Source organism: Sciurus vulgaris (genome assembly GCF_902686455.1).
Source record: "Sciurus vulgaris genome assembly, chromosome: 10".
Classification (NCBI taxonomy): Eukaryota; Metazoa; Chordata; class Mammalia; order Rodentia; family Sciuridae; genus Sciurus; species Sciurus vulgaris.
The window spans coordinates 3,774,299-4,055,008 of NC_136470.1; the positions used below are offsets into that span (position 1 = coordinate 3,774,299).

General features: G+C 54.4%; 4 protein-coding genes, 2 long non-coding RNA genes and 2 pseudogenes across 15 annotated transcripts in view; 5 read left to right on the forward strand and 3 right to left on the reverse strand.

Annotated features, from left to right (window-relative positions):
- Positions 1-317: 317 nt before the first annotated feature.
- LOC306638085 lies at positions 318-14,412 on the reverse strand. The gene is made up of 2 exons (XR_013757352.1): positions 14,348-14,412; positions 318-461 (listed from the first exon to the last, which is right to left on the reverse strand). It is a non-coding gene; the product is annotated as an uncharacterized lncRNA (long non-coding RNA).
- Positions 14,413-30,942: 16,530 nt separating this feature from the next.
- LOC306638086 lies at positions 30,943-44,197 on the forward strand. The gene is made up of 3 exons (XR_013757353.1): positions 30,943-31,100; positions 40,873-40,942; positions 41,988-44,197. It is a non-coding gene; the product is annotated as an uncharacterized lncRNA (long non-coding RNA).
- On the reverse strand, positions 32,087-38,428 carry LOC306670368 (atrophin-1-like; annotated as a pseudogene). Its single transcript has 2 exons — positions 38,361-38,428; positions 32,087-36,177 (listed from the first exon to the last, which is right to left on the reverse strand). The product of its transcript is annotated as an atrophin-1-like (transcript).
- A 49,083-nt stretch (positions 44,198-93,280) lies between the features above and the next one.
- TMPRSS2 (transmembrane serine protease 2) lies at positions 93,281-128,348 on the forward strand. 5 transcript variants are annotated; one of them, XM_079101175.1, is made up of 15 exons: positions 93,281-93,921; positions 102,743-102,896; positions 103,040-103,110; positions 105,286-105,508; positions 112,139-112,225; positions 113,133-113,252; positions 117,363-117,489; positions 118,286-118,396; positions 121,156-121,199; positions 123,812-123,980; positions 125,048-125,223; positions 125,880-125,975; positions 126,210-126,352; positions 126,813-126,965; positions 128,091-128,348. In XM_079101175.1, the coding sequence occupies exons 3-15, from the start codon at positions 103,096-103,098 to the stop codon at positions 128,100-128,102; spliced, it is 1,476 nt and encodes a 491-aa protein (XP_078957301.1). In that variant the 5' UTR covers positions 93,281-93,921; positions 102,743-102,896; positions 103,040-103,095; the 3' UTR covers positions 128,103-128,348. The 5 variants fall into 5 exon arrangements, with proteins under 5 accessions (XP_078957301.1, XP_078957298.1, XP_078957300.1 ...); XM_079101174.1 differs by lacking the exon at positions 93,281-93,921 and adding an exon at positions 93,959-94,064; XM_079101176.1 differs by lacking the exon at positions 93,281-93,921 and adding an exon at positions 102,382-102,602 and having other exon boundaries at positions 102,743-102,908.
- Positions 128,349-133,875: 5,527 nt separating this feature from the next.
- Positions 133,876-155,610, reverse strand: MX1 (MX dynamin like GTPase 1). 2 transcript variants are annotated; one of them, XM_079101171.1, is made up of 14 exons: positions 155,338-155,610; positions 151,128-151,303; positions 148,786-148,978; positions 147,656-147,793; positions 147,156-147,310; positions 146,257-146,395; positions 145,512-145,710; positions 143,832-143,910; positions 141,740-141,862; positions 141,186-141,327; positions 138,375-138,533; positions 137,071-137,147; positions 135,883-136,122; positions 133,876-134,241 (listed from the first exon to the last, which is right to left on the reverse strand). In XM_079101171.1, the coding sequence occupies exons 2-14, from the start codon at positions 151,233-151,235 to the stop codon at positions 134,011-134,013; spliced, it is 1,983 nt and encodes a 660-aa protein (XP_078957297.1). In that variant the 5' UTR covers positions 151,236-151,303; positions 155,338-155,610; the 3' UTR covers positions 133,876-134,010. The 2 variants fall into 2 exon arrangements, with proteins under 2 accessions (XP_078957297.1, XP_078957296.1); XM_079101170.1 differs by lacking the exon at positions 155,338-155,610 and adding an exon at positions 153,437-153,569.
- Positions 155,611-171,399: 15,789 nt separating this feature from the next.
- Positions 171,400-213,784, forward strand: LOC306638083 (protein FAM3B-like; the record flags this gene model as incomplete). Of its 3 annotated transcripts, XM_079101177.1 has the most annotated exons (9): positions 171,400-171,412; positions 171,496-171,652; positions 189,318-189,461; positions 203,020-203,143; positions 207,891-207,949; positions 208,799-208,849; positions 209,365-209,452; positions 210,447-210,579; positions 213,565-213,784. In XM_079101177.1, the coding sequence occupies 9 exons, from the start codon at positions 171,410-171,412 to the stop codon at positions 213,652-213,654; spliced, it is 849 nt and encodes a 282-aa protein (XP_078957303.1). In that variant the 3' UTR covers positions 213,655-213,784. The 3 variants fall into 3 exon arrangements, with proteins under 3 accessions (XP_078957303.1, XP_078957305.1, XP_078957304.1); XM_079101179.1 differs by lacking the exons at positions 171,400-171,412; positions 171,496-171,652 and adding an exon at positions 172,456-172,516; XM_079101178.1 differs by lacking the exons at positions 171,400-171,412; positions 171,496-171,652 and adding an exon at positions 184,894-184,995.
- Positions 213,785-224,829: 11,045 nt separating this feature from the next.
- Positions 224,830-243,775, forward strand: LOC306670450 (protein FAM3B-like; annotated as a pseudogene). Its single transcript has 8 exons — positions 224,830-224,895; positions 225,408-225,606; positions 233,042-233,165; positions 237,901-237,959; positions 238,803-238,853; positions 239,366-239,452; positions 240,447-240,578; positions 243,556-243,775. The product of its transcript is annotated as a protein FAM3B-like (transcript).
- Positions 243,776-265,666: 21,891 nt separating this feature from the next.
- The window catches only part of LOC306638044 (interferon-induced GTP-binding protein Mx1-like), a 17,557-nt gene continuing 2,513 nt past the window's right edge, over positions 265,667-280,710 (forward strand). Inside the window, 12 exon segments of the mRNA XM_079101129.1 lie at positions 265,667-265,794; positions 267,945-268,137; positions 269,130-269,207; positions 269,210-269,266; positions 269,612-269,766; positions 270,527-270,665; positions 271,212-271,410; positions 273,019-273,097; positions 275,119-275,241; positions 275,654-275,795; positions 278,409-278,567; positions 279,796-279,872. Of these exon segments, the coding sequence (XP_078957255.1) occupies positions 265,687-265,794; positions 267,945-268,137; positions 269,130-269,207; positions 269,210-269,266; positions 269,612-269,766; positions 270,527-270,665; positions 271,212-271,410; positions 273,019-273,097; positions 275,119-275,241; positions 275,654-275,795; positions 278,409-278,567; positions 279,796-279,872 (1,509 nt within the window). The 5' untranslated portion in view covers positions 265,667-265,686.

Here is a 280,710-nt window from a genome sequence, read left to right on the forward strand (position 1 = left end):
AAATGCCACTGGAACGCCTCAGTACAGGATCAGGGCCACTGGCCTGCTTAAAGGGACCTGCGGTCAGTTCTTTTGCACGCAGGCCACACTGCCCCCTGCTGGCTGGAGCGGCTCATCTCCCTGTTTCTGCTCTGTGGTGGCTCTGCCTTCTACCCGCAGGAGAGGGCTGATCCCCAGAAGCGAGAGAACCTGTCCGTCAATGAAGCTAGAATTGGGAACAGGTAGTTAGTGTAGAAATAGGGGATCGGGTCAAATCGAGGAAATGGAGGCCATAAAGTCATCTGCCTCTGGAAGTTGGAAACTGCCCCTGGAAGAAGGGAATGTCAAGGATCTCCGGAGCCCATTGATCACCAAATTTACCTGCCTTTATCAATGACTGCAAACAAGGAGCTGCTAATTAATGCCCCTGGGCCCTTGCCTGCCTGAATCACCTTGGCCCTCCCCCTGCCCATGGCTTCTCACTGAATGCAAAACCAGGCCTAGTCGTAGGCAGGAAGGAGAGAGAAGGGGGGAGAGAACTGGAGAACAAAAGAGAATTTCACCTATAAAACATGTAGGGTGCGCTCACTTCTTGGGACTTTAGAACATCAGCCATGGCCCCCTTCTCCCTGCCAGGAGAAGTCTGTATACGCTTGCCTTGGCTGCTTCTCTAGTGTTCAATCTTCAACATTAGAAGGAGCAGAACTCGTCACCGGTAAACGGCGGTATCAGATTTGGAGGTCCCACCGAGACTTACGCCAAGGTAAGTAAGCTTCTCTCTCCACGCACCCCACATCTGTTTGAGGTGCATCTTTCTGTCTCTTTATTTTTGGAGGACAAAATGGGCACCCGTCGGCTACTTAAATGCAGTTAGTGCAGCCGCCATTCTTAAGACTCGGGTGAAAGGTTTCCCGGCCCAGGCAAGTTTCCAACCACCTGCTCTGTAGGCATGTTGGACTCTGCTGAAGCCGTTTCCTACTTTTCTGTCCAGGCCCGGAGCGCAATTGCCGCCAGTACACAGTGGCCCTAGTCCTGATCTGCCCAGGATGCGTGGAGGTGGAGGAAGGGTTGGAACAACTGCGGGGTTCTCGGCCCGGGCTACTCTCGGGTGGACCCCAAAGGTTCCTTCTCTGGACTCCCCCTCCTGACGCCCTGAGGGGTATCCAGGGTGATCGGTAGACGAATGGCACTGAGGGAAAGCGCCAATTACCTTTGCCTCAGTATGGGCCACACAGTGCACAACACTCCCGCACATCCACTCCCTCCTGGATGCTCCCCTTCCCTTGCCGGTCAGACCTTAGGAATTCAAACTGTAGGATTAAGGCCTGGATGATTAGTATGAAAATGCCCAGGTTCCCTTTGTCCGCATAGTTAGCCTTCACTAGTGTAGACACTAGAGTCTTCCATTACTGTTCCTGTGCTTAAATGTGCTCACCGTGTTCTCTTTAAGCTGCAAGAGGGAGGCATTTAAAAACCCCTCTCCTGAGACCCTCCAAGCAAAGGGCGTTATACACCTAACAACCAATAGATGTCCCCTCACCCTCCGGAGATTCCTTTAGTCTACAGGGCAAAAAGATAGGCAAAAGGCACGCTTTTTTACTTTTGTCATCGTTTTTCACAATTAGGAGTTTATAGTGGCAGGAGGAAAGCAGTAGTGCCCTTAAGTCTGAATCCTCCCAGGGTCCCTAGCACAGGGCAAACTAGGACCCTAGCACTTTGCCAAAGGAGGCCAGAAATAACTTTGGCAAAGCCAGGTAGTGAGAGACGGGTTTTTTCCGGACCATAAGGAAGCCAAAATTAGGGAGACGTCCCTAATATTTCTAACTCAGAAGGGAGCTTCTCTCTCAACAGTATTGCCAGGTTCACCACTAGCCTGCATACTGCTAAATTGCAAATGATCAAGAAAAATGCCTTTCATATGTTACCATGCTTGACATCAATGATCTCTACCATGAGAGGAGAATGCCTTGAGGAATCGCCTACTAGGGAGGAAGACCAAGGGGACCCTCCCAACTTAAGACAGACAAAAATGAATTTAGGGAGGCTCTTGGAGGATCCTAATAAATATTGAGATGTTTTAAAACTTATGCGAGGTATGACTTCACCTGGAAAATTATGCTATTAACCATCTAGAGCACAGGCAGTTCCCAGAAACCATCCTAACTGGGATTTGAATAATGAGTAAGATGCCTAAAAAAACTATTATGCAGCCTTCAGGAAAGTCCTGCTATTTTCATAGAGAGACTTAGGAAAGCAATAAGAAAACACACCACTCTGAATCCTGAATTCATAAAGGGCCACCTACTTTTAAAGTATAAATTTGTCATTTAGTCAGCCCCAAATATTTAGAGGAAATTACAAAAATTGGCACATGGCCCTGATCAATCCTCAGATGATCTTCTCCAGCTTGCATCTTCCGTATTTTTTAATAGACATCAAAAGGAAAAAAAAGGGAACATATAGGCAAGGAAAAGGACTTATTAAAGATCATTCAAACTGATAGAAACTTTTAATGCCTTGCAATAGTCCATGCAATTCACCCATTTTAGGAGTTAAAAAGCAAACTGCCTAGTTCAGAACCTTAGAATAATGAAGCAGTAATTCCCCCCACCCTGTAGTTCTTAATCCATACACTTTCATCTTGGATTCCAACTGCTGCTTGGTTTACTAAGTTAGATTTAAAAGATGACTTTTCCTGTCTGTGCTAGACTCTGAGTGGCAATTTCTGTTTGCCTTTGAGGAACCAGATACTGTATCTCAACTAACCTAGACAGTATTGCCTCAGGATTTAGATGGCCCTCACCTGTTCCGGACAAACCTTAGCTAAGGACTTAACAAAATTCAGAGATACAACATCTGTAATTGTTCTCCAGTAAGTAAATGACTTTATGTGCCTCCACCCAGGAGGAATATCAAAAGGCCATTACAGAAGTCCTAATCTTCTTAGCTAATAGGAATTATAAGATCTCAAAAAATAAAGCTTAATTATGTCATCAATAGGTTCAATACTACAGAAAATAGCCACCATAGGACAATATTCTGCCCCAGGTATATCAAGAAGGGGCCTTACTTCAAGCTCCTGTCCTCCGCTTACCTATGAAGCAAGATTTAACCTGTTAGTCACAAAAGGGAAAATAAATCCTGGATAAGCAGCCATAGGCAGCTCAATAACCAATGGCATATCTCAGTGAAGAACTTGGCAAAGTAGCTTCATTCTCAAAAGTAATGGAAAATAAGTTCTCATAATTTTCTTTGACATCCAACCTGTCCTGATGAGATGGCTAAAATGCCCTAGGCACAAGGTTTTTGTTAATAAAGGAAGCCTAAAGGCTCAGTAGGAGACCGGTCTCAAACCCAAGGGAAAAAAAAAAAGATAAAAAGAGCCTTATCTAGACTCCAGAAAAAGTAAATTTTATGTTACTTCACTAAAGTAATTAACGGCCGTATCATTTTTCCAGGACTCTTGTTTTTTTAATTATTTGTTTTTTTGAGCTCATGATTTTTTTGATCAGTTCTATTTTTTATTCAACTAGAGTTTTTGAACATCTGTTACATTGCAATGGAGATTCACCTATAAAGTTACAAGGCCTTGATTTTGTGTTATTTGTATGTCGTGCCATCTGATGTCATGTTTTGTCTGTATCAAAAATGAGCGCTCCTAAAATTAAAATTTAAAAAAAATGGATCCAGATACTCTCAATTCACGTGATTTAAAAAGGTTCAAATTGGGTAAACTAATAAAAGTAAATGTCTTTGAAAATAACTCGCAAGTCTCTAGGTGGTCAAGCTAATAAAATATTGATGTTAATAAAGTGTCTAATATCAATTGTTTCTAGGACTTTTCTTCAACAGGGAAGAGACAGCAAATACTGTTCAGGACACTTGTCTGATATCTTGGTTTTTACAGAATAAGTGAATTAGAGTTAACATGTATGGGATTACTCAAATGTGTTTGTAGAGACATCGGATTAATTTACAAAGTTAAAATGCTAATTGTTAAGTAACATCGAGTACTTTTAACTCCTTAAATTCCATGGGGTATCATACTTAAACATTATCGGTGTTTTCATAGGTTGGTAAATAAAAGGGTTTAAACTTGCTTTGTGTCATCACTAAACTAAAAACAAGGTTACTAAGTTATGTCCTAACAAGTGCAATTCTATATACAAAGGGTCCCAAAGTTTCAACTGTGTTTCAATTAGAGTACTATAAACAACAGAATATTTAATCTTATTAAAATAGAGTAATTTATCTAAATTCAGGAATTTCATAAGAGTTGTTTCAGAATGTGAACAAAAAGGGGTCAACAAATAGGAAAGAGAAAATAAAAGGTTCTGGGTATGGAAATATATTTAGTAAAAGGAAAAATAAAATGTTTCTGGGTAAGAAAGTGCTTGTGTGATGAAATATATGAGGGTCTAAGTAAGTGCTAAGAAAGTCTATGTGTAAGTAAAGGGCAAGTCTAAACAAGTTTGCGTGTAACTAAGTTGGTTGGATGTATGTGAGACAGCTAAAGCTATTTAAGGTTTTTCCTAAGGTGAAATACTAATGTTCTGATATAAACCAAAGTTTAATCTATATGGTAAAATGACATGGTAAAATGACAAGGATTTGAAACACTAATTTACTCTTTGTGTCTATTAAGTTTTATTCTTTAGAACAATTAGTCTTAAAAATTGGAGCGTATACAATTATGGTTAAACAACTGTTATAGAGTATTGTACTATGTTACAGAGTCTACATTTTTCTTTAAAAACTAAATTTGGTAAGATAAAAATGTCAAGGTAATTGTGAAATGGTTACTAGTTGTATATTAAATGTGTTCATATTTTTCAGGTACACAAGTTTTTAAAGCAGGGAATTTATAAAGCTGCTATTCTCCAGATTAAACTTGTCTGTAATGGTAATCTTAAACTTATAAGGAGTAAATTTTATCGGGGATTTATTTCTATCATTTAATGTTTTATTATAGGACCTGTTATCAATAGGGTATATGTAAAATTTGTTACTTTTTACACTGAGATAAAAAATTTCAAATATAAATGTGTTTATAAATGTTAGAGCCTGACTCGTTTAAAGGTTAATATTGTGAAACATGAAAACATTTTGCCCCTTCCTTTATCACACAAAAGGAAAGTTAAAAGCTCTCTCAGCCTTTCTTTAATTCATGTTTTAGATATAATGTTAAATTGTTTTAACTAGTGTTCATATAGACTCAGGAAACAATATATGTAAACTTCTTAAAATGACATTTAAGAAAGAAGGAAAGAACAACATCAGAATTAGAACACTTAAGATCTATAAGAGTCAAGAGCCTTACCTGAGATAAGGCTCTGCCTCCCACCTCACTGTGTAGAATAGCTCCAAAATAAGCCAGACTTCAGCTTATTTAAAGTTATAGTCAAAAGATTGGTTTTTGTTGTAAAAGTACTGTGATCTCAAATAGGGGATAGAATGTGGTCCTCAGTCAAAACTCAAGATAGCTATTACACAAACAAGATATATTTTTACTCTTGCTAATTTCATTTAGTAGAACTGTTACCTGTTGATGTTTTGCAGAAGTAGCTGCTTCAGGAACACACAACCTAGGTAACTTGTGATAATAAGCCATCACCTATAGAATAGATAGTGGTAACTTCCAGTACTAATGCAGACTCCAGTTAGATAAAAGGGTAAATAACTGTAAAGTTATAGACATTGAAGTTAAAGCCCAGTACTCTTACTTTATGACTGGTGAGACTGGCTTGCTGGATAATTAAGATCAAACTTAGAGATTGGAGTTAAATACAGAGGTCAAGAAAAGTCCATATTTGGGTCTTGCCCTCAACGTCAGCCTGAACCCAGGGAATAAGAGAACTTCTCTAAGGAGCGTTGCAACTCTGGGTCACACAACCTCCTGGTCAAGGAGATTGTTGAGACTAGAGGATGAAAAATCACCCAGTGCATCTGCTGCAGAGGAGGGTCATGGAAAAAGGGAAACATCCCTTGATGCTTCTAAAGGAAGCCACCTCGTCAAGAGACTCTGCCTAACCAAAGTCACTGGTGGAACCAGGAAGCCGCTCTTAAGTTCTGTACGAGTGACCCCTGTGGGAACTCAGCTGACTCTTTAACAAGACAGGAACCAGGTCAATTTGACCAGCTTGATCTTAGATACCCAGCAAAACAGTTAAAACCAAAATATATCTATTCTTGGGCATTTAAAGGAAATAATAGTTAAATGTAACTTAAGATGTACACTTGTACTAGTCCACTAGAATAAAACTGGAAGCTACAAATGAAAGAAAGATTCTTCAGCAAATGTGCCTGATAACTATCAAGAGAAACCGCCAGAGTCAGAAGTTTTAGTCAGTTTAAGACCTTTCTAAGCTACACAGGTATGATTATCTAGCCCTAAGTAACAGAAGTATAGAGATCTCTACTAAACACAGGTTATACCAATAAAGGTATATTTTACAAAATCAGGTGACATTAAGTAGCTTAACTATATTTTCTGGGGACATCAATGACATTAAGAGTTAAATGTTGTGTTTACATTCCTGATAACCTGGACAATGTTAAAGTCCCCAAATAAAGGCCTTGTCCTCTCCAGCCTTTGCTAGGCCTAGTTATGGGAACAATTTCTCAGTTCTTCCACCTCCTGGTGAGAGATTGACTTCTGTCATTTTCATGATACTCAGTGGCATGTTTCAGATGCTGCAACATTTACTTTGTACTAAACTCATTTCAGTACTCATGTCTTTTTGTTCTATCATAGAAGCACCCACCCCCAGATGACTTTACAACCTGCTCTACCCCAACCAGGCTTCTTCCTGGGACCCCTCGATTGACCCGATTTTTAGAAAAGGAACTCTGAAGCTGCTTGCCCCACACCACCCACTTCCAGCTCGAAGAAGTCAGAGCGGTCATCGACCTCCTTCCCCAGCAGCATGGAGTTCCTAAGATTAGAGGAGGGAATGAAGCTAGAATTGGGAACAGGTAGTTAGTGTAGAAATAGGGGATCGAGGAAATGGAGGCCATAAAATCATCTGCCTCTGGAAGTTGGAGACTGCCCCTGGAAGAAGGGAATGTCAAGGATCTCCGGAGCCCATTGATCACCAAATTTACCTGCCTTTATCAAGGACTGCAAGCAAGGAGCTGCTAATTAATGCCCCCTGGGCCCTTGCCTGCCTGAATCACCTTGGCCCTCCCCCTGCCCATGGCTTTTCACTTAATGCAAAACCAAGCCTGGTCATGTAGGCAGGAAGGAGAGAGAAGGGGGAGAGAGAACTGGAGAACAAAAGAGAATTTACCCTATAAAAGATGGAGGGTGCGCTCACTTCTTGGGGACTTTAGAACATCAGCCATGGCCCCCTTCTCCCTGCCGGGAGAAGTCTGTATTATTAGCTTTAAATAAAACCTGCTTAATATGCTTGCCTTGGCTGCTTCTCTAGTGTTCAATCTTCAACATTAGAAGGAGCAGAACTGTCACCGGTAAATGGCGGTATCATCACCACCAAAGATGTCTGCGTGGTAACCAGGGCTGTCAGCGCCTCCTCGCTGGGGAGGCTGCAGGGAGCCCAGGAAGCCATACCCAGCCCTGGCCCATCCGGGGCTCGCGGATGCCCTCATGGCCTCTGTCCACCAAGGCACTTGCATCTACCACCTGCAGGAGGCTGGACTGGTTCTGATACCGCCGTTTACCGGTGACAGTTCTGCTCCTTCTAATGTTGAAGATTGAACACTAGAGAAGCAGCCAAGGCAAGCAGATTAAGCAGGTTTTATTTAAAGGTGATAATATAGACTTCTCCTGGCAGGAAGAAGGGGGCCATGGCTGATGTTCTAAAGTCCCAAGAAGTGAGCGCACCCTCCATCTTTTATAGGTTAAATTCTCTTTTGTTCTCCAGTTCTTTCCCCCCTTCTCTCTCCTTCCTGCCTACGTGACTAGGCCTGGTTTTGCATTAAGTGAGAAGCCATGGGCAGGGGGAGGGCCAAGGTGATTCAGGCAGGCAAGGGCCCAGGGGGCATTAATTAGCAGCTCCTTGCTTGCAGTCCTTGATAAAGGCAGGTACATTTGGTGATCAATGGGCTCCGGAGATCCTTGACATTCCCTTCTTCCAGGGGCAGTCTCCAACTTCCAGAGGCAGATGTCTTTATGGCCTCCATTTCCTCGATTTGACCCAATCCCCTATTTCTACACTAACTACCTGTTCCCAATTCTGGCTTCAGTTCCTCCAACCTGGTGAACTCCAAGATTTGCTGGGCAACTGATGTCACCGCTTACAGCTCTCGTCATGTTAGGTCCTCCGGGTTTATGTGTTGCACCTGGGATGTACCACGTCTGTTACCAGCTGCCTTTGCAAGGAGAGCGAAGAAAGTTGGGGACTTTGTCCCTTCTCCACTGGCCATCGTAACCTGTGACATGTGAATGAGATGCCTCTCCTTGGGTAACCCCCTTCAAGACCAGGTGCCCAAACACGAGCGCCTGAGAGAAGTCTCTGGTGTGTAGCCCTGCAGCCGCCCAGGCCTGGAGAGGGAGCAGGTGTGGCCTCCTTCCTCCTGGACACATGCTGGGAACCAGTGCTGGGAAGGCGACAGTGGGGGGCGGGGGGGAGGGGGGAGACAGGTGTAACGCAGCACTCTCTAGTAGGTGCCTTAAAAAAGAAAGAAACCCGTGAGACTAATTTTAACCATGTAATTTATTTAGCTGGACATATTCAAAATATCATTTCACTGAAACTTTTTTTTGCAAGCCTCTTAGCGCAACGTCTTCTGGCTTTGGATCTCGGGCCCTTCGGCTGGTTCAGGATGACACCCTCCGGAGATCCGTAAGCAAGTCTTTCTGCACAGACCTTATTCCCGAGTGAGGTCACGTTCTGAGGTCCTGGGTGGACAGGAATGGGGGACACTGTCCAATCCATACCACCGGTGAACCCTTGTTTGGAAGGGGCGAGACAGGAGAGAGGCTGCCCACGTGTCTACACCGTGGTTGGCACCCAGGGTCTCTCACAGACTCTCACGGTGGCGGTGCTCGGGAAGGCCACGGGCCCTGCCTCAGCCGCTCTGCAGTCTCGCCTGTCCCCTGGTCCCTCTGCGGCCCCCCCATGGCTGGTTGGAAAAGCCCTGTGGACACTCGTGGTGGCCAGGTCTGCTCCGCGTCTGGTGACCAGGCCCGTGTGGGGTCTGCCCCAGGCCCTTCCCTTCTGCTGGCCTCACCCGGGTCCTCAGAATGGCAGCACCGAGCACCGAGGAGGTAGAGCCTCAGGCATTGTGGGCACAAAGGGTCAAGGTGCTCTTCTTGGCTCTGCGTCTTATCCTCAGCGGCTCCTAAAGGTCAGACTCGTTGGGACCCCCTCTGCGTGATGCAAATATTCGCTCAACCTGGCTCTAAAATGAGGATTGCTCTGTCCTTCTTCTTAGAAATCTGGAAATGGGTTGGTTGGATCCACGTATTTTACTGGGCTGTTGAGGACCAGGGTACCTTCTGTCTCTCTCGGCTCTGCCCAAGAAAGCCTTTCCTCCAGGGACAAGAAGGCTGCAGGGACTCCATGTACGTATCGCACCATCCAGGAGAAAATAAGGCCGGCTTCCAGAGCGCCTCTCAGAAAAACAGCAAGCCTTTCCTCCCGCAGGTGACCCTCTGCTTTGACTCCCTGGCAGGAAGTAGGTGGTACACCTGTCTCTAAACACATCTCTGTGGTCAGGGGAATTCTGCACACAGACAGCTTTAGGGCAGAGTGACTCTGGATGATCCCTGGGGTAGGAGGAGGGACTCACCTGGCTGGCTTACAATGATCGTGACCATCTCTGCAGCATGTGTAGGTCCACCCCGCCTAAACTGTGGTCTTTACAAGATGGGGAGGGACAGGATGTGGGGAGCAGGTCTGGCCGGACAGCGAGGTCAAATCTGGCTTTACCCCCAGAAACATCCCAAGGAAATGCTCAGAAATGCCAGAAATGATTTCTGCACAAGCATATTCATTTTGGATTTCTTTATAATTGGAAACCATCTAAATTGGAGTGTAAGCATCTATTTGATGGTGTTACCATCTGGCAGTCTGGGTTCATTGTCTCCACTTAGCAAAGAATTGAGGAACAGGACACAGAGATAGCAAACAAGCAGCAAGTTCATTGCAAAAGCGACAGAGACAGACTTCTCCAGAGACAAAGGCCCAGAGCTGGGAGTCCGGTGGGGGACTGGCCTGAGCTTCCCATGATCCCTGGAGTTCCCTCCTCTCCTTCTCCCCTCCCCTGTCCTCGCGCTCCTCACCTTATTGATCGGTGCACCCTCTGTCCACGTGTCCAGTTTTTCTGTTGGGTCCCTACTTAGAAGCGCGTAGAGAAGTATCTGTCTGACTGGGTCCCCCCTGTGTCCACCAGCACTTGTTCAGGCAGGAAGGCGACCTCAGCAGAAGACCCTCCCAGCTCCCCTGTGCCTGCCCCGCCTGGCCGCCCAGGCCCTCTGCATCTCCCTCGATGGCGTATCACAGAACCATTTAAAGAGCATTGTATTACGTGGGAAAACCCGAATCACATTTTCAAGGACCGGTGTGCAGTGCCAGCTTGGTTTGGAATCTGGGCACATGGGCAAAAGAATGAAAGAAATACACCAAAAAGTCTATCATCTCTGAGAAGCAGGCTTTCCGTTTTCTTTTTGTGTTTTTCATATTTTCCATGCTAATTCGATAGGCAGGAATTACTTATGTGTGTCACTATCCTAGGACTCCTGTCACAAAAAGCCACACCCTGAGCAGCTGGGGCAACAGAAATCACTTGACGGCTCTGGAGGCTGGAAGCTGGATCAGGTGTGGCAGGGCCCCTTCCTGCTGAGGGTTTGAAGGGAGACTTGGAGCTGCTGGCAGGGCTTTTGGGGACTGGTGTTGTGACTCGTCTCCAGTTGTGTGGGGACCCGTGACATGTCCAGGCTTGTGTGTGCACTCCCTGCCGCTGAGCTGGAAGTGAGCTGGCGACAGGCTCCATGCTGCTGCCCCCTGAGCGTATCTGGTGGTGGGGCAGGAGGGCATAGAATCAGGCGAGGAGGCAGCGTGTCCTTGGAGGTGAAGGGGCAGCTGTGTTGTCCCCTGGGGAACCCGCAGGGCTGCTTTCTCCCCAGATGATGAGGCACCAGAAGATGTGCTCCAAAAAGGGTCCACTCTGAGGGCAGAGATGTCTGGGACACGGGGACTGTCTTCCCTAGAGCGGTGTCTTCGTGGGAGGTGACAGGGTGAGGCAGGGCCTTGTGTGCTGGCCTCTGCCATGTTTGAGGAAGCATAGCCCGTGTGTGGTTCCATGGGGGCTGAGACGAGGAGGACTCTCCTGTGCCCAGTGGGTTGCGTTACTCTGGGGCCCTTTGCCTGCTGGTCTGAGTGAGCACATGTTCCAAGGCCAGCTTCTCCCTGCCCCAGAGTCTCTCCTGTGAGGGGCGGGGAGGGGTGGATGGTGGGTGAGTGGTGGGTGGGTGGTGGGTGGATGGTGGGTGGATGGTGGGTGGGTGGAAGGTTGGGTGAATGGGTGGATAGATGGAGGAGGGGTGGTTGGGTGGGTGGTGGGTGGATGGGTGGATGTGATACCGCCGTTTACCGGTGACAGTTCTGCTCCTTCTAATGTTGAAGATTGAACACTAGAGAAGCAGCCAAGGCAAGCAGATGAAGCAGGTTTTATTTAAAGCTAATAATACAGACTTCTCCCGGCAGGGAGAAGGGGGCCATGGCTGATGTTCTAAAGTCCCAAGAAGTGAGCGCACCCTCCATCTTTTATAGGTTAAATTCTCTTTTGTTCTCCAGTTCTCTCCCCCCTTCTCTCTCCTTCCTGCCTAGTGACTAGGCCTGGTTTTGCATTAAGTGAGAAACCATGGGCAGGGGGAGGGCCAAGGTGATTCAGGCAGGCAAGGGCCCAGGGGGCATTAAGTAGCAGCTCCTTGCTTGCAGTCCTTGATAAAGGCAGGTAAATTTGGTGATCAATGGGCTCCGGAGATCCTTGACATTCCATTCTTCCAGGGGCAGTCTCCAACTTCCAGAGGCAGATGGCTTCATGGCTTCATTTCCTCGATTTGACCCGATCCCCTATTTCTACACCAACTACCTGTCCTTAATTCTGGCTTCAGATGGATGGATGGATGAGTGGGAGGTTAGGTAGTTGGGCGGATGGGTGGATGGATGGACGGGTGGATGGATGGACCGATGGATCTTTCATTCTCAGTAGATTTTTCATCCTCTTGTTTGCTCTTCACACCTCTGCCCAAGTTCAAGGTCCTCTGTCGGGTTGCCACACTCACTGTTATGCTGTCCCCATTCGGGATTTCACGACACTTATGCTTCTCTAAGGACACGATTTTCTGTGTCACCTGCAGACTGCAGAAGCCAAGGTCTAGGGGCAGGGGCTCCCCCTACGGGCAGTCGCCCCGTGGTCCTGTCGCTAGGGCTCAAGGTAGCATTAGGGTGGAAGTAGCCCCTGCAAAGAGAGCTGCAGAGGCAGTACTGGGACAGGGATAGGTGCCCAGGCTGGGCACAGTGGCTGCAGCTACCATGGCTTCTCTCACAGCTGGGGAGCCTGGAAGTCCACGGTCACGGGGCTTTAGGACTGTGCTCTCCAGGGGTCTGGGGCCAGACCCTCCCTCCTCCTCTTCCAGCAACTCCTTGGTGCCCTCAGCCCCTGGCCACTGTCCCTCCCGACTCCTGCGTTTCCAGGGAATTCCTCCGTGTATCTCTTCTCCCTCAGCTGCTGGACTCAGGGACACCCCACTGCAGTCCGACTGGTCTTCCTTGACTCTGCCTGGGAAGACCCGGCCTTCCAATCAGCTCCCCTCTGTGGGCCGTGGATGGGCCTGCACACCTCTTTTCCGGGCACAGGCTTCTAGAAGAGAAGCTCCAGCTTCACTCCCTCCCCCACCCCACATCTGGAGCCAAACCCAGGAAAGTTTCCCCAGGGAAAGTCTGGTGGTGGGAAGCCAGGCTGCTGCCCCAGGCAGCAGTTGTGAAACCTCAGGAATGTGCAGCCTCAAACTTCCTTAACCTGAGACAGTGAGAAATCCCAGCATCTGAGAACAGCGCCTGCAGCTGTGCCTGCCTCCCCGTGTGGATCTCTGCGGCCTTCAGGTGAAGGTCTTTCAAGCCCTGCCAGCGCACCTGCCCCGAGGCCCCACTCCTAGGCTCCTCCCAGAAGTCAGCAGGCTCAGTCGTGGGGCTCTGGCAAGAGCAGCCTCCCAAATCCTGTGGGGTGTTGCTGTCAGGGTCTCTGCTTGGGGCTGGTCCTCACCCACCACTCGGTGGCTTTGGCTCAGAGCCCCCACTGCCCCGGTCCCATCTCTGTCCCAGCCTACTGCCCACCAGGGGCCTATAAGCCCTTGGCTTCATGCTAGAGAGGGCAGCGACCAGGTCTGGAGAGGCAACCATGCTGGGAAGGGGCTGGAGGACCTGGCTGTCCCTGGGGAGGTGGTCAACCAGTGGGGGGGCAGCCGGGGAGTCAGCCTTAGGCAGAGTCTCCCTGGGGTCCTTGTGTAGGATGGGCTCCTAGGCAGGCCCCGCCCGGGTTGTGGGGCTAGGTGACACAGGCAGGCTCTCAGGAGGGGCTGTGACTTCCTCTTCTTGGCCTCCTCTCCCGGTTCCCAAGGTGAGTAGGATCACCTCTGGGATCCCTTCCAGGTCCTGCCGCTACTTGCCTCTGCCCCAGGGGATGGGGCCGAGTCTGCTCAGAACCAACAAGCACAGCTTGTCCTCTGCCTCGGGGGTGCCGAGTTCCTAGGCCCCCACCCTCCTCTGCTCAGGAGGACCGCAGGGCAGGCCCCGGGGCCAGGACTCAGTGCCACGCTCCCGCCCCACATCCCTGCAGGACTGTCACCGTCCGGAAGTTAATACTCCAAATCCAGGACAGCGTTTCCTTCCCAAGGGGCCCACCAAATCGTGTGGCCAGTCCTGCCCTGGTCTACGGGGAGATGGAGGTTCCCCCTTCAAAGTCAGAACCCAGGCCGGGAGGGGAGGACGGGGAGGAGGAAGGACGCCCGAGCCACGGGGCAGGGGGTTCCAGCGTGAAGGGCAAGTGTGCTGGGAGGGTCACTCGGGCACATCACACCCTGGGCCGCGCTTCCAGGTTTGGATGGGGGCATGGAGGGCATGTGGGGAGGCAAGAGAGGCACTGGGGGGGACCGGGATCCTGGCACCACGCCTCTCTTCAACGAGTCTGCAGCCACAGTTGGGGACAGGCAGTTAGTGGAGAAGTAGGGGATCACGTCCGATGCAGAAAGTGGAGGCCAGGAACGCCAGCTGCCTTTGGAAGTTGGAGATGCCCTGGGAGAATGGAACGTCAAGGACTGCAGGCTGGGAGCTGCTAATTAATGCCCCCTGCGTCCTTACCTGCCTGAATCACCTTGGCCCTCTCCCTGCCCATCGCGTCTCACCTTATGCAAAACCGGGCCTAATCCCGTAGGCAGGGAGGAAAGACCTATAAAAAGGACAAGCTTTGCTCATCCTATGGATTCCCCTTCGGGTCCCCTCCCTCCACCGGGAGAAGTCTGTTCTACTTTCTTAAATAAAGCTTACTTCCTACTCCACACCTGCCTCGCTGGGCCTGCTCCTCTGGCGTTACACTTCAGCACCTGAGAAAGCAGGACTCGTCACCAGTAAACGGCAGGATCAAGTCCCTAAAGCGAAGTGCAGAGGGCTGTGGTGGTCGTCAAGGGGCAGGGCCTGGGGAGCCCATGTCCGAGGCTCTGACTTCGCCCATTGGACAGAGGACACACTGGGGGCCCACCCGCTGTGGCTTTGGTCTTCTCTTCCTGATGGTGTCCTCACCTGACTCGGGCGTCACTGTCACCACCCCGCAGGCTGGCCAATCCCTCTACGCCTGGCCCCCAGGTCCCTGCAATAAAATCCACCACACGTGCCCTAGGCTGGGAAAGTCCCTCACGACAGCTTTTGCCTGCCTTTTTTTTTTTTTTTTTTTTTTTTTTTTGGTGCCAGGGGTGGGACCCGGGGTCCTTTACCCGAGCCACCTCCCCAGCCCTTTTGTGTTTTTATTTTGACACAGGTTCTCACTAAGTTGCTGTGATGCTCGGGACCCACCCTCCCGAGTCACGGGCTCACAGGTGTGTGCGGCCACGCCTGGCTCTGGGTGTCTCCTGCAGGTGGTACGCACCACTGTGAAGCCCCAGGCTGGGGTCCTCGCGTCGGCGGACTGCACTGCCATCCCATAGTCTTGGGGCAGTGTTTGCAGGCTGTGTCCGTTGGGGGCCCAGGGTGGGGTCCAGCGGGGCTGGCTGGGGGAGACTGGCGCTGAGGTCCCCACCGCACCGCACGCACCCAGCGTTCAGCCTGAGGCCAGGGGCAGAGCTGTACGGTTTCGAGTCGGGCTCTCAGCACCGAAGTGCTGTCTTAGGCACCCCCACCCCGCATCCTGCAGCCGGAGCGTAGGAAGCAGTTAGCAGCCCCACAGGAAGCTCAGGTTGGTGGAGGGTTTGCGCCCGGCCCCTCTGCAGCTCCTGGAGGCCCTGCCTCTTGTCCCTTTGTGCACTCCTGGCCCAGCCACCTGACTTGAGGTCTTTCCCTGTCAATCACCAACCCTGGAGTCAAGCCGGGATCAGAAATAGAACAAAAAAGAGGGAGAGAGAACACAGGGAGAAGTAAGTCGGAAAGGTAAGATGGAAGCAGTGGAGAGAGGTGTGAACCTGAGCCGAGGTGAGGGAGCCGAAGGACGAGTAGGCGTGGGAGAGGTCACGGAGGGGTGAGAAACGGGCACACACCAGCACCTGCACCTGCCCGGTACAGTGCCCTGAACGGACGTCAGTGTTCTTTCCTTTTCCTGTGGGAGGAAGGGAGGCACAGAGAGGTTGAGTGGACTTCCTGAGATCACACAGCCAGTGGTGACAGAGCTGGGACTATCCTATCAGCTAGGCGATGTGGGGTGGGGCCTTTGGGGAAAGCTCCACCTTCCCCTCCCGCTCCCGGGAAAGCCTAGGGCAGAGTCTGGGGCTTGTTTTCAGGCAGGACCTCTTAAAGCATCCATTTGCTGGCTGAGGTGTCCTTTCTCTTTTGAAGCAGACCTGGAGAGTTCAGGTAACAGGCTGACAACATTCCAGGCCTTTGGGGATGAAGTCGCGGAAGATTTTTAGATTTTTGAGGTGACGAGGGCCAAGATCCCCAGGATGCGATCTGGACGCTCCCTGCTTCAGGTAGGGCTTGCTCCTGTGGAAGGGTGTGTGACTGGCCCGGGTTAGCTGTCCTGCCTACACGGCTGCAAGGCCTCTGTCCCAGGAGCTGCAGGGACTTTGCCAAGATGCCCGAGTGAGTAGCTAAGGGCAGAACTGGGAGAGATGCCAGGAGGTTTGTTTTAAAGTATTCAGCTGCTCCACAGGGTCCCTCGAGGGTTTGGCTGGCCTGAGACCAGCTGGCCCAGACACCAGTCTCAACCCACCTGGCCCTCGGCCCCACCCTCTGTCCCTGGAGCTGGTTTGAGCGTGTCCCTGGCAGCCGGCTTCTGCTGGGAGGAGCAGAGAAGCAGGTGAGGCCCGGGCACAGCCAGACGGTCTCACACTGGGTGGGGTGGTGGCAGTGACCTCGCTGTGGCTGTGCATCCCACCTAAGCAGGGTGAGGGTCAGAGTGCCTGGCCATGCAGAGGGACCCGGCCACAAGCCGGAGTGGGGCCCCGGGGCTTGGAGCTGCTTTGAGATGGCCGGACCTGATGTGTTTCAGGGGCATGTGTCCAGCTGAGCTCCGGCCCCGTCTGCGTCTGCCAGGTCCCAGCTGGGGTGCGGGAGCCCAAAGGGATGCGCTCCAGGAGAGAGGCGAGCTCTGGCTTCCTGCCCATGGCTGTGGCGGGAAGGCTGTGGGCTGGCATGTCCCTTGCTGGCGCTGAGCGTGCAGCCCGAGCCGTGGAGCGTGACAAACCAACCTGCACAGAGGGCTCCACAGGCTGCGGGCCCCAAGCTCCTGTGGGTCAGGGGTGCCACCTGCTCGACTGCATCTTCTTCCTCGGGGCTCTCAGGCTCCTGGCCATGGCGGCCTCCCTGGCACAGCTGCGGCTTCAGCCTTCACCACGGTGTGCAGACTGAGAGGCCCGCGAAGGGTCTGCGAGGGCGAGTCAGACCCCTGCAGAGACCTCCCTTGGCTCTGTCGCTTCGCTGTCCTTGGAAACAAGTCAGGGGTCCTGCGCCCCTGCAGAGGGACCACACAGGATGGGACTGCCAGGCGGTGGCCTGCGGGAGGCCCTCTGCACCCAGGGTGGGCACGGCCGGGCAGCAGCAGCAGCAGCCTTGACTGCCCAAGTGCTGGTTACGCGGCAGCCGGGCGGCTCTGCAGGAGGGTCGCTCCAGCCTCAGCGCGCCTGTCTGTCCTCTTGGTGCCACTGAATGTCTGATAACGCAGACATGGAGACGGTGAGGGCTGAGGGACCCTCCTGCGTGGTCAATGCAAGGGAAATGGGGCTGCCCGCCTTTCGCCCTCTGGGCCTTCATGAAGGTGGAGGGCTGCTCTCACGGGGAGGTGGCCTGGGCGCAGTCAGGATGGAAGGGAGGGACCGCCACCTAGTGACCGGGATGAGCATGTGTTCCTTGGAGAAGGGCAGGGGCCACGGTGAGGGTCCCCGGATGTGCAGGCAGAGGCGCGTCTCACCTGACCCTCACGCCTACGTCTCGGGGACACGGCTGTGCTGGGCAGCCACCCTGTTGCCACACAGCCAGGGTTCACTCTTGGTAAAATGACCCGGCCTCAGTTGACAAGTGACGGAATATCAGTGACGAAGCTGCTGCTGTGACTACACTCAGCGGCCCGGCCAGTCTTCTCCAGGAGCTTCTGCCCCTCCTCGGGCACCTCTGCACACAGGCGGGACGAACCACAGGAGCAGGACGGACCAACACGCTGCATGGTGACAAGAGAAGATGCCCTGGCGACACATGGCAGAGGACCCCAGGGCGGGCCAGGGCCCTCGGTGCGGCACTGAGGCCAGCACTGCTGTGGGTGAAAACGCAGCCAGTCCTTCCCGACAGGCCTCCTGCTGTCACAGTGCCGGGCTGGGCCAGGCCAGCGCGGGCCCCAGGGCGGCCAGCTCTCTGCTTCTCATGCCTGGTTGAAAGGGCAAAGAGGCAGAGCTTGGGCTCAGACAGCCTTGCTCCCGGCACGCTGCTCCTGCCTGGGCGCTCGCCCTGGGGTGCTGGGGTGGCGGCACATGCTGGCTCAGAGCTGCGAGGCTGCGCGGGTCCCTGTGGCTGCTGTGACGGGGACCACGGACGGTGGCCTGTGCTCTTCAGCCTTCTCTCACCTCACAGGTGGCTGAGAGAATCAGCGCGTGGACAGGAAAGCTTCGTCTTGGCCCACAGTGCTGGAGGGTCAGCCCGGGGCGGGGGCCCATTGCTCTGGGCCTGTGGTGGGGCAGCCCATCGTGGCGGGCAGGTGGGGCCCAGCCATGCCGCTCCTCTCGAGCTGGGATGTGAAATGCACGTCCGTTGTCTTCAGCCACCTGGTCTGTACTGTTCTCTTACAGCCCCCCCTTCTAGCTTTGTTTCCTTGTGGTCGTTGGCTTCCTGGGCCATTGCTGCTCCCGTCTGCTTACCTCCGTCTCCCCAGGCCTTCTTCCTGTGCGTGGCTGTGGATTTTCTTCTTTAAGGGCATCAGTCATGTTGGACCAGGACCAGCCGGATTCCAGGCTGACTTGTCTTTCTCTAATTACATCTGCCAAGACCCCTTTTCAAGATAAGGCCACATTCGCAGGCACCTCGGGTTGGAGCTGCAACGTGCTTTACAGGGGACACAATTACATCCATATCACCCCAATGGATGAGGCCAGGTCGGAACTCCAGTAGCCCTGGACGGCGGTGTTTGTGAGGGAGTCTGCAGCTCAGCCTCTGCTCCTTGGGGAATAGACCACTGTGGCCACAGCATAATGAAATGCCGGGATTCCACCCGGAAGGGAACCCAGATCCCAGGTGAGAGAACCAGGAAGGTAGAAAAGCTTCAGGGTCCCAGTCTGTAATGAGACAAGGAGATTATAGGAATGGTTGCAGTCGTGTGTTATGCAGTGGTCGTGAGCTGTGTTTGGTATTTGCCTGGACTTGTAAAGCTAAAATAAAGGCCCCAGTGACAAACGTGCTGTGTGGCAGGCTGACACTCTGAACAGTGCCCATGTGATCTTTACCTGTGATTCGAGCGGGGGCTCCTACCCTAGTGGTGTTCTGGTCTTGATCAGCGAAGACCAGAGCATGGCCGGCTGAGAATCACCAGTTAAACCCCTGGACTTCCGGAGCAAACTGTCCGCAGCACCGTGACCAGAGGACTCCACGTCGCTCTGTCTCTTGACTGCCCTGGCTGCTGTCCACTCCATCGCTGATTGCTGATCCACCATTGTCACCGAGGCCAGACGACTGACCACCTCTCCCGCGGCGATGACTGCCTCCCAGCCTCCGGCTTATGGGACACCCGAGGACATCCGAAGACACCCGAGGAGCCGAGAGTGGCTACGGCTGAGAAGAGTCCCCTCGGTCTTGCTGACTGACTTCTTGGCTAAGAGACGTTGCACTGAGTAAGTCCGGGGGACTGGACTCTAGTGAACACGGGGTGAATCTTCAATGTATGTGTGACTTGCTGTCATTAGGAAGGTTATGTTGAGTGTGCACTGCGTGAGTAAAATCCACATGTTGGAACCAAACTCGATTCCTCTCTTACTCACCGCTCACGACACAGTCAGTATTTAGTGTTTGGGTCATTGGACCCGGAAGGTCAAAGTTCACACCTTCCAAAGGTTTCAGACCATTAGGGAAAGGATCAGAACCACCTTCGGGGAAACAGATGTGGGCCGGGGTGTGATGTCAGGGCAAAAGCGTCTATGACGGAGGCTTCGTGGTGTCGTGGCCGGAATCTAAGTTCCAAGCCTAAATTCCTTCTTCAGAGTTGCTTGCCACTGCGATGCAGGAGATCATCTTAATGGCAAAACATCTTCAAATGATGTCAAGGACCTGTAACAGGAGAATCGTGCTGGGGATCAGAACAGGATGCAGCACGTGGCTACTATTTAAACTGAAGTCAACTGAGAAAGCTGCAGGAGCAGAACACGTCCCCTGGCCTACTTGTGCCCTGCTGGGTGGCCCAGCTGCACCTCCACGGCCCTGGCTTGCTTGCTTTGGGGATGCCACCTGAAGGCCAGGAGTCCTCTTCAGGGCAGCTGGCTGAAACTGACGGGATCTGAGCCCCTCCCGAGGGATCACCAGACCACCTGCCTTCAGGATAGGAGAAGACATGATAGTACCTCCCTTCATTAGCCCAGCCCGCCCCTCATTTCCTGTGCCCCCTGTCTATAACCTCTCGACCCCAAGGGGTGGAAAGCTGATTTGCAAGGTTCTCACCCATTTTAACCTTGGCCAAGAATGGAAGCCTACTTTGCTGCTCAATCCATGTTGGGTCTTGCTATTGGTTCCTAATTGCAAGAGGGAAAGGGGACCAGCTTTTGGGGGCCAAAAATTAGTAACGGAAGGTCACTGTCTGAACTTCTCCTTCCCTTCTCCCAAAGTCCTGCGGGTGGCAGATTCCTGCTCTGCCCGGGAAGGAATGCAGAAACAGGGGAGTCTGAACTCCCAGGCCTTGCCAACTCCCCACTTACCCCACTAGGTCACACCCACTCCTGTCCAATCCTGCCTCTGCACTGCTGTCCACTTGTCATCAAACCTAACACAAACCAGGAGCAGAGGCACACCCCTGGGATCCCAGCGACTCTGGAGGCTGAGGTAGGAGGATTGCAAATTTGAGGCCAGCCTCAGCAACTTAGTGAGATCCTGTCTCAAAATACAAAATAAAAAGGTCTGGGATGTACATCAGTGGTAGAGCTGAAGTCAGAATTGGGGAAGGCAGTCAGTGTAGAAATAGGGGATCAGTTCGAATCAAGGAAATGGAGGCCATTAAAACCATCTGCCTCTGGAAGTTGGAGACAGCCCTGGGAGAATGGAATGTCAAGAACCCGCAGAGCCTATTGATTACCAAATTTACCTGCTCTTGTCAGGGACTGCAGGCAAGGAGATGCTCATAATGCCCCCTGGGCCCTTACCTTCCTGAATCACCTTGGCCTTCCCCCTGCCCCTGCTTCTCACTTTATGCAAAACCGGGCCTAATCCTGTAGATGGGAAGGAAAGAGATAAGGGGGAAAGAATAGGAGAATAAAACCTATAAAAAGGACAAGCTTTGCTCATCCTATGGATTCCCCTTTGGGTCCCCTTCCTCCCCCCGGGAGAAGTCTGTTCTACTTTTCTTTAATAAAGCTTCTTACTTTCTAGGCTTGCCTCAGCCTGCTTCTCTGGCGTTACACTTCAACACCTGAGGAAGCAGGACTCGTCACCCGGTAAACGGTGGTATCAGAGCAACCTTGGGGTCGATCCCCAGCACCAAGGAAATGAACGAGAGCCACAAAAACCCTAAGCATAAAATGTGGCTTCCCCTGGGGTCTCAGGGCCTTCACCTCGGAAGGCTTCCGGTCATGTGAGCCTCTGCTTAAGTGAATATACCACGCTTTTCTCCTGTCAACTGCCATTATGCAGGAACAGCGTGGCCCTAGTGATGGGTGAGGAAAGGCCCTGCTTTCTCCCCGTCGCTGCCACCGATGCCATTCATTTTGCTGACGGGCTTATATCACAAACAAGGCTCTTACAGAACAGAAGCAGACTTTGAAGTCATACCCACAACGTGGCCCGGAGAAAGGCAGGCTAGCGGCGCACCCCACAACCACAACACAGGGAGAGGATTCTCAGAAAATGCATCAGAGCCTCACAGCACTCCCTGGGGGTGGGGCTGAAGCCAGAACTGGGGATGGGCAGGCAGTGTAGAAATGGGGGATCGGGTCAGATCCAGGAAATGGGGGCTATGAAAGCCATCTGCCTCTGGAAGTTGGAGACCGCCAGGGGAGAATGGAATGTCAAGGATCTCGGGAGCCCATTGATTACCAAATTTCCCTGCACTTCTCAGGAACTACAGGCAGGGAGCTGCTACTTAATGCCCCCTGGGCCCTTGCCTGGCTGAATCACTTTGGCCCTCCCCCTGCCCCATCCGCTTCTCACTTTCTGCATCTCACCTGCAAAACCAGGCCTAGTCACATGGGCAGAAAGGAGAGATAAGAGGGGAGAGAGTTGGAGGAGAAAAGAGACCTTAACCTATAAAAGATGTAGGGTGTGCTCACTTCTGGGGACTTTAGAACTTCAGTCTGGCCCCTTCTCCTCCCAGGAGAAGTCTGTATTATCACCTTTAAATAAAACCTGCTTCATACGCTTGCCTTGGTGTGCTTCTCTGACATACTTGAACACCGAGGAAGCAGAACACTGGTAAACGGCAGTGTCAGGGAACTGGGTGACTTCTCTCCCCTGTTTACAGGGGCTCTGAGCTGTAGGGCTGGTGGGCCCTTGTCCCTTGTCCCGTGGGGCTGAGGAAGACAGCGCTCGCTCTTCCAGACCAGGAGGTTTTCGGCAGCACCCCAAATCTTTTGTGTGAGCAGGTGTTTTGCTTTTATTTGCCCAGTTGGCCCCAGGAGGAGAGGAGCATGCCTTCACAGCGCCCAGACACCTCTCAGGGTGAGCAGAAGCCTCTCCAGGACTAACCACCTGGGGGCAGAAATGGCCCTTTGAAGTCTTTCTGCTGCTGGGTCAACGGTAGCTCTCAGGTACTGCAGGAATCATTAACACATCCTGAAGAGAAGGACACAGAGGCCATTGGCCCTGCATCATAGTGACCCTATTTGGCAGTTGCTTAAAGCTCTTGGAAAGTCTGAAGCCTCCATAGTCAGGGAGGCAGCTGAATGCTGTCCCGCCCTGCAGTTTCCCAGACTGGACAGTAAGTGGCAGGGCTCGAATTTCAAAGCGGTCTCTTAACACCTATTGTCTGCTGGACCAAGGAGCCCTGGGGGTTTAGGAAGACGTTTCCTTCTGAGGACACAGAAATCTGGTGTGAGCCAGACCACTTCCCCAGAGTCACCCCAGAAGCCCCTCTGTCCATGTGGCTCTGTTTCCCTTTAAGGTGGTTGCCACCTCCCTGTCTTTGTCTAATAATCAACCAGCATTAAGTGTCACCTGGTGGGAACAGAATATTCCAAAGACGTCATTACCCAGCTCCAGTTGCTAAGCAACAGCTCCTTCACCTGAGATGGACAGAACAGGTTAGGGGAGATACCAAAAGGCAGCCTTCTGTTTCAGGCTGTCCCATCACCCCTGGGAAGGAGACAGGACAGGGGAGCCTCTCTTGGGGCCACCCACTCAAGTGGCAGCATTGTCCTCTCTTCTCCAGAGTCCTCAAATCCAGTGGGCCTGACAGTGATGTCCTGGGCGTGGCCCGGTGTGTGTTACCAGGTAAGTCCCCAGAGAGGAACTCTGCTGTGTTCTCTGGCCTGTCATTCAGCCGTCTCCTCATTACTATAGGGAAAGCTCATACGCCACGGGAGGGTGGCCCATGGGCTCCATCAACGGCGGGACCTCAGCTTGAGAACTGCCTCCCTGGCCTAGGAAGGGCCCTTGATGCCAGGATTTGGTGCCTGGTGACCGCAGTTGTCAACTGTTCACAGTGGGGGTTAGCGATGGGGGTGCTGCCCTGCTCTCCTGAGCACCCCTAAGAGCCCAGGGCGGGAGGCAGGGCGGGAGCAGGGCACAGGAGCAGGATGGAAAGTCGGCTCTGCTGTTCCCAGGCAGGCCGTGCAGCCCTGGGCCAGTCGGTCTTTCGGTGCCCCTTCCCTCTCTCCCCTAGGAACCGCCCAACAGAAGAGTTTGCTCTGAGGTACCCGACAAGGTGTTCATGATCACCATGTTTGTAACAGCAGCGAGAGGAAACCTAGGAGCACCATGCAGAGAGGAGTGGCATTACTTTGGCACGTCTGTGAAAGGAAGTACTACGCAGGCCTCTAAGAGAACGAGGGGAGCTGGTGTGTGGTGGTGGAAGGGAAGCCACGGCGTTTTTGAAGTGGGCCCATTGCTGAGGTGTAAGCACACTGTGCGGCTGTGAGGACAGGCGCCTGGCAGTGGGAGTGAGCATGTATGCCGAGCCCCCGCACACGACAGAGCGTGGACCTGGACTGAGCTCCCCAGCACCTACTCAACTCACTGCTTATGGAAAGACGGAGGTTAAATGACCGATTTATTTAAATCAGGGTCCAAGTGAAGTTCACAAAGCATGTGGCTGATGTGCCTCTTAAGTCCCTTTCAACATGTGGCAAATCTCTCCTTGGATACTGTCGATTTCTTGAAGAAATTTACTTGAAGTTACTTGAAGTTACTTGTCCTGGGGAATTTCCTGCATTTGGGATTTGTCTCTCATGTTGTGTAAAATATTTCTGCACCATCTCTGTTTTCTGTAAAATGAGAGAAGATCTACAAATCTACTGAAACACAGGTTCAACTCGCCGGGCAAGGACCCCTCCAGGAGACACTGGGCCCTGCAATTCCCTGTGCGTCCTGCATGAGGCCAGGCGAGTCCAAGTGCCCGGCTCCTGGGGTGTCAGGCTGCCCCCCATGGCCCTCCGGTCAGCGCTCTGCAGTCGATGGTCTCCTGGCATAGCTCCCTGGTGCCCTGGGCAGGGAGCAGGGTGGTTTCCCAGGTCCATTGCCTGTGTCGGTGAGCTGGAAGGACTTTGATTCAGGGCCTATTTGCTTTGCCTCAAAAAGCTGCTTTTACAGGAAAGGCCAGATATATGACTACTTCATTCTTTGTATCAATATCTGGAGTAATTTTTTATGCCCAAGAAACCTCCAAAGATTTCCAATTATAACCTCACACATGCACATAAAATCACACGTATGCTGTTATATATCACCATATTGTATGCATATGTGTCTGATTGTACGTGTATGGTATCTGTGTGCTCTCATGGGTGTGTATTTTTGCTGTCTTACTCTGCACCAGTGATCACTCTTGTGCAGGGTGACAGCCCCTCCCTCGGTAGGCCTCCAACATACCTGCCGCTTCTGACCAGCACTGCACCGTGTCACCGACAGAGAGGCCCGTCTGCCGTCTGTTCTGCAGAGTACATCGCGGCCCCTTCCAGGGACCGATGTAGACCACTGTCCCATGTGACTGGTCTCCTCATGCCCATCCAGGGCTCGGTGTTTGTTTTTACCAGCTTTGACATCGCTGTGACCAGAATGGTTTTAGAGGAGGAAAAGTTCATTTGGGGCTTTTGGTTTCAGAGGTCTCAGTCCATAGACGGCTGACTCCATTGCTCTGGGCCTGAGATGAGGCAGAATATCTTGGCAGAGGCTGTTGAGGAGGAAAGCAGCTGAGGACATGGCACCAGGAAGCAGAGAGAGACCCTCCCCATCAAGAGCAAAATATACACCCCAAAGCCTACCCCAGGGACCCACCTCCTCGGCCAGACCCACCCGCCCTCAGTTAGCACCCTGCTCATCCCGATCAGGGATGGATGTACTGATTAGGTCGAGGCCCTTATAACCTGACCATTTCACCTCCAACCCCTGGCACAGTCTCGCACGTGGGCTTCTGGGGGAACCTCACTCCTAACAGATCTGCCTGGGCTCTGGCGGTTTGGATGCTCAGCTGCAGCGGCACAGCCAGGCGTGGGGGTAGAGCCTGGGCTGCCTGGGGTGCAGGGGACCCTCCTCCCCCGTGCCCTCCATTCACACACCCTGTGTCTATAGGAGGCCTTGGCCGTGCACAGCTGGCCGAGGGATTTTGCCTCTCTGATTCCTTATGCCGCTTCCGTGGGGATCTTCTCTGAGAAGCAACACTAAGATCTCCACTCCTGGGGTCCACTGCCCCCGGCCATCCACAAGCCTCTCCCCAAGGCTGGCCAGCCCCGGATCTTCCCACATCCCTCCTTCCTCGCCCTGAAAACCTGACCAAGCCCTTTGCCACCTGAACCTGTGTCTCGCCCGCCCTCACCCTGGTGTGCCCAGAGCTCTGCCTGCGAGGGTTCCCTCATTGCTGTCCTCGGGCCGTCCCTGTCCAGGGCTGCACCCCTGCCAAGCCTGCAGTTCATGGGCCCAGATGCTTCTCCCCAACCTCGTCTGGCTGCAGTAGGTCCACCCTGGTCAGGGAGCTGGGGAGCTGGTAAGACGGTGGCTGTTCTGGGTCTGAGCAGGAGCTCACTTGCGTTCCTGGCTCTGGTGCTTCTTCTTACAACAGACTGCTCCTGAGCGGCCGCGCTGCACGGTGCGGTGGATCTGACTGCGGCTCAGGATGGGCAGCTGTGGCTGCAGCCACTTGGTGTCCTGTGCTCAGGGCCCAGTTGTGCCCCAGAGGCTGCTTTGTGAAAGGCATTTTCCCCCCTTGAGAGGAGGCCTGGCCTTGCGGGTCTGTGTAATGAAATGCCAGGAGCGGGCAGGGCTGCGTGAGGCTGTGGGAAGGAGTCAAGGTATTTCGTAAGACGAACAAAAACTTGGTGCTTTTTAAAGAGTGATTTACTACCATATCACTTGCACACCATCAAAAATCTGTGAAAAAGAAGGAAGAAAGGAAGGAAGGAAGGAAGGAAGGAAGGGGGGAGGGAAGGAAGGAAGGGGAAGGGAAGGAAGGAAGGAAGGAAGGAGGGGGGGGGGAAGGAAAGGAGGGAGGGAAGGAAGGAAGGGAGGAAGGAAGGGGGGAGGGAAGGAAGGAAGGGAGGAAGGAGGGGGGAGGGAAGGAAGGAAGGAAGGAAGGGAGGAAGGGAGGCAGGAAGGGAGGGAGGGGGAGGGAAGGAAGGAAGGAAGGAAGGAAGGAGGGGGGGAAGGAAAGGAGGGAAAGGAATGGAAGGAGGGAGGGAGGGAGGGAGGGAAGGAAGGACGGAGGGAGGGAGGGAGGGAAGGAGGAGATAGATCTGGGTGATGCAGTGGGCGTAGCCAGTCACCCAGGGAAAGCCCGGTCCCTTGTGTGGCACCAGGTCTGATGGAGTCCTGGAGGGAAGGCTCCCTGTACTCCAGCATCAACCAGCAACTGCTTAGCGACCAGCCTGCAGAGTGCCTGGATATTTAACCATCAATTCTGGCACCCTGGCAGAGGCAGCGGAGCAGGCCCCAGCACCAGGACCGTGGCCATAGCGTCAGTGACCCCCCCACTCGGGGGTTTGGTGTTCTAGGAGGTGTTTGCAAGACCCACTCACAGAGTCTGGCTCCCAGCCCAGTCCCCTCCCCAGTCTCCCTACGCCTCAGGGAAATAGATCTAGTAAATTTTGCTTAATCCTTCCATGGTTTAAAAAATATAATCCGTGTGTGTGTGTGTGTGTGTGTGTGTGTGTGTGTGTGTATGTGTTGTGTGTGTGTGTGTGTGTGCGCGCACTTACCATTCTCCTTTCTTACGAAAGCGTAGCACGTTCCACCTACTGGTCTGTGCTCTGCATTCTGACTCGGCAGTGTGTCCTGGAGACAGCTCTGGTGGGGACCTTGCTTGTGGCCTTCTGGACCAGTCCACCAGCTGACAGGCAGTTCTCCCCTTGGATGATGGGGCTGCAGTGAGTAGAAACCATTGGCAGGCATCCCTTAGTCTTTCTGCAGTGTGGCTTTGGGACAAATCCCAAGGCCGCTCTGTCACGTGCTGTCTATCTCTGGGTTCTGCGTGAACAAGTGAATCCCCTGTGTTGGTGGTGGTATTTTCCTTCCCACAAGTGGTGTGGGGAATGCCTGTTCTGTACAGGTTTTCCAGCTAGCATGTCACCAAGCTGTTAGCTCTGTGTCATCCCAGCTAAATAGGTGGAAATAGTATTTTGGTATTTTTTTTTTAATTAAGCATTTTATACCTAAAAATTGGATACATTTTGACAATTGTCCATGCATGGAATGTGGTTTGCTCCATTTCAGTCCCAGGTGCCCCCACCTATTCTCCTCGTCCCTCTTCTACTTTACCTATCTGCCTTTCACTCATCTATTTATTGGAGCTTGGTGCTTTATACCTTATATACAGGTGGATCCACTGTGGTGTATTTATACATGACCATAACGTAATTTTGTTGAATCTGTTCTATATTCCTCTCCTTTCATGCCCTCTTCTCTCCCTCTTGACCTCCTCCTTCTCCTCTACTGTCTTTGAGATGTCTGACTCCCCCCAAACCCCTTTCCCCTTTACTTTGCTCTAGCTCCTTCATGGGAGAGAAAACATTCTGCCCCTGATTTTCTGAGTCTGGCTTATTTCATTTAGCATGATGTTCTCTAGGTCCGTCCATTCACCAGCAAACGTAATAATTCCATTCCTCTTTATGGGAGAGTAAAACTCCACTGTGCACATACACCGTATTTTCCTGATCCACTCATCTGTTGGTGGGCACCTGGGCTGGCTCTGTAACTCGTCTGTTGTGAAATGTGCAGCCAGAGACACTGAAGTGGCCGCATCTCCACAGTAGCGGATGTTTGTTATTGTGGATAAATACCAAGGAGTGGGGTAGCTGGGTCACATGGCGCTTCCATTTCTAGTTTTTTGGAGGAATCTCCATTATATTTCCCAAAATGTTTGCATTAATTTGAAGTCTCCAAAACACTGTATGAATGTACCTTTTCCCCCACATCCTCATCAGCATTTATTATTATTTATTTTTTTTGGGGGGGGAGTATATTCTTTGTATGTTCTGGATATTCATCCCTGGTGGGAGGAGTAGCGGGAAAGGTTTTCTCCCATTCTGTAAGATGCCGTGCTTCGCAGGACCTGGCCAGGGGGTGGTGAAGTCACCCCTTGCTGCCCCTGACCAGCCAGCTTTCCTGCAAACACTCCCTGATGGACCACCTGCTGGTGCATCCTGTTCCTGTGGGCCCTGGGATCTGCCCACCTGCAGGGCTGTGGCGAGGGGTGAAAGGTGCGGAGGGCAGCTTGTGGCACCTGTGCCAGCTCGCCCGGATGTCAACATTTGGGTTCAGGTAACTGAGTCCTAGAATGCCAGATGTGAAGCAGTGGGAAGAACAAGCCCCCTCTAGCGCGCTGGTTTAGGTGGGGCCTCACAGCCCGGCGGCGCAGGAGCGCCCTGTGGGGAGCCCTCGGCCGTCCCAGGCCACCTGTGGGCCCTGGGGTGGGCTTTCATAGGGCCAGCTCCTGGCTTTCCAACCCCAGTCAGGGGGATGGCCAGTCCCTCGTGGCTGCACATTCTGTACCCAACTGCTCAAGCCTGGCCTGACTCTCAGGGGAGTTGATGGGTTCCGAGGAACATAAGCCAGAGGAGGAGAATTGCAGACTGGGTGCTGGTGAAGAGGGGCTCTGGCCCAGGAGCCCTGTGCGAGGGGGCGGGGAACGCTGGTGGTCTCGGCCCGCTCTCCCGTGTGGTCCCAGCCCCAGCAGTGTGCCAGGGGCCTGGTCCTTCCACCAGGACCTGCAGTGGCCGGAATCCCGCCTGTCACCTCTGTATTGGCTCAGGAGTGTGTCCTCGGCTGTCTCCAGCGCTGCTGCTACCCTGTGACTGGGAAGGGACGGCTGTAATGCTGGGGTCTGCTGTTCCCAGAGACTGGGGCTGGCACAGACTTGGTGTGGGTGAAGACCCAGCAAGGGGAAATGGGGGCCTCGGGGGCCTCCTTGATTCCAGGCTTGCTGGGATGAGCCCACTCAGCCTCCTGCTGCCCTCACCCCTGCAGAGAGCAGCCCTCTGGGCGGGCAGAGCAGCCTTCCTGGGTGCCCGCGGGCCCACCGCCTGCCTCAGCCCCGCCCTTGGCCAGGAGGGAGCATCCTCTCTGTGCAAGGCATCTGTGAGGACCCGAGGGGCCCGGGTCTTCTGCCCCACCGTGGTGATGCAGAGAACCTGAGCTCAGCCACTGGGGACAGCGGAGGGCAGGTCCCCGAGGCCAGTGGCAGGAGTGGTGAGGATACCTGGCCGGCAGGACTGGGGTCGTCCTTGGTAAGTCAAGCCAACCTGCTCAACCAGCCTCCCCCTCCTCTGGGGCGAGGGCAGAGAAGGCCCGGCAGGTGGCTTTGCAGCATCTCCCACAGTGACCAGGGCCCTTCACCAGGGGTCTCAGGCGCCTGTCCCCCATCTGGGCCCCACGCCATGTCCCAGCTGTGGTTGCCCTTGGAGGACCTTCCCAGGCCCTCACCGGCCCCCTCAGCCTCCAGCACCTGCCGTCAGAGCCTCTTGCCTGGGAAAGGCCTGCCCCATCCTCCGTAAGGGTCTGGGCTCCTGGGCCAAGGCCTGGTCCACTTCCGTGGGGCTTGAGATCTGAGACCTTGGGATGGGAAATCACCCGACCTGGTAGAACCAAGGTCCTTTGGAGACGTGGAGTGTGGCGGAGGAACTGCCTAGTGTCCCAGGGACGCTCAGTTTGTGTCTCCCTCTCTGGATCCTGAAAAGAGCACAAAGGCTAAGTGGCTTCTTCTGGGGACAGGGGGCTGGGCCCCTGTGTCCTCCCTGGGTCTCTCCCTATTCTATCTTTTCTCTGAAGGCTGCAGAATCTGTGAGGTTAGACCCTTGATGCAGGGGACATGTGATAACAGGCAGAGCCCCGAGCCATCAGGGAAGCGGGCTCCTCCCCGGCACCAGACGGCCAAGGAGGCCACGCTCTGGCGCCATGCCGCCTTCTCCCCGCCCAGGAGGCCCGCAGGGGCGGTGTGCCTCTGGTGTGCTGCGCCTCCTCCTTCTAGTGGTTTGGCCCCGTGGACAGACATCCCATGGACAGTGTTCTGGTCACCATTGGACAGAAGGCCATAGTGGAGAGGCAGAGTCCGAGAGAGGGAAAGGACTTGCTCCTTCTAGGGACCAAGTGCTGGCCCAGCCTCATTGACCCCATCACTGGTCACCCTCTTCCATGGTGGCCCAGGCGCCAGCTTCCCTTAGGCTTTGGGCCTCGCTTGCTGGTGATTTCAAATGCCCACGGATGGACGATGCTCTGTTCTTCCTGTGACTCGGTGGTCCCAGGACATCGAGCTGCTCCTGGCCCCTGGGGTCACTTGCTGCCTGCTGCGTTTCAGGCTGGCCACACATCGGGAGACCAGCTGCATGCGCCAGGGCTCAGCTCTGACCAAGGGCCCAGACCTGGAAGTGCCGAGTGGCTTGAGGGAACTTGAGGGAGCTGCAGCGGCGTTTGGAAGGGCCCTGTGCAGGGCCCTGCTGGCAGGACGCGAGGGCCCTGCTGGCAGGACGCGAGGGCCCTGCCGGCAGGACGCGAGGGCGCCGGAGCCCAGGGCCGGGTGGCACCAGTTCCCATTGGCCACCCTGACTCATGCAGCTCACAGTACATGTGGACCACAGTCTGCACAGTGCCTGGCCTCCCAGGTGGCCGCCCAGGTGGCTGCCTCTCAGTCCCTGGGTGAGTCACCGCCAGGGAGAGCTGTTCAGAAGGGAAGAGACCCAGGTCACGGTGGGTGGCAGGAGCAGGTGACAGTTAGAAATGCAGTCCTTCAGGTGCTGGGAGAGGCCGTTGTGAGCTCGGGCTCCAAGTCCTCCTGAGTGGTGGGGGAGGCCCAGCAGGAAGCCAGGCCCCGCTTTCCTCTGACCTGTCCAGCAGCCCTCTGCCCCTGAGGAGGCACCCCTGGCCCTGTAGGCTGACCCCTTGGATCTGTTGCTCTGGCCTCAGTGACCTCTTAGGAGAGGGGTCCTTGGCTTCTCACAGAGCCCGAGCGGCTCTGGGAAAATCTAGACACGGCCCTGTGGAGGCTGCCCCCTGATGCCCGCGCCCTGGGCAGGCAGACTTCCGGCAGGAGGTCAAAGCGCCCACAGCCTCCCGGGACAGGGAAGGGGCCCTGAGGCCTTCAGGTGGCCTCAGGATGCGGTGCTTTCAGGGAGCTGGTGTTGAGGAGTCTCGGCGGCACGGCTGCGGGGTCAGTGCACAGATGGTCCTGAGTCGTCTCCTCTGGAACAGCAGCGGCAGGGCACAGTGGCTGCTGCCGGTGAACCCTGCACCCAGCAGCCTCCGCTCCCTCAGCTGCCCCTGGGAACCTATGGGTGTGCAGAGCTGGTGGCACCTGGCCTCTGTCTGCTCAGGGAGTCTGCTAATGCTGCCAGTTCCTGCTGCTGGCCCATCCAAGGGGATGGGAGGCCCCCGGGTGGGCTGAGTCCCCATAAGGGTTCCCAGTCCAGAGGATCCAGGCTGTTAGCTGCTGGGTGGGAGGGATGAGTTGCAGCTTCTTTTTTCCCTCCCTCCCTCCCTCCCTCCCTTCCTTCCTTCCTTCCTTCCTCCCTCCCTCCCTCCTCCCTCCCTCCCTCCCTTCCTTCCTTCCTTCCTCCCTTCCTTCCTTCCTTCCTTCCTTCCTTCCTTCCTTCCTCTCTTTCTCCCCGCCACCCCGCCAGGGAGTTGTGAGGATGTTTTTGTTTGGTTGGTTTTGGTTGGGATGTTTTTTAAAGAGCATCATATAGATATTTATATATATAAATTATTAATGTGGGGAGGGGATGGGGCATACACCGCAGAGGGGGCGTGCACACAGGGATTGGGCAGGGGCAGGGCAGCACACGATGCGACGCGAAACAGCCACATCTAACAGATGAAAGAATCGCACCAATGGGGTTGGGGAGAGACAGGGACCACGGAAGGCTGGGCGTAGGGGAGGAGGAAAGCAGGGTACAAGGAAGAGGGGCCTGGTCCAAGATACTGTGCGCTTTCTGTCCCCACCCTTGCCATCTCCCCACCTCTGCACACCTCCTGGGCCTTGGCCTTCTGTCTGTTCCTTATTTCCTCCCTCCCTCTTGCCCAGCTGCGGAGGCCCTGCAACTGAACAGCACCCTCTGCTCAGCTCTGGGTGGCAGCCAGAAGGGGGTCCTTCACGGTTCAGATGTAGGAGCCCTGGTGTTCTCTTGATCCCAGGTTCTACAGTGGCTTGTCACTTTCTTTCTTCAGGTGACTGTAGTAGTCCTCCTGGGCAGGTAGCGGGACGCTATGCAGCAGGTGATGAGCGTGAAGCCACTGCTGCTGCTCCAGCACCAAGCACTGCAGCTCAGCAGACTGTGTGCATGGCCTGCAGCTGATGGGCTGCGGACATCGGGGCAGAGGGTGCACTGAGGCAGAGGCTGCATGAATGGCATCCTGCTGGTGCAGGTGCAGGGGAGAGTGGATGTGAGCGTGCTGGTGGTGAGAGGGGTCACGTTGAGCATCTGCAGCTGGGCCTGTGGGTCATCGCCCAGGGCTGCCACCCTTTCTGCATGTTGCCTCTCAGTTGCCAGTCGCTCGACACAGGACATGTCAGGCCGCAGGGCTGGCCCAGCTGCCAGCGCTAGACATTCTCGCTCCGGGGGCCCCGGCTCTGATGAAAAGGGAAAGGGTGCAGGCCAGGAGGGCCAGGCTGCAGAGCCAGGCCCCCATGCCGGGGGAAGGGATCCAGGCCTGGCCCAGGAACCCCATGTAGGGGTTCCAGCTCACTAGGCTTCACCTCGCAGCCAGGCTTGAGACGATCACGGAGGTCTCGTTCGCGGGCTTCCCGCTCCCTCTCCTGGGCAGCTGGATCGCTGTATAGGGCTGGGACATTGTGACCCAGAAGCCCTGGGTCCACTGCCCCCGGTGGCACGTAGAATGGATGGTTTCGATTGCCAGGAGACATGACATGAGGTCGGCCATATTCACCAAGAGTGCGCAGGGCTGGAGTGTCAGGACCCAGGTAGGGGGGCACCGTAGCGACGGCACTACCAGGCTCACATGGAGGGCGATGGGGCACTGGGCCCAGAGAAGGGCACTGCACTGGGGCATGGCCCTCCTGCACCAGCTTCACGCTGCATTGGGGCTCGCGCTCTTTCTCGCACCTGCGTTCCTTTTCGCGTTCCCGTTCCTGTTCCTGTTCCTGCTCCTTTTCTTCTCGTGCACGGCGCTGTTCAGCCTCGCGCTGCACCTTCTCCACTAGGTCGGCCCGCTTCTTGGCCAGCTTGGAGCCCTCCAGCGGCACGAAGTACAAGTCGCTGCGCGCGCATGAGTTAAAGCCGCGGTCTAGGTGTCTGTTAAACCTGGCAACTGCCTGGCGTGGCTGGGCACGTCTACCACCTTGGGAGGGGGCGAGGGGCTGTGGGTTGGAGGCACAGGGCTCTCTGGGGTCTCATACTCCAGCTGGTTCTTGTTTAATCTGCATAGCCCTCAGAGGTGGCCCTGAGGCAGGGGCCGCAGGTGGTTGTGGCAGAGATGACAGGCTTGAGGGCCCTGCAGGTGGCAAGGGCCCGGAACTCACCATAGGTGAGCCTGGCTTGAATGTCCCTGGGCCTGCTGGCGGGGAGGTGCCTCGAAAGCCCAGTGGGGTCCCCGTTCTGAAGGAGGGTGGTGACCTGGGCTTGTATCCAGGTGGCTGTCTTGTAGGCCCCGGGGATGACGCTCTCTTGCCATAGGGTGGGGGCCCAGGTGGGGAAGCAGTTTTGTAGCCTGCTGGCGAGGACACCACAGTGGCAATGACCGTGGAAAGGGTAGCAGAGGAGGTGGTGACCGGAGGCACCGGTAGGAAGGGGTAGGGCGCCCCTTGGGGGCCCTGAGAAGGGGAGGGATGTGAACATGGGTAGGACCCTTGAGAAGAGGAAGAGTTGGAAGAAGAGGAGACTGGGGGGCCATTGGGGTCTGCTTGGCCGTAGGACACCTGACCATGAGGGGGGGCAAGTGTGCTGGCCCTGATGGGTAGAGTCTCAGAGACCCCAGGGAGGGAGACACGGTGTAAGGGTGTGCATGGTGGAAGCCACTGCTCTCCAGAGGATGGGGATATGCTCCAGGTGGAGGGGGCCCACAGCGTCCATGCTGCTCCTGTTGCTGCTGCTGCTGCTGCTGCTGCTGCTACTGTTGGCAATGGTGATGTGCTGGGGCGGGCGGGTAGGCAGTGGATTGCCCCCCCGAAGAAGGGAAGGGGCCTGGATGGGCATTGCTGTTGGCCAAGAGACGACCATAGGGAGGAGGTGGAGGGGGACCCTGGCTCCACACAGCCTGGGATGGGAGGGAAGGCTGAGTATACTTGGGTGGCTGATTGGAGACAGAGAGGCTTGTTGGGGGAGGGAAGGAGTGGGGATAACTGGGCAATGCCTGGGAAGCTGGGTACTGGGAAGTAGAGGAAGAGGAGGAAGAACTGGAAGAGGCTGCCACAGAGCTACCGCTAGACGATGAATGAGGATACCTCATTGGGGGAGCTGGGGCAGCAGAGGAGGAAGCAGGAGGCAGAGGGCGGGGTGACGGAGCCAGAGAGGGGCCCTTCTCTGGGCCAGGAGGAAGTCCACCCATGCCCTGACCCATGGCATGAGGAGAGGGAAGATGTCCAGGGAGTGGCTGGGCCCCCAGGCCAGGAGGAGAGGCGGAGGCATTGTTGAGGTGTCTCAGGGCAGGTGGGGGGCAGGTTTGGTGTGACATGAGGGAAAGTGGCTGGTGGTGGAGCAGAGGGTAGCTGGCTTTGTTGGGGGAGCACCACTAGCTCCAGAGCTTGATAGTGAAATGGTGGTTGTGATGGGGGGTGCTGCTTACCCCCACTAGGGGCCCCCACTGAAGAGACAGCCCCTCCTCCTTTGGGACCCATTGGGGGTCCAGATAAAACTCCTCCACCAGTTCCCCCAGGATAGAGCTGTGGGTGAGGAGGAGGGGCCCCAGGAGGAGCCTGGAACGTTCTGGATGTGGGGGGCTCCATGGGAGCATGATATCCAGTGGGTGTCACAGAGGAATGGGGTTCAAAGCCAGGATCTGGCTGTCCGGGAGTGCTGTCTGCCTGGGGAGGGGAGGGAGGAAAGAGTGGAGGCGGATGGTAGGGACGGGCTGGGCCCCGGGACAAGCCGGAAGATGAATCAGAGTCGTTCTCCACACTCCCAGGGCTGTAGCTGCTGGGGGACGTGCTTCGGTTGTCCTGGTCTATATCCCTGGGGCCGCTGCTGCCGTCATTGTTGAGGCTTCGCCCATCCGTCTCCAGATCGGAGGGAGGCTGTGGCCGAGGGAGCTCCTCAGCCTTGGTCTGTTTTGGTGCACTGGTCTCCTGGCTTCACTCTCTGAGATCTGCTCACTCCGGCCCTGCGTGAGGACTTTCGGCGTGGAAGCTCCCTCTACCCGGGCCTTCCTGGCTGTCTGCCTGGACTTTTCGGCTTTGCCATCAGTGCTGGATGTGCTGACTCCTCCAGGAGAGGCCTGGCCCCTGGATCTCAGTCCTTCTCGGGGCCCAGGGGCCTCTTTCTTCCGTCCACTCCTCATTGACATTGAGTCTTCATTCTTCAGGCCGTGGAGACCCCATTCTCCTCTGCCTGGGCAGCTAAATACAGAAACTTCTCTGCTCTGCCCAAGCTCCCCACAGCTGTGGCCTGGAGGCAGGTGTAGACACCTGGAACGAGCAGAATCTGTTTTCAGCAAAACCTGCTTGTAGCTGTGGACGGCAGGCTGGCTCCGAGCGGGAGTCCTGGCTCCAGCGCCTTCGCGGGGCGGTGGCGGTCGCTCCCCCGGCCCCCTCTTCTTTTCCCGGCTTCAGTCGCGATTGCGGCGGCCCCGACCCCCGCGGAGGGCGGCCCCCATGCCTTGTTCCCCTGCCGGCCCCGATGGCCCGCCGGCCCCGAAGCAAACCCGGATGGCCCTCGCTCTCGCTCTCCCCCGCCCAGGCCCGCCGCCTCCCCGGGCTGCCCGCACTCGCGCGGACCCCGGCCCTTCCTGGCGGTGGTCTCCCTCGCCCCGTCGCCCCTCCCCGAGGCCGGCGGTGCCCCCGAAATGGGTCCCGGCCCCAGGACCCTGCCCGGTGCGGGGCTGCGGGCGGGCCCCTTTCTTTTTTAAAGAATAAGTGACTCTAGCCTGGGCGTGGTAGTGCACACCTGTAATTCTAGTGGCTCAGGAGGCTGAGGCAGGAGGGTCTCAAGTTCAAGGCCAGCCTCAGCAACTTAGTGAGGCCCTAATCAACTTAGTGAGTCTCTGTCTCAAAATAAAGCATAAAAAGGTCTGGGGATGCGGCTCAGTGGTTAAGTGCCCTTGGGTTCAATCCCTGGTACCAAAAAAAAAATGACTTTACATGAAAGGAGAGATTTTACAAGTTCCGAGCACCACCAGGACATGAGCTATCAGTACACGTACAGTGTAGTTCTTTATAAGGACAGGCAATCACAGAGAGCACTGCAAACAGGCCCACGGGTGCCATTAAGACGCTGTGGGGGCGGCAGGTCCCTGGGCAGGAGGCAGCCCAGCAGAGGGCCTCAGGTTGCCGGGCTCTGGATTTCTCCTCCTTCACAAGCTGGTTCCCCCTGTGCCTTGGTGTGGGTTGCCCGTGACAGGGGTCCTTAGAAGAGCTGGGAGTGGGCAAGTCCTGCCAGGGCCTGACTTTCTGTGTCTGCCCAAGTGTCCTCGTCTGCAGGTCTGTGCCCGCGTCTCTCTCAGGCCACAGCCGGCTCGTTCGGTGGTCCCCAGGGCTTCCCCACCTTGCAGCTCAGACCCAGCATTTCTCAGGTGCCCCACGGTCCCCAGCACCCCTAGGAAGAGACAGCCTCGGGCGTCCAGCTGTGTGGGTGACCGGCTCAGGGCCTTCCTGGACGCCCCCTGTGGCCCGCACTCCATCCTGGTGCTTCCTCCTGCTGACTCTGGACAACTGCCCTTCCACACCTCACACCCTGGCGCCCAGCAGAGTTCCTGGCCTTCCTGGGCTGTGGCGAAGGCCCAGCCTCCCTCTGTCACCTTTGCTCTCAGGCCTGGTCTCTGGGCTCACCGGGGTCTTCACGAGCACACTCCAGTCCAAACCTCTGCCACAGCCAGTGGGTCAGGGCACAGGTCCAGACAGGGACCTTCCTGCTCCTTCTGCAAAGCCATGAGGGTAGGACTCAGAAGACTCTGGGTAGATGATCAGAAGGAAAAGCAGAAGTAAAGCCGTCGGAGTCTTTGTACAGTCTCCTAAGACAGAGCGAGCGGGCCACCCACAGCACGTAGGAAAAGGTTCGAATCCCACGTTCCTGCTCCCTCTCCAAGACCCCAGGGCCCCAGGCTTGCCCGGGCCCCTCTGCTCTTCCTTGAAGCCTTCCAGGGAAGCACCACGTGATGGATCCAGAATTTAAGCCAAGGCAGGTCCTTAGGCTGCGTCCTTGGGAAAGAGACTGTGAATTCTCCCACCCTCTCAGGAAAGTCTGAGACCCCCTCACGCTGCTGGCCTGACCCAGTTTTGCTTTGCTTTGGCTGCAGATCCTTGAACTCAGTGGGAATCCCAAATTCTTCCTTTAGTCTTCCTCCTAAAGCCCCAGACCTGGATTTGAAGTGGAATCCTACTGAGGAGGGAACCCCTCAGCCAATGCCCACAGAAAGAGCTGCCTCCCGGAACCCCTCGCCCAAGGCGAGAGGATGGCGTGTCACACGGTGAAGCCCTGAAGCAGCGGGAGGTGGAACTGAGGCTTTGGTCCTCGAGTCTATTAAAGCCGATGGCCGTGGATCATAAACTGAGACATGAATACTTGAAGTAGGGAGGGTGGCTTGGCCAAGACTTGGACGTCCACACTGATGAAAAGACCAGGTGACACCCAGCCTGTCCTCCAGGGCGCTAAGTGACTCCGCTTCTATCTAACAGGTAACCCGGCATCAGTGCGGGTTAGTTGACCCAAGTGACTCTGCTGCCACCAACACATCCACTCGGAGACCAGGGTTGGGATCCACGGGGTTGGTCCAAAATCTAGACCAGGTTACCTGGCCAAGATGGTGCTGTGAGTCCCCTGTTCCAGGTGGAAACCCCGGTGCCACTGCTGGCCAGACATGGCCTTATTCCTTTTAAAAGTCCACATGATTTCATCACACATTTAATAACATATCTATGATTAAAAGGTTGTAAAATAGCTTATCCTTCTCGCCACTCCACCTAACTGTCCCCCCCACACAAAGGCAATCCATCTCAGCTCATTTCTTCTGGAACTTTCCATTCTAACCTTTCCCCCAGTACTGGGGATTGGACCCAGGGGCGCTTAACCACTAAGCCACATCCCCAGCCCTTTTTATTTTTTATTCTGAGACAGGGCAGGAGGCCACAGACCACTGGCTTACATAAAGGCATTTGCTTCTCTTGGTTCTGGAGGGGGTAGCCCCAGATCAAGGGGTCCCATGGCTGAGCCCTTGGTGAGGGCATCTGCACACGGCCGCCTTCTCAGTCGTCCTACAGGGAAAACCAAGAGCGTAGGAGCCCCTGGCCCTTCACGAGGGCTCCACCCCTAACCTCCTTAGGCTCCTCCTCCTGACGCCACACCCTGGCATTAGAGCTTCCACACAGGCATTTGCAGGGGAGGGACACAAATATCCAGTCCACAGCCAGTCGTCTGCTTCTTTTTTATTTCTGGCTGATATTTTCATTGTCTGGTTATTTAAAAATTGCCTTTCCATTTTTCCATTGCTAAAAATTGAGGTTGGTTCCAATTTTTGCCCAATAGGCCTCAACTAGTATGAATATTCACATACAAGGTTTTGTTTTCTTTCAGTTTTTGTTTATTTTGGAAAACTACCCAAGAGTAGAATTACCAGGTCTTTGAGCTGTAAATATTTAACTTTGTAAGAATCTGCCAAGGAGTTCGCCGAACATCTTGACATCTCCACAAGCAGGGCAGGGGAGTCCCGGTTGTTCTATGTCTTTGCCAACATTTAGAGTCGTCAGTCTTGTTAATTTAGCTGAGGTATCAATGTAGGACAGATGAAGCTGGACGCCTGAGGAATTTTCAGGAAGCAACTTTATTTAAGCTGCAGTGGTCCAGAGGGGCTCACGCCTGAAAATCTCTGGACCCTGGTCTGAAAATTCTTTTAGATTTATACTCAGCGGGGTGGTTACGTGTCGGTGGGTGGGTACACAACAGGTATTCTTTGTGCCACATTTGTAGGTTAGACAGAAATTTCACAAGAGGTAGTAACTTGCACAGCAAGCTCTCTTGAGAGAGTCTATCACACCTTTTGTCTGCAAACCTGGCATTCACAAGAAAGAGGAAGCTTCAAACCACACTGAGCTCCGCAGAACTCCCGTGAGATCCTGTGGACACGCTTTGTAAAATCTTGCTGACAAGAAGCTTAATCATGGGGGGTCCCGGAAGGAGCTTAATTATGGAAAGAGTCCCTTTGATAGGAATACCTGGCGGTTGCATCAGTATCAGCTAATAGAATGTTCTTCCTATTAAGTTAATCGACATGACGACATTGATATTGATATCACAATGCCATTAATACTGGTATAGTGGTCCCTTATGGTGTTAGTTTGAATTTCCATGATGGTTAATGACACTGAACGATTTCCATGTTTTTTTAATTTAATTTAATTTAATGTTTTTACTATTTATACTCTAAGGAAAAATGCAGCTCAGCTCCGGACCCGCGGTAGCTCCAGCCCCTCCGACAGAACTGGCTCTCCGTATGCGCCATCTCGGTTGCGGCTCAACAATAGCTCCCAGAAATCCACGCCAGACACGGGAAATCACATAAGGGAATTTATTAAGCAAACAGTGTCTCCCTGCAGGGTGAGAGAGAAAATGAGAGGAAAAGAGAAAGGAAAAGGGCATGTGCTAGAGAGAGTGGAAAGCCAGGAGGAGGAAAAGCAAGTGTGTAGAGAGAAGCAAGAGAGGAAAGACGGCGGTTGTATTCCGCGGGCTAACAGGGGACCAATAACGGAGAAGGGTACTTGCAAGCTGACTGATGAGCCAATAGCTAGCCAGGATGTTCACAGATTGACAAGTGGTTGGGAGGCGGGGAAATGGCTGCAACGGAATGGGCGGGGGAGCAGCCTTATACATTACATATACATCTTCCCAGGTAAAGTATTTTCCAGGTTTTTGGTCCATATCTTTATTGGGCCATTTGTCTTTTTAAAATTTTATATTGTTTCATGTTACTATCAAGTGTGGCTGTTTTTAAATACTTGGGATGTAAGTCCTTTATCAGATACATGTTCTTATTTTAATTTTTTTTTTCAATTGTAGATGGACACAATACCTTTATTTTATTTATCTTTATTTTATTTATTTGTCTTTATGAGCCACAACTCCAGCCCCTATCAGATGACTGTGTTACAAATATTTTCCCTCTGTCTCTGTGTTGTTAATTTTCTTCATGAGTTTTCATTTCCATGAAGTCTAGTGCAATTGCATTGAGGTCAACCATCCACTGCAAATTGATTTTGCATCTGGTACAGGGAAGGTGACTTTTTTTCTCTGCGGATATCTTTTCGTTCCAGCTTCATCTATGGCCAGCTTTCCTCTCTCTTTGAAATGCTTTGGTGACTTCACCAGAAATCAGCTGACCAGGTAAGCGTGGGTCTACTCCTGGGCTGCCTCTGCCCTTCAGCCTGTTTATCTGTCCCTCAGTCAACACCACTCAGGTTTGATGGTTGTAACTCTCAGGTGAACCTGAAATGAAGTAGTGTGGGTTTCCCAACTTTTTGTGTTCTCATTTTTGTTGTTATTCAGGATCGACTGCATTTCCAAGTGAAGTTTAGAATTCATTTGAAAAATTTCACATTAAATGTCGTGCTGGGATTCTGTTTCAGTTTGTATTTAATCTGGGGATGAATCTGGTGGCACCATGTGCTGTCCTTTCCCAAAGGGCTCCTGTGAGCCCTGAATGCTGCATCTCCTGTTTAGACCTTAGCTAGTCTCTCAGGGTTGATCTGTAGTTTTCATTGAGGTTTTCTATAAATGTTTAATAAATTCACCTCTGTGTCCTTGATCTTTGATATTGCAGTACACGATATTTTTTAAAGTACTTTTAGCATTTTTCTTTGCTAAAAGATAGAAGAAAGCTGATTTTTTTAAAATGCTGAGTTTGCATATGGCAAACTTCTTAAACATATCTATGGATTCCATAGATTTTCTGTGTACAAATTGCGTAGTGCAGCTTGTGAGTAAACAGCTTTGTACCTTCCTTGCCCATGCAAGCCCCCTGCTGACTTGTCTTTGTGGTGGAAGGCTGGTTGGGAGGCCAGCTCCTGACTTGAAGCCTGTGTTGGTGATATTCCCTTTTGTTTCAGTGCTTTGAAATGTCCCTGTGGTGTGCTCAGATATGGGTTCTCTTTCACTTATTTTATTTTAGGATCACTGAGCTACCTGGATCTAAGATTTGATGTCTTTCAACATTCCAGAGAGTTCTCAGCCATTACCTTCTTTATATCACCCGGTTCCCTCTCTCTCTAGTCTTCTGCTGGGTTTCAGGTTGGGTATGATCAGAGTTCCCCCCATCTCCAGTCTCTTGCGTCTCTCTGGGCTGCGTTCTGGGGAAGTTCTTTGTTGTTGTTCATCTCCAGCTTACTGTCGATGCTTGTACCTTTAACTTTTCATTCTGAAATAATTTCAGACTTAGAAGACGCTGCAGCAGCAGCGGCGCCAGAACCCTCACGGATGCCTGCTCAGATGCCCCGTGTAACCTGTCCCCTAGCCCCTGATGCCGCTGTCTTGCCCTCGGACCTCGCTCACAGGCTCAAAGGCTGCTGTGGTGCCGCAGGTTTCTTCGTCTCGTCCTCTGACCCGGAACAGTTCCTCGGCCTCTCTTTGTCCTGGGCGCTTGCTCTTTGGTGAGGGGTCCTTCGGTTTGGTTTTCTGATGTTCCTCATGATCAAGCCCAGCGTTTGGCAGAAGTGCACAGAGACACCAGCCACGGTGGTGCCACCCTGGTGCCTCCTCTGGGGGCGCCTACGCAGGGTGACCTCTAGCTGGGAGGCGAGCTGCCCTCCACTTGGGAGCAGACATGGGCTTGGTTTCTTTGCAATAAAGGTGTGATTACCCCACCCGGCCCCTTGCTGAATCACATCTCTGGAGAGCTGAATGACGCAAACAGCCTGTTTCCTGTTGCACTTTAACTTCCACGTCCATTGATGATTCTTGCTTGAGATGATGGTGACTTCAGGTTTGCCAGTGGGGACTTTCCCGTGTTCCTTTCATCACCTGGGAACCTGTGGAAGAGTTTGTGCTTTTCTGCCACCATTGAGTTCTAAGTTCCAGTATTTACCATTTTGATTTCTGGGTGATCCATTCAATCTTTGTTAAATCTGCATCATTGTTTTTGGTCGGTGCAGAATCTTCAGCCTCTCTTTCTCTCCCTGCAAAGGAAGTGTATCTCCAACTTCCGGGTATCCTCAGGGTCCAGAGCCTCTTCCTGGAGGCTTCCTGTTCAGTTGTGACTATTTTTAACCATGAACTGCTCAGTATTCTAAGCACTGAAGCATTCTGAAGCCTGAGTTGAAGATACAATGTCTAGAAAGGGCTTTCTCTCCACCCCACCCCACCGCACTGCATCCCCCTTCAAATTCGACTTTCTTGCTGGAGGGGTTTGGGGCCACGTAACAGTGAACTTGGACCAGGGAGGTTAAGAACGCTCACCAGAGAGTTTCCCTCCATCTGTCACCTGGTTTGGTTTAGGAGCCCTTGTGGCTGTGGCCCCTGCTCAGAGGGTGGCACAGGGACTGCAAAGCCTTTGAGACTCCGCTTCCTGCTGGGCAGTCCCCACGAGGATCCGGTGCCGTGCCAGCTCTGCGCTGTCTGCAGCTTCATGCTCACACATACAGAGAAAGTCCACCCCCCGCCCCCCCAACGCACCTTCTGCCACCAGGTGGAGGCTTGGTGGCCTGGGTGTCCCCAGGAGGCTGTTGAGACTGAGCAGGTGTCAGGACTGGAGTGAACTGGACACCCTCTGTTGTGCTGATGACCATTAGGCTTGATTAGGAGAAGCAATCAGGACATGGCAGGGGTAAGTGGGCTGAGTGGAGGGTCTAAGAAGCCCACTTGTGCTTGGGGTGCACCTGAGGGGCAGGTGACCACGGAGCAGTCTGGAACCTGTCGTCCTGTGGCCTGGGTGCAGGCCAGCACTTTCCCAGCTGCCCCCAATGCCACTGGTCCTCTTGATGGCTGGGCCTCCTTCCCTGGACCCCTGTGCGCACTCTCTCATCAGAGCAGGCTCCAGGGGTGGAGGCCAGGGAGGGAGGGGCAAGCACAAGGGCCTGGCTTGGAAGAATCCATCCAGTGGACTTCGCCACCAGGCCAGGAACCAGCAGTTGTGAAATTTACATCCCAGGTCACTCTGCTGTGCCTGTTTGCTCGGCTCAGTCCATAAAATGAACGCCGCCATGCCCGCTTCCAGTTACTTGACGGAACACCGTGAGATGACCTGGCATTTTAAAGCCCTGTAAATCCGTCTAGAACTCAGAGTCACAATTCAAATGCTGTCAACTGTGCTGCCAACTGGCCCGAGCCTTGTCGAGATACCAGAACAGGCCTGCGCCTTCCCTCCTGGGCTGCTGTCCCTGCAGGCCCTGGGTGGCCCCGGCCGCTCCCCTGGCCCACCCTGGGGAGGCACTTCTCCTTGCTGGACAGCAGCCAGGCCTGCTCCCTCAGGTCTGGTATGGCCTCGGACCGTTTGGAACCTCCCAGTCAGATTGAAATCCAGGCAGCTGGTTGTGCAGCCATCAGGCCGGCCGGGAAGGCTTGTCGCTGGGAAGCTCTGCTCTGGGCAGTCTGCGCCAGACGAGGAAGAGGAGCCCGGGCGCCATGCGCAGGCCCCGTGGGGTGAGGACTGGACGCCCCCACGGGAGCCACCGGAGGTGGAGGACACGGCACAGCTGGAGGCAGGTCACTACCTCTTGGCTGGCAGTGACGTCCTGGGACCTGGGCAGTGCCCCGCAGGGCCAGAACTGTAACAGTGGCTTGTGGACACTTGGCCCAAGCCTCTGCCACTGGTCATGGCTCAGCAAGTGAGGCGTACTCTCTCCCTGCGGGGAGACTCAGGGCTGTGGGTGACAGGCATTCATGAGCCCTGCAGGTCCCCTAAGGACCGGTCACACATACCCTGTCCGTGGGTCGCCACCAGACTGGCACTGCTGTCTGCCCCGCGAGGAGGGGCGGGAGAGAGTGGACCCTAAAGCTGTACCCTTCCTTTTGAATTCCTGCTCTCTAGGGGACTTTTGTACCAGGTTTCTTCTCTGGGGCTGACACCAAGGCGGGCCTGACCCAGCAGGGATCGTAAACGCACAAAGATAGTACTCAGGGCGCATCCCCTCCCTCCCCGTGTTTAAAACCTCTCAGCCTTGGGAAGCCAACTGCCTTCGCCCTTTTTTTATTTTTATATAGCCAGCTCTCAGGAGTCAGGAGAAAAGTAAGCTGGCAGTAATTCTCACTCAAGTGTGAAAGACTGACAAGGAATATAGTCACACCTCATGAGAGAATCCCATTGAGCCCAGATACCGTCTCTTAAAGTGGCACTCGCACACTGATTGGCAAGGCGGAAGTTTAGTTCTAATTTCCTATTTTTATTTATTTTGCTGGTGAAGCAGATAGGACCCCCCTACACCTCAGCTATCATCCTACTGCTTTCCTATGGCAGGACATAGACTCGCTTGACCTCTGTGTGGACGGTGTCCCCGCTGTCCCCTCGGCAAGTCTCCCTGTGGGTCCTGAGAGTCTTTTCCTGTGCTCCAATGGCCGCACAGGAAACAGAAGGAGTTCAGCTTCTGGGCCGTTCCGTCTCCAGGGAGAAGCTGGAAGGCTCTGGATGATGGTTGGGTTTGAGGTGCCCCAAGGACGCCAGTTGCAGGACAGTTGTGCAGGTGACTCAGCCAAAGCCAGATCCCACTGAAGGAAAGGACGCTCTTCAGCTCAGTGGTTAAAATGGGCCGTGTACCAGTCTCCCTGGGCCTCAGTTTCTGCATCTGTGAAACGGGCGGGGGTGGCGCGCCCCCTCTGGGTTCCTGAGCTGATCTTGCAGTGATGAGCCGCCACACGCTGGGAGGCTGAGACCCCACCGGGCACCACCTAGGCCCCGCTCCCCGGGAGGAGAGGGGCAGGCGATGGGGCAGGTGCCACCGCAGGGCTCTTGGGGTACCACACAGACGTCAGTGTGGCCGCAGAGGCCGGGAGGGCGCCGGTGCCACGGAGACTGCTCCCGGCCGGCAGAGGCTAGGGAGCGCTTCCCAGGGAAGAAGGGCTGCGGCCAGGGCTGAGGGGACCCAGCCCGTCAGCTGGGTAGAGGCGGCGGGGTCCCTGGGGGCCCGGAGTGGGGCCCAGGCGCGGCTCCGGACAGGGCCTCATCCTGTCAGCCTCAGCTCCTTCGTCCCCCCAGAACCAATCTAAAATCGCTATTTTCTCAGTTATCTTCGTTGGGAGGCAAGTGCCTTTATTACACTGTGACACCCGTAAGTGCCGTCTCCCCGGAAGCCCAGGTTGAGTACGTGGCTCCTGTGTGAGACGTGCACAACTTAAAAGCACTGAAGCCCGCGCTGTGAGCGGGATTCCCACGTGAACCCTGCCAGCTCATCTTACACGCGGCCCCTGGAGGGCGAACCTGGGAAGATGCGTGGACTTCCTGAAGGACTTCCTAGATGCCACATAAGGGGAATCAGCTGGACTTTCATTTGAGGACTTCTGAAGTCTTGTAGAACAGGAACCTTTAGGTCTCAGGACTACTAATAACTGAGTATCACCGTCAGGGGGATCCATGGAAGAATTTTGTTTTTTTTGGTCCTGCGGATTGAACCCAGGGGTGTGTAACCACTGAGCTGCATCCGTCCCCCATTTTTTTGTTGAGACAGGGTCTAAGTTGCTTTGGGCCTCGATAAGTTGCTGAGTCTGGCCTTGAACCTGTGATCCTCCTGCTTCAGCCTCCCAGGTTGCTGGGATGACAGGCGTGTGCCCCTGCACTGCTCCATGGCAGCATTTTGGGGAGACAAGAGGATAAGAGGGCTGGGGTGTAGCTGAGGGCAGAGGGCTGGCCCTGTGTGGGTGGAACCCTGGCTTCCATGTCCAGCACCACAAAGGAAAAACCCACAGAGGACAGGTTTTCTATCATGGTGGAAAACCTAGAGGGGACAGCCTACGCCCTGCTCGGGGACGCGGTATGTGATGAGGAAGGGCGATTCTGGGGCAGCCTGGAATCCCAGAAACTTGTCTAGTGTCAGGGGTGATGAATCATGTGAGAGGAGGAGGTGAGGGGAAGAGAAGGGACTAGCCAGAGGAGGTATGTGCATAAATATCCTCCGGAAGTGTTCTGAAAAGATGGCCATAAAAACATTCAAAAATTCACCCACAAGGAAGTAACTGGGCGCTGGGGAGCAACACTTGGCTGAGTTCCCAGAACAAGTGACTCGTGAGCCCCGCTGGTCACCACTAGAAACTCAGCGCTCCGCTGAACGTGGTGGAGAGACGCAGGAAGGCACTGTGGACGGGCAGGCGCAGAGCTGGGTGTTCCCTGCCACCTTGGGACAGTTACTCCAAGGTTGATCAGGAAGAAGGGGTAGTGAAGGTAACAGGGCCACCCACGGTAAGACCAGGTGTGGTTGCAGTGGACTGAATGACCAGGGCTTGGACAGCACCTGCCATCTGCAGGTCCCAGGTCCTGCTGCTGAGGACCCCCAGGGCAGGCGTCGTTGGGATGAGCAAGCTGACCCCTTAGGAGTTTGGGTGCAGGTGTAACCCCTAACTTGCTCTGTGGCCAGGCAGCGGGGGGAGGAAGCCCAGGCTGCCCCCCGCTCAGTGCAGGCCATTTGCATGGGGCGGCCCCCACCCAGGCAACTCCGGAGGGGACCTCAGACACAGCTCCTTGCCTGGGATCTGCAGAACAGGGGCTCCCTCCCAAGAGCTGTCTGCAGAACCTTCTGGACCGTGGTCTGCGACTGGCTGTTGGCCTGTGGGAGGCGGGAGGGGCTGGGCATCACCGGGAGCCTGGGCCCTAGACGCCTCTCTTATTCTGTTGAGTGGGTGTTAGTTTTGCTTTGCATTGAGCGAGCTTTTTTTTTTTAAGTTTGTTTTCTTACTCATAAGGCAGACGGTGAAGCTCTGCCCACACTAAGACCTGGTTCAGACGCAGCACTTCACGTGTGACGTCACTGTGTCTGGACGGCTGGGGCCATGGCCCAGGCACCGTGGCTCCTGCCATGAGCAGGCGCGTGGGGCTCCCAGGAGCTGCGGGGTAGGGAAGCCACACAGTGGCGACTCCAGTCTACATCTCTGGCCTTCCTTTGCACTATTTTGGGGGCCGTGACGATGTGACAGGGTGACAGTGTCCTGGGTTGGGCTCCCTTCCTTCCTCTAGGATTGTGATCTTGATCTTGGCCGGAGAGGACAGCCCTAAGAGGCCCTCTGTGGGGACGGCCTGTGTGGGAGGGAGAGGGCCAGGGGCCCTGGAGCCCATTGCCTCCTCAGAGGTCCTTGGCGACTTAAGACCCCGCTCAGCGAGGCAGACGGTTCTGCCTGCCAGCCACGAGGACCTGGGGCCCTCCTCCCACCTCTGCGGGGCCGTGACCTAGGTTCCAGGCAGACTCTCCGTGTGTCGGTCTGTCAGCCTAGACAACCCAGCAAAAGGCAGGCCACTGTGGGCAGCTGGCTCTGGGCACCCCAGACATTTGAACCAAGAATCCCGGAAGAGCCTGGTGACGTGAGGAGGGAGGGAGTGGGGCAGGGTGGCAGGGGAGGGGCGGAGCGGGGCCCAGGCCTGGGGTCTGGCCTGTGCTGCGTGGCTGGAAGCCCAGGGAAGCCAGCACCTGCTCAGCCTCAGTCTCCCCAGATGGGAAACGTCGGAGGCACACCAGACGATCTCCTGGTCAGTTGAGCCCAGGGGCCTTGGGGACCCATGGAGGGCAGCCCGGCTGCCGGGCTGCATGCTGCTGGTGGGCCCATGAGTCACTGCTGGCGGCACAGTCTGCCTGCCCTGGACTGTTGGCCTTTCATGGTGAAAGTTGTCACCTGTTGCCATCAAGCCCCCAGAGATGTCGCACCGGTGCTCTTAAGTGTTCCTGAACAGAAACAGGAAATTCCATTTCTCCGTCCCCTCGGCAGGTACTTGGCTGTGTGTTGGATCTCAGGGCAGGGCAATGACCTCGGCCTGCATGACGTCAGCCAGAAGGGGCGGAGACACACCTGGCTGCTAGAGGAAGAAGCCTGCAGGAAGAGGTGCCCAGACCTGCAGGGTTTCTCTGGGTGACCCCACATCTATGATGACCTTCAGGGCTTCACCTCAGGCAGGCAGACTCTGCCCTGTGACAGAGGCCTGGCTGCAGCCACCTCTGCCTCCGGGCTGCAGGCCTCCTCCTGCTTCCTTAGGAACTGACTTTGCCACTCCTGTTCAAGACTGAAGTCCAGCTTCAGGGTGGGGTGGGTCCTCCTCACCCTGGCTTGTCTGCCTCAGGGTAGAGGGCCTGACACAGACACTGGTCCTGAACGTGGAAGCCTAGTGACCCTGAGGCCACAGCCTCCCGCAGAAGCCCTCACCGTGCCATCTGCTGACACCTGCCCAGTGCTGGCTGAGAGTCTGCCACAGAATCATTTTACGACCTTGGGAACACATGGGATGGGCCGGCCTTCCCTGCTACGCTCCGAAGTAACCCCACCAAACAATGAACCGACTTGTCCAAAGTCCCCCAAAGAAAGACAGTTGAGATAAGATTTCCGGCCACCAACACCTCCAGTCAATCAGCCGGCAGGGTCCAATATGAAATGCAGAAATAGAAATATCAGTACGTACAATGGAAAAAGAAACGGAATGAGCGAGTCTTTAAATGACTGACAACTCCCTTGATATTTCCAAAGTGTTCAAAAACCATTTGGTGGATGTGTGAATACTTTAAGAAAACGGTGACAACAAGCCACGTTTGTCCCATCTGGTCATCAAGCAGGCCACTACCTTGAGGCCCCTGTAAGCAAGGCCTCACCCCTCACCTGTCCCAGTGGAACCTTTGTGTGAGGCTCCAGCTATTGATAACTAGGCAGCAGGGTGGCAGACCCCAGGTATGAACAGAATCAGGTCCCCAGATGGGCCTTTCCCCCACCAACGAATGCAAAGCACTTGAAAAATGAACAAGAAGAATTCACCTGGTGTGAAATGAACCCAGGCAATGAAGATTGTTCCAGAACTTGTTGCACAGACCCCTCCCCCCAGCCGCGGATACTGCTATGCACTGATGCAGTTGATGGATGCAGGCACCTTGGTCACCTCTTCTGTACTCAGCTCTATCTTCTGGGGTAATTAGATGGAACAGTGATTCCAGCCCTGGCTGAAGAGTGGAATCACGAGGTTAAAAAGAGCAACGTCTGGTCTGGGTGAGGCCTGGGCATTGGGAAATTTTGAGTATTTTTTGGTTTTAATGGACCACTGTTTTTCAACACAAGTTTTTTCTCCGAAGTCTGTGTGGTGAACTCCTCTGTCCTCTCGGGTCTGGGGCCTTTATTTTGTATTTGGCTTGGTTGTTTGTAGAGGTCTAGATTGAATGTGGCTTCCTCGCACCTTCGGGGTCAGCCTCACCAGCTCCACTCCTCCTGTTGAGACGCCAGCTCTTCATCGGGTCATTGTTGCTGTGTGAAGGTGTCTCTCTTTTCCCTCTGAGAGTCTTTAGATTCTCCCTTTGACCTTGGTGCTCTGCATTTCACCTCAGGACTGATCCTCTTTGCTAAGTTCCTCGCCTCGATCTTACAGTTCTGTGTTTCCAGAATCTTCCATCAGTCTTTCCTCTCGTCCACTTCTTGGTTTTTAGCTGCTGAGTTGCCCCACAGTGGCCTGTTGTGCTTTTGACCCTATCCTATCCCTTCCTGTGTCTCCTTGAAGATCATATATGATCAAACAGTTCCTGTGATGTTGACTGTGCTGTTTATGCTTCCTCAGGAACATTCTCTAATTTGTTTAATTTATTATGAATTATTTCAAGGCGTTTATGTTTCTCGTGGGTTTCGAGATGCTGTTTTGTGGGTTCCCTTAGCTCTCCCCTGCCTTCTCTCACCCATGTGACGAACAGCCACTCTCCTCCAGGGTCAGACAAACGGTCCTTGTTCATAGCAGTCCAGAATTTCATGCTAGGCCCTGCTCCTGCTCCCAAGTCTCCTTAGGAGGACTGTTCTCGCAGCTCCAGGCTCCTGGCACACAGGTGTGTTAGTGCCTCTTTTCCCTTGGAAATGAAATCCTGGTGGCACTATCCATTTCTGGGCCAGGACCAATAGTCTCATAGCTTCCATCCCTTCTGTGAGTTTCCATTTCTAGACCATAACATTTTTAAGAAGAGCTTTGGAGGATACAAGATGGTGGACTAGAGGGAGGCTGTGTTCCTCAACTCCTTTTTGAGTATAGATTGATCACTGACTGCATTTGCCCGTTTGCCTGCCTCTTGCCTGCCCATCGCCTGCCTTTCACCTACCCATCACCCATTGCCCGAGGTCCACCTGCTGATCATCTGCTGGTAGCCAGCAGACTGAATGCAGACCACCAGCGAATCTCCAGCTGCCTGCTGTTGCCTGGAAGTCTACTATCACAGTTCCTGCAGGATTGTTTACACGTGGCTGCCACCATTTTGAGACAACAGCCAGGACCTGCAGGACAACCGACCTGACTGATTATACCCCATCTCCTGGACCCCTCAACCAGACCAACCACACCCCACCTCCAGGACCCCTGCTGACCATGCCCATGCCCCGAGCTGTAGCTCCCCATTTGCCAACACATTTGGAAACCAGTGCAGCCATCTTGGATCATCCTGGAAGCCGGAGCTCCTATCTTCAGGTGGGGCAAATCCCATCCGGAGATGTCTGCTGGAGACTGGAAGTTCATTGTCAGGTACCTCTCATGCATCAGGCTACTGAAGACTGGGAGGTTTGAATATTATATTACTGTCATAGTGTAGATTTTATTTTCTTTTTTGTAATACTTTTTGAAAAATTTTTGTTTTTATTTCTTTACTTTTTTTGATCTATTTTCCTTTTGTTTACTTGTTTCCTCAGACTCTCTTTCTCCCTTTTCTCATGCTAACAATCAACTTCTTTTGACTAAACTTTCACACTTTCTATGACCTAGAACTTCTATATACTCTTTTCTTATCCCATTAACATTTACATCCTACACCCCTCCCCATCCTCTTTGTCCTCCATTAGAAACTGCAGACCTTATTGCAAATCTATTGGTTATACTGGTAGATAATAATTGAACTCATTGTGTTTATTATGACAATATTGTTAACATTCTCATAAGGGCTATTTGGTTTAGGGTGGCATATTTTCTGTACTGGGTGCTGTTAATATTGATCTCCCCCTTAAAGAAGAAGTTTTGGAAACCTGTAGAGGGCCACTATAAGCCTATAGGGGGGAAACTGCAATACCCCAGATCTGCAGCGCTAGAGGGGAGCATACATGAACAACAGGAAAAAACAAGGGAAGAAAATGGTCCAAACAAACCTAGATTCTGTATTAATAGAATCCAGTGATAGCATGGTAGAAGAAATGACAGAAAAGGAGTTCATATTATACATAATTAAAATGATTCAAGAAGCAAAGGATGAAATAAGAGAGCAAATGCCAGTAATGAATGATCACCTCAATAAGCAGTTGAAAGAGCAACTGCAGGAAGCAAAAGATCATTTCAACAGAGAGATAGAGATTCTCAAAAAACAAACAAACAAACAGAAATCCTTGAAATGGAGGAAATAATAAACCAAATAAAAAACTCAATGGAAAGCATCACCAACAGACAAGATCACTTGGAAGACAGAACCTCAGACAATGAAGACAAAATATTTAATCTTGAATATAAAATTGACCAAACAGAGAAGATGGTAAGAAATCATGAACAGAACCTCCAAGAACTATGGGACATCATGAAAGGACCAAATTTAAGAATTACTGGGATTGAGGAAGGCACAGAGATACAAACCAAAGAAATGCACAACTTATTCAATGAAATAATATCAGAAAATTTCCCAAATCTGAAGAATGAAATGGAAAATCAAATACAAGAGGCTTACAGAGCACCAAATGCACAAAATTACAACAGATCCACACCAAGGCAAATTATAATGAAAATGCCTAACATACAAAATAAACATAGAATTTTGAAGGCCGTGAGAGAAAAGCATCAGATTACATATGGGGAAAACCAATTCAGATATCAGTAGATTTGTCAGCCCAGATCCTAAAAGCTAAAAGGGCCTGGAACAACATATTTCAAGCTCTGAAAGAACATGGTTGCCAACCAAGAATCCTATACCCAGCAAAACTAACCTTCAGATTTGAAGATGAAATAAAATCCTTCCATGATAAACAAAAGTTAAAAGAATTTACAAATAGAAAGCCTGCACTACAGAATGTTCTCAACAAAATATTCCATGAGGAGGAAATGAAAAACAACAATGGAGGTCAGCAAAGGGAGGAACTACCTTAAAGGAAAAACCACTCAAAGGAGAAACCAAGTCAAGTTAAAAACCAAAAATAAGCCCAAATGACTGAGAATACAAATCATATTTCAGTAATAACCCTGAATGTTAATGGCCTAAACTCATCAATCAAAAGACATTGACTGGCAGAATGGATTAAAAAGAAAGACCCAACAATATGCTGCCTTCAAGAGACTCATCTCATAAAAAAGGACATCCACAGACTAAAGGTGAAAGGATGGGAAAAAACCTACCACGCACATGGACTCAGTAAAAAAGCGGGGGTTTCCATCCTTGTATCAGATAAAGTGGACTTCAAGCCAAAGTTAGTCAGAAGGAATAAAGAAGGACATTTCATACTGCTTAAGGGAACCATAAATCAGGAAGACATAACGATAGTAAATATTTATGCCCCAAACAATAGTGCATCCCTGTACATCAAACAAATCCTTCTCAATTTCAGGAATCACATAGACCACAACACAATAATTCTGGGCGACTTTAACACACTGCTGTTACCACTGGATCGATCTTCCAAACAAAAACTGAACAAAGAAACCATAGAACTCAATAACACAATCAATAACTTAGACTTAACAGACATATATAGAATATTCCATCCATTGACGAGCAAATGCACATTCTTCTCAGCAGCACATGAATCCTTCTCTAAAATAGAACATATGCTATGCCACAAAGCAGCCCTTAGTAAATGCAAAAAAAATAAGATACTACTTGTGTTCTATCAGATCATAATGGAATGAAATTAGAAATTAATGACAAAATAAAAAACAGAAACTACTTCAACACTGGGACACTAAATAATATGCTATTGAATGAAGCATGGATAACAGAAAACATCAGGGAGGAGATAAAAAAATTCTTAGAGTTAAATGAGAATGACGATACAACATATCAAAATCTCTGGGACCCTATGAAAGCGGTACTAAGAGGAAAATTCATTGCATGGAGCGCATTCCAGAAAAGAATGAAAAGTCAACAACTAAATGACCTAACATTACAGCTCAAAGCCCTAGAAAAAGAACAGAACAACATCAAAAGTAGTAGAAGACAGGACATAATTAAAATCAGGACTGAAATCAATGAAATTGAAACAAAAGAAACAATTCAAAAAGTTGACAAAATAAAAAGTTGGTTCTTTGAAAAAGTAAATAAAATAGTCAAACCCTTAGCCACACTAACAAAAAAGAGAGAGAAAACACCACTGAGATACAAAATGTAATAAGAAGCTACTTTCAAAATCTATACTTCAACAAAATAGAAACTACCGAAGACATTGACAAATTTCTAGAGACATATGCTCCTCCCAAACTGAACCAGGAGGACATACACAATTTAAACAGATCAATTTCAAGCAACAAATAGAAGAAGTCATCAAAAGCCTACCAACCAATAAAATCCCAGGACTAGACAGATTCTCAGCTGAGTTCTACAAGACCTTCAAAGAAGAGCTCATTCCAATACTCTCAAAGTGTTTCATGAAATAGAAAAGGAGGGAACCCTACCAAACTCATTCTATGAAGCTAGTATCACTCTGATACCAAAACCAGACAAAGACGCATCAAGGAAAGAAAACTTGAGACCAATATCTCTAATGAACATAGGTGCAAAAATCCTTAACAAAATTCTGGCAAGTCGCACATAAAAACATATCAGAAGATAGTGCACCACGATCAAGTGGGGTTCATACTGGGGGTGCAAGTTTGGTTCAACATCCAGAAATCAATAAACGTAATTCATCACGTCAACAGACTTAAGGTTAAAAATCATATGATTATTTCAATAGATTCAGAGAAAGCGTTTGACAAAACACAACACCCCTTCATGCTCAAAACACTAGAAAAAATAGAGATAGTAGGAACATACCTGAACATTGTAAAGGCTATTTATGCTAAGCCCACAGCCTACATTATACTTGATGGAGAAAAATTGAAAGCATTCCCTGTAAAAACTGGAACAAGATAGGGATGTCCTCTTTCACCACTTCTATTCAACATACTAGCCAGAGCTATTAGACACACCAAAGAAATTAAAGAGATACGAATAGGAAAAGAAGAACTCAAGCTGTCACTATTTCCCAAAGACACGATAGTATATTTAGAGGATCCAAAAAACTCCACCAGAAAACTTCTAGACCTAATAAATGAATTCAGCAAAATAGCAGGATATATAATCAGCACACATAAATCTAAAGCATTTTTATTCATAAACGATGAATCATCTGAAAGGGAAATGAGGATAACGACTCTGTTCACAATAGACTCAAAAAAAAAAAAAAAACAAAACAAAAAACTTGGGAATCAATCTAACCAAAGAGGAGAAAGACCTCTACATTGGAAACTACAGAACATTAAGGAAAGAAATTGAAGAAGACCTTAGAAGACGGAAAGATCTTGCATAGGCAGAATTAATATTATCAAAATGGCCACACTTCCAAAGGTGCTATCTGATTTAATGCAATTCCATTTAAAATCCCAATGACATTTCTCATAGAAATAGAGAAAGCAATCTTGAAATTCATCTGGAAGAACAAAAGACCCAGACTAGCCAAAGCAATCCTGGGTAGGAAGAGTGAAGCAGGAGATATCACAATACCAGACTTTAAACTATACTACAGAGCAATACTAACAAAAATGGCATGGTATTGGCACCAAAATAGACAGATAGATCAATGGTATAGAATAGAGGACACAGAGACAAACCCACATAAATACAGTAATCTTTTACTAGACAACGGTGCCAAAAACATACAATGGAGAAAAGATAGCCTCTTCAATAAATGGTGCTGGCAAAACTGGAAATCCATGTGTAGCAAAATGAAATTAAACCCCTATCTCTCACCCTGTACAAAACTCAACTCAAAATGGACCAAGGACCTAAGAATTAGACCTGATACCCTTCACCAAATAGAAGAAAAAGTAGACCTGAATCTCCATCGCGTTGACTCAGGACCAGACTTCCTTAACGAGACCCCCATGGCAAAAGAAATAAAAGCAAGAATCAATAAATGGGACAGATTCAAACTAAAAATCTTTTTCTCAGCAAAGGAAACAATCAGTAATGTGAAGAGAGCTTACAGAGTGGGAGAAAATCTTTTCCACACACACTTCAGACGGAGCACTCATCTCCAAAATTTATAAAGAACTTAAAAAACTTAACACCCAAAATACAAAGAACCCAATCAATAAATGGACTAAGGAACTGAGCAGACACTACAAAGAAGAAGATATACAGGTGACCAACAGATATATGAAAAAGTGCTCATCATCTATAGTACTTAGAGAAATGCAAATTAAAACCACCCTAAGATTTCATCTAACTCCAATTAGAATGGCTATTACCAAGAAAACAAACAATAACAAGTGTTGGCGTGGATGTGGGGAAAAAGGCACACTCATACGTTGCTGGTGGAGTTGCAAATTGGTGCAGCCACTCTGGAAAGCAGTGTGGAGATTCCTCAGAAAACTTGGAATGAATCCACCATTTGACCCATCTATTCCATTCCTCAGTTTATACCCAAAGAACTTAGAAACCAGCATACTACAGTGATACAGCCACATCAATGTTCATAGCTACTCAATTCACAATAGCCAGACTGTGGAACCAACCTAGATGCCCCTCAATTGGTGAATGGATAAAGAAACTGTGGTATATATACACAATGGAATATTACTCAGCCATAAAGAAAAATAAAATTATGGCATTTGCTGGTAAGTGGATGGAGTTGGAGAATATCATGCTAAGTGAGATAAGCCAAGCCCAAAAAACCAAAGACCAAATGTTTTCTCTGATAAGTGGATGATGATCTATAACAAGGGGGGTTGGTGGTGGGGCAAAGAGAAGAATGAAGGATGGTGTAGAGGAAAATGGGGTGGGAGGGGTGGGGGATGGAAAGACAGTAGAATGAAACGGACAGTATCACCCTATGTACGTGTATGATCACATGAATGGTGTGAATCCACATTGTGTACAACCATAGAAATGAAAAGTCGTACCCCATTTGTGTACAATGAATGAAAATGTGTCTGTAAAAATAAAAATTAAAAAAAAAGAATAGCCTTGTACGTAGAATATTTTGTGTATGTGAATTGGGATACTTTTCAATGCCAGGCACAGAGAAGTCAAAGGGACCTTGAAAGGAGGACGCTTACGGAGCTGGGCACCTGCACGCACAGCAGTTTGGTCGGGTGTCCGAGCCAGGTTGGAGGCCTCCCTTGGTCTCTCTGGACTCCCCTGCCCCTCTGCGCTGTCTTCCCGGGGGGCTGCCTCTACAGGCTGGCAGGTGGATTTGCAGAGCGGAGCCTCAGCAGGAGAGGAGAGCTGGAGAGGGGGAGGCGGACTGTGGACTCTCCCTCTCCTGCAGGGCCTGCGGTGGTCCCACCCCTTTGGAAAGGGGAATCCTTTCTCTGAGCGCCTGCCCAGTCTCCCTTGGTGCTCCATTGGCCTTAATGATCCCAGGTCCAGTTCTGAGCCAGTTCACTAAGCAAACACTGTCCATTGGTTTGGTCCTGGAAACTGGCCACTCACTGCCGAGGAAGCTGGGAATTCCGTGGTTGGTTCTGTCCTCGGGCTCTGGGATCCGTTCTCCCGTCCCAAGGCTGCGGCTGCGGCTGCACCACAGTGCCAAGGAGACCCCGCCCCTCTGCCAAGCTGGGGAGGGAGGATGGCGAGGGGGATCGTGGCCACCCTTCTGTGGTGACGCTCTGTTGCGTGGAGTCTGTGGAATCTCATGGCTCAGAGGACACTTGCCTGGGAGGCCGTGGCTCCTAAGACCCCCCTAAATCCCCAGACCCAGGGCTGCTACCAAGACACATGCCCTCAGCTTCCTCACCTGAAGTGGGGCCTGGCCATGGAGGTAGAGAGACCTTGTGTCCCATGAGGAAACCACAGGGAAGGGAGGCAGCTGGCCAGGTGGGCACAGCCTGTGACTGGCCCTGCCACCTTGCTAGCCCAGGACTCAATGACTATGTCAGAGTCTACTGTTGGACTCGGGGTTCTCCTGAGGGGCCCGGCAGGCCTCCCGGCCTCTCTCTGTGGACTCAGGGTTCTCCTGAGGGTCCCTGGTAGGTCTCCAGGCCTCTCTCTGTGGACTCGGGGTTCTCCTGAGGGTCCCCGGCAGGTCTCCAGGCCTCTCTCTGTGGACTCGGGGTTCTCCTGAGGGGCCCGGCAGGTCTCCTGGCCTCTCTCTGTGGACTCGGGGTTCTCCTGAGGGTCCCCGGCAGGTCTCCAGGCCTCTCTGTGTGGACTCAGGGTTCTCCTGAGGGGCCCGGCAGGTCTCCAGGCTTCTCTTGCTTTCTGCGGTTCTCCTCTTGGAGTTGGACTTTATTTCAAGATCCATCATTTAACTCCTTTCTTCAAGAGAAGAGGAGTGAGAAGCTACAGGAGCCATTTCAGGCCTCTCTGTGGGTCAGGTGTGGTGGCTGGGCAGGAGCAGGGACCTGCCGGGTTTCTCACCAGCTGCTGCTGTGGCCGCCTCCCCTGCCCCACTTCTCTGCAGCAGTGGAAGCTCCCCCGCTCCCTGGAGCATCCTGACTCTGAGAATCGCAGAAATGAAGACAAGCGCTCCGGCCTGCAGGGTGGCAGTGTGTGCACACGTGTGTGCATGTGAGGTCATGAGGAGGCGTGTCTGTGCACAAGTGTGTGTGTGTGTGTGACTGCACGCCCTTCACTGTGCACTGAGCTTCCAGAACCAGAAGCAGGATAGAAAGTGGGGACGGACGAGCCACATGTTTTTCTCAGGATTGTCGGCCTGATGTTCAGGTCCACCTGAAGTAAGACACTCTTGCACTGAACTTTTGGGTTTTTTTTTTGGTACCAGGGATTGAACTTAGGGGCACTCAACCACTGAGCCACATCCCCAGCCCTTTTTTGTATTTATTAAGAGACAGGGTCTCACTGAGTTGCTTAGCGCCTCACTTTTGCTGAGGCTGGCTTTGAACTCGCCATCTTCCTGCCTCAGCCTCCTGAGCCACTGGGATTACAGGCATGTGCCACTGCACCTGACTAAATTTTTTTTTTAATTTAAAAAAATTTGTTCTAATTATTTATACTTAACTAAATACATTTATGCGCTTTGATAGATCATACTTAAGTGGGGTATAATTTCTCATTTTTCTGATTGTATGTGTTGTAGGGTCACATCCATCATGCAGTCATATATGTACATGAGGTAATAATGTCTGTTTCATTTTACTATCCTTCCTATCTCCGTATCCCCTCCCCTCCCTTTACTCCCCTTCTGCTAATGTAAAGTAATTCTATTCTTCTCTAACCACCCCTTATTGTGAATTAGCATCCTCATATCCAAGAAAACATTCAGCCTTTGGTTTTTTGGAATTGGCTTTTTTCGCTTAGCATGATATTCTCTAACTCTATCCATTTACCAGCAAAGGCCATAATTTCATTCTTCTTTAAGCCTGAGTAATATTCCATTGAATATAATACCAATTCCTTTATTCATTCACTTATTGAAGGACACCTAGGTTGGTTCCCTGGTTTAGCTATTGTGAATTGAACTGCTATAAACATTGATGTGGCTGTGTCACTGTAGTATGCTGATTTTAAGTCCTTTGGGTATAAACTAAGGAGTGGGACAGCTGGGTCAATGGTTGTTCCATTCCAAGTTTTCTGAGGAATCTCCACACTGCTTTCCAGAGTGGTTGCACCAATTTGCATTCCCACCAACAATGTATGAGTGTACTTTTTTCCCACATCCTTGCCAACACTTAAAATTGCTTGTATTCCTGATAATTGCCATTTTGACTGGAGTGAGATGAAATCTTAGAGTAGTTTTGATTTGCATTTCTCTAATTGCTAGAGATGATGAACATTTTTCATATATTTATTGATTGATTGTGTTTCTTCTTCTGTGAAGTGTCTGTTCAGTTCCTTAGCCCATTTGTTGATTGGGTTATTTGGGTTTTTTTTTTTTTTTTCGGTGTTAAGTTATTTGAGTTCTTTATATATCCTGGAGATTAGAGCTCTATCTGATACTGTGTGGTAAAGATTTTCTCACACTCTGTAGTCTTACTCTTCACAGTGATTGTTTCTTTTGCTGGGAAGAAGCTTCTTAGTTTGATTTCATCCCATTTAATGATTCTTGATTTTACTTCTTCTGCTTTAGGAGTCTTGTTAAGGAAGTCAGGTCTTAAGCCGACATGGTAAAGATTTGGGCCTACTTTTTCTTCAATTAGGCACAGGGTCTCTGATCTAGTGTCTAAGTCTTTGATCCACTTTGAGTTGAGTTTTGTACAGGGTGAGGGATAGAGGTTTAATTTCATTTTGCTACATATGGATTTCCAGTTTTCCCAGCACCATTTGTTGAAGAGGCTATTTTTTCTCCAATGGATGTTTTTGATACCTTTGTCTAGTATGAGATAACTGTATTTGTGTGGATTGTCTCTGTGTCCTCTATTCTGTACCATTGGTCTGTGCCAATTGTGGTGTCAATACCATGCTGTTTTTGTTACTATAGCTCTGTAGTATAGTTTAAGGTCTGGTATTGTGATGCCTTCTGCTCACTCTTCTTGCTAAGGATTGCTTTTACTATTCTGGATCTCTTTTTTTTCCAAATGAATTTCATGATTGCTTTTTCTAGTTCTATTAAGAATGTCATTGGGTTTTTAATAGGAATTGCATTAAATCTGTATAACACTTTTGGTAGTATGGCCATTTTGACAATATTAATTCTGCCTTATCCAGGAGCATGGGAGATCTTTCTATCTTCTAAGGTCTTCAGCTTCTTTCTTTAGTGTTCTGTAGTTTTCATTGTAGAGGTCTTTCACCTCTTTTGTTAGATTAGTACCCAAGGTTTTGTTTTGTTTTGTTTTGTTTTGAGGTTATTGTGAATGAGGTAGTTTTCCTAATTTCTCTTGCAGTGGATTCAACACTGATGTATAGGAATGTGTTTGATATATGGGTATTGATTTTATAATCTGCTGCTTTGCTGAATTCATTTATGAGTTCTAGAAGTTTTCTGGTGGAATTTTTTGGATCTTCTAAGTATAGAATCATGTCATCAGCAAGTAGTGATAGTTTGGCTTCTTTTCCTATTTGTATCCTTTTAATTTCTTCTTCTGTCTAATTGCTGTGGCTAGTATTTCAAGGGCAAAGTTGAATAAAAGTGGTGAAAGAGGGTATACTTATTCCAGTTTTTAGAGGGAATGCTTTCAGTTTTTCTGCATTTAGAACGATGTTGGCGATGGACTTAGCATAAATAGACTTTACAATGTTGAGGTATGTTCCTACTATCCCTGATATTTCTGGTGTTGTGAACATGAAGGAGTGCTGTATTTCGTTAAACACTTTTTCTGCATCTATTGAGATAATCATATGATTCTTGTCTTTAAGTCTATTGATATGATGTGTTATGTCTATTGATTTCCATATGTTAACCAACCCTGCATCCCTGGAGTGAACCCCACTCGATCATGGTGCACTATCTTAATATGTTTCTGTATGATATTTGCCAGAATTTTATTGAGAATTTTTGCATCTATGTTCACCAGCGATATTGGTCTGAAAATTTCTTTCCTTGATGTGTCTTTGTCTGGTTTTGGTATCAGGGTGACACTAGCCTTGTAGAATGAGTTTGGAAGGGATCCCTCCTTTTCTATTTCAAGGAATACTTTGAGGACTATTGATGTTTGTTCTTTGAAGATCTGGTAGAACTCGGCTGAGAATCCATCTGGTCCTGGACTTTTCTTGATAGGTAGGCTTTTGATGGCATCTTCATTTTTTTTTTTTAATTTATTTTTATTGTAAATAAATGGGATACATGTTGTTTCTGTTTGTACATGGAGTAAAGGCATACCATTTGCATATTCATATATTTACATAGAGTAATGATGTTTGATTCATTCCGTTATTTTTTCCTTCCCCCCACCCCTCCCACCTCTCTTTTCCCTCTATACAGTCCCTCCTTCCTCCATTCTTGTCCCCCTCCTACCTCCCATTAAGTGTCATCATCCACTTTCAGTGAGATCATTCCTCTTTTGGATATTTGAGATTGGCTTATCTTACTTAACATGATATTCTCCAATTTCATCCATTTGCCTGCAAATGCCATCATTTTATTATTCTTTATAGCTGAGTAATATTCCATTGTATATATATATACACCACAGTTTCTTTATCCATTCATCAATTGAAGGGCATCTAGGTTGGTTCCACAGTCTGGCTATTGTGAATTGAGCAGCTATGAACATTGATGTGGCTGTATCTCTGTAGTATGCTGATTTTAAGTCCTTTGGGTATAGGCTGAGGAGTGGGATAGCTGGGTCAAATGGTGGTTCCATTCCAAGTTTTCTAAGGAATCTCCACAGTGCTTTCCAGAGTGGCTGCACTAATTTGCAGTCCCACCAGCAATGTATGAGTGTACCTTTTTCCCCACATCCTCTCCAACACCTATTGTTGCTTGTATTCTTGATAATCACCATTCTAAATGGGGTGAGATGGAATCTTAGGGTGGTTTTGATTTGCATTTCTCTTATTACTAAAGATGGTGAACATTTTTTCATATGTTTGTTGATTGCTTGTAGATCTTCTTCTGTGAAGTGTCTGTTCATATCCTTAGCCCATTTGTTGATTGGATTATTTGTATTCTTGGTGTAGAGTTTTTTGAGTTCTTTATATATTCTGGAAATTAGTGCTCTATCTGAAGTATGAGTGGCAAAGATATTCTCCCACTTTGTAGGCTCTCTCTTCGCATTGCTGATAGTTTTCTTTGCTGAGAGAAAGCTATTTAGTTTGAATCTATCCCAGTTATTGATTCTTGCTTTTATTTCTTATGTTATGGGAGTCCTGTTAAGGAAGTCTGATCCTAAGCCAACAAGGTGAAGATTTGTACCTACTTTTTCTTCTATAAGATGCAGGGTCTCTGGTCTGATTTCAAGGTCCTTGATCCATTGTGAGTTGAGTTTTGTGCAGGGTGAGAGATAGGGGTTTATTTTCATTCTGTTGCATATGGATTTCCAGTTTTCCCAGCACCATTTGTTGAAGAGGCTATCTTTTCTCCATTGCATATTTTTGGCACCTTTGTCTAGTATGAGAAAATTGTATTTATTTGGGTTTGTGTCCGTGTCCTCTATTCTGTACCATTGATCTACCTGTCTATTTTGGTGCCAATACCATGCTGTTTTTGTTACTATTGCTTTGTAGTATAGTTGAAGTTCTGATATTGCGATACCCCCTGCTTCACTCTTCCTGCTAAGGATTGCTTTAGCTATTCTGGGTTTCTTATTCTTCCAGATGAATTTCATGATTGCTTGCTCTATTTCTGTGAGGTACGTCATTGGGATTTTAATTGGAATTGCATTGAATCTGTATAGCACTTTTGGTAGTATGGCCATTTTGACAATATTAATTCTGCCTATCCAAGAACATGGGAGATCTTTCCATCTTCTAAGGTCTTCCTCAATATCTTTCTTCAGTATTTTGTAGTTTTCATTGTAGAGATCTTTCACCTCTTTGGTTAGATTGATGCCCAAGTATTTTATTTTTATTTTTATTTTTATTTTTTTGAGGCTATTGCGAATGGAGTTGTTTTCCTCATTTCCCTTTCAGCTGTTTCATTGCTTACCTATAAAAATGCTATAGATTTATGCATGTTGATTTTATAGCCTGCTATTTTGCTGAATTCATGATGAGGTCTAGAAGATTTCTGGAGGAGGTTTTGGATCCTCTAAATATAGAATCATGTCATCCGCAAATAGTGACAGCTTAAGTTCCTCTTTTCCTATTTGTATCCCTTTAATTTCTTTAGTCTGCCTAATTGCTCTGGCTAGAGTTTCGAGGACAATATTGGATAGAAGTGGTGAAAGAGGACATCCCTGACTTGTTCTCGTTTTTAAAGGGAATGATTTCAGTTTTTCTCCATTAAGAATGGTGTTGGGCGTGGGCTTAGCATAAATAGCCTTTATAATGTTCAGGTATGTTCCTACTATCCCTATTTTTTCTAGTGTTTTGAGCATGAAGGGGTGTTGTATTTTGTCAAATGCTTTTTCTGCATCAATTGAAATAACCATATGATTCTTATCCTTAAGTCTATTGACATGATGGATTACGTTTATTGATTTACAAATGTTGAACCATCCTTGCATTCCAGGAATGAACCCCACTTGATCGTGGTGCACAATTTTCTTAATATGTTTTGGATACGGTTTGCCAATATTTTGTTAAGGATCTTTGCATCTATATTCATCAAGGATATTGGTCTAAAATTTTCTTTCCTTGATGTGTCTTTGCCTGCTTTGGGTATGAGGGTGATATTAGCTTCGTAGAATGAGTTTGGTAGGGTACCCTCCTTTTCTATTTCCTGGAGTACTTTGAGAAGTATTGGAATGAGTTCTTCTTTGAAGGTCTTGTAGAACTCGGCTGAGAATCCGTCTGGTCCTGGGCTTTTCTTGGATAGTAGATTTGTAATGGCTTCTTCTATTTCATTGCTTGATATTGATCTGTTTAAATCGTGTCTGTCCTCCTGGTTCAGTTTGGGAGGAGCATATGTCTCTAGAAATTTGTCAATGTCTTCGGAACTTTCTATTTTGTTGGAATACAGATTTTCAAAGTAGCTTCTCATTATGTTCTGTATCTCAGTGGGTCTGTTGTGATATTTCCTTTTGCATCATGTATTTTAGTAATTTGAGTCTTCTCTCTCCTCTTTGTTAGTGTGGCTAAGGGTTTATTTTGTTTACTTTCTCAAAGAATCAACTTTTTGTTTTGTCAATTTTTTGAATAGTTTCTTTTGTTTCAATTTTGTTGATTTCAGCTCTGATTTTAATTATTTCCTGTCTTCTACTACTTTTGCTGTTATTCTGTTCTTCTTTTTGTAGGGCTTTGAGCTGTAATGTTAGGTCATTTAATTGTTGACTTTTCATTCTTTTCTGGAATGCGCTCCATGCAATGAATTTTCCTCTTAGTTCCGCTTTCATAGTGTCCCAGAGATTTTGATACATTGTATCATCGTTCTCATTGACCTCTAAGAATTTTTTAATCTCCTCCCTGATGTTTTTTGTTATCCATGTTTCATTCAGTAGCATATTATTTAGTCTCCAAGTGTTGGAGTAATTTTATTTTTTTATTCTGTCTTGATTTCTACTCTCAGTCCATTATGATCTGATAGAACACAAGGCAGTATCTCTATTTTTTTTGCATTTCCTAAGGGCTGCTTTGTGGCATAATACATGGTCTATTTTCGAGAAGGTTCCATGTGCTGCTGAGAAGAAAGTGTATCCGCTCATTAATGGATGGAATATTCTATATATGTCTACTAAGTCTAGGTTATTAATTGTGTTATTGAGTTCTATGGTTTCTTTGGTTGGATTTTGTTTGGAAGATCTGTCTAGTGGTGACAGCGGTGCGTTAAAGTCGCCCAGAATTATTGTGTTGTGGTCTATGTGATTCCTGAAATTGAGAAGGATTTGTTCGATGTACAGGGATGTACCATTTTTTGGGGCATAAATATTTACTATCGTTATGTCTTCCTGATTTGTGGTTCCCTTAAGCAGTATGAAATGTCCTTCTTTATCCCTTCTGACTAACTTTGGCTTGAAGTCCACTTTGTCTGATACAAGGATGGAAACCCCTGCTTTTTTACTGAGTCCATGTGTGTGGTTGGTTTTTTCCCATCCTTTCACCTTTAGTCTGTGGATGTCCTTTTTTATGAGATGAGTCTCTTGCAGGCAGCATATTGTTGGGTCTTTCTTTTTAATCCATTCTGCCAGTCTATGTCTTTTGATTGAGGAGTTTAGGCCATTAACGTTCAGGGTTATTATTGAGAAATGATTTGTATTCCTAGTCATTTGGCTTATTTTTGGTTTTAAGTTGGCTTGGTTTCTCCTTTGAGTGGTTTTTCTCTAAGGTAGTTCCTCCCTTTGCTGACCTCCATTGTTGTTTTTCATTTCCTCCTCATGGAATATTTTGTTGAGAACATTCTGTAGTGCAGGCTTTCTATTTGTAAATTCTTTTAACTTTTGTTTATCATGGAAGGATTTTATTTTGTCTTTTAATCTGAAGGTTAGTTTTGCTGGGTATAGGATTCTTGGTTGGCAACCATGTTCTTTCAGAGCTTGAAATATGTTGGTCCAGGCCCTTCTAACTTTTAGAGTCTGGGTTGAGAAGTCGGCTGCTATCTGTATTGGTCTCCCCCTATATGTAATCTGATGCTTTTCTCTCGCGGCCTTCAAAATCCTATCTTTATTTTGAATGTTAGGCATTTTCATTATAATTTGCCTTGGTGTGGATCTGTTGTGATTTTGTGCATTTGGTGTTCTGTAAGCTTCTTGTATTTGATTTTCCATTTCATTCTTCAGATTTGGGAACTTTTCTGAAATTATTTCATTGAATAGGTTGTTCATTCCTTTGGTTTGTATCTCTGTGCCTTCCTCAATCCCAGTAATTCTTAAATTTGGTCTTTTCATGATGTCCCATAGTTCTTGGAGATTCTTTTCATGATTTTTTACCATCTTCTCTATTCAGGCCACTTTATTTTCAAGATTAAATATTTTCTCTTCATTGTCTGAGGGTCTGTCTTCCAAGTGGTCTAGTCTGTTGGTGATGCTTTCCATTGAGTTTTTTTATTTGGTTTATTGTCTCCTTCATTTCAAGGATTTCCGGATTTTTTTTGGTTTTTTTTTTGAGAATCTCTATCTCTTTGTTGAAATGATCTTTTGCTTCCTGCAGGTGCTCTTTCAGCTTATTGGTAGTATCATTCATTGCCTGCATTTGCTCTCTTATCTCATCCTTTGCTTCGCGAATCATCTTAATCATGTATAATCTAAAGTCCTTTTCTGACATTTCTTCTAACATACTGTCATTGGATTCTATTACTATAGAATCTAGATTTGTTTGGATCATTTTCTTCCCTTGGTTTTTCATGTTGTTCATGTATCTTCCCCTCTAGCAGTGCAGATCTGGGGTATTGCAGATTTCCCCCCATAGGCTTATAGTGGCCCTATAGGTTTCCAAAACCCTTTCTTTAAGGGGAGATCAGTATTAGCAGTGCCTAAATCAGACACTATGCAATCCTAGACCAAATAGCCCCTATGGGGACAATAACAAAATTGTCATAGTAAACAAAATGAGTTCAAATGTTATCTTCGGTAAAACAAACAGGTTTGTAATAAGGTCTGCAGTTTCTAATGGAGGACAAAGAGGATGCAGAGGGATGTAGAATGTGGCTGTTAATGGGATAAGAAAAGAATATACAGAAGTTCTAGAAAATAGAGTGAGAGTGTAATCAAAAGAAATCGGATGTTAGCATGCAAAAGAGGGAGAAAGAGACTCCGAGGGAACAGGTAAACAAGAGGAAAAGAAAGCAAGAAAAGTAAAGAAATAAAAACTTAAATTTTTTTAAAAAGGAGAAAAAAGAAAATCTACTGTATAACAGTCATATACTAATGAAACCTCCTGATGTATGAAAGGTACCTGACAATGGGCTTCAAGCCTCCAGCAGGCGTCTCAGGATGGGATTTGCCCCACCCGGAGATCGGAGCTACGGCTTCCAGGATTATCCAAGATGGCTGCTCTGGCTTCGAAGTGTGTTGGCAAATGGGGAGCTGCAGCTCAGGGGTGGACGTGGTCAGCAGGAGGTCCTGGAGGCGGGATGCGGTTGGTGAGGCAGGGGTCCTGGAGGTCCGGTGTGTTTGGTGTGGTTGTGGGATCCTGGCGGCCGGGTGCAATCAGTCGGTCTGGGTTCCCGGTGATAGGGCGCAGTCAGTTGATCCTGGCGGCAGGGAGCAGTCAGTTGATGTGAGGGCCCCAGAGGCAGAGAGTGTTCGATCGGGCTGAGGGATCCTGGAGACAGGGCTCAGTCAGTCCAGCCAGGGGTCCTATGGGGCCTGGCTGTTGTCTCAAAATGGCTGGCATCTTCTATACCATTGCTTGAAACTGACCTGTTTAAACAATGCTCTCAGCTACCACCTATCTACGTGACAAGCACCAAGCAAACCCTGCTGTTGGTGCAGCCGGGCCTGAGAGAGCACAGGGTCTCCACTGCACTCGCCTGGAGTCTCTGCAAGCTGAGAGCTCCTGAGTCCTGAGCGTCCCCTGAGGATTTGACCTGGGACAAAGTGGCCCAGGATGCATCCTCCAAGGTCAGCGTGCTGTCACCAGGACTGGGACCTCTGCCTTAGGATCAGCAGAGGCCCTCAGTTCCGAGGACAGGGAAGAAGGGCGGTGCTAAGCCGGGAAGCGCGGAGGTTGCAGCGGCTCCTGCTGCAGTCTGGCCACAGCCAGGGGTGGCCTGTCCTGTTGCTCTGCCCTACACACTTGACCTGAATGAGACTGTGCACCCAAGCACCCAGGCCAGAAGCCCCCTCTGGGAATCTCCCTCACGACATGCCTCCCCCAGGTGGAAACCTCAAAATGCTTCCGAAGGACGGGGCGGCCCCTTGTACTTTGAAGCTATTTTCTTTTTTCAGTGCTAAGGATCAAACCTTGTATGCTAGGCAAGCCCCCCCACCCCACGCCGCACTCCCCAGCCCGAAAAGCTGGTGTTATTCTGTTGGCTGGTCTGAGGGACTGCGTTCAGGGCCTCAAGTGGGCTAGGCTAGGGCCACCAGCCAGCTGTCCTGAGTCCTTGAAAACTGACATTCAAACGCACCTGTCAGTCATGGAATCCAGCACATTATGAATATTAACCTTTTAAACAAAATCTCCTCGCCTTTAAAACGTACCCAGCAGCTCTCCGACACCAGCCACCGTGGAAACAGAGCCACCGTGTCTTCTCTGACACCAGACGGTTGCTGGGCCCGCCTGCCTTCCTGTGCCCCTGGCGATGTCGCGGAGCCCAGCATGCTGACTCTCCTTCCTTGTGACAGGCTGCTTCCCGACAGACTCACTGTGTGCTGGAAACACGGCAGGTGGAGGGCCCTCTGTCCCCTGGCCACACCCTGGCCTGGACCCTCTGGCCACCGCAGCGCCTGCAGTTTCCCCTGCCCCCATGGCCGACAGGGGACGGCCATCCCTGTGGCTGCCCAGCTTCAAAAGAGGACGTGCAGCCTGTGGCTGGGCCAGGAGGAGGCCCAGTTCCAATCCTGGAGACAGGTTCCACTCACGGGCATGGCCTCTGCAACGTCGCGAGGTGGAAGAACTGGGATCCGAGTCCTCTAAGTGGGGGCCGTCTGATTACATAGCGATGGTGGTTAAGGAACCCTCTTGCCCTCTGTGCTCCGGAAGAGGCCTACTGCAGGGCACGTTCCCTGTGGCTCACCACTGCCCCACGGCCCACCCAGGACAGGGCCAAGAGATCCCATTCTTTGTCTCAAAGGTAAATAGCCGCTTCGGGGTAAATAGTCCCCACTGATGAGCCCCAACAGGAGCTCCTTAACAGACCTGACGAAGCTCCTCACCCCTCGGTCCCAGCCAGCTCTGGTCTCCTGCCCTCCTCCCACCCTGGACCTGGCTGGTGCCTCTCCAGAGGGCCGTGAGCCCAGCACCCAGGCTGGACTGAGGGCCAGCCATTCTCTGCTGCGAGCCCTCCGCCCCGCAAAGCCGGTCTCTGGGCTCTTTACTGCGTCCTCTCTCCGCACTGGTCCCTCCACCCAGAGCACGGGCTGTTTCCCCCCAGCGTGTGCGTCTGCCCTTGCCTTTCTGTGCTGTTCCATTGGGCTTCCTGTTCTTGGCAAGGTCTACAGTCTCTGTTTACTTAAGTCCCACTATACCTGAGGACAAGCTCCCCCTTTGTTCTTCCTCTTTAAAATGATCGAACTTCTGTCTATATGAAATCGGTGGTCAACTCGGCGAGACTCTCAGACAGAGCTTGGGAATCTGGCTGAGAATGGCTGTGCGCCTACAGACGTCCGAGAAGAGCGGATGGCCTCGTGCGGCCGGCTTCCCATCTGTGGGCAGGGTAGAGCTTCGTCCGGTCAGCCTCAGGTCTGTTCTGCAATTTTCTTGCGGATTTCTTGTTAGATCAGGGACCTGGTGATTCTGCTGTGGTTCACCGGATCTTCTTGTGATGGTGCTGGCACAGGAGCTCGCTGCTGATCGCTCGAGCCCATGGACTCTCTTGGTGGTGCTGATGGCGTCTGCAACCTCCTGTTCTTTCCAGTGGACAGTCCTGTCAGTGGCCTGGACGGCAGTGATTCACAGTACCGGCTCCCTCCCTCCCTCCCTCCCTCCTTCCTCCTTCCCACCCTCTCTTCTTCCTTCCCTCCTTCCTTCCCTCCTTCCTTCTTCCCTCCCTCCCTCCCACCCTCCTCCCTTCTTCCCTCCCTCCCTCCTTCTTTCCCTCCCTCCTCCCTCCTTCCTTCCCTCCCTCCCTCCCACCCTCCTCCCTTCTTCCCTTCCTCCCTCCTTTCTTTTTCTTCCGTCTATTGCTGCTGCCAACAAACAGCCACGGCTGGTTGAGCGAGGCGGAGTTAGGCCTGGCAGCACTGGAGGCAGGAGACCAGCCTTGCTGGTGAGGGGAGGGTCCGCAGGGCCGAGTCCCTCCAGCTCCCGCAGGGTCTGCTCCGCCTTTCTGGCCTCGCTCCCTCCTCCATCCCTGACTTCCTGTCTCCTCTCTTCGGATCCTGGAAGAGGTTGGATCAGGCTGGATCCCGAAGTCCTAAGTTCTGCCCATGAGGTGCCCCTAGGAAAGTCCCTTTTGCCCAGTGCAGTGTCATCTCCTGGCTCTGGGAGAAGGGCAGGGGCACCTGGGAGCCGCCTTTCTGCCAATAGAGGACATAATTTCCCGTTATTGGTCCGTTTCTATGCTCGCTTTGTTTCCGGAACCGTCAGCCTGGCCTGATTCCCACTTGCCTCTCTGCTTACCCTGGGGCCCTCTCACAGGGGCTCGCCTTGGGAGGCGGGAGTCTGCTGCTTTTGCTCCTGTGGCAGCGCCCGGTCTGTTCCGGGCTGGTCAGCTCTGGGCCGGTCCTCAGCCTCCAGGTCCTCATACTGCCCACCAGGCCTCTCATCTTTCAGGTGCTTGGTCCTTGGAGGCCTCTTGGGTGTCACAGTGGGGAGCCCACTGGGCTCTGGTCAGCCAGTGACTGCAATGCCCGGTGGCCACTTGCTTAGGTGGTTTCCACTTGATAAATGGATGATTTTTAACCCTAGGAGAGCTGTTTAAGAGACAAAGAGATGGCAGTGGAATCGGCCATGGAAATCCAGGAAGCTTCAGCTTTGTGTCCTCCACTGCACCGGCCCCTCCGAGGCCCCAAGCTATCGCTTTCATCGATGTATGCTCTTCTCTTCCCGAGTACCTCGGATTGCATAAGGCTTAGTCCCCACAAAATGTGACCCCTAAGGAATCCCCAAGAGAAATGCTGAGAAACTGATAGAGACAACCTTTTCTTTTTTGGTGCCAGGGATTGAACCCAGGGGCACTTAACCAGTGAGCCACTTCCTCAGCCCTTTTTAAAAAAATATTTTATTTAGAGAAAGGGTCTTACTAAATTACTTAGGGCCTTGCTAAGTTATGGAGGCTAGTGTTGAACTCACGACCCTCCTGCCTCAGCCTCCGAGTCTCTGGAATTGCAGGCGTGCATTGCCACAGTACCAGTCATTTTTTAAAAATTAAGTTAAGAAATGATTTGTCTAAGTTTGGTGTTTAAGATGTTTGCAAAGTGTGAGAGATTTTTGACTACTGGAGAATTTAACACATTGGACTCATATTCTTTGACTTAAAGTGTTGTTGAGTAATTGATTTAGATCTTTGACATCAAGTTGAAAGATAGGGTTTTATTGCTTTAAACAATTACCATATTTAAGAAGTCTCTGCTGTTAAAATTGCACAGGTTCTTGGTTAGGCAACTGAAGTACTTACAGCAGAATAAGGGCTGAGCAGTGTCGGTGCAGAGCCCTGGATTCCGTCCTCAGCACCACATGCAAGACACTTCCAAAGAACAAAGCTGACTCAGAGTGCGGAAGGACACTTGATTTTGAGCTTTTAAAGCCCCTCCTTTAAAAGGAGGATGAGCTTCTCTGTCTCTCCTGACCCCACTCGGCCCTCACTTCCCCCACGATGACGCAGCACCCAGCTCTCTCAAGACGCTGGTGCTGTGCTCTTGAACCTCCTTCCTGGGGACACCAGCCAAGGAGCTGCTATTGTTTGTAGGTGACCCAGTCTGTGACATTCTGCTGCAGCAGAAGCAAATGGTAAGACGTGACCCAAGACTTAGTGTCCGGGGCCTCCCCGGGGCCAGTTCCCCACAGCATCCCCAGAGGGAATTTGCCTGGCTCTGCTCCCGCCTGTACTCCAGGCCCAGGTCTGAAGCCGGCTTCTCCTCTGCCTGGGTGCCTCTGAGCCCCGTGGTGCCCTGGACCCAAATCCCAGGTCGCTGCGGCCTCAGGGCAGGAGCTGGGCGGTGGCTCACCAGCAGCCAGGTGACCCTGGTCCACTGTTCCCCACCAAGGGCGTGGATCTGTGTCCTGGTTGTGTCTTTTTGTTTTCTGTTTACACTATTAGTGTGTTTCGAGACCAAAAAATTTTGACACATTAATCACTGTGCCAGCTTCTGTTTTCTTCTTTATCTATTTTACGTACCATTTAAATAAATTTCAAATTTATCTATTCCTTTACTATCAGAAAAATAATTCCAAGCTCCCTGGGAAGGAGGTATGCTCTCAGCCCTCGTCTGACTGGAACCCTCAGCGCTGGACACCATGTGTCCCCTGGGATACCCGGTTTTCCCCAGTGCCCCTTTGTCAGTCAGCTCTCTGCTGAATCAAAGGCCACCAACTGGACCATTTAAACAACAGCCATTTATTCTCTCAGCCCTGGAGGCTGGGGTTCTGAGGTTAGGTGTCTCAGGGCTGGTGCCTCCTGGGGCCTCTCCTCGGCTTGCAGACAGCATTGTGCCCCGCGTCCTCATAGGGTGGTCCTGTGTGTATCTGTGTTCTGATCTCCATTTCTGATAAGGACGGTCAGTTGGATCAGTGTCACCCAAGAGACCTCATTTAACATCAATCTGTCCTTTAGAGCCCTGTCCCCAATACAGTCACACACTGGGGTCCTGGGGTTGGGGCTCCATCCATGACTTGGGGACACAGTTTAGTCCATAGCACCCCTTTTGCCTGGTTTTCCTCCTCCACTCTCAGAGCTCTCTGCTGTCACCCAGGGCTCCCTCGGGGGCCCCGTTCCCCAGCTTCATTCCTTTGGTGGCCCATTCAAACTCACTCCAGGTATCAGTGTCCCTTCCTGCACAGGCCAGCAATGCCCTTGCTCCTCCCTGCAGATCTCTCTGTCCAACCTCACACGTGGGGCGGGCTGCCTCCAGACCCTCTGCCGGGTGTCTGACATGCATGGCAGACCTGCTTGTCCAGGTCTGAGCTGCTCGCCTCTCCCTCGGACTTGCCCCTTCTCCTCTGGGTGGATGGTGACTTCCAACAGCTCAGGCTGGAGACCCTGGAGGCGTAAACACCTGGGTGCTATCTCGTCTCCTAGTAACTGGAGAGAGACCCTGACAATGAGCTAGCTGCGCCTGTCATCCAAACCAGTCACATGAGGCCGTGGAGACATGCCCGCAGTCAGAGGCCAGAGGCACCTCAACTCTGGTGCGATGGCCCCTCCCCTTCTCCTGCAGAAGCAGAACCAGGCAGGCTTAGAAGGACCCAGGAGGGAGCCATCTGGGAGAGGCCTTCCCAGCAGGCCCACACTGGCTGGTACTATGTTGTGGGTAGGAGTCCCCAAAGGCCAAGTGTGGGAGGCTGAGTCCCCAGCCTACAGTGCTGTGGGAGGTGGTGGAGCCTTTAGGAGGCGGGGCCTAGAGCAAGGAAGTTAGGTTGTTGGGGGCGTGCCCTTGAAAGGGACATTGGAGCCCAGCCCCTTCCTCAGTCTTTCTTTGCTTCCTAAGTTGAGTAGCTTTCCTCCTCTGTGACCTTCTGCCAAGATGCTCTGCCTTGCCACCCAAATGTGACAGAGTCAACTGTAGACTGAAGCCTTTGAAACTGTGAACCAAAATAAACCTTTCCCCCTTTAAGTTGAATATTTCTGGTACTTTGTCACAGTAATGGAAAGCTGACTAACACAATCAGTGTCTGTCTTCTGATAAGTTCAGACTGCACAGCCTACAGAGAAGCCAGGATGGTTCCAGAACTTCACCATCAAGTGCCAGAGGGGGTTTACCTGCAAGCTGATGAAGCTGGGCCTGGAAGTTCTGGGAGGAAGCTCACATGGCATAACACTTTGCAAACATGGCAAGAGTCAGATATTTTTCTGCAGGTCTGCACACGACCCTTCCCATCCGCTTCCTTCCCCTCCACTTCAGTTCTCCTGTGATGCTGTGGCACAGCTCTTCTGGAATGGCATTCAGGAGAACTGAGCTGGGGGATGTACCTGGGATAGGATCAGTGAGCAACTTTGGGGAGCGTTCTCTGCAGTCAGGTAGGTAATGGTGGTTAACTCTAAGGGGCGGGAATGGCTTCCAGGAACACTTCTGCATCCGTGGTGCAGCTGTGGTGCCAAGATGCAGGGCCAGGCACTCCCCACAGCACGTGCAAGCCCGTGCTCAAGAGGTGCCTGGAGGACACTGCCGTGCACAGGAGAGGCCACGAGCCCTTCGTCCACTCAGGAGAGATGCTGCTGTTTGTAGTTGTCATGAGAAGTAAGCAAGGAGTTGGGATGCATAGCTTCAAAGGTATCGCAGAGTTGACAAAGCGTGGCATTGCTTTTCTGGATGTGATGTTGTGGCTTTCAACTTGCTCTGGTGTTTGTGATTTTGTAGCCTGCTTCTTACTGGCTTGTTTTAGTTGTACACAATGTCGGGGTTCGTTCTGACATCTTCGGGCAAGCTTGGAATGTCGCGTGTTCCCATGTAGCCCCAGTGCTCCCCTCCCCCGCGCCTCCTGGCTCCCAGGTTCCAGCTGGGACAGGGGCCAAGGACCCTGTGGTCGGCAGATGGCTGCTCTGCTGGAACCAGGGTGCAAGGGGCTTGGAGCCAGGTCCAGACACAGGGCTGTTGATGTGGCCGCCAAGAAGTGCCTCAGGAAACATTCTCTCCTCCCAGGCCCAGGGCAGCGTGTCCCGCCCAACTGGAAAAACCGGTGTGGCCAGGCTCTGGGTGACCACAGGGTGACGAGGGAAGAGGAAAAGTGCCTTCCCGTGCAGGTGGCAAGAAACGACCTTCACCCAACCACCGCGTTCTGCGTTAGAGGAAGGAATGGACGGTGGGAGCGCGGCCCCACCGGACACTGCGACACTGCTGTGCGGGGCCTGGGGGCTCCGCGGGGCAGGTGCCCTCTCCTGCTCCTGCCCCTCCCCAGGCCAGATTCCTGCGGCTCTCCTGCTGCGCTCTTCACACAGCTCCCAGCTGCCAGCCCAGCCCCCTCGCTTCCTGACCGCCTACCCTCGCCCTGCTTCCCGCAAGTCCGAGAAACTGCGCTGGAAGCGCAGGGACCCAGATATGGCCACAGGGAGGCGGACAGCTGGAGGGTCCAGCGGCACCAGCTTTCTGGGCCAGCCTAGGAGGGCTCCTGGTCCACACTGCCTCCCCGGCCATCTGGGTGCCCAGCCTGATTACATTAAGGGGGCACAGGGACAGGGGACTCAGCACCCACCCCTCTCCTGAACCCTGGCCCGGCTCCAGCCACCACACAGCCCTGCACAGAGCTCGGGCTGAGCCTCAGGCCCACAGCCAGGAGCCAACCCCTTCCCGCTGCGCGGCTCCCAGGTACAGAGAAGACGCTTCCCAGAGCAGCGAGCCCCGGACAGCCCCTTAAAGCCGTGAAAACTGGAGCCTGCGTGGGCACCACCTGAAGAATCATCTAGACTACTTTCTCCACCTGGTGTGACTGGTATTTTTCGAGACAGTGGTCATAAACTCTGCCTGCTGTGTGTTTTCCCTGTTGCCGTCACAGTCTTCCTGCCGTTGGACAGGGGTCAGCAAGGCCTCAACCCTGCCCTGATGCTCGGTGCTCACTGGGCACTGTCTTGAGGGTGTGTGGAGGCAGGAGGCTGTGGCCCTCACACATCTCCTGCTGACCCCGGGAGCCGGTTCTGTGCAGGGTCCAGGCAGGGTCCAGCTCTCTCCATCGTCCACGCTGCGGGTGTGACGTGAGTTTGACACCCACAAACACCCAGGGAAACGCCCAGAACACAGCCCCGGCTTCTGTCCCCAGAGTGACCGTGGCAATCCCCCAGGTTCCTTCAGCTCCTGGCCTTGGGAGTGACAACCATTGTCCTCAGGGCCTCTCTCCAAGGGTGGAAGCCCTTCTGTCTCCTTCTTCCTGCTGAGCAGGGAAGGGTGTTGATGGCCCTAGGCTGGGCTCAAGCGTGCTAGCTCGGCCTCTGCAGCCTGCAGCCAGCACAGTGAGCCCTTTACACTCTGGGGTCTCACACTGAATGATCCTGTGGGGACAGACACTATCGTCCCATATCACGGAGGAGCCAACTGAGGGTGGGGAATTCGACAACTTCTGGAAGGAGCGCCAGGGTAACACCCGCTGTCTGGCTTGAAAATCAGAGTTTCAACCAATTTGAGCTGAGCACACAGACCAGCGAGCCCCCTGCCAAGACTTCCCCATTCTCAAGGATGGAACCTCTGGGGTGGGGAGCCACAGGGGTGGCCTCTGACCTCACGGGGCTTTTGTCCCCTGAGTCAAGGGCTGCAGTCAGTCTCTGGAAGCCCTCTGCTTTCTCCTGCCTCCCCCACTGTCAGTCTGTGCTGCTATGACAGCTGGGTGCCTTAGAAGAGCAGATTTCCTTCCCACAGTGGGAGGCTGGAAGTCCAAGGTCAGTGCCGGGCCTCTGGCAGGGCCCTCGGGCTGCATCCCCCCAGGCGAGGTGGAGGGTGAAGGGGAGGGAAGAGGAGAGTAGATCTCACTTCCAGAACAAAGCCACCCTGAGATACCCTCATCAATATGTCCCTGGACAGAGCTGTAAGGCCTCATCTGCTGCTAAAGGCCCCCGCCCAACACGTTGCCCTGGGACTGTGGACGGCAGGCCCGGCCTGCCCTGAGCTGCTCCAAGGTTTCAGGACAGCAGTTCTCGGGCGGCCTCCCCTGGTCACCCCATCCTGTGAAGCTGCTCCATCTTAAGCACAGGTGCCAAGTAGGGTGACTCCACACCTTGTTTGTACACACCCACCATAAGGCACAAACTGATAAATAACTCACGAATGCCAATTCATAGACTAGATCAAGAGCAACTGGACACACGGACGTCCCAAATCATAGCAGCAATCCCAGACATGGCAGCTTATCAGCCTCTCCTAAGGAGGAGGAGCCCCTCAAGACGACGTGGTAGGAGTCTGGCCATGTCCCCTGGTCTCTTATCACAAGCCTTGCCCAGGAAATCGCCACAGTGCTGAAGCTCCGACTCCTAGTCCTTGAGTTTTAGCAGAGTGCCCTTTCTCCTGCCTGTGACCACCACACACGGCCCCCTCCAAGCCGATGCTCAGAAGCTGAACTGCCGTCCATCCAGACCCTCTGCTTTGACAACACGCAGAACTGGCTTGTTAAAATCTGACCACCCACAGGGACTCTGACTCTGCGGCCACCTCTCTCCCTGCCGGTGCTCTCGGCTCAGGGTCCTGTAGCCCTGCAGCTGCCTTGACCCCTTCGTGGTCTTCTGTGACCTATTTATATATCATTGTGGACAGTAGGGTGTGTGACTGGAGTGTCCCAGATACTAGAGATCAACTGGAGTGAAAGAACCCGTGTTTGCCCCACCGGCACCGCCAGGGGACCCGGAGTGTTTGGTGAACTGCCACTGATGGAAGTGTGTCTTTATCGAGGAATTCTGACCCTGTGGAGACACAGACGTGTGTGGTCTGTGTTAAAGGCCCAGGTTGCTCACGGCAGGCACTAGGTGTCCCCACCTGGACTCGGGGCCCATCCTCCCCGTCTCCAGCCACGCTGTCCCGGCCGCTGTGTGGGGAGGCGCCCTCACGGATCCTGCTCCTGTCCCTCCTCACCACCCTGCCCCCTGCGTGTCAGCCTCCTCAAGCTGGCCATGACCGTCCTCCAGGCCATCCCCATTCAGCCCAGGCGAGGCCTCTCGGGAGTCCCGCTCTGCCCCCAGAGGGCCGTGTGCAGCATTGAGAAGAGTCCACTGGCTTCCCCTGCAGCACCCCTGCGAGGCCGATGGCGACCTGTGGAGGTGGACTCTGGACTCCCGGTCATTCCGAGTCTCCATCCTGAGTCACTGCGGGACAGCAGGCTGGGCGGGAAATTGCCGTCTGACTTAGAATTCGAACCCGGCAGCCCAGCGTCAGCTCAAACCCAGTGGCGAAGGACACGGCTTGAATGCCTTTCTTATTTCCAGGTGAGTTTTAATTGAATTACCGAGAGCAGTCCAAGAAGACAGCAGGCTCCGGCGTCCGGGTGCAGGCACGAGAACACAGCAACGCCAGCCGAGAAGCTGAGGTTCCGCCACAGGGAGAGGCTGGCGCTTCTGCAAGGGGAGGTCCTGTCTTCCTGCTGAGAGTGGGGAAGTCTGGAGGATGGCCCACGTCCCCCCGGCAGGGTCGTAGGCCCATTTCCTCATGGTCCATTTCTCGGTCAACCCATGTAGGAGCCTGAAGTCTCTGGAGAAAGAGGAAGAGAGGCAGGGCCTCTGCCAGCCGATGTCACCCAGACCCACCCAGGACTCTGTCACACAGGATGCGCTCTCCTCCAAACCCCGAGGGGTCTCCCAGAAGCCCAGGATCCCCTCCCTGCACCTCGATCCACTCAGGAGCTGCTCCCGCCCTCCCCGATCCTCCAGAACCAGGCTCTGAACCATCCTCGGTCTGGAAACCGAGCCTCACGTCCCGTCTTAAAAAGAAGGCGAATAGCCAGAGGGCGAGGGAACGTGCAGGTGGCCTGGAAAGAAGAAGGCGGTGAGCCACCACCCTCTGAGGGCACTTGGCAGTGAGTCCGCATCCATCACCATGAGAGCAAAGGGCAAGGGTCAGGGGTCATGGGCACCGCCACAACCGGGGTGACCCACAGGCCCAGAAACCCTGCAGGGGCTGTAGGACTCAGCCCTGGCCAGCCGCCCAGGCAGCGCCCACGTGGATGGGCGGGCCACCCCGGGACGTCACCTGCTGAGCTGGCCCTGCCCTTCTTGATGAGACCTGACTTCTCAGCCTGCCTGAGGCCACATGGCCTCACCTTCCCTGAGCCCAGAGTCCACTGGGAGGGGTGCAAAGTGAGGTCTGCCCCACTGTCTGTAACCTCCCCAGGACCCCAGGACACCTGCCTCTGCGGGCGGAGCCCAGGAATGTTCCTTTTTTCTAACCTCTGGCTTTCTTTTTTTTTTTTTTTTGGTACCAAGGATTGAACCCAAGGACCCTTAACCACTGAGCCACATCCTCAGTTCTTTTTAGGTTTTATTTTATTTATTTATTTATTTATTTTGGGTGCGGGGATCGAACCCAGGGCCTTGTGCTTGCAGGGCAAGCACTCTACCGACTGAGCTATCTCCCCAGCCCTAGGTTTATTTTGAGACATGGTTTTGCTGAGTTGCTCAGGGCTTTGCCAAGTTGCTGAGTCTGGCTTTGAACTTGAGATCCTCCTGCCTCAGCCTCCCACGCCACAGGGATTACAAGGGTACACCACCGCGCCCAGTTAAAGTCTGGTTTTCTAGGCCATTCTTACCTGAAAGAAGATTGAGAATCATGGGAGGTGCTGTGTACACACACACATACACACACGCACACACACGCACAGCACGTACATACATGTGAACGTACACGTGAACACAGGCATATAAACATGCACATATAGCACACATGCATAATCACATGAATGCACACGTGATTGAGGGTCAGGTCTTCATTTTTCTGACCAGAACATTCTGTAGCTGCACCACAGTTCTGATGCTGACTGGCAGCCTGCCCTGGAGCACTGCCCTGGGGTCCGGGCCTCCTGCCCTCCTGCCCTGGCCTGCCTGGACTCTCTCTGCTCTGGCTTCTTCGGCTGCCTGCAGGCTTCCAGTCGGGTTGAGAGGGGGTCTCCCGGCCCCAGCTGCTCTTGTCCCTTCCGTGTGGCCTTCCTGCGCTAGCATCTGCAGCTTCGTTGCCGCTCAGCTCCCTCCAGTTCTGCCTTTGTCGCTCCTGGCGTGACCCCCAGTGCTTATCTCACACCATCCTGAGTCCACTCTGCCTTGGCGGTCGGGACACCTCGGGTGTCTTCCGTGGTCTCCTGGCTTTCGCGTGTTTCTTCTCCCCTGCCTCAGGGATGGGAGCTGCCCTGGGCCTGGGCGGTGGCAGACGGGGAGAGTGGCCAGTTCTCTCTTCCCCTGCCTGCCCAGGGTCAGAGGCTGCTGTGTGGGGCGGGCCCTGCTCACCGACCTGGCCTGGGCGCCCCGGGCTGGGACCAGGTGGCGGGCACCTTCCCCTGCGGGGACTGCTTCGGTCTCCCTCCCTCCCCCCCAGCCTCCCGCACATTCCTCGCCGGCTCCTCAGTGCCTGGGATGGAGGGCTGCCTCAGCGTCACATCCTGGAGCACTGGGCCATTGATTTCAGGTGTCCCCTCCCCGGCCACCACCCTGGGCCCTCCTGGCCTGCACAGGTACTGTTGGAGGTTGGTTGGTGCCTCTCTGGGGCATGAAGGCTGCGTGGGGAAGCTGCTCTGCTCCCTGGAGGTGCAGCGCAGGGGCCTTGAGCAAGAGCCAGGCTGCCTGCCCTGCCCACGATCCTCGACCCTCGGACTTCCAGGCTGAGGAGGCCGAAGCCCAGGAGGACGCTGGGAGGGAGGCATTTACTTGCGGGCGGCTCTGACCACTCCTTCCAGGGACGCATTCCTGGGCCTCCAGGTGCTGAGCGCACCCAGCAACCTCGGGGACAGCTCGGGACAATGGCACTCCAGTCCCACAAGGGGCTGCCTGCCTAGGAGACTGCAGGCTGCTGGGCCTGACTCTGACCTGCTGAAAGCCAGGCCCAGGGGGCCACCTGTGGCAAGTTTCAAAGCGAGGCTGGGGATTCTGACTTCTTGGGAGGCTGAGGCAGGAGGATCACGAGTTCAAAGCCAGCTTCAGCAACTTAAGTAGGTCCTAAAGCAACTCAGTGAGACCCTGTCTCTAAATAAATAGAAAAAGGGCTGGGGATGTGACTCAGTGTCAAGCACCCCTGGGGTCAATCCCTGGTGCTAAAAAGAGAGACAGACAGACGAGGGAGCTGGATTTTATTGTAAAGTTCCTCGATTTTAAACTGTTAGTTCAAACATCTCTAAAATGTTGTGTTTCTAGCACATGTTGTACCTGGTCTGATCCACTACAACCAACTGATAGCTTTGTTCTAGATCAGTCTAAGGTCAGTTGGTGCTAGGGTTGTAGCTCAGTGGCAGAATACTTGCCCAGTGTGTGCCAGGTCCTGTGTTTGAGCCCCAGCACTGCAAAATAAGTAAGTAAGTAAATCAATCAATAGTCAAGTGAGGTATGTTTAAAAGTTTGTGCTTTTATTTCTGGCCTCCAGTCACATATTTAAGCCAAAGAGCAGTGAAGATATAAAACCGACTCAGCATTACATCCCTTGAAGACGGCATGGCTGAGAGGTTCAGTCTCTCCCGTTTTCTAAGCTGGGGCATGGACAGATAACTACCCCATGAGCTTGTTCAGCATTTTCTTATGAACTAGAATAAATCACCCTTTCCACTAGGCATCTTCTGGTATCTGTTGGAAAACTGTTACATCAAATACACACATCTACCCTCCCTACAAATGTGATAGGCACGTAACTGTGAGAACTTGTACAGTGTACAACCCACTCAACCACACATGGAAGCCCTGGGTGTGGATCTCTCTGTTCAGCCCATCCTAGCCCTAGGCTGCTTTTATGATTGTTGAATTCTCTATTCCTTGGGAAATATTTCTTGTGTTTGCTTGTTAGCTCTTTGAAGTTTACAAGTTTCTCCTTGTGTTTGCTTAGCTCTTTAATAGTTTGCAAGTTTCTCCTTTGTCGTTGGCAACAACCCGGATATGGGTAATTTTGCTTATTTTATGACGAAGTAATTCTGGGGCAGAACCACTGTTTTATTTTCCTTATTAGTTTCATTGAGTAATTTATCACTGTACAGCTATTTAAAATGGTCTATTATTGTCAGACACAGGTTCCCAGATGTCAGGAAGACTCCGGGGTTAAACTGGCTTGTCAGCTGCAGGACTGCGCAGTGCTGGGGGTGGGGGTGGGAATGGAGGTGGGAACCTGTGGGCCCCGGAGTGTGGGAGGAGCCAGGCGTGTGGGAGGAGCCGGGCGTGGGGGCTCAGCAGATGGGGCGCGATCACATTGGGACAGCCCAGGGTGGGGGCACAGAGTGCGGACTCGAGGAATCTCAGGGGCACACTGCCGCTGATCTCACTGAAGAGTTGGTGGTGTCTTAGTCCATTTCCCAGTTGCTGAAACACAATGCCTGAGACCGGGCACTTTATACACAACAGATGGTCATGTGCCTGTCTGTTCTGTGGCTCTCGGTGACCTGGTGGAGGGTGTCACATGGAGACAGCGCAGGTGCACAGCCTGGGCTTCAGCCTCTTGCTGCAGAGCCACTGATGCTGAGGGGGCCACTCTCATTCATCCCCAAAGGCCCCAGCTCCCACACCAGCATATGGACGGAGGGTTAAGTTTCCAGCACATCAATTCTGGGGACACAGTTGGCTATAGCGGGAGGTGGTTCTGGAGGCCTCTGTAAGAAACGCTCAAGACCTTCGTCCCGGCTGAAGTCCCCAGGAAGGATGCGACAGTCATTGTAAAGACAGAGAGAACATTCAGCGACCCCAATGCAGACGGCCTGCTCTGGGGTGTGGGCCTGGGCGGTTTCTGGTCTCGGTTTTTGAAGGAGAGATTTGTTAAAGCAGCCATGGTTTCTAAAAACCAGAAAGTAAATTTTTTACTTACACACACATATTTACTTATATGCATGTACTTACTCGTACGTGTGTGCCACACCCCAACACACATGTACACACACGTGTGTATGAATGTCAAATCGCTCTGCGTGTGTCACAAGCCCTCGTGAAGTGAACCAGAGGGGTTCCCGGCAAGGTACCTGTGGCTCCCTACCAGCCAGGGCTGGCTTCTTGCCTGGACACTGCGACTCTGTACAGGGGAGCGTGGCTGACCTTGTGCCCGAGAGAGGAGCTGTTGGGTAGGTGTTCCAGAGCCGAGATGCAGAGGCAGGTGTAAGAGGAAGCCCCTGGGAGACAGGGCGGGGGTTGCCTCCCGTCGCCAGGATGAGCCGCCCTTGAGGACTCACCATGGCGTCTCCCACCACAGGTTCGGTGTTTTAAAATGACCACTGCGGTAAAGTGGGCAGCGTTCTGTTGGGTTTTCTAAAGTCACCAACGAGGAAAATCAGGTACAGCAAGGTGACCAGCAGGGCAGATGGGGTGAGGCCTTCAGTCAGGTCCGTAGAGGGAGACAAGGCCACAGTCCGGCACAGAGGACCCGCCTGCCAGCCCCGAAGCCTCTAGCACCGCCCGCTCTGGTCTGCCTCAGGAGCCTGCCTCCAGGGTCCCTGCAGGGGACCTGCATTGGGCCTGTGCAAGGAGGCGAGGAGGTAACAGGAACGACCGCAGTCGTGTGTGATCACTCATGATCTGAGTGATCATGAGCTGTGTTTGGTATTTGCCTGGACTTGTAAAGCTAAAATAAAGGCCCCAGTGACAAACGTGCTGTGTGGCAGGCTGACACTCTGAACAGTGCCCATGTGATCTTTACCTGTGATTCGAGCGGGGGCTCCTACCCTAGTGGTGTTCTGGTCTTGATCAGCGAAGACCAGAGCATGGCCGGCTGAGAATCACCACTTAAACCCCTGGACTTCCGGAGCAAACTGTCCGCAGCACCGTGACCAGAGGACTCCACGTCGCTCTGTCTCTTGACTGCCCTGGCTGCTGTCCACTCCATCGCTGATTGCTGATCCACCATTGTCACCGAGGCCAGACGACTGACCACCTCTCCCGCGGCGATGACTGCCTCCCAGCCTCCGGCTTATGGGACACCCGAGGACATCCGAAGACACCCGAGGAGCCCAGAGAGGCTATGGCTGAGAAGAGTCCCCTCGTTCTTGCTGACTGACTTCTTGGCTAAGAGACGTTGCACTGAGTAAGTCCGGGGGACTGGACTCTAGTGAACACGGGGTGAATCTTCAATGTATGTGTGACTTGCTGTCATTAGGAAGGTTAAGTTGACTTGCCGTTATTAGCGAAGCCAGAATTAAGGACAGGTAGTTAGTGTAGAAATAGGGGATCTGGTCAAATTGAGGAAATGAAGTCATAAAGCCATCTGCCTCTGGAAGTTGGAGACTGCCCCTGGAAGAAAGGAATGTCAAGGATCTCCGGAGCCCATTGATCACCAAATGTACCTGCCTTTATCAAGGACTGCAAACAAGGAGCTGCTAATTAATGCCCCCTGGGCCCTTGCCTGCCTGAATCACCTTGGCCCTCCCCCTGCCCATGGCTTCTCACTTAATGCAAAACCAGGCCTAGTCACTAGGCAGGAAGGAGAGATAAGGGGGGAGGGAACTGGAGAACAAAAGAGACCTTAACCTATAAAAGATGGAGGGTGCGCTCCCTTCTTGGGACTTTAGAACATCAGCCATGGCCCCCTTCCTCCCGGGAGAAGTCTGTATTATTAGCTTTAAATAAAACCTGCTTAATCTGCTTGCCTTGGCTGCTTCTCTAGTGTTCAGTCTTCAACATTAGAAGGAGCAGAACTCATCACCGGTAAACGGTGGTATCATTAGGAAGGTTAAGTCGGGTGTGCATTGTGTGAATAAAATCCACTTGTAACCAAACTCGATTCCTCTCTTCCTGCTCGTGACAGCCTGTTACCCGTGTGGGCCTTGTTCAGTTCTTTGATTGGGACAGCAAGGACCTGGACTCCAACTGGACACCCTGATGGTAACAGGGACTGAGGCCTCGCTGGAAGCAGGAGCGCACCCCAGCCCGCAAGGCCGGCCCGCTCCACCCCAGAGCCAGGCGCGCGTCAGCTCTCACGGGTTGGAGCCTGTTTCCCAGGGGAGAGAGTCAAGGGTTTTATGGACGCCTCGGGCCATCCACTACCAGGAAAACACAGAAGCCGGCTGACTTCCTGAGCGGGGGTGAGGGGGTTGGGGTGGGAGGTTCTCAGCTGGAGCAGCGTCTGCTGTCGGGGCCCTGGGACCAGAAGGAGCTCCCAACCCCAGCGCTGCAGGCGGCCTGGCCTTCTTTCAGAAAAGTTATTTGCATGTATTTTAGCCGGAAAAAATAAACTGTGGATAAACACGAAAAAATTAGCCGTGTTTTATGACGAGGAACACCTGTGGAAAAACTTTGAATTTTAGGTCTGGTAGAACCTGTTATGCACAGAAGAGTGAGTACCTTTCTCCTTTTCAAAGAAAGGAATTACCCAGATGGTCAACAGCCCTGAAAGCCTCGCCTGTGCTGGGTGCCGGCAGGAGGATGGAGGCCCCGGCCCTGGCTACGAACCGATTCCTCTTGGATCCTGGGTGGCTGCATTCTGAAATGGATGATGAAACCTACACACTCATTTAGAAGCAAAATTTTTAAATGCAAAAACAGAAGAGTGTTGGAAGGTTATTTGTTACGCAAATGCTCTCCGCCCCAGGACCCCGGGCCCTCCCTCTGCCTGCTGTGTCCCGGGCTGGGGGGAGGGACAGCGGCAGAAGCCAGAGGGCAAACATCCCGGCCGCTGTCAGGTCTCCCTTGAGCCCTCAGGCGTGGCTCTGCACTGAACTTCTCAGGTGAGCCTTCCCCGTCGGCAAGGTTCCCACGAAACCCTGAGCACTTGTCCTTCACGTCAATTCTTGCACGTCCTCTGCAAAACAGACCTCCGCAGCGGCAGACCGGCGGGAGGAGGCTGTGCCGACCAGGGGCTGCTCCCGCACACCTGGGGGAGCTGCCCTGCCCCGGGCCCTTTCCAGGCACCCGTACGGATGAGCTCCAGGCACCCTGCCCTGGGGGGCAGTGCCCTCCCTCCCAGACCCTTTCCCCTCCAGGAGCCCCCAGTCTGTGGAAATCCCCAAGGGAGAGAATGACAACAAGATTCCCTGCAGATCCAACTTTATCAGTTCCCCTGGATCATGGAGAACTTCCATGTAGAAGCCAGTTTCCGCTAAAGCCCTGTTAAGTCACTCTAATAGGACACCCAGTAACCGAGCGGGTTTCTTATCTTCCGCCATCCCTAGGGATGCCTGGTCGCCCTGGGCTGCCTTCAGCAAGAACCCTGCCTGGTCAGTTGGCCAGATCGCCCTCCCCCCACCCCGCATCTCCTCTTAGTGACTTTCTACCCGCTGAGCCCATCTGCTTGTGTTGGGAGTTCAGCCCCATCTCTCCCGACATCGCGAAGCCCCATTTCCTGTCCCTGTACCTGCACACATGGTCCTGGGTCGAATTTGCTTCACTGCGTTTTATCAAAGTTCGGTGAGTTTTTTCTTTTTTCTTTAGCGACAGGCAGCAGGTGCCATGGGGCCTGCTGTTCCGGAAAGTGAGTGGGGAGAGCGCTTGCGCGGGGTTCTTACCTTCCAGCCCTGACCAAGTCTCCCTCGCCGCCTCTCCATCCTCCACACACACAGCCTTCTGTTCACGTCCCTGCTTTCGAAAAGTCGAGGAGGGCTGGGGAGGTAGCTCAGCTGGTAGAGAGCTTGCCTTGCATGCACAAGGCCCTGGGTTCGATCCCCAGCACTCAAAAAAAAAAAAAAAAAAAAAAAAGAAAAGTCGAGGGTGAGGGTGGATGTGACTCTGGGGGCCTTTAGCCGGGTCTGCTGACAAGGAGCGGTTGTCTGAGCTAGCGCTGCCTCTGGGGACAGCCGGTGGCTGTCACTGCACCTGGAAACTTGCCATCACGCTGTCATTTCTCAGCTGAGCTGCTGGCATTTGACAACGCAATGAAAATGTTGGTCTTGAATGGAGGAAAGGTGTCCCCTCAGTAAGGCTTCGGAGAACACTGCCTCGCTGACCCTGAGGGAAGGCAGGGGCCCAGTGATAACTGTGCCTGGTTCTCCGGGGGAAATGGCGCTTGACCGGAGTCAGGGTTTGAAGCTTGCCGTCAGGGGCCACCTCTGGAATGGACTTCTGGGGAACGCGTCGGGGACTGAGCCTCTGGTGCGTGGGTCCTGGGCGTGGGTCCTGGAGACAGGGCGCCATCTTGCCCCACGTTGCCATGCTGATGTGGGTCGCGTCCGGTGGTGTTTTCCTACAGCTCGCAGGTCACATTTCCGAGGAGGCATGCCCTGAAAACCACTCGCAGTGGCAGTGCCAGTAAAAGTGGGATCATCGCTTTTGAGGGAGTGAAGGAAGAGTCGTCGGCGGTGGGGGGAGAGGCCCTTCGGGTCGCTCCGGATTGGAGGCGGACGTGCTCTGATCTACGAGTCACTGGATGCAGCCCTAGAAAGGGGCCCAGCGTGTGGGCTGGCTCTCTCCCTGGCAGTGGTGAAGTCTGTGGGGAGGGGGACGCAGGGGTGGGTGAGGAATTGGGCATCAATACCCCCAGCGGCTGGGGAGCCAGTGCCTCGGTGCTCACATGGGCGGGGCACAGACGGTAGCCACTAGGCTTGCATTGGGTCCCACGGCCAGAACCCCCCAGCACAGGACCGAAGAGCCCACGCTCTCCAGGATAGCAGGCCGTCCCTCGCTTGCCCCAGATGTGGGGAACAGTGGGCCAGAGGAGAAGCCTGTGAGCCCAGGAAGGAACTCTCCAGGACAGAGAGCGCCAGAACCACCGGAGCCAGAGGGGAGCTGGTCTGAGGATCTGGCTGGCCTTCCAGGGGGGTTTTGGGCCCTGGAGGAGGGTCTGTGACAGGGTCTGACCTCGGGACACCAGCTGGGCCAAGGAAAACCAAATCTCCAGGGAGGCTGCCAGGGAGCCCCGCCCAGGCCACGCCCCCACCCTGCCTGGGAGGCAGAAAGGGAGCCAAAGTCCATGCACAGGAAGGGGAGCCTCCAAGCTGACCCACCCCAGCACTGGACAGAGTACCCCAGGACAAAGCTGGGAGCAGGTGATCCCACTGGGGCGGCTGGGGGCAGCAGGGCAGGGGCGACCACCCAGTGCTATTTCCTCCCCTGTGCCCCGTAGAACTCGTTTTTATTGTCGTGAGCCAGTTCCCTCCACCGTTGTGAAGCAGGTGTGCTGGGGACAGTTGGGGTTATCACTCGGCCACGGCCAGCCTGGACCTCTCCTGCAATGAGAGGGCTCATGGTAGCCAGCGGGGGCAAGGGTGCTCCTGGAGGACCGAGGGGCGGACGGGGTGCCCCACATGTCCTGTGCATCTCCCCCTCCCCTGCCACTGCTTCCCTCTGGGTTCTGGAGCCAAAAGGGCCTGGAGGACGTGGGGTCACTGGAAGCCAATGGGGAACAGAGCAGCCTCGTTGCTAAGGGTCCCTTCCCAAACCCTGGTGCCAGGAACCCCAGCCCCTGATTCTCACTCGGTGGTACACAGACCCATCCCTGGTGTCGAGTCCCCTCACTCCCTCTGTGTGATATGGCCAAGTGCTGGGTCCCCTCTGGACTTCAGTGACCTTGCTGTAGCATGGAGAAATCAACGTACTTATCTCAGTGTGGTAAGGTAAGCCTGTGTGAGCGTCAATAAAAGGTCATTGTTATTTTTACAGAGGACATGCTGAGCCTGGGAGACAAGACTTAGAACTCGTTTCAACCACAGAAACAACAAATATTTAAAGCCCTTTTCCTTGTTTGAACAGTCAGGATCTGAGTTCACCTGAAGAACCCACTGGAATCATGGTGGTGTGGAAGTCTTCACTTTCCTGGCAGCAGCTTGTGGATTTGGGACCTCGTCCTTCCCTGGGGACATGGTCAGAGGCCCTCAGCACAGCAGAGCTGGCCTCCCAAGCTGGAGTGGCCCTCTGCCTCCTCCTCAGCAAGGAGCTGGTCTCCTTCTCCCCTCCCAAGGTCGACTGTGAGCTTCAGTGGGGCCCTGGAGCTGAGAAGCAGCCAAACCCAAGAGTAGCATTATCTTCTTCACCAAGGTCAAGCCAATCCCACCTCATTGCCGACAGCTCGCGGGTGGCTCGTTGTGCCACCTTCAGACTCCTTTTTCAGAACTCACATTTTTTTTTTTTTTTTTTTTTTTTGGGTGCTGGGGATCGAACCCAGGGCCTTATGCTTACAAGGCAAGTACTCTACCGACCGAGCTATCTCCGCAGCCCCAGAACTCACATTTTAAAGCCAGTTAGCTTAATGACCATGCATCTGTCATTTTTCAGATTATGAAATATTCCATATGTACAAGGGAATATACATAATGCAAAAAAAAAAAAAAAAAGAGGTGAGCACACCCGTGTTGCCCAGGCAGGTGAAGAAGCAGACCACTCCCCATGTGGCTCTGCGTCCCGCTCCGCTGCACCCCCAGGCTGACCCACAGCTCTGCCTTGAGGTGGGTCTTCATTCTAGGACAATTTTAGGTTTTCTTTCTTTCTTTATTCCAGTGCTGGGGAAAGGACCCAGGGCCTAGGCACAACTACTGAGCCACATTCCCGGTTCCTAGGTCTTTTCTTTATCTTTTCCTCTGATTGGAATTCACTGTGCTTCAATAACCTAAGAACTCAGAAATCTTTATCAATTGTGGAAAATTTGCAACAAATACTGCTGAAAGTATCGATTCTTCCTTAACTAGACTTCTTTTGGATTTTTCATTCTATTCTCCGTGCTACTTAGATTCTTTTTTGTATTCTTAAAATAACTTTTCTTCCTAGAGGAATTTCAGATAATTTCTTCAGGCTGGTATTCCACCTCACAGATTCCCTCTTGGCCTATTAAAAGTTGATATTATTTTGTTTCTAGACATTTCCTTTAGTTTTTATCCCTCCAATTCTGCCAGGTAATTTTAAACAATTCTTGCTTTGTCTTCATTTTTAGATCCCCCCCCTTTTTATTAAGTAGCAAACATTCTTATTTTCTCATCTGTGTCTAATCATACCCGTATCTATGGTCTGAATCTACAGCTGCCCATCATGAACTGGGTGTTCTCTGAGCGCCAAGCCATAAAGCTGGACATGCCCAGCAGTGTCCATCACCATTTGGAAGTGTGTACGTGTCTGATTGGGTCCTGGGTCCTGAAGGCACAAGTCTGTGACATGAAGAAGTCGCCCACATGCACGTGTCCCCACTCCTGCTCCATGGCTTTCTCTGGCCCAGCCTGCACCTGCGGCTTCCCGGGAGTTCCCTGCCATTAGCTGACAGGGGAAGTCTTGGGCCTGGTTTACAGATGCTCTGCCTGCTGTGCAGGCACCTCCCAGAATGGAAGCTGTAGCCCACAGCCCCTCTCTGGGACAGCCCAAAGGCAGTGGATGGGAAACCCTCCCAGAGGGTAGCAGGCTGAGCAGGGCGCCTGGCTGTGCACCCCTCAGAGGTGTCCAGACAGGAGATTACAAACCCGCTGACCCGGCTGTGGCCAGTGGTTTGGCAGCGTGGGGAGGGGCTTGCAGAATTGTCCATGTGGATTTGGGGAAGGGATTGTGAACAGAACCCTCTCAGGGCTAACAGCCAGGAAGGTATTTGGCCTCACATGAATGCTCACCAAAACTCACCTTTAGTAACCAAGCAGATTAGAATAACTCATTCTGTAGATAGCAGTCAGCCTCTTCCCCAGAAACCATGTTCCTGCCCAAGGGGCTCACAAACGATGTGGCCATGGCGGCAGGGATGGGGTTATGCATGGGCTCAGAGATGTGAACTTCTCACCAAAGGTGACTGGGCTATAACCACCAATAAGCGCCCAACCTGCCAGCAGCAGGTGTCAACGCTGAGTCCCTGATATGCACCACTTCCTGGGGTGATCCGCCAGTGATCTGGTGGCAAGATGATTACATTGGATGGGTTCCACTGCGGAAGGGACAGCGTTTGTTCTTTTTGGGATAGGCATTCTGATATAAATCTGCCTCCCCTGCACACTGTGCTTCTGCTGGAGACACCCTCTGCAAACCTGCAGAATGTCTTTCCTATAGCCACGCTATTCCATATGGCATCGCTTCTGCCTTGGAACTCACCTCACAGCCAGGAAGTGCAGCCGTGGACCCAGGCTCCTAGAACTCGCTGGTCCTATAAGGTTCCCCACCTCCTGGGCAGCCCCTGACAGGATGGTGGTCCTTTGAAGACCCAGCCGTGGAGACAGCTGACAGGCAATACCTTACAGAGCTGGGGCAAGGCTCCCCAGAAGGCTGTGGGCCCTGAATCAGTATCCCAAACAAAGTGCTGTTTCTCCACTTGCTGGGATTCACAGGACCAGGAATCAAGGGGTGGAAATGGGAGTGGCATTAGTCACTATTATGTCCAATGACCCACTAAGTGAAATGTTCGCTTCCTACTCCCAGGACTTTATTCTCTGCTGGCGTAGAGGACTTCACTCCGAGGAAGAAGCTCCTTCACCTGGAGACGCAATGAAGATTCCATTAAACTAGAACCGAAGACTGCCACCTGGCCATTTTCGACTCTCCATGCCTTTGAGACAACTAGCGAAGAGAATTGCAGTACTGGCCAGGCTGATCAACTGGGATTACTACAGGGAGACTACGCTGCTGCTCCATCGTGGAGGTGAGGGCTGTGTGTCCGGCGCATCGGAGGGTCTGGGGGGCATTTCTGAGTTCCTCCATGCTGTGACTCAGGTCAAGGGAAAACTATAACCACTCAACCTGGGCATGACTCTGATGTCCCAGGCCCTTCGGGGAGTAAGGTATGGGTCATCCAGCCAGCCAAGGTGTGTGTAAAGGCAACAGGGTAGCACGAGGGGCAAGGAGAGGTAGCCATAAATACCAGCTACCACTACACAGCCAGGTATGAAAAGGAGGACTAGCATTGTCAGTATGACTGGTCTTCATTTTGCTCTGAATACATTTTGTGTGGGTGTATGTGTGAATTCTCAGACATGCTTTCTCATTCCATTTTCATGTAGCATAAGAGGTCCTGACTTCATATCACTCTACCATGCATCATTGATTTCCCATCATGGTACTTAACCTGGTACTTAATGTCAAGGAGAAATGGACAAGGGGCTGGCGACTTCACCTCCTCTTCTGGACATTTTTGGTTGTGTGCAGATAGCTTTATCAGGTCTGGCAGAATCGTAGCCTTGTTATTGTCTTTATTTGGAGGTTAAGTGTAGCTTAAGGAGACCAACCTGGGTGTCAGGTTGGTGGAGGTGGACTGGCAATGGCTACTTTCCCAGGTTAGGTTGACAGGGTCACTTGGGCCCTGACAGCTAGTAAAACGTCATTTCTGAATGTGACTGGGAACACGCCACTGAAGGAGGTCCATATTGTCGGCACTTCGTGGAAGGCAGCCCCCTCCACCCAGTGCGTGTGCCTCACCCAGTGTGTGGAGGGCTGGAAGGGAGCAGAAAGGGGGAAGAGGGCTGACTTCACATTCTGCCTGTTGGGCTGGACATGCCTCTTCTCCAGGTCCTCAGACCCCAGTCCCTGGGGTGTGGTTCTCTCAACTGCACTGCAGATTGTGGGATTTCTGCCTCTGAAACTGTGTGAACCATTCTTTATGTTCAATCTCTTCCACGTCTCCTGTGGGCACTGTTCCTCTCTGAACCTGACTAATGTAACAGGGAAAATGGATGGTGGGTGAACAGCCACCTCAAGAAGGCTGATGAAACCTGGTGTGCAAGTGGACCTCAGAGTTCCTGCTGGAAGGTGCCGAGCACACTGTCAGTACAGAAGTGAGTGGCCACCTGAAGACAGCTTGAGGGTCTTCCACTGGGGTTTGCCTGCAAAGCCGTGAAGTCCTGAGACAGGAGGGCTTCGGCACCCAGGGGAAAGTCCTCCTTGTAGATGCTCCCCCAATGAAGGGTGGAGAGCAGAACTTGCTAGAAGGTCCAGCCGGCCAGGAGGAGCTTCGGGGAGAGTTTCCCAGGAAGGGACTGCTAGGCCCAGGCAGCTAGTGGCTGGGAATGATTTAGGTTTTATTCTGCTTTCATCTTATTTTAAATCAATTAATTAATTAATTAATTAATGCTAATTTGTGTATTGTGCAGGGAGGAAAAGCTACTCTCTACACTCTCAGCTTCTTTGGCTGGTATACAAATTAAACTGATATAAGATAAATTCACAGAAAAATCATTTAAATTTACACGTGCAGGGGAAGGCATTCACAAATCTGAGACTCAAACAGCTGGGTCATTGAGGCTTATGCCCTGTTGAATCACAGAAAGAACAGGGTTTGCAGCTCCGCTGCTCTGAGGAGAGCAGGAAGAGCCCGATGAATAGGGCTCTGGTGACCAGAGGGGTCCCGAGCAGTTCTTTTTCTGCACAGCCCTTACTAATGGGAAGTCCTTTGAAGATGGACATTCCCTGCACAAGGGCAACTTTTCCAGAGAGCTCTAGTGTCTACACTTCTCAGAACACCAGCTGCAAGTCCTCACTGTGCAGGGGACCGCTGTTTGGGGAGGCACTCTCCGCTCCCCATTTCGGGGCAGAGTAAGCTGAGCTCCAATTGCAGACATAGCAAGGAGCCTCCCAGGTGGCAAAGGCGGGCCTTGGGTGGAGGTGTATTCCATCGTTTCCTCACCCGGTTCCACCTGTGGTCCACTGGAATATGCCGCGTCCCTCTAGGAAACGCTGTCCAGGGGACGTTAGGAGGAAGGGCGGGACCCGAGACCGGAGGCCAGAGACCCTGGGTGAAAAGCCAAGGGGAACCGGGGAGGTTCCTCGGTCTCCCGAGGCGCTGTGTCCCCCTCTTTGCGCGTGGGCCAACGGTCCCCTGGGGTCGCCTCCTGGGCCACCATGGCCCCTGGCCCCCAGTCCAGAGTCAGCCGGTCGCCTAGAGGTCTGGAAATAGGAGCTACCGGGGCGCCGTGGGGACTCGTTCCCGAGAATCCCCCTCCTCAATTCAAAGGCAGCCCTCAGACCGCGTCGCCCCGCGACCCGAGGACTAGCGGAGGTGGAGAGGAGGAAGCGCCGCGCCCCAGGCCCCGACCCGCGAGCGCCCGGCCCAGGACTGCTGGCGTCCCCTCTGGGTCCGCAGCGCGCCGAGGCCGGAGCGGTCCGGGGCTTCCCCTGGGGAAACTCCTCCTCCCGTCCGGGGCAGCCGCTCCGGCCTGTCCCCTCCTCCTCCCAGGTGGAACGGGGATCCGCGTTTGGGGTGTCGCCCTGAGCCCTGGGGACGCCGCCTCCTGAGATTAAAACGAGAGGTGGGGAAGGCCGGGGACTTGAGCGCCGGGCAGAGGAAGGCGCGAGGCCAGGAGGCGGAGGCGGAGGCGCGGGCGGAGGCAGGCGGAGCGGGAGCGCGGCCCCGAGCGCGGCAGGTAAGTGGCGCGCACGACGCACCACCCACCGCACCGCGCGGGGTCCGGGCGCCGGGGTTTGCGTCGGAAGGGGGACCTGGGCGTCTGGGAAGCCCCGACTCCCCCGGCCCGCTCTGGGTGCGGGAGCCCGGAGGCGAGTCGAGGTGTGCGCGGCAGGTGTCTCCGCCGCCTGGGCGCTCCGGGCGGAGGCCGGCAAAGCGCCCTTCCTGCGGGCTGGCCGGGCGACGATCCGCAGGGCCGGGCCCGCGCGCGGCGGGACCCCCGGCCGTCCCGTTAGCGTGGCGCGGCGGGGCTGCTGGTCTTGGGAGCCCCTGGCAACTTGGTCGGAGAAGCGGATGCTCCCGGTCCCTTGAGTGGGATCCCTCGGGCGCGGCGGGTCCCCGGCCGCCTGTCCTCTTTGGCCCCCACCTAGGCGTCCCTCTGAGTCTTTCCCCTCTGGGGACCAGGGAGGGGCGGCTTGTTGGTGCGTTTCTTTGTTTCGGGAAAATCACGGCAGCCCGGGACTGTTACCTGAACTCCTCCCGCTCCTTGGTTCCCTGCTGAGGGAGAAACTGGAAACTCTTAGATGCCGAGGACGATAGGTCGGCGCGGCGGGACCCTGCGCGGCGGGAACGGCTCCCGGCCTGGGAGAGGGACTGCTCAAGGCTTCGGTCCCAGGGCTACGACCTGGGGCTGCGATCAGGGCCAGGCCTACCGGACACCTGGCAGCGGCAGGAGCCGGCCCCTGGGCGTGCACTCCCTGCCCGGCACCTGGGAGTTTCTGTCCATGCATCCCGTCTGGCCGGACTTAAGCCGGTGGCAGGGTAGCCGAATGCCGGTGGCAGGGTAGCCGAATGCCCCAGCCTGATAGTGGGTACCCTGCTGGAGGCTGCGCTGGCCAAAAGTTTGTGAGTCACACCCCAGAGGCCCTGGTTTTGGGTGGCCTCCAGCACCGGTTGGTGCTGGCCTTGGTGGCCGGCAGCCTGGTGCAGCAGAGGGGAGCGGCTGCCCGCTGCAAGTCAGGAATCTGGTTCAGAACACAGGCAGGCCTGGTCCTGAGGAATCCTGGTGTCTTCTTTGGGAGGGAAGGCTAGCATGGCGGCCTGAGGTAGGCCTGGTAGGCAGGAGTCACGGCTGGACTTGGAGGCTGCGCAGCCCACCGTGCAGGCTGTGTGCCTTTGTCCTGGGATTCAGTCGAGGATCACCCGCTACCCCGCTGCTGGTAGTCCTGATGCCCTCTCCCCAGGAGCCACCAAGGAATGGAAAGTTACCGGAGGTTTCAAGAGGAGTTACCAGGCTACCAGGCGTTTGGAAAACCTAAAGTGAGATGGGGGTTGTTGACCCATCCCAGCAGGTGGGGAGGGGCCTCCAGGAAGTGAGGTTGAAACTGGCCTCCCCTGCTGTAAGGGTGGGGCTAGGAGGGGCCCCGTCGGAGCTTATAGGGACACAGGTGGTTCAGCTGCTGCAGTGCGGGGAGGCCAAGAGGCACATGTGGGCTCTGTGAGAGGGAGGCCCCCAGGAAGTCACTGGAGGCTGCTCAGGACTTCCAGCCTTAATGGTGGGCCTGCCTCCTTCCTCCCCAGTGGGCTTGCTGAACAGCCGAGCTTCAAATGAAACTCAAGGGCACCACTAGGGAAGAAAACTGAGCACCCAGGTGGAGAGGACGGCCTCACGGGTGGGACCTCTGCCCTGCAGAGACCGGTAGCCTCTGTACCCAAATATGAGCCTGCTGGGCCTGTTCTCAGGCATTAGGTCCCAGGCATCTTCCCTTTCATTCACGCACCCAAGGGCACCTTTTAACAAGGTCGCGCTAATGCTGGCACCAAACACAGAGCCCCTGTTTGCTCACCCTGGGCTGCTTGGCACCACTGGGTGCTGGGCCCTGTGCACAGTTGCCCTGATCAGAAGAGTAAATTGGGCCCCAGTGGCATTGTAATGATAGGCGTTGCTGTTGATGTGACACTGCTGTGTCATAGTCGGGCATCATCACAAGCTCTTTATGACATATTTACCTCAGTGATAGGGAAACCGAGGCAGAGAGCTTAGGTCCTGTGACCTCGGGGGCAGGAGTGGGGCTCAGCAGGGCGATTTGGCCCCTTGGTCACTGCTCTCATTATGAACAGGTTCTGGGTTGGAGGCACGGGTGCTTAGAAGGGGCTGTGGTGGTCACTGGCATAGCGTGTCCGTTCTCCTCTCTTAGTGCTGAGGGGTTTTTTAAATTTTTGTTTGTTTGGCTGCACGTGACAGTAGAACGTGTTCTGACAAGTCATACACACAGGCACTGTGCCTCCCGCCTGTGGCCCTGCGTGGTGTGGAGTTAGACTGGTGGTGTCTTCATACACCGACACAGGGAAGGATCCCACTCACTCAACTGTCTGTAGTACCGAGGTTTTAAAGTTCCGGAAGGTGGAGGGAAAGAGAGAAGGGAACTGTGAACAAGTCCCAGGGAATCCAGATCCGACAGGGGGCTGCTCTGGGGCCAGCTGTGCTTCTCCCTAACCACAGAGCCGCCTGCCTGCAGCCCTGCCTGGGCTCTGCGCTGCCCACTGGCAACAGGAGGCTGGCGTGGAGGGCCACCTCCCTGGGTGATGGGGTCATGAGTGACAGCCTCCCTGCACAGGTCCTGCAGATGGTGGAGCCTGGGTATTGCTCCAGAGCCACCACTGTCATGGAAGTGACCCTGGGCCCGGCTGGGGCCTGGGGGCGGCAGGAGGTGGGAACGAGGGCTCCGGCTCACTCTTTTCTGTCTAAGCCATGGCAGGGTCCTGGGGACTTGTAATACTATGGTGGCAGGGCTGAGGTCGTGGCCCAGTGGCAGAGCACTTGCCAAGTAGCACAGGTGAGGCACTGGGTTTGATCCTCAGCACCACATAAATAAATGAATTTAAAGAAGAGGTTATTAAAAAAGACTTGATAACTATATAAAAATTTTAAAAAACAGTAATTCTATGGTGTCATGTCCTAATTGCTATGTCCCAGACTCTAGGAGTGGCACCCAGGAGTCTTTATTTTTATTTAAGCCCTTCAGAAATCCTTGATCAAGCCTTAGCCTTGGACATTGAGGTAGGAAAGGAAAGGTGGCCGGTCAGCTGAGTGACCTGGTCAGGTCCCTTATTTAAGAGTTGCTGGAGAGGGTGGAGGACCAGGCTGGGAGAGCTTCCCTGCGGGGAGCCAGAGAGCCCAGGCGGGGGCTGTTCCGGCTTCTGCCCTCCCAGTCCAGGTCTCCCTGGGCTTCCCCCACCTGCAGGTGCTGAGCCGTGGCCTGTTTTCCTGGCCACTCCCTACTTCCCGGGGCACCCACCAGCGACCCTCAAGCACTGGGCTGGCCCCAGGCCGTCAGGTGGCCTTTGAGGATTGGGGTGCAGCAGTGCTAGACACCTGAGAGCCGAGGTCTGGTTTGGGCCAGTCTTCAAGGTTGACTTGGGGAGGTCCTGACTCAGGGCACCCAGGCTGGCTTGTGATGTCCCTTGTGCCTGGGGACACTGTCTACAAGCAGCACTTGGGTTCCCGGGAGGTCTGTCGTGCCTTCACTCTGCAAACCCTGAGGATGAGCGGCGGGGAGCTGGGGGTCCCGGAGGAGGCAGAGCCAACCTGGGGCTTGGCTGTCGCCGTGGCCCCTGGCACTGGCAGGAGAGGAACTGCGACATGTGGGAGATGTCCCAGTGGGCAGCAGAGGCCTCCTGGGAAGAGAGCAATGGGCTTTCTGGCCAGGTATTTGCAATGACCTGTGCTGTACACAGGGTGGACTTTGAAGAGGGCAGGTGACTGAGTCTAGGGAAGGGTGGGAACTCTGGGCACTGTGTGCACACAGCTGAGCCCTCAGGCATGGGGGTGGCAAGAGGGGCAGGGGGAGAGCTGTGAAAGGAGATGATGTGCGCCAGTGGCTCTCAGTGGTGGTGGCCCTGGACCCCAGGCAAGGGCAGCAGAGGAGGAAGAATCAGAATGCTCTGGTGGGACGGAGGAGAGAGGCCCCAGTGGTGCAGCAGACACGTGTTAGCAGGTTTTCAAGTGACCGCTGGACTGGCAGATGAGAGGAGCCAAGCTTTATTATTGCTTGTGTGCTGAGATGCGAGACCCAGTGTCAAATTCCCTCCAAGGCCACTGTTTCCCAAGGGGCCATCCTGGAAGGAAGGGTGCAGATATGAGCTCACTGCAACGCAGCCACAGGTCAGCCTCAGATCTGAACTTGGACACAGAAGGTGCTTTGGAGATTGTTCTGCAGAATTCTGCCTACGGAGCAGCTTGGTAACAAGTTCAAGTGCACTGGTGGTCATAACATTTATAACAGGTTGGGGCAACTCTAGTTTATTTTATTTAATTACTTATTTTTTGAGATGGGATCTCCCTGTGTTGTCCAGGCTGGCCTCACATTCGAGATCCTCTTGCCTCAGCCTCCTGGGTAGCTGGGGTTACAGGCCCAGCAAGCACCACTGTGCCTGTCTGGGAGCCACGTCCGGCCTTGCAGCTGAAGCCCCGTTCTGTTCTAGAATATGCCAGAGACATGACCTGCTGGTCTTGGGTCAGTGTTTTAGGTGAGGCATTCAGTTCTTTGCCCGGGAGCCACAGTCCTTATCTGAGCTTTACAATGTTGGAAACTTGGTTTCCCTAAATGGAGTCAAGGTCTGCCTTTGTGATAGTCCTGACAATCGATCCTGGCCTTCGGATATACAGAGACTCCCTTAGCAGACCCTTAGAAATGGAGGAACCCTCATCTCCTGTCATCAGCTCCCTAGAGTTGAGCCAGGGAACTTGCTTCCCCACTTGACCCTTGTACACCCTATTTAGTTACTATCCCATTTTGCAGATTGACTTGGGCAAGTTCTTTAACCTGAGCCGGTGGCCTGGGCATCTGCTCTTGGAGTGGCCTGGAGACCCTTCCACCCACTTGTCCCATGAGGCCCACACTCAGCTTTTGTGCACGCAGACCCTGTGGACCTCCTGATGCCCCCGGCTTGGGCAGCTGGTGATGTCCAGGTGCTGGCTTCATCTCTCTCTCTTCAATTTCATCATACTTATTTAGCTTTTGGAACTCAAAAAATGTTTGAACATATTCTTTGAATAGAATAAAACTAGCTTAAAAAAAAAAAAAAAAAAGAGGAGCAGACCTGAGGTCCACCCTACAAAGGTCTGTGGCCTTCCTTAGGACAGTGAGGACTCAGAAGGAAACTGGACGGTGCAGGCAGCCTCTTCTGAGCCTCCACACCTGTGGAATTCCCTGCCTAATGCCCATGCCGAACTGTTACTGAAACCCACTGCTGTTGTTCAGCCTCCAGCTACTGGACATCCAGAGCAGAGAACGCCGTGTATGTGGTTTCAGTGCCGTGATTTCAGCATAAGGGATTCCCTTCCATGTTTGTTCATCGGCTGTCTGTTGATGTGGCACCCCTCATACCTCCAGCAACTTGAACAGTGCCCAGTGCCTACGGGGCCTCGTGAAGGAGCCAGGTGTGCATGGAGTATGCAGTGCGGGCAATGGACCTTATCTGTAGGACCACCCCTGGCTCCTGGGCCAAGTCAGCACCTGCAGACCTGACTGCATTTGCTTTGTTTGGGTGGCTTTCAAAATAAACCTCCAGCAGACATGTCCCTAGATCTCCAGAGGAAGGAACCAGAAGATGAACCTGCTTTTGCCTAGGAAACAGCTTTGTCCTGCCATGGGATGCCGATTGGATTCTGCAGCACTGTCTAGGTGCGGGGTGGGCAGGTGACACATGGGAGGATACTGCAACACAAGGGCAGCTGCTTCTGCTGTGAGACAGTGGATAGGCGGCCAGAGGTGGCCAGCAAGCCAGGGGTCGGGACCTTTGTCCTCATCTGCTCTCTTGCCTCTCAAAGGAGAATTTTTCCCAAAGTGCTTCATGACAGCTGGCTTTCCAGAATAGAGAACAAATGGCCTTGTCTTTTACAGAACTGCTAAGCAGAGTTGTCACATGTCACCTGGGTTGTATCCTGCTCCTTTCAGAAGCCAGTTCATGCTATCCGTAATCCGGTGTGTAATCCGGTGGAGTGGATGTGGCCGCTGGGGCCGCTGGGGCCGCTGGGGACGCTGGGGACGCTCCCTTTCAGACCCACTTCTCCCCTTCCTTCCTCTCCCGCAGAAGGTGGCAGCCAGCGCTTTGTCTTCTATTCCAAAGTCCACAGCCCCGGAGCCGGCGCACTTCAGGCTGCTGGCTCCGGTGGCGGTGTGCATAGGTGGCGGGGTCTCTGGGTGAGACAGGGTCCTGTTGTCCTGGGTCTGCGGCTTTCATCAGGCCATTTGTGGTCTCCCACTGCGCCTTCCTTTCCTGGCTCGTTCATCTCTGTTAGGGATCTCGCACGCAGAGTGCGGGTTTGGAGCATTGACTCACGTTCCTTTCACAGGGCTCCTAACCTGGGAAAGCGGCCAGTGGGATTGGGTTTTCATTTCCTGAAACTTCAACCGGTCCCATAACTGGCAAGAGAGCCAGCAAGGCAGGGAGGAGCTGCCCAGGGGAGCAGAGAAGTGCGTTTGCTCAGGCGGGACTGTTTTGAAAGTAATCTTAGCAAGGGCCGAGTTCATTCTGCTTCTGAGGCAGGGGTGCAGGATTTATCTCCGTGTATGGGCCTCAGGGTCCTCCACCAAGTGGCGAGATGTCTTTACACGACAGCCCACCTGTTTAGAAGACTTGCGTGCCTATGTGTTGCGAATGGCGTCCCACCAGATTGCACCTGCATCTGTTTGCTCATACCCAGGAAGGGCTTGACTTTATTTTTTTAATCTTGAAAAACATCTTGCCACTCTCGACATGATCTGGCTCTTCATGTAGAGTAAATAAGTGAACTGGTGCATTTTTACTGTGACCTGTTCAAAGTGACTCTCATATTTTCATCAGGTCATCGGTCTTCCTTCCTTCCCTCTTCCTTCCTTCCATTACTTTCTACCAGATGATACTTTTGCCCAGAAGATGGGAAAGCAGTGTTGTTCACTGCATTTGGCTGCACTGAACTGAGACCTGGTGGGCTTCATGCTGCCAGCTTGGGAACAATTATCAAAAGCAAATCTGTAATTGCCACAAAACAGCACTCTTTCCCCCCACGGGTTGTTATATATTTTTTGGTTTTATGTTTTTTTTTTTTTTTTTTTTTTTTTTTTTGTGATGGAGGTTGAACCCAGGGGTGCTAAACCACTGAGCTACATCCCCAGCCCTTTTTTATATTTTATTTAGAGACAGGGTCTTGCTTAGTTGCTTAGGTCTTGCTAAGTTCCTGAGGCTGGCTTTGAACTCACGATCCTCCTGCCTCAGCCTCTGGAGCCACTGGGATTACCTGTGTCACCACACCCAGCTTAAGGGTTATTTTTAACAAACACTGATGCAGCACGCAAAGCACTTGATTAGTGCGACCTTCTCGGTGCCCCACTACTCTGTTGTAGGTGCTACTCTCATCTCCCTTGCAGGGGAGAGAACCAAGGTACAGGACCACAAAATTGCTTGTTCCAGATGACAGCTAGGGAGGGGCTGAACTAGGTTTGGATCCAGAGTCTGGTCCCCGAGGTCACGGGCTCCGTGAGTCACCTGTACTGTTTGCACACTACCCAGTGCCAGGCCAGGCTATCATAGATGAAGACATTCAGACTGGTGTGGCTGGCCATTCAGAGCCTCTCCTGGCTCCTGCACCCTCCTTGGGAGCATTATCTTACGGAAGGATGATCCCAAGGATGGTTTCGTAGAACGTTCTTTGGCCATGTCATGCTGGCTGCAGTGTAGAGCAAGGACTTCACTTAGTGGGGTGTTAAAGGAAAAGTGACGTGGTGACCCTCATCAAGTCAAGATGAGGAGGGCTTGATTCAGGACTCTCTTGGAGGGCAGGGCAGGGCCGTGGGGCTCGGCGGGGGAGAGATAGGAATTCTGGCTGAACTGATCTGACAGGCTTCTTGCTGGAGGCAGGCCAGGGTGACCAGACACCCCCTGGGGTGTGGAGGATAAGAAACCTGCTCAGGTGTCCAGAGTGACGATGTCCAAGGTGGGGGCTCCTGATAGCCTGACTTAGCAGGGTTCTCTGCTAAAACCACATTTCACTAGGAAATGCTTTGGATTTGGGGAGCCTGGTAAAGTTGGTTTAGGCAAAGAATCTGTCATTTCATGTTGATGGCATCTGTCCTGGTTGTAAACTGGTCACTTATGGCCACAGTGCAAAGACCACAGCTTGCTTTCAGGATCACTAATCTTGAATTTGATCAAAGTAGTTAGCTTTGAATTTCTTTCTCTTTTGATTTGGGGCAGTACCAGATGGCTGTGTTCCGTGGGAGTTGTTAAGACATATTTATTAAAACTTTGGGGGGGGGCCTCTATGGCTTACTCAGAAACCTCAGATGTGGCCTTTCTCTGGCGCTAGTCTGGACCACTTGGCTTGTGGCGGGGGCTCCAGCAGGCACCTCTGGTGTTTTGCGGGAGGGCGGAGCGGATCCCACCTCTGTCCCTTGGCGTGGCGCCTGACGCGGGTCGTGCCCTTCTGTACGTCCACACTGAACCCCCGACTTCATAAAACAGTGTGGGGAGGAGGCACCTGAGATTGCAGCGAGGTTCAGTCACCAACCCGCCCAGTGGCGCCTCCAGGAAGTGGCACCGTCAGGAGCTGCCAGAGACCGTTTCCTGCCTGGCCTGCCCTTAACCTCTGTTGGACTTGACCACATTCAACGTTTCCTTGTGGTGATTCTTGCTTTTATTGCAGGGATTCTCCTTTTGGTAGGTGTGGCATGAGAGGGAGGTCACAGCCCCCTCCTGGGAGCCATGTGAGTCGAGTGGGACTTGGAGGCCTGGGCACAACTCTGGGAGGTCTTCCCTGGCGTCTGGGTTGTCCTTCAGCCTGTCCCTCCTTCCTCAAGGTCAAGCTCTCCAGGCTGCAGTGTTTAAAACTGCACACGGCCCTGTACCTGCTGGCCCCCAAGGGCAAGCCTGCATCTCAGAGGAGGGCCCTGGGTTCCTGAGCCTCTGCATGTACTTGCTGTGTTTGAAGAGTTGTGGAAGAGGCATGTGAAGGTGAAGTTCAAGGTCAATGGGCAGAACTTCAGTTTGTTCTAGCAGGAGGTTCCTTTTGCCAGAATCTTCCAGTTTTTTCTAGATTTATCTTCTGAAAACTAACCAGTATGGAAGCATTACAGTCTTGACATTTTTTCTTCCAGGTCATCTTGAACAATCCAAATGCATACCATTACCCAATGCTGTTGATAAAATCAGGATGGCTTTAAACTCAGTAAGTGGTTAATTATTACCTTTCTGGCCTTTTCTTTGTTCCCTCACTCCTCCTGTTATTCCCAAGAGTGTGTGTGGGTCAGCGTTTCTAAGGGCTGATGTGTGGGGCACCTGTGGCTGTGTGGAGGGCTTTCAAGGCCTTATCTGGAAAGGCTGAGCAGGGGCAGAGCCCAGAGTTGCCCAGAGGAGTCTGGAAAGTCATTGCTGCTGGATAGGAGCCCAGCATGCTGACCTTGACCTCCCCACTTACTGCCTTTACAGTGGGATGGGCAGGGGCAGCCAGGTGTGCAGACAGGTGCAGCAGGGTGGGCCAGCAGGGTGCATCCTGGGAAGAGAGCTGCTTCCTGGTGTACCAGAGATAGTTGTGTAGGAATGAGGTGCCGGCTGAACTGTCCCTCTCCTGTCCCTGGGAAATTCTTCCCCAGTCTCTGTTCCACCAATTCATCTTTTGCCTGAAATAAGTGCTTTTAGCAAAGACCTTATGGTTAGTAAAAATATTTTTTTGGACCCAGGCACGGTGGTACATGCCTGTAATCCTAGCAGCTTGGGAGACTGAGGCAGGAGAATTATAAGTTCAAAGCCAGTCTCAGCAACTTAGCAAGACCTAAGCAAATCAGCAAGACCCTGTCTCTAAATAAAATGTAAAAAAAGGACTCACGATGTTCCTCAGTGGTTAAGCACCCCTGGGTTCCATCCCTGGTACCGAAAAAAAAAAAAAAAAAAGAAAAAAAGCCCAAACCAAACAAACAAAAACCCCCAAACAACAACAACAACTACAATAACAACAACAACAAAACTTTTCTGAATTCTACAGAGAGATATACCTTTTTTGGTCTGTATTGGTTTACTGGTATTTATTTTTTATTGGATCCCTTTTTAGTTTCAGATCCACTGCACTGGAATCCTCCTGGACAAAGTGCTTGGTTTAACACACTCTCCCGGGGCGGGTGGCACGTTCTTCGATGGTTTGTACTGATTTCTGTGCCTCTGGTCAGGGATTGCGTGTTACTTCCCGTCTCTGTGGCCGCTCTGGCTTTGAGTAGCAATCTTTGGACTTTCGCAGGGAGCTTAGTGAGTTATAAAGCACAGGTGAACTCTGGGAGTGGCATCCGCCTCATGTGCTTACAGTCACGTTTTCTGGGGGCCCCACTTAAAATTCTAAGCCTTCAGTGACCTTTACTAAGGACATCTGTCCTTGGTAGACAACCCTGTGGCCCAAAAAGACAAGGGGCAGGGATGGGGGGTGTTGCATGGAGATGAGAAGACAAAGGTGACCTCCAAGGAGAGGCTCAGCCATCAACACTTGAGGGAGTTGAAGGAAGGGGGATGCAGGCTGTGGGGTCCCACGTGGCCTGTGGAGGTGGGTCTTGAGAAGGTGACTTTGAGGTGGGCCGAGGGGGCAGAGATGGCATTCTGAGAGAGAGACACCGGCCGAAGGATGGAGCCAGAGACTAGTGCTGGGTCTGGGGCCGTCCCTTGGCATTTGTGTGTGTGCACACCTGGACCCACCGCTTCTGCTGAGAGGTGCGGCTGGAGGGTGCAGCACAGCTCCAAGGGCCCCAGGTGGGAGGTGGCGGGAGAAGGAGGTGCAGCTCTGCAGGAGAGGAGGACAGGAGGAAGGCGCCTGCGAGTAACACCAGAGGCCGCTTCCGTAGGCAGATCCCTGGGCTCAGTTCCCACTCTGCAAGGTGGGTGCATCCGTGGTACCTGTCCCAGCCTGGGCTTCATGCTCAGGTTTCAAAGAGGTGATGGGCCCCGAGGCCTGGCAGCTGGTGAGTTCTCATACTTCAGCCGTGGTCAGGCTGATGGTGATCATCACTGCTTCAGAACATCTACGCCGTCTGTGCTCAAGGACAGGCCTGGATGAACCAAAGGCAGAGGGTGCTGGCTCCGTGGTCCTAATCCCACACTTCTGTACATTTTTTCTGTAAACGCTAGCCTCTTTTTCTTTATTTCAAAGTAAGTAGTAAATCAAACACAACGGCACTGACAGCTGAGTGTCCTGGCTAGTTTGAAATTGGCATGTGGTTATTCCAGGTAAGTTGACATGACCGCAGACACCAGGCGAGCCTGCATGTCCTCGCAGGGCCTCTGGGGCTGGACTGGAGCATGAGGCTCTGTTCTCGCCCATCAGGGTCGGTGAGAGTTTATGTTATTTTTCTTTTCAATTATTCAGGGGTCGCCCCCGGGCATCGGACCTTACTATGAAAACCATGGATACCAGCCGGAAGCCCTCTACCCGCCGCAGCCGGCTGTGGCTCCCAATGTCTACACTGCATATCCCACTCAGTACTACCCGTCCGCCGTGCCCCAGTACACCCCCCGGGTCCCAACGCACACTTCCACACCTGGCGTCTACGGGCAGCCCAAGCCCCCCTCGGGGACCGTGTGCACCGCAAGTAGGACCCTTTTGTGTTTATTCGCCTTCCCGAGCAGGCTGTTGTGCCCCCGCCACCCACCTTTCCCTGTCCTGGTCTCCCCTCCAGTCTGCTGAGACCGCCCCTTCCTGGGTCTGGCCCGCGGGCTCTTTCCCGACCTGCTCCTCTGTCCATTCTTGCCTCTGGTTTATTGACGTGTCCTCCTGAGTACGTGGTAATCTCCCAAGGGTGGGGCTCTCTCTCTTCCTCAGTCTACAGAGCCCTGGGCACAGCAGGTCAAGTTCAAGAGGTCAAGTTCAAGTACTTGGTGTTGGTGAAAGCAACCTGACCGGTGGGGGGCAGGAGCACAGCCCCCCAGCCCTCCTGGCCTGAAGTCCAGGGCGGGCCACCTTCTCCACCTCTCCTTCCTGTCCCCCCTGCCATGCCAGTGTGTCTGGCGTCCCTCCGCAGCCTTGCCTCGTGAACCCGCTCCTGGCTTTTACTTCCGGCTGGAGCCTTCCGGTGGGATGGGCTTTTGAGGGGAGAATGCCTGTTTTGTGGTGCAGGCAGCCCCGCCTGCATGACACCCGGGGTTCAGGAGGAAGGGTGGAGGGGATCTCCACGCCACGCTTGCAGGATCCGTGGGCAGCACTGTCCCCTGCTGCTCCTGGAACCCTGCTGCCCATCCAGCTCCCATCCCCCGCTGCCATTCTCCCTTCCCTGCCCCCTGCTGGCCTCCGTCACCCCTCACGGTGGCCCTGCATCCTTCCCTGCCCTCCAGCTCGCTCTCGGTCCATGTCCAGCCCTGCCCTGGCTCCTCCACCTCGCCTCCCCTGCCCTCTGCCATGGCCTGCCTGTCTTTGCCTGCGGACTTCTGGGGGTGGGTATGGTGAGACCGGGGTTGTCAAACAGGGGTGACTGGCCCTCAGGGGCAGTCAACAGTGTGGGAGACAGTTTGGGTCCTTACAGTGGGGAGGGGACACTCCCGGCATAGAGGGTCAGTGCAGCGCTGCTGCTGAACACCCACAGTGTAGGAAAGTCCCCAGGAAAAAGGTCATCCGGCCAGGTGCTGGTTGTGTCTGGGTGGACGGCTCCTGGACTTGGGCGCCCGTTGTGGTTGGAAGGAAGCCAGGGAGAAGATGAAGGGGGACCTGTGTTGAAAGTCCACCGAGTGCCATGGCCCACACCTGTGATCCCAGCTGCTTGGGGCTGAGGCAGGAGGGTCCTCAGTTCAAGCCCAATCTGGGCGACTCAGCAAGACCCTGTCTCAAAATAAAGTTAAAAGGGAGGTGGGGACCCAGCACACTCTGGAGCACCCCTGGGTGCACCCCAGTACCACTCACGCAGACACAGGAACCAACGGGCCTCTGGTGAGGTCAGCACCGTGAAAGTGGGCTCCCACCAGCAGTGGCCAACCAGGAGGGCAGGGAGTCCCTGGACCCCTCACCAGTACCCTCACTTTCCAAGGGAGAAGCCAGGTGGTGACAGACAGGGACAGGAGCAGGCACTTCCTTATCAACTGCTTTTATAAGTGAACAACACGCCAACCTGTGTGACTTTCCACAACAGAAACTGCTCCATAAACTGAAAAAAAAAACTTAGTCATTTTCTTCATTTAAAAATTTTACTTATTTACTGAATTCACCTCGAAGGTTCTATTTTAGGGACCACGTGATTGGCACCTAACACAGCGGAGTATACATTTTGTAAGTGTGATCTTTAGCTTTGAGACCATTTTTCAAGTTATTTAGGTAGCAGGAACTTGGAGCTGCCCCATCAGGAGAACACCAGACTGTATTTATTTTTTGACTTAATGTATTTATTGCTTTAGCAACAGCTGTATAAGTTTTCCATTGGCATAGCAGCACGTATACATCTGAAAGAGTGTTTGGAAAACCAAAGGTCAGCAATCCTGTGGTGCAAACAGTTGACTCTAGAAACGCAGGCAGGGCCAGCAGCAGACCGCTCGATAATGATTAATGCGGGTGAGCCTGGCAGTGGGGCAGCGCTAGATCCAGCTGAACCCTCAGCAGCGGCCTTTGCCGACCAGGACCAAGCCAGCCCAACTGACCTCACGCTGGTGGCAAATGCCTGTCCAGAGGTAAAGCCGGGGCTTGTGGCTGTGCTCAGGTCCCCAGGCAGACCTGGCAGATTGCCACCCTCACTTTGAGGTTAAAGACACCTGCTGTGATAACCCTTAACTCGCCAGGCAAGTTCTTCTTTATTTTTATTTTTGCCATGCCGGGGATAAAACCCAGGGCCTCATGCGTGCTGGGCAAATATGACCACTGAGCTCCACCCCCAGTCTCAGCAAGTTGTTTTATCTTAGATGAAATGGCATTCGGGGAAGTCATCCAAGGAGAGAAGTGTCCAAGAGGCCATTTGGAATTTCTCCTATGGACCTCCGTGGGGGCTCCGCCCTTCCACTTAAAGGCGTGGTCACCTCTAGCCAGGTTTTGATAAGATCATTGCATGGACACAGTTCTCAGGCCAGTGGCCTGGGCCCCACCTGTGGGAAGTGCTAACTTCCTGGCTGTGGATCAGAAATCGTGGTGATTGGGAATGATCCCCGGGGATCTCAAGGCTGTTGTGGCCTGAGATTCGGAGAATCAGCAGAATGTTGGGGTAAGGAGAGAGGCGAGACTTTGACCCTACAGATGTGCTTCTCTGGCCTCTCCAACTCCAGAACTTCAATTTCTCGCCCTGACTAACTTCTGGAGGCCCAGGTGCATATAGGTGAGGGCAGCAGGAGCACACACCACCTGTCCAGCCTGCCAGGGTCTGTCGAAATGCCTTCTCGATGGGCACCATGGTGCACGCCTGTGATCCTAGTAGTTTGGGAGGCTGAGACAGGAGGATCACAGGTTTGAAACCAGCCTCAGCAACTTAGTGAGTCTCTAAGCAACTTAGAGAGACCCTGTCTCAAAATAAAAGATAAAAGGGGGCTGGTGATGTGGCTCAGTGGTTAAGTGTCCTTGAATTCGATCTCTGGTCCCTGAATAAATACATACATACATACCTTCTCACCAAATCTCTCCCACCTCTCCTCCAAGGAAAGCTCCTGGGAGTTCCAGTGCCTGAGGCTGCATGCCACATAGGAACTGCCAGAGGTGACAGGCTGGGCACCCTCCTCCTTGGCCCAGCATAAGATGGCAGGGATGGCAGGGGGCTTTCATGGTATCTAACACTGTTAGGAATATATATATATATATATATTTTGTACCAGGGATTGAATGAACCCAGGAGTGCTTAAGCACTGAGCCGCATCCCCAGCTCTTTTTATGTTTTCTTTAGAGACAGTCTCACTGAATTGCTTAGGACCTTACAAAGTGCTGTGGCTGACTTTGAACTCACGATCTCCCTGACCCGGCTTTCCAAGTCCCTGGGATTATAGGCGTGCACCACCATGCTGTTAGGAACTTTGATGGAAACTTTGGTTCACATCTCTGATAAAAAATGCCCTCTTTCTGTTTTGGCTAGGGTAAACTGGTGACCTTCTCCAAATTACTTTATTCTTTGCTGAAATGTGCCTTCACTCTGAGTTCAGCGTTTCTGCCCTTGGACCAAAGGGTGTATGTAAGCTGGTGCTGTGTGCTGGCCACTTTCAGCAGCAATAGGGATGTTCTGTACCTGCCCAGTCCAGTATGGTAGCCACTGGCCACATGCGACTGATAAGCACTTGGTATATACTTTTATTTAATTCCATTTAAGTTATATATATATATGTTTTCAGTTGTAGCTGGACACAATACCTTTATTTTATTTTTATGTGGTGCTGAGGATCGAACCCAGTGCCTCACGTGTTCCATGTGAGCGCTCTACCACTGAGCCACAGCCCCAGCTCCCATTTAAAATTCAGTAACTAAGACATAAGGAGCCACAGGTGACTGGCAGCTGTCTAATGGGAGAGCCGTGTGCAGTATCGGTTCCTGGACGGCCTTGGGGAAGACCGCCTCTTCCTCTGCCCTGGGTGCCCTGCCAGGGTGGGCGCAGCTCGGCCTGTCATTACTGAAGTGAGGTGCTTGTCTCTGCAGTTTTCCACATCCATCACTGGCCTAACTGAAGACCCTTTTTAGGGAGCAGAGCTTTTAAGGCTCTGGTGTTCTGCTCCCCCAAAGCCTGAAGGTCCTTGCTATGGAGGAAGCCGGGCCTCCAAGACATATTGTTCTCGCAATGCCAACTCATATTTTAGGCGCACGGGAAACACTGCTCTTTAGGTCGAGGGTGTGTAGAACTCTTGCCAGCAAGTGTGGGGCTCCCCAGCAGCATAGAAACGAGAGAGAGAAAGAAACATGCTTCTTCCTCGGGTGACCAGATGGCCCCCGACTTGGGATGGTCCAACTTCGTGTTTCGACTTTACGACCGTAGGAAGGCAAACCCATGAAGCGATCTGCGGTTCCCTTCTCAGGGTCAGTCAATTGTACAGCATAGACATGATTCTATATTTAGAGGATCCAAAAACCTCCTCCAGAAAACTTCTAGACCTCATCAATGCATTCAGCAAAATAGCAGGCTATAAAATCAACACGCATAAATCTAAAGCATTTTTATAGGTAAGCAATGAAACAGCTGAAAGGGAAATGAGGAAAACAACTCCATTTGCAATAGCCTCAAAAACAAAAACAAAAACAAACAAACAAAAAAAAACTTGGGCATCAATCTAACCAAAGAGGTGAAAGATCTCTACAATGAAAACTACAAAACACTGAAGAAAGAAATTAAGGAAGACCTTAGAAGATGGAAAGATCTCCCATGTTCCTGGATAGGCAGAATTAATATTGTCACAATGGCCATACTACCAAAAGTGCTATACAGATTCAATGCAATTCCAGTTAAAATCCCAATGACGTACCTCACAGAAATAGAGCAAGCAATCATGAAATTCATCTGGAAGAAATAGAAACCCAGAATAGCTAAAGCAATCCTTAGCAGGAAGAATGAAACAGGGGGTATGGCAATACCAGAACTTCAACTATACTACAAAGCAATAGTAACAAAAACGGCATGGTATTGGCACCAAAATAGACAGGTAGATCAATGGTACAGAATAGAGGACACGGACACAAACCCAAATAAATACAATTTTTTCATACTAGACAAAGGTGCCAAAAATATGCAATGGAGAAAAGATAGCCTCTTCAACAAATGGTGCTGGGAAAACTGGAAAACCATATGCAACGGAATGAAACTAAACCCCTATCTCTCACCCTGCACAAAACTCAACTCACAATGGATCAAGGACCTTGAAATCAGACCAGAGACCCTGCATCTTATAGAAGAAAAAGTAGGTCCAAATCTTCACCTTGTTGGCTTAGGATCAGACTTCCTTAACAGGACTCCCATAGCACAAGAAATAAAAGCAAGAATCAATAACTGGGATAGATTCAAACTAAATAGCTTTCTCTCAGCAAAGGAAACTATCAGCAATGCGAAGAAAGAGTCTACAGAGTGGGAGAAAATCTTTGCCACTCATACTTCAGATAGAGCACTAATTTCCAGAATATATAAAGAACTCAAAAAACTCTACACCAAGAATACAAATAACCCAATCAACAAATGGGCTAAGGATATGAACAGACTCTTCACAGAAGATCTACAAGCAATCAACAAACATATGAGAAAATATTCACCATCTTTAGTAATAAGAGAAATGCAAATCAAAACTACACTAAGATTCCATCTCACCCCAATTAGAATGGCGATTATCAAGAATACAAGCAACAATAGGTGTTGGAGAGGATGTGGGGAAAAAGGTACACATACATTGTTGGTGGGACTGCAAATTAGTGCAGCCACTCTGGAAAGCAGTGTGGAGATTCCTTAGAAAACTTGGAATGGATCCACCATTTGACCCAGCCATCCCACTCCTCGGCCTATACCCAAAGGACTTAAAATCGGCATACTACAGAGATACAGCCACATCAATGTTCATAGCTGCTCAATTCACAATAGCCAGATTATGGAACCAACCTAGATGCCCTTCAATTGATGAATGGATAAAGAAACTGTGGTATATATATACAATGGAATATTACTCAGCTATAAAGAATAATAAAATGATGGCATTTGCAGGCAAATGGATGAAATTGGAGAATATCATGTTAAGTGAGATAAGCCAATCTCAAAAATCCAAAAGAGGAAAGATCTCACTGATAAGCGGATGATGACACTTAATGGGGGGTGGGAGTGGGACAAGAATGGAGGAAGGAAGGACTGTATAGAGGGAAAAGAGGGGTGGGGGGAAGGAAAACATAACAGAATGAATCAAACATCATTACCCTATGTAAATGTATGATTACACAAATGGTATGCTGCTACTCCATGTACAAACAGAAACAACATGTATCCCATTCGTTTACAATAAAAATAAATTAAAAAAAAATTGTACAGCATATCCAGAGTTTCACTGGAAACGGGCGTTGGGTCACATGGTGTGGTCAGCGGTGGGCTGACGAAAGTTTTCTGAGCACATTCGAGGCAGGTGAGGCCAAGGTGGGTGGGCAGGTCGGTGTGGCAGGTGCACCGTCCCCTTGCGATGCTCCCACTGAGGAGGTCTAGCAGGCTCCATGTAGTCCTGGCAGGTGGAGGGGTGTGCAGACTGGCAGGTGCTGGGTGAGGCCCGAGGGGTCTTCTCTTTGGCTCACCAGGTGTCCTGCTTACTCTTTCCTGCAGAGGCCAAGAAAGCACTGTGTTTCACTCTTGCCCTGGGGACCTTCCTTGTGGTCATTGTGCTGGCTGCCGTCCTGCTCTGGAAGTTCTGTAAGTGCAAAGAGCCCACAGGCCAGTTGCCACCTCACGCGTCCTGTAGTCCTGGGCACCGGGCGGCCCTGCTGCTGGGCTGGGGAGCCCCTGGGCCCCTCCCGAGTCTCTCTTACACTCAAGTCCGTCCTCTGACTCTCCTCTTTCTTTGATCCCCGTGGTGCGTGAATACCCGTCCTGGGAGCAGCAGGCTCCTTTGGATGTCCCGCCTCACTCTGGGCTTCCTCTGAGCCTGTGGGTGTGGTGATCCTGGGCCGCTTCTCCAGTGTGGACAGAGCGCAGGAGGAGTCATTAGAATTTGCCCAGAGCAAGGTGACACCGTCTCTGGGAGCACAGCTGGCCCTCCTGGGGCTACCTCTGGTCACTGTCCTTCACGGGGCCACAGCGGGTGCTCCTGGGCCTACCTGGTCACTGTCCTTCATGGGGCCACAGCGGGTGCTCCTGGGCCTACCTCTGGTCACTGTCCTTCACGGGGCCACAGCTGGACCTCCTGGGGCTACCTCTGGTCACTGTCCTTCACAGGGCCACAGCGGGTGCTCCTGGGCCTACCTCTGGTCACTGTCCTTCACGGGGCCACGACGGGTGCTCCTGGGTAGCCCAGCCCCACCTAGCAACAGGCTGTCTCTGCCATCACCCTGGGACCATGGAGACACGGGAGCTTCGTGGCCCTGGAGCTGATGGCCCTGGGAGAGTCCTTCCCACCGACCCTGCGGACATGCCAAACCCAGCCCTAATTCCATGTGTGCGTGCTGGCAACAAGGACACATTCCCGACTTACTAAAAATTGGGGGAGTCATTGTCTGGTCACCAGCTCAGCGGTGGACGGTGGAGCTTCTTGTTGGCTCTGTGGGGCCCCTTGGTCCTCAGCTGAGGGGTCTCCCTCCCCACTCCCTCTTTCCTCTGCTAGTGGACAACAAGTGCCCCGGGTCTGGGATGGAGTGTGGCTCTTCAGGGACCTGCATCAGCCCCTCTCTCTGGTGTGACGGGATTGCGCACTGTCCCTACGGCGAGGATGAGACCCAGTGTGGTGAGTGCTCCGGGCCTGGGAAGCAGCCGCCCCGCCTGGGCTGGGGGACCAGCCAGCTCTGTCCCGGTCTCGAGGGTGCGCCTGGCCTCAGAAGGGTCGCTCCTGGTCCAGCGTCACGCAACAGGGGGAGAGGGCGATAGCAGGGCCCGCAAGGACTGCCTCTCAAGCGCACGCGCCCACAAATGCCACAGGGCATCAACAAAAACCCAGCAAGCTGCCTAAAGTGTGAAGGGGGGTGCGCTGTGTGCCTTTTTAAAACGAGCTGCCCTGAAGGTTTGTTCTCTTGTCACAGAGCGAGCACTTGGGTTGGCTTTATTTTCAACTGTTGATCTATGTTAGTTGACAAGCTAAAGTCATGCCGCATTTACGACGTACGGCGTGGGCGAACGGCTGGATCAGGCCCCTTTGCGCGTGTCACCTCCCCTACGTACCTTTTGTGCCCCGAGAACGCTTAAGATCTGCTCTTGGTGCTTTTCAAGCGCACGCTCTTCTGCCCGCACCAGCCGCCCTGCTGCACCGAGAGCCCTTGAGTGTGTTGTGTTTGACAGAGAATGTGCCTCCTTTGGCCAACGTCCCCACCCCTCCCAGCCTGTGGCGACCTCCGCTTGGCGCTCTGCTCCACGAGCGTGACTTTCTCGCTCCATGCACAAGTGAGAAAGGTGTGTGGCTTCTCGTGCGGGCTGGGCGTCTGTTCTTCCACGTTCTCTGGCCCGCCCACGTTCTCAAGGCCCCGTGGTGCCTGCCGCTTTCCTTACCCATCATCTCCTGGTAGACACGGGCAGGTGCACGGCTGGGCGTGGGGAGCTGGGCTGCGCTGGACACAGGAGCGTCCTGCGAGGTTTCTTCCCCTGGCCCTGCACGCTGGCTCACGGAGCGGTTCTCCTGCTCATCCTGCCAGGCACCCAGCACTATTTCTTCAGGGCCCTTCCTGTTGGTGGCCGCGCTGGCCTGAGCGAAGGCTCCTTTCCTCTCGTGGCCTTCTGTACCTGTCGCCCTTCCTGTTGGTGGCCGCGCTGGCCTGAGCGAAGGCTCCTTTCCTCTCGTGGCCTTCTGTACCTGTCTCCCTTCCTGTTGGTGGCCGCGCTGGCCTGAGCGAAGGCTCCTTTCCTCTCGTGGCCTTCTGTACCTGTCGCCCTTCCTGTTGGTGGCCGCGCTGGCCTGAGCGAAGGCTCCTTTCCTCTCGTGGCCTTCTGTACCTGTCGCCCTTCCTGTTGGTGGCCGCGCTGGCCTGAGCGAAGGCTCCTTTCCTCTCGTGGCCTTCTGTACCTGTTGTCTTTCTTTTTGATGACACAGCTATTCTCACGGCAGCGAGGTGATGTCTCACTGTGGTTTTTGTCGGAGATTCTATTTCTGTTGATTCTTAGAGGTGGTTTTTAAGGCAGCTAATGGCTGCCTGAGGACATGGGTCCTGACCCTCTGAGCTGCAGCCCACACACTGTCTTTGTCTGTGGGGCCCTGACCATATGCTGTGTCACCATGGTGTGACATTGCTGCTCCCGGGTTCTTGTTCTGGGTTGAATGAGCCGGCAGGGAGACCCAGGCACGGTGTCTTCAGACTGCGTCTCCTGGGCTCTGCAGCTGGTGCAGAGTTGCCTCATTTCCCCAGAAGGGCTGCCTCCTCTCCCTTCTGAGGAGGCAAATCATCTCCTGGGGGCATGGGCCCTGCCTTCCCCAGGGGCGTGGTTCTCGCCTTGGTGCGAGGTGGGCTCTTTCCAACCCCATGGTAGCAGCAGTGTCTGGGCTGCCAGCATATGCAGGACACGTGGGTGCCGCTCGGTACGGCTTGCTGCAGCGTGGCGGCTCCTTCCGCTGACCTCCCCTCCTGTGGTGTGTGTGGCACTTGGCGGGAGTGTGCTCCCTGCTCCCACGGGACACACGTGTGTGCTTTCCTCCTCCTGCTCCTGCAGTGCCGGCGGTGCTCGCCGTGGGTGCCGTCTGACCTGGACAGGACTCGGCGTCCCAGCACACGGAGCTTCTGTGTGGGGTGCGCGGGGTGTCGGCAGTGAGCTCTCCTGCCCGGGCGTCTTCCTGGGATGTCAGAAGAGACTGAGGGACGGGGGAGGCACCTGTGTGCCCCTGGGACTGTCTTGAGCGTTCTCACCACACAGAGAAAAGGAGAAGATGCAGCGGGTGTCGAGGGCGCGCGGGTCTGCTCGCTGCGTGGTGAACCCGATCCTCAGGGGGCACCCAGAACAAGGTTTTTGTCCTTTAGTCCTTGGTAAGGCTGAAAAAGATTCCTCGTTCCTAAAAGAGAACGCGCACAGACCAGCTCGGGCCGTCCGTCTCCGCCGGGCGCCCTCAGCTCTTGCCGCCCGCATGTGAACCAGTGGCTGGAGGAGAAAGGCAGGGAACCCACCAGGAGGCAGCACCCGCTCCCCGCGCTCCCCGTGCTTCCGCCGCGGCAGCTCGCCTTTACCCGCGGTGCCGTACCACTTCAGTCTCTTGGAAGAAGTCGGCGACTTCGTTTCTTGGGCAGTTTGGGCTCACAGAAGGCGGGGTGGGGGACAGGCGCCTGCCGGAGTTGAAGGGCGGACCAACCTTCGCGCAGCGTGCTCACTGAGGCATGCGCCGCACGTTGGCCACGTGGGTCCTCCAGAACAGGCTGCCCTGCGGTCTTGGGGCAGCCCAGCCCTGCTGGTCTCTGTGGCTCTGCCCTGGGGTGGGATGCAGGGCGCGTTGGGCGTTCTGAGATCGGCTTCTGGCACCGCACGCTGTTTCCAGGTCTCCCTGGAGGCTCCATAGCTGCTTCTCTTAAGTGAGGAACAGTGTCCCGTCGGAGTGGACGCCATGCCGGACGCGTCTCACTGCACGCAGAGCAGTGGCCCTCTGGCTGTCATGCAGCACTGCCCTCAGGTTGTTCCTGGTGACCCAGGTCCCACCCAGCAGCCCTCCAGTCTCACAGGATTCCACTAGGTGATCGGCCGCAGGCGGGCATTCCACCCACCAGGGCTTCTCAGCCTCCGATGTGGCCACTCTGGGGAGAGCCGGGACTGACAGGAGAGGGCTTCCACTCTATCCAAAGGCTGGCAAGTTTCTTTAAACTGCAGAGCCAAGGTCTTCTTGACAAAACCCAGATTAATCTAGAGGCATTAAAAGTCCCTTAGATGCAGGGGCCTTGTCTCTGCCCCGGCTCTGCAGAGCCGGGCCCTGGACACCAGGAGGTCAACCAGTTCCTTAAAGAGCTCTTCATTTTTACCTTCTACCTTATTCACTTACTTACTTATTCATTTATTTATTTATTTTTGGTGGGGACACAGGGATTGAGCTCAGGGGCGCTGGACCACAGAGCCACATCCCCAGCCCTATTTTGGATTTTATTTAGAGACAGGGTCTCACTGAGTTGCTTAGCGCCTCACTGTTGCTGAGGCTGGCTTTGACCTCATGTCCTCCTGCCTCAGCCTCCCCAACGGCTGGGATAACAGGTGTGCACCACCGCGCCTGGCCTATTTATATATTTTACAGCTTTATTGAGCTGTAGTTCACAATTCACACCATAACATTCATCTTTGTGAGGTGGACAGTACAACGGTTTTACACACCCGCAGTCGTGTGCGCCAGGGGCCACTGCGGAGGATCCCACGGTGGATGAAGAGCTTGGTTGCTGTGCGCTTTGCCGTGCGCTCGGCGGCGCCCCGCCGCGCGCTCCTCGGACCCCTCCGCCCTGCCTTCCTGCCCCTGTTGCTGTCTTAGGCCCCTACTCTGCGCATTTCGTCCGAGTGGTATCATGCGATCTGTGGGCCTTTGCGAGTGGCTTCCTACGCAGGGTACTGCCTTCCGGTTTGCTCAGCGGCAGCACGGGACAGAGCTTCCTTCCCATCTGCTGGGGATAACCGTCCGCCGCACACTCCGGATGCCCTGTTTTCTCCCTGGTGGACGTTGGGCTGTCCGTTTGGGCTGTCGTGGGCAGGGCTGCAGTGAGCATTTATGAGTTTGGGTCTCAACACCCCTTTCAGTTCTCTTGCGTTAAGGACGCCTTTCCGCACAATAGACTCGCGGGCCCTGGCGTGAGTGCTGGAAAAGAGCTGCCCCCGGGCGGCGGGACGCCGGTGGCCAATGGGATGGAGGGAGTGGGTGCCTGCCTGAGACCCACGCAGCCTTCTTCTCCCGCAGTGCGCCTCTACGGACCCAGCTTCATCCTGCAGGTCTACTCGCACCAGCGGAAGTCCTGGCACCCCGTGTGCCAAGACGACTGGAGTGAGAACTTCGCCCGGGCAGCCTGCAGAGACATGGGCTATAAGTGAGTCCGGTGCCCTGATGGGGTGGGCACCCGCATGTGACAGTGACCAACGCAGAAACTTAGGAAAGACCATCTCTCTCTGCCGCTCCAGAAGGTGCTGGAGACCCCTGTGGAATTCTGAAAGCTGGTCTGTGGACCTGGTGCTCCCTAGCCTCCCTCTCCCAGTGTCTAATGAACACAGCACATGGCCACCTGCCTGGCACCTGACCCAGCTACTCAGGAATGACACCCAGGGCCTGGTCCCAGGGCAGGGGTGCGGGCTGAGGGCCTCAGGTGGCTCTTTTCTGGAGGACCCTCTCAGCCCGGACTGAGTCTGTTCAGGTTGCCTCTTGGTTGGGAGCCCGCTGGGATTTGTCCCCAATAGCCCACCCTCCAGAGGAGTGACACCCTCCTCCTCCTCCTCCTCCTCCTCCTCCTGGAGGTGGGCATTAGTCCCTTTGCAAGGGTGGATTACCACCCACATGCCACTTAGGGGTCCCGCCACCCCTGGACTCTTAAATTGGGGACGAATTTCAACATGGGCTTGGAGGAGAGAGACCACACCAAGCGGTCATCCCGGGAGGACGGGGCAGCACAGGGGTGCGGGGATGGCTCTGGTTGTGTTGCCACCTTCCCTTCCACGTGGGCTGTGGACCTCTGCAGCCCTGGGGTATGGCACCTGCCGGTTTTCAGAGCGAGGTCCCATGGGAAGGAAAGCGCCACCTCCGCGGGCAGGCTGCTTGCAAGTGCTGCGGGATGAGGACTGTGAGTGCTCCTGGCGACCCCCGTTTTAAACACAGCTTTCTGTCCTTTTCAGGAACAGCTTTTATTCCACCCGAGGAATCGTGGACGACAGCGGCGCCACCAGCTTCATGAAGCTGAACACGAGTGCGGGAGACGTCGACCTCTACAAGAGACTCTTCCACAGGTACTCGGTGGTGTCTGCTTCTCCTCCGCAGAAGTTGACGCGGACTCGGGACCCCTGGCATCGCTGTCTCAAGCCCGTGTCTCTAAGCTGCTGTTCTGGGTGTGGATGAGTTCCATGCTGCAGGAGGGTGGAAGCTCAGCAGGACATGCTGCTCTCAGCAGCTCCAGCTTTGCTCTTAGGAAGAGATTGACGTTTACTTGCTATTTTTTTGTGACCTCTGCTGTCTGCCCTGTTATTGGTGATTGATTTTTCCCATTTTCCAGACACCAGAGATACACTTACACGTGCTAGGGCGTGTGTATTTGTCAGCTGTTACTGTAACAAAATACTTGAGGCAGATTATAAAGAATGGAGGTTTATTTGGTCTCGTGGCTCTAGTGGTACAAGGTCCACACAGCCCCCCACACATAGCGGGGCTGTGGCGAGGGCACCCTGGACCACATCATCACATGAGGAGGCACCTGTCTTGTGGGTCTCTCTCCCCTTCCTTCTGTGGCCACCAGGATTCCAACTTGGGGTTCCACCCCAATGACCTCATCTCTTCTGATCTTTCCAAGGGCCCGGTCTTTAAATAGCATGGTCGGATTGGCTTCCTGCCCTCTTAATAGCATTAACATAACACTCCAGATGAGTTGCGGGGACACGTCCTATTTGGTCCCCAGCTAGGAATCCCAGAGAATGTCTCAGGGTCCAGCTGGGGTGTCTAGTTCATCCCCATTTGCTCTGGACATTGGTGGCCTCTGTAAGTCCTGGGTGGTCGAGTCCCTGCGCAGCGGTGTTGCAGGACGCTGTGTGAGGGGTGGGCGGTGTTCTGGGCCCAGGCGCAAGAGGCTCCCGCTCCTCAGAGCCGGGCTGTGACCCTGGGCAGGTCATGGTGAGCCCGGGGTGGCAGCGGGCCCCTGGTGGACCTGGCAGGAGGGCTGGGCAGTGTCTCCGCGTTCGCCAGCCCTGCTCTTGGCAGCATGCTTTCGACACGGAGGGTGCAGTGTCCTTTGCTTGTGAGCGTCCTCGTCCCAGGTGGCTTTGCCAGGGTCCAGCTGCCAGATGCTGTGTTTGGGGACCCACTTCTCCTTGCGTGGAGGTGGGCGCAACGCTGGGGACGCGCCTGCAGCCAGGCCACACGCAGCTGCCTGGGCTCTGCAGATGCCGTGGTTCTTTGTGTTCCTCCTTAGACAGGAAATCAGGGAGCCAAGGAATGCCAGGAGCTGGGGCGGCGGGGCCAGCGAGGGGAGGAACCGCCGGCCCTTGGCAAGAGCCCTGGGAACTCGCAAGGTGGCGCCAGGCTTGGAGGAAAGAAGAGAAGGTCATTGTCTGCAGTGTCTGCACCTGTCTGCAGGGTGGGGGACACTCAGATTTGCCTGTGACGCTTGAGTCTCCAGCCAAAGCTCCTTGCCAGGTCCCAGGTCACCGTGGCGTTGGAGGTGCTGCTGGCCATGGGGCACCCGTGGGCCTGAGGGTTCTCAGGCAGGGTCTTCTTCAGCAGGCGTCTGCTTCTGCGTGGCCTCGCTGGTGCCTAGGAGCACAGCTGTCACCGCCAGGGCACCCGGCGGGTGTCTCAGGAAGGGTGCTGGCAGGTCCAGGGCAGGCCCTGTGCTCGTGCCCGGCTGGGAGGCTGTCGGCAGCCGGGGCTCTGTGGTGGGCTGTGGCTGGCGTCCCAGCAGGGAGCCGGAGCGCGGGAGGCTCGGGGCAGGTGGGGCTGTGGCTGCCAGTCCCCGAGGCAGCAGGGTGGGCGGGTGAGCTCGGGCAAGGTCCCCCTCTGCGTCTGGACACAATGGTGGCGAGGCAGGTGCCTCGCTGCCTGTCCGTCAGAGTGGTCTCGTCTCTGTAGCACGGATCTGGTCCAACAGAACCCAGAGCCCAGCTCTGCCTGTCCCCGCCTGACCTCCCCTCCTTGGGGTACGGGGACTGTTCTCTATTGGACGGGGACGGAAAGCGTCCATTCTTTGTTGTCCACGGGAGGACGTTTGACGCTAGAGGAGTAGCTCCTTCCTTCTCCCGTGCCACGCCTTGGTTACGTTGCCTTCTGCGCCACCCTCCGAAAGCACGTTTCCCGATGGCCTCCCAACCCGAGCCGGTGGCTCCAGATTCCAAGAACAAAAGCGAGACCCGCGCTTCTGCATGCCCACCTGACAGCCCGCTGGGGTTGGCACTGCACGACGAGTGCCCTTTGTCTGATACGCTTGGCACCAGGAGTGACTCAAACTTCAGGCCTTTTCGAGTTTGGAATATTTGCACGTACGCGATGAAATACGTAGGCCCAGGAGCAGAGCTGCACCCAGCTCCCTGAAGTGGTGTGTGTCCCTCGTACACGTAGGCTGAGGGTGACTCGAGGCAGTATTTTCAGTGTGCCTATGTTTGGACAGTGACCCATCACGTGAGGTCGGGTACCGAGGCGTTTTCCACTCTGCTCCGGTGTCCTGCTTCCAGAAGTTTGAAATTTTGGAGCATTTCTGATTTCAGTTTTCAGATCAGGGATGCTCAACCTGCATTATTATATTATTTTCCCAGTGAGGGATGTAGGAACAGAGAGGTTAAGTAATTTGCCCAGAATTGAACAGCTGAGATTTGAGCCTGGTGTCACCCTTTTTGAAACTGTCCCTCCTATAGATTCAGTCACCTTACTGGGGCCATCAGTGGTGGACACTTTGGTTCCAGGGAGACAGGAGAGACAAGGCTGGGAGGAAATCTCATTTCTGAATACCTGTGGGCTGGACATCTGCCCCTTTACCTTAGTGATGGACTCCGCTCTTCTCTTTCAGTGACACCTGCTCTTCACACATGGTGGTCTCTCTGCGCTGTGTGGGTGAGTGCTTCCCCCCATCCTCGCGCTTCTAACCAGGGAGCTTGGCACATCTTCACAGAAGTGTCCCACTGTGTCTTTGGCCGATGTGGCGCCCAGAGGGCAAGGGAGCAGCTGGGGTGGCCCGGAGGCCTTCGGTCCACGCAGGGCCTCCGTTTTTCAATCGTTTTTCAATCGGGCCGTACTTAGCTGTCTTTGGCTGTTGGTCTGAGAAGCACGCCGCCGTGGACGGAAGCTGATGGCCCCCGAGCTGAAGGCCTCCCGGGGCGCCCTCTCCAGGGAGGGGAGGGCCACCCCAAGTGAGCCCCGCAGGAGCCGCCGTGTGCAGAGCTGGGGTTTTGCAGCAAGGCCCCTGGCAGGTCCGGGACAGTGCCACACGACGTGGCATCTGGTGCTCAGTGGCCACTGGGGCTTGCAAGGAGAGAGCCGAGAGCCCAGGCTTCCCTTCCTTCTCCCTCAGGGACAAGGGCTTCCACTGGGCAGCACTCCTCTGTGTGTGGATCTGGCGTGGTTCCCAAGCCCTCCGGTGTGGGCAGGCCTGCGGGCTGTCCCTAGCTGGGCATGGCGAGCTAAAACCTGCAGACTCAGTGGCTCCTTTAGGTAGGGGGTGTCCACCGGGCCAGGAGAGGCCTGCCACCAGCCCCGCGCCCACAGCCACCTCGTGGGGAATGAGACCCCAGTGAGGAAGCACGTGCAGATGACAGACAGGTGCTCCCAGGAGCCAGGCCGCGCTCCCAGGCACACGGGGGAGCCCTGTGCCCGTGGGCCCCACACCTGCCCAGGGCCAGGACTTCCCACGGCTTCCCACGCCCTCCCTTCGCCTAACCCTTGGTGCTGGTCCCTCAGAAGTTCCCCCAGTGCCTCCAAGGCTGCCAAGGTGGCCCCAGGCCACAGAGCCTCCCGGGGCTGCGCTCCTGCCACCAGAGGACAGCAGCACAGGGACACCCTCCCTCCACCCGGAGGACTCAAAGCCTGGCAGAGGGACCCGCGGTGAGGGACAGCACTCGGGCCGAGGGACACCACGCTCAGGCCACACACAGCCCAGAGGGTTCCTCACTCACCTCCTCACTCACCTTCACACTCACCTCCTCACTCACCTTCACACTCACCTCCTCACTCACCTTCACACTCACCTCCTCACCCACCTCCTCACTCACCTTCACACTAACCTTCACACTCACCTTCACACTCACCTTCACACTCACCTCCTCACCTTCACACTCACCTTCACACTCACCTTCACACTCACCTTCACACTCACCTCCTCACTCACCTTCACACTCACCTCCACACTCACCTCCACACTCACCTCCTCACTCACCTTCACACTCACCTTCACACTCACCTTCACACTCACCTCCTCACTCACCTTCACACTCACCTTCACACTCACCTCCTCACTCACCTTCACACTCACCTTCACACTCACCTTCACACTCACCTCCTCACTCACCTCCTCACTCACCTCCTCACTCACCTTCACACTCACCTTCACACTCACCTTCACACTCACCTTCACACTCACCTCCTCACTCACCTTCACACTCACCTTCACACTCACCTTCACACTCACCTCCTCACTCACCTCCTCACTCACCTTCACACTCACCTCCTCACTCACCTTCACACTCACCTTCACACTCACCTCCTCACTCACCTTCACACTCACCTTCACACTCACCTCCTCACTCACCTCCTCACTCACCTTCACACTCACCTCCTCACTCACCTCCACACTCACCTCCTCACTCACCTTCACACTCACCTTCACACTCACCTTCACACTCACCTCCTCACTCACCTTCACTCACCTCCTCACTCACCTCCTCACACTCACCTTCACACTCACCTTCACACTCACCTTCACACTCACCTCCTCACTCACCTTCACACTCCCTCCTCACTCACCTTCACACTCACCTTCACACTCACCTCCTCACTCACCTCCTCACTCACCTTCACACTCACCTCCTCACTCACCTTCACACTCACCTTCACACTCACCTTCACACTCACCTCCTCACTCACCTTCACACTCACCTTCACACTCACCTTCACACTCACCTCCTCACTCACCTTCACACTCACCTTCACACTCACCTCCTCACTCACCTTCACACTCACCTTCACACTCACCTCCTCACTCACCTTCACACTCACCTTCACACTCACCTCCTCACTCACCTTCACACTCACCTTCACACTCACCTTCACACTCACCTTCACACTCACCTTCACACTCACCTCCTCACTCACCTTCACACTCACCTTCACACTCACCTCCTCACTCACCTTCACACTCACCTTCACACTCACCTTCACACTCACCTCCTCACTCACCTCACTCACCTCTTCACTCACCTTCACACTCACCCTCACACTCACCTCCTCACTCACCTCTTACTGTGGACACCTGCAGAGTTGGAGTGCCCACTCTTTCCTCTACAGGGCAGACCGTGATACATTCTCATCGTGCCCTGAACATAGGAGAATGAGCGGTGGCAGTGGAGCTGCTGCCCCTGCCTGGCGAGCCCTGGGCGTCCCCATGGTTGGGTGGGCGGCCCAGGTGGCTCCTGCTCAGCTGGCTTCCCGCTTAGGCTTGCTTGTCACCCCAGAGTGTGGTGTCCCCTTGCTGCGACGTCAGAGCAGGATTGTGGGAGGAACCAGCGCCAACCTGGGGGACTGGCCCTGGCAGGTCAGCCTGCACGTCCAAGGCGTCCACATCTGCGGAGGCTCCATCATCACCCCCGAGTGGATCGTGACTGCTGCCCACTGCGTGGAAGAGTATGTGCACGTCCCTGGAGGTCTGGGTGGTGGGGTGGCGAGGACCCCAGTGAGACTCTCTGGCCAGATCCTTGGCCTTCGTGTCCACGGGCGAGTGGGCCACCAGCTCCCTGTGTCGTGGAGGCCAGATGATGATGTGAGTGTGGGCAGGCCCGTCCACTCATCAGCAAGTGTGCGGAGTGCCCTGCTCTGCCGGCAGCGGACACGGCCAGGGGTGGCAGGTGCTCAACGATGGCTGTGACCAGAAGCCCTGCAGCCCACTGCCGCTCTGCTCTGTCGGGCCCCCTCTCCTGGATGCTCCTCAGACACGCTCGGGGACCTCGTGTCCATGCAGATGCGGGGAGGGGCAAGGGCAGCCGTAAGGCCTGGGTGGCTCTTGTGGAAGCTGCAGCCCCCGCCCCTGCTTCTTTTCCTTCCCTGTCCAGTGGGGGCCCTGCCTGTTGCAGGAAGCCTCCCTCTGGCTGTCCGTCCTCTGGCGCATGGCCGTGGACGGGTCCTTTAGTATCTCTGACCGATGTCACCCGCACCTGGCACACAGCTGGGCCCCGCTCACGGGGCTGCGGTGAAGCTGCAGGGAGCCTGGGCCTCACCCAGGAGTGTCCCCTTCTGCCCCTCCCTTCATGCTCCTGGATCCTGAGCGCTCTCTAGCAGTTGGGGGCCCTCAAGATCCCAAATAAAATCCCTGGATAAAGGGAATGTCCTGATTAGTATTAGAGGCCAACTGTGTTCATCAGCACACTTTTATTGAGCACCTGCTGTGTGCCAGGAATGTTCTGGCATCTAAAGGTTAATAAGCCCTGGTCCTGCCAGACACAGGGTTTGCAACTTCGGGGTGGATTCAGGCCCCATTTGTGGGCAGTGCAGCAGTCAGGGGCATGGGAGGGCGGGGAAAGACGGGGTGTCGGAGGGGGCAGCAGTGGCGGAGCCCCGCTGCCTGGTGTGCTCTGCGGCCTGGGGTGTGCTCTCAGCCTGGAGAGCAGCTACAGCTTGTAGTTTTCGAAGACCGTCTGATGAGAGGTTGATGCCTTTGGGTCTGAGGCTCTGCGTGCTGTGCCTCCATCTCCCAGGCCTCTCAACAACCCGCGGCACTGGACGGCGTTCGCGGGCATCTTGAGACAGTCTCTCATGTTCTATGGAAGTGGACACCGGGTAGAGAAAGTGATCGCCCATCCCAATTATGACTCTAAGACCAAGAACAACGACATTGCGCTTTTGAAGTTGCAGACGCCACTGACGTTCAATGGTACGTGTGGCCAGGGGCATGCCGGGCTGGGCTGCGTCCCGAGGTGAGACGCTGACTGCAGTGAGATGTCAGACCCGCCTGAGTGTCTGCCAGAGGAGGGCTGGGCGGAGGCCAGGCTGCCCAGGAGCAGGAGGGGAAGCGGGACCCAGGTTTGCGATGCACTGCGGAGCGTCCCTGCCCTCTGCCCACTAGAGGTCAGCAGCGTCCACCAGTCGAGACAGAGTTGTCTCCCGACAACATTGCCAGACCTTTGTGGGACGGAATCGCCTCCAGCTGGGAACATCGGCTTATCATTTGTGAAGATAGCTTTATTTCTTCACATACCTTCTGAAAGGAATATACTTTAGAATTTGCACCCCCACCCTAGTCCCCGCAAGGGTCTGGAATGTTCTAGCCCATGTGGGTGCAGATGAAGCAGAGCCTCCCCCGCCCCAGGAAGAGCTTGCCTTCGAGTTGGGAGAGGGCTCATGCACAGGGCGCCCACCCACGGCCAGGAGCCCGGCACTGGGCTGTGTCTAGGAGCGGTGATGTCAAATAATTCAGAGGGGAGCTGCTCGCCTGATAGGAAGAGGGGCCTGCCAGGCAGGGAGCGGGTGCCAGGCACGAGGGCACCAGGCTTCTCCGGGCAGGGCTCACTGTTTCCTTCTCCTGAACAGACAGAGTGAAGCCAGTGTGCCTGCCCAACCCAGGCATGATGCTGGAGACTCAGCAGCCCTGCTGGATTTCCGGGTGGGGGGCCACCTACGAGAAAGGTGAGGCTCCTGGGCACGCAGCCAGCGCAAGTGGGACACGGGCAGTCAGGTTTGAAGCTCAGGCCTGTTGTTCAGGGCTGATGACTGGAGGCAGTTCACCCAGCTGCGTGCCTCGGTCCCCACCCAAGTGGGGAGAAGCACTCGACCCTGCCTCACACGCCAGGCTTGGGGTTAGGATGGGCAGAGGGAGGGACGGGGCTGTGTGTCCACTGCCGTCCACGCCTCCGTCCTTAGGGAAGACCTCCGAGGTGCTGAACGCGGCCATGGTGTACCTCATCGAGCCCGCGCGGTGTAACAGCAAGCTGGTCTACGACAACCTCGTGACTCCCGCCATGATCTGTGCAGGGTACCTGCAGGGCAGTGTCGACTCCTGCCAGGTACTTGCCAATTTTCCTTCAACTTGGAGCCTCGCCAGTTCCTGCCGAGCCCTCATGAGAGTCCAGACTCTCCTGGGCTCTATGATGCCTCCTGGGGACATGGCTGCGGGGGCAGCTGCAGGGACTGGCGGCCACCAGCAGCGTGATAGCCTCTGTGGCAGAGGCAGGTGCTAACACTGATCCCATGCACAGTCTGCTGGGAGAGAGGCTGCCCTGAGGAAACGCCCGGGCAGTGGGGATGAGCATTCCGACTTGCCAGCCACAGACAGCTGTCCACTTGGTGACACTGGCTGGGCGGCCTGAGTCCAATGCTGGTGCAGCCTGTCTCCCAGGGCTGGCGGCCCAGGACGCACAGCCCACTCCTGACTCCCCCTGACCCCACGCCCTCTAGGTGCGCTCTGAGATGGGTGGGTGGTCGCCACTTGCCTTTCTGCTCTCGGTAACTTGCTGTGTCCCCCAGGGTGACAGTGGAGGGCCGCTGGTCACTTTGAAGAATGAAATCTGGTGGTTGATCGGGGACACGAGCTGGGGATCCGGGTGTGCTAAGGCTAACAGGCCCGGCGTGTATGGAAACGTGACCGTGTACACAGACTGGATCTACCAACAGATGAGGGTAACTTCCTGCCCTTTGACTGGGTTTTCCATTTCCTGAGAGGAGTCCAGCTCCTGCCACAGGAAGCTGGCCGGCCACTGAGGGCCCAGGCCGACCTGCCTCCCCGGGCCACAGCCCCTTCCCGCCCGGCTGGCCTGGCCTGCCTGGTGCCTGCTGGTGCTGGGCAGAAGCCGGCTCCCTGCAGGACCCTCCTTGGGCTCTGCTCTCAGCACCGCAGCAGGCTCAGCTGGCCTGTCACCCGCCCCCGTCAACCGTGTCCTGTGGTGAGGGCCGGGAAGCAGAGGGAAGAGTCGGAGGGGGTGCCCCCTCACGGGGACCTCCCCAGAGCCCCGGCAGCCCCCACACTCAAGGGGTGCAGGAGTATCGGGGCCGTGGGTCCCCAGACTCTGGCGCAGTGGAAGGAGCAGGAGAGGGTGATCCCAGGCCCCTGCAATCCTGCCCTGTGTCCTGAGCCCTCTGCGGGCAGCGCCCTGGCCTCAGGGTGGGAACTGCGTCTCCTCATCTCAGGGGCCGCCAAGAGTCAGGGTCTGACTCCTTCCAGCTGGCACTGTGAGAACTTGCTCTTCCTCTCCTCTCCGTCCCCAAGGCCCCAGGTGCTGAAGGAGGGCCAGGCCAGGGCAGTGCCCAGGAGGCCCAGCCTGTGTCCCCTCAGTGACACCTGGGCCCAGGGCATTCAGGTCACCACAGGGCTGGGCCTCACCTGGAGGAGGGCAGGTGGCTGGACCAGACAGGCCTCTGTGTCGGGGGCAAGGAGGAGGAGCAGCGGGGCTGGCACAGGGTGGAGGGAGCAGAGGAGCAGTGTCTGCAGACTGCAGGGGCCACAGGCCTCAGGACCTGCAGTGGGTAGGAAGCAAGGACTCCGCTGTGACACCCTGAGGTGCTGGTGGCCTTGGCCAGGTGTGGCTCCAGGCAGACCCTGTGCCCAGCAGTGCTGGGTCCTGCCCACAGCCTGGCACCTGCTGCTCCCTCTGCCTAAGCCTGCCACCCACACCCTGGAGCCGGAGTTGCCCGCCACTCCGAAGCTCGCTTGCGTGACTTACGGGTCCCCGTGCCAACTCGGAGAAGGAGGAGCCAACCTGTTGCTGCTTGAGAAAGTAGTATCTGTGTCTTTTCCTTTCCAAACAGGCGAACAGCTAACCTGTGTGGCCGTGTCCCCGGCACCCTCGTCCTCAGCGTCCTGTGCAAGGACACCGAAGGCTGATTTAACTCCCTGGCATGTGACCTTTGCAGATGATCCCAAGGCCCTTTCACTTTGATTAAATAGTGACTTGTCTGTCTGGCTGCTGTCCCCGTCCTGTGCAGGCTGCAGGCCCACCCTGTCCACACCCCAACCAGAGGGGTGGCACGCAGAGCCCAGTGCAGAGGGGTGGTGCTGCCCTGCTGGGCCTTCCTCCTGAGCCTGTGCTGGGGCCCCCTTGGATGAGTGTGGGGGCGTGACCTGAGTGGCTGGGTGACCTGAGAAGGAAGAAGGGCTGGGCAGGGACGTTAGTGACCAGGGAGCGCCACCTGGGGGGCGGGCACGTGGGCACCTTGCCGCCTGGCTCTCTGGGTGGCTGGTCATATGGTAGTGCCTTCTCAGCACCCAGGGTGGACGCTGGCTGGAAACAAAGGCACCAGCCCTCCCCAGGGCGCAGTGACACTGGCCACTGGTAAGACCTTGACCTTCCCTCTTGGAGGCTGAGTGCATAGGTGGAGCCCCAGAGCAGGGGCCAAACAAACCCTCCCCTGACCACTGCAGCTTGGCCCGTCCTGGGTGGACCCATGTGGGACACCCAGCCTGGCCCTGGGCCTCTCCCTGTGCCTCCTCCCTGCCCTCTCAGAGCCTAGGCTGGCTGGGCCCTGGGTGGCAATGGCTGAGCCTGGCCCTCAGGCCCTCTTTGGGCCAACTCACCCAGGGAGGCTGAGGTCCGCTGGGGACTCAGGGATGTGCGGTTCCAGAAGCCCTGGTTCCGCGGCTCCTTTCTTCCAGACTACCTCGGTGCTCTGGGCCTGGCGCTCGACGTCTCTAGGGGGCGCTCTGCACTGGCTCCTTGCAGCTGTACTTACGCCAAGTGAGCACAGCCGGCCTTTGAGTTTCGCTCAGTTGACAGCTGGCTCCTAACTCAAGGTCCTGCAGAGACCTGTGAAAGAAAAGCCCCCAAGCTTGTGACAGAGAGGGAACAGGTGTGTGGCACTCTGTGACCTCTTCTGGCCCTGGGTTTCCATTGGAGGGAGGGGTCACCCTGGCATTGCCAAGTGCTGAGCATGAGCACCTTGACCTTGACCTTGACCATGGCTCTCCGTGGCTCCACCTCCCTCCCAAGCACGCCAGTGGCTGATGTGCAGCCATCACAGGCCTCGTGGGCGAGGGCGGGTGCCCCCCTCACGTCCTCTGGGGCAGCACCCGGGACCTTCCTGGAGAAGCCGCTCCCCAGGCCGGCTGCACGCTCCTGGCAGTGGCGAAGCGCTCCCTCCTCGGGGCGTCCTTATCAGTGGGAGCGGGTTTGTTTCCTGCTTTCTGTCTCTTCTAAGCTGTAAGATTCAATTACAAAATATCATGCAAATAAAGCATGTGATTTTTTTGAATATTCATTCCGTCTTTGCAGCTGTGCTGGGCAAGCGGGGCTGGGCAGCCTCACTGTTCAGCGAGGGCTTGGGGTCGGGCCTGGGCAAGGAGGATGCAGTGCAGCTGGCTGGGCCAGGCAGGCTGGCAGGTCCCCAGCAGGTGCCTCGGCTCTCAGAGCCCGTCAGAGGGACGTGACTCTCAGTGGCTCCTGGAGGAGCCTTTTTTGGGCGACCACATCTCCCAGATTCAGACCCTGAGGACCACCGGCGCCCACCTCCGTGGCAGGGTCCCTGGTTTTCCGGCCCCATCTGACCACCCAGTCCAGCGGCTCCTGCCCACAGCTTCCCTCCCGGAGCCCCTGTTGCCTCCTCCAGCAGATCCACCCGAGGCCCTGGAGTCAGGGACGCGGGCAGGAGAAAGACTGGGTGCCTCTCCCGGCCCCGGACAGAAAGCCACTGTTCCCTGAGCATCCTCAGTGCAAAACGGGGATTGGAGGAAGTGACCACGGCTGGCTGCCCTCCCCCAACCTGACCACAGTGGGAAAGAGCAGCAGCAGAGCGTCAGCTAAGGCACCCGGGCCGTGCTGGATGACAGCTTCTCAGCACCACCGCTCTGCCTGGGGACACTGGCTCTGCGGGAAGCTCCAGGGGCCCAGCATGGCACACTGGCCACTGCCCCTGGGGACATAGCTGGGCTCCCGGGCCCTGGGCACGAGGCGCTCCCCGGCTGATGCACACATGCCACACTGAACCGTCCTGTGGGTTCTCACGCGGAGGCCACGGCCAGCAGCCCCCACGGCCCGATCAGGGCTCCCGTGCGTTTCCCTCGGAGCCTGGGCTGTGCCGGCCCAACCCTGGCTCTGAGCGCTGCACCCGGCCAAGCAGAACTGCAGGCCGCCAGCAAACAGCGCAGAAGGACCAACAGGGCGGTGAACAGCCCAGGAGAGGACGCGGCCCAGCAGCAGGAGCTGGAGGGGCGGAGCACAGGCCGCCCTGGCGGCTCCTGGGGTTTGATGGGAGGTGTCCCCGAAGCCCAGGTGTGAGGCCCTGCAAGAAGGCTGGGGAAGGACGGGCTTGAGCCTGGACCCAACCAGTGGCTGAAGCCCTGATGGGAGGACTGAGTAGTCACCGAGGTGGCGGTGTGGCCGGAGCAGCTGGGCTTGGGGCCAGGCTTTGGGACACATTTCTCTCTGGAGAGTGGACTCTGCTCCCCGATCACCGTGAGGTGAGCCGCTTCCCCCACCCTCCACCACGATGCTCCCTCACCTGCAGCCTGAGGCGTGGAGCCGGCCTACGGACTGAGGCCTCTGAAATTGTGAGCCCTAAATGAACTTGTCCTCTTATGGAATAGTCTGATCAGACCTTTTAGTCACAGCAGCGAGAAAAGCGGACTAAATCAGACTCCCAGGGACTCGCTGGATGCTCAGGATGGGCACAGGTTCTGCCCACGCCAATCCACAGAGGGGCTACTGGCCACCGTCAGCCATGGTACGTCACAGATGAGGGATGGGAGTCAGGGGGAGCAGGGTCCCTCAGCAAAGCAGGCGGTGCTTTCGCACGGCCCTGTCCTATTGGGCATTGGCTTCCTTAGAGGGATTGGTTTGGGGTGAGGCTGACTTCACGTGAGGAAAAGCCAGGAGTTGAGAGACCAGGGCGAGTGACTCCTGTACTGAACACTGATCCCCATCCGCCACGGTCAGTGACCTAAACCAACCTAGCACGCTCATCAGCCAGCCGGGAGCTGCACTGACCCTGGGCAGTGGCTTGCAGCTGGGTGAGCGCTGAGCCCAACCTGGACCTGAGGGCTGGGCTCGCCTCTGGCAGCGTCCCCAGAGCAGTCACCCAGAGCTCAGGTGCCTGGCGAGCTCAGAGCCCTCGCCTCTGGTTCTGCTGTGGCTCAACAGATCCAGCTCTGACTTCAGGCCAAGGTTGAGGCCCAGAGCTGACAGCAGAGCCGCCCTGCCTGGTCCCAGCCGCAGCGCACAGGGCTGGACAGCGTGGCCTCGCCTCCACCCAGCTCGCCAGGTGCACCCGTGTTTGTAGACAGGCGCTGGAATTTGTGCTACTTGGAAAGTAAGTCTGTAAACATCCCTCATGTGGCCACCAGCTCGGGGGAAACGACCCTGCTTGGTGTTTGAGCGCCCATGAGCCACAGACCACCTGGAGACTCCTCCACTGGGACCAGGGACCCAGGGCCACCTGAAAGCCCTCTGCACTCCTGGGACACAGGCTCTGTTCCAGGGGAGGACAACAGGGGCCCTTGCCACCTGGGGGAGGGTCTGCCACCTGGATCCCTTCAGGGGAGGGGACTGAATCTGCCCTGGGGCTTCTGCAAGCTCGTAGGTGACATCTGTCTGGCTCTTTGCTGAGCAGGACTGTGCTGAGGGTGCAGGCCCCCGGCACGGGAGAGGACAGTCGTGTCCAGAAAGCCACGCAGCAAGGCTGGCAGCACCCTGTGGCTCCTGCCCGGCATGGACCCAGCCACAGCAGCCTGCACGGTCCAGAAGCCTCCGCTCTCCTCTGTCCAGCTGCTCTGGTTCTTCCTTGCTCCTCTCCACTCTGTGGGGTCCATCCAGCCACAGACCTGCCGGCAGCGAGGCCCGTGAGGATGCAGCTTGATGTTCTAGTACATTCTGCATAGGAGCTGGATGGCAGGCAGGTGCCCTGGAGTGGGCAGCAGCAGCTGGGGTCACCCCGTGTGCGGGTGGCAGGACGTTTCCAGGCGTGGCCTGGCCTGAGGCAGGCCCCACCCAGTGATGAGTCACCCGGGGTGGAGGGAGTCCCAGGGCTCTCCCTCCTAGGTCTGAACACGTCGGGAGGGCCAGGGCATGTCCCCACGTCACTTACGACCTGTCAGGAAAGTCTGGGGACACGTTTTGTGGGGCAAAACTTGGGGCATGGTGGGGTCCCAGCAAGCTTAGCTCCCAGGGAACCTGCCCTTCCCTGGAGCCCAGACTCCCTTTCCCTCAGACCCCCAGGTATGGCCAGGAAAACTGCACACAGCACAGAAGAATCCGGGCTGCGCCTGGGACCACGCCTGTCCCACAGACCTCAAGTCCTGCAATTTGAGCAGGGCCTGGCAGGGACCTCAGACTGGCAGCCACCAGAGGGCACCAGCCGCTGACAAGGCGCCAACATCAGGGCTGCTCCCAGGCAGGGTGGGGAGCTGCCTGGGGTGTCTCTGAGGGAGGGAAGGGGTGTCTCTGGAGGAGGGGCAGGGGTGTCTCTGTAGGAGAGGCTGCGGTGTCTCAAGAGGAGAGGCTGTGGTGTCTCAAGAGGAGGGACAGGGTGTCTCTGAGGGAGGGGCAGGGGTGTCTCTGGAGGAGGGACAGGGTGTCTCTGGAGGAGGGACAGGGTGTCTCTGAGGGAGGGGCAGGGGTATCTCTGGAGGAGGGATAGGGACCCTAGGAAGGTGGCATTGTCCTCCAAGCCTTGTGCACTGGCATGGCCCTTTCCCTAGCTGCTGTCCAGTCACCTCCGGGCTCTCAGGTGCCCCGTCCTTCTGCAGGGCCCAGGCAGCCCCAGAGAGCCTCCTGGGCCTAGCTGAGTGAGCCGGGCCCGGTCCGCCCAAATCCCCGTTGTAGAGGAATCTGAGGAATCTTAACCAAAGGGTTAAGCAGTGTCCTGCCCCAGGTCAGAGGAGACCTGGGGTGGGGTGGACATGGGAGAGGCAGGCCAGCACCCAGCCCCACCCGACCCCGACAGCAGGTCCAGTGTGGCCTGAGCCCCTCGTTCTGCAGGAGCAGCAGAGCTTGGGGAGACCACTGGGCTGTGGCCGCCCGGGATCCCAGGCCCCAGCTGGACTGTCCGGCCTGCGAGGCCTAGACACTGCCCTTTGCTGGAGGGTCCTGGCCGGGGTCTGGATCTGTCCCCGCCTTCTCTTGAGGGCCCAGGCATCCCTGAGGCCCAGGGCTCCCTCTGAAGAGCCCAGCAGAGCCCCCACTTCTCTGCACCCAGGGCCTCAATGCAGGCCAGTGCCCAGCAGGTACCCAGCGACACACCTGAGGCCAGGCACGCCCAGGCTGTCACTCTGGTCTCTTCCAGCTGGCCCCCTCCGGCTGCCTCTAGAAAGCAGCAAGACCCTGCGTGTCCTCCCGCCTCCCTGCCCCCGGGGAGGGCAACTGCAGGGCAGGTGCTGGCCCCTCGGCCCTCCTCCTGCGCACCCAGGGTCCCCAGGTACAAAGCCTGTCAGAGACATGCCAGCAGCAGAGTTTATTAGGGAGAGGTGGACACCCCACTAGCCTCCCTGCCCACGGCAGCACGGGCTCCACAGGACGGTCGACCAGGAAGCAGCTGGCAGGGCGCTGGGCCCTCCTGGCCTGAGCTGAGGGGCTCCTCACCACTGGGAACACAGGCTCCAGGGCCCCTGACCCTCTCCCAGAGCCAGCAGAGCCCTGGCCTGGGCAGCCTGGCTCAGCAATCCCCTGCCTCGGAATGTTGTCAGGGAGCCGCCAGGAGAGGTCGGCCAACCCCGTTTCGAGCTCAGGGTGGGTGCGGCGGGTTAGCCAGGGAACTTGGCCAGCTGGCGCCGGGCCTGGCTCAGGCGCGAGAGCCGCTCCTTGAGGAACTTCCTCTTGTCGCTGGTGTCGCTGCGCTCCTTCAGCAGCCAGCCGCAGGCCTCCTTGTCCTGCAGGAGCAGCAGCATGGCCTTCTGCAGCTGCTGGCCGAACGTCCTCAGGACGAAGAACTGGATGATCAAGGGGACCAGGCTGGAGATGCGGTTGTGAGCCTCCTGGAAGGGAGGGACGGTCACAGAGGGCCAGGACAGGCGAGAGCAGGGGACGCTGACCTCGCTCGGGACCAGGGGAGGCCCAGATCCCATGGCCAGACCTGGCAGGTGGGGGCCCTGGCCTGGGCTCCGCCCGACAGCGTCCTGTGCTGGGGGCATAGGGAGCCCTGCACAGGGCAGAGAGGACCCAGCAGGCGTCTGGGGACGAGCTGGGACCAGTGTCCCCAGCGGGGCGCATCCTCCATGGAAAAGGGCAGAGGTGCCTGAACCAGGCTGCACATGGCACAACCCCATTCCAAACCCCTAACGGCTCCTCTGCCAAGGTCACAGTTGCCTGTTTATCGAGCCTCAAGCTCATGGCAGCAACGAGGCCGGGCGGGGAGAGGCCCAGAGGGAGCGGGAGACAGGAGTCGCTGTCAGTCTCCAGGGACCCTCCACGTCCCAGCCCACCCGTTGGCCCAGGGTTACCCTTCCTGGACAGGCTGACCTCAGGACATTGGCATGCGCTGGACTTGGCCAGTCCTGCAACCTCCCTGAGACTCAGTTTCCCTCTCTGGGATGCAGGGTGCCTGGGCAGGGCCCAGGCTGCTGTGCAGGAGGGGACAGGAGCTGCAGGCAGGGGCACTCGGGGGACATGCTGGGGTGGGTGTGCAAGCGTCCAGCTCTAGCTGGGCCACAGCCGCCCTAAGTAAAGATGGTTCTCTACATGGGTGGGCCTCGTCCAATCAGTCGAAAGGGCTTGGAGCAAACCGGCGTCCCTGAGAAGGCACCCCAGCCGAGGCCTCCACTCAGCCTGGCCCCTTTCCAGCTGTGCAATCACTGGCCAGTCACGGGCCAGGCCTTGACCTCTTCGGCCGCTCCCCTCTGGTCCCATCTGACTGGCCCAGCCTGACAAGCACCAGGAGGCTTGCTCAGCCTCCCGCTTCCACACAGGCCTGTGCACTCTGGCGCCCTAACTGGCTCCCCCCGGGTCTGAGCGCGGGGTTCAGGGACTGGCCTTGGATTCCAGCCCTGCTCTGCCCCAGTGGGCTGCCCAGAACCATGGGCTGCCTGGGGCCTCAGCCTGGTGCCCAGGCCTGCCACGCACAGGGGATGCTGGGCAGCTCGCCGGACGGTCGCACGCTGGATGGAGAAGTTCTGCCGGACAGCACCCAGAGCAGGGAGGCTGGAGACCAGGAGGCCATCGCCTCTCTCCACAGATGCTCCTGTCCCACAAGCTTGGGGAACTGTCCCTGGGGACCTCACATGAGTAGCAACAGGCAGCCCCGGCCAAGCAGGCGTCTCCAGGAGATGGTCTCCCTGAGGAGCCGCCAAGACATGCCAACCATGCGCCATGGGACTGGCCCACACGCCTCTCACGGAACATTCACCATCAGGAGAGAGCATCTCACAGAGAAGAATCTGAGTCTCAGAGAGGTTAAGCAACTGGGCCAAGGACACACAGCCAGAGGAAGCCAGATTACACTGGTTCTAAGCCACAATTGGTTCTGCCCATCTGAGGTTGAGCTACTCCAGGGAGGCTCCCCTAGGGTGGAAGGTGGAGCAGGCTGATGGTCTCCTCACAGGTGATGTCCTACAGAGAGACTCTAGGAAAGGAGGGAAAGGAACCACAGGGCCCCAGGACAGAGACCCTGGCACACACACCTTGCTGTAGGCGCTGAGGTGCTGGAAGATTTCAGCCACGGACGAGTCCTCAGCGGAGCCGGGCGACCTCGGGCCTGACTTTCTGCTCTTGTCCTCCTCCGCCTCCTGCTCCCTGACACTCTGCAACGCCCCCCGGTAGACCTGGTCCTGGCAGTACACGATCTGCTCCATCTGGAAGTGCAGCCGGATCGACCTCTCCGCTTCCTTCTCTTGTTCTGCCTTAATGTCCTCAATCTGGGACTGCACGAGAGGCACAGCTCAACCTCCCTCCACTGAGCCGCCCGCCCAGTGGACGGCTGGTCACTGACACGCCCGTGAGTCTGGGTCACCAAGGTGAGTGGAAGCAGCCCTGCCTGGGCAGCTGGGCCACCCCTGCTCACCAGGCCTGGTCCCCAGGTAGGAAGGCCCTGGGAGCTGGAGCCACTGAGCACCCCACCCCGGGGCCCTGCTGGCCCCGTCCTCAGCCAGGACCCGGTTGTCCTCTGCTTCTTCATGGGCTTGGACGTTGGGGAGGACAGGGTGTCCGCCAGAGGTCCCACAGGGACCCGAGGTCACATGTGGCCAGTTGCTTCCCACACACGTCACGTCTGGGCTTTGGAGAAAGCCCGGGAGGAAGGAGCCAGCCAGGAAAGCTGCTGACACCAGCTATTCAGAGCCACCGGCTGCTCAGAGCGGGATCTGTCACCAGCAGGGACCGCTCACTCATCACCCCTGCCAGGGAGGTCACACGTGCCCCATGGGAGGGACACAGGCCCGGGGACGGCCCACTCCAGGCCCCTGGCTGGAGAAGGGCTGAGCTGTAGTCCCAGCGGTGCCTGGAGCCAGGGCGTGACCTGGCCTGGGGCCACGCCTGTCCCCTGGGCACCAGGGGTCTGCCTCCCTCCTCGCGCTCTGCCCACTCTCCACAGATGCGCCTTCTGCTGTCGCTGAGGACATGGGCTACTCTGTGACCTCGGCGCTGAGGGAGGCTCCCTCCCTGACGTCACAGGCTGGGATCTGACCTCTCACCCTCCCTGCTGCTCTCCTCCGGCTCGACCTGACCTGGCTGGTGGCCTCATCAGGACGTTCGCCAGCCAGGTGGAGGAACCGCCTCAAGAGCCAAGGAGGCAGCGGAGCGGCCTTAATGCAAAGGGACGCCTCCTGGCCTCAGCCCTGGGGGTCCCGCTGAAAAACGCGGCTTCGTCTCACCTTGGCGGTCTTGTGGAGGTTAAAGAATTCAGCAAAGTTCTTTTCGGAAACATTTATGAAGGCGAGTCGGACCATATCTGATCAAGGAGGAAACGCAGTTCTCAGGGGTGGGGGCAGGTGCCCCGGGGGTGGGCAGAGGGCCGGAGGCGCGGGACAGCACGGGCCCAGGCTGCCGAGGAAGGGCCTCGACCCCCGGGCCTCGCAGGAAGCTCAGCCTCCCCGGCCCTGCCTCCACTCCACCTCCTGAGCTCAGCTTCAAAGATGGATTTGGGGGGCCCTAATCGAGTCATACTAATGATGACCCTGTCGCATCCGGCTGAAGTTCATCAAGGGACTCTGCACGACCACATCATCCGCTCGGCAGGAGACGCAGGAAGGACGGCGGGCTTCAATAAAACTCCCGCCGCCTCTCCTGCGTGGAGTACGCGATGCCATCCCCCATCCTCCCAGGCTCCTACTTGTCCCAGGCCCAAGGCCTTCGTCCTCAACAGACTGAACTGAGCACGCACAGCTGTGGGAGGACAGGCGGCTCCTGGATGCTACCACCTGCCCTCGCTGGGCAAATGGCCCTGCACCCAACCCTCCTCTCAGGGGCACCAACGCAGAGCTCTGGAAGGACAGTGACCACAGCGTGGGCCAGGGGCAGGGTGGCAGAGGGAAACGGCTTGGCTCCAGCCCCACAGGCTGGGGCTTCCTGCCTGAGCGGAGCATCTCTTGCCCCACTGAGCAACTCTGGGTGGACACAGGCAGGTTCAGGATGATGGCTGGTCACCAGGAGGACAAGCGGGCATTAGGAGCTGGAACGGCCACCATCCCCACCACCCCACCCTCCAGGGAGGGAAGCAGGGCTGGGACTCCAGGCGTCAGCCAGGCCTGGTGGGGAGTCCTCCTCAAAACCTGAGGGTCTGAGTTCTGACACACCCACCCTGGGCCAGGAGGTGGCACGGCCACCTGGGCACTGCAGAAGCCCGTGTCCTCTTCGACACCCTCACCATGAACCAGCAGAGGACAGGGGCATGTTCCCAGGACCTGGGATGGCCCACCTGAGGACAGGGCAGGCCCTGAGGGACAGACAGGGATGGGCTCCTGATGGCCACAGGCACTTGGGGACAGACTGGGGGCACGGGAAGTAACCAGGGCTCTGGACTAGCCTGGCAGTGACTGAGGAAGCCCAACAGCAGGCTGGCGTCTGGGCTCCAGACCACGGGCTGCTGGGGAACCTGCCCCGGATGTCAATCTGGGCCCCGGCTTGGCTCCCCTCCTGCCTGAGCAGTGAATGCCAGAAGGTGACACGGGACACTCACCCGTCACCGTGTGCAGCATGTCCACGGCCGGCTCCTCCAGGGATTTGAGCTGCTCCTTTATGATCGTCTCAAACGTCCTGTAGTTCACGAATCCTGGCAGCTCTCGGCCGCGGTACTGATTTTCAAACTTCCTGATTTCTCTGTGCAGAGTGCCATAGCCTGCGGAAGGACGAGCTGGTTCGCACGAGCCCTCGGCAGGTTGTCCGCACACCCCACCGGCTGTCGGGAAACCCGAGCGGACCAAAGGGGTTCACACCAACGTCCACTGGGAACGGAGGACCCTCCAGGCTGCAGAAAGACGGCTTCCTGCGACTCCCGGGCGCCCCGAGGAAAGGGAGCATTGGCCAGCGCGGGATCTCAGGGCTGGGGTCCTGGACAAAGCTCTTGCCAGGGTCACCGTCAACCTGCTGCCCTTGTGCCAGGGAGAAGGGAGGATGATACATCTCCTCCCGCCCGGGACCCCAGGGCCTCTGGGGCAGAAACCACCCTGGTGCCAGCCGCAGCCATCTGCCCACCAGGTGCTCCTGGGCTGTGGCCCCAGTGTTTCATCATCAGGTGGATGACGGGCGAGGGACCTGAGAGCTGGGGCCAGGCACGGTGGCACTGGGCATTAGGCAGGATGCTCAGCTTCTCCTCGCACAGTGCCCCCAAGGTCCCCGAGTGGGACGCGCCTCAGGGTGCAGCCTCAGAGGCCCAGCCTCCCCTGGAAGAGCTGCTCTCTGGGGGCCTCCCTGGTCAGGGATTTCCCATGGAATTTTCTGAGATCAGCTCACATGTAACACAAATCACCCTGTCAAGTGGACAGTCCTGTGGTTTTCAGCGTATCCCACGGCTGCCCAACCCCCACCGCAACTAAGTCCAGGGCGTGGCCCTCCCAAGGAGGAAGCCTCAGGCCTCACAGTCCCTCCCCCGTGTGCCCAACCCCAGTCCCTGCAGACACCACGCACTGGCTGACGGACAGCTCTGCCCGCTCTGGACGCTTCATAGAAGTTGACGCAGGGGTGTGGCCCAAGGGGACTGCTTCCTGCAGCTGCAGGGCGTGTCCGAGGTCCAGCCTGTTCAGCACGTGTCACACCTTCAGCCCCAGACTGAGAATTTCCCATCCTACAGTGTGTGCAGCTGGGGAAACTCCGGGTATCCGGGTGGGGGTCCCCACAACTAAGGCCTCAGAATATGACTGTGGGTGGACAGGGTCTTAAAACAGGCGACGGACGTAAATAAGGGGGTCCTGTGAGCTGTCGTCCACCCTGATGTGTCACACAGACGAGATCAGGACAGGCAGAGGCAGAGGACACCACATGAGGACCCCTGAGCTGCTGCGATGACCCCTGCTGCTCGAGTTCCTGTGTGGACGTGGGTCTCCAGGCCTGGAGTGTGGACCCAGGGTGGAAGTGCTGTTCACCTGAGGGACTGTCAGACCATCATCCGAGACAGCTGCTTCCTCTCCCTCTCCACCCACAGTGGGTGAGGGCTTCCTGTCTGTCCAGTGGCTGTGAAGTGGCCTCTCCCTGGGGTTCTTGGGACCTCATTTCAGATGGCTGCTGGCTGTTCTGGATCTTCTTCAGGTTGTCTCTTCCCAGCCTTCCCCACGTCCTCCCTGATTATCTGACTTTCCGTGCGAAGTCCAGGAGCTGTGTTCTCTACCTACCGGACACTGCTTTTCAGACGCGTGGGACTGCAAATGATTTCCCTTTGGAAGTGGGCGGTGGCCCTCCCTGACCTGAGGACACACCCAGAGCAGGGATCAGCCTCTGCTCTCTGGAACTGCAGGGCTGACAGTGTGGGCATGGCGGTGTGGTGAGTCGCTGTCCCCTAATGAACCCCATGTGGTTCTCCACTGAAGGCCGCTGCTCCAGTTCCCAACCAACTCCGGGACCCGTGGATTCCGAGGGGCCCACACGGAACCCAGCACTGCCTTTCCCAGGTTCCCTACTCAAAGCCAAGGAGATCGGCGGCTCTGGAGCTCTCCAGGGTGGAGGGGAATGGGAGCCACATTAAGTTCCTGTAGGGAGAGCAGGTCACGTGGACTTGCCCTCGGCCACTGCACGCTGATCAAGCCTCCTCTGTGAAGTCCTTGCCTATGGAAAGGTGGGTCCAGAACCCACTCTCCCTTTCCAGACCCCTGGAGGAGGGCTGGGCGTCCACAGGTGGATCCTGCATGCTGTGTGATTCCGTTTCTTTGCTGCCACAGTGAAATCCAAAGACAGAGGCCAGTGAATCGGATGGGCAGGCCTTGGCCAGCAGTGGCACCTGGGAGCAGGGACAGCCAGCTGCACCTTGTGTGCCCACTCACTCGGAGGCAGGATGACTCCTCTGGGAGCTGGGAAGCGTTGGGGCCAATAGATCCTCCTGCTCTACGGGTGTCCTTGGACCCAGTCACCATGCTCGGGGCCTGGGTTCAGCAACACGGAGCAGCGCAGCAGGGCTCCTTTCTCGCTAGCTGCCCCTTCTGGCCGTCCTCACCACTGGGATCTGTTCCCCTGTCTCAGCCCAATGCTCCTGTCTACCACCAGGCCTTGCCTCACTGACATGGCCAAACATGTTCCAAAGTTCATCTGTTGAACCTTCTTTTCCACTGTGGTGGCGCTAAGCTGGGTCTTTCAGATCATGAGGGCTCCGACCCCAAGACCTGGATGCCTGCCCTAGGAAAAGGGCCAGAGGGAGCTGGGCCTCTGCTACCCCGTGAGGACACAGCTGATGGCGCCATCTTGGAACCAGTCCCCCAATCTGCTGGCGCCTGGATCTGGGAAGTCACACACCCAGAACAGTGAGCACTGAGTTTCCACTGCTTACAAACACCAGCACACCCACCTTTTTTGAAATTCTCTTCAATCAAGGTACTCCATTTGTGGAACACCTTTCTGAGCCTGGTAAACAGCCGGATATCGTCTGGCCCGACAACCTCCTCTGCTTGTACTACAGCATTGATATCCTGATTGAATGCATTAATTTTCTGCAAAAAAGGACAACACCAGTGTGAGCAGAGACACTTCAAAAACAGGAGCCCAGGTGTTTGGAGGTCCTGTCTGTGCTGGGCGCGGGAGAGACTGTCCCCATCCTGGGCCACTCTGGACTAAGGGGTCAGGCGGTTCTGGTACCAGGAGGTCCCACCCTGCCGTGCCCACCTTCAGGACCCTGGCCAGAGCCCCTGACAGAGCAGAGGACAGAGTGGGACCTCCCCTGTCGCCCCTGCCTGCACACACCCTCCATGCCCTGACCACCGCCTCATCCCTGCCCCCTTTCAGGGACAAAGTGGGCAGAGGGCCGGGGATGGCCTGCTGGGAGTGAGGACAGCAGCAGATGGGACTCAGCCTCCCGTGTGGACACCAGCGGGACCTGCCCCACGAGGCCCAGGTAGCACTCACGTCTATCAGGAAGAACGTCCTCTCGCTCTCTTCCTCTGGGACGTCCACACCAAAGGCTTTCAGCTCCTCGGTCACCTTCTGGATACTTTCCTTTATTTGATTTTCCAGCAGTGGCAGGGATTTCTGGGAAGACAATGGGATGAAGGAAGACGGACTGGGAATGAACACCAGGCCTCGGCCTGCTCTGCGGGTGGCTGCACGGCACACGCCACATCCCGACGTCCTCTAAAGACTCCCATGCGGAGAGACACGGCAGGGGCATCCCCTGCCACCGGGCTGCCCACTTCCTGCTCCTGTACACGCAGCCCATGAGCCCCATGGAGGTGCCCACTGCACGTGGTTCCTGTTCCCCAGGAGCCGCCAAGGCGCCACTGCTTCTGCCTCTGACCGTGAGCTCTGGATCTGCTGCGAGTCACACAGATCCACCCTCTGGTTGGTCTGAAAACGCTGCAGCTCGACCAGCTTGAGATTTCTCACACTTAGATGCTGTTCTCAACAGGTGAAAAGTGAGCAGGGACTTCTGTTCCTACATGGTGGCTGAAGCTGTCCCACACCTCGGTTTATTCCCAAAGGACTTGAAATCAGCATTCCACAGTGACGCAGCCACACCCATGTTCCTAGCAGCTGAACTCACAATAGCGAGCCTATGGAGTCAAACTAGGTGCCTTCAACAGAAGAACGGATAAAGAAAATGTGCTACATGTACACAGTGGAGTATTAGTCAGCCATGAAGGAGAATAAATTATGGCATTCACCGGTAAATGAATGGAACTGGAGATTATCATGCTAAGTGAAATAAGCAAATAAAAAAAAAGGCCAAATGTTCTCTGTGATATGTGGGTGCTAACACACAGTAAGGGGCGGGAGACAACAGAAGTTCATTGGATTAGAAAAAGGGGAATGAAGGGAAGAGAGGGGGCAGGAATAGGAAAGACAGTAGAATGGACTGAGGTCACTTTCCTACGTTCACGTAGGAATACGTGACTAGTGTAACTCCACATCACGTACAACCATGGAAAGCGAGGCTACACTTCATGCATATAAAATAAATCAAAATGCACTCCCCTATCATGTATATGGGAAAATAACTATTAAAAAGGGAGACTGGTTAGAAAAAAGGGGGGGGGGTGACTGAAGCGTGTCTAGGAACCATATTCTGTGTTTGATATATTTCATAATGTAAATAAATCACTTAATGTCCAATGCAAAATACGGAATACAAGAATCCTTTTTTTTTTTTTTTTTTGGCTGTGCTGTGGATTGACAAGCACTCTATCAACTGAGCTATGACCCCAGCCCAAGAATCCTATTTTTAAAAAGTGAAAAATGAATAAAATAAAAGGGGGGCTGCCTGGCACCTGCTCCTCACCCACTGCAGCACGGGGATGCAGGCTGGGACCTCAGCACCCTCTGCCACGTGGAGCACTGGCTGAGGGACATGCAGCGTCTGAGGCCAGCTGATGGGACACTCACACTCACCCTGGGCCTCAAGGACGCCGACCCAGTGAAGAAAAGGTGAGCTGGGTTTAGGAGCCTGACAGCGCAGGGGCAAAGATGAGTCCCCAGGTGGCTCTAGGCGGGCAACCGGCACGAAGGTGGCCCCGGGGAGCTCCGCCTCATGACCCGGGTCCACAGACATCGCCTGCTCTCCCCTGCACCCAGGCCTCTGGGAAGACCCTGAACGCTGTGCTGAGCAGCATGACGAGACTCTGCTGACACTGTGCCAGGCGTGAGCAGCTCTCCAACAGGTCTGCCGCCCACGTCCACACTGGCTGAGGGGCCCCGATGGCTGAGAACTAGGGTGTGCGCTGGATGCTCTGCCGAGTCAGGAAGCAGCCCACGCGGCTTCTCCCGGGACCCACGTGGAACCCAGCTCCCAAGAACACCCACACCTCAAGCGCAGGACAGATGGACTCACAGCCAGGGTGCCGGCTGCATCCCAGCACCGGCTGCTGGTGCTGGAGTCACCCCGCAAAGCACAGTGGCAGTGAGTGCAGAGAAGGCTTTAGAGGCCTGTGGCACTGGACCGTCCCCAGACGGGGGCTCTGCTGGCTGCATGGGACCCCCCACAGAGGCAAGGGGCTCCGCTTACACAGATGTGTGCGATGAGCTCAGAGGTCAGTCTCTCCGCCAGGCAGGGAATTGTGGCCTTTCCTTCTTCCAGCAGAACCCTGAGAGAGGAGAGGAGAACGTCCATGGACACGTGGACAGGCAGGGCGGGACAGACTCAGGGGCCTCCATCCCAACAGAACGGCAGACAGCTGGCGCCTAAGCCAGGCTCAGAGCTGGATCAGACACCACTCTGCTGCGTGTGGGACAGCTCGGGTGTGGCCGCAGGGGCGGGAACTGTCCCTTCAAGCCCAGCACGTACATGAGTCTCAAGACTTCCAACTCTAGGATTGGTCTCCAAGACGTCCACGTGCACACCTGACACACTCCACAGTGCACACACACACACTTCCGTGAGTACCAGGTGTGAACACAGTGCTGAGTGCACATACATGGAGCCTATTTACACACCCACGTGACAAACGCGTATCCGGGGACCCAGTTGGCCCAGGACGGGAAACAGAACCCTGTTCACAGGAGGCAGCAGCGTCTCCCAGTGAAGCCAGGCTCGTGCTCACAGGTGAGCCGTGACACGGTGACAGGTGGCAGGTGTGGGGATCCCTCACCCAAACTACTGTCCACCCATGTCCGTTTCCCAGGTGTGCAAAACATGCCGTGTGGTCTGAGCTTTCTCCAGCGGGCCTTCCACCCTGTTCTCGACCACGGCCACCTCCCCCAGACTCTCCTGTTTAGAACGCTGCCCACCCAACGCCAAGCCCCGTTCCCGCCTCTCCCTGTCCAGGCGGTTCCTCCCTGTGGTGTGGACAGCTGGCTGCAGGGACCTCGTATGCTGCAGACGCTGAGCCTTGGTCTGTCACCACAGGCTCTCCCCCGCAGCCTGGTGTCCTCCAGGTCCAGCCACGTAGCAGCAGGACGGGCTTCCTGCCTTCTGACCAGAACGGGAAGACCACCTCCTGCACACGGCTGCCTGCTCTGCGCACCTCGCTCCTCAGACGGTGGCTTCTCGCCTTCTAGTTGCTGTGGGTGCAGCACAGAGTGCACCTGGGCAGCCACCTGGGACAGCCCTGTCACTCCACGGGAGCCCCTGCAGCCTCCCGGGAAATGAGGACAACACGCTCGGCTCCTGGCTCTCCCTTTCACACTGCGGCTGTGGGTCACTCTTCCATCCTGGAGGGACCTCCCTGGAGACGCACTGCTCACCCTGCCTGCAGAGGGCCGCCACGCTCGGCAGGGATGCGCGTCCCCCACTGACTCAGCTGATGCTCGTGTTGCTCTGACGAGGCAGGGACGTCCCCATTCGGGTTTCCCGGGTGTCACACGACACTCCAGGGCCTGGACTGACAGCCCCTGGCTCGCTCATGTGCGAATGGCACTGATCGTGCGTCAGGTACACGGCCACCCGTGTCCACTTCTGGGCTGTCTGTTTGGCTCTGTTCTTCCCGTGTCCCACTTCCGGTTCCAGCACCGCGTTGCTTGAGGACCTCAGCAAGCGGCCTCTGTACGTCCTTGACCTGGGGCAGCACTCCGTGGTCCCCTTGCTTGCCCAGGACAGTGCTGCCGCAGTGCCGGGTGCGCACAGCTCACGGGCACCGGCTCCCGTGCAGGCACCCGCCGCGCCAGCGCCTGCTCTAGCCCAGAGACTTTCCCCACGGGACTGACGCCTGCTTCTGGGACGGGGCCCGGGGAAGCACGGCCGACCCACCTGAACTGAGGGTGGTCCTCGAAGAAGGCCTTCTCCTTCTGCAAGGCCTCGGCCAGGCTGAGCCGAGTCTGGATGTCCTGCTGGCCGCGGCACTTGACGATCATGTAGCCCTTCTTCAGGTGGCACACCAGGTTCCGCACCACGCCCACCACCTGGTCTTCAGTGCCCTTGTCCACCAGGTCGGGCTTCGTCAGGATTCCTGCCAGCAGGGACTCGGCGTCAGGGACCCTGCACGGTCCCAAGGCACAGGGAGAGGACAGCACTTGCCCCGGACACCACGCCCAGGCCTCCTCCCAGCCTGACTGACGGCAGACAAGGTCCCTGCAGAACCCAGGTGCAAGGTGGCCCCCAGTGCACAGAGCCTTGCAGGCAGGCCGCGGGACACAGGACCTCATGCTGGCAGCTCTGGCCCTCCCAGGCTCTGCACCCAGGCCTGGGGGATGGGCCCTGTTCTGTCTATGCCTCACCCTCACTGAGCGCCTGGCTCCTGCAGAGACTCTCCACTGCAGCTGGTCCTTCCTCTCCTGCCCTGGGCTCACAGCACCCTCCCCAAGGGAGAGGGCTCAGGGGCCAGGAGGTGGCCAAGAAGGGTCCATCGTGGGCCACATCCCCCAGCCCTGGTGGGCACCGGACCGACACCTGAGAGGTTCCTGAGTCACGCGCAGGTCCCTGCCCTGGGCTGACCAGCCAGCCTCTCCCCTGGACTCCAGGGACGTGTTCCCACGGTCAGCGCCCCACCTCTCACCTATGGTCCTGTCTCCATCTGGGTCCTCTTCCTGCGCCATGCTCAGCGCCTCCGTGGTGGCGATGTCCACGTTGCTGGGGACCACCACCAGGTTGATGGTCTCCTGCTTTTGGATGTACTTCCTGATGAGTCGCTTGATCTACAGGAAACGAGAGGCAGTGACGTCCCGGCACTGGGACAGCCAAGCAGAGGGACAGGCCCAGAACACGCACTGGGGCTTCAGGCACTGAGGGTCTGTGACTGGTGTCCCCAAAGACAGACTGTGGGCAAGTGACCCACAAGCACAGCCCTGAGGCTCCGCCAAGCCAGAGTCAGGGGAAACGGTGCCTGTGGACTGTGCAGCCCCGGGTCAGGGGAGGCTGCAGCTGCCTACTGTCCCCGAGGCCTCAGATCCTGGGTCACAGTGGAAAGCAGCACACCAAGCACACTGCTGACGCCCTGCCTGAGTCTTCCCTGGCAGGGTGAGGGCCACTGAGACCAAGTGTCACTACACCTGGGCCTTGGCTCTACCCACCGGAGAGCCCTGCTAGGAGGGTCAGGAGAGCTACGACACACAACGTCCCCGCGGCCATCAACTTCAAGACAACGCCCTTCACATTCAGAGGTGCCCAGGGCCCTTCTTCTCTAGGAAAGCAGATGAGGTGATGTTCTGAGAATTGAAATGGCCAGGGGTGTCCACCTTGCTGGCGTCGGAAAACGGAAGAGCAGGGTGCGTTCCCACAGGCAGGAGCCTCAGAGCCTGCCTGTCCCTGGCAGTGTCCACCCCACTGGGAGGAGCTCCTGATACCGGCTCTCCACCGACACTCACCCCCACACGGCCCCTTCCACCAGGACCTGGACCGGCTGCACGAACGAGTGCCCCTCGTTGGGGCCCAGGCAGATGGAGGCTGGAGTCTCACCTGGCGCCCGATGTCAGCAGGCTGGTCGCCCACGGCCACCCTGGTGATGCCGGGAAGGTCGATGAGAGTCAGGTCCGGGACGCCGGGGGAGCTGACCTCCAGGCTGATGAGCTCATCGCTGATTCCCAGCCCCGAGCCGGCGATGATGTTCTGGGCTGCGGGAGAGGAGGGGCAGCCGGACAGCTGAAGGGCGGCCACTAGACTGGGGCCACAGCCGTCTGGCTCTGGGGGCCTGGGGACAGCCGGTCTGGAGCTGCCCCTCTGGAGACTGGAACCTCAGCAGGTGACGGGAACTTCCCTGCTGTGGCCAGGCCTGTCTACTGAGGGACCTGGTCATCTCCAGGCCCAGCCAGAGTCCTTGCTGATGGCGTGCCTGCCCCTCCCCGGGTGTGGGAGGAGATGACAGTGAGGAACTTGAGAACAGGGGAGGCCTGGGGACCCAGACCCGAGCGGGAATCGACCCGGGCGCTTCTTAGGGACCAGGAAGGAGCAGGGCTCACCTTTGTTGACCTCCCCCTCCACCTGCGAGGCCTCCGAGAGCTCCACCTCCTCGTCCAGGTAGCTGACCTTGCCCCGCCACGCCTCCTCCGGCCCCAGCTTCTTCATTCTCAGCACCAGAGGGCACCTGGTGACGATCCCTAGGAGGGCCCTCACGTCAGGACCCTGCCCTGCTCTGGACCAGTGGTCCCCAGGGTCATGCCTCACAGGCAGACGTCAGCAGGACCCTCTGGTCGCGCCCTGCAGTGACCGCTGGGCCCCTGAGGCGTCAGGGCTGCGGGGACCTCAGGCACGAGCACGAGCAACAGTCTCCACAGTGACTTTCGCTCGTCGGTCCCAAGCCGTGAGCTCCTCAGACGTCCTGCCTCCTCCCAATGTGCTGACTGCCCTCAGCTCAGGCGGCAAACTGCAGCGGGAACCCCCAAACATGGGCAGGCGCCCCCGCTGCCCCGAGGACGCGCCCCACTCGCTCCTGCCTCCAGGCCGCATCGCACCCCCTTCCACGCGCTCCTCCTGACCCTGGGTGTCCAACGCCTCTCACGGTGACCTGAGACTGCTCGGGTCTGACCCTTCCCGGGAGCCCTCACGGGCGTCCCTGGCCATGCACTCAAACAGCATCCTCTACAGAGTGCCGGTCGCTGTCCCCCAGGTGGCAGGGAACCTGGTGTCTCGGGCTCAGGGAAGACACCCAGTGCACACAGATCTGGGCTGGGATGCTACCCACTCAGACCTCCACCAATGCAGACCCCACACGGTCCCCCACAGTGTGCCCAGATGGTGAGAGACGCAGCGCTCTTCACCCTAACACACACACTGAGCCGCTCAGCCACGGGGCTGTGACTGCAGACGGGCCACTAAAGAGACAACACGAGTGGACAGAGTTCACCAGGGCTCACAGCCGGGAGGCCCTGACCAATTAACTGGCACCTTTACAAAAGGGTTGGAGGCCCAGGGATCTCGCGCTGAGGAGAGGCCACGCGAGGTGAGGGCGCAGGAGGAGGGGTCAGCTGCAAGCCCAGGGGAAGGACTGTGCCTTCACCTCGCACCTGCAGCCCCCAGAACCGTGGAGAATGGGGAGCGGCTCTGGAAGCCACCAGGTGCCCCGCCGCAATAATTAGAGAGCGGTCCTCACCACTGCCCCTGGGGAGCGCCACTCCCGACAGGGCTTCCAGCACGGAGCTCTTGCCCGAGCTCTGGTCCCCGATGACGGCGATGGCGGGCAGGGGCAAATCCTGCTCCACGCCCAGGGCCCGCAGGGCGTCGATGAGGTCGATGCAGGGCCGCACCTTCTCCTCGTACTGCCTGCACAGGTGGCTCCCGGAGCCCTGGGGAGGTGACAGAGGATACTGTGTGGCAGGACAGGCCCGCCATCGCCATAAGAACAGGAGTACAGATGGTCCCTGGAACCCCACAAAGGGACTGGGAAACACTGGGGCAATCCTGCCTCACCCCTCAGTCGGGATGCAAAGCCTGATCCTAAAGGTCCAGACTCTCAGGAAGACCGCAACACGAGGCACAGAATACACCCACGCGTTAGATCAAACTGCCCCAACTGTGCTCAGGAGGAAATGCCGCGTAGCCACACGGAATGCTCGGTAAGGGACCAAGGAGGACATGGACACGGGGTTCTCAACACCACAGCGCAGGTGGAAGACATGCGTTCCTTGGGTGCTGGTGTGTTTGGCGCTGAGTTGGGAGTCCAGGGCGGCACCCTGTGCTGAGCACCTGCTCTTCCCCTGGGTCCATCCTGGTTCTCTGAGTTTAAAATACTCAAGGAATGTCACCAACGTGGGCTTCTATACCCAGCAAAAGGATCCCTTTGAAATGAAGCAGGAGTGGATCTAAAATTGGAGCAGTGGAGGGACACAGGGACGGCCTGGGACACATGTCCCACCAGCACATGTGGCCTCCATCTAGAGCAGAGAGGAGCCAGGGTGGCTGACCTTGTTCTGTTTTAATGAGGATGTATTAAGAGGCTGTGTTTTGAGAACTCAAGCCCCGTGCCCAAGACCTGAGCCAGTCTGGGGCCCAATAAGGCAACCCCTGCCCCCCTGCACCCTCTCCCGGGTTGCTGCCATAATTGTGGGAATGATCATGAGAATTTAAAAACGCTGCTCTGCAGGTGGTCTCGGGAGCACCCGGTTCCAGAGGGCCAGAGAGGTGCTCCTGGGTCTGGAAGCAGATGCTGGCCTCAGCCTGTGACTCTCACTCTCCAGGACTGAGCTGCAGAGGCCTGGGGACAGCAGTCCAGTGCCTCCATGCTGTGCTGATGTGTGGCCTGGGCCCAGGTGGAGAACCACCGGCAGTCTACCTAGTGTGGAGGTGCAGGTCCACAGGCCCACAGCTCAGCTGGACTAGGACAGACGGCCGCTTCCCAGCAGCGGGGTGAGCGGAGAGCTTCCAGTTTGGATCCTTCCCCCAGAGGCAACGTGGAGAAGAGCTGGTGCCCTGGGAACTCTTGGGAAGTACTGGGAAGTTTAACAGGTGGGCCAGGGGAGACTTTCATACTTGAAGTGGGTGCAGAAACCCCAGTCCTCCCTCTCTCTCTCTTTTGTTACCCAGCCGTGAGGGGACCACTTCGTGTGGCAAGGCATCCCTCAAGGTAACAGGTCAATTAATTGTCGTGAACTGAAACCTCTGACACCGTGAACTGAATTAACCTTTCCTCTTTCAATAGTTGATTACCTCAGAGGTTTGGTTACAGTAACAGAAAACGGACAGTCATTTTGGGTATGAGTTCTTCCCGCCCCACACTTGAGGGTTACGACCTAGCCAGAGGGGAATCTGGGAGGGAAACACAGATAAATATAAACAGGGAAATGAAGATTCAGATGACTGTTCGTATTTGTCCGTGACCTCAACACTGCTGTTAATATCAGTGGAAAATGGTTAAATGTCGCTTAGGAACGTAGTCCAGTGGAAGCAGGTTGGTGGCCAGCATTTAATACACATAACGGAAAAGATCTGAGTTCCTCCTGAGGACCGGCAGGAGCTGCACTACTCCGCTCCTCGGCCTCAAGTAGCAAGTACGGTTCTGTTCCTCATCAGAGTTGGGAGGCCAGGCTGCTGAGGAGAGGAGGAACCTGTCACTTCACACAGCTGAAAGGGTCGGTGTTGGGATCAGAGTCCAGGGGTCTCAGTCCCCTCAAAACAGGTCTCCATTCTGATGGACACCACCCGGCTTCCCTAGGAAGGGATGTTGTAGGGTGGCCTCGCAGGATCTGAAGTTCCGTGCCGATCCAGGATGAGGAGTGGGGGCAGCACAGGGGGTCCTGGATATGGGCCCAGCCCAGACCCACGCCTGCCTTTCTGCATCTCCCCTGCTCTCCCAGACCAACATGGCGCCTACCACAGTGGGCCAATGCAACAGGTCCACATGTGGTCACACCTGGGCCCAAGCAGAGCAGGCAGAGGCCCCAAGTGTCCTGCCACAGGAAGGACAAGGACATCATGCCTCTTACCAGAGCAACTTACCAGTGCCTGACTTTTCTCTGCCATGTGAGCATCTCCATTGGGGAAGAGATGGTTGGAGTCCACAGCAGCAGGATTAGGACCATTGACTTCTGATAGAGGAGGAATCATCTTCTTCGTTGACTCCTGTCACGCCTTGTGCTTCACAGGAAGAGTGCAGGCCAGTGAAGCTGGACGCCCTAGCCGGGGAACATGGCGCCTTGGTGAAGAACATAACCCAGACGTGGGAAGAACAACCGCCCCTTGGCCCGCCCCAGCTTTTTGTGCTTCTAGGGCAGCATCCTGTCCTCCCTGGCTCTCTGGGAGGGAGGGAGGGCTCCTTCTGTCAGGCAGGAGAGGGGTGATTAGGAGGCCATCGATCTCTCTGTCCATTGGCATAACTTCTCTACCCACCGCCTTCCACCCACTTGGAAACACCTTCTGTAATTATGGGGTCCTTGGCCACATAGAGAAGACCCCGTCCACCTGACCCTCAAAAGGGCCAGGGCTGCCTCAGTGGGCCTTAGTGCACCATCAGGTGACATCATGGGTCCCCAGGGCTTGTTCCCCATGTCACGGGTTCACTTGGACCAACCAAAGCAGATCTTCGGGAATTCATCGACTTCTTCTGTTTGTTTCATACAGAGATTCCTGAAAGCTAAGTCCTGTGTGTTTGGTCTGCAAGCACCAACCTCTGTCCCTTTCAGGATCAGTGTGTGCATCAGGGTGGATGCACAGACAGGGAGTCTCAGTACTGCCCCTAGTTTCTGCCCTCACTGCTGGGAGCACCCAGCTGCAGGGTGTCATGGACCAAGCAGATCCACCAACATGGATCTTGGTAGCGTCTCATGGTCATGACCCCTAGCTCTCAGCCCAAGTTTGCTACCAGATGCAGACCCTGCACCCTCTGTCTGCAGGGAGACTGCAGAGGCCAGCTCTCCTCCCTCACTACTGCAGACCCCACTGGGCAGAGACCAAGATGGAAGAGTGGCCACACTGTACAGAGGCCTGGGTGTGCATGGGGCTGTGTTGCAATCCACAGCTCAGGGTCAGTGCGGGCCACTGTCCAGGTGCTGAGGGCTCACTGTGTTCCTTCCCAGGGCAGTTTCCTTCCTTGTGCCACCTGCTGTCCCTGGGAGGGTGGGTGGGAGGTTGCTGCCTCTCCATTGCAGATTCCAGGCTGTGGGAGTCTCCCTGTGTCTTCCAGACTAGGTGCCAGCTTCCAGCGGTGCTGGCCAGTCCCTGGGGCAGGATGGAGGGCCACCAGGCTGTCGGTTGGGCTCATTCAGGTGGGGCAGATTCCTTAGCTCAGACCCCAAAGGCTAGCCAGGAGGGGAAGTAGGATTCAGAGCCTTCCTTCCTGAGGAGCATAAAGGGCCCAACTGCCTGGCAGTTCAGGGGACAACCTAAGGAACTGGGTATCACACCCTGTGCCCGCCAGGTGGCTCAGTCTAGGCTGTAAAATAGCCCTCCCAAGGTTTACTTCCCTTTTTCTGTTTTTCTTCTAGAACCCTCTAGGACTGACAATTAGTGGCCAGCTGCACTTGACGGGCTTCCCAGAAAAAACTTTGATGGGCAATGTCCCCAACTCATTCCCAGAATCCCATCTGAGCAGCTAGTGGTCACCAGGCTCTTGATGGGCCAGGACTCAGAGGCCCCTGAGTTCCTCTCTCAGTCTCCAGGTGGCCTGCCACTCTCCATCCCCCCAGGCACAGCCAAGTCACCTCTGCAAACTAGGTCAGACCGCTGAACCTGAGTCTGCCCCAGCCGCTGACACCCCTTGGTACCAGCAAGACCCCCGGATCCTGTGGGCATCTCCTCCTCCCCAGCCTGGGGAGGACTTGGGGAGGGCATTTCTGCACAAGCCAGTCTCTGCCCCCTTCCCAGGCTCCTCCTGCAGCATCCCTGGAGACCCGCCCACGCGCCCTTCCAGGGATCTCCTGGACTTGGCCTTGCTGGCTTGCACTCCCTGAGCGGGAAAGCGAACAGGAGACCATGGTCAGCAGCTGGGTGGGCTGGCAGCCCGGCAGCCGTGGATCGGACACTTTCTCGGGGCCCACCCTTCACCTGGGCCCCCGCCACCCCCTGCACCCCCGTCCCTCTGCTCGCTGAGGGGACAGTTCCTCCAGCTCCACCCAGTCTCAGCGGCTCGTTGGTGGAACTAGAATGGAAGGGGGTCTGAGCGCACCCCGGGGCCTCCTTATCGGTATCACTGCTCCCCGCACCCGGAACGTCCCCGCAGTGCCCGCCCCTGGCGCCCGTCTGCAGGGCCAGTGGCCTCTGCGTGTCCCCTCGCCGCTCTGGCTGCGCGAACCCCACCGCGGGACACTCACCAGTGCCTGTGCAGCGACAGTGCAGGCGGCCAGGGCTCCGAGGCTTTATGCGTTCCGCCCAAGCCCCGCCCACTCTCGGGAAGGACAGTGCGGGGCCGCCCCCCAGGCGGAGGAGGTGGCGCTGGGTGGGAAACGAAAGCGATCCCCATCCAGTTCCCGCGCAGCCCGCCTGCGCTCCGCCTCCTGGGTCTCGCTGCAAGGGACGCTCCCGCCGCCCTGCTGGTCTCCAGGAGCGTTCGGAGAAGCTGGGGCCCTGCGAGAAGCTGAGTCAGCGCAGAGACCCCTTCACACCCCGATTCTTAGAAAGATTTCAGACGCGTCCCTCGGTCAAGGGGAAACAGAGGCCGCGGGCAGCACGGAGGCCAGGCGAGATGCACGCGCAGAAAGTTGTAGTTGTCAGTCGGAGTGTGACCCGGCCTCGGCTCAGCAAGCTGAGAGCGGCAGGGAGAGCCTGACCCGGTGTTCACAGGGCGGCTCGGACTTGGGTGAGGTCCATGGGCTGAGTGAGGCTTGGGGTGGGGGCTGCCAGGACAAACAAGGAGCTACTTCAGTCGGTCAGTTAACAGGTGGTAGGAAGCAAGCTGTCTCTCAGCTCGGGTTTTCTCTGCAAGCACCTCCCCATGGAGGGAAAGGGAACTCACTTTACCAAGTGGAGGTAAGGATTTAAAATGGTGGCCCAGAGGCTAAGCTTTGGAGCTAATGCACAGTAACAGGAACGAGTTTATTGAAGGGGTAGGAGAAGGGCAGGGGACCCTCTGAGGTAGACAGTGCGTCCTCTCCGAGAGGAGACGCACAGTGTTCCTCTCCTGCACGCGGGCTATTGGGGATCCCGAGAAGTTTCCAGACAGCCCGGCCCAGGTCCGCCTCTTGATTTTGACTGACTGCGAGACAACAGGGTGACACCAGACTTCAAGTCCCCACTGTCATGGCAACTCTAGGTTCTAATTGGATTCTTAACCGCACATTCTTACAGACTTTATGCTTTGGAGGAACTGCCCTCATCTCTGGGAGTTTCAGGATCTGGTGACAACAGTCTCCTCCTTCGGGGTCACTTGGGTTCCTCTATGAACTATTTTGAGCCTGCATTTCTCCTACAGTTAATGATGGTGTGCTGAGGAAAGTGACACGTCCCGTCCACTGAGGCCAGGCAGGGCTGCAGGTACACTGCTTCTGGGGAGAGAAAGCCTTGAGGGTCTGCACAGGGGGCCCAGCGCACAGTCGCTGTCTGACCTCACGCTCCACCACTCACGTCTGTCAGCTCCTCCACAGGCTGAGCCCATCCAGCCTCTCTAGTGGCAGCAGGGACAGAACCTTCGCCTGGACTCCCTGGGGCCACTCCTGCTCCAGCAGGGACTCCAGCCTCTCCGTGTCCCAGGCAGCTGGGCCCTTGGGCATCTCCCAGTGCATCTCCTTCCTGCCCCTCTACTCTCTGTGGACTTGAGGCTTCCCCGCAGTTCTGCCCGTCTGTCTTCTCAGGCTGGTAGGGATGGGGAGGCCTGAGGCAGAGCAAAGTCTGCTGGCCCTCCTTCTGGCCTCCTGTTCCCTGGTGACGAATGGGTTGTGTGTGGGAATGAGGCTGCCTTTGGGAACTGAGCAACCCCACTTCCACACCCCTAGGTCAGTCGACAGTCCCAGACCTCAAGTCCCCCAAGGACTGCTGGGATTCGGGGCCACCACCCATCCACCACCCCCACACAATCTGCCCCAGGTCCAATACGGGGTCCCAGAAACTCAGAATGTCTGTGGGAAGCAGGGGAGGGGGCTCCACAGCCCCATCCGCCTGGGCAGAAGTCCCTTTGCTGTGCAGGCTCCACCACGCAAGGTGCCCTGGTGAGAGAGCCCAAGCTCTCCCTGTCCCAGGGATTACCCAGGAAGCCCTGCAAGCCCTCTGGGCTGCTTACTTCTGTCAGACTTGAGAGGACTCAGCTTCTTGTGGCCATGAGCACAGACGGAGGTCTCTGCAGGAACATGCCCAGCGAGCAGGCAGGGAGGCTGCCAGGCTGCCCCCACCCCCACGCAGCATGAGCCTATCACAGCATCTTGGCCTCTGCCACCAGGCTCAGGACCCCTTCAGGGGACAGCACAGGTCCTTGCTGTTGGCTCTTGCCCTTGGGATGAAGCACAGTTCCTGCACTTAAGAGTTGCAGTGTCTCTGGTGTGAATGGTGCCATGGCGACAGGGAAGGGTGGTTTACATCAGCAGACTGTCCCTTGTGTGCCCTCCAGCGTGACCAGAAGTCCCTGCATTTGATTCCCCTCCCCCTCCAACACTCCATTTCTGGCTCAATCCTGAGTTTCAGTTTCCTTTCTCCTCTTTGGTTCTCAGAAAGGAAAGTCCAGCTGTGCTGGGAAATACCAGGAGCCTAAATCACAGAGGAGGTGGGGAGGGACCAGGGACGAGCAGGCAGTGTGGTGGGAGGGACGCCTCCTCCCACACCCCCAGCAAGGATCAGCCCGGGCAGCCACATCAGCCTGAGCTCTCTGGCTGCGCTCCTCCTGGAGCTTGGATGTGGTTTTGCAGATGCCGGGGGGCTCCAAGGGCTGCAGAGCAATCCCAGAGCCTCCCCTGGACTCCAAGTAATGAGTCCTCTTCTGAAGCTGCCCAGGCTCAGGAGAGACCCGAGCAGCACCACCTCTGCCCTCTTGGGTGTTATGGGGCACAACTTAAGCACAGACCGATCACCACTGAGAAGTCCAAATTTGAGAGTCTATATTAAGCCGGCCGGCTGACTGTCTCACACAATGTCCTAAAAATGGCTTTTGGGAGAACAGCCCCAACCACAGGATTGTAGGGGTTCTTATACCAAAAATCACATTAATCATAAGTGTCTGTTGCTATGATTCGAAATTACACATTAATATCATGAGATCATCGACAGAGGGGGAAGTGGATCAAAATGACCCTTACCCAGGTACAAACTAAAGAAGGGTACTAACATCCACACAATCACTGTTCACATGGTAAATTGTTTAGGAGCAATAGGAATCAAAAGAGAGCAATTTTTCTTTACATAGAAATTATCATTCTGTATTGTTAAACATGTCACACTAAGTAACTGATGATGGGCACAGAGGCGGGGTGTTCCCATGGGAGAATCTTATTTCCTACATAACATGGAGTCTCAGAGCAAAATGGAGTCTGTTTAGTCATTTCCCTTAGAGTCTGGCCTGTGACATTCTCATGGAGCCAGATCTGTCAGCCTATCACACTGGGCTGGAGCTGGGTCTGCTTTGCATGCTGGGTCCTTTTCTCTTCTGTGCCTGGGACCTGGCCGCCTGCTTCCTCAAGGTGGCCCTGCAGCAGCATTGACTCACTTCTAACGTGCTGCAAACACCTTAATTTTCCGAGGAGGCAAAGTCATCCACCTGTGCTGCGCTCACCTCAAGAGCCAGGGCCTGGGGCAGCAGTGTGCTTGTGGCCAGGGCCACAGGGAGATCAATCAAAGCACCTTCTCTTAGAGTGAGAGGAAGGTAGTTGCAGGCAGAACCTGGCCCTGGGGACAGAAGGCCACCCTCTGCATGTGTTGGGACACCCTGTGTCTCGGGTGCCCCCTGGGAGCCAGGCACCAGGGCACTGGTGCAGACGGACTGGCTCTGTCCGCCGTGTTTGAAGACCTCCGTGCTGCTCACTGCAAGGAGAGTCCGCTTCCTCCCTAGGCTGCGCTCTCCTGACTGAGCCCCTCCTTCAACCCCTCTGATCTCCTCCTGTCTCTGTCCCCACATCTTCCCACTCCCATGGGGTTGAAGACTGGGGTTGAAGACTCCCATGGGGTTTGTCATTAATGATTGTTATTAATTACTGTTATTATTCTTGCTTATTAATGACTGATGATATCAATTGATAATAAAGAACACCTAGGGCCCTATTGAACGCATTATCTTCTGCTGTTTTGATCCTGTTTTTATATTTTTACATTGGCCATTGGTCAACTGCTTCTGAAGTTTTTAGCTACCTAGTTAAACAGTGGTATCTATCTATCATCTATCTATCTATCTATCTATCTATCTATCATTATCTAAGTATCTATCATCTATCTATAGATCTATCACCTATCATCTATCATCTATGTATCATCTTAACATCTATCATCTATCATGTACATCTATCATCTATTAACCATCTATCATCTACCATGTCATCTATATCTATCAATCATCTATCTGTCATCTATCCTCTATCTACCATCTATCTATCATCTATCTATATATCTATCATCTATCATCTATCTAACATCTACTACCATCTATATATCTATCTGTCATATATCACCTATCTACATATATATCATCTATCATCTACCTATAATCTATCTATCTATCATCCATCTATCTCAGGTCTCAGCACCTTCATCTTCTTGTTCCCCAAAGTTGTCCTGGAAAGCGTATCTTCATACTCTCCAAAAAGGTTTGTATTTGCACAGACACACAAGTTCTGAAGAGAACCAGGTCTCTGCATCCTCCATGGGTGAAAGAGAGGACCTTATGGTGGGGGAAAAAACTCTTGGAGGTCCCTTTCCTGGGACCGTCCATTGCTCATGATATCCTAGATCACTGCCCATTATTCTAAGGGGGAAAAGAGTAGACAATAAAACAACGCTTCCAATTAGGGCTCACCTTGGCCAGGAAGAGAGAATCTTCTCCAGCTTCTTTGCTTCTGTCTGAAAGCACACGGGCGTCCCTGTACCATCAGACCATGGTGTCTTGTAACACGGACTGTAGACTGGGCCACCAACAAGGGTGCTGTCGACAAACACTAGACCCTTCCATGTTTGGTCTTTGTTTCAATTAATCTATGGATTAATTTTGCATCCTTACTGCTAAACAAACACTTCCGGAGCTCAGTGTTCTGGGTGTGGATAGCTGGCTGTGTACCAGACTGCAAAGCCCCTGGTTTCATGAGCACCGCCCCCTCAGGGGAAGAAGCCAGGCAGAGTACAGTACAAGGACGAAGATGCAGACCTGATACCCACCGGTGCCAGAGGGAACGAGGCAAGCCGAGGCTGGGCTGGCTGGTGAATCTCCATGGTGTGAAAAAGAGGTCCTTTGTGGGGGCTAAGGGGGCTGAGACCTGCATAAGAGGAAGAGAATTCCAGGCCCTAGGTGGAGATGAAGGCTCAGAACTAGATCACTCAAGAGGGGTGGGCCAGGCAGCGGGCTCTGGGCACTGTGTTGGGAGAGGCACTCAGGGACAGCTAGAGGGGCTGGGTTACCTATGGGAGAGACCGAGCAGTAAAGGATGGAAACAGGGAGGCGTGACTGGAGCATCACATTGACAGACCAATGGAGAGGGAGCTTTGTGATCAAGGCAAAGGTCTGCAGATCAGCAGGTCTGAGGCCTTTGTTCTGGGAGGAGGTGGGGAGTCTCGGGAGTGGCTGTCGGTACAGGGGGAGGGTGGACATAGTGCTAGTTTTGGAGGCAGAGTCCCAGGACTGCAGATAAAGTAGACACAGGGGTGAGGGAGGGAGCCCACGCTGTGACTCAGCTGTAAATGTAGAAGTGGACGGCGAATGGTCCTGCGCGTGAGCTGGGAGTCTGCCGAGGAGGAGCACTGGGCGGAGTGAGGGAGCAAGCATCGTGGAAACTGGGGCGGACCCGTCAGTCACGCGGAGACGTCAAGTCTAGGACAGGTCAGGACAGGTATAGATTTGGGAGTCACTGGCACATAGACAGAATTCCAAACCATGGAGAAGTGAAATGACCTGAGGAGAAGGTGTTGACCAAGTTTCCACTACCTCAAGGCCAGGAAATTGAACAGGCTGCAGACATGGAGGCTAAGGATGGCCCTCCATGCGGCCAGTGAAGGAGAAGGAGGTCTGATCTGAGCTCAGTCAGCTGGGTGGAGGGAGGGTTTCCCAAAAGAGGGAGTGGTCAGCCTACCTGCCACTGAGAAGAAGAGGTGAGGACCAGGAAGTGACTGTTCAGGGCTCTGCGTGGTGGAGGGTGGGGACCTTGACCAGGGCAGGCTCTCTCTGTGGCAGGGAATAGCCCAACGAATGAAAACACGTTGCTCCTGTCACTCTGCCTGCAGGGACCCAGTGTTCAAAAACATTTGTTTTAAAAAATGGTGGCAAAGTATATATCACATAAAATGTACCATTTTAATTGTTTTAAAGTTCATAGTTCAGTGGTGTTAAGCACATTTACACTACTATAACCATCCCCACTGTCCTTCCCCAGACACTGAAACTCTGCCCATTGAACACTAATCCCCAACCATCCTCCCTGCCAGCCCCTGGCACCTACTATCCAAACTTCTGTGTCTGCGAGTTTGACTAATCCACCTCATGCGAGTGGAGTCCTGTGGGACTCGTCCTTATTTCACTTAGCCTAATGTCTTGGAGGGTCATCCATGTTGTAGCATGTTTCAGAATCTTCTTCCATTTTAAAGCCAAATGATCTTGCATTTTATATGTATCCTATATTTTATCTCTTCATTCATCCATGACACACTCTTGGGTTGCTTCCCCCTTTGGCTGTTGTGAGCAGTGCTGCTATAAACATGAAAATATCCCATTTTTCTTTTATACCTAGCTCAGGTTTCTCTATTCCTATACATGAACTAGGGTGCGTAGAAAATTATCATTTAGGTTGCAGTATTGCTTTGGCTATACTGAGATCTAATTATGTATGCCCTGTGACTTCAGTGATTGACTAAATATATACTAATAATAGTATTTGTTGAGAGCTTTAGCTTCTTTGACTCTGTTGCAGATGAGAAGACCAAAGCACTGACTATTAACAAGAAGTGGTACTAAACTGCTGTAGCAAAGTTAGTGTCCAGGTAGATGTGTCCACTGGGTAGATAGTTTCAGGCATTCATAAGACACCTGCACTGGAAACAGGGGACAGCACTTGGGTTCATGGCAGGGTGAAGGGCACCCTGAGAATGCTATACTCTAGGAGCGTCTGCAGAAATGAGGCATCCCTCCCTCCCCTGCCATCGCCTGGAAGCCTGGTCTTTCTTCTGTTCTGTGGTCCTGTCTCCACCAGAGTCCACCTCCTGCACCGTGCTCTGCACCTCCATGGTGGCAATGTGAATGTTGCACAGGACCACCACCCAGTTGAGGGTCTGCGGCCTCTGGATCTACCTCCAGATGACTCCCTTCATCCGAGGCTGTAGAAACACACAGGAAGAACACCCGCACCACCTGGTTCTCCACCAGCACACATGCAGTTGTGCAGGAGCAATGGTGGCCCAGAGCAGAGCCCCTCAGGCTTGCTGGCCTGTCCCCTTCCTCTGGAAGGCCACCCCACTTTCTCTGCACTGCTCTCTGTGAATTTTCTCCCTATCTTTCAAACCTCTCGCTGGCATTTCCTCCTTCTGGAATGACCTCTGGTCCCTGTGTCCAGGGATCATGCCTCTTTCTTTCCAGATTTGGTCTGTGGATGCCTCGGGGATTCTGCATCGATAAGAAGGATTTGTGTACATCCTCCCCAGAAAGCCCAGAGGTGCCCCCAAGGCTGTAGGTGACATCTGATTCATCTCAGTGTCCCCATGCAGAGCCCAGAACAATGCCCCCAACCACAGGTGTTTGGGAGAACAGTGGAAGCTGCCCACTTCACGTTGCTAACAGTAGGTCCTCAAGTGCTTGACACTGTAACACCTCTACATGTGGATCCCTCACATTCATTATTTTCTATCTAAACATTGTTCTTAGAAGAGGTCTAACTCATTCAAATTAGAGAAATCCTATAAAATTTCTTAGAATCTGTGGGGAAGAGAGCAGTGTGGGAAGACCACATGGGAAGGGCTGGTGCCTCGGGGTGCGTTGTCTTGTTTGGAACAGTTCACACACAGGCGCACTCAGGGGATGTCCCATGTAGCTGTCTTAAGTGGCGTGTAGAAGATAAAGAACTGCAGTCCTGTCCTGTGTGGGCTATAGCACAAGCAGCCCCCACGGGAACTCAGGCTCTGAGCCAATGAAACTGACCAGGGTCCCTGGAGGCCTCGGCAAGAAAACACAACTGGGTCAACTTACAAGCAGCCTTCCTAAGCAGGTTTCACCGTGGATGGCCTTAGGTTAAAGTCACTGCTTTCTTTGATCCTCCTCCCTCTGCCTCCCTCAAGTGACCCTCATGCTCATGTCTGCAGGTGGACAGTCCCCAGCACTCTCTGCCTCCGTCCTGCTGACACTTGGCATTGACCCTCTTGTGAGCTGCACTGGTCACAGGAGATGTAGAGGTCTCAGACCCCTGTGGCCTCTACCTGCCGGATCCCAGTAGCAGACCCCACTCCCCACCTACGTCCTGATGACCACACATGTCCCCAGACCTTGCTGATGCCCCCTGGGGTAAAATAGACTTGCTCTAAACCAACTTAAACCCTCACTGTGCTCCTGAGGGTGGCGACTGCTCATTACTCATTACCAGGTAGGCACCCATGAAGGTCAGTGCCCACAGAGGGCCTCCCAGGTCATGCTGAGCACATGGCCCACCCGGCCCTGCCCCACAGAGCTGGAGGCTCCAGACAAGTGACAGCAAGCCCTGCAAGATGTGCCGGGGCTCCTGGGGCTGTGGCAGGTGTGGTCCTGTTTCACTCTGAGTCTGGGCACCTCGCCAGCTGAGGGTCTGGGCAGTTTCTGTATCTGAACTAAGGACGGGGGACTTGAGGGCCAGGCCTCTTGCTCTAGGAGGGATCCTGTTGGAGACCCCGGAGGCAGACGGCAGGGCTCTCAGGAAAGCTGAGCTGGAAGCCCGCCAAGGGACCCTCTCGGGCAGAGGTTTAGCCGGTGACGCTGTGGCCCAGGCTCCTGGCTGCAGATGTTCTCATGGGCACAGCTTCTTCCTGCCCTGGCTGAGTGGAGGGCTGGGCGCAAGCAGCAAGCTGTGGAGCCCTGGAGGCCTGAGCAGGCCTCAGTACCTGGGGGCAGGCTGCAACTGGAAAGCATGGCCTCCGGCACGGACGCCAAGGCAGAGGGTCTTTTTCTGCTTCTGTTGCAAGAGGCCAAGCACCACTCAAGGGGTGGAGAGCTCAGGTTTAATTACCCTGGCGGACCTAGAAGAGCTGTGTTCTGAGGTTCTGGGCCCCAAGCTGAGATTACAGGGGACTTTCACAGGAAATTTGACATCATTTCCTAACCATTACAACACTGGTGCGCTTCAGTTCTTGGCCTACGTGACCAAAGACCATGTGAGGGAAATTGATGATATGTAGCTCACAGGTGCAGAACAGAGACAGTGAAACACTTTTGAGAGCTGTCACAAAGGGGCCTTCACCCCGGGCAGCAGGAATTCCAGATGACTTGAGTTTACCTTGGTTCTCCAAGAACCAAGCCTCAGAGGTCATAGTTCAGACAGCCGTGAACTGGCATAGCCATTCAGTGATGTGGCGACATTTTCTACAGAGTTCAGCAAGTTTCAAAGTATAGGAATAATGACTTTTTACAAGCACCTGTCTGGTCTTGAAAGCCTGTCACATTTCAAGAGAGGAAGCTGGCCACCACAGGGCCCACGCCACAGGGCTCCCCATGTGCACACCTCACCCCTTTGGCCTCAGCTCCTCACTCCCCTGTGGGGTCCCACAGCAAAAGCAAAAGTCCTGAAACTACAATCATCACCCGATCCCTGTTGCCCAAATAACCTCTGATCGCCCAGGTTCAAGGCTGAGGCCCCTGCTGGCTCCCTCACGTGCTGCAATTGCTGGTGTGGCACGCCGCTGGACGTCACACCCCCGGGGGTACAGTCTGGTTTCCACAGCTAATGCCGTCACAGACTTGGGACTGCCCACTACGGAATGCAGCCTGTTCTGCCCACCGTACAGGGGGGCAATCATCCTACAGCGAGTTGGGCAAAAGAGGGAGGGTTTATTCACAAGGCAGCCAGCGTGAGGAGGTGGGAGATCCGTGTGCCAAACCGGACTCTGGAGGACAGGGTTCAGGGATACTCGTGGGATGAAGAAGCAGGGTGATGGTCTGCACATGCGTAGTTCACAGGACACGCGTTCAGAGCACGGCAGTGTTAGTGTGCTCTGAGGGTGGTGGCCCTCTGGCGTCAGGTCACCCATGGGACACCCATGCAGGCCCAAAGGAAGGGTCAGCGGTTTCAACCACTACCCTGGTGACTCATGCCTCAGAGGCATCGGCTGTACCACAGTTAACAGGCATGCACTCCTGGCATGTGACCTCTACATGACCTCTGAAACTGGTGACAAGAGCAAGTGACAACAAGCTAAGCTGGGTGGCTTCTTGGGCTTCCTTTCCCTTGCCATCACCTTGCCCACCTCAAGTCTGAGGGGGACCCTTCATCTCCCCTGCAGTTGTTCCCAGAATCTCACAATCCAATATCGTCCACCTCGGAAGATACAAGTGAGACTTTCCTGCAGTGACAGCAGACAGCTTGACCCCTATGCCACACCCACTGGTCAGCTACCATATTTGAATTCCTTCTTTCTCGTCTCAGGAGTGATTGTTCATCTCTTTCCCCAAACCTGGTCCCATTTGCCTCACCGTAAGGAGGAGGATGGCTGTGTCACATGTTAAGTGTAACTGGGGTACAGCCTGGTCCGCCTGTGCCCTCGGGCCTCACCTGCTCACGCCTCGCCCAAGGGGACTCCTAAGCCTGGGTGCTACTGACTCGGGTGTAATGCCTGAGCTCACAGTGCCCGCTCTCTGCCAAGTTGGCAGGTTCCCTGATGGGCTTTCAGGAGACATGGTGTGCCAGTTGTCAGAATAAAAAATGGAGTCCCTTGTGCCAAGTCCTGATAAAATAAATAAATAAATCCCAGAGGTTGGGAAGAAGGGGGCCTCAGGCACATGCGCCCAATGACAAGAGCTAATTGCTAAAGACTGCCAGGACCACAGCCCTGCACAAAGGCCACTGCCACCTAACCCAGAAAACACTCCTGCTAGAATATCTACCCAGCCGCAGTTTCATTCTTGACTGATGCCACCCATGCCCGTGAATGGCAGCCAAGGGTCACTGTGCCCAATGCCTATGGCACCCTCCTCGTTCTGCCTTTAGGAGCTCCCGGGCCTCGCCGTCTCTGAACACGCGCTCTGTGTATCATGGTGGCGCCCTGCTGCTGCTGAGCCAACGCCGTCACTCTCTGGAGGAGCACTCTGATTGCTCACAGGTGCAGGTGGTGGCCGTCTCCCCAGGTCCAACACCCCTGCTCCACCCAGCAGTGTTGATGTTTCCATGGTCAGACTCAGGGGAGGCTGGTTGAGAAACCGCTTCCAAATTGTCGTGTGGCCCTTGACCTTCATGTCCCAGGCGGCCCGACAAAGTGGGTCCTGCCGCGTGCAGACCAGGCTTTCCTGGTTCATCATTTCCCCTCCTTGGTCAACAGCCTCAGCATCGCGGGGTCCACCGCCTCCGGGGTGTGGAGACAGGAGTGTTGGCTGCTGCCTGGGCTTGGCCGAGGCTGACCCCAGCTCTCCAAACTGCTCAGCTGCCCTCGTGGCCAGAGTCCCTTGAAGTACTCAGAGGAAAGTAACCTCACAGAAAAAGGACACTGTGCTGAGTGACCCTTCAGTAGGGGACCTCTGCTGTTCTCCAGGTGGCCCTGGCTACAGGACCTGGGAGGACTTCTGTCTGCCACCTCCAGTCGCCCTGCCAGGGCTGGTCTGCACGTACTACAGACCCTTCACTTTCACACAGCTTGCGTCGTGGAAACTGCCTACAACCTGACCTCTGAGAGGAAGCCACCCTGGAGAGCCCCAGGCAGGTAGGTTTCTGTCCTGCAGGTGGGTCCCTGGCCTGCAGGTGGGACCTACAAACAGGGGGGTCTCTAGCATGTCGGCATATTCCTGCCCTGCTGCGCTCTTCTACCTGGGCCTCTGGTGGCTGCTGGGACAGTAGCTGAGTTGATAGAGAAATCTGAAGAGTTTCCTGCACAACAAATCCCCCCAGTTAACATCTTATGTAAGTAAAACTACAAAATATTTATAAATGTTGAATGACATTCTTAAATGTCCTGTTAGATTTTTTGAATCACACTAAATGTATAGGTGAACTCAAAGAGAATTTGTATCTTCACAATACTGAACCTCCAATTCAGTAAATGATGCTCTCCTGTTTTATTTACGCCTCGTGTATCACTTGATAGAATTCATTCCCCGAAGATCCATGCCTAGAGCTTGGGTTTCAGATGCCCTTCTGTCATTATGAGTGGCATGCCTATTGACCTCTTAGGCTTGTTCCAGCGTGTGAACATGGCATGTTATTGAACCTCTTCCTGCTTCCCTTTCCAGCTTGAGTTGGCATTAAAGAAAGTCACAGGGTTGGCTTACGATTAGCTGAGCTCAATTTTATAAAGTGCTTGGCTATAATGCTGGGCTCATTGGAAGCATCATGTGTTATGGTTAAAAATTTTTAAATATAAATTATAATTTGAAGTATTTTTTTCCATTTTGTCATGTCTTTTGACATTGATTGTATATATATGTATATATAGTGTGTGTGTGTGTGTGTGTTTTGTAATTTTTTCTTCAAGAAAAGTATACACATACACACATGCTCAAATCTGCTGAACAGCAGCATCATGGATGTGTACCCATTAGAAAGACGTCCCAACTCCATGTTTCTAAGGAAATGCCCCAAGCTTTCCTCTAATAAACTAATGACTGAAGGTCTGACATGCAACTCTCTAAGCCATGGGGAAATGCTCATGTAAGTTGCTTCCACTCTGCCCGTTGGATGGTCCCCTGCTGTGTAAACTCCATTTACTGCATAGTCCTCTTTTGCTGTGGCTTGAGATGATCTTCGTCACATCCTGAATTGCTGTGTGTAACTTGGGATTCTTTCTGGACTTCCTTTTTGTACTTTTATTCCTCTTCCATTGCTCCATTGCTCTGTCCAATCACTACCATGTTGTTTCAGATCAAATTTATTCTATTTTAATACCCGTCATGACTACTTCAGTACATTTCCTTTCTTTTTCAAAGTTTTCATCATAGTTATTCTTTTGTTTTGTTTCTGTTTTCCTTTCTTTTTTTTTTTGGCATTATAGGATTCCTCCCAAAAGAACATGTTGGAATTTTTGTTGTGATCACATGAATTTATAAATTTATAGTTTAAGTTAGGGAGCCTCGACTGTTTTCCATGTGAAATTATCCTATCTAAAAAGAGGAAATGTGTGCCCTTTGCTATTTTCTTCTTTAACACTTCTTAAGAACATTTTAAAGTTTCCTACATATTGATCTTCCTCATTTCTTACTAAATGTGTGTCTAGGTATTTATATTTTTTTGTTGTCATTCCAAATAAAGTCTTTTCTTCCATAAAATCTTCTAACTAGTTATTATTTGTGAATATGGAAGCTGATGATTTCTACTTACTAATTTTGTATCATGCTTTCCTGGTGAATTCCTTTGCTTGAGATTTGGGTCTACAGGTATATAATTGTATCATGCACAAATAGTGATAGTATTTCTAATTTGAAACCTTTATTTTTTTTTCCTATCTGATTGCATTGTCTAATAACTCAGGTATAGCGCTTAATAGTAATGGGCATTCTTATTTTGTTTCTAACTTTAAAAATTAATACTAGTGACTGAAAGAGATATAATTTATTATGCTGAAGAAGTATTCTCCTATTCCAACTTTACTGGGAATTTTCATGAAAAATTTTTTAATAATTTTGTTATATGCCTTTTCATTGTCTATGGAGGATAATATTACGCCTTGTATTTAAGAACTTGTAATATTATGCCTTGTATTTATGATAAGTTATACTTTTAAGTATATTGAGTAATATTTTCTCTGGAATAATCTGTTTGCTCATGGTGTCTTTTAATGTGCCTTGATCATGTTTGCTCATGTTTCAGTTCTCATTCTTCTAACTAGATCTGCAGATTCAGTGGGTCTAAGGTTTCTTTTTCTGGGCAGTCTTTGGAGTGTTGCTGTCAATGTCGTGCTCACTTCACAAAAAGAGTTTGGATGTTGACCTTTTCTCCCAGACTTTAGGTACGAAGTTGACTACTCTAAAAATCTGTAGAATTCCTTTCAGAAACTCTCTGGTCCTAGTGTTTTGGGGAGGCAATGCCTTGACAACTTTCTCTATGTCTTCTCTGGAAATAATCGGTTTTGATTTTCTACCTCTACTAGGTCAGTTTTGATAAAACACATTTCCTTATAAAAATTTCCATCTCATTTTGTAAGCAAAACATTCTTATGACTTTTCCACATTTCTAGTGTTTTTGTAGTTATTTTTCTGAGATTGGGTTACATATTTTTTCTCCTATACTCCTTCATATCAGATTAGCTCATGACTTGTCTTTCATGGTTATTTTAAGGATTTCCTTTTCTAAAGGTTTAATTTATTCCAACTATTACTGCTATTATAAATTTCTATTTTTACTTTTATTGATTTAGCTTTCCTTTAGTTTCTTTCTGATTGATGTCTCATTAATTTTCATTCTCTTTCATGCACATAAACATTCATGGCAATATATGTTCCTCTGAGCACTGATTTAATTGTATCTCAGACATTCTGACATGTTGTGTCTCATTATTTTCTAGAAATGCTCTAAGTTTTCTGTTAATTTCTTCTTTCACCAAAAGGAAGTTTATGGGAGATATTTGAAATTTTCCAGTAACAGTGGTTGTTTGCTAACAGGTTCATCTCTTTTCTTAATTTTAATTGTGGCTGCAACATGTCCAGTATTTGAAACTGTAGATTTTCTCCGTGGCTTACCAGGGCCAGGTGGCATGGTCTGTGGGTGCTTGAAAGGTGTGTCCTTCCTTCATCACAGCCTGCTATTTCTTCCTGTCTTCCCTGATCCTGTTTCACTGTGAGTCTTGATGGCCCACGGCTTGGCTGGCTGGAAACCTGTCATTCTGACCTTCTCCCTGTCCTGTCACATTGTCCTTAATCCTTTCCGATTCTACTTCCTCAACTGCTCAAAGCTTTCCACTCTCATTAGGATTGCTCTACTAATCCGTCTTTTGAACTCTAGAGTTGGTTTCCTTATTTACCTCCTGATTCAGTCTCTCCCACCTCAATGCCACCTTCTCCATGGACTGGGCCTCTTCCTTCCTCAGCACTTTCCATGGCTCCCTGAGCCTGCAGGAAAAAGTCCAGATTCAAGTGCTCTGGACCACCAGTCTGACCTGCATCTACCTCTCCCACTTGGCACTGCTACCCTCCTATCTCCAGGAATCCAGCCCCGTACCTAGAGTCAGGGATAATAAGCAGGTAATCACTGGCATGCCGCACTCGGAGCAACCAGAGCAAATGTGGCTGTTACAGCTTCTGTGGGTGGCCTTGCTGGCCCCTCCCAGACTGTTACAGGTGTTCAATGTGTGAAGCGTGGAGGGAGGCGATTCAGTCTACACTCCTCTCCGGGCAGAGCCGGTGCTAAGCCACACCTCCTCGGTGATGACTTGCCCTGGGTGCAGGCATTAAAGAGCAGACCCCCAGCTCCTCCAGCGACCATTACGATGTCTAAACGGTGTTTCGGCCAGCGTTGGAGCCCCACTCCTCTCGTGTTCTCTCTCCCGTTGTCTCTGCACTGTCGCTTCCCTTTGATACTGGGACAACTGGGCTGGGCAGCTTGAGCTGACAGCATCCCTGAGTGGGAGCTCCACCCATGTCGCAGTGACTCCCACGCTTTTCCAGGGAGGAGGACCAGACTGGTCCAGCTTATATTAATATTGTCATTTGATAAGTCCGTGATAATTTTGGAGACATCGGTGTATTCTATTTGCAAGACTAGTTGGTTTTTTTTTTTCCTCCTTGGTATCACATATTGTGTGAACTATTGCTTTATTTCCTTGGCCCATTTCTGCTTAGGGTTCAAGTTTTCTTTGCTGTGTTACTTTGGTAAGTTTTTCAGGTGTTCAGGGCTCTGATCACCCTGGGCTCTGTGTGTGAGAGGGAGGACAGTCACATAGAAATGTCCACCCCTGGCTGGAGCATTAAATCACCCACTGGAAGAAGATCACATTCTCCAATCAATGGCTAGCCCCTGGAATGGATTCCTCCACTTGAAACCTAGGGAATCCCCAGACAGGGTAAAAGATAAAACACCAAAATGTGCGGGTCAGGAAACTTGCCAATCACACTTAGCAGGGGGACACAGGACTAGAACAGCGGCTTTCCGACTTTTTGCCTGGGTTCTTGCTCACCTGCCCACGGGTAGCTTCCTCTATTGGCCCCACGACTCCCTAGATGGATTTTGTTAAAATGCGCATTTTGATTCTCTAGATCTGGGGCCATGCTTTCTTTACTTTTTTGGATTTTTTTTTTTCCTTTTAGTACTGGAGATTAGACCTGGGGGAAGTGAGGACTCTACCACTGAGCTATATCTCTTGCCTATTTTATTTTGAGACAAGGTCTTGCAAAGTTGTCCAGGCTAGCCTTGAACTTGTGAGCCTCCTACCTCAGCCTCCTGAGTTGCTGGGATTGCAGATGTACAGTACCGTGCCTGGCTTGGGACAAGTCTTTCTGACAAGCCCCCGTGAGACAATGCTGCTGAGCCATGAGCCCTCTGTAGCAAATTCTGTCACCAGAGAAGAAGTGTCCCTGGAAGATGGTCCAAGGAGTTCCAGGAGTGGGAGGTGACTCACGTCAGCACTAGTGGAGTCCTTGACATACAAGAGAGAAAAGAACTTCAGCAAGCACCAAAGACATGGAGATGATCTATTCAGGAAAAGAGAGACATATTCAAGCGAGAATGTGGGCTTTTTAAGGAATAGTTGCCTTGGAGTAAGGGAAGGAAGATGTATTCCAGCAAGAATGCAACCATCTCAAGAGTGCGACACTTGGGTTCCCAGCTCTTCTTCTAAAGCAGTTTGGCAAGGGCTGAACGTGGGATGGTGTACAGGGATGACATCAGTCCAGTGCTCACAGACAGTTTACGGTGATGCGGTCACTCTCAGGATCCTTGGGCTGACGTTGCCATTGCCTGAGGAGCAGATAATATCAGAAAGTCCCCCAAACTACAGGTTTCTTAAAGTCTCATATGTCCCTTTGCTGCACCTATTTGTTGGTGGGCTAATTGACTGAGTTCAAGGTACTTACCATAAGAGTGATTTTTTGGTAACGTTAAGATTTACAGATTTCCTAGAATTTGGAAGGGACAGACCTGGGAGAAGAACTGAGAGTGACTGGCCTCTGAAAGTGTGTGGAATTTTAAATCAAAATAATTCTGCATCCTTCCTTTCTATGTCCTTTCTGTTTTTCCCTTCTCTCCTCTCTCAGGTCTAGGCTGCCTGCCCTTCCCCAACCTGCCCCTCACTGACCACCACACCCAGTCACCATCCCTCCTCCTTCAGGCTGGCCAGGCCTCACTTCACCCTGGGAGTCCTCTCAGTATTTCTGAAGTAGGAAGAAAATCTCCTCCAGGCTTGGGTCCCGGCCCACCTGCACCCTCCTGGGAAGCAGGCAGTGGGTATGGTCACCACTGTCCGCCAGGATCCAACGTGGTGACTGGCTCCTGGAAGGAAAACTGACTGGCTGCTTGTCTGTGTTCCCCTGTGTTTTCTGCAGCTTCGTTAAAACATTTCCAGTCCCCAGAGAGTAACAATTTAGATGTATTCTGTGTGTGTGTGCGCACACCTGCACCTTGAGATCTCTCTGTACCACATGCTCAGCAAAAGCAGTCGACTTCCTTCTTGGAGAGCTGCCATTCTCCCCACCAAAGCTCGGATGCTGCCAGGCCCTGCAGAGCATCTGCCCCACCTCCTCGTCTGCACTAGCAGGAAGGGCACTTGGATTGAACCTTCCTGACCCTCCGGAAGGAAGGTCCTGCCTCTATCCTTCCCGAGGGCGTCTCTCTCAGGATTCCTGATGCGGGACCCAACGCACACGTCCGTAAAGCGTGTTTCCTGCAACCTTCAAAAGGGGCCCGGGTGCCGAGTCTCAGACCTGCTCCTCCTGGGCTCCCAGGGAGCAGTTCTCTGCCCTGGCAGGGGTACACTCAGACCATGCTCCCTGTAACACGGGATGTGGACAGCCAGCTCCTACAACCACGGGCCGTTCGCGTGACAGTCACACTGCTGCTTACCCTTCCCAGTGCTCAGCGATCTGGCAGATGGTCGGTACTCAGTAAGAACTCTTTCATCGAACATGTGAATGAATGAACACATCAAGGAATGAATGAACGCGTCTGACTGACAGAATGAACTCTCAGAGAAAAAGGCGTTCATGCGAGCAGTGTTCAAAGTCCTCGAAAGAGAGAGAATGATCCAGTCGCAGCAACAGCCCCAGGAATGGGAACTCCTCTTGGCCTTCACTGGAGGAACTCCAGGCACTTGGAAAAGCAGGTGGATTTGCGGTGAGTCAAACTGTGTGGCAGAGCAGGAAGATGGGGCTCCTTTGGCCACCATTCCATAAACCAGATTCCTAGCTGCTTGCTGGCGTGCTCATTCACTCAGCCACTCCACAGACTATGGAGCCGGGTGTGGTCCAGGCCTGGCCCGGGCCCTGGGGGTTCAGAGTCACAGATCCTGTCCTCATGGCACATGGAGCCAGCAGAGGGGACTGCACTGCAGGCCACAAGTAAGTCATGCAGTGAAAGCCGTGGAGGCAGGCAAGACAGAGAAGGGACGAGGACCTGGGCAGGGGAGGTGCTGGCTGACTCCAGTGTCCAGGGCCACCAGCTCAGCCCCCCAGTGCCACAGCCCATGTCCTCCATGTCCCCTGCCCTGCTCTCCTGTGACTTCCTACTCTTAAGGTCAACTTTGATATCTCCTGGGAAGACAGAGGGGACTCCAGAACCGGTCTCACCAGGAAGCAGATGGTGGCCCGGCAGCCCTGCAGCGGGTGTGGGCACCATTGTGTTCTGGAGGCTGTGGCTGATCTGTCTGACCCATATTTCTGTGTCACCCATATGTCACCGGGACAGCCCCTGTTCACACAGCAGGAGCATGGCCAGCATGAGGGCAGGAGGGGACGAAGAGCTGTCTCTGTGACAGCAGCCGGCTGGCTTGCCCCACTCCCTGACCAGCCAGGGGCGGGGCCGCGACGGAGGCGGGGCCACGACGGGGTGGGGCGCTGCGGAGGGCGTGGCCGCGACGGGGGCGGGGGCGGGGGCGCCGCGAGGGCGTGGCCGGCGGGAGGCGCAGAGGCCCGGAGCGCATGGCTGGGACCAGGCGGCGCCAGCTTCCCCCAGCGCGCGGGGCAGGGAGGCGCGCACGAGGTGAGCCGACGCCGGGAGTGGGGTGCGGGATATGGGGTGGGGTGGGGCAGGATGGGGTTTGAGGAGGGTGAGGCGCATGCGGCGGGGACAGGGTGGAGCGTGGGGGGATGAGCTGAGATATGGCGGGGGCGGGATGGTTGCGAGGAGTATGGTGGGGTGAGGGGCTGTGGGGACTGGGGCGAGCTGCAAGGGGTCTACCCGCGGGTGCGCGCCACCTCGGGCTGAGACCCCCAAAGAGGCAGCGGTTCGAGCACCCCTTGTGGGACCCCAGTCCCGCTTCAGGCCCTTCAGATTCTCACCCTGTGGATGACAAGACCCTTGCCACTCAGCACCCATCCTAGAGGGCTCAGGAGAGTGCCCCGGTTGAAGCCCTGGCCCAAGACCTGCTTTGACACCTTGGAGTAGACCTCGACTCCAACTGGGTGACAGAGGCCCATGTTCTTGGGAGAGGATTCCAGAACCTTCCACAGGGAAGGGGTGAGTTTCTAGAGATTGGATCCCTGTGCTTTCACCTGAAAGCATTGGATGGCATCTCAGGTTTTCATCTGGAGCCACTGGAAGGGCTCCCTGGGAGCAGGTGGAGGACATCTGGAGAGAAGTGACAGGTGGGGAGGCCAGTTATGCGGTTAAGGTGTACCAGTTGAGGCAGGGGCTGTCAAAACAGAGAGGAAAAGTGAATGTGAGAAGCCGGTGGGACCGGTGCAGCCTGGCGGCCCAGCCTGGATTCAGGAGTGGGGCTCAGGTGGCTCCAGGTGAGGTGGACTCTGTGGAGGGCACAGAGGGTGTGACCTCCACAGCAGTACGTTTTCCTCCTCTCGTGCACCATTGTATTCAGTTCTCTGACATTTTGGGAAGAAGTGTGTTAAAAAGTATGAGTTTCCCAGCCAGAGTTGATGGAACTGAGGTCCCCTGGGACCCTACCCCAGGCAGGGCAGGCCTCTGCAGGCTAAACACCAAAATGGGTGCTTTCAAATACCTTAAAGGGCAACAGAAAGAAAATGGGGCTGGTGTTGGGTGCCCGTGCGGTCCAGGCAGGATCTGGGGTCAGCAGAGGTAGCAGCAGCCCCCCCCATGGGAACCACATTGAGGTCCAGCGGTACTTTTTCATTTCCTCCATTCAGACTTTTTAGACTCCTAACATATTGTCAGGATCTTTTTTGTTTTGTCTTTCAAAAGAAACATAGCCCTCTCCTCTAGCTACTCAGGAGACTGAGGCAGGAGGATTGCAAGTTCAAGGCCAGCTTGGGCAACTCAGCAAGAATGTCTCAAAATTAAAAAATGAAAAGGGCTAGGGTTGGGTTCAATCCCCAGCCCTGCAAACTAATTCTAATAGTGACCATTCCTGGCTGCTGTTTTCATCCAGCATTGTTCTAGGTCTTTCCCTCTGACTCTCAGTCAGCACGGCCATTCTCTGCCCTCCGAGGTGGACATCATTCCTCATCCACAGAAGCCAGGCTCAGAGAGTTAAACCGCTAGCCCCAGACCACAAGCTGCTGAGGGGCAGGACAGGAGGTCTGGGCCTGCCTCCAGCTTCCTGTTCCTCCTGCTCACAGCCTCACAAGGATGGCTTGTGAAGAGTGAAGTCAGCAGCAGGAGGCAGGAGTGTACTGTTGGCATTCTGCTGATGATTTTGGTCTTTTCACGTGTCTGGTGTCCCAGACAAGGTGCAGCCCAGCAGTGAAGGTCCTCAGCTCGCAGGAGGGTGAAGACAAAGAGGAAGAGAAGACACAGACTCTGGGAGGTCAACAGAAGCATGGACCCTTCCTTGTCCATTGAGGAACTGGTGACTTCCTGATTTGGATTCAGCTTCATGAGAGGAGACTTGGAGTGCACTTCCTGGACCTGGTACACTCAAACAGGGTCAGCTGAATGGCCTTGGGTTACTAAGGAACCTGTGCACACCATTTGTCTAAATGGTAACAGTGGGTGACCAGCAATCTCCGCTGCTTGGGGAGAGTAGCACGTCAGCCTCCTGCAGGTCTAGCCGCATACATGATCTGGTCGGTGTACTGCAGTCCCCGTGGATGTCCTGGTCTTGACCAAAATATCTTTTCCAGTTTCCAAATGGACGACGGGTGTTCAGCTTTCTCTTGGAGTCGTGCCCTCACTTCTGTGACAGTCAGGTTCATGACAGTTGGTGCCATCCTCCCCACAAATGAGTCATCCTGTACGCGACGGCCTCTTCCATGCCCAGCTTGGATTCTGCATCAGTTCTGTTTGGATTAAGCTTCTTCTAGTCCCACCTCACTGGCCACAAGCAACACTGAGAGAGAATGCACACAAGAGCCTTTGGAATGGTAGGATGTGCACAACTCCAGTAGCGAGGAGTCAGTCAAACACTTGTATTCTCCCCAAACGACAAGCGTCCACTGCTGGGTGGATTTCCACAGCTGAGGGCACGACCCAGTACTTGGTTTCTGCAAATGACTCTTTCCTAATGAAAGCCTCAGAGTCATCATGGATTTTCTGTACAGACAACACCAGCACTTTCAGGAGACTTGCAGGAAATGGTCTGCAAATAGCAGCCTGGCCACCAAAGCAGACAGGACAAGACTAGAAGCTTCGGCATGCTGCTTAGGCCGCTGGGCTGCCAGACTCCCCTGAGAGCCGCATCTGTGTCCACGTGCTGTATCGTCAGACATAGAGACTTGGCATCTGCATTACCTTCTGGCCACCCAGGTTGCTCCCCAGAACAAAGCAGGTAGCCCCAAATGGCAGCTGTCCCTCTTCCAGTCAAAGGAAGGGCAGAACAACTGAATTTAAACCGCAGTCCACCTTTGCCAGCTGCTTCTGGGCCTGTTGCCCCAGAGATTTCTAGGGAAGGTCTGGGCTTCCTGCCAAGCCAAGTGCACAGGCACCTGGGTGCCCCTCCGCCAGTGATGCTGTAAGAAAGCTGCTGACAGTGTGTGCCCAGCCTTCCCAGCCTCAGGTTCCTGCTTTACTTACCCCAGAGCCCTGGTCTTTTCCCTGCCTTGCAACTGTCCCTGGCTCTTCATTACTGTGCTTACAGAGGGAACCTCCTCTCCAGCTCCTAGGGTCGCCAGTGCCTCTCTCTGCACCACATGACCCCTGCCGAGGCCTTTGGGATCCCTGCCTGTGCTCCACTTCACAGGTATTGTGTGATCTAAAGTCTGAGCCTCCATGGGGACCCGTGCACTGTCCTGTTCACGTGTGCCTCTGGGGCTCACACGGTGCACGGTGTCTAGTTGGTGCTTGGTCAGCCTTTGGCCTGTTGAATTGAACAAGGACCTATGTCTTCTACTGAGCTCCTCCCTCAGGGATTCTGGGCCCCCAGAAGATGGGCATGCACTGCCTCTAAGATCGAGCAAGCTCTGAAGAATCAGCCCTTCCCGCATCCGTTCCCAGCACGCACCCAGAGGCTTGCTTTCCCTGTGGCTGGTGGCATAGACGGGTGCTCAGAGCCTCGGAGCACGGGGAGCAGATGCAAGTATCACAGTAGAGCCTCCTAGCTGTGCTGGCACGTTCCGCGCGTCACCCCTTCTAGTCTCAGCTATTCTGAAACCAGTATTCCCATTACACACAGTAAAAAAGAAAACAAAAAACAAAGACTAGTTTCCAGAGTGTTAGACTTGTTCCAGGTCCGCAGTGGGGCATGGAACCTGGAGTGAACCCGAGTCTGCCGCCCGGGGCTCCTGGGCGCCTCTGGTCCTCAGGATGTCTATGGAACCTGGAGTGAACCCGTGTCTGCCGCCCGGGGCTCCTGGGCGCCTCTGGTCCTCAGGACGTCTATGGAACCTGGAGTGGACCGGAGTCTGCCGCCCAGGGCTCCTGGGCGCCTCTGGTCGTCAGGACGTCTGCTCGTGTTCCTGTGGGACAGTCTGAACCCCGTTCTCCTGCTGGACCTCGGGGCCTGGACACCCGAGTGGCCGAGTCCGGGGAGCTTGTGCACGCCTGCTCGGTTCCGTTCTGGTTCTGCCTGCTGATGCTCATGGCACTAGAGGTTAAAAGTGAGAGATTTTTTTAAAAATGTGTTAATTTATTTTAAAAGAGCAATAGTGTGCCCATTGGATGTTGATGGCACTATTTTTATGAGAAACGATTTTACTTTCCAAACACTTCTGCATCTCTTTACGCCTCAGTAGGACGGGGTTCTCTCGCCTGCTTTCAGCAAGCCTGGTGCATGCTGCTTAGGTTGAAGGTGAGGAGCTGGTGGCCTCACCTGACCTGTGTGGGACAGGGAGGCACACCTGTGTGGTCTTCTCAGGTAGCTGTGGCTTTCTTTGCTACTCCACCAAAACTTGACAAGTGTGTTGATTCAGGTGTGAGCTGTCCCCCAAAAGCTCATGTATGAAACAATGCAAGAAGGTTTACAGCCGGGTGTGGTGGTACACGCCTGTAATCCCAGCAGCCTGCGAGGCTGAGGCAGGAGGAATCCAAGTTCAAAGCGGCCTCAGCAACTTAGCAAGGCACTAAGCAACTCAATGAGACCCTGTCTCTAATAAAATATAAAAAAAGGGCTGGGGGTGTGGTTAAGTGCCCCTGGGTTCAAATCCCAGTACCAAAAAAAAAAAAAAAAAAAAAAAAGAAAGAAAGAGAAAAGTAAAGTTCTGGAGTAGAAATGATTGGGGTGATTGGGTTATGGAGCTTTAACCCAACCAGTGACTTGGTCTCATGACAGGATTAAGTGAGTGGTAGCTGAAGGCGGGTAGGGTGTGGCAGGAGGAGGTGGGCACTGGGGGCGTGGCTTTGGGGTGTATATTTGGTGTCTGGAGAGTGGAGACCTCTTTGTCTCTCTCTCTGATCCTGATCACCATGTGAGCTGCTTTCCTCTGCTCCACTCCTCCACCAGCAGCCCGAGGAACGGAGGCTGCTGTCTATGGTCGGAAACCTCTGAAGCCGTGAGCCCTCAAACTCGTCCTCCTCTGTGGTTATTCTGGTCGGGTCTTCAGTCACAGCAGCAAAAAGGCTGACTGAGACCAAGTGACAGTTCACGTAAGATCCGCCTTAGCGTGGAGTCTGAACGTGAGTTTGCACGTTGTCCGTTAAGTGTGTTGTTATACCTGGCACGTCGTGGGAGGGTTTTGGCCCTCCACAGTTCCATACTGTGACCCACCATCCGGAAAATGAAGGCCACTGAGTCATCAGACCTGCCCGGTGTCCAGCAGAGACTCCGTGCCAACCCTGCGAGGAGGCTGGAAGGGAGCCGAGGAGGCTGGAAGGGAGCCGCCGCGGGAGCTCCTGGGGGGCCTGGAGGAGCACAAGGGGGCGCCGCGGTCCACAGGTGAAGGGTGGTCCAAGGGCACCGCCGGGAGGGGCGCAGCACGGACCCCAGAATTTAGAAGAAGAGCCCGTGAAGTTCAGCACGTACCACTGAGGAGAGCACAGGACAGCGCAGCAGAAGCTGTGTGTGTGTGTGATGTCTGCACTCACTGTCCTGAGGAGTGTGTGTGTGTGTGTGTGTGTGTGTGTGTGTGTGTGTGAGTGTGATGTCTGCACTCGCTGTCCTGGAGAGAGAGAGTGTGTGTGTGTGTGTGTGTGTGTGTGTGTGTGTGTGATGTCTGCACTCGCTGTCCTGGAGAGAGAGAGAGAGAGTGTGTGTGTGTGTGTGTGTGATGTCTGCACTCACTGTCCTGAGGAGTGTGTGTGTGTGTGTGTGTGTGTGTGTGAGTGTGATGTCTGCACTCGCTATCCTGGAGAGAGAGTGTGTGTGTGTGTGTGTGTGTGTGTGTGTGATGTCTGCACTCACTGTCCTGGGGAGTGTGTGTGTGTGTGTGTGTGTGTGTGTGTGTGTGTGAGTGTGATGTCTGCACTCGCTGTCCTGGAGAGAGAGAGTGTGTGTGTGTGTGTGTGTGTGTGTGTGTGTGTGTGTGATGTCTGCACTCGCTGTCCTGGAGAGAGAGAGAGAGAGTGTGTGTGTGTGTGTGTGATGTCTGCACTCACTGTCCTGAGGAGTGTGTGTGTGTGTGTGTGTGTGTGTGTGAGTGTGATGTCTGCACTCGCTGTCCTGGAGAGAGAGAGAGTGTGTGTGTGTGTGTGTGTGTGTGTGATGTCTGTACTCGCTGTCCTGGAGAGAGAGAGAGAGAGAGAGTGTGTGTGTGTGTGTGTGTGTGTGTGTGTGTGTGTGATGTCTGCACTCGCTATCCTGGAGAGAGAGAGTGTGTGTGTGTGTGTGTGTGTGTGTGTGATGTCTGCACTCACTGTCCTGGGGAGTGTGTGTGTGTGTGTGTGTGTGTGATGTCTGCACTCACTGTCCTGGGGAGTGTGTGTGTGTGTGTGTGTGAGATGTCTGCACTCACTGTCCTGGGGAGTGTGTGTGTGTGTGTGATGTCTGCACTCACTGTCCTGGGGAGTGTGTGTGTGTGTGTGTGTGTGTGTGTGTGATGTCTGCACTCACTGTCCTGGGGAGTGTGTGTGTGTGTGTGTGTGTGAGATGTCTGCACTCACTGTCCTGGGGAGTGTGTGTGTGTGTGTGATGTCTGCACTCACTGTCCTGGGGAGTGTGTGTGTGTGTGTGTGTGTGTGTGTGTGATGTCTGCACTCACTGTCCTGGGGAGTGTGTGTGTGTGTGATGTCTGCACTCACTGTCCTGGGGAGTGTGTGTGTGTGTGTGATGTCTGCACTCACTGTCCTGGGGAGTGTGTGTGTGTGTGTGTGTGTGTGAGATGTCTGCACTCACTGTCCTGGGGAGTGTGTGTGTGTGTGTGATGTCTGCACTCACTGTCCTGGGAAGTGTGTGTGTGTGTGTGTGATGTCTACACTCACTGTCCTGGGAAGTGTGTGTGTGTGTGTGTGTGTGTGTGTGTGATGTCCGCACTCACTGTCCTGGGGAGTGTGTGTGTGTGTGTGTGATGTCTGCACTCACTGTCCTGGGGAGTGTGTGTGTGTGTGTGTGTGTGTGTGATGTCTGCACTCGCTGTCCTGGAGAGAGTGTGTGTGTGTGTGTGTGTGTGTGTGTGTGTGATGTCTGCACTCACTGTCCTGGGGAGTGTGTGTGTGTGTGTGTGTGTGTGTGATGTCTGCACTCACTGTCCTGGGGAGTGTGTGTGTGTGTGTGTGATGTCTGCACTCGCTGTCCTGGGGAGTGTGTGTGTGTGTGTGTGTGTGTGTGATGTCTGCACTCACTGTCCTGGGGAGTGTGTGTGTGTGTGTGTGATGTCTGCACTCACTGTCCTGGGAAGTGTGTGTGTGTGTGTGTGTGTGATGTCTGCACTCACTGTCCTGGGAAGTGTGTGTGTGTGTGTTTGTGTGTGTGGTATCTACACTCACTCTCCTGGGAAGTGTGTGTGTGTGTGTGTGTGTATGTGCGATGTCTACACTCACTCTCCTGGGGTGTGTGTATGATGTGTACACTCACTGTCTTGGGGAGTATGTGTGTGAGTGATGTCTGCACTCACTGTCCTGGGGTGTGTGTGTGTGTGGTATCTACACTCACTGTCCTGGGAAGTGTGTGTGTGTGTGTGTGTGTGTGTGCGGTGTCTACACTCACTGTCCTGGGGTGTGTGTATGATGTGTACCCTCACTGTCCTGGGGTGTGTGCGTGTGTGTGTGTGTGTGTGTGAGTGATGTCTGCACTCACTGTCCTGGAGTGTGTGTGTGTGTGTGTGTGTGTGTGTGTGGCGTCTGCACTCTGTTCTGGGGAGCAGCTTGTGTTCCCCACTTCACAGAGACACAGCAGGCCACAGTTGTGTGGACCGTCCTTTGTGAACTGAACTTTCCGTGGGATGGACAGAGAAGTGCTGAGCGGGGAGACCTTCTGGCCGGGCAGGAAGTGCATCTAGATTGAGGTGGGGCTGCTTCTCTGCCCTGTGGAGGGGAGGCAGCTGCAGGGGTGCCAGCCAGGGCTGAGACAGGCCTCGGGGCAGCCTGGGTCTAAGATGCGCGTGAACTGGGCTGCCCTGAAGCTGAGCTGCTTTAATGCAGTGAACATGTCTCCCAGTGTGTGAAGGAGATGTCTCAGTAACTCTCCAGAAGTCTGGCCAGTAGGCAGCTCTCGGGCTGTTGGTGAGGGAGGGGAGTGGTTTCCCTGCTCTGGAGGACTGTGGGAAACACGAATTAAAATTCAGGGTGCACATGCACTCAGATCCAGTCATTCAATTCTTGGAGTTTATTCTACATCTACCCCGGGTTTCTGGCAAGGTGATGCACAAAGGTGTTCACTGCAGCGTGGTTTACGTTGCAGAAGACAACATAGCAAATCCATCTCTGTGAGGCTTTTAAAGAAATCAGGGTGTATAACAGTAGAATGCAGGAGGCACGAAGACCAAGAAAAGTCCGTGCGCTTCAGGGGGTGCTGCAGACACTGGTGCGAAGGTTGGTGTAACGCTCTTCCTGGGTAAAAGGGGTGCTGCAGACACTGGTGCGAAGGTTGGTGTAACGCTCTTCCTGGGTAAAAGGCTGAGGGCAGTAGATGTGGGCTGCAGGCACAGACACAGCTGAGTGCACCAAGGACCCTGGCCGAGTCTGGGGAGGGAACTCTGGGCTGGGGCCTTGGACCTGGCAGGGGGACAACTTGTTGAATCCGCTGAAATAGGCTTGCGGGAGCAAGGAGCGCCCAGAAGAAAAGAGCTTTACAGACAGCCAGGGCCCGGGAGCTGGCGGAGTGGGAAGGAGCAGCAGCACATGATTCTTCAGGGCACTGCTACAGACTGGGTTGTAAATGTGCCCCAGAGTCCACTTGTTCAGGGCCTGGTGGCCAGGCTAGGGCACTCTTGGGATGCCGTGGGACCTTTAGGAGGTGGGACCTAGCAGGAGAAAGTCAGGTCATTGGGGACGTGCCCTGGAGGGGGTTGGGGGCTCGAGTCCCTTCTCTCACTTCTCAGCCGCCAGGAGGTGAGCAGTCTCCCCTGCCATATGTGCCCACCCTGATGTTCTGCCTCACCACAAGCCCAAGAAGCAGTGGGCCAGCTGACCGTGGACTGAGCTTGGAGGCCATGAACCAGAGCAAGCCTTTTCTCCATGAGTTGACTGTGTCCAGTGTTCGTCACAGTGATAAGAAACCGACACGTGTAACTTTTTTTTTTTCATTTTAAAAAAGTTATGGATTTATAGTATGCTCTGGGAAGTGCACCTCTTTTTTATCTTTGTGTGTTTCTTTCCACTCTTTGTGTGTGAATAAATGTCTGGGTTTATTTCTACCTTTTCACTTAACAGGAATTTCTTGTATCTTTGCCCGTGTGTTTTACAAGTAACCTTGTTCCTTACCCCTTTACGAGCTCCTGAGTGAAGTTCCAGCTGAGCAGACAGTATTTCCATCTTCCCACCTTCATCGGCCTCACGGTGTGCTTACACTTCTCACCCCTGAGTGTGCACAGCACTCCCTTGTTTTTTCAGTGCTGGGGATTGAGCCCAGGGCCTCACATGCTCTGACCGGGCAAGTGCTCTGTCGCTGAGCCACACCCTCAGCCTTTTAAAAAAGAGGTCCTTAGTTAGGGCCCTGGAAATGCAACTCATGTCATATTTTTTAAAGGCCACAGGGTTGCGAAGGAAAACGTGATTCAAGAGTTTGTCCTAGACCTTGTGAGAATGGGGAACTGGCTCTGGGCACTGGACAAGGCAAAACGAATATGACCGCTCGCTTAACTAAGCAGGTGAAAAGTTCAAGACGTTCTCAAGGAAACCAGGGAAGACACGGACCAGTGGAAAGACAGCTCGTGTTCATGGTCTGGAAGATGTCGACACCATCCGAAGGAGTTCACAGTGAATGTGTGTCCCGCCAAGTCCCGGCCTCCCCCTCAGAAACCTAAAAATCCTTTCTAACGTATGAGTGAATGCCTGAGGGATGCTGAGATAATGAAATGATCTCGAAAAAGAAGATCAAACTTGAGGAGTGTGTGTCCTGCTCTCAAAATTTATTACAATGCCACAGTGATCAAGAAAGTGTGTTACGGGCACAAAGATGGACAGATCAGTGGTGGAAGAGAATGGAGAGGCCAGAAACAAACCCTGGCCTGTGTGGTCAAGCACCCTTCCCCAGGAGCCAGGACCCCTCGGTGGCAGAAGGGAGACCCCGGAAACAGCACTGGGAAAAGTGGAGATGCGAGTACACGAGAATGGAGTGGACCTTTACCTTATTCCAAAGGCAAGAATCAACACAAGATGGGTTAAACGTCGACATGTAAGACCCGGAACTAAAATTCTTCGAGGAGGGCATAGAGGAGAAGTTTGGAGCCTTTAGGTTTGGCCCTTGTTTCTTGGATATTGTGCGGAAAACACTGGCAGCAGAAACAGGATCGGAGCGGTACCTTGTCACTCTTGAGAACCTCTGCGCGCCGCGGACACTCAGCGGGCGAAGCGGCAGCCACAGGGGGCAGGGAACATTCACCAACTCTGTCGGATAGGGAGTTAATATCCAGGATGTGCAAAGCTTCCTGCAACTCAGCAGCCACAAAAATAAACCCAGTTTTAAAATGGGCTTGAATTAGAGCTCTCTCTCTCAAGATCACATGGAAATAAATGTCCAGCCAGCATGTAATAGAGGTTCGGCCAGTCATTAGGGAACACAGTCAAGTCCACAGGGAGGCACCACCTCACCTCCATGCCAGTTGATGCCGTGGAGTAAAGGGAGGAAGGCCCAGGTGAGAACATGGGGAAGCGCGGCCCCCTGCCCCCAGGGACTGTGCAGCTCGCCGCTGCTGTGGAGAAGCACATGCCACAGTTTCTTCAAAACTTAGACACAGAATCGTGCCCTGATCCCAGCCCGTCTCTGAGTATATTTCCCAGAGGAGGAGGAGGAAGGCAGAGATGCTTTCCCTCCCTCGTCTGTGGCAGCATCACGCGTGGTAGCCAAGCAGCGGAAGCCGCCCAGCGTCCATGGAGAGAGGAAGGCCAAGCACGGTGTGGCTCATGCACACAGGGATGTTATTCAGACTCGGGGAAAAGCAGTCCTGACGTGGGCCACCTTGAGGTCCCTAAGCTGTGTGACTTAGGCCAGTCACGAAGGCAGACGCTGTCTGATCCTACTTGTGTGGAACATCTGGACGGCTGAGGTTCACACAGACAGACAGGGGCGTGGTGGTTACCAGGGGCTGCGGGAGGGAAGTGGCCGGTTCTTGAGTAACAGGGACAGAGTTTGGGTTTCACAGGATGAAAATGTTTTGGAAATCAATAATGTGCCTGCCTAACTCTACTGACCTGTACACTTAAAATGAAAAAGATGGTAAATTTTACGTTATATACATTTTTAAACCGTGATTTTTAAAAGTAATAACAAACCCAGAGATGAAAGCCCCACCTCTGAGCCCAAGGCAAGGTGAGCGTCGTGGTGGGAGACTCAAGACTCTGACTTCATGAGCCAGTCCATTCCTGCCCAGCATGCGTTGGCCGAGCAGGACAGCGGCAGCTCAGGGTTCTGCAGGACCAGTCAGGCGGCCTCCTGTGGAAATGTCCAGGCTCAGGCCCAAGGTCAGTACCTTCGCTTACTGTGAAGACCCCTGTCGTCGGGGCCCTCTGATCTGGGAGGACAGCAGTGGGCATGAACTGAGGACGCCTGTCCCCTGTCTCCTTGGATGGCACCGTATGGGGGCCTATCGGGAACCAAGGTGGCAGTGGGGGGGCCATGGCCATGGCGCCTGGGTCAACCCCCAGGCGAAGGATGTCCCCAGGTGAGCCAACGCCCCTCGTGTCATGTGGCTGAAGACTCTGGGCTTCTCGGGAGAGGAGAAATGGGAGCAGAGCAGAAGTGCCCAGCTGCCCCTGGACCCTTGACTTGTCCCCTGTGGCCCAAGGCCTCTGGGCTAGAGCGGGTCTGAAGCGCGAAAACCTGCTGGGAGCCAGGAATGAAAGTGGACTTGTGGGTGGCAGAGAGAATCCCTGCTCTCCCTGGGGTCCAGATGCCCTTAGGGCAATCTCCCCCACATGCCCGCCAGACCCTGCTCTCAGACTCCCTGGTCTCTGTTACAAGAGGGACTGTCCACCTTGACCGTGGCCAAGCAGGGATATTGTCCTTGCTCTCTTCCTTGAGCTGCTCTCATCCTTAGCAAAGAAGCAAGAGGTGGGCACTGAGCTGGACTGGCAGTGCCACTGTCCTAACAGGAACCTGGGTACAGGGGACTTGGCTCTGGGACTCTGCCTTGAGTATAAAAGGCTCGGCCAAGTGTGTCTTGGCACCTGTTTTCTGTGGTGGGACATTAAGCTGGAGCCTGCGGATGCATAGTGTTAAGAGGTACTGTGTCCTCCCTCTACAAACCCTGACTGGCGTCCCAGGTCCTGTCAGCTCTGGCCTCTGGTCAACCAGGCCTGGCTGGGAGTGCGTCCCGCCTCCAGCGCCCTGGGAGCCCTCGGCTGGCCGGCTGGTGCACTGCTTGCCCACACCTGCTCAACCCACAGCTGCCCACTGAACCTTGAACATGCCCAGCCTGCACCTGTCATTTGCTAATACTGGCGGGCCCGCCCCTTTCCTACCCACCCCCGGGCAGGTTCCCGTCTGCCGCCCAGTCAGTGGCTCCTGCAGGTCGCAGGGAGCTGCTCCCAAGGACCAGGCGGGCAGAGCAGCACCTGGAAGATGCGTTCAGTGGCTGTTGGTGAGTGAGCCCTGCCTCGGGGTGTGGGGAGGGAAGGGACCCAGGGCAGGGGAGAGTCCCCTGCTGCCCCTTCTGAATGTGCTGCACGGAGCCAGAAGGGTGGCGGCTGTCACCAGGGTCTCCTGTTAGACTTGGGATCCGGAATTAGGGTCTCAGTGCCCAAGGGGCTGAGGTTTCTGAGGACCTCCGCTGTGGCCAGCTCCGCCACCCCGCGGGGGCCGGTGGGTGTGAGGCACCTTGCCCAGGGCAGGCGGGTGGGCGGGCAGGCGGCACGGCAGCGGCCTCCTCTCTGGGGAGAGCGCGTGCCTGCAGTGGGGGCTGGGGAGTGCCCCCCTCAGGAGGGCTGCTCGGCACTGGGCGGCCCCGGGCTCTGCGTGGGCTCCGCCAGCCAGAGGCGGGAGCCAGCTTTCAAGCGGAGCAGCCCCGGGCTTGTGGAGAGGGCGAGTCCTTTCTGGCACGAGGGGGCCGAGGGCGGAGTGAGGCTGGAGACTGGAGCCTGGTGGGGCTGAGGGACGTCCCTCTAGTGCTCTGTCTTTTAAACAGGACGTCTTTATTTTTCCCCTTTTCAAGTTCTTGGCACTTCAGAGATTTAGAAAGACGGCGGGAGAAGGGCGCCCGCCGTGTCCACCGCGCTCAGGGCAGGGGTCTCAGCTGCCCCCAGGGTCCCTGAGGCTGCCTGCCCTCCTAGTGGTTTCACGCTTGTTCCCAGTTCCTCTGGGGAGAGGGTGGGGCACAGCCCCGTGCAAACCAGGTGGCTCAGAAGGGGACGGCGCTCCCTCGGTCCCTCCCTGCCTCCGGGCGGCCCTGCGTGAGGGCGCCCTTCCAGCCCAGGGTCCCGCAGGAGCCCTCGGCACAGCCCGCACCCCAGGTGGAGAAGAGCCACACTGTCAGCTTTGCCTTTTCGTGTAGAATTATTTTCTTTAAAGGATGGTTTGTGGGTGAAGGGCCCTCCTCGCTGCCTGCTGTGCACGAGGGGTGAGGGGCAACACGTGTGTGCCTGTGTAAGGACGGTGCCTGGTGACGTCGAGCCGGCTTAGCCTGTGTGAGTGATGTTTGCATGACGAGCCCCCAGCCGGCCCTTGTCAGTAAGCGGTGGGCGGCGCACGGACACCTCCCTGACTGCCCAGCTGACCCCCGGCTGGAGGAAGAGCCTCTCCGTTCTCTCCTGGGATGCTGACATCATTTTACTGGTCGCGCAGGGAAAGTGCTGAGCACCCTGGCGGCTTCTCCCCCTCCCCTCTTCACACCAGCCCTGGTGATCATTTGTGAGCTATGTGGTCCCTCCACACAACGCTCCCATGACGCCAGGGTCGTCCTCACTGGGCATGTAGTTGTGAGAAAGGTCACCTCAGAAACTCAGCGCCGCCTCACTTCTGATTCTGTGATCTGAAAATTGAGATGAGTAGCTCTCAGGCTCCTGCGCGTCTTCTGGGTGGCCTGTGTCCCATGGGGACAATGGCGGCCACGCAATCCCATGAGGAGAGGCGGGGTCCTGGCTGCAGAGTCGCTGGCAGGGGGCTCTGGACTCAGCACTTCCTCCCCAGCTGCTGGGGCCCTTCCCACCAGGGTAGCACCTGGGCTGCAGAGTGGCCTCTCAGAGTCCCTGGCCTCCTACCTTCCCAGAGGCACCTTGCACTGCTCAGTTTAGGTGCTGACCTTCATCCTGATAGGCTGCCTTTGGTCCTTCCTGCTCTGCTGTCACCCAGGGACTAACCTCCTGTCGGGTCCACAGAGAGGCTGTCCCAGTGTGCCTGGTGCTGGGTTAATGCTGGGTTAGGCACTGAATGGTGGCCTCCACCCCAAGTCCTGTGCTAAAACCCTGACTTCATTATGGGACTGTGTCTTGGAGATGGGGCCTTAACGAGGTGAGTTAGTTAAAATCAGGTCATCAGGGTGGTATCCTGATAAGAAGCGGAGATCAGGACACACACACAGAGGGACGACCCTGTGAGGACAAGCGGAAGACGCCGTCTGTGACCAAGGAGGGCCTTAGGAGGAAGCAGCCCTGAGGCACTGGTCTGGGCCCCCTGGGTCTCAGACCTCCAAGAAGTGAACTTCTGCTGTGCAAGCCCCAGCCTGGCACTTCCTTTGGCAGCCCTGGGTCAGGAACCCAGGCCACCTGCTAGCATCCGCCCCTGCTGGCTCCTTGGTCCTGAGCTCCTGGTGGCAGGGACCTCTGTGCCTCTGTGATGGACCAGTCTCAGGCCAGCATGTGCCCACTTCTGATGGCAGACAGTCCTGGGGTGCCCTGGCTCTGCCCTCCCACCCTAGAGGGGTCCTGGCTCCAGGTCTCTCTTCCTCCCAGCCAGCCGCATGTCAGCACAGGAGGCCAGGCCGTCCCCAGCTCCTCAACCACAGCACACTCAGGCCTCCCTAGGAGCACCGAAAGATGGCAGGGAGGGTGCTCACAGGCCACTCACAGCGCAGAACCCTCCCTGAGGACCCTGGGCTGCCCTTCCCCTCACGTCCACCTGTGCGTCCTTACCGATTGGGACCGGATTGTGCCTCCCTTCCAGGCGGCTCTTAGGCCCTTCACAGGGAGTGGAACACTGTCTTCTCCACGCTATTAGCAGCTCATGCTGCAGGAGCCCTGTACGGGCTGGGGTCTTGAAGACCCTCTGAATGTTGTTCGGTGCCAGTTTTCTTCTCAGCCACTTCGGTAGAATCGGCCAGCCATGACCTGACACCCAGGATTCAGGGAGCTACTACTGTCTTTGGGTATGTCCTGCAGCTGTCCATGTACATGGTCCACCCAAAAGAACTTTCTAGAACATCCTGCCATCTAGTCCTAAGTGTGCCCAGGGCACCTACCAGGCTTAGCAGCAGGCAGCATGGAGGGGAGCGTCCTGCAGGCCGAGGGGCGAGGACTTGGGGACAGTGGTGTGCCCACAGCGACTGGCCCTGGGGAGGTACAGAGGAGAGCCTGCCAGATCCACAGTCCTTATCTTGTTTTCTGTGGCTGGTTCATCTGGCTTTGAGGTGTCCCTTCTGTCCTAGCAACGACAGTGGCCTTGCTAAAGCCTTTCCCAATGGAAAGCCAGCCCTGCACATTGTTCCAGTCGTCTTGGGGACTGTGTGGTTTGGAAATAGAAAAGGAATTAATGTTGAAAGGCACACCTGAAAGAACAAAGCAAAACCCCACGGCGACCCGGAAGCGTCAGTTCCGTCAGCGTGGCTCCCTGCAAGCTTGGACTCGGGCCACGGGGACACAGCGGCAGGTGGGCGTGGAGACCGAGTGCTTGCAGGATGAACGGGAGTCTGTTGAGCACCAAGGGAAGGGGGCTGGGACCACAGCTGGACCCTGGGTGGGGAACCCGGGCCCCCCACAGGGCTAGTGCATAGTGACTGGGTCGGGGCAGGAAGGGAGCCATGGGCTAAAGGGCTGGAGGCTCAACACTGAACCTCAGCTTCAAGGGAGATGTGCTTGCAGAGGAGACTGAGGGGAGCCTGCGTCTGCTCCAGGCTCTGGCAGGGAGAAAACCCCTGGCGTCTGCAGTGGCCGCCCTCCTGGCCCCAGCTGGGGTTGGGCTCCAGCTCCTCACCAGTCCGCAGCCTGCCCGCTCCCTGCCCCTCTCCTCCTCAGCTCTCCTCCCCTCAAGGTTGTCACTTCCTGGGCTCTGCACTCAGCGGGCAAGGCCTTTCCCTGGGGGTGCCCTGCAGCTCGGGAGGGGCGAGTGGAGCCCTCCAGCAAGGCACCTCCAGGACTTGCTGCATGGAGAACCTGGGGTGTCCCTGGCAAAGGAATGTGTGTCCACACTTCTCCCAGTGTGGCGGGCCAGCTGTCATTCGTCTGCTGTAAGTGCCCCAGTGCCAAGCAGTTCTCAGCACGGAGGTGTAGCCATGATCACCAGACCCGTAATCTATCACCAGACCCGTAATCACCAGACCCGTAATCACCAGACACATAATCAACAGAGCGAGACCTGCCCTTGGAGGTTTCAGGCTGGTTGTGGAGCAGACTGATAGCTGACAGTGTCACAAAGGGAACGTGTGACCGGGGCTGCCTTGATCGTGCGCCCCCAGAAGCTCAAAGGTTCATTGACCTCAGCAGCTGTGCAGCAACCGGCTCCGACAAGGCGCCACTCTGGTGTGTCATCTGTCGTCTGCATCAAATGCCCAGCACTGCAGAGCTGGCGGGTCCTCCCTGCCCACTGCCTCCCACCTGAGCACCGGGGGCCGGGGGCCTCCCCAGAAGTCCTTTAGTGCAGACCTGCTAACCCGGCGCCTCGCAGTCGGGGAGAGAAGCCATGGAGGGCAGAGGGCGCCTGGCCCCTGGCCGTTGCACTGTGCGGCAGGGCTTACCTGTCCTGCTTTGTCTCCAGGTGCCCTCAAGGCCGCCTTTCTCGTCTTCGCCTCCATGTGTGCCTGGTATTCTGGGTACCTGCTTGCAGAGCTCATTCCGGATGCACCCCTGTCCAGTGCCGTCTACAGTATTCGCAGCATTGGTGAGAGGCCTGTCCTCAAAGGTGAGTACCTGACCCTGCCTGTCAGTGGAGCACCCAGTCTGGCCCCAGCTGCTTAGCCACAACCCCAAGCCCACAGCCCGACCTGGAGTTATCCTCTTGAGGTACCAGATCTCAGCTTCCTCCCAGGAGAGTCATGGGAGGGACCCAAGTCCTAAACTCTAGAATCATTTCAGGTTTTCTAAGGAACTGAACATCTCAAACACCATCTTATCAGGTCCCGTCTGGGAGCAGAAGCCAGTATGTAAATGGAGAGGGGAGAAAGGTCGGGTGGCAAGAAGACATTCTTTATCAGTGGACAGAAGGGCCTCCACCAGAGGCCGGGACGCGCAGCTCCCGCCTGGGCTTCTCTGCGGCTTGCTGCACCCTCGGCACAGCCCCGGGGCAAGAAGCGCCAGTGATGCAGGGACTGAGGGCATCTCTGAGGGCAGCTTGCGGTTTGCCTTAGAGCACAGCGTCCTAGTCCACTCGGGCAGCTGGGAGAGACTACCCCAGACCGGGTGGCTTGTAACCCCCAGAAACGTCAGTGTCACACGTCTGGAGGCTGGAGACGGGGCGTGAGGAGCCTGCAGACGTGTTGTCAGCGATGGCTGCTTCCTGTTCATAGACGGCATCTTCTCACTGGGTTACTGTGCTCCTGATTTTCCGACGTTGGTTTGTTGGACAGTGCCTGTTCCAGAAGGGAATGCCTGAGAGTCCATTCATTTAATGCAGCAGGTGCTCATCCACAGTCTCCTGCTCTGAGCTGCAGTCTGAGTACAGGTGTGTTCACGTTCACCCTTTAGCTCTAAGGTGCTCAGAGTCAGCGAGGGCAGAACCCAAAACTCCGTCATTATGTCCAGTTAGGAACCCAACGAAGCAACTTTACGGTTAGTGCAGGATGTAGTGAGTAAGAATGTGCCTCTTGAATACAGCTAGAATAGAGGCAAAGTGAGATTGTAAAAGACACTTTCAAAATCGTATCAGATGTGCGTGGGACAAGCATTAGAGTAGTAAGTGATACCCTTTAAAATTTTTTATTGGAAGTGGGTGCATATATATATATATATATATATATATATATATATACATATATATAGTTGTGTGTGTGTGTGTGTGTATATTTTTTTTTAATATAGTTTTGTTTTCCAACAGTTTTTTTGGCGGGGAGCGGGTACAGGGGATTAAATTCAGGGATACTCAACCACTGAGCCACATTCCCAGCCCTATTCAGTATTTTATTTAGAGACAGGGTCCCACTGAGTTGCTTAGCACCTCACTGTTACTGAGGCTGACTTTGAACTTGTGAACCTCTGGTCTCAGCCTCCCTAGCCAGTGGGATAACAGGTTTGAACCACGACGACCAGCCCAATAGTTTCTTTTATTAAAATCATTTTTTCTTTTTTAAATGTTTTTCTTAGTTCTTTTTAGTTATTTGACAGTAGAATGTGTTCTGACATATTTTACTCACACGGAGCTTAACTTCCCATTCCTGTGGTTGTACATGATATGGAGTTACATGGGTCACGTGTTCATATATGAGCACAGCAACGTTAACGTCCTGTTCACTCTACTGTCTTTCCTATTCCAATACCCTTCTCTTCCCTTCATTCCCCTTTGTCTGACCCCCCCCCCCACCCCCCATAGTGTGTTAACATCTGCAAATCAGAGAGAATATTTGGCCTTTGGTTTTTGGGGATTGGCTTATTTCACTTGGCATGATAGTCTCCAGTTCCATCCATTTCCCGGCAAACACCATGATTTTATTCTTGTTGGTGACTGAGTAGTATTCCATTGTGTATATGTACCACATTTTCATTATCCATTAGATGCCAGTATATTTTTAAGACAGACATAATGTATAAAAAATTAACTTGCATGGATACAAAAAATAGGTACTAATTTAAAAAAAAGTTTATAGGAGTGACACCTTCTCACATTAATTACCTTTTATGACCAAAGAGAGAAGGAACTGTAGGACTTGCCTGTAAGGTGTATTGGTCCTTAATAAGATCGTGGCGTTGACTCTGCCTGTCTCCAGCCTGCCTCTTCCCGCCTGCTGTAGATGACCTGATACTGCCACACACAGGCCTGGAAGGCACTCTGGGCCTCAGTCTCTTGCATCTGACCCCCGATCACATACAGCGTGCGGTCTTTCCTGGAGACAGGACCCAAGGGTGAGGGGAAAGGGGTGCCTGCTGGTGGCTGCGTCCTGGCTCCTGGCTTGGAGTGTCCACTTGAAGGGTCACTCGATGACTGCTGGGGGTCCACTGGGTGCAGTTTGGGGTGGGCTTCGTGAGTCTCGTTCAGTGCTGGACGATGAGAGTGAGCGCGGAGAACACCATGCTGATGCTGTTTTTGCAGCGAGGCGTCTGGTCCTGGTGTCTCCAACGTGGTTGATGGGAATGGCCTTGTCCAGCAGGCTCCTGTCCAGGCGCCGCAGCCGCAGCCACTCAGGGGCTGCTGCTTCTTGAGTCCAGGCTCTTGCTCAGACCCCCACATCCTCCTCCTAAGTAGGCAGGAAGGACTGAGTCCCCTGTGCTGCAGAGGGGCAAGGGTGGAGGCCCCAGGTCAGCACCGGCTCTGGACGCTCGTTACTCCTCGCCAGGCAGAGCAGCCTGAGGCTGTCCTGGGCAATGTGTGTTTTCAACGCCCACAAGTCCCCTGCCCGCCTATGGGGTGACCAGCCCCTTGGATCAGAAAGCGAAGCATATGCTGAGGCGTGAGACAGTCGCTGACAAAGTGAGCTGGTGAGAGAGGAGACCAGAAAGGGAAGGTCTGCACGCTGCTGGGGAGGCCAGGAACCCAGGGTCCGCAGAGCCTCCCCCTCCCTGGAAGGACTCGCCAACTCCTCCTTAACGGGTGAGGCCCGCGTTCCTGGCTGGAGGTGACCTTCGTGTTCGTTTGCGGGTGACCCTGTGCTGGGCCAGCTGTGAGGGCCGAGAGGTGGTAGGCCCTGAAGGCGGATCTGAGGGTGGACACAGGAGTCAAGAGGAGCAGGGGGACAGTCCTGGGAGGCGGTGAAGGAGGCACCTGGCAGCCCGCGCAGTCTGAGGCCTTTCTCAAGGGACCTCGGGAGCCACGAGGGGCCACGGAGCTCTTGGCCTCCGTGCGTGGGCCGCTGGTACTTACTGAGGTCTTCTGGAGAGACTGGGATGGGCCCCGTCGCAGACTGGAGAGGACCCAGGGCCCTGCCTTTCGTGGGTCTCCGCAGAACCCCGGAGGCTTACTGTTCCCATCAGGGCTCTCTCCGGCCCCGCTGGGACTGGACGAGGCAGCAGGCACTCCCCGGGTCCTACCTGCCTGTGTTTACATTTATTTAATCCTGCCTTTCTTTAAAATGTTTGTGTTTGTTCATCATGGATTGTTTTAGATTTATTTGAACCTTTAAAAATATGGCATTAAGCTGGGCACCATGACACATGCCTGTAATCCCAGCTTGGGGACGTTGAGGCAGGAGGATCACAAGTTCAAGACCAGCCTCAGCAACTTAGTGAGGCCCTAAGCAACTTGGTAAGTTTCTGTCTCAGAATTTAAAAATAAATAAATAAAAGGCCTGGGGTGTGGCTCAGTGGTTAAGCACCCCTGGGTTCAATTCCCAGTTTAAGAAAAAAAAATTACTGCATTAAACAGTTATTTAGTTTGATTGCTGAGCTTTGGGGCACCCCCATAATTTCACCTGAGGGCTCACCCCGATCCTGGCCTGCTCCAGCCCTCTATCAGACACTGTAACTGCACGTACACTACACGTGGAAGAAGGGCGTGCAGCCTCTCCATGAAAACACTACCTTTCGAAGAAGGCCCTCGGGTGACCACAGGAGCGAGGTGCACGTGGACGGTGATTGCGTCCTGGGAGCGTGGAGTGTACCGTCGCTGGCCTGTGCTGTGGATCCCAGGCATAAATGTGACAGCCAACCACCTGGCTGAAGCTGACCCAAACAGGGACAGAGGAGGTCCCAGAACAGCTGTGGCCACAGGGAAGGACAGGCGGAGAGGTCGGCGGACGTTCCTCAGGCAGGTGGAGAGGTCCCACCACCCTGCAATGTCTTGAGTGAGAGCCAGTGTCTTGAGGAGGTCCTTTCTGACACCAGAGTCTGCTCTTTTCCCTCAGATTGGTTCTTCAATTGTGTCTGGTGCTGTGTGATAGTCACAGCATGTTGATTTCCGTGAGTCCCTGAACACTTGCAACCTGAAGCACATCATATAAACTCACAGGCAAATCAAAGGTTTTAAATTTGCACGCTATCAGAAAATTACCAAGGACGCTTGCTACATTAAAAAATCCTAACCCAGGAGTGGTACGGTGGTCCACACCTGTAATCCCAGAGACCGGAGAGGCTGAGGCAGGTGGACTGTAAGTTCAAGGCCAACCTCTGCAGCTAGCAAGACCCTGACTTAGAATAAATAATTAAAATCTGGGCATGTAGCTCAATGGTAGAGCACCCCTGGTTCAATCCCCAGTGCCAAAAAAAGAAGAAAAAAACAGAAATCTCTGCTCTAAAACATTTTTATCTTTTATGGAAATATGTGTTGTGCTTTTGTATCTAAAAATTTAAAAATAAGAATGGATCCATGCCAGCTTAGCGTTTTGAAATCTCCAGTGTGTGTCATGGGCACACAGAGTCCTGGAGTCCTGGAGGAAATGCTGGAGTCTGAGCCCCCAGGAGCAGCAGCAAGTGTCAGCTGACAGTGAAGCCTCTCCAGGCCTCCCAGGGCCGGAGCCACCGGAGAGAATGTGACCGCCAGCCACTTCCACTCCCTGCCCCTTTCTGCAATCCTCTGCTGGCATCACTGGGCACTGCTTTCTTGGTTGCCAGGCTACCAGTCCCAGAGTTGCTGGACCCGGGCCCTTGCTGGTGGCCACTATCTCCTGTGCGTCCTCAGGCTGGGTGAGCGTGTGTCAAATCCAGCTTGGCGCTGGCTGTCTGGCTGCTCTCCCGTCTCCCTCCTCCTCCTCCCTCCTGGAGTCCCCCCCTTAGACAAGCCTTCGGAAAGGTGACCCTGGCACTGGGTCCATGGTGGCACTGCCTGGCCGCCGTGGGAAGCACTGAGCGTCTCTGGGCAGAGCACTCTGGATCTGGTCTCCCCTGGCTGTGGACCAGAGTTAACCCCAGGCAAAGCAGAGCGGTGGTTTCAGGTGGCTGATGTGAACCTGCCACCGTCTGCTCAGACACACCCACACGGTCCTCTCGTCCCTAGGTTCTGGTGACTTCCACCAAGTCGTCTTCCTCGCTCAGAGGCATGAATAAGAGCAGCATTCCCAAACCAGGAAGTGTTTTCACAGGACCGCTTCCTAGGCCCCACTCCAGGACACTAAAACCTCTGTGGCCCACGGCTGGCTCCCAGCACCTCGACTGTTTTGTTTTAAGCTTCACTTCATACACAGCCTGCAGAGCATGATGGAGGTTCCCAGGGGGTCTGGAGTCCTGGAGAGGGGGCCCAGCGGATGTGCCTGCCCTCTGCGCCCCACCTGCGAGAGGAGCAGGCTTCCTTCTTCAGCGCCTGGCTGTGTGCGCTTCTAGGGAATGGGTGGCAGGCTCGTAGAGACTCCTACTGTCCGAAGTGCCCCGGGTTCTGCTCAGATCCCCAGCCCCTGTGATGCACGCAGACACCCAGCTCTGCATCTCCAGAGCCAGGTGCTCCTCGGGAGTCAGGAAAGCAAAGGTCTGCCTTCTAGAAAGTGCACCTGCCCCGTTCACTCAAAGTGGCCCCTACAAGCCACAGCACACCTGGCCGAGGCCACAGGTCACAGGCAGCCTCGCCTAGGGCCAGGCCTGGGGTCCTGCTCCTCTCCTCCCACCCCGTCCCCAGGACCACGACATGTGGAGCTCCAGCTCTGATGTGGTGGCCCTCAGGGAGGAGGCTGTAAGGACCCCATGATGTCCACACTGGCCAACTTCAGCTCCAGGCCTTGGGCTGGGAGTCCTGGGCAGGCAGGGTCTTCAGCTGTAGTGGTCACTCAGTGGGTCCCTGCACTCTAGCCCTGGGACTATGCCTCTTGTAGGAAGGAGGAGGAGCAAGGAACCGTCCGTGTCAGAGCCCAGGGCTGTCCCCGCTCCCTGGAGAGTGGTGAGCACCCAGGGTCCTTCCTTCCCGAAGGGAGAGGGGCCAGCCCTGTCCTGCGAACTTGCTGCCCTGCAGGGAGCTGCCTCAGGCTCAAGGAGGGGACCGGGTGCTCTCCGAGGCCACCACAGGGCTCCCGGTTCTGTGGGTACCAGAGCAAGGAGGGAGGATGAGGGCGGGGCCCGGCCTCGGCCAGCTTTCGGCCTGAGTTTGTCTACAGCTTTTGTAGACTGAAATCGGTGTCATTGGAAATCAGTCACTGCTAGCTTTAGAAAGGCAGCTGTGTCTAAAGTCAAAACTGGGCCTGGACCAGTTTGCAGACACAGCCGAAGCTCGACGGTGAAAGTGCCCTTCACCAGCCTCCCTGGCACTTGCCTCTGCTCCCCGCCCCGCCCCTTTATTTCAGTCCTGGGGTTGAACCAGGGGTGCCTATGTAACGCTGAGCTCCATCTCCAGCCCTTTTCAGTTTTTATTTTGAGACGGGGTCTCACAGAGTTGCCCAGGCCAGCCTTAAACTTGGAATCCTCCTGCCTCGGCCTCCCGAGTCAATGGGACGGCAGGCTTAGAGGTTTGACTTTAAGTTAGGCTTCCCTGCTTCCGCATTGCTTTTGGAACATACCAGCCTGGTCTCGGGAGGTGCGGGAGGCAAGACCCCTGCAAGGCAGGCTGGGAAACAAGGCGACTGTTACAGCAGTGACGTCACAGGGGACACTGCCACACTCCCTTGTGGGCCCCTTCCTCTTGAATACCTGGTGTCCTTGAATAACTGGCTTACCTGCACACCAGGCCGTGGGGCCTGGCATGGTGCCCTCGGCAAACACAGCGTGCCTGTTGCACACACGGCTGTTCTGCATGGGCTCAGGTCCCAGCCTCCAGCTGAGTGGACTTGGGACCTGTGCACCAGCTGCAGCCCTGGAGGGTGGCCAGGTACCTCGAGACGCCTGGTTTTTGCTTAAGAGAACTGTGGACCCATCCTGCCCAGGACAGCACTGCCCCAGGGGAAGGAGTCAGGTCTATACCTGATAAGGACAGTCACTACATTAAGGGGACATGCAGGCTCCAGGGAGAAAGCACGTGTCCAGTTCTGGAGAACACTCTCTCCAAACTGGGTCTGTGTACACCGCATGGCTGCAGAGGTGAGAAGCAGGACACCCACTTTTAAGCAATAAGTTAGTTACATTTTCAGATACTATGTTCAGTGCATTTTAGGTGGACACTTAGTAACAAATATCATCATTCAAACTAAAAACTAACAACAACAGCCAAAACCCCTATAGCAATGTCCATATCAACAGTTGGATACTTCCTTTAAATTAGGTGTCTGGAAATAAACAAAACCACATTAACTATATTTGAAAATTTAAGTGACCTAACATACGCTTTAAGTATGCGTAGCCTGTTTTTTCTAACTTTGTCGATGCCTACAGCGTGCATTAAAAAGTCCAGAAGAAAATGTACCAAAGAGTAAAAATGAAATACAAGATTTTTTTGGTTCCTTTTTTCTCTCCACTTTTACTTTCAACTTTTTTTCGGCAGAATAAGAAAGTCCCGTAGCTTTTCCTTGTTCAAAAAGCAGAATCAATGGAAAGAGAAGTTAGTAGACATCGATCAGAGCTCTGGTAGGGTGTGTTCAGATTGCCACAAAGTGTGGCCCCTGGCTCTGCTGACTGCTTGACCTGCTTTCCTTCTGGAGCTGGGCCTGGAGCCCAGGGCCTCACTCAGGCCACCTGTGTGCTGTGCCACTGAGCCACACCCCAGCCCCAGCCCTCTGCCTCTGCAGGGGCAGGTCCCATTTCTCTGGACCCCCATGCTGACGTACATGTGGATTTCTGCAACACTTAGGGTCTGATTCTCCCTCATTCATTCAATGAACATTGCAGAGCATGCTGGCTAGGAGCTGGGGTATGGTGAGCTCTAGACAGACAAATCCCTGTCCTCATGGGGACTTTTAAGTAGGAAAGAAACTAGAGGCTACTAGGGAGGGATAAGCGTTAATAAAATACAATAAAGTGAGGCAGGGCGGGGCTGCGCAGCACCCGGCAGGGCTGGGGCCAGAGATGAGCGGGCAGGGCAGGTGAAGAGGAGCCAGACCTGAGGAGGCAAGGGAGCCCCACAGGGTCTGCATGAGCACCCCAGGAAGACTGTCTCCTCATGGGGGCAGAGGATGTGGTCACACAGAAGCTCAGGCCGAGTGCCATGTGGTACAGCGGCTCCCTTGAACGTCACTGTGATTCTCTGCGCTCTGATCTCCAGCAGGTGGTGGAACCTCTTCAATTAATCAATAAGTTGACTTGTTTAATATTCAAAGCTGTGAGCGACGCTTTTCTTGGTGTACAATGTGTCATTCTGATCTGTGCAGACACCGGGATGGTGAATCAGGCCGACGAACACATGCCTCAACCACACCCTTGTTTTCGTGTGATGAGACTCTTCACATCTGCTCTTGAGGCAATTTCAAAGTGTACGATAGGTTGATGTGCAATGGGTCTCTTGATGCATGAGTGCAGGTCTTCTGTCTAATTAGAATCTCATGTCCTCTGGCCAACGTCTCCCTCCCCCTCTCCATTTCCCATCCAGCCTCTGGTGACCGCCCTTCTATTTCTTGCTTCTTTGAGTCTGACCTTTTGGATTCCATGTGTGTTACTCCGCTTTTCATCACTGTGACCAAAAGACCTGACAAGAACAACTAGAGGAGGAAAGTTGGGGCTTATGTTTTCAGAGGTTTAGTGCATGGTTGGTCAACTCCATTGCTCTGGCCTGAGGTGAGACAGAACATCATGGAGAAAGAACATAGCAGAGGAAAGCTGCTCAGCTCAGGAAGCTGGGAAGCAGAGAGAGGGAGAAGAGAGCAAGGAGCCAGGGACAAGTTATAATCCCCAGGGGCATGCTTCCAGGGACCACCTTCCTCCAGCAACATCCAGCCAGCTTACAGTTAGCACCCAGTGGCCCATTCAAGTTATTAACCCATGGACCAGGTTACAGCCTTCCTAATCCAATCCTTTCACCTTAGAACATTCCTGCATTGCTACACGAGGTTTCCAGGGGACATCTGATATCCAAACCATAGCAACACATGAATGAGACTATGTGCTACTTGTCTTTCTGGGCCTAGCTCATTTCACTTAGCATAATGTCTACCATTTTCATCCATGTTGTCAAAAATTATAGAATTAGCTTCCTTTTAAAGACTGAATAGTATTCCACTGTGCACAGAGACCTCATCCATTCACCCATTGATGGGCATGGAGGTTGATTTTGCATCTTGGATATCGTGAACAATGCTGCAGTGAACACAGGAGCGCAGATGTCTCTCCCACATACTGATCTTGTTTCCTTTGGAAATGCCCAGTGGTAGGGCTTTGGATTGTGTGGAAGCTATTTTAATTTTTGAGGATCTTCCATACTGTTTTCCACAGTGGCTGCTCTGCTTCGTATCCTCATCAACAGTGTGCTGGCGGCCACGTGCTATTATTAAGCTCTTCCACAGCAGCCTCTGTGATAGTGGTTTTAGTTAGCATTGCCCTGGTTACGCGTGATAGCAAGCATAACCAGGCCTCTTGGCCATTTGTACATCTTATTTAGAATAATGTCTATTTGCCCTTCTTAAAGACGGGTTTTAACTCTGCTTCTTACTGAGTTGCTCGAGTTCCTTGCATTTCTGGGCGTGAACCCTCACCACACGCATGGTTTGGAAATAGCTCCTCTCGCTCCGCAGCCCCTCTTCACTCCTTTGATTATTTCCGTGACTGTGTAGAAGTTTTTTAGCTTAGTACAAACCTGTTTGTCTGGTTTTGTTCCTCTTGCCTGTGGTTTGGGTCCCATCCAAGAGAATGTTTTCTCGAGGACTTCACGCCTATGTTCATTAGAGGCGTTGGTCAGTGATTTTGTTTCCTCCTGGTACCTTCGCCTGGTTTTGGTATCAGGGTAATGTTGGCTTTGTAAAGCGAGTTTAGAAGTATTTCTTCCTTTTCATGTTTGTGAGTGCGGAGGGACTGGCGTTAGTTCTTCCTCAGATGTTTGGTAGAGTTCAGCAGTGAAGCCTCTCATCTGGACTTCTGCGGATGGGGTTTGACTCTGCTATTTTCATTGATTCTGGCCCCTTACTTGTTTTTGATCTGTTTAGATTTCCCGTTTCTTCATGGTTCAGTCTTGGTAGCTTGTAGACTTCTAGGAATCTATCGAGTTCTGGGTGGTCCAGTCGTTGGTGTATGATTGTTCACCATTTGTGACCTTTTCTCCTTCTGTGGTGTCAGCCGTAATGTCTCCTCTTTCATTTCCAGTTTGAGTTGAGTCTTCTCTCTTCTGTTCTTAATCTCGCCAAGGGTTTGCCAAGTTTGTCTTCCTTTTAGAAAAACAACTCTTTGTTTCATTGACCTTTTCCATTATTTTTTTGCTCTCTGTTTCATTATTTCTCCTCTCATCTCTTTAATTTCCTTCCTTCTCTTGACTTTAGGGTTAGTTTGCGCCTCTCTTTCTAGTTCCTTGTGGTGTAAGATTAGGTGGTGTGTGAAACCTTTCTGCTTATTGTGATGTAGGCATTTATTTCAGCTTCTCTCTGAGAACTGCTTTTACTACATGTTCTGTTGTATTCCCCTTTGTCACAAGATACGTTTGGGTTTCTCTTTTTATTTCTTCTTTGGCCTGTTTCTTGTTCAGGAGCATGTTGTCTAATTTGGACATTCTTGTCAATTTTCTCTTCATTTCTCACTTCACACTATTGTGGTCAGGAAGCACACTGGATGTGGATTTGATCTTCTTGGACATGGCAGGCCTTGTCTTGTTCTTAGCTCTGCACTGGAGAATGTTCCGTGTGTGCTTGAGAAGAATGTGCTCTCTGCTGCCGTTGGATGGGGCGCTCCATCTGTCTGTTGGGTCCATTTGGTCTAAGGTGCAGGTTGGGCCTGTGATGGTCTGTGGGTTTGTGTCCACCAGAATTCACAGGCTGAAACTGAAGTGCTGGTGTGATAGTACTAAGAGGTAAGTGATCCATCAGGGCATCCGCACCCTCATGAATGAACCAGGGCTCATAGAAACAGTTGGAAGGGAGTGTGTTTCCCTCGCGAGGTGCGCCCCACCAGACACTCCATATGCTGGTGCCTTGGCCTCTATCCACCCAGAGTTTAGGCTATAAGAAGTAAAAGTATATTGTTTATAAATACCCAGCTTAAAGTGATTTCATAGCAACCTAAGGACTAAGACAATGTCCAGTGTTTTCTTATTAATTTTCTTCTGGATGACCTGTTCATTATTGAAAGTGGAGTCTCGAAGTCCCTATTATTATTTATTCTCAGTCCTTCTCTCCCTTTCAGTCCCTTGCTTTCTATATTTAGGCGTCCCAGTGTTAGATGAGAATGTATATATATATTCATCACATCTTCTTGGTGAATTGACTTCTCTATCATTATCTGGTGAGCTCCCTCCTCTTTGTAGTGCTGGGGATAGAACCCAGGGCCTTGGGCCTGGTGGTCAATGCTCTATCCCTGAGCCACAGCCCCCATCCCAACCCCATATCTTCTTTAAATTTTTGTACTTGTTCTAATTAGTTAAACATGACAGTAGAATGCATTTATACATTTTGATAGATCATACATAAATGGAGTGTAATCTCTCCTTTTTCTGAGGAGTGAGATAACTGGGTCAAAGTTTTCTGAGGAATCTCTGTACTGCTTTCCCTAATGCCAACCCCACTTCTTTTTGCAGTTAGATCCAAAGCCTACTTTACCCGTTCACCAGCCCTGCTCTCCTCTGGTTCCATCAGGACGGAGCGTCTTTCTCCATCTGCTCACTTCCAGTCTGTGTGACCCTAAGGGTGAAGTGGGTCTCTTATCAGGAGCATATAGTTGGGTCTTTTTAAAAGATACAGTTATTCTATGTCTTTTAACTGGAAAATCTAACCTGTTTACATTTAAGATGACTTTGATAGGCGAGGACTTCCAGTTGTACTGTTGCTGGTTCTGTCTTGTTCTCCCTCCCTCTTCCTGTGTTGCTGTCGTCTGTGTGGTTGGGTGGTGTGCTGTGTGATACCCCTGGATTCCCTACTCAGGCTGTCTTGTGTGTACCTCATCCCCTTGTTGACTGTTCTTTGGTTCCTGTGCAATGAGTCAGGGAAGCCCAGTGCTCTGCAGGTAAGAGGCTAAGTCCAGGTCGACCTGAAGGGTGAAGGGTGCTTCCTGAGTTCTCCTCTGGGCACCTTGGACTTAAGTTTGAGAACCGCAGTCCGGTGGTTCTCTCCTGTGACCTGAGCAGGAGTCCTGTGCAGTGATCATGCATGGAGGATGCACCGGTGAGATGGCGGGTTGAGGCTCGGGGACTCCAGGCCTGCGCCTCCCACCCCAGCCTCAGACGGGCCTCTGAGCCCTCGAATTGCTGGTCCCTGTGAAATGAGGGCGTTGCAGTGGATATCTCCAGGGCCTGACCACTCTGCCGAATTCGCATCCTGGGCAGAGAAGCTCAGTGCGCAGGGGCGTGTGTATGTGTGTGTGTGTGTGTATGTGTGTACATGTATATAATGGCATGCTTTGTGGTATTTGTATGGAATGTGTTTGCATGTATGTTTGTGTATGTACAGTGCATATGTGTGATTAGGGTGTGGGTGTGTGGTATGCTGTGTGGTATTTGTGTTGTAGTTCCTTTTGTTATGTTGTGTGGTATGATGTTTGTGTGGTATGCGGTGTGTGATGTGCAAATGTGTTGTATGTGGTATGTTGTATGGCGTTGGTGTGTACGTGTGTGCATGGTGTGTGTGTGTGTGTGTTGAACACTGTGTAAAGGCAGACGCTGTGCAGATCTCCAAGGGTGTCTGTCTTTGTTCACCAGCACCCTTAGACTCCTGAGTATTAGTCAGCTTTTGCAACCACACTACCTGTCAAGAACCACTTAGAGGAGAAAAAGTTTATTTTGGCTCCCAGTTTCAGAGGTTCCAGTCTGTAGACAGCCGAATCCATTGCTCTGGGCCAAAGATAAGGCAGTACGTCATGGGGGAGAGCCCAGCGGAGGAAGGCAGCCCCTCACGGCAGCCGGGAAGCAGAGGGAGAGAGCGGGGGCTGCAGAAAGAGCAGCCTTCCAGGGCAGCCCGTGCCCGCCTCCTCCAGCCGCACCCAGCTGCCTACCATCACCTAGGCCGCAGCTCTGCTGTCCAGTCCTCTTGCCTCTGAACTTTCCTGCATGAACAGGAGCTTCTGAGGGCACCTGAGGTCTTTCTCTTGCTGTGAGGCAAACACGCAGCACACAGAGGGTCATTGTGATGAGCAGCCTCGGGCAGTGGTTCTGACACTCTGAAATTGCTGTACCTGTTCAGAATCTCTCCATGTGAAGTGTTCCTACGACAAAAAGCAGATTGTGCTAACCGTGCATCTTCAGATTGCAGTGATCCCAGTGAAGGTGGACACCTTCCCCTCAGGTTTCCCCTCCCCTGGGATTGCTGGTCCAAGGGCTGGAACGGAGCTGCTGGCCCTCCTGGTCACGGAGCAGGTGCATCCGTTAAGTAACAGTGATGTCTTGATGTTCTTGTTTATTACAGCCCCTGCCCCCAGAAGGCAAAAATGTGACCACTGGACTGCATGCCCCCCTAATAGCTATGCCTACCGGTTGCTCAGCGGTGGCGGTCGGAACAAGTACGCCAAGATCTGCTTTGACGATGAGCTGTAAGTAGCAGTGTTCAGAAAGAAAGCACAGTGTCTGTCAACTGGGTCCCTCTGAGGCTGGCCGAGCAGCAGGGCTGCCCAAGAGGAGAATCTCATGCCCCTGACCCCAGCCCAGTGCACCTGGGTGGAAAGACATGCCCTGCTGGCTGTGTCTGCCAGGGAAGGATGCTGATTCTCCCTCGTGGTGTGTGTCCTGTGCGGAACGGCTTCAGTTTTGTTTGGCAGCCTTTAGAACAAGCTGTCATTTATAGTTCATACTTTACTTGAGCACCTGGCAAAGTCCAAAGTCGTGGGAACACGGAATTCGGCTGACTGAGCGTGTGGCTTGTGTTCTGTGGTCCCTGCCCTCGCGGGTTGAAGCAGGTGCACTTCTCTCTGTCGTCGGCACCTCCCAGAGGTGGAGCAGGTGAATATCCCTCCTCTTCCACATTGCGAGAGTTTGTGCAGTTGGTGCTTCTTCTCCAGGGAGACCATCTGTACTTTTCTTGGTGGGATTTTTAACTGCAAATTCAGTTTGTTTAGCAAACAGGGCTACTCCAGTTACCTGTTCTTTACTTTTGAGAGCTTCTTTGCATTGGAGCACAGCCCTGCTCTTAAGTCTCTCTTAAAAGCCATTTCTCAGAAGACACAGTTCCCTTCATGGGTGTGGGATCTAGAAGCCACGATACACACTTGGCATGCTCAAAGCCACTGGGGTGGAACCACTTCTGAGCACTTTTAGTGAACAGACACAAGAAACGCCTTTTTTTGCACTGGTATTTCCAGCTAAAGTTTAACATTGCGGGATTTTTTTCTCCACTAGAAGCTTTGATTTTACATTTTAACTCTTTCCCTTTTACTGAGAACCTTCATCCCTACTACCATTTAACACTTGCTTTCAAACTGATATCGATAGAACTAACAGTGCAACTACTGAGTGATGTGTAAGTTTTGTCAGTTATTTTTTATTTAAAAAGAGTACGTTACAGTGTACAGTGTTTTGATTAAAGTCATATGAAAGAGTTACTTTTCCCATAGTTGTAATGGTTCAGAAATTAACATATCAAAAAACATATATTCAGAAAAATCTTCCCTACACCCTCCAATTTTCTCGTGTACTCATCTCCATTGTTTTTTCATTTGTTTCTGATTTATCCCTCCAGCATTTGCTTTTATGGTAAAACAAGCTCTCTCTATACATAATCAGCATGTATCAATATATGACTTTAATAAGCTTATCTATGCATGCCTATATGAATATGTGTATATATGCACAAATACACACACGTTCTTTCTTACATAAAAGGTAGTAAACTCCACACACAGTTTTGCACTTTGCTTTTTTTACTTAACAGTATAGTGGAAATCACTCCTTATCAGTACAGAGATTTTCCTCACCTATTGTATTGGTGCATAGTATTCCATAGGGATGTATCATACTTATTCAACTGGTTTTGCACTGACAGGCAGTTCTAATGTGTCCGACCTTTTGGTACTGCTAATAATGCTGCCATGACTAACCTGTGCATGTGCTATTTTATAAGTGATTATTATAAAGCAGACACTTGTGTAACCACCCTCAGGTTAAGCAGTGGACTATCACTAGGACTCCACAGTCCCTCTGTGTACCTCTTCCCAAGTGCAGCCCCCTTCCCTACACCCACTGGTAAGGCACTCCATCTTCCTCTGTGGTATCATGGCCTTGCTTTTCTTGATGGTTTTTCTAACTAAGCAAACATTGTTATTTAATTTTGTGTATTTGAATTTTATATAAATGGAATCATAAATTATATGTTCTTTCATGTCTGGTTTTTTTTAGCTCAAAATGGTATTTGTGAGATTTGTCTTTGATGTTGGGCATAGCTCTTTCTGTGGATCTGCATTGCTGTGTAATGTTACATTGTTATTTTCCATGCTACTGTTGAGTGACATTTGAATCATTCCCAGTTATTTTTGATGAGTGCTATATATGTTTCTTGGTGCTCAATGTGTGCATTTCTGTGGAGTGTTGACTTTGGGGTTCGGGATGGTGGAGGGTCTCACAACCAGTGATTATCTAGAAGGATTCCTAGGAGTCAAAAACAGGTTATACTTATGGCTAAGGTTTGTCACAGCAAAATACAGAGCCACTTCTGCTGTCTGGATGCTGATGGTGAATTCTTGCATTTCATGTTTCTTTGAAATATCTGTCTTTCATCTTCATTCCTGAAAAATATCTTGGCAGGATGTGTTGGTCATGGTTTTCTTCCAACACATTTGAGGTGTTATTCCATGGTCTTCTAACTTCACAATTTCTTTTGAGAAGTCAGCCAACAATCTAATTGCTGCAAATGTGAAAGTAACTTCCTTTCCCTTTTCTGATCCTGATTGTCTTTTAAGATTTTTTTTTTTTTTTTTACTTATATTTGGTTTCCAGCATTTGTACCCTGATGTGTCTGCTGTAGTTTTATCTTATTTGGACTTCTTTGAGCTCCTTAAACACGTATGTATTGAAGTTCTTCATTGCATCTGGCAACTTTTCTGCCAGTGTAGCTTCTTGTCTCCTTCACTTTTTCTTTTGAGACTCTTAATGAAGCACATTTTAGACCTTAATACTCTAATCTCTAAACTGCATTGTTCTGTTTCATATTTTTATCTCTCTTTTATTGTGGACAGAACTGTTTTCCGTTTCACTAGCGTTCTCTTCTATTGTGTCTAATCTGCTGTTAAACCCATTCGTTGACCATTAATTTTTTAGCTTATTATATTATTTTCTTTTAGAACTTCATTTTTTTTTTCAAATCAGCATGTCAGTTTTTTAAATGTCCAGTTCTGAATTTTGCAATTTTGTTCATCATTTTCTTGAATATATTAAGTATAGTTATTTTGAAGTCTATGTTGGATAACTCTACTACTTGAAACCCCTGTGAGTCACCCCTATTATGTACTGTTTCCTGCTGGTTCCATTGGTACTTGTTATGTTGGATTCTTTGCTCATGTGCCAGATTATGTTTGACAGTGTGCCAGATGGTACATTGGAGTTATTTTTTTAAAATAGAGGCAAAAGATATGTATCAATCAGTTTTTCATTCCTGTAATAAAGTATCTGAGGCTTGACAATTTATAAAGAAAAGAAGCTTATTTGGCTCATAGTTCTTAGACTCAAAGGCATGGCACCAGGATATGCTTAGCTCTGGTGAGGGCCTCATGTGATGGCTTCACAGTGGTCGAAATTCATGCAGAAGAGATCTCATGGAGAGACGGGAAGACAGAGGGATTCGGGGGTTAGACCTGCTCTACTCTCCAGAGATCTAATTAATCCTGTGAGAACAGCACTGATCCCTCTGAGGCCCCGTGACCTAGCTACCCTGCATAAGCCCCACCTCTTAAAGGTCCCAGCTCCCAACATCACCACGCTGAGGCTTCCAACCTGCGAATTCTTGGGGGCCTACACTCAAACTACATCCAAACGAAAGCCGGATAAAAGTTTCTTTTGCTTCTGAGGAATTTTCTTCGCTGCTCTGAGAGACCTGGAACAAACAGCAGAACAGGATGATCTAAGTAGATTTTAACCATTGAGACTTTCCAGGCTACTTAGTGGAATTAAGTCTGGGCTAAAGTCCAGCAAATGCTGACTTAATTTCTGGTTGTCCTCACACTCAGGACTCCACCCTTGTGAGCAAACTGACGTGAGAGGTGGGGATCTGACCTGGCCCTCTCTCTGGCTTCCAGCATCTGCCCCCACCCCCGACCTCAGGGCACTGCTCACCTCTGCTGGTACCTTTTCTGGAATCAGCAAGTGCTCCTGGGATAAAAGTAGCCTCAAATGCTGGACTCACCACCATGAATAGAGTCTCCTGTGAGCCCTTGGCCTGGGAAGTTATTTGCTTCCTTATTAAGGCCCTATTATTCCTCTAAAAATGATCCCCTCTTTTCTGCTCTTCTCCAAGGATGGCAGTTTCAGATCACCCAAGTTCTCATTTTTGGAAACTTCAAATTCTAAGACTGTCAAGAGCCCCAGGTCTAGGAGGCTTTTGGGAAAGCTTAGGTAAACTCTCAGGGGCAGCGTGATGAAGCACACATTCACCCTCCCACAGCCTGGGGAAGAAGGGAGACTGCCACCCTATCATGACGCACCATATCATTGATTCGAGACCTTGGCAAAGGGCCCATGCACACGTGTGTGCACACACACATGCACACACAACTCCTGTGACCTGATGTTAGGATACAGTCAGCGCGAAACTGACATTTCACATTCTCCAGTTTAAAAGTAAAATCTAAGGGATAGGACGGAAGTGTTTATTTAAGGAGCTAGCTGGGCCTTGAGGTTGGGTGAAAGGATCACCTGGAGCCAGGCAAAGCTTCTGTCAGTGCTTTCCAGGGAGCAGGCGTGGAACAGCTGGGAAGCCAGGTCTGGGTCTCTGCGCAGACTCACCTCCAACTACCTCGCATCTCCAGGAGGCAAACGACGCTCATGAGCTGGTTCAGGACTTGGTGAAAACACCTTCGTGAAGAGCCTGAGCTAAACAGATATGGCTTTTTCCTCTATCCTTTGCCTAAACTATAAGATTAAATGCGGTTTCCAGGTGCCGTGGGGACTGAAACCCGGTCGAATGTGGTGGAGCCAGTGTGGGTGACTCCAGGGAGCTGCACCAGGGCGGTGGCGTCTGCCAGGAAGTGGTGGGAAGTCATGCGGTGGGCTGTGCTGCCCAGGTCTGCGAGCAGGGCTGGGGTGCTCATTTCTGGGCAGGAGAAGAATCTCCACTCATGCTTATTTGCATTTCAGGCTCATAGGAGAAAAGACTGGGCGTGTCGCAAGGGGAATAAACATTGCCATTGTTGACTGTAAGTTGTTCAATACTTTCCTTAAAACATCCCTAAAAATGTTGAGGTGGGATTGAGACTTTGAGGTTTCAAGATTTTTGCACATGATCTAGTTTAGGTCTGTATCTTAATGCATTTTAAAATTATATATTTAATTATTTTTATAAGCCCCATGTTACGAATTGTGGCTCCAATGACGACAAGCGATAACTGAAGACCAAACACAAAAGGATTTCACAAAAAACAAGGAGCAGGTGGAGGGCATGCTGGAAACCCAAAGATGCACCAGCTGGTGACCCAGGGTTGCATCTCTTGTCCGCCTCACCCCTGGCCAGTTACACCCTGGCCGGTTCCCGCTGTGGTGTGATAAACGGCCACTGAAAGTCCACGGAAAGCAGAGCTGGGCCTTGCTCATAGGTCCTGCTGCCACTGGGAGCCCTGGCACTAAGAACTGCAGCAGGGTCAGCAAGAGGTTCCCTGTAGTCCCCAGGGGCGGGGGGCACAGCCCACATGGGCCGGCAACAGCCGAGCTGCAGGGTGAGAGACAGTTCTCCCTGTCCGTAACCCAGGGAAGGCAGAGGCACGCCGTGGGAGGGGCCAGGGGTCTCCGTTGTTCCTGGGGAAGAAGCAGGAGGAAGTGGAGTGTCAAGGTCAGCGGTGACTGGACGCAGGCTGGAAGCAGCTCCAGAGCAGTGCCTGCCTCTGTCCTGCTGTCCCTGTGCTCGGGGACACTCTTGGGGAAGCAGCCCCTCTGGGCTGGGCCATCCCATCAGACACACAGAGAAGAAACATCCTGTGAAGTGGGGCCAGGGCCACCAACGCACCCTTGGTCCCATGATTTTTTTTAAACATCATTTCTTTTATTTGCAGATATAACTGGGAAGCCGATAGCAACACAGTATTTTGATATGTATGAAGGTGGTAAGAAAATATTTCCTGTTAAAATGAAGTTTAAACAGCCTAGATGCTAAAGAGAAGCTGGGCATATATTCAGAAAGGAAGAGGGCTGCTTTGAAATGCTTTCTGCATTTCTCCTGTGTGGGCTCCCCGGTGGGCATGGCTGCCCTGCTGTGGGTGCCACCTGAGTCTGGCCTAGGCTATGGCTGCAGAGGCCCCTGGCCCGTGCTGCAGGAACCATGCCAGTTGCAAGATTGGCTCCGGGATCTCTAGGGCCTGCCTTTGGGTGGCTGCCGGCCTCATCTTTCAGCGTGGAAGAGCTCTTCCTGCACTGTACCCAGAACGCTCTCCAGGAGGCGCCTGTGTCTTGTCCCTCTCCTCAGTGGGCCCCAGGTAGCACCCATCGCATGTGTGAGACCAGTGCTAGGAAGCAGGGGCAGAGTGGACCTGTAGGCTGCAGGCCAGGAGGAGGCCCTGGCCGGGACAGGAGCCTCTGCTAGCGGAGAAGACCCTCAGACTGCCCTGCGTTGACCCTACAGATAACTCCGGGCCAATGGCAAGGTTCATTCAGAGCGCTCCCGCGAGATCCCTGCTGTTCATGGTGACCCACGACGATGGAAGCACCAGGTGAGTGTGTTGGGAGTCGGCGTGGGCAGCACCCAGCGGGGCGGAAGGCCGGTGCCGTCCTGCCCTCTGGGGGAACGGAAAGTGGAGCAGAGTGGTCCTTCGGGAATGGGTGGCAGTGCATATGCAGAGCAGTGTCTCTGGAAGGACTCTGACCGTGAGCCCAAGCACCCGCCTGCTGGGCCTGGGCCCTGCCGGGGGCACTCAGCCACAGGCACAGCGAGGACAGGGAGGTGTGAGTGTTCCAGCCAGACGGACTTCCAGGAAGACGCGTCCCTGCACGAGGAGCTGCAGAGGGTAAAGGGACACACACACATGCAGGCGCACACGTGCAGTCCCCCGAGCAGCTGCTTTAGCTCCGTGCTCCTGAGTGCGATCTGCCAGGCCGGCATGCAGCCGGCCTTATGGGGAATTCCTAGACCTGGAAGGACTTTTCCAAACGAGTCGGACCTCAGATTCGTTTCTCAGGGACCTTCTGTCACACTGAAGTTCCTTGGATGATGCTTGAAAAATGCATCAAAAACGACTCACTTAGGGAAATCCAAACTTTTCCCTCCTTCAGTCACTTACTCCGAACCACAGCATTCCACACCGGTGGTATTGTTTTAAGTTTGTTATTTTCCCCCTTTTCTAAAGCGGCACTTTTGACTCCGCTACCTCCTTCAGCAGCTGCTGTCCACCCCATTTTGTAGTCAGAAAGCAAAGTAGCAGCCAGGACTGGAAGTGGTGTCGGCCGGGTTTGAGGACGTGGCTGAATCCCCAGACACAAGGTCCTTTCAGAATCGAGAATAAGACCTCAGAACTGAAGTCTGTGAGGGCTCTGGATACGGTCATCTGTTGGCGCACTCAACCTGCGGGTCCTGTGAGCAGCCGCCTGTGCCAAGGGAGAGACGTGGCTTCTCCTTGCTCAGGATGCGCTCCATGGCCCAGCCAGCTGCAGCCTTGTGCCCTTGGGTGTCCCCTGGAGGCTTTCTCACTCTGTCCCCTTTGCTCCCAGACTGAAGGCTGACGCCAAGGACGCCATCGAAGCACTTGGCAGCAAGGAAATCAGGAACATGAAATTCAGGTCAAGCTGGGTGTTTCTTGCAGCAAAAGGCTTTGAACTCCCTTCAGGAATTCAGAGAGAAAAGGTGAGTGCTTTTGAGCGTGCGTGTGGGGGCTCTGAGAGGCTGCCTGGGACTCCCTGTCTGCAAGCAGGCTGCCGTAGGCCTTGCCGTTCTGTCGGCTGGTTCTCGGCTGGAGTTGGGAAGGCTCAGGTCCCTGTGAGAGACGATTCCGATTGGACTGTCAGATCAGCTTCTGCCATGTGCAGCCGGTGCGCCGTCCCTGTCTCCCTGGGTGCCGTCAGCCCTGTGCCTGCTCAGGGTGGTGATGGTGCTCACCTCCTGGGCGGCAGAGGGGACCACCGGGGCCAGGCGAGGTGGGTGCCAACCAACAGCCCTTGATAAACTGCAGCTGCCCTCTCTGCCCACCTTGCCACAGGACAGATCATGCCCCTCCCATTACGGACCCCGTTTATCAAAGAAAAGGGAAGAGCAGAACGGGAGCTCTGACTTCCCAAGTCTCCTGTGGGAATCCCAGCGGAGGACTGGCTCAGTGTCATGTGGGAGTCACCCCCGGGGACCCCTAATACCAGCCCGTTCGGTGGGTCCTACCTGCTGCTGCACAAGTCAGCTTCCTGGGAGCTCAGAGCTGCAGCGGCCTTCTGCCTGATGCACTGACTGGCAAACGGAAGGAAATTTACAGACGCTTTTGTTCACCCTCTTGGTCTTGTGAGAAGGGAGGAGGCCGAGACCCGCAGCCTGAGGAACAGGTGAGGCTAGCCGGTTTTGCAGTGACGGCGACCGAGCGGCCTGGACTCCACCTCCCCAGCTGTGTGCCCCGAGGACCCTGCTTCCTGGGCTTTTCTGGTCCCTACACTCTCCACGCCCGCCCTGCCTGCTCAGCATGGGTGACAAGGACACCACCTTGCCCATCTTGCCTCTAGTGACCAGGCCGGGCTCAGACGCTGTCCCGGCCCAGCTAAGCCCCTCCCGTCTGGCACAGCACTGGTCCTTGCCCTTCCCACCCCAGGAGCTTTCCATGTGCGGCCCTCGCTGAGCACTTCCCGCGCTCCTTCACTGGAGCTCCAGGCTTCTCCTCCGGCCTCCTTCTCCGCCTGAAGGCCCATGACAGCCAGGCCTCCTCAGCTGGCCGGCAGGACTCTGCATTCGGGTGTTTTTGTCCTTTAGTGCCTGGAATATAACTTGAAAAAGGCAGGAACCACTTTTCCCTTTAATTTTGACATCCCCAAAGTCTCAATAATAAATAAATTCATCGTAAGGGCAGTTTTCAGAAGATATGTAGGTAGGTAGACAGATAGATGGACAGATGTTTCTCTAAGTGAGATTTATCGGGATTACAAAGTTAGTTTAACGACCCCCAAATCAATCAGTGTCCCGTACCACACTGATAGGAAAAAACCTAACTGTCGCAATAGACACGGGAACGCATCCAATGCCCCTTAGTGATAAAAGCACTGAGCAAACTAAGAAGAGAAGGGAACTTCCCTTAAACTTTCTCCATCACTGTGGTGGGGATTCTAGCAAGGGCAGGTAGAGAAGGTGTGGCTCAATGGTTAGTGCCTGCCTGGTGCACATGAGGCCTGTGTTCCATTCCAGCACTGCCAAAAAAAGGGGAAAAAGTCACCCACATTGAAAAGAAAACTCTCTCTATTCACAAATGACTTCATTTTATGCAGAAGAAACCTTAAGGAATGCACTAAAAACTAAACCGAGAGAAAAGTTTAGCAAGTTTGTAGAATATGAGATCAATGAAAAATTAATTATATTTCTATTTACTTACACTGAACGATCAGAAAATGAAGTTCAGAAAACAATTCTATGTAGAATAGCATTAAAATAATAAAGTGCTTAGGAATGAATTTAATGTAGAGGACCTAAGACTTTTATACTAAAATAATAAATCACTATTGATAAAAACTAAGAAAAAGGAAAGATATTCCATGTTGCTGGATCAGAAAATTTAATACTGTTTAGAAGTTAGAACTCCCAAAATTGACCTGAAGATCTAACACGCTCTCCTTCAGCTGACATTTTAAAATAGGACTGGACAAATTTATATGAAAATTCTGGGAACTCAGAGAGTCAAAGTGGTCTTGAGAGAGAAGAACAGAGGCACAGCACCCCCAGGTGCCAGTGTGGAAACACAGCGCAAAGCTGCGGATCAAGATGGTATGGTGCCGGCGTAGAGAGACGCAGGCGGTCAGTGGAGTAGAATTTGGACTCCAGAAAATGAGGGTCCTCACAACTAGATCAGCTGGTTTTAACAAGGACAGCCAGGCCAGCACTGCGTCGATGAAACCAGCTCTCCATGTGTCCCCGCCACACCTCACATGCAGAACCCAACTCCGAGTGTCAGTGCTAGGACTTCAACAGAAACACAGGCACGAATCTTCGTGACCTTGGTAGGCCTTGCTCTCATGGCAGTGTCACCACTAACAACAAAGGTAAATGCTTTTCCTCAAAACGGAGGAAACCATAAAGAAAGTGAGAAGAAACCCACAGAGTTGGAGAAAATACTCACAAAGGGTTGAATGTGTTCAGAATATGTAAGAACTCTTGCAACTCGATAATAAAAAGACCACGACAGGTGAAAGTGGACAAATGAGCTAAAATGCTTCCTCAAGGAAGGTGTGCGGAAGCTCGCGAACAGACCAGCAGGGTTAGTGATCGGGGAAACGGGATGAAATCACAATGACATGCACCTTACATCCCGGGATGCACAGCCCTCTCATTCTCATTTAAAATAAGATGGTCAGACTAGCTGAAGGTAAGTTCAGCGCTCTGAGGCGCCGCTGGAAGGAAGGCCAAGTGGTGCGGTCCTTGGGGTGACTACCGGGCAGCGTAGGCCGCGGGACATCTCCATCTCCGCAGAATTCCTCGAGCTGCGTCATCAAGAGGCATGTTAAGAGGAAACCAAACAGCCAGCTCGTGCTGGAGCAAATCCTGTTCTAGGCATTGTTTCTGTTCGCGTGACTTTGCTCCGTGACACAGATTAAATGTTTGCTGACGCCCTTAGCGAATAAATAAAACTCTCCTTTTCCTTTCACACAGATCAACCACTCGGATAATTCGAAGAACAGATACACCGGCTGGCCGGCAGAGATACAGATAGAGGGCTGCATACCCAAAGCTCCACAATAGCATGGCGCGTCCCCAGTAAGCGCGTTTGGCGTGCGGGAAGGCAGCGGGCTGGCAGGAGCACCTCACCTCTTTAAGTCCAGCAGCCGGTGCCTGAAGAATGTTCTGCTAGTTGATAAATCTCGGCACACGATGTTAGTACGCTGGTGCTTGTGTCCTGAGGCTTGTGAGGAGCAGGACGCTGGAGGGAGTGGGGCTGCCAGAGGGTTAACGTGGACAGTGGTGGGGGCGCTGCTCACCTGGGTCTGGAGCAGCACACACTCTTCTACCCCAGCCTGTTGTGTCCACATAGCCCTGCAGAGGGTCTGTATCCTCTGGTCACCGAGCACACCTGGCCCCCAAGTCATCTCCTAGGAGAAATGAGCAATGGTCGGGAGGGCAAAGCCAACATCTGGGTCACCTCCGCTGGCACTCTTTAGCTCTGCCTGGGGGCTGTTCGTTCATTCCACCTGGGTGCTGCCTGCCCCTGGCACTTGGGATCCCAAGTCTCTGTAGAGGCCTCTGCAATCAAGGATGGAACTGTGGCTCAGGCCCAGTCATGGGCTGAACTGGGTCCCCCCAAATTCACATATATGTGCTGAGCCCAGTAAGTAGCTCGGAATGTGCCTGTATTTGGAAATGGAGTTCCTGCAGCTGCAGACAAGATGAGCTCACCTGGAGGAGAGTGGACGCCCTTCAGTACGACCACGGCCCTTATACAAGGGCAGACTGGACACAGATCCAATGCAAGGAGCAGGTCCTGGAAAGATGAAGCCAGCAGCCAGCAAAGCAAGGACGCCCAAGGCGACACCAGAGGCTGCGAGGGAGCCCCTCCACATTGGACGGAAAACAGCTGGCCCCGCAGGGCCCGGGTGCTCCTAAACACAGCCAGAAAATCGCCCTCCCTGGAGCGTCCAGCCAAGAGGCGTCCTCCGCCTCTGCACCAGCCGTGACCTCTGATCACCCTGGCCCAGGCGACCTCTGTGGAGGCGGGGCTGTCACTAGTCTGGTCTTCAGAGATGTCCAGGAAAGTCAGCAGCGAGTGATGGCTGCAGAGCTGCCAAGCCAACTCTGACTTCTGGAGAAGGTGGAAGATGGAGGCTGTCGAGGGGCGAGTGGCCACCGGCCTGGGAGGGCTACACGGGCAGTGTGGGGCATTTAGGGAGTGACACCACCGTGCACTGGACCGTAGGTGGCTCCAGGTCATCATGCAAAGCCAGAGTGGACAGCACTGTGAGTAAACTCTACTGCCCAGGGCGGATGCTGGGTGAGAATGACGTGCCAGAACAGGTCCACCGACTGTCCGAGGAGTGCCCTCTGGGGGGCAGCTGTACGCGTGCTCAGGACATAGTCAGGCATCTGTACCTCCTGCCCCATCTGGGGAACCCAAAGCTGCTGTTAGCAACAGTGCATCCCAAAACCAAAATCCACTCAGGAGAGCAGGACAGGTGGGCAGCAACCTCAGCCTCCGGGTCACTCGGCCCGCTCTGGACTTGAGCCTGAACCTACCATAGTCTTCCCCAGGGGGAGGGACCGGCCTGCTGGACTTTCCTCAGGAAGGGGCAGGCTGGGTCCCTCTGTTGACGGGCCCCAGGTGCTGTCCCTTCCACAGAGAGGGCAGGCTGCCCTCGTGGAGCCGAAGGCCTGTGATTCCTGACCTCTCAGCGTGTCTGCTACTGCGCCCCTGGGCCTGCTGCACCACCGCCCGCAGCACATGGAGCTTGTTCTGGACTGAGCAGAGGACCCTCCCCAGGCCTTCGGCTGCTCTTGTGCCTCAGCCCTGGAGCCCTGCAGAGGGTATGAGGCCTGCAGCATCCACTGCTCACCCAGCCATCCTCACTGGGCCCGGGGCTCGCCATAGACCCTGCTGGTCACCCTCATGCTGTCCTGTGACAGGGTCACAAGGACTGAGCCCACGGCAGCAGGGGAGGCCCAGGGAGCCTGAGGTCAGTGTGCCTGGTCACGCAGACGATGGACAAGCAGACTCGGCTCCCAGGAGCACAGTGCCCCGTGCTCTGGGGGTGGGGCACGCTGTGCTGTTTCACTAGTCCAGGGCCATGTTTCCTGATCTCCGTTTCCGCCACTGAGAGGCAAAGGGGAGGGGGCCTGCACGCTGCCCTTGAGGGGGCTCCAGATGTTTCCCAGTGGCTCCAGACAGCTTTAGATGACTCAGGGAGCTGGGGGCCTTCCACACACAGGCTCTGCCCCCGCCAGGAGGCGGCAGGCGGGGAGGCAAGCATTTGGGCTTTCCAGTTCACATCTTTAGCAAGCTGCATGCTTCACCCTGACCTGCTGCTGAACAAAGGGCTGTGACAGCCTGGAGCTACTGCTGACCCCTGCCCAGGGAGGCCACCCTGCCCCGGTGGTGTCTGGTAGGCTCAGTCTTCCAGCACCAGTCCAATGGCAAGGATCTGTCCCTTGAGTTGGCAGTTGAGATGAGTCTGGTCCTTCCTGGAGATGCAGGTCCTTCCTGAAAGGCAGCAGGAGGAGCTGCTGCTTTAACGGGGTGCCAAAGGTCCCTGAGCAGGCCAGGGCTGCTAGGTCACTCTGTCTGACCTCTCTGGCACCTGTATTTACTGCAGCTTTCTGAGGCTGGATGTGCGTCCTTTGCCAGTCCCAAAAGCCCTGCCTGTGAACCTGGTGTCTGATCCTCCCCCTCTAACCTCTGCTCGTGAGCCCTCGGGGAGGTGAAGCTCAGGGTGGGGACCCTGAGGACCACCTCCTGGTGAGACCTCCCTCCGGACTTTGAACACATAAGTAAGCCTTCAAATTCCTTCTTCAAAGGACCTTTTCCCTGAGGCCAGTGAGGGAAAAGAAATAGCTCAGGATTAAGAAGAAAATTACAATGTTAATTTTTGTCTTGGGGATGATCATGGGTGGAAAGGAGAGCTTTGAACAGCGGTCCCTGCTCCTGGCCAGCCCCAGCCCTGGAGATGACCACCACCCTGCCTAGAATCCTGCAGGCCCTTGCAGTGTCCAGACTTGGCCTCTGGTGGTGGGCAGCCAGGATCCCTGGAGTTTGGTGATAGCAGGGGCCTTGGGAATGGCTTGGTGGCACACTTTCCTTTTTTGCAGGTGAAGTGATAGAGGCCAGAGGGTGACGTGGTTGTTCTGGGCCCCGTGTTGGGCCTGGCCACCTTCTCCCTCCCCTCATGGTGTCCTCTGGATTCTGAGGTCACAGTTCCAGGAGGGGGTGCTTATGGAAGCCAGCCACCTCCCTCCTCTGGGTTTCCAGCTCCTAACTAGGGGAAGGGTGACATTGGTCTGGTGTGGACGCTCAGGACTTTGAGATCACATGCCTGAGAGACTGTCCAGTCCTTGTCCATGTCAGCCGACACAGTCCCACACAGGAGCTACACACAACGATGCAGATTAATTCCAGTTACATGGAATCCAAACCCAGGTCCTCGGGGCAGCAGCCACAGTCTACCTGTGGAGCAGATCGGACAGGCCCAGCGCGACACTGGTCACTGCAGAAAGCTCCATGGGGCCTTGGTGTGCAGTCAGTGGCTCTCCAGGTGCAGCCTCTCCTGTCCCTCAGATGAGACTCCTTAGGGATGCTGACTTGGGCCTGCCCTGCCTGTGGGGTCAGACCTCTGGAGGGGCCTGGCAGTCTTCATAGCCCTGCCAGGGTTGGGATGCAGCTCCCGTGGGAATTATTGGGAGAGTGTGGACAATTCAGTTGTGTTTCTGCAGCCAGACACGTGGCTTCGTGCCTCTGGTCGCTGGTGACAGGGCAGGGATGGCTCACATGACAGCAAGGCAAAGCTCAGCGAGGAAGAGTGGGCTGCCTGGTTTCTGGCCTGGTGCTGAGCGTGCTCAGGTGCAGCAGGGCCCTTCAGGAGAGCCCGCGACATCTGAAACGCAGCACAGGTGGCTTTCCACACCCATCTCCTGAGCAGCCCGACATGAGCCTGATAAACGTGGCTGCTGCCAGAAGGCAGGAGCCATGAAGATAAGTGTCTGACGTGGCGGCAGTGGCCGCCAGCCAGCCTGCATGCAGTGGAGGCTTCTAGAGGAAATCACCGCGTTAGGGCACAGGGTGGCTCTATCCTGCCCTGGTCACGTAGGTCACTGGGCTTGGGATAGCTTTGCTCACCGTTGTGTGGAACCTGGGCTGGGTGGGGGAGCTTTGCGCTGAAACCCTGTCTCTGAGGCTTCGATGCTGCTTCTGCAGTGTCCACGGCACGGTGACGTGGTCTCAGTGACGGGCCAGACACTGGCTCCAGCTGCCGCGGCGTGAATACTCCCGCCGTGCCTGATTCCCAGCCAGCAGGAGCCAGCTCCGGCACCCAGGCCGGGTGCTGAATCTACCTTATAACTGACACTGAGCAGAAAGGAGACGTGGGTTCACCGCACCTTCTAAAACCCTGCTTTCCCACTGCGTTGGAAATCTGTCCACAGCGTCTGCAGCAGATGGAGGGATGCAAGCTCTCGCCCCCCACCCTTTCACACCCTCTCCTCCTCCCCAGCAGCAAGCAGGGCTTCCTAGTTAAGGAAGTTCTGTGCCCGTCCTCTGGCTCCTCCCCCAGGAAAGAAGCCCCGCCCCAAGGATCACTGCTAGATTCGCAAGGCATCCCAGGGACTCAGTGCTCAGTAAAGATTCATGGAGTGAGTAGAGGAAGAACTACCAGCTCCTTAAAAAATAACAAGGGGCAGTGAGCCCTGGGGCGTGAGGTCGTCTGCCGTCTGCTGGTGGCAGATGTCCCTGTGGATGACGCTGGGGCTGGAGTGAACAGAGTCAGCAGAGTGGCAGAAGACCCCAGTGCCCAGGAAGTGTCCCGGACCCCATGGAGCTCTGGAATTGCCTGCAGGTCAGCTGTGATGGGTCTGCCCATGTGGGGGACAGATGGCCTTAGAGATGGCTGCTGCGGCAGGTTGGGCCGCGTCCCTTGCGGTCATTTCCACTTCTCTAAATAGTTGGGTTACTTTCATCCCGGCAGACTTCAACTTCCCAACTCAGCAGGGGGATGTCCTCTGATCACAGGGCCCTGGGGATCCAGGTGCAGGTTAGAGTGCCAGAGTCCGATTCCCCACACCTGTCCCACACCTGTCCTCTGCCTCTCAGCCTCTCTTAAGAATTCTGGGAAAGACAGAACCAAGCCAGCCTGGCAGGCAGTAGGCCCCCCCTGTGGAGTGCCTGGAGTCCCCCTACTCCTGAGCTCTGTGCTGACCCCTTGGTGGTCGGCAGCTCTGCATCTCCGCCCTCCGGGGCCTCCCCGCCTGCGACGTGCCTGGAGGAGAGAGTTGTGTTTGCACAGGGCTTGGGACTGTAGAGCTGTGGCCCTAAGTACGTGCAAGGAGATGCCTCCCCCTCCAGTTTCCGGACTTTCTCCAGCTTTCAGCGGCCATACACACGCGTGACGAGCCTGAGATTCCAAGTCCCTTTCGCTGCCTGGAGCCTCCTGGTGGAAGATGCACAGGCAGGAGGCATGGCTTGAGCCGGAACTGACCAGGCGTCCTATCAGACAGGGCCCCTGGGAGTGCACAGCAGAGCAGGGCCCTCACCCCACGCCACAGGGTCTGCCTGGCGGGGAGTGGGCCCTACGTGCTTCCTTACTGCAACTTTCTTACCCACCCTCAAGATTCTTGTGTTGAAGCCCCAACCCCCAGCACCTCAGAAGGTGGCCTTGTTGGAAACAGGATCCTGTTGATGTAATTAAGGTGAGGCTGGGTTAGAACAGAATGGCCCCCCAACCAATGCCACAGTGTTCTTATAGAAAGAGAGTTGGACACACAGCATGGAGGACGCCCAGGAGGAGGGAGTTGTGCTGCCCAGAAGGAGCCCCCAGAAGCTGGAGGGAGGCCTGGGGCAGGTCCCGCCCACACCCGCAGAGCAAGGCAGCCCTCACACACTTGATCTCGATCTTCAGCCTCAGGGTGGTAAGAGAAGAATTCTTGTTTGTTCTGAAGCATGCATTCTGGGCCCCGTAGAAGACTAGCACCTGATAGACCATGTTTTGGCACATGCTACACTAATGGGCCTAACCTGTTCCCCAACACGCCTCTCTTGGAGAGTTGGCAATCAAAGTCTCCAAGCCAAATCTGAAGGCGCAGTAAGTTGACAGTGCGGACCAAGAAGTGACAGTGACTTCCCTGCTTGGAACATGGGTCTGAGAGCAACTTTGGGACCAAAGCACCACTTACAGATCCTGTGAGAACATGGGACACGCTTGGGACAGTCCGTTCCTGAGGAGAACTAAGGAACTGCCATTCAGGAAAATCTCGTCTGAGCTGTGCTGAGGAGGACTGGGCAGGTCCGCGTGTCCCGGGAGCTCTCCTCCCCCGGAGGAGGCGCTCCTTCGCCGCTCCTTTCTTCACCCCAGGCACGGACCACCCCTGGCACTGGCACTTTCTGCTGTGGCACGCTGCCTGCCCTGCCCTCTCAACAGCCATGCCCAACCCAGTGCCCAGGAGAAGGGTGTGGGAAGAAACACCCAGGAGGCGGGGGCAGCCTCTCTGCTCACCACCCGCAGAAGGAAGAAATTCGGGGCCAGGAATTTCTATCGGGTAGGACCAGTTCTGGCCATCAGACGTCCACCTCGTTGCCAGTGGTAACTTCTTTCCTCTCTCCTGGAACTACCACTCAGGCTCAGTGGAGCTGATTATTTTTGTGGAATTCACTTTTCGGAGGAAGTAATGTCCTAGTCGGTATGAAGGTAGTCAGTGTAGAGAATCACACAGATGCAATGCGATCTTTCCAACTTGAGAAAAATGGCCCTGAGGACACAGAAAGATGTCAGGGCCAAGGGGCCCAGGAGGCCAGAGGACGACTTCCAGGACTCAGGCTGCGAGACCCACCAGGAGTCCCCTGGGGACTCTGAAGAACGTAGAAAGCTTGAAACACAAAGAAGAAAAGCAGTCAAAAGGGAAAGAAGGAGCTGGTCTTCGTGGCCTTTTTGAACTCTGACCATCATCTATAGTGGCTCTCTGTGACATATTTACAAAGTCAGGATCGCCTTCATGTCCACTCCTCATCAAAGAGCCCGTTACCCATTGGGATCCCAAGTAATACCAAAGCCACATCAAGATCACACCTCACTGGGGCCCATGAAAACACACTGGGGAGGTGATCATGGACTTGAGTCCCCAGGAATTCTCTTGACCACCCTCATGCCCATGCCCTGTCCATGTGTCCTGTCCATCATCTAGCTCTGCAGCCATTAGTCCCAACCCGCAGCCCCTTACTCTGCCTGGCCTCGTCGTGGTCACTCTTGCTGGTGTCTCGATGTGTATGCCCACTTGGGCTCCTCCCGTGCTGGATCTTCTTGAGGACAGTCCCAGGCTTTTCCGTTCCGGATATACGAGTGACTTAGTCATCCATTCATGGTGCTTGCCTGCCCCAAGGAAACTCGACAAATCTACTTACTGATGAGGTAGGTGCACAACTCAGTGGTAGCAGGCCGGGTGGCCAATGGATACCTCTGTGTGTCCCCTGGGCATGCCCCACAGAGCCCCACAGGTTTGCCAGAGTACCCAAGGGTGCCTTGGCACACCGTTTGGGAGTCGCAGACCTATGGACACAGTGCATGCTCTGTATTCACCTGCACATCACTTATCTATGACACAGTAATGGCAGAGTGACTTCAACAGGGGCGAGCTGTCACCACGGCCCCGCGTCAAGGCTGTTTCCTGATCGTTGACCCCTGACATTCCAAGCGCTGCTCCTCGCAGTCAGTCGGATTCTCTGGCCACTCATTTTTCTAGTTAGTTTGGTCTAGGCAGGGGTGGAGACACCAGGGGAGTCCAGCTGGGGGAAGCAGAGGGGCTGGGTTCAGCCACGCCTTGAGTTAATGGTGTCTGAGGCCCCAAAAGGCACGAACTTTGGGTTCTATGATTTGTCCTCTGGTGCACTATGAACCCCCAGCTTAGGTCCATTTCCCTAGAAGGAGAAGAACAGAGGTCATTACAAGAGGCCTCTCTTGTAAGTGATGAAGGACACTCTCAGGGTCCTAGGGAGGGCACAAAACACTGCCAGAGAGAGGAATGGCTGTAGGATATGGTCCTGAGCCTCCCGCAGCCAAGGCAAGGGTAGGAGGTAGGATCGCCTCGAAACAGGAGGGCTCCTTGATGCACCTGGAGAGCAAGCTCTGCTGCTTGGACGTCTGCAAGGCAATGTGTTGTGATTTTCTATCCAGGGGATTCGTAGAATCTTAATATGACTAATAGAATCTTAATATGAGGAGAAAAATAAGTCAATGGATGTGGTTTTGAGGGCTATTTTACCTAAAAAAGAAAGCAGAGGCCTTTTACAAGAGATCTTATTTTTTTCTGACCCTAACTGAAAGGCAGGCATGAGAGGAGGTGGCTGCAGGGAGCAGAGTGGGTGGGGTGCAGGACACTGACCAGGACAGGAGGGCCACCAGGAAGGGCAGGGGCAGGGCCCTCCTTTTGCCCTCCAGTGGAGGGAGGGGCTTTCCAAGGGATTTTCCTCGCAGCACTTGATTTATCCAGCAGGTGTTCTTCCGTCTCACCGGCAGCCACCTGGTCACTCTTGACCAGGCCCAGCACCCTCTGGCTCCCAGCTGCCCCGAGGCAGAAAGCAACCCTGGGGTCTCCGTTGCACAGCAGTGAGACCCTGGAGCCACACCTAAAAAGATGGGACAGTGCGGTGCAGCTGGGCACCCTGGCCTCCGGTTCACCCCTCCGTTAGGCCTGGTCTCCCTTGTTGCTGGCCTCTGCCCGCCCTGCTTCCTCCGCTCAGGCAGACACATGCAGCCTGCTCGCTTCCTCCTCTGGGACCGTCTTCCTGGGTTTCCAGCTCCTCTTCCTTTCAAGACCTCTCTTTTTCTTCAAGTCAAGGCCATGTCGTAACTGAGACAAGCTCTTCCCTGAGATTGGGTCTGTCCTCAGCTCTTCCATGGGAGGATTTCGAGCAAGCAGAGACTTAATAAAAGCACAACAAGGCTCAGTAGAAGAGAAAGAAGGGAGGCGGCCCTCCGGGAGAGTGTGGGGTCCTCCCAGGCAGGAGAGTGGCAGCTCACTTCTCTGCACCCCAGCTTTAATGGGGAGGCTGGAGATGGTGAGAAGATCCTGCTCAAGTGTCACCTCTCAGCTCTTGACTGACACTGCATCAGGTTCCAGCCTGAGGGTAGCTCTTAATAATCTTGAGCGGTCCATAGCTTTGTCCCCTGCCCCCGTTGTTACCCATCTTCCTACTGTTGTAAGAGGAACGATTTATAGAGCTAGGATCCAGCAGGGGTCCTGAAATAGCCATCTCATGAGACCTTGAGCGCCACCAATGCTGGGCTCCAGATTAACCTTATTTGCTCTATGCTAAGTATTTTCTTAAACTCCTGACCCATTGTGCATGTCTAATTGCTCTCTACAACATGGGTTCCAAGACTTTGTGCTGAGCTTCCAGAAGCTTCCACCTGGGGATAGAACTTGGAGAACACCCATATTTCAGTGTCTGCTGAACATAGATGCCCTCAAGTCATGGTACATCCCCGTCAGGACAGGGTTGGGATCCCCTGTTCCTGAGCCTCATTCCCCATATGGCTGTGGTAACTGACGTTGCCCCTGTCCCCATGCCCCTGGCTCCTGGGATCCTACGGATCTGCCTGGCCCCAGCCTGCCTGCAACAGAACCACTCACGCAGAAGCGCTGGCAGGTGCTACTGAAGCTCCTCAGGAGACAGATGGCTCAGGCTCAGACACAGCTGGATGCCCCCTCCTTATTAAGTGGACCACCCCTAAGCCACGTGGGCAGGGGCCTCCCTTCTCACTCCTGCCCTCCCCAAACTCCTTCAGCTTCCACACACAATCCACCCCTTGGAATTGCAGCTCCTCTTCCCTGGAAGGCAGGAACTTCAGGCTGAGTGGAGGCCTGGACTTCCCTCCAGCACCTGGGCCCTGACTTCAGCCCAAGGACAGTGGCCTCAGCCCAGCCTCTGAGGCCCTGGGTGGTGCAGGATCAGAGAGATCCAAGCTGGATCTGGCCAGTGGAGCCTCTGCAGGGGGCCCTCAGTGCTGATGGCTCCCCACTGAGCGGAGAGCTGTTCCCCCCCAACTTCAAAGGGGCCTCACCTCCCAGATCCCAGGAGATGATTGCTGTTTGGGCCCTCTATTTCTCTGTTTTCCACACAGGGAAGTTTCCATGGAGAGAGGATCAGTTCTGTACAAGGAGGCGCTTTGAGGCAGGTGGGGCGGGGTGGGGGCCACCTGGGAGAGCGAGGCAAGAGTCCAGGGAGGCTGACTCGATGGCTGTGGGGCCACCCTGGGGGGAGGGCATGCTGGGCGGGAGCACAGACTTAGGGGGCTCACTTGGGAAGCGTGGACAGGAAGGGACCCTGGACGACGTCTGCTTGTGGCCTACAGCAGGGCAGGCAGCAGGTGTGCGAGGCCAAGGCGGCAGGCCGCAGACCACAAGGGTGCGGGGTGGTGGAAGGCACTTTCCCCGCTGCCCCGGAGCTGGGCCCCAGGGGCCTTCCCTGCACACACTGCGGCTGCCACTGTGCAGGCAGCCCCAGGGCAGGGTGGGCAACATCGGGCGAGGCACCCCCCTGGCTGCAGCCAGGGGAGCCCACGCTTTCAGCGGCCCTGCGCTCCACCGAGCCTTCGACCCAGAACTCTGCGCAGTTCCCTAGAAACCCACCTCCGGGTTCCCAAGAGATGGTTTCGCTAGACTTGGGGAGGGTGAAGTGACGCGCACCCCAGAATCCAGGCCGGACTGGTGTCGCCAAGGCCGAGTGGTCATCCGTCCCAGGACAGCAGGGGAACCAGAGGCCTTTGGCTGGACCTGTGTCTCTTCAGCTGGAGTGAGGGGCGACAGGCTTGTGATAGCTGTGTGACAGAGCCTTCCCAGAGTTAAAGACCCTCACCGGCAGCGATGGAGCCCAGGGCTCTGACTTCCAAGAAAGCTGGTTCTCAGAGGAACTAGAGGGTGACAGCAGAGGATCCTCACCCTGCAGGTGCCTGGGAACCCCAAGAGCAGCTGCAGGCCTTGTGCATGTGTGGGTGCCTAGAGGGAACCATATAAGGAAAATGGCCCTCGTGGTCTGGGCCCCCGGGGAGAGGTTTACTTGGGAAAACGTTCCCATGAGCTCTCTCTAAGCAAACCAGCAAGCCCACCCTGTGGGACACCCCCAACTGGCCCTCCTGCCCGGGGCTTTCCCCTCCCCCAGCTTCTCCTGCACGTGCTGTGGTGTTTGTTCACCTGCATCCCATCAGTGGAGAGCTAGAACTCAAAACCCTGATCATGGGTGGGACGATTGCACCTGTGGAGCGCTCAGCCTTGGCGAAGCTCAGAGCAGACCTGGAGGAGGTCAGAGGTCTCCAGCTGTGGAGCGGGAAGCTGATCTTTCTCTTCCTGTCCAGGAGCCGAGCTGGGTTGATACGTTGAGTAGGTTGATAGGTGAGATGGCGGCATCCCATCTGTCCTGGGTGTGAGGAGATTTATTGAATGTTCATCAGAGAATCGAGACACACTGAATCATGCTTTGAAGAGAATGCAGTAAAGGCCCCTGGAACTGGCAAGCCCAGAAAGAGGTCAGATTCCAAAACAGACTGTCACCTGAGCTCTTGCTAGGCTTGGATGAGGGAAAATGCATTTTGGTTTGAAGAGGAAGGAAAATGATGAAAAAAGGCGAATTCCTAGAACGTGGCTGCAGGATTGAGCTCTAACCCTGAAGAGAGAGCCCAGCCATCAACAGCATGCCAAACATCCCCGCACAGACATCAATCTGAGGGGGCATCGCCACGAGCCCTTTTATTACCTTCTCATCACCTCCAGTGAGCACTTCACTCTGGGCCATCCATAGATCTTTTTGGTTCCAGATGCCTTTTGTTCGGCCTCAGTTCCAGGTCATCCGTGTGAGCATACCCACTGCTCTGGGCCTGCAGACTGTGACCCTGAACCTGCATCGCCCCCCGGCTCGACTGCCCCGCCGTGGCCAGAAAGGCCTGAAGCGGCCCCTCCAACAGAGGCCTTCGGAGTTTTGGCCTGGCTGTTCCTTCCAGGCAGCCCCATTGCCAGGCAGGAGGCTGGAAGGAGTTTGGATGTGATTTCCTTTTGCAGGAGACAGTGTAGGAGGTGGGCCCCGCACGGTGTGCCGTGACGGACGCATGTGACAGCAGAGCCAGGGGGCTTGGGGGATGTTGCTGGTCAGACAGCATGTCCTGTGGTGATCTCACGGGAGCCGCACTGAGTGGTCTCCCAGGCTGGTCAGAGTGGCAGCCCACCACCTGTCCCAGGTATCCCTTGATCCAGGAGTTGAGGTGCTGCCTTCTGCTCACAGGGTGGCCAATAAAGTCAGCTGCTAAACTTGAGGCCAAAGGAGTTCAAGGGCTTTTCATAGTCAGGCAATTTCCACCTCAGCATCCTTGTTTTGGGTTTGTGGATGCTGCGGTGATTCAGACATGCACTGTCTGTGGCAGGAGAAGAACCCTGCAGTAGAACGAGTCCCACAGTCTCTAGAACGGCAACCTTGCTGGCCGGGGAAAATGCCAGGGTTGGAAATTCAAAATACACTTTCTGCTGAACAGGCATCTATTTTGCTCCATAATAGAGTAAAAAAATGTGTAATTATAAAGGAAAAAAGGATAGGTCTCTGGGTGGTATGAAATGGGTTACCTTTAATAGTTTTCAACAGATGCAAATTGAAATTCAGATATAAAATAAAAACCAGAAGGACAGGAATGGAATCTTTAACATGAGAGGACTTCCTAAAGGGCTTTTACAAAGGCGCAGGGTGTACAGAACCAACAAGGAGAGGGGCTGGCAGCAGGGGGAGCAGTGTGCAGAACCCCAGAGGTAGCACTGCACATGGCCCTGACAGGGTCCGTCAGCAGAGAGAGCCATCCCCTTCTGCTCCCTGGTACCCTTCTCCTGTCAGTGCCACCCTCTGCCAAACCCATCCAACACCCAGGGGTCAGCAGGCATTGCTGCTGTCCCTCCAGGGCTGATCCCAGGCACCAAGGAGGGTTGGGCTGCTGGAGGGGTCGTGCACAGACCAACAGCAAAGGCAAGGCACGCAACCCCATGGCTCCCTCCTGTTGCACTAACTGCAACAATGGAGGGGCTAGCGTTGCACTCTCCGAGTCTGCAAAGCAGGCGGGCCTAATGAGCTGCACTATCGGAGTCTGCGACACCAGCACCGTGCACTGAGGTCCGAGGAGAGGGGCTCTGTTTGGGGAAGATGGAGCATTGTCACAGAGGAAGCTGCTTCTGCCCTTACTGCGTAACCCTGTCTTTATGTGCTTGCAGTTCAGCTAGCCATACGTCTCAGGGCCAAGCCTGTGTAAGCAGTCACTAGCCTGTAACTGGCAGATTCTTGGTCCATAACTGAAAGTGAAAACAGCCATGTGAACACAGAAGGAGACAGTTTCACTGACCCTGAGGAGCTGTCACAGACCACAGAACATCCCGTTCACAGAACACAGGAAGGGAGGATGGCCCAGGCCCCAGTGGCCTGAAAGGCACACACCAGGTAGGTCTCCTCTAGGAGACTCCCCGAGTGACCTAAAGTCGTGTCTGTCTCCTGACAGAACGCCACGTAGGCCTCCTCTAGGAGACTCCCCGAGTGACCTAAAGTCGTGTCTGTCTCCTGACAGAATGCCACGTAGGCCTCCTTCCAGGATAAGGGCCCACACCTTCTGTCCACAGGCAACCCAGTCCTTTCATTCCAGTGAGACCTGTCCGAGACCTGTGAGATCTGTCACGCTGGGCACCTGATGTGGGAGAGAAAACCCAGGATGCTCCCGCCTCCTGAAGCTTGGGTTGCGTAGTTTGGAAATTCACACATGGGGTGGGCAATCTGAATAGTCTGAATGCGGAAGGTATGCATGCAGCACTGGGGAAATCCCCAGCATAGGGACAGCCCTCCTCCCCTCCCAGGCTGGAGGAGATCAGCAGTCCACTTGGGGCCACCATGGCTTCTGCACCATCCTGCCTTTCTGTGACTGTGATGGGGGTGGCGGTGTGGGGCTCTTCCCACATGTTTCTGTGACCTCGAATTGAAGCTCTCCTCTGGAGGTCTATCCAGAGGAGCATACCTTCGACTGGGTGGTGGTTCCTGCGATGCACATGCTTTATGGAGACACAGCGCAGTGCAGATGAGGACCTGATGGGGCTAGGCCACGGGTGGCAGAGAAAGGGCCCTGCAAGTTCCTAGGGGATGGGAGGGGAGCGGGGAACGTCTCGTGCATGTAGAAGGTCCTGGAAATTTATTATTTTCCTTTTCTTCTTAGAATAAAGGGCAGTGATCTAGCCTCTCATGGGCCATTGGTGGCCCCAGGGAAGGGGCCTCTGGGAGCTTTGTCCCCTCCCGGGACAAGGTCCTCATTTCACCTATGGAAAGTACACAGGTGGATTCAGAGAAATCTGATTCTCTTCAGAACAACAAACCTCTTTAGTGAGTATGATGATATGCTCTTAAATGACGACTTTTGGTAACAGGAAGATGAAACTGCTGAGACAGAGACCACTGCTTAGCTGGGTGCCTAGAACATTTCAGAAAGTGGTAGACCAGATGGTCAAAAGCAAAGGAATTAAGAACAGGATCAAAGTAGCAGAAGACAACCTGGACAACACAAAATGTCACAAAGAAGCAATCAGAATTCAGTCTTCAACCCCATGGGAGTGGGAAGATGTGGGGACAGAGAGTGGGAGGTCAGAGGGGCTGAAGAAGGGGCTCAGTCAGGAGAGCGCAGCCTGGGGAGGAAGCGGACTCTCCTTGCAGTGAGCAGCACGGAGGTCTTCAAACACGGCGGACAGAGCCAGCCCTTCTGCACCGGTGCCCTGGTGCCTGGCTCCCAGGGGGCACCCGAGACACAGGGTAAAGTGCACTGTGGATGGATGAATGGAGGGAGGGTGAGTGGGGAGCCACATGCCAGCAAATTGCAAGAGGAAGACTACAGAAGGCCTGTGGGTCCCAGAGAAGTTAGTCCTTCCTCAAGGCGTTGCTAACACTCCACAATGCAAAAGGCACTTCCCAGCCCAGACTTGTAAGAAATCAGTCTGTAAGACATAAATCTGTTTTTACTGACCTCAAAACGAGGACCACAGAGTATTTTCCTGATAGCACTAACTGGAGACAGTGGTCTCAGGCTGATTGACAAGGTGTGTTTCTGCATTTTCCTGGACCTTGGCAGAGAAGCTGGAGCAACTGGGAAGATTTAAGTGGATCCTCAAGCAGAGATGATATTGGGCCTTGGTTGGTGCTGACTGGTGTGTTGGTCACACACGACGCATCTCTGAGGGAGAAGCATTCCTTAAAGAGTACTTGGTGGGAATGGACCTTTGCCATTCAGCTCCATTGCTAAAACAAAATACCTGAGATCTTTAAGTTAAAAAGAGAAAGGGTTTATTTGTGTCCACATCTCAGAGGTTACAGTCTGTGGTGGCTTAGCCCAGTTGCTTTGGGCCTGTGTTGCACACTCTATCATGGCAGGCAGGGCGGAGGAGGCCTGTTCACCTCACAGTGGACAAGGAGCAAGGAGAGAGGGTAAGGAGTGGGAGTCCCAATATCCCCTTCCAGGGCACGCTCCCAGTGGCCTCATGTCCCCAGCAGGCCCCACACCTTAAGGTTCCCCGCCTGCCAGCAGCATCTCACATGGTGGACCAAATCTCAACACGCGGCCTTCAGGGACATCCAAGATGCAAGCCAGGCAGGGCCAGGGTCTAAGATGCCGCGGCCAAAGTCACCTGGGAGGTGCTTACACCCACCTTGTTGGCCCCAGAACACCTGAGGAGGGAGGGTCCGGCAGAGGCCCACAGGCTGACACTTTTGTGCTGATTCTACTGGAGTCCCTGAAGTTCACGGAAGTGGACTTTCAAAGCTTTATCCCTAATTGAGAAAACATCTGTTTTTTTTTTTTTTTTTAAATAAATGTTCCATTTTGATAAGTTTTTGATACCTTTTTTCTCAACATTGAAGTACTTTCATTTGTCACATTTAAATTTTAGAAATTTTAAGTTGAGACATAATTGTGACAATAGTTTGAAAAACCAGAAAATGTCACCCCATGTCTGCCGCTAAGCATGATGGTACGGACAGCCTGCCTGAGGCATTTGCTAGGAGCCCGTGGGGCCGTGTGGGTCTGGTGTGGCCCTCCGCCCTCCTGGGGGACTGCTGTCCTAATGCTCAGCCCTCCTCATCCAGATAAGCCCACCTGCCTGGAACCAGTAGCAGCCCACCACCCAACAGGGTCCAGCCACCAGTCCGGCGTGTTCAATGTCTTTCCTGCAGTGATTCCCCGAGGGGCTGTGGAGGGGCTGAGCAGGGGGCTGCAGCCTGCCATTCCTGACTCACCAGCCAGGATGCAGGTCATTGTCTTCCAAACCCAAGATGTGCCATTTTTGCTCCGAGCATTCAAAGCAGACCCAAATTTCCACCTTCTCTTCTGCTCAGGTGTCCTTGTTCCTAAACACGAGTACAAGCTGCACCAAACCACAGCAAAACAGAGGCCAAGCTGCCACCTCCCAGGATCCACTGCCCCACACTTCCCAGGACTCCAGGTCCACCCATCTGTCCAGCCACAGTGCACCTTCACACAAAGCCTTTCTGGGCCCTGAAGGCTTCCATCCGATCAGATCCACATTCCCAGAAATTACAAGTCCTCCTGTGGCTATGGAGTGGGATCCCATCCCACAACTACGGGATCTGTTTGTTGTTCTGTGGGCTGCAGACTCCCTGATGCGAGACACTGGATGTGGATTTGATCTTCTTGGACATGGCAGGCCTTGTCTTGTTCTTAGCTCTGCACTGGAGAATGTTCCGTGTGTGCTTGAGAAGAATGTGCTCTCTGCTGCCGTTGGATGGGGCGCTCCATCTGTCTGTTGGGTCCATTTGGTCTAAGGTGCAGGTTGGGCCTGTGATGGTCTGTGGGTTTGTGTCCACCAGAATTCACAGGCTGAAACTGAAGTGCTGGTGTGATAGTACTAAGAGGTAAGTGATCCATCAGGGCATCCGCACCCTCATGAATGAACCAGGGCTCATAGAAACAGTTGGAAGGGAGTGTGTTTCCCTCGCGAGGTGCGCCCCACCAGACACTCCATATGCTGGTGCCTTGGCCTCTATCCACCCAGAGTTTAGGCTATAAGAAGTAAAAGTATATTGTTTATAAATACCCAGCTTAAAGTGATTTCATAGCAACCTAAGGACTAAGACAATGTCCAGTGTTTTCTTATTAATTTTCTTCTGGATGACCTGTTCATTATTGAAAGTGGAGTCTCGAAGTCCCTATTATTATTTATTCTCAGTCCTTCTCTCCCTTTCAGTCCCTTGCTTTCTATATTTAGGCGTCCCAGTGTTAGATGAGAATGTATATATATTCATCACATCTTCTTGGTGAATTGACGTCTCTATCATTATCTGGTGAGCTCCCTCCTCTTTGTAGTGGGGATAGAACCCAGGGCCTTGGGCCTGGTGGTCAATGCTCTATCCCTGAGCCACAGCCCCCATCCCAACCCCATATCTTCTTTAAATTTTTGTACTTGTTCTAATTAGTTAAACATGACAGTAGAATGCATTTATACATTTTGATAGATCATACATAAATGGAGTGTAATCTCTCCTTTTTCTGAGGAGTGAGATAACTGGGTCAAAGTTTTCTGAGGAATCTCTGTACTGCTTTCCCTAATGCCAACCCCACTTCTTTTTGCAGTTAGATCCAAAGCCTACTTTACCCGTTCACCAGCCCTGCTCTCCTCTGGTTCCATCAGGACGGAGCGTCTTTCTCCATCTGCTCACTTCCAGTCTGTGTGACCCTAAGGGTGAAGTGGGTCTCTTATCAGGAGCATATAGTTGGGTCTTTTTAAAAGATACAGTTATTCTATGTCTTTTAACTGGAAAATCTAACCTGTTTACATTTAAGATGACTTTGATAGGCGAGGACTTCCAGTTGTACTGTTGCTGGTTCTGTCTTGTTCTCCCTCCCTCTTCCTGTGTTGCTGTCGTCTGTGTGGTTGGGTGGTGTGCTGTGTGATACCCCTGGATTCCCTACTCAGGCTGTCTTGTGTGTACCTCATCCCCTTGTTGACTGTTCTTTGGTTCCTGTGCAATGAGTCAGGGAAGCCCAGTGCTCTGCAGGTAAGAGGCTAAGTCCAGGTCGACCTGAAGGGTGAAGGGTGCTTCCTGAGTTCTCCTCTGGGCACCTTGGACTTAAGTTTGAGAACCGCAGTCCGGTGGTTCTCTCCTGTGACCTGAGCAGGAGTCCTGTGCAGTGATCATGCATGGAGGATGCACCGGTGAGATGGCGGGTTGAGGCTCGGGGACTCCAGGCCTGCGCCTCCCACCCCAGCCTCAGACGGGCCTCTGAGCCCTCGAATTGCTGGTCCCTGTGAAATGAGGGCGTTGCAGTGGATATCTCCAGGGCCTGACCACTCTGCCGTATTCGCATCCTGGGCAGAGAAGCTCAGTGCGCAGGGGCGTGTGTATGTGTGTGTGTGTGTGTGTGTGTGTGTATGTGTGTACATGTATATAATGGCATGCTTTGTGGTATTTGTATGGAATGTTTGCATGTATGTTTGTGTATGTACAGTGCATATGTGTGATTAGGGGTGGGTGTGTGGTATGCTGTGTGGTATTTGTGTTGTAGTTCCTTTTGTTATGTTGTGTGGTATGATGTTTGTGTGGTATGCGGTGTGTGATGTGCAAATGTGTTGTATGTGGTATGTTGTATGGCGTTGGTGTGTACGTGTGTGCATGGTGTGTGTGTGTGTGTTGAACACTGTGTAAAGGCAGACGCTGTGCAGATCTCCAAGGGTGTCTGTCTTTGTTCACCAGCACCCTTAGACTCCTGAGTATTAGTCAGCTTTTGCAACCACACTACCTGTCAAGAACCACTTAGAGGAGAAAAAGTTTATTTTGGCTCCCAGTTTCAGAGGTTCCAGTCTGTAGACGCCGAATCCATTGCTCTGGGCCAAAGATAAGGCAGTACGTCATGGGGGAGAGCCCAGCGGAGGAAGGCAGCCCCTCACGGCAGCCGGGAAGCAGAGGGAGAGAGCGGGGGCTGCAGGGCAGCCCGTGCCCGCCTCCTCCAGCCGCACCCAGCTGCCTACCATCACCTAGGCCGCAGCTCTGCTGTCCAGTCCTCTTGCCTCTGAACTTTCCTGCATGAACAGGAGCTTCTGAGGGCACCTGAGGTCTTTCTCTTGCTGTGAGGCAAACACGCAGCGCACAGAGGGTCATTGTGATGAGCAGCCTCGGGCAGTGGTTCTGACACTCTGAAATTGCTGTACCTGTTCAGAATCTCTCCATGTGAAGTGTTCCTAAGACAAAAAGCAGATTGTGCTAACCGTGCATCTTCAGATTGCAGTGATCCCAGTGAAGGTGGACACCTTCCCCTCAGGTTTCCCCTCCCCTGGGATTGCTGGTCCAAGGGCTGGAACGGAGCTGCTGGCCCTCCTGGTCACGGAGCAGGTGCATCCGTTAAGTAACAGTGATGCTTGATGTTCTTGTTTATTACAGCCCCTGCCCCCAGAAGGCAAAAATGTGACCACTGGACTGCATGCCCCCCTAATAGCTATGCCTACCGGTTGCTCAGCGGTGGCGGTCGGAACAAGTACGCCAAGATCTGCTTTGACGATGAGCTGTAAGTAGCAGTGTTCAGAAAGAAAGCACAGTGTCTGTCAACCGGGTCCCTCTGAGGCTGGCCGAGCAGCAGGGCTGCCCAAGAGGAGAATCTCATGCCCCTGACCCCAGCCCAGTGCACCTGGGTGGAAAGACATGCCCTGCTGGCTGTGTCTGCCAGGGAAGGATGCTGATTCTCCCTCGTGGTGTGTGTCCTGTGCGGAACGGCTTCAGTTTTGTTTGGCAGCCTTTAGAACAAGCTGTCATTTATAGTTCATACTTTACTTGAGCACCTGGCAAAGTCCAAAGTCGTGGGAACACGGAATTCGGCTGACTGAGCGTGTGGCTTGTGTTCTGTGGTCCCTGCCCTCGCGGGTTGAAGCAGGTGCACTTCTCTCTGTCGTCGGCACCTCCCAGAGGTGGAGCAGGTGAATATCCCTCCTCTTCCACATTGCGAGAGTTTGTGCAGTTGGTGCTTCTTCTCCAGGGAGACATCTGTACTTTTCTTGGTGGGATTTTTAACTGCAAATTCAGTTTGTTAGCAAACAGGCTACTCCAGTTACCTGTTCTTTACTTTTGAGAGCTTCTTTGCATTGGAGCACAGCCCTGCTCTTAAGTCTCTCTTAAAAGCCATTTCTCAGAAGACACAGTTCCCTTCATGGGTGTGGGATCTAGAAGCCACGATACACACTTGGCATGCTCAAAGCCACTGGGGTGGAACCACTTCTGAGCACTTTTAGTGAACAGACACAAGAAACGCCTTTTTTTGCACTGGTATTTCCAGCTAAAGTTTAACATTGCGGGATTTTTTTCTCCACTAGAAGCTTTGATTTTACATTTTAACTCTTTCCCTTTTACTGAGAACCTTCATCCCTACTACCATTTAACACTTGCTTTCAAACTGATATCGATAGAACTAACAGTGCAACTACTGAGTGATGTGTAAGTTTTGTCAGTTATTTTTTATTTAAAAAGAGTACGTTACAGTGTACAGTGTTTTGATTAAAGTCATATGAAAGAGTTACTTTTCCCATAGTTGTAATGGTTCAGAAATTAACATATCAAAAAACATATATTCAGAAAAATCTTCCCTACACCCTCCAATTTTTCTCGTGTACTCATCTCCATTGTTTTTTCATTTGTTTCTGATTTATCCCTCCAGCATTTGCTTTTATGGTAAAACAAGCTCTCTCTATACATAATCAGCATGTATCAATATATGACTTTAATAAGCTTATCTATGCATGCCTATATGAATATGTGTATATATGCACAAATACACACACGTTCTTTCTTACATAAAAGGTAGCAAACTCCACACACAGTTTTGCACTTTGCTTTTTTTACTTAACAGTATAGTGGAAATCACTCCTTATCAGTACAGAGATTTTCCTCACCTATTGTATTGGTGCATAGTATTCCATAGGGATGTATCATACTTATTCAACTGGTTTTGCACTGACAGGCAGTTCTAATGTGTCCGACCTTTTGGTACTGCTAATAATGCTGCCATGACTAACCTGTGCATGTGCTATTTTATAAGTGATTATTATAAAGCAGACACTTGTGTAACCACCCTCAGGTTAAGCAGTGGACTATCACTAGGACTCCACAGTCCCTCTGTGTACCTCTTCCCAAGTGCAGCCCCCTTCCCTACACCCACTGGTAAGGCACTCCATCTTCCTCTGTGGTATCATGGCCTTGCTTTTCTTGATGGTTTTACTAACTAAGCAAACATTGTTATTTAATTTTGTGTATTTGAATTTTATATAAATGGAATCATAAATTATATGTTCTTTCATGTCTGGTTTTTTTTAGCTCAAAATGGTATTTGTGAGATTTGTCTTTGATGTTGGGCATAGCTCTTTCTGTGGATCTGCATTGCTGTGTAATGTTACATTGTTATTTTCCATGCTACTGTTGAGTGACATTTGAATCATTCCCAGTTATTTTTGATGAGTGCTATATATGTTTCTTGGTGCTCAATGTGTGCATTTCTGTGGAGTGTTGACTTTGGGGTTCGGGATGGTGGAGGGTCTCACAACCAGTGATTATCTAGAAGGATTCCTAGGAGTCAAAAACAGGTTATACTTATGGCTAAGGTTTGTCACAGCAAAATACAGAGCCACTTCTGCTGTCTGGATGCTGATGGTGAATTCTTGCATTTCATGTTTCTTTGAAATATCTGTCTTTCATCTTCATTCCTGAAAAATATCTTGGCAGGATGTGTTGGTCATGGTTTTCTTCCAACACATTTGAGGTGTTATTCCATGGTCTTCTAACTTCACAATTTCTTTTGAGAAGTCAGCCAACAATCTAATTGCTGCAAATGTGAAAAACTTCCTTTCCCTTTTCTGATCCTGATTGTCTTTTAAGATTTTTTTTTTTTTTACTTATATTTGGTTTCCAGCATTTGTACCCTGATGTGTCTGCTGTAGTTTTATCTTATTTGGACTTCTTTGAGCTCCTTAAACACGTATGTATTGAAGTTCTTCATTGCATCTGGCAACTTTTCTGCCAGTATAGCTTCTTGTCTCCTTCACTTTTTCTTTTGAGACTCTTAATGAAGCACATTTTAGACCTTAATACTCTAATCTCTAAACTGCATTGTTCTGTTTCATATTTTTATCTCTCTTTTATTGTGGACAGAGCTGTTTTCCGTTTCACTAGCGTTCTCTTCTATTGTGTCTAATCTGCTGTTAAACCCATTCGTTGACCATTAATTTTTTAGCTTATTATATTATTTTCTTTTAGAACTTCATTTTTTTTTCAAATCAGCATGTCAGTTTTTAAATGTCCAGTTCTGAATTTTGCAATTTTGTTCATCATTTTCTTGAATATATTAAGTATAGTTATTTTGAAGTCTATGTTGGATAACTCTACTACTTGAAACCCCTGTGAGTCACCCCTATTATGTACTGTTTCCTGCTGGTTCCATTGGTACTTGTTATGTTGGATTCTTTGCTCATGTGCCAGATTATGTTTGACAGTGTGCCAGATGGTACATTGGAGTTATTTTTTTAAAATAGAGGCAAAAGATATGTATCAATCAGTTTTCATTCCTGTAATAAAGTATCTGAGGCTTGACAATTTATAAAGAAAAGAAGCTTATTTGGCTCATAGTTCTTAGACTCAAAGGCATGGCACCAGGATATGCTTAGCTCTGGTGAGGGCCTCATGTGATGGCTTCACAGTGGTCGAATTCATGCAGAAGAGATCTCATGGAGAGACGGGAAGACAGAGGGATTCGGGGGTTAGACCTGCTCTACTCTCCAGAGATCTAATTAATCCTGTGAGAACAGCACTGATCCCTCTGAGGCCCCGTGACCTAGCTACCCTGCATAAGCCCCACCTCTTAAAGGTCCCAGCTCCCAACATCACCACGCTGAGGCTTCCAACCTGCGAATTCTTGGGGGCCTACACTCAAACTACATCCAAACGAAAGCCGGATAAAAGTTTCTTTTGCTTCTGAGGAATTTTCTTCGCTGCTCTGAGAGACCTGGAACAAACAGCAGAACAGGACGATCTAAGTAGATTTTAACCATTGAGACTTTCCAGGCTACTTAGTGGAATTAAGTCTGGGCTAAAGTCCAGCAAATGCTGACTTAATTTCTGGTTGTCCTCACACTCAGGACTCCACCCTTGTGAGCAAACTGACATGAGAGGTGGGGATCTGACCTGGCCCTCCCTCTGGCTTCCAGCATCTGCCCCCACCCCCGACCTCAGGGCACTGCTCACCTCTGCTGGTACCTTTTCTGGAATCAGCAAGTGCTCCTGGGATAAAAGTAGCCTCAAATGCTGGACTCACCACCATGAATAGAGTCTCCTGTGAGCCCTTGGCCTGGGAAGTTATTTGCTTCCTTATTAAGGCCCTATTATTCCTCTAAAAATGATCCCCTCTTTTCTGCTCTTCTCCAAGGATGGCGGGTTCAGATCACCCAAGTTCTCATTTTTGGAAACTTCAAATTCTAAGACTGTCAAGAGCCCCAGGTCTAGGAGGCTTTTGGGAAAGCTTAGGTAAACTCTCAGGGGCAGCGTGATGAAGCACACATTCACCCTCCCACAGCCTGGGGAAGAAGGGAGACTGCCACCCTATCATGACGCACCATATCATTGATTCGAGACCTTGGCAAAGGGCCCATGCACACGTGTGTGCACACACACATGCACACACAACTCCTGTGACCTGATGTTAGGATACAGTCAGCGCGAAACTGACATTTCACATTCTCCAGTTTAAAAGTAAAATCTAAGGGATAGGACGGAAGTGTTTATTTAAGGAGCTAGCTGGGCCTTGAGGTTGGGTGAAAGGATCACCTGGAGCCAGGCAAAGCTTCTGTCAGTGCTTTCCAGGGAGCAGGCGTGGAACAGCTGGGAAGCCAGGTCTGGGTCTCTGCGCAGACTCACCTCCAACTACCTCGCATCTCCAGGAGGCAAACGACGCTCATGAGCTGGTTCAGGACTTGGTGAAAACACCTTCTGAAGAGCCTGAGCTAAACAGATATGGCTTTTTCCTCTATCCTTTGCCTAAACTATAAGATTAAATGCGGTTTCCAGGTGCCGTGGGGACTGAAACCCGGTCGAATGTGGTGGAGCCAGTGTGGGTGACTCCAGGGAGCTGCACCAGGGCGGTGGCGTCTGCCAGGAAGTGGTGGGAAGTCATGCGGTGGGCTGTGCTGCCCAGGTCTGCGAGCAGGGCTGGGGTGCTCATTTCTGGGCAGGAGAAGAATCTCCACTCATGCTTATTTGCATTTCAGGCTCATAGGAGAAAAGACTGGGCGTGTCGCAAGGGGAATAAACATTGCCATTGTTGACTGTAAGTTGTTCAATACTTTCCTTAAAACATCCCTAAAAATGTTGAGGTGGGATTGAGACTTTGAGGTTTCAAGATTTTTGCACATGATCTAGTTTAGGTCTGTATCTTAATGCATTTTAAAATTATATATTTAATTATTTTTATAAGCCCCATGTTACGAATTGTGGCTCCAATGACGACAAGCGATAACTGAAGACCAAACACAAAAGGATTTCACAAAAAACAAGGAGCAGGTGGAGGGCATGCTGGAAACCCAAAGATGCACCAGCTGGTGACCCAGGGTTGCATCTCTTGTCCGCCTCACCCCTGGCCAGTTACACCCTGGCCGGTTCCCGCTGTGGTGTGATAAACGGCCACTGAAAGTCCACGGAAAGCAGAGCTGGGCCTTGCTCATAGGTCCTGCTGCCACTGGGAGCCCTGGCACTAAGAACTGCAGCAGGGTCAGCAAGAGGTTCCCTGTAGTCCCCAGGGGCGGGGGGCACAGCCCACATGGGCCGGCAACAGCCGAGCAGGGTGAGAGACAGTTCTCCCTGTCCGTAACCCAGGGAAGGCAGAGGCACGCCGGGAGGGGCCAGGGGTCTCCGTTGTTCCTGGGGAAGAAGCAGGAGGAAGTGGAGTGTCAAGGTCAGCGGTGACTGGACGCAGGCTGGAAGCAGCTCCAGAGCAGTGCCTGCCTCTGTCCTGCTGTCCCTGTGCTCGGGGACACTCTTGGGGAAGCAGCCCCTCTGGGCTGGGCCATCCCATCAGACACACAGAGAAGAAACATCCTGTGAAGTGGGGCCAGGGCCACCAACGCACCCTTGGTCCCATGATTTTTTTAAACATCATTTCTTTTATTTGCAGATATAACTGGGAAGCCGATAGCAACACAGTATTTTGATATGTATGAAGGTGGTAAGAAAATATTTCCTGTTAAAATGAAGTTTAAACAGCCTAGATGCTAAAGAGAAGCTGGGCATATATTCAGAAAGGAAGAGGGCTGCTTTGAAATGCTTTCTGCATTTCTCCTGTGTGGGCTCCCCGGTGGGCATGGCTGCCCTGCTGTGGGTGCCACCTGAGTCTGGCCTAGGCTATGGCTGCAGAGGCCCCTGGCCCGTGCTGCAGGAACCATGCCAGTTGCAAGATTGGCTCCGGGGATCTCTAGGGCCTGCCTTTGGGGGCTGCCTGCCTCATCTTTCAGCGTGGAAGAGCTCTTCCTGCACTGTACCAGAACGCTCTCCAGGAGGCGCCTGTGTCTTGTCCCTCTCCTCAGTGGGCCCCAGGTAGCACCCATCGCATGTGTGAGACCAGTGCTAGGAAGCAGGGGCAGAGTGGACCTGTAGGCTGCAGGCCAGGAGGAGGCCTGCCGGGACAGGAGCCTCTGCTAGCGGAGAAGACCCTCAGACTGCCCTGCGTTGACCCTACAGATAACTCCGGGCCAATGGCAAGGTTCATTCAGAGCGCTCCCGCGAGATCCCTGCTGTCATGGTGACCCACGACGATGGAAGCACCAGGTGAGTGTGTTGGGGAGTCGGCGTGGGCAGCACCCAGCGGGGCGGAAGGCCGGTGCCGTCCTGCCCTCTGGGGGAACGGAAAGTGGAGCAGAGTGGTCCTTCGGGAATGGGTGGCAGTGCATATGCAGAGCAGTGTCTCTGGAAGGACTCTGACCGTGAGCCCAAGCACCCGCCTGCTGGGCCTGGGCCCTGCCGGGGGCACTCAGCCACAGGCACAGCGAGGACAGGGAGGTGTGAGTGTTCCAGCCAGACGGACTTCCAGGAAGACGCGTCCCTGCACGAGGAGCTGCAGAGGGTAAAGGGACACACACACATGCAGGCGCACACGTGCAGTCCCCCGAGCAGCTGCTTTAGCTCCGTGCTCCTGAGTGCGATCTGCCAGGCCGGCATGCAGCCGGCCTTATGGGGAATTCCTAGACCTGGAAGGACTTTTCCAAACGAGTCGGACCTCAGATTCGTTTCTCAGGGACCTTCTGTCACACTGAAGTTCCTTGGATGATGCTTGAAAAATGCATCAAAACGACTCACTTAGGGAAATCCAAACTTTTCCCTCCTTCAGTCCACTTACTCCGAACCACAGCATTCCACACCGGTGGTATTGTTTTAAGTTTGTTATTTTCCCCCTTTTCTAAAGCGGCACTTTTGACTCCGCTACCTCCTTCAGCAGCTGCTGTCCACCCCATTTTGTAGTCAGAAAGCAAAGTAGCAGCCAGGACTGGAAGTGGTGTCGGCCGGGTTTGAGGACGTGGCTGAATCCCCAGACACAAGGTCCTTTCAGAATCGAGAATAAGACCTCAGAACTGAAGTCTGTGAGGGCTCTGGATACGGTCATCTGTTGGCGCACTCAACCTGCGGGTCCTGTGAGCAGCCGCCTGTGCCAAGGGAGAGACGTGGCTTCTCCTTGCTCAGGATGCGCTCCATGCCCAGCCAGCTGCAGCCTTGTGCCCTTGGGTGTCCCCTGGAGGCTTTCTCACTCTGTCCCCTTTGCTCCCAGACTGAAGGCTGACGCCAAGGACGCCATCGAAGCACTTGGCAGCAAGGAAATCAGGAACATGAAATTCAGGTCAAGCTGGTGTTTCTTGCAGCAAAAGGCTTTGAACTCCCTTCAGGAATTCAGAGAGAAAAGGTGAGTGCTTTTGAGCGTGCGTGTGGGGGCTCTGAGAGGCTGCCTGGGACTCCCTGTCTGCAAGCAGGCTGCCGTAGGCCTTGCCGTTCTGTCGGCTGGTTCTCGGCTGGAGTTGGGAAGGCTCAGGTCCCTGTGAGAGACGATTCCGATTGGACTGTCAGATCAGCTTCTGCCATGTGCAGCCGGTGCGCCGTCCCTGTCTCCCTGGGTGCCGTCAGCCCTGTGCCTGCTCAGGGTGGTGATGGTGCTCACCTCCTGGGCGGCAGAGGGGACCACCGGGGCCAGGCGAGGTGGTGCCAACCAACAGCCCTTGATAACTGCAGCTGCCCTCTCTGCCCACCTTGCCACAGGACAGATCATGCCCCTCCCATTACGGACCCCGTTTATCAAAGAAAAGGGAAGAGCAGAACGGGAGCTCTGACTTCCCAAGTCTCCTGTGGGAATCCCAGCGGAGGACTGGCTCAGTGTCATGTGGGAGTCACCCCCGGGGACCCTAATACCAGCCCGTTCGGTGGGTCCTACCTGCTGCTGCACAAGTCAGCTTCCTGGGAGCTCAGAGCTGCAGCGGCCTTCTGCCTGATGCACTGACTGGCAAACGGAAGGAAATTTACAGACGCTTTTGTTCACCCTCTTGGTCTTGTGAGAAGGGAGGAGGCCGAGACCCGCAGCCTGAGGAACAGGTGAGGCTAGCCGGTTTTGCAGTGACGGCGACCGAGCGGCCTGGACTCCACCTCCCCAGCTGTGTGCCCCGAGGACCCTGCTTCCTGGGCTTTTCTGGTCCCTACACTCTCCACGCCCGCCCTGCCTGCTCAGCATGGGTGACAAGGACACCACCTTGCCCATCTTGCCTCTAGTGACCAGGCCGGGCTCAGACGCTGTCCCGGCCCAGCTAAGCCCCTCCCGTCTGGCACAGCACTGGTCCTTGCCCTTCCCACCCCAGGAGCTTTCCATGTGCGGCCCTCGCTGAGCACTTCCCGCCGCTCCTTCACTGGAGCTCCAGGCTTCTCCTCCGGCCTCCTTCTCCGCCTGAAGGCCCATGACAGCCAGGCCTCCTCAGCTGGCCGGCAGGACTCTGCATTCGGGTGTTTTTGTCCTTTAGTGCCTGGAATATAACTTGAAAAAGGCAGGAACCACTTTCCCTTTAATTTTGACATCCCCAAAGTCTCAATAATAAATAAATTCATCGTAAGGGCAGTTTTCAGAAGATATGTAGGTAGGTAGACAGATAGATGGACAGATGTTTCTCTAAGTGAGATTTATCGGGATTACAAAGTTAGTTTAACGACCCCCAAATCAATCAGTGTCCCGTACCACACTGATAGGAAAAAACCTAACTGTCGCAATAGACACGGGAACGCATCCAATGCCCCTTAGTGATAAAAGCACTGAGCAAACTAAGAAGAGAAGGGAACTTCCCTTAAACTTTCTCCATCACTGTGGTGGGGATTCTAGCAAGGGCAGGTAGAGAAGGTGTGGCTCAATGGTTAGTGCCTGCCTGGTGCACATGAGGCCTGTGTTCCATTCCAGCACTGCCAAAAAAAGGGGAAAAAGTCACCCACATGAAAAGAAAACTCTCTCTATTCACAAATGACTTCATTTTATGCAGAAGAAACCTTAAGGAATGCACTAAAAACTAAACCGAGAGAAAGTTTAGCAGTTTGTAGAATATGAGATCAATGAAAATTAATTATATTTCTATTTACTTACACTGAACGATCAGAAAATGAAGTTCAGAAAACAATTCTATGTAGAATAGCATTAAAATAATAAAGTGCTTAGGAATGAATTTAATGTAGAGGACCTAAGACTTTTATACTAAAATAATAAATCACTATTGATAAAAACTAAGAAAAAGGAAAGATATTCCATGTTGCTGGATCAGAAAATTTAATACTGTTTAGAAGTTAGAACTCCCAAAATTGACCTGAAGATCTAACACGCTCTCCTTCAGCTGACATTTTAAAATAGGACTGGACAAATTTATATGAAAATTCTGGGAACTCAGAGAGTCAAAGTGGTCTTGAGAGAGAAGAACAGAGGCACAGCACCCCCAGGTGCCAGTGTGGAAACACAGCGCAAAGCTGCGGATCAAGATGGTATGGTGCCGGCGTAGAGAGACGCAGGCGGTCAGTGGAGTAGAATTTGGACTCCAGAAAATGAGGGTCCTCACAACTAGATCAGCTGGTTTTTAACAAGGACAGCCAGGCCAGCACTGCGTCGATGAAACCAGCTCTCCATGTGTCCCCGCCACACCTCACATGCAGAACCCAACTCCGAGTGTCAGTGCTAGGACTTCAACAGAAACACAGGCACGAATCTTCGTGACCTTGGTAGGCCTTGCTCTCATGGCAGTGTCACCACTAACAACAAAGGTAAATGCTTTTCCTCAAAACGGAGGAAACCATAAAGAAAGTGAGAAGAAACCCACAGAGTTGGAGAAATACTCACAAAGGGTTGAATGTGTTCAGAATATGTAAGAACTCTTGCAACTCGATAATAAAAAGACCACGACAGGTGAAAGTGGACAAATGAGCTAAAATGCTTCCTCAAGGAAGGTGTGCGGAAGCTCGCGAACAGACCAGCAGGTTAGTGATCGGGGAAACGGGATGAAATCACAATGACATGCACCTTACATCCCGGGATGCACAGCCCTCTCATTCTCATTTAAAATAAGATGGTCAGACTAGCTGAAGGTAAGTTCAGCGCTCTGAGGCGCCGCTGGAAGGAAGGCCAAGTGGTGCGGTCCTTGGGGTGACTACCGGGCAGCGTAGGCCGCGGGACATCTCCATCTCCGCAGAATTCCTCGAGCTGCGTCATCAAGAGGCATGTTAAGAGGAAACCAAACAGCCAGCTCGTGCTGGAGCAAATCCTGTTCTAGGCATTGTTTCTGTTCGCGTGACTTTGCTCCGTGACACAGATTAAATGTTTGCTGACGCCCTTAGCGAATAAATAAAACTCTCCTTTTCCTTTCACACAGATCAACCACTCGGATAATTCGAAGAACAGATACACCGGCTGGCCGGCAGAGATACAGATAGAGGGCTGCATACCCAAAGCTCCACAATAGCATGGCGCGTCCCCAGTAAGCGCGTTTGGCGTGCGGGAAGGCAGCGGGCTGGCAGGAGCACCTCACCTCTTTAAGTCCAGCAGCCGGTGCCTGAAGAATGTTCTGCTAGTTGATAAATCTCGGCACACGATGTTAGTACGCTGGTGCTTGTGTCCTGAGGCTTGTGAGGAGCAGGACGCTGGAGGGAGTGGGGCTGCCAGAGGGTTAACGTGGACAGTGGTGGGGGCGCTGCTCACCTGGGTCTGGAGCAGCACACACTCTTCTACCCCAGCCTGTGTGGTCCACATAGCCCTGCAGAGGGTCTGTATCCTCTGGTCACCGAGCACACCTGGCCCCCAAGTCATCTCCTAGGAGAATGAGCAATGGTCGGGAGGGCAAAGCCAACATCTGGGTCACCTCCGCTGGCACTCTTTAGCTCTGCCTGGGGGCTGTTCGTTCATTCCACCTGGGTGCTGCCTGCCCCTGGCACTTGGGATCCCAAGTCTCTGTAGAGGCCTCTGCAAATCAAGGATGGAACTGTGGCTCAGGCCCAGTCATGGGCTGAACTGGGTCCCCCCAAATTCACATATATGTGCTGAGCCCAGTAAGTAGCTCGGAATGTGCCTGTATTTGGAAATGGAGTTCCTGCAGCTGCAGACAAGATGAGCTCACCTGGAGGAGAGTGGACGCCCTTCAGTACGACCACGGCCCTTATACAAGGGCAGACTGGACACAGATCCAATGCAAGGAGCAGGTCCTGGAAAGATGAAGCCAGCAGCCAGCAAAGCAAGGACGCCCAAGGCGACACCAGAGGCTGCGAGGGAGCCCCTCCACATTGGACGGAAAACAGCTGGCCCCGCAGGGCCCGGGTGCTCCTAAACACAGCCAGAAAATCGCCCTCCCTGGAGCGTCCAGCCAAGAGCGTCCTCCGCCTCTGCACCAGCCGTGACCTCTGATCACCCTGGCCCAGGCGACCTCTGTGGAGGCGGGGCTGTCACTAGTCTGGTCTTCAGAGATGTCCAGGAAAGTCAGCAGCGAGTGATGGCTGCAGAGCTGCCAAGCCAACTCTGACTTCTGGAGAAGGTGGAAGATGGAGGCTGTCGAGGGCGGAGTGGCCACCGGCCTGGGAGGGCTACACGGGCAGTGTGGGGCATTTAGGGAGTGACACCACCGTGCACTGGACCGTAGGTGGCTCCAGGTCATCATGCAAAGCCAGAGTGGACAGCACTGTGAGTAAACTCTACTGCCCAGGGCGGATGCTGGGTGAGAATGACGTGCCAGAACAGGTCCACCGACTGTCCGAGGAGTGCCCTCTGGGGGGCAGCTGTACGCGTGCTCAGGACATAGTCAGGCATCTGTACCTCCTGCCCCATCTGGGGAACCCAAAGCTGCTGTTAGCAACAGTGCATCCCAAAACCAAAATCCACTCAGGAGAGCAGGACAGGTGGGCAGCAACCTCAGCCTCCGGGTCACTCGGCCCGCTCTGGACTTGAGCCTGAACCTACCATAGTCTTCCCCAGGGGGAGGGACCGGCCTGCTGGACTTTCCTCAGGAAGGGGCAGGCTGGGTCCCCTCTGTTGACGGGCCCCAGGTGCTGTCCCTTCCACAGAGAGGGCAGGCTGCCCTCGTGGAGCCGAAGGCCTGTGATTCCTGACCTCTCAGCGTGTCTGCTACTGCGCCCCTGGGCCTGCTGCACCACCGCCCGCAGCACATGGAGCTTGTTCTGGACTGAGCAGAGGACCCTCCCCAGGCCTTCGGCTGCTCTTGTGCCTCAGCCCTGGAGCCCTGCAGAGGGTATGAGGCCTGCAGCATCCACTGCTCACCCAGCCATCCTCACTGGGCCCGGGGCTCGCCATAGACCCTGCTGGTCACCCTCATGCTGTCCTGTGACAGGGTCACAAGGACTGAGCCCACGGCAGCAGGGGAGGCCCAGGGAGCCTGAGGTCAGTGTGCCTGGTCACGCAGACGATGGGACAAGCAGACTCGGCTCCCAGGAGCACAGTGCCCCGTGCTCTGGGGGTGGGGCACGCTGTGCTGTTTCACTAGTCCAGGGCCATGTTTCCTGATCTCCGTTTCCGCCACTGAGAGGCAAAGGGGAGGGGGCTGCACGCTGCCCTTGAGGGGGCTCCAGATGTTTCCCAGTGGCTCCAGACAGCTTTAGATGACTCAGGGAGCTGGGGGCCTTCCACACACAGGCTCTGCCCCCGCCAGGAGGCGGCAGGCGGGGAGGCAAGCATTTGGGCTTTCCAGTTCACATCTTTAGCAAGCTGCATGCTTCACCCTGACCTGCTGCTGAACAAAGGGCTGTGACAGCCTGGAGCTACTGCTGACCCCTGCCCAGGGAGGCCACCCTGCCCCGGTGGTGTCTGGTAGGCTCAGTCTTCCAGCACCAGTCCAATGGCAAGGATCTGTCCCTTGAGTTGGCAGTTGAGATGAGTCTGGTCCTTCCTGGAGATGCAGGTCCTTCCTGAAAGGCAGCAGGAGGAGCTGCTGCTTTAACGGGGTGCCAAAGGTCCCTGAGCAGGCCAGGGCTGCTAGGTCACTCTGTCTGACCTCTCTGGCACCTGTATTTACTGCAGCTTTCTGAGGCTGGATGTGCGTCCTTTGCCAGTCCCAAAAGCCCTGCCTGTGAACCTGGTGTCTGATCCTCCCCCTCTAACCTCTGCTCGTGAGCCCTCGGGGAGGTGAAGCTCAGGGTGGGACCCTGAGGACCACCTCCTGGTGAGACCTCCCTCCGGACTTTGAACACATAAGTAAGCCTTCAAATTCCTTCTTCAAAGGACCTTTTCCCTGAGGCCAGTGAGGGAAAAGAAATAGCTCAGGATTAAGAAGAAAATTACAATGTTAATTTTTGTCTTGGGGATGATCATGGGTGGAAAGGAGAGCTTTGAACAGCGTCCCTGCTCCTGGCCAGCCCCAGCCCTGGAGATGACCACCACCCTGCCTAGAATCCTGCAGGCCCTTGCAGTGTCCAGACTTGGCTCTGGTGGTGGGCAGCCAGGATCCCTGGGAGTTTGGTGATAGCAGGGGCCTTGGGAATGGCTTGGTGGCACACTTTCCTTTTTTGCAGGTGAAGTGATAGAGGCCAGAGGGTGACGTGGTTGTTCTGGGCCCCGTGTTGGGCCTGGCCACCTTCTCCCTCCCCTCATGGTGTCCTCTGGATTCTGAGGTCACAGTTCCAGGAGGGGGTGCTTATGGAAGCCAGCCACCTCCCTCCTCTGGGTTTCCAGCTCCTAACTAGGGGAAGGGTGACATTGGTCTGGTGTGGACGCTCAGGACTTTGAGATCACATGCCTGAGAGACTGTCCAGTCCTTGTCCATGTCAGCCGACACAGTCCCACACAGGAGCTACACACAACGATGCAGATTAATTCCAGTTACATGGAATCCAAACCCAGGTCCTCGGGGCAGCAGCCACAGTCTACCTGTGGAGCAGATCGGACAGGCCCAGCGCGACACTGGTCACTGCAGAAAGCTCCATGGGGCCTTGGTGTGCAGTCAGTGGCTCTCCAGGTGCAGCCTCTCCTGTCCCTCAGATGAGACTCCTTAGGGATGCTGACTTGGGCCTGCCCTGCCTGTGGGGTCAGACCTCTGGAGGGGCCTGGCAGTCTTCATAGCCCTGCCAGGGTTGGGATGCAGCTCCCGTGGGAATTATTGGGAGAGTGTGGACAATTCAGTTGTGTTTCTGCAGCCAGACACGTGGCTTCGTGCCTCTGGTCGCTGGTGACAGGGCAGGGATGGCTCACATGACAGCAAGGCAAAGCTCAGCGAGGAAGAGTGGGCTTGCCTGGTTTCTGGCCTGGTGCTGAGCGTGCTCAGGTGCAGCAGGGCCCTTCAGGGAGAGCCCGCGACATCTGAAACGCAGCACAGGTGGCTTTCCACACCATCTCCTGAGCAGCCCGACATGAGCCTGATAAACGTGGCTGCTGCCAGAAGGCAGGAGCCATGAAGATAAGTGTCTGACGTGGCGGCAGTGGCCGCCAGCCAGCCTGCATGCAGTTGGAGGCTTCTAGAGGAAATCACCGCGTTAGGGCACAGGGTGGCTCTATCCTGCCCTGGTCACGTAGGTCACTGGGCCTTGGGATAGCTTTGCTCACCGTTGTGTGGAACCTGGGGCTGGGTGGGGGAGCTTTGCGCTGAAACCCTGTCTCTGAGGCTTCGATGCTGCTTCTGCAGTGTCCACGCACGGTGACGTGGTCTCAGTGACGGGCCAGACACTGGCTCCAGCTGCCGCGGCGTGAATACTCCCGCCGTGCCTGATTCCCAGCCAGCAGGAGCCAGCTCCGGCACCCAGGCCGGGTGCTGAATCTACCTTATAACTGACACTGAGCAGAAAGGAGACGTGGGTTCACCGCACCTTCTAAAAACCCTGCTTTCCCACTGCGTTGGAAATCTGTCCACAGCGTCTGCAGCAGAGGAGGGATGCAAGCTCTCGCCCCCCACCCTTTCACACCCTCTCCTCCTCCCCAGCAGCAAGCAGGGCTTCCTAGTTAAGGAAGTTCTGTGCCCGTCCTCTGGCTCCTCCCCCAGGAAAGAAGCCCCGCCCCAAGGATCACTGCTAGATTCGCAAGGCATCCCAGGGACTCAGTGCTCAGTAAAGATTCATGAGTGAGTAGAGGAAGAACTACCAGCTCCTTAAAAAATAACAAGGGGCAGTGAGCCCTGGGGCGTGAGGTCGTCTGCCGTCTGCTGGTGGCAGATGTCCCTGTGGATGACGCTGGGGCTGGAGTGAACAGAGTCAGCAGAGTGGCAGAAGACCCCAGTGCCCAGGAAGTGTCCCGGACCCCATGGAGCTCTGGAATTGCCTGCAGGTCAGCTGTGATGGGTCTGCCCATGTGGGGGACAGATGGCCTTAGAGATGGCTGCTGCGGCAGGTTGGGCCGCGTCCCTTGCGGTCATTTCCACTTCTCTAAATAGTTGGGTTTACTTTCATCCCGGCAGACTTCAACTTCCCAACTCAGCAGGGGGATGTCCTCTGATCACAGGGCCCTGGGGATCCAGGTGCAGGTTAGAGTGCCAGAGTCCGATTCCCACACCTGTCCCACACCTGTCCTCTGCCTCTCAGCCTCTCTTAAGAATTCTGGGAAAGACAGAACCAAAGCCAGCCTGGCAGGCAGTAGGCCCCCCCTGTGGAGTGCCTGGAGTCCCCTACTCCTGAGCTCTGTGCTGACCCCTTGGTGGTCGGCAGCTCTGCATCTCCGCCCTCCGGGGCCTCCCCGCCTGCGACGTGCCTGGAGGAGAGAGTTGTGTTTGCACAGGGCTTGGGACTGTAGAGCTGTGGCCCTAAGTACGTGCAAGGAGATGCCCTCCCCCTCCAGTTTCCGGACTTTCTCCAGCTTTCAGCGGCCATACACACGCGTGACGAGCCTGAGATTTCCAAGTCCCTTTCGCTGCCTGGAGCCTCCTGGTGGAAGATGCACAGGCAGGAGGCATGGCTGAGCCGGAACTGACCAGGCGTCCTATCAGACAGGGCCCCTGGGAGTGCACAGCAGAGCAGGGCCATCACCCCAACGCCACAGGGGCTGCCTGGCGGGGGAGTGGGCCCTACGTGCTTCCTTACTGCACTTTCTTACCCACCCTCAAGATTCTTGTGTTGAAGCCCCAACCCCCAGCACCTCAGAAGGTGGCCTTGTTGGAAACAGGATCCTGTTGATGTAATTAAGGTGAGGCTGGGTTAGAACAGAATGGCCCCCAACCAATGCCACAGTGTTCTTATAGAAAGAGAGTTGGACACACAGCATGGAGGACGCCCAGGAGGAGGGAGTTGTGCTGCCCAGAAGGAGCCCCCAGAAGCTGGAGGGAGGCCTGGGGCAGGTCCCGCCCACACCCGCAGAGCAAGGCAGCCCTCACACACTTGATCTCGATCTTCAGCCTCCAGGGTGGTAAGAGAAGAATTCTTGTTGTTCTGAAGCATGCATTCTGGGCCCCGTAGAAGACTAGCACCTGATAGACCATGTTTTGGCACATGCTACACTAATGGGCCTAACCTGTTCCCCAACACGCCTCTCTTTGGGAAGAGTTGGCATCAAAGTCTCCAAGCCAAAATCTGAAGGCGCAGTAAGTTGACAGTGCGGACCAAGAAGTGACAGTGACTTCCCTGCTTGGAACATGGGTCTGAGAGCAACTTTGGGACCAAAGCACCACTTACAGATCCTGTGAGAACATGGGACACGCTTGGGACAGTCCGTTCCTGAGGAGAACTAAGGAACTGCCATTCAGGAAAATCTCGTCTGAGCTGTGCTGAGGAGGACTGGGCAGGTCCGCGTGTCCCGGGAGCTCTCCTCCCCCGGAGGAGGCTGCTCCTTCGCCGCTCCTTTCTTCACCCCAGGCACGGGACCACCCCTGGCACTGGCACTTTCTGCTGTGGCACGCTGCCCTGCCCTGCCCTCTCAACAGCCATGCCCAACCCAGTGCCCAGGAGAAGGGTGTGGGAAGAACACCCAGGAGGCGGGGGCAGCCTCTCTGCTCACCACCCGCAGAAGGAAGAAATTCGGGGCCAGGAATTTCTATCGGGTAGGACCAGTTCTGGCCATCAGACGTCCACCTCGTTGCCAGTGGTAACTTCTTTCCTCTCTCCTGGAAACTACCACTCAGGCTCAGTGGAGCTGATTATTTTTGTGGAATTCACTTTTCGGAGGAAGTAATGTCCTAGTCGGTATGAAGGTAGTCAGTGTAGAGAATCACACAGATGCAATGCGATCTTTCCAACTTGAGAAAAATGGCCCTGAGGACACAGAAAGATGTCAGGGCCAAGGGGCCCAGGAGGCCAGAGGACGACTTCCAGGACTCAGGCTGCGAGACCCACCAGGAGTCCCCTGGGGACTCTGAAGAACGTAGAAAGCTTGAAACACAAAGAAGAAAAGCAGTCAAAAGGGAAAGAAGGAGCTGGTCTTCGTGGCCTTTTTGAACTCTGACCATCATCTATAGTGGCTCTCTGTGACATATTTACAAAGTCAGGATCGCCTTCATGTCCACTCCTCATCAAAGAGCCCGTTACCCATTGGGATCCCAAGTAATACCAAAGCCACATCAAGATCACACCTCACTGGGGCCCATGAAAACACACTGGGGAGGTGATCATGGACTTGAGTCCCCAGGAATTCTCTTGACCACCCTCATGCCCATGCCCTGTCCATGTGTCTGTCCATCATCTAGCTCTGCAGCCATTAGTCCCAACCCGCAGCCCCTTACTCTGCCTGGCCTCGTCGTGGTCACTCTTGCTGGTGTCTCGATGTGTATGCCCACTTGGGCTCCTCCCGTGCTGGATCTTCTTGAGGACAGTCCCAGGCTTTTCCGTTCCGGATATACCGAGTGACTTAGTCATCCATTCATGGTGCTGCCTGCCCCAAGGAAACTCGACAAATCTACTTACTGATGAGGTAGGTGCACAACTCAGTGGTAGCAGGCCGGGTGGCCAATGGATACCTCTGTGTGTCCCCTGGGCATGCCCCACAGAGCCCCACAGGTTTGCCAGAGTACCCAAGGGTGCCTTGGCACACCGTTTGGGAGTCGCAGACCTATGGACACAGTGCATGCTCTGTATTCACCTGCACATCACTTATCTATGACACAGTAATGGCAGAGTGACTTCAACAGGGGCGAGCTGTCACCACGGCCCCGCGTCAAGGCTGTTTCCTGATCGTTGACCCCTGACATTCCAAGCGCTGCTCCTCGCAGTCAGTCGGATTCTCTGGCCACTCATTTTTCTAGTTAGTTTGGTCTAGGCAGGGGTGGAGACACCAGGGGAGTCCAGCTGGGGGAAGCAGAGGGGCTGGGTTCAGCCACGCCTTGAGTTAATGGTGTCTGAGGCCCCAAAAGGCACGAACTTTGGGTTCTATGATTTGTCCTCTGGTGCACTATGAACCCCCAGCTTAGTCCTTTCCCTAGAAGGAGAAGAACAGAGGTCATTACAAGAGGCCTCTCTTGTAAGTGATGAAGGACACTCTCAGGGTCCTAGGGAGGGCACAAAACACTGCCAGAGAGAGGAATGGGCTGTAGGATATGGTCCTGAGCCTCCCGCAGCCAAGGCAAGGGTAGGAGGTAGGATCGCCTCGAAACAGGAGGGCTCCTTGATGCACCTGGAGAGCAAGCTCTGCTGCTTGGACGTCTGCAAGGCAATGTGTTGTGATTTTCTATCCAGGGGATTCGTAGAATCTTAATATGACTAATAGAATCTTAATATGAGGAGAAAAATAAGTCAATGGATGTGGTTTTGAGGGCTATTTTACCTAAAAAAGAAAGCAGAGGCCTTTTACAAGAGATCTTATTTTTTTCTGACCCTAACTGAAAGGCAGGCATGAGAGGAGGTGGCTGCAGGGAGCAGAGTGGGTGGGGTGCAGGACACTGACCAGGACAGGAGGGCCACCAGGGAAGGGCAGGGGCAGGGCCCTCCTTTTGCCCTCCAGTGGAGGGAGGGGCTTTCCAAGGGATTTTCCTCGCAGCACTTGATTTATCCAGCAGGTGTGTCTTCCGTCTCACCGGCAGCCACCTGGTCACTCTTGACCAGGCCCAGCACCCTCTGGCTCCCAGCTGCCCCGAGGCAGAAAGCAACCCTGGGTCTCCGTTGCACAGCAGTGAGACCCTGGAGCCACACCTAAAAGATGGGACAGTGCGGTGCAGCTGGGCACCCTGGCCTCCGGTTCACCCCTCCGTTAGGCCTGGTCTCCCTTGTTGCTGGCCTCTGCCCGCCCTGCTTCCTCCTGCTCAGGCAGACCACATGCAGCCTGCTCGCTTCCTCCTCTGGGACCGTCTTCCTGGGTTTCCAGCTCCTCTTCCTTTCAAGACCTCTCTTTTTCTTCAAGTCAAGGCCATGTCGTAACTGAGACAAGCTCTTCCCTGAGATTGGGTCTGTCCTCAGCTCTTCCATGGGAGGATTTCGAGCAAGCAGAGACTTAATAAAAGCACAACAAGGCTCAGTAGAAGAGAAAGAAGGGAGGCGCCCTCCGGGAGAGTGTGGGTCCTCCCAGGCAGGAGAGTGGCAGCTCACTTCTCTGCACCCCAGCTTTTAATGGGGAGGCTGGAGATGGTGAGAAGATCCTGCTCAAGTGTCACCTCTCAGCTCTTGACTGACACTGCATCAGGTTCCAGCCTGAGGGTAGCTCTTAATAATCTTGAGCGGTCATAGCTTTGTCCCCTGCCCCCGTTGTTACCCATCTTCCTACTGTTGTAAGAGGAACGATTTATAGAGCTAGGATCCAGCAGGGGTCCTGAAATAGCCATCTCATGAGACCTTGAGCGCCACCAATGCTGGGCTCCAGATTAACTTATTTGCTCTATGCTAAGTATTTTCTTAAACTCCTGACCCATTGTGCATGTCTAATTGCTCTCTAACACATGGGTTCCAAGACTTTGTGCTGAGCTTCCAGAAGCTTCCACCTGGGGATAGAAACTTGGAGAACACCCATATTTCAGTGTCTGCTGAACATAGATGCCCTCAAGTCATGGTACATCCCCGTCAGGACAGGGTTGGGATCCCCTGTTCCTGAGCCTCATTCCCCATATGGCTGTGGTAACTGACGTTGCCCCTGTCCCCATGCCCCTGGCTCCTGGGATCCTACGGATCTGCCTGGCCCCAGCCTGCCTGCAACAGAACCACTCACGCAGAAGCGCTGGCAGGTGCTACTGAAGCTCCTCAGGAGACAGATGGCTCAGGCTCAGACACAGCTGGATGCCCCCTCCTTATTAAGTGGACACCCCTAAGCCACGTGGGCAGGGGCCTCCCTTCTCACTCCTGCCCTCCCCCAAACTCCTTCAGCTTCCACACACATCCACCCCTTGGAATTGCAGCTCCCTCTTCCCTGGAAGGCAGGAACTTCAGGCTGAGTGGAGGCCTGGACTTCCCTCCAGCACCTGGGCCCTGACTTCAGCCCAAGGACAGTGGCTCAGCCCAGCCTCTGAGGCCCTGGGTGGTGCAGGATCAGAGAGATCCAAGCTGGATCTGGCCAGTGGAGCCTCTGCAGGGGGCCCTCAGTGGCCTGATGGCTCCCCACTGAGCTGAGAGCTGTTCCCCCAACTTCAAAGGGCCTCACCTCCCAGATCCCAGGAGATGATTGCTGTTGGGCCCTCTATTTCTCTGGTTTCCACACAGGGAAGTTTCCATGGAGAGAGGATCAGTTCTGTACAAGGAGGCGCTTTGAGGCAGGTGGGGCGGGGTGGGGGCCACCTGGGAGAGCGAGGCAAGAGTCCAGGGAGGCTGACTCGATGGCTGTGGGGCCACCCTGGGGGAGGGCATGCTGGGCAGGGAGGCACAGACTTAGGGGGCTCACTTGGGAAGCGTGGACAGGAAGGGACCCTGGACGACGTCTGCTTGTGGCCTACAGCAGGGCAGGCAGCAGGTGTGCGAGGCCAAGGCGCAGGCCGCAGACCACAAGGGTGCGGGGTGGTGGAAGGCACTTTTCCCGCTGCCCCGGAGCTGGGCCCCAGGGGCCTTCCCTGCACACACTGCGGCTGCCACTGTGCAGGCAGCCCCAGGGCAGGGTGGGCAACATCGGGCGAGGCACCCCCCTGGCTGCAGCCAGGGGAGCCCACGCTTTCAGCGGCCCTGCGCTCCACCGAGCCTTCGACCCAGAACTCTGCGCAGTTCCCTAGAAACCCACCTCCGGGTTCCCAAGAGATGGTTTCGCTAGACTTGGGGAGGGTGAAGTGACGCGCACCCCAGAATCCAGGCCGGACTGGTGTCGCCAAGGCCGAGTGGTCATCCGTCCCAGGACAGCAGGGGAACCAGAGGCCTTTGGCTGGACCTGTGTCTCTTCAGCTGGAGTGAGGGGCGACAGGCTTGTGATAGCTGTGTGACAGAGCCTTCCCAGAGTTAAAGACCCTCACCGGCAGCGATGGAGCCCAGGGCTCTGACTTCCAAGAAAGCTGGTTCTCAGAGGAACTAGAGGGTGACAGCAGAGGATCCTCACCCTGCAGGTGCCTGGGAACCCCAAGAGCAGCTGCAGGCCTTGTGCATGTGTGGGTGCCTAGAGGGAACCATATAAGGAAAATGGCCCTCGTGGCTGGGCCCCGGGGAGAGGTTACTTGGGAAAACGTTCCCATGAGCTCTCTCTAAGCAAACAGCAAGCCCACCCTGTGGGACACCCCCAACTGGCCCTCCTGCCCGGGCTTTCCCCTCCCCCAGCTTCTCCTGCACGTGCTGTGGTGTTTGTTCACCTGCATCCCATCAGTGGAGAGCTAGAACTCAAAACCCTGATCATGGGTGGACGATTGCACCTGTGGAGCGCTCAGCCTTGGCGAAGCTCAGAGCAGACCTGGAGGAGGTCAGAGGTCTCCAGCTGTGGAGCGGGAAGCTGATCTTTCTCTTCCTGTCCAGGAGCCGGAGCTGGTTGATACGTTGAGTAGGTTGATAGGTGAGATGGCGGCATCCCATCTGTCCTGGGTGTGAGGAGATTTATTGAATGTTCATCAGAGAATCGAGACACACTGAATCATGCTTTGAAGAGAATGCAGTAAAGGCCCCTGGAACTGGCAAGCCCAGAAAGAGGTCAGATTCCAAAACAGACTGTCACCTGAGCTCTTGCTAGGCTTGGATGAGGGAAAATGCATTTTGGTTTGAAGAGGAAGGAAAATGATGAAAAAAGGCGAATTCCTAGAACGTGGCTGCAGGATTGAGCTCTAACCCTGAAGAGAGAGCCCAGCCATCAACAGCATGCCAAACATCCCCGCACAGACATCAATCTGAGGGGGCATCGCCACGAGCCCTTTTATTACCTTCTCATCACCTCCAGTGAGCACTTCACTCTGGGCCATCCATAGATCTTTTTGGTTCCAGATGCCTTTTGTTCGGCCTCAGTTCCAGGTCATCCGTGTGAGCATACCCACTGCTCTGGGCCTGCAGACTGTGACCCTGAACCTGCATCGCCCCCCGGCTCGACTGCCCCGCCGTGGCCAGAAAGGCCTGAAGCGGCCCCTCCAACAGAGGCCTTCGGAGTTTTGGCCTGGCTGTTCCTTCCAGGCAGCCCCATTGCCAGGCAGGAGGCTGGAAGGAGTTTGGATGTGATTTCCTTTTGCAGGAGACAGTGTAGGAGGTGGGCCCCGCACGGTGTGCCGTGACGGACGCATGTGACAGCAGAGCCAGGGGGCTTGGGGGATGTTGCTGGTCAGACAGCATGTCCTGTGGTGATCTCACGGGAGCCGCACTGAGTGGTCTCCCAGGCTGGTCAGAGTGGCAGCCCACCACCTGTCCCAGGTATCCCTTGATCCAGGAGTTGAGGTGCTGCCTTCTGCTCACAGGGTGGCCAATAAAGTCAGCTGCTAAACTTGAGGCCAAAGGAGTTCAAGGGCTTTTCATAGTCAGGCAATTTCCACCTCAGCATCCTTGTTTTGGGTTTGTGGATGCTGCGGTGATTCAGACATGCACTGTCTGTGGCAGGAGAAGAACCCTGCAGTAGAACGAGTCCCACAGTCTCTAGAACGGCAACCTTGCTGGCCGGGGAAAATGCCAGGGTTGGAAATTCAAAATACACTTTCTGCTGAACAGGCATCTATTTTGCTCCATAATAGAGTAAAAAAATGTGTAATTATAAAGGAAAAAAGGATAGGTCTCTGGGTGGTATGAAATGGGTTACCTTTAATAGTTTTCAACAGATGCAAATTGAAATTCAGATATAAAATAAAAACCAGAAGGACAGGAATGGAATCTTTAACATGAGAGGACTTCCTAAAGGGCTTTTACAAAGGCGCAGGCAGGGTGTACAGAACCAACAAGGAGAGGGGCTGGCAGCAGGGGGAGCAGTGTGCAGAACCCCAGAGGTAGCACTGCACATGGCCCTGACAGGGTCCGTCAGCAGAGAGAGGCCATCCCCTTCTGCTCCCTGGTACCCTTCTCCTGTCAGTGCCACCCTCTGCCAAACCCATCCAACACCCAGGGGTCAGCAGGCATTGCTGCTGTCCCTCCAGGGCTGATCCCAGGCACCAAGGAGGGTTGGGCTGCTGGAGGGGTCGTGCACAGACCAACAGCAAAGGCAAGGCACGCAACCCCATGGCTCCCTCCTGTTGCACTAACTGCAACAATGGAGGGGCTAGCGTTGCACTCTCCGAGTCTGCAAAGCAGGAGGCGGGCCTAATGAGCTGCACTATCGGAGTCTGCGACACCAGCACCGTGCACTGAGGTCCGAGGAGAGGGGCTCTGTTTGGGGAAGATGGAGCATTTGTCACAGAGGAAGCTGCTTCTGCCCTTACTGCGTAACCCTGTCTTTATGTGCTTGCAGTTCAGCTAGCCATACGTCTCAGGGCCAAGCCTGTGTAAGCAGTCACTAGCCTGTAACTGGCAGATTCTTGGTCCATAACTGAAAGTGAAAACAGCCATGTGAACACAGAAGGAGACAGTTTCACTGACCCTGAGGAGCTGTCACAGACCACAGAACATCCCGTTCACAGAACACAGGAAGGGAGGATGGCCCAGGCCCCGAGTGGCCTGAAAGGCACACACCAGGTAGGTCTCCTCTAGGAGACTCCCCGAGTGACCTAAAGTCGTGTCTGTCTCCTGACAGAACGCCACGTAGGCCTCCTCTAGGAGACTCCCCGAGTGACCTAAAGTCGTGTCTGTCTCCTGACAGAATGCCACGTAGGCCTCCTTCCAGGATAAGGGCCCACACCTTCTGTCCACAGGCAACCCAGTCCTTTCATTCCAGTGAGACCTGTCCGAGACCTGTGAGATCTGTCACGCTGGGCACCTGATGTGGGAGAGAGAAGAACCCAGGATGCTCCCGCCTCCTGAAGCTTGGGTTGCGTAGTTTGGAAATTCACACATGGGGTGGGCAATCTGAATAGTCTGAATGCCGGAAGGTATGCATGCAGCACTGGGGAAATCCCCAGCATAGGGACAGCCCTCCTCCCCTCCCAGGCTGGAGGAGATCAGCAGTCCACTTGGGGCCACCATGGCTTCTGCACCATCCTGCCTTTCTGTGACTGTGATGGGGGTGGCGGTGTGGGGCTCTTCCCACATGTTTCTGTGACCTCGAATTGAAGCTCTCCTCTGGAGGTCTATCCAGAGGAGCATACCTTCGACTGGGTGGTGGTTCCTGCGATGCACATGCTTTATGGAGACACAGCGCAGTGCAGATGAGGACCTGATGGGGCTAGGCCACGGGTGGCAGAGAAAGGGCCCTGCAAGTTCCTAGGGGATGGGAGGGGAGCGGGGAACGTCTCGTGCATGTAGAAGGTCCTGGAAATTTATTATTTTCCTTTTCTTCTTAGAATAAAGGGCAGTGATCTAGCCTCTCATGGGCCATTGGTGGCCCCAGGGAAGGGGCCTCTGGGAGCTTTGTCCCCTCCCGGGACAAGGTCCTCATTTCACCTATGGAAAGTACACAGGTGGATTCAGAGAAATCTGATTCTCTTCAGAACAACAAACCTCTTTAGTGAGTATGATGATATGCTCTTAAATGACGACTTTTGGTAACAGGAAGATGAAACTGCTGAGACAGAGACCACTGCTTAGCTGGGTGCCTAGAACATTTCAGAAAGTGGTAGACCAGATGGTCAAAAGCAAAGGAATTAAGAACAGGATCAAAGTAGCAGAAGACAACCTGGACAACACAAAATGTCACAAAGAAGCAATCAGAATTCAGTCTTCAACCCCATGGGAGTGGGAAGATGTGGGGACAGAGAGTGGGAGGTCAGAGGGGCTGAAGAAGGGGCTCAGTCAGGAGAGCGCAGCCTGGGGAGGAAGCGGACTCTCCTTGCAGTGAGCAGCACGGAGGTCTTCAAACACGGCGGACAGAGCCAGCCCTTCTGCACCGGTGCCCTGGTGCCTGGCTCCCAGGGGGCACCCGAGACACAGGGTAAAGTGCACTGTGGATGGATGAATGGAGGGAGGGTGAGTGGGGAGCCACATGCCAGCAAATTGCAAGAGGAAGACTACAGAAGGCCTGTGGGTCCCAGAGAAGTTAGTCCTTCCTCAAGGCGTTGCTAACACTCCACAATGCAAAAGGCACTTCCCAGCCCAGACTTGTAAGAAATCAGTCTGTAAGACATAAATCTGTTTTTACTGACCTCAAAACGAGGACCACAGAGTATTTTCCTGATAGCACTAACTGGAGACAGTGGTCTCAGGCTGATTGACAAGGTGTGTTTCTGCATTTTCCTGGACCTTGGCAGAGAAGCTGGAGCAACTGGGAAGATTTAAGTGGATCCTCAAGCAGAGATGATATTGGGCCTTGGTTGGTGCTGACTGGTGTGTTGGTCACACACGACGCATCTCTGAGGGAGAAGCATTCCTTAAAGAGTACTTGGTGGGAATGGACCTTTGCCATTCAGCTCCATTGCTAAAACAAAATACCTGAGATCTTTAAGTTAAAAAGAGAAAGGGTTTATTTGTGTCCACATCTCAGAGGTTACAGTCTGTGGTGGCTTAGCCCAGTTGCTTTGGGCCTGTGTTGCACACTCTATCATGGCAGGCAGGGCGGAGGAGGCCTGTTCACCTCACAGTGGACAAGGAGCAAGGAGAGAGGGTAAGGAGTGGGAGTCCCAATATCCCCTTCCAGGGCACGCTCCCAGTGGCCTCATGTCCCCAGCAGGCCCCACACCTTAAGGTTCCCCGCCTGCCAGCAGCATCTCACATGGTGGACCAAATCTCAACACGCGGCCTTCAGGGACATCCAAGATGCAAGCCAGGCAGGGCCAGGGTCTAAGATGCCGCGGCCAAAGTCACCTGGGAGGTGCTTACACCCACCTTGTTGGCCCCAGAACACCTGAGGAGGGAGGGTCCGGCAGAGGCCCACAGGCTGACACTTTTGTGCTGATTCTACTGGAGTCCCTGAAGTTCACGGAAGTGGACTTTCAAAGCTTTATCCCTAATTGAGAAAACATCTGTTTTTTTTTTTTTTTTAAATAAATGTTCCATTTTGATAAGTTTTTGATACCTTTTTTCTCAACATTGAAGTACTTTCATTTGTCACATTTAAATTTTAGAAATTTTAAGTTGAGACATAATTGTGACAATAGTTTGAAAAACCAGAAAATGTCACCCCATGTCTGCCGCTAAGCATGATGGTACGGACAGCCTGCCTGAGGCATTTGCTAGGAGCCCGTGGGGCCGTGTGGGTCTGGTGTGGCCCCTCCGCCCTCCTGGGGGGACTGCTGTCCTAATGCTCAGCCCTCCTCATCCAGATAAGCCCACCTGCCTGGAACCAGTAGCAGCCCACCACCCAACAGGGTCCAGCCACCAGTCCGGCGTGTTCAATGTCTTTCCTGCAGTGATTCCCCGAGGGGCTGTGGAGGGGCTGAGCAGGGGGAGCTGCAGCCTGCCATTCCTGACTCAGCCAGGATGCAGGTCATTGTCTTCCAAACCCAAGATGTGCCATTTTTTGCTCCGAGCATTCAAAGCAGACCCAAATTTCCACCTTCTCTTCTGCTCAGGTGTCCTTGTTCCTAAACACAGAGTACAAGCTGCACCAAACCACAGCAAAACAGAGGCCAAGCTGCCACCTCCCAGGATCCACTGCCCCACACTTCCCAGGACTCCAGGTCCACCCATCTGTCCAGCCACAGTGCACCTTCACACAAAGCCTTTCTGGGCCCTGAAGGCTTCCATCCGATCAGATCCACATTCCCAGAAATTACAAGTCCTCCTGTGGCTATGGAGTGGGATCCCATCCCACAACTACGGGATCTGTTTGTTGTTCTGTGGGCTGCAGACTCCCTGATGCGAGATCATTTTGTTCAGAAATCACTCTACTGCTGGGAAATCCAGGGTGGCAGGGTCACCAGAGGACAACAGAGGTGCTGAGCCAGTGGGGAGGGACAGCCCCAGCAGGGAGTGGATAACAGGGTTTTCCCAGTAGGTGAGGATTTCACTGGAGACCAGGAGATCAGAGTCCCAAAAATCACTCCTGGGTCACCTGGCCCTTTAGATGACCTTGTCCTGCCTGAGTGTCCCAACACATGCAGAGGGTAGCCTTCTGTCCCCAGGGCCAGGTTCTGCCTGCAACTACCTTCCTCTCACTCTAAGAGAAGGTGCTTTGATTGATCTCCCTGTGGCCCTGGCCACAAGCACACTGCTGCCCCAGGCCCTGGCTCTTGAGGTGAGCGCAGCACAGGTGGATGACTTTGCCTCCTCGGAAAATTAAGGTGTTTGCAGCACGTTAGAAGTGAGTCAATGCTGCTGCAGGGCCACCTTGAGGAAGCAGGCGGCCAGGTCCCAGGCACAGAAGAGAAAAGGACCCAGCATGCAAAGCAGACCCGGCTCCAGGCCAGGAGGGCAGAGGTGGTGCTGCTCGGGTCTCTCCTGAGCCTGGGCAGCTTCAGAAGAGGACTCATTACTTGGAGTCCAGGGGAGGCTCTGGGATTGCTCTGCAGCCCTTGGAGCCCCCCGGCATCTGCAAAACCACATCCAAGCTCCAGGAGGAGCGCAGCCAGAGAGCTCAGGCTGATGTGGCTGCCCGGACTGATCCTTGCTGGGGGTGTGGGAGGGGGCGTCCCTCCCACCACACTGCCTGCTTGTCCCTGGTCCCTCCCCGCCTCCTCTGTGATTTAGGCTCTTGGTATTTCCCAGCACAGCTGGACTTTCCTTTCTGAGAACCAAAGAGGAGAAAAGAAACTGAAACTCAGGACTGAGCCAGAAATGGAGTGTTGGAGGGGGAGGGGAATCAAATGCAGGGACTTCTGGTCACGCTGGAGGGCACACAAGGGACAGTCTGCTGATGTAAACCACCCTTCCCTGTCGCCATGGCACCATTCACACCAGAGACACTGCAACTCTTAAGTGCAGGAACTGTGCTTCATCCCAAGGGCAAGAGCCAACAGCAAGGACCTGTGCTGTCCCCTGAAGGGGTCCTGAGCCTGGTGGCAGAGGCCAAGATGCTGTGATAGGCTCATGCTGCGTGGGGGTGGGGGCAGCCTGGCAGCCTCCCTGCCTGCTCGCTGGGCATGTTCCTGCAGAGACCTCCGTCTGTGCTCATGGCCACAAGAAGCTGAGTCCTCTCAAGTCTGACAGAAGTAAGCAGCCCAGAGGGCTTGCAGGGCTTCCTGGGTAATCCCTGGGACAGGGAGAGCTTGGGCTCTCTCACCAGGGCACCTTGCGTGGTGGAGCCTGCACAGCAAAGGGACTTCTGCCCAGGCGGATGGGGCTGTGGAGCCCCCTCCCCTGCTTCCCACAGACATTCTGAGTTTCTGGGACCCCGTATTGGACCTGGGGCAGATTGTGTGGGGGTGGTGGATGGGTGGTGGCCCCGAATCCCAGCAGTCCTTGGGGGACTTGAGGTCTGGGACTGTCGACTGACCTAGGGGTGTGGAAGTGGGGTTGCTCAGTTCCCAAAGGCAGCCTCATTCCCACGCACAGCCCATTCGTCACCAGGGAACAGGAGGCCAGAAGGAGGGCCAGCAGACTTTGCTCTGCCTCAGGCCTCCCCATCCCTACCAGCCTGAGAAGACAGACGGGCAGAACTGCGGGGAAGCCTCAAGTCCACAGAGAGTAGAGGGGCAGGAAGGAGATGCACTGGGAGATGCCCAAGGGCCCAGCTGCCTGGGACACGGAGAGGCTGGAGTCCCTGCTGGAGCAGGAGTGGCCCCAGGGAGTCCAGGCGAAGGTTCTGTCCCTGCTGCCACTAGAGAGGCTGGATGGGCTCAGCCTGTGGAGGAGCTGACAGACGTGAGTGGTGGAGCGTGAGGTCAGACAGCGACTGTGCGCTGGGCCCCCTGTGCAGACCCTCAAGGCTTTCTCTCCCCAGAAGCAGTGTACCTGCAGCCCTGCCTGGCCTCAGTGGACGGGACGTGTCACTTTCCTCAGCACACCATCATTAACTGTAGGAGAAATGCAGGCTCAAAATAGTGTTCATAGAGGAACCCAAGTGACCCCGAAGGAGGAGACTGTTGTCACCAGATCCTGAAACTCCCAGAGATGAGGGCAGTTCCTCCTAAGCATAAAGTCTGTAAGAATGTGCGGTTAAGAATCCAATTAGAACCTAGAGTTGCCATGACAGTGGGGACTTGAAGTCTGGTGTCACCCTGTTGTCTCGCTGTCAGTCAAAATCAAGAGGCGGACCTGGGCCGGGCTGTCTGGAAACTTCTCGGGATCCCCAATAGCCCGCGTGCAGGAGAGGAACACTGTGCGTCTCCTCTCGGAGAGGACGCACTGTCTACCTCAGAGGGTCCCCTGCCCTTCTCCTACCCCTTCAATAAACTCGTTCCTGTTACTGTGCATTAGCTCCAAAGCTTAGCCTCTGGGCCACCATTTTAAATCCTTACCTCCACTTGGTAAAGTGAGTTCCCTTTCCCTCCATGGGGAGGTGCTTGCAGAGAAAACCCGAGCTGAGAGACAGCTTGCTTCCTACCACCTGTTAACTGACCACTGAAGTAGCTCCTTGTTTGTCCTGGCAGCCCCACCCCAAGCCTCACTCAGCCCATGGACCTCACCCAAGTCCGAGCCGCCCTGTGAACACCGGGTCAGGCTCTCCCTGCCGCTCTCAGCTTGCTGAGCCGAGGCCGGGTCACACTCCGACTGACAACTACAACTTTCTGCGCGTGCATCTCGCCTGGCCTCCGTGCTGCCCGCGGCCTCTGTTTCCCCTTGACCGAGGGACGCGTCTGAAATCTTTCTAAGAATCGGGGTGTGAAGGGGTCTCTGCGCTGACTCAGCTTCTCGCAGGGCCCCAGCTTCTCCGAACGCTCCAGCTGACGGAGACCCACCGCCCCTGGAGACCAGCAGGGCGGCGGGAGCGTCCCTTGCAGCGAGACCCAGGAGGCGGAGCGCAGGCGGGCTGCGCGGGAACTGGATGGGGATCGCTTTCGTTTCCCACCCAGCGCCACCTCCTCCGCCTGGGGGGCGGCCCCGCACTGTCCTTCCCGAGAGTGGGCGGGGCTTGGGCGGAACGCATAAAGCCTCGGAGCCCTGGCCGCCTGCACTGTCGCTGCACAGGCACTGGTGAGTGTCCCGCGGTGGGGTTCGCGCAGCCAGAGCGGCGAGGGGACACGCAGAGGCCACTGGCCCTGCGGACGGGCGCCAGGGGCGGGCACTGCGGGGACGTTCCGGGTGCGGGGAGCAGTGATACCGATAAGGAGGCCCCGGGGTGCGCTCAGACCCCCTTCCATTCTAGTTCCACCAACGAGCCGCCGAGACTGGGTGGAGCTGGAGGAACTGTCCCCTCAGCGAGCAGAGGGACGGGGGTGCAGGGGGTGGCGGGGGCCCAGGTGAAGGGTGGGCCCCGAGAAAGTGTCCGATCCACGGCTGCCGGGCTGCCAGCCCACCCAGCTGCTGACCATGGTCTCCTGTTCGCTTTCCCGCTCAGGGAGTGCAAGCCAGCAAGGCCAAGTCCAGGAGATCCCTGGAAGGGCGCTTGGGCGGGTCTCCAGGGATGCTGCAGGAGGAGCCTGGGAAGGGGGCAGAGACTGGCTTGTGCAGAAATGCCCTCCCCAAGTCCTCCCCAGGCTGGGGAGGAGGAGATGCCCACAGGATCCGGGGGTCTTGCTGGTACCAAGGGGTGTCAGCGGCTGGGGCAGACTCAGGTTCAGCGGTCTGACCTAGTTTGCAGAGGTGACTTGGCTGTGCCTGGGGGGATGGAGAGTGGCAGGCCACCTGGAGACTGAGAGAGGAACTCAGGGGCCTCTGAGTCCTGGCCCATCAAGAGCCTGGTGACCACTAGCTGCTCAGATGGGATTCTGGGAATGAGTTGGGGACATTGCCCATCAAAGTTTTTTCTGGGAAGCCCGTCAAGTGCAGCTGGCCACTAATTGTCAGTCCTAGAGGGTTCTAGAAGAAAAACAGAAAAAGGGAAGTAAACCTTGGGAGGGCTATTTTACAGCCTAGACTGAGCCACCTGGCGGGCACAGGGTGTGATACCCAGTTCCTTAGGTTGTCCCCTGAACTGCCAGGCAGTTGGGCCCTTTATGCTCCTCAGGAAGGAAGGCTCTAAATCCTACTTCCCCTCCTGGCTAGCCTTTGGGGTCTGAGCTAAGGAATCTGCCCCACCTGAATGAGCCCAACCAACAGCCTGGTGGCCCTCCATCCTGCCCCAGGGACTGGCCAGCACCGCTGGAAGCTGGCACCTAGTCTGGAAGACACAGGGAGACTCCCACAGCCTGGAATCTGCAATGGAGAGGCAGCAACCTCCCACCCACCCTCCCAGGGACAGCAGGTGGCACAAGGAAGGAAACTGCCCTGGGAAGGAACACAGTGAGCCCTCAGCACCTGGACAGTGGCCCGCACTGACCCTGAGCTGTGGATTGCAACACAGCCCCATGCACACCCAGGCCTCTGTACAGTGTGGCCACTCTTCCATCTTGGTCTCTGCCCAGTGGGGTCTGCAGTAGTGAGGGAGGAGAGCTGGCCTCTGCAGTCTCCCTGCAGACAGAGGGTGCAGGGTCTGCATCTGGTAGCAAACTTGGGCTGAGAGCTAGGGGTCATGACCATGAGACGCTACCAAGATCCATGTTGGTGGATCTGCTTGGTCCATGACACCCTGCAGCTGGGTGCTCCCAGCAGTGAGGGCAGAAACTAGGGGCAGTACTGAGACTCCCTGTCTGTGCATCCACCCTGATGCGCACACTGATCCTGAAAGGGACAGAGGTTGGTGCTTGCAGACCAAACACACAGGACTTAGCTTTCAGGAATCTCTGTATGAAACAAACAGAAGAAGTCGATGAATTCCCGAAGATCTGCTTTGGTTGGTCCAAGTGAACCCGTGACATGGGGAACAAGCCCTGGGGACCCATGATGTCACCTGATGGTGCACTAAGGCCCACTGAGGCAGCCCTGGCCCTTTTGAGGGTCAGGTGGACGGGGTCTTCTCTATGTGGCCAAGGACCCCATAATTACAGAAGGTGTTTCCAAGTGGGTGGAAGGCGGTGGGTAGAGAAGTTATGCCAATGGACAGAGAGATCGATGGCCTCCTAATCACCCCTCTCCTGCCTGACAGAAGGAGCCCTCCCTCCCTCCCAGAGAGCCAGGGAGGACAGGATGCTGCCCTAGAAGCACAAAAAGCTGGGGCGGGCCAAGGGGCGGTTGTTCTTCCCACGTCTGGGTTATGTTCTTCACCAAGGCGCCATGTTCCCCGGCTAGGGCGTCCAGCTTCACTGGCCCGCACTCTTCCTGTGAAGCACAAGGCGTGACAGGAGTCAACGAAGAAGATGATTCCTCCTCTATCAGAAGTCAATTGTCCTAATCCTGCTGCTGTGGACTCCAACCATCTCTTCCCCAATGGAGATGCTCACATGGCAGAGAAAAGTCAGGCACTGGTAAGTTGCTCTGGTAAGAGGCATGATGTCCTTGTCCTTCCTGTGGCAGGACACTTGGGGCCTCTGCCTGCTCTGCTTGGGCCCAGGTGTGACCACATGTGGACCTGTTGCATTGGCCCACTGTGGTAGGCGCCATGTTGGTCTGGGAGAGCAGGGGAGATGCAGAAAGGCAGGCGTGGGTCTGGGCTGGGCCCATATCCAGGACCCCCTGTGCTGCCCCCACTCCTCATCCTGGATCGGCACGGAACTTCAGATCCTGCGAGGCCACCCTACAACATCCCTTCCTAGGGAAGCCGGGTGGTGTCCATCAGAATGGAGACCTGTTTTGAGGGGACTGAGACCCCTGGACTCTGATCCCAACACCGACCCTTTCAGCTGTGTGAAGTGACAGGTTCCTCCTCTCCTCAGCAGCCTGGCCTCCCAACTCTGATGAGGAACAGAACCGTACTTGCTACTTGAGGCCGAGGAGCGGAGTAGTGCAGCTCCTGCCGGGTCCTCAGGAGGAACTCAGATCTTTTCCGTTATGTGTATTAAATGCTGGCCACCAACCTGCTTCCACTGGACTACGTTCCTAAGCGACATTTAACCATTTTCCACTGATATTAACAGCAGTGTTGAGGTCACGGACAAATACGAACAGTCATCTGAATCTTCATTTCTCTGTTTATATTTATCTGTGTTTCCCTCCCAGATTCCCCTCTGGCTAGGTCGTAACCCTCAAGTGTGGGGCGGGAAGAACTCATACCCAAAATGACTGTCCGTTTTCTGTTACTGTAACCAAACTTCTGAGGTAATCAACTATTGAAAGAGGAAAGGTTAATTCAGTTCACGGTGTCAGAGGTTTCAGTTCACGACAATTAATTGACCTGTTACCTTGAGGGATGCCTTGCCACACGAAGTGGTCCCCTCACGGCTGGGTAACAAAAGAGAGAGAGAGGGAGGACTGGGGTTTCTGCACCCACTTCAAGTATGAAAGTCTCCCCTGGCCCACCTGTTAAACTTCCCAGTACTTCCCAAGAGTTCCCAGGGCACCAGCTCTTCTCCACGTTGCCTCTGGGGGAAGGATCCAAACTGGAAGCTCTCCGCTCACCCCGCTGCTGGGAAGCGGCCGTCTGTCCTAGTCCAGCTGAGCTGTGGGCCTGTGGACCTGCACCTCCACACTAGGTAGACTGCCGGTGGTTCTCCACCTGGGCCCAGGCCACACATCAGCACAGCATGGAGGCACTGGACTGCTGTCCCCAGGCCTCTGCAGCTCAGTCCTGGAGAGTGAGAGTCACAGGCTGAGGCCAGCATCTGCTTCCAGACCCAGGAGCACCTCTCTGGCCCTCTGGAACCGGGTGCTCCCGAGACCACCTGCAGAGCAGCGTTTTTAAATTCTCATGATCATTCCCACAATTATGGCAGCAACCCGGGAGAGGGTGCAGGGGGGCAGGGGTTGCCTTATTGGGCCCCAGACTGGCTCAGGTCTTGGGCACGGGGCTTGAGTTCTCAAAACACAGCCGCTTAATACATCCTCATTAAAACAGAACAAGGTCAGCCACCCTGGCTCCTCTCTGCTCTAGATGGAGGCCACGTGTGCTGGTGGGACATGTGCCCCAGGCCGTCCCTGTGTCCCTCCACTGCTCCAATTTTAGATCCACTCCTGCTTCATTTCAAAGGGATCCTTTTGCTGGGTATAGAAGCCCATGTTGGTGACATTCCTTGAGTATTTTAAACTCAGAGAACCAGGATGGACCCAGGGGAAGAGCAGGTGCTCAGCACAGGGTGCCGCCCTGGACTCCCAACTCAGCGCCAAACACACCAGCACCCAAGGAACGCATGTCTTCCACCTGCGCTGTGGTGTTGAGAACCCCGTGTCCATGTCCTCCTTGGTCCCGTACCGAGCATTCCGTGTGGCTACGCGGCATTTCCTCCTGAGCACAGTTGGGGCAGTTTGATCTAACGCGTGGGTGTATTCTGTGCCTCGTGTTGCGGTCTTCCTGAGAGTCTGGACCTTTAGGATCAGGCTTTGCATCCCGACTGAGGGGTGAGGCAGGATTGCCCCAGTGTTTCCCAGTCCCTTTGTGGGGTTCCAGGGACCATCTGTACTCCTGTTCTCATGGCGATGGCGGGCCTGTCCTGCCACACAGTCTCCTCTGTCACCTCCCCAGGGCTCCGGGAGCCACCTGTGCAGGCAGTACGAGGAGAAGGTGCGGCCCTGCATCGACCTCATCGACGCCCTGCGGGCCCTGGGCGTGGAGCAGGATTTGCCCCTGCCCGCCATCGCCGTCATCGGGGACCAGAGCTCGGGCAAGAGCTCCGTGCTGGAAGCCCTGTCGGGAGTGGCGCTCCCCAGGGGCAGTGGTGAGGACCGCTCTCTAATTATTGCGGCGGGGCACCTGGTGGCTTCCAGAGCCGCTCCCCATTCTCCACGGTTCTGGGGGCTGCAGGTGCGAGGTGAAGGCGCAGTCCTTCCCCTGGGCTTGCAGCTGACCCCTCCTCCTGCGCCCTCACCTCGCGTGGCCTCTCCTCAGCGCGAGATCCCTGGGCCTCCAACCCTTTTGTAAAGGTGCCAGTTAATTGGTCAGGGCCTCCCGGCTGTGAGCCCTGGTGAACTCTGTCCACTCGTGTTGTCTCTTTAGTGGCCCGTCTGCAGTCACAGCCCCGTGGCTGAGCGGCTCAGTGTGTGTGTTGGGGTGAAGAGCGCTGCGTCTCTCACCATCTGGGCACACTGTGGGGGACCGTGTGGGGTCTGCATTGGTGGAGGTCTGAGTGGGTAGCATCCCAGCCCAGATCTGTGTGCACTGGGTGTCTTCCCTGAGCCCGAGACACCAGGTTCCCTGCCACCTGGGGGACAGCGACCGGCACTCTGTAGAGGATGCTGTTTGAGTGCATGGCCAGGGACGCCCGTGAGGGCTCCCGGGAAGGGTCAGACCCGAGCGGTCTCAGGTCACCGTGAGAGGCGTTGGACACCCAGGGTCAGGAGGAGCGCGTGGAAGGGGGTGCGATGCGGCCTGGAGGCAGGAGCGAGTGGGGCGCGTCCTCGGGGCAGCGGGGGCGCCTGCCCATGTTTGGGGGTTCCCGCTGCAGTTTGCCGCCTGAGCTGAGGGCAGTCAGCACATTGGGAGGAGGCAGGACGTCTGAGGAGCTCACGGCTTGGGACCGACGAGCGAAAGTCACTGTGGAGACTGTTGCTCGTGCTCGTGCCTGAGGTCCCCGCAGCCCTGACGCCTCAGGGGCCCAGCGGTCACTGCAGGGCGCGACCAGAGGGTCCTGCTGACGTCTGCCTGTGAGGCATGACCCTGGGGACCACTGGTCCAGAGCAGGGCAGGGTCCTGACGTGAGGGCCCTCCTAGGGATCGTCACCAGGTGCCCTCTGGTGCTGAGAATGAAGAAGCTGGGGCCGGAGGAGGCGTGGCGGGGCAAGGTCAGCTACTGGACGAGGAGGTGGAGCTCTCGGAGGCCTCGCAGGTGGAGGGGGAGGTCAACAAAGGTGAGCCCTGCTCCTTCCTGGTCCCTAAGAAGCGCCCGGGTCGATTCCCGCTCGGGTCTGGGTCCCCAGGCCTCCCCTGTTCTCAAGTTCCTCACTGTCATCTCCTCCCACACCCGGGGAGGGGCAGGCACGCCATCAGCAAGGACTCTGGCTGGGCCTGGAGATGACCAGGTCCCTCAGTAGACAGGCCTGGCCACAGCAGGGAAGTTCCCGTCACCTGCTGAGGTTCCAGTCTCCAGAGGGGCAGCTCCAGACCGGCTGTCCCCAGGCCCCCAGAGCCAGACGGCTGTGGCCCCAGTCTAGTGGCCGCCCTTCAGCTGTCCGGCTGCCCCTCCTCTCCCGCAGCCCAGAACATCATCGCCGGCTCGGGGCTGGGAATCAGCGATGAGCTCATCAGCCTGGAGGTCAGCTCCCCCGGCGTCCCGGACCTGACTCTCATCGACCTTCCCGGCATCACCAGGGTGGCCGTGGGCGACCAGCCTGCTGACATCGGGCGCCAGGTGAGACTCCAGCCTCCATCTGCCTGGGCCCCAACGAGGGGCACTCGTTCGTGCAGCCGGTCCAGGTCCTGGTGGAAGGGGCCGTGTGGGGGTGAGTGTCGGTGGAGAGCCGGTATCAGGAGCTCCTCCCAGTGGGGTGGACACTGCCAGGGACAGGCAGGCTCTGAGGCTCCTGCCTGTGGGAACGCACCCTGCTCTTCCGTTTTCCGACGCCAGCAAGGTGGACACCCCTGGCCATTTCAATTCTCAGAACATCACCTCATCTGCTTTCCTAGAGAAGAAGGGCCCTGGGCGCCTCTGAATGTGAAGGGCGTTGTCTTGAAGTTGATGGCCGCGGGGACGTTGTGTGTCGTAGCTCTCCTGACCCTCCTAGCAGGGCTCTCCGGTGGGTAGAGCCAAGGCCCAGGTGTAGTGACACTTGGTCTCAGTGGCCCTCACCCTGCCAGGGAAGACTCAGGCAGGGCGTCAGCAGTGTGCTTGGTGTGCTGCTTTCCACTGTGACCCAGGATCTGAGGCCTCGGGGACAGTAGGCAGCTGCGGCCTCCCCTGACCCGGGGCTGCACAGTCCACAGGCACCGTTTCCCCTGACTCTGGCTTGGCGGAGCCTCAGGGCTGTGCTTGTGGGTCACTTGCCCACAGTCTGTCTTTGGGGACACCAGTCACAGACCCTCAGTGCCTGAAGCCCCAGTGCGTGTTCTGGGCCTGTCCCTCTGCTTGGCTGTCCCAGTGCCGGGAAGTCACTGCCTCTCGTTTCCTGTAGATCAAGCGACTCATCAGGAAGTACATCCAAAAGCAGGAGACCATCAACCTGGTGGTGGTCCCCAGCAACGTGGACATCGCCACCACGGAGGCGCTGAGCATGGCGCAGGAAGAGGACCCAGATGGAGACAGGACCATAGGTGAGAGGTGGGGCGCTGACCGTGGGAACACGTCCCTGGAGTCCAGGGGAGAGGCTGGCTGGTCAGCCCAGGGCAGGGACCTGCGCGTGACTCAGGAACCTCTCAGGTGTCGGTCCGGTGCCCACCAGGGCTGGGGGATGTGGCCCACGATGGACCCTTCTTGGCCACCTCCTGGCCCCTGAGCCCTCTCCCTTGGGGAGGGTGCTGTGAGCCCAGGGCAGGAGAGGAAGGACCAGCTGCAGTGGAGAGTCTCTGCAGGAGCCAGGCGCTCAGTGAGGGTGAGGCATAGACAGAACAGGGCCCATCCCCCAGGCCTGGGTGCAGAGCCTGGGAGGGCCAGAGCTGCCAGCATGAGGTCCTGTGTCCCGCGGCCTGCCTGCAAGGCTCTGTGCACTGGGGGCCACCTTGCATCTGGGTTCTGCAGGGACCTTGTCTGCCGTCAGTCAGGCTGGGAGGAGGCCTGGGCGTGGTGTCCGGGGCAAGTGCTGTCCTCTCCCTGTGCCTTGGGACCGTGCAGGGTCCCTGACGCCGAGTCCCTGCTGGCAGGAATCCTGACGAAGCCCGACCTGGTGGACAAGGGCACTGAAGACCAGGTGGTGGGCGTGGTGCGGAACCTGGTGTGCCACCTGAAGAAGGGCTACATGATCGTCAAGTGCCGCGGCCAGCAGGACATCCAGACTCGGCTCAGCCTGGCCAAGGCCTTGCAGAAGGAGAAGGCCTTCTTCGAGGACCACCCTCAGTTCAGGTGGGTCGGCCGTGCTTCCCCGGGCCCCGTCCCAGAAGCAGGCGTCAGTCCCGTGGGGAAAGTCTCTAGGCTAGAGCAGGCGCTGGCGCGGCGGGTGCCTGCACGGGAGCCGGTGCCCGTGAGCTGTGCGCACCCGGCACTGCGGCAGCACTGTCCTGGGCAAGCAAGGGGACCACGGAGTGCTGCCCCAGGTCAAGGACGTACAGAGGCCGCTTGCTGAGGTCCTCAAGCAACGCGGTGCTGGAACCGGAAGTGGGACACGGGAAGAACAGAGCCAAACAGACAGCCCAGAAGTGGACACGGGTGGCCGTGTACCTGACGCACGATCAGTGCCATTCGCACATGAGCGAGCCAGGGGCTGTCAGTCCAGGCCCTGGAGTGTCGTGTGACACCCGGGAAACCCGAATGGGGACGTCCCTGCCTCGTCAGAGCAACACGAGCATCAGCTGAGTCAGTGGGGGACGCGCATCCCTGCTGAGCGTGGCGGCCCTCTGCAGGCAGGGTGAGCAGTGCGTCTCCAGGGAGGTCCTTCCAGGATGGAAGAGTGACCCACGGCCGCAGTGTGGAAGGGAGAGCCAGGAGCCGAGCGTGTTGTCCTCATTTCCCGGGAGGCTGCAGGGGCTCCCGTGGAGTGACAGGGCTGTCCCAAGTGGCTGCCCAGGTGCACTCTGTGCTGCACCCACAGCAGCCAGAAGGCGAGAAGCCACCATCTGAGGAGCGAGGTGCGCAGAGCAGGCAGCCGTGTGCAGGAGGTGGTCTTCCCGTTCTGGTCAGAAGGCAGGAAGCCCCTCCTGCTGCCACATGGCTGGACCTGGAGGACACCAGGCTGGGGGGAAGAGCCTGTGGTGACAGACCAAGGCTCAGCGTCTGCAGCATACGAGGTCCCTGCAGCCAGCCGTCCACACCACAGGGAGGAACCGCCTGGACAGGGAGAGGTGGGAACGGGGCTTGGCGTTGGGTGGGCAGCGTTCCAAACAGGAGAGTCTGGGGGAGGTGGCCGTGGTCGAGAGCAGGGTGGAAGGCCCGCTGGAGAAAGCTCAGACCACACGGCATGTTTTGCACACCTGGGAAACGGACATGGGTGGACAGTAGTTTGGGTGAGGGATCCCCACACCTGCCACCTGTCACCGTGTCACGGCTCACCTGTGAGCACAAGCCTGGCTTCACTGGGAGACGCTGCTGCCTCCTCCCTCCCGTGAACAGGGTTCTGTTTCCCGTCCTGGGCCAACTGGGTCCCCGGGTACGCGTTTGTCACGTGGGTGTGTAAATAGGCTCCATGTATGTGCACTCAGCACTGTGTTCACACCTGGTACTCACGGAAGTGTGTGTGTGTGCACTGTGGAGTGTGTCAGGTGTGCACGTGGACGTCTTGGAGACCAATCCTAGAGTTGGAAGTCTTGAGACTCATGTACGTGCTGGGCTTGAAGGGACAGTTCCCGCCCCTGCGGCCACACCCGAGCTGACCCACACGCAGCAGAGTGGTGTCTGATCCAGCTCTGAGCCTGGCTTACGCGCCAGCTGTCTGCCGTTCTGTTGGGATGGAGGCCCCTGAGTCTGTCCCGCCCTGCCTGTCCACGTGTCCATGGACGTTCTCCTCTCCTCTCTCAGGGTTCTGCTGGAAGAAGGAAAGGCCACAATTCCCTGCCTGGCGGAGAGACTGACCTCTGAGCTCATCGCACACATCTGTGTAAGCGGAGCCCCTTGCCTCTGTGGGGGGTCCCATGCAGCCAGCAGAGCCCCCGTCTGGGGACGGTCCAGTGCCACAGGCCTCTAAAGCCTTCTCTGCACTCACTGCCACTGTGCTTTGCGGGGTGACTCCAGCACCAGCAGCCGGTGCTGGGATGCAGCCGGCACCCTGGCTGTGAGTCCATCTGTCCTGCGCTTGAGGTGTGGGTGTTCTTGGGAGCTGGGTTCCACGTGGGTCCCGGGAGAAGCCGCGTGGGCTGCTTCCTGACTCGGCAGAGCATCCAGCGCACACCCTAGTTCTCAGCCATCGGGGCCCCTCAGCCAGCGTGGACGTGGGCGGCAGACCTGTTGGAGAGCTGCTCACGCCTGGCACAGAGTCTCAGCAGAGTCTCGTCATGCTGCTCAGCACAGCGTTCAGGGTCTTCCCAGAGGCCTGGGTGCAGGGGAGAGCGGGCGATGTCTGTGGACCCGGGTCATGAGGCGGAGCTCCCCGGGGCCACCTTCGTGCCGGCTGCCCGCCTAGAGCCACCTGGGGACTCATCTTGGCCCCTGCGCTGTCAGGCTCCTAAACCCAGCTGACCTTTTCTTCACTGGGTCGGCGTCCTTGAGGCCCAGGGTGAGTGTGAGTGTCCCATCAGCTGGCTTCAGACGCTGCATGTCCCTCAGCCAGTGCTCCACGTGGCAGAGGGTGCTGAGGTCCCAGCCTGCATCCCCGTGCTGCAGTGGGTGAGGAGCAGGTGCCAGGCAGCCCCCCTTTTATTTTATTCATTTTTCACTTTTTAAAAATAGGATTCTTGGGCTGGGGTCATAGCTCAGTTGGTAGAGTGCTTGTCTTGCAAGCACAAGGCCCCGGGTTCAATCCACAGCACAGCAAAAAAAAAAAAAAAAAAAAAAAAATAGGATTCTTGTATTCTGTATTTTGCGTTGGACATTAAGTGATTTATTTACAGTATGAAATATATCAAATACAGAATATGGTTCCTAGACACGCACACTAACTAGGTCGGTTTTTCTTTATTTGCTTCAGTCACCCCCCCCCTTTTTTCTAACCAGTCTCCCTTTTTAATAGTTATTTTCCCATATACATGATAGGGGAGTGCATTTTGATTTATTTTATATGCATGAAGTGTAGCCTCGCTTTCCATGGTTGTACGTGATGTGGAGTTACACTAGTCACGTATTCCTACGTGAACGTAGGAAAGTGACCTCCAGTCCATTCTACTGTCTTTCCTATTCCTGCCCCCTCCCTTCCCTTCATTCCCCTTTGTCTAATCCAATGAACTTCTGTTGTCTCCCGCCCCTTACTGTGTGTTAGCACCCACATATCACAGAGAACATTTGGCCTTTTTTTTTATTTGCTTATTTCACTTAGCATGATAATCTCCAGTTCCATTCATTTACCGGTGAATGCCATAATTTATTCTCCTTCATGGCTGAGTAATACTCCACTGTGTACATGTAGCACATTTTCTTTATCCGTTCTTCTGTTGAAGGCACCTAGTTTGACTCCATAGGCTCGCTATTGTGAGTTCAGCTGCTAGGAACATGGGTGTGGCTGCGTCACTGTGGAATGTTCATTTCAAGTCCTTTGGGAATAACCGAGGTGTGGGACAGCCTCAGCCACCATGTAGGAACAGAAGTCCCTGCTCGCTTTTCCCCTGTTGAGAACAGCATCTAAGTGTGAGAAATCTCAAGCTGGTCGAGCTGCAGCATTTTCAGATCAACGAGAGGGTGGATCTGTGTGACTTGCTGCAGATCCAGAGCTCACGGTCAGAGGCAGAAGCAGTGGCGCCTTGGCGGCTCCTGGGGAACAGGAACCACGCGCAGTGGGCGCCTCCATGGGGCTCATGGGCTGCGTGTGCAGGAGCAGGAAGTGGGCAGCCCGGTGGCAGGGGATGCCCCTGCCGTGTCTCTCCGCACAGGAGTCTTTAGAGGACGTCGGGATGTGGCGTGTGCCGTGCAGCCACCCGAGGCCTGGTGTTCATTCCCAGTCCGTCTTCCTTCATCCCATTGTCTTCCCAGAAATCCCTGCCACTGCTGGAAAATCAAATAAAGGAAAGTATCCAGAAGGTGACCGAGGAGCTGAAAGCCTTTGGCGTGGACGTCCCAGAGGAGGAGAGCGAGAGGACGTTCTTCCTGATAGACGTGAGTGCTACCTGGGCCTCGTGGGGCAGGTCCCGCTGGTGTCCACACGGGAGGCTGAGTCCCATCTGCTGCTGTCCTCACTCCCAGCAGGCCATCCCCGGCTCTCTGCCCACTTGGTCCCTGAAAGGGGGCAGGGATGAGGCGGTGGTCAGGGCGTGGAGGGTGTGTGCAGGCAGGGGCGACAGGGGAGGTCCCACTCTGTCCTCTGCTCTGTCAGGGGCTCTGGCCAGGGTCCTGAAGGTGGGCACGGCAGGGTGGGACCTCCTGGTACCAGAACCGCCTGACCCCTTAGTCCAGAGTGGCCCAGGATGGGGACAGTCTCTCCCGCGCCCAGCACAGACAGGACCTCCAAACACCTGGGCTCCTGTTTTTGAAGTGTCTCTGCTCACACTGGTGTTGTCCTTTTTTGCAGAAAATTAATGCATTCAATCAGGATATCAATGCTGTAGTACAAGCAGAGGAGGTTGTCGGGCCAGACGATATCCGGCTGTTTACCAGGCTCAGAAAGGTGTTCCACAAATGGAGTACCTTGATTGAAGAGAATTTCAAAAAAGGTGGGTGTGCTGGTGTTTGTAAGCAGTGGAAACTCAGTGCTCACTGTTCTGAGTGTGTGACTTCCCAGATCCAGGCGCCAGCAGATTGGGGGACTGGTTCCAAGATGGCGCCATCAGCTGTGTCCTCACGGGGAAGCAGAGGCCCAGCTCCCTCTGGCCCTTTTTCTAGGGCAGGCATCCAGCTCTTGGGGTCCGAGCCCTCAGGATCTGAAAGACCCAGCTTAGCGCCACCACATTGGAAGAGAAATTTCAACATATGAACTTTGGAACATGTTTGGCCGTGTCAGTGAGGCAAGGCCTGGTGGTAGACAGGAGCATTGGGCTGAGACAGGGGAACAGATCCCAGCAGTGAGGATGGCTGGAAGGGGCAGCTAGCGAGAAAGGAGCCCAGCTGCGCTGCTCCGTGTTGCTGAACCCAGGCCCCGAGCATTGTGACTGGGTTCAAGGACACCTGTAGAGCAGGAGGATCTATTGGCCCCAACGCTTCCCAGCTCCCAGAGGAGTCATCCTGCCTCCGAGTGAGTGGGCACACAAGGTGCAGCTGGCTGTCCCTGCTCCCAGGTGCCACTGCTGGCCAAGGCCTGCCCATCCGATTCACTGGCCTCTGTCTTTGGATTTCACTGTGGCAGCAGAGAAACAGAATCACACAGCGTGCAGGATCCACCTGTGGACGCCCAGCCCTCCTACAGGACTCTGGAAAGGGAGAGGGGGTTCTGGACCCACCTTTCCATAGGCAAGGACCTCACAGAGGAGGCTTGATCTGCGTGCAGTGGCCGAGGGCAAGTCCACGTGACCCGCTCTCCCTGCAGGAACTTAATGTGGCTCCCACCTTGGCTTTGAGTAGGGAACCTGGGAAAGGCAGTGCTGGTTTCCGTGTGGGCCCCTCGGAATCCACGGGTCCCGGAGTTGGTTGGGATCCGAAGCAGCGGCCTTCGGTGGAGAACCACATGGGGTTCATTAGGGGACAGCGACTCACCACACCGCTATGCCCACACTGTCAGCCCTGCAGTTCCAGAGAGCAGAGGCTGATCCCTGCTCTGGGTGTGTCCTCAGGTCAGGGAGGGCCACCGCCCACTTCCAAAGGGAAATCATTTGCAGTCCCACGCGTCTGAAAAGCAGTGTCCGGTAGGTAGAGAACACAGCTCCTGGACTTCGCACGGAAAGTCAGATAATCAGGGAGGACGTGGGGAAGGCTGGGAAGAGACAACCTGAAGAATATCCAGAACGGCCAGCAGCCACCTGAAATGAGGTCCCAAGAACCCCAGGGAGAGGCCACTTCACAGCCACTGGACAGACAGGAAGCCCTCACGCACTGTGGGTGGAGAAGGAGAGGAAGCAGCTGTCTCGGATGATGGTCTGACAGTCCCTCAGGTGACCAGCACTTCCACCCTGGGTCCACACTCCAGGCCTGGAGACCCACGTCCACACAGGAACTCGAGCAGCAGGGGTCATCGCAGCAGCTCAGGGGTCCTCATGTGGTGTCCTCTGCCTCTGCCTGTCCCGATCTCGTCTGTGTGACACATCAGGGTGGACGACAGCTCACAGGACCCCCTTACTTACGTCCGTCGCCTGTTTTAAGACCCTGTCCACCCACAGTCATATTCTGAGGCCTTAGTTGTGGGGACCCCCACCCGGATACCCGGGGTTTCCCCAGCTGCACACACTGTAGGATGGGAAATTCTCAGTCTGGGGCTGAAGGTGTGACACGTGCTGAACAGGCTGGACCTCGGACACGCCCTGCAGCTGCAGGAAGCAGTCCCCTTGGGCCACACTCCTGCGTCAAATTCTATGAAGTGTCCAGAGCGGGCAGAGCTGTCCGTCAGCCAGTGCGTGGTGTCTGCAGGGACTGGAGGTTGGGCACACGGGGGAGGGACGGTGAGGCCTGAGGCTTCCTCCTTGGGAGGGCCACGCCCTGGACTTAGTTGCGGTGGGGGTTGGGCAGCCGTGGGATACGCTGAAAACCACAGGACTGTCCACTTGACAGGGTGATTTGTGTTACATGTGAGCTGATCTCAGAAAATTCCACGGGAAATCCCTGACCAGGGAGGCCCCCAGAGAGCAGCTCCTCCAGGGGAGGCTGGGCCTCTGAGGCTGCACCCTGAGGCGTGTCCCACTCGGGGACCTTGGGGGCACTGTGCGAGGAGAAGCTGAGCATCCTGCCTAATGCCCAGTGCCACCGTGCCTGGCCCCAGCACTCAGGTCCCTCACCCGTCATCCACCTGATGATGAAACTCTGCGGCCACAGCCCAGGAGCACCTGGTGGGCAGATGGCTGCAGCTGGCACCAGGGTGGTTTCTGCCCCAGAGGCCCTGGGGTCCCAGGCGGGAGGAGATGTATCATCCTCCCTTCTCCCTGGCACAAGGGCAGCAGGTTGACGGTGACCCCGGCAAGAGCTTTGTCCAGGACCCCAGCCCTGAGATCCCGCGCTGGCCGATGCTCCCTTCCCTCGGGGCTCCCGGGAGTTGCAGGAAGCCTCTTTCTGCAGCCTGGAGGGTCCTCCGTTCCCAGTGGACGTTGGTGTGAACCCCTTTGGTCCGCTCGGGTTTCCCGACAGCCAGTGGGGTGTGCGGACAACCTGCCGAGGGCTGTGCGAACCAGCTCGTCCTCCCGCAGGCTATGGCACTCTGCACAGAGAAATCAGGAAGTTTGAAAATCAGTACCGCGGCCGAGAGCTGCCGGGATTCGTGAACTACAGGACGTTTGAGACGATCATAAAGGAGCAGCTCAAATCCCTGGAGGAGCCGGCCGTGGACATGCTGCACACGGTGACGGGTGAGTGTCCCGTGTCACCTTCTGGCATTCACTGCTCAGGCAGGAGGGGAGCCAAGCCGGGGCCCAGATTGACATCCGGGGCAGGTTCCCCAGCAGCCCGTGGTCTGGAGCCCAGACGCCAGCCTGCTGTTGGGCTCCCTCGGTCACTGCCAGGCTAGCCCAGAGCCCTGGTTACTGCCCATGCCCCCAGTCTGTCCCCAAGTGCCTGCGGCCATCAGAAGCCCATCCCTGTCTGTTCCTCAGGGCCTGCCCTGTCCTCCGGTGGGCCATCCCAGGTCCTGAGAACATGCCCCTGCCCTCTGCTGCTTCATGGTGAGGGTGTCGAAGAGGACACGGGGCTTCTGCAGTGCCCAAGTGGCCGTGCCACCTCCTGGCCCAGGGTGGGTGTGTCAGAACTCAGACCCTCAGGTTTTGGGGAGGACTCCTCACCAGGCCTGGCTGATGCCTGGAGCCCCAGCACCGCTTCCCTCCCTGGAGGGTGGGGTGGTGGGGATGGTGGCCGTTCCAGCTCCTAATGCCCGCTTGTCCTCCTGGTGACCAGCCGTCATCCTGAACCTGCCTGTGCCCACCCAGAGTTGCTCAGTGGGGCAAGAGATGCTCCGCTCAGGCAGGAAGCCCCAGCCTGTGGGGCTGGAGCCAAGCCGTTTCCCTCTGCCACCCTGCCCCTGGCCCACGCTGTGGTCACTGTCCTTCCAGAGCTCTGCGTTGGTGCCCCTGAGAGGAGGGTTGGGTGCAAGGCCATTTGCCCATCGAGAGCAGGTGGTAGCATCCAGGAGCCGCCTGTCCTCCCACAACTGTGCGTGCTCAGTTCAGTCTGTTGAGGATGAAGGCCTTGGGCCTGGGACAAGTAGGAGCCTGGGAGGATGGGGGATGGCATTGCGTGCTCCATGCAGGAGAGGTGGCGGGAGTTTTATTGAAGCCCGCCGTCCTTCCTGCGTCTCCTGCCGAGCGGATGATGTGGTCGTGCAGAGTCCCTTGATGAACTTCAGCCGGATGCGACAGGTTCATCATTAGTATGACTCGATTAGGGCCCCCCAAATCCATCTTTGAAGCTGAGCTCAGGAGGTGGAGTGGAGGCAGGGCCGGGGAGGCTGAGCTTCCTGCGAGGCCCGGGGGTCGAGGCCCTTCCTCGGCAGCCTGGGCCCGTGCTGTCCCGCGCCTCCGGCCCTCTGCCCACCCCCGGGGCACCTGCCCCCACCCCTGAGAACTGCGTTTCCTCCTTGATCAGATATGGTCCGACTCGCCTTCATAAATGTTTCCGAAAAGAACTTTGCTGAATTCTTTAACCTCCACAAGACCGCCAAGGTGAGACGAAGCCGCGTTTTTCAGCGGGACCCCCAGGGCTGAGGCCGGGAGGCGTCCCTGTGCATTAAGGCCGCTCCGCTGCCTCCTTGGCTCTTGAGGCGGTTCCTCCACCTGGCTGGCGAACGTCCTGATGAGGCCACCAGCCAGGTCAGGTCGAGCCGGAGGAGAGCAGCAGGGAGGGTGAGAGGTCAGATCCCAGCCTGTGACATCAGGGAGGGAGCCTCCCTCAGCGCCGAGGTCACAGAGTAGCCCATGTCCTCAGCGACAGCAGAAGGCGCATCTGTGGAGAGTGGGCAGAGCGCGAGGAGGGAGGCAGACCCCTGGTGCCCAGGGGACAGGCGTGGCCCCAGGCCAGGTCACGCCCTGGCTCCAGGCACCGCTGGGACTGCAGCTCAGCCCTTCTCCAGCCAGGGGCCTGGAGTGGGCCGTCCCCGAGCCTGTGTCCCTCCCATGGGGCACGTGTGACCTCCCTGGCAGGGGTGATGGCGAGGGGTACCTGCTGGGGACAGACCCCACTCTGAGCAGCTGGTGGCTCTGAAGAGCTGGTGTCAGCAGCTTTCCTGGCTGGCTCCTTCCTCCCGGGCTTTCTCCAAAGCCCAGACGTGACGTGTGTGGGAAGCAACTGGCCACATGTGACCTCGGGTCCCTGTGGGACCTCTGGCGGACACCCTGTCCTCCCCAACGTCCAAGCCCATGAAGAAGCAGAGGACAACATGGGTTCTGGCTGAGGACGGGCCAGCAGGGCCCCGGGGTGGGGTGCTCAGTGGCTCCGGCTCCCAGGGCCTTCCTACCTGGGGACCAGGCCTGGTGAGCAGGGGTGGCCCAGCTGCCCAGGCAG

Excerpts from the sequence above, each read along its gene's own strand:
- TMPRSS2 (XM_079101175.1), top strand. Across the intron at positions 113,253-117,362 it reads CGAGGATGAGACCCAGTGTG|TGCGCCTCTACGGACCCAGC; the intron begins GTGAGTGCTCCG and ends CTTCTCCCGCAG. Across the intron at positions 126,353-126,812 it reads GCAGTGTCGACTCCTGCCAG|GGTGACAGTGGAGGGCCGCT; the intron begins GTACTTGCCAAT and ends TGTGTCCCCCAG.
- MX1 (XM_079101171.1), bottom strand. The coding sequence starts at position 151,235 with ATGATTCCTCCTCTATCAGAAGTCAATGGTCCTAATCCTGCTGCTGTG. Across the intron at positions 147,311-147,655 it reads GGAGGGGGAGGTCAACAAAG|CCCAGAACATCATCGCCGGC; the intron begins GTGAGCCCTGCT and ends CCTCTCCCGCAG. Across the intron at positions 136,123-137,070 it reads ACCTCCACAAGACCGCCAAG|TCCCAGATTGAGGACATTAA; the intron begins GTGAGACGAAGC and ends CCTCTCGTGCAG.